Consider the following 206,023-nt stretch of genomic DNA (forward strand, 5'->3'; position numbering starts at 1 on the left):
ATATAAAATGATATTATGCCAAGTAAATGGATACCAAACATGTCATGTTTTAAAATTGCGCACGCCCGAGCAACGGGCATACATTTTAAAAGCCTTTAGAGGTTACCACTTTAGATTTACACAGGGGGTGTAGTGCTAGATTTACTGCCTATAATCTTACATTTGTGGTGACACCTTACATGTGTGGTACAATCGTTGTATGCATGCGTGCGGGACCGACGTGTTTGTTTGCCGAAGTGCGATCGGGCACTTTAAATGTATTTTTTTTAATGATTGTTTTTATTTTTATTTATTTTTTACACTGTTGCTTAATTTTTTTTTTTTTTACTTTTATTGCTGTCACAAGGAATGTAAACATCCTTGTGACAGCAATAGGCACGTGACATGTCCCCTTTATGGATAGATCTGGGGTCTATAAGACCCCAAATTCCTCCACTGCCCTTAAAAGCATTCAAAATCAATATTTTCAAATTCTTTAGATTTTTTTTAAAAAATACCGCCATTGACATTCTGGTAAACCTGAAGTGATGTCATGCCATAGTTTTCAGGTTACCATAGCCTAAGCTGATCCGGGCTTTGTTTGACTCTCTTACCAGCTGGCGGACGCGTCAACTGGTCACCCATGTCTCCCAGTGCTAATGGAGAGACCAAGAAAGCAGCAGAAGGCAGCGGGAGGGGGGGGGGGGATGTCCCCTCCTGCTGCTTGCAAAAGCAATCCAGCAACTAGTTAGCTCTCGTATTCTTCTTCCAACTTTTTGCCCATAATTCCAAAAGATTTGTTTGGTGCAAAAACAACACTGCACATCACCAAAAGAACACCATACCCACAGTGAAGCATGGTGGTGGCAGCATCATGCTTTGGGCTGTTTTTCTTTAGGTGGAATTAGTCAAGGTAAAGGGAATTATGAACAGTTGCAAATTCAAGTCAATATTGGCACAAAACCTTCAGGCTTCTGCTAGAAAGCTAAACATTAAGAGGAACTTCATCTTTTAGCATGACACGATCCAAATCATACATCCAAATCAACAAAGGAATGGCTTCACCAGAAGAAGATTTAAGTTTTGGAATGGCCCAGCCAGAGCCCAGACCTGAATCCCATTGAAAGTCTGTGGGGTGATCTGAAGAGTGCTGTGCACAGGAGATTACCTCGCGATCTGTCAGATTTGGAGTGTTTTTGCAAAGAAGAGCGGGCAATATTGCCAAGTCAAGATGTGCCATGCTGATAGACTCATACCCAAAAACAATGAGTACTGTAATATAATTAAAAGGTGCTTTAACAAAGTATTAGTTTAAGGCTGCATTCACATGTCAGCGTTTGGATCGCGGGCAGAACCGCCGCGGTTCCGCCCGCGATCCAGAGATTATTGCAAATCGCGGGACGCCTAGCGTTGCCTGTTGATTTGCAATAGCCCCCCAAACGCCGAGCGATGTTGCCTGCGATTTCCGCCTGCCGAATCGCGGCAACATCGCGCAAACAAAATCGCGGGACGCAATACGCTCCAAAGAAGCTCTTGTACTTCTTTGGAGTGTATTGCGTCCCGCGATTTTGTTTGCCCGATGTTGCCGCGATTCGGCAGGCGGAAATCGCGGCAACATCGCTCGGCGTTTGGGAGGCTATTGCAAATCAACGGGCAACGCTAGGCGTCCCGCGATTTGCAATAAATCTCCGGATCGCGGGCGGAACCGCGGCGGTTCTGCCCGCGATCCATACGCTCACATGTGAACGGAGCTTAAACGTGTGCACACTTATGCAACCATATTATTTTAGTTTTTTTATTTTTACTTCCCTCCACCTAAAAGATTTCAGTTTATTGTTCAAGTTGTACAGTTTATAAGTCACATTAAAAGGTGGAAAATGTTCTGAAATGATTTATCTTTGTCTCATTTTTTTTACATCACAGAAACCTGACATTTTAACAGGGGTGTGTAGACTTTTTATATCCACTGTAAAGTGAAATTTCAGTTAAATGGTTAATTGTAGTGATTTTCAGCAGAGTCTAATTGATTCTATTGTAATAACTTTATCCCGTGGAACTGCGCTTTGTGAGATAGCATGCCTAGATCATACTGTGGTAGGGGGAGTTTGAAACCACAAGCCTATCGCTAAGCCGGCAGTGCACAAGAAGTTTGCAAACAGAAAGGGCCTGCGACACTCGCACCCCCATTATAACCCCTCAGAATGCGTGATGTTTGGTCAGTGCTGAAATATGCAAGCTATGCAATCTAACCTAGTCTTTGAGTAAAGTCAGCTTGTGAAACATGGACTCACTCAAAAGCTGCTTCCTGTTTAGCAATGGCTTAACGGCCTGCTCTCAAGACAAGAGAAAACCTGAGTCAAAGTTACATAGTTTTTATTCGCTCGTCACATAATGAAGACCAAAAAGATAATTTGCTTTCATTGCATTACATGATTATTACATTGCTATAAGCTATTTATAGGTATTTTAATAATGGGTCCCTTTTACAAAGAAACTGAAATGGTTTTTGTTCACTTTTATTTTAGTAATTTTTTCCTATTTATACACTTTTAAATTCTTGTTTTCATATCTGTTTTTGCTATATATTCAATACTTATTTTGCAAATAAAGATTTAATATTTGACGAAGGATCCCCTGAGTACCACAGGTTAGCTAAAGAGGAAACACCACAAAAGTTCTGTTAGGGTTGTTTAATTTTTTTTTTAAATTTATCTTTGTCAAGTCTTTGTAATTAACCATTTGCCGACCGCCCCGCGCAGGGCAGCTTAGCTGCGCATAATTACGTAGATCTACGTGATTATGTGCACGCGGTTTTGGAGGCGCGCACTGCCGGAGTCGCGCTCCTGCTGTGATTAGACACAGCGGGAGCCAGACTGCGGGAGGAGCGGGCTCAATCGCCGCCGGCTTCCAATGATCTTCAGCTAGAACGACAAAAGAGCCGCCTGCCTATGTAAACAAAGCAGGCGGCTCTTCTGTCAGAGAGGCAGGGAAAGATCGTGTGATTCAGCTAAGCCGTTCAGCTATGTAAACAAAGCAGGTGACTCTTCTGTCAAAGGCAGAAAGAGATCAGTGATTAAGCTAAGCTGAATCACTGATCTCTTTCTGCCTCTCTGACAGAAGAGCCACCTGCTTTGTTTACATAGGCAGGCGGCTCTTCTGTCGTTCTAGCTGAAGATTGCGGGAAGCCGGCGGCGATTGAGCCTCCCGCTAGAACGACAGAAGAGCCGTCTGCCTATGTAAACAAAGCAGGCGGCTCTTCTGTCAGACAGGCAGGGAAAGATCGTGTGATTCAGCTAAGCTGAATCACCATCTCTCTCTGCCTCTGTCCAACCCTTCCCCCTACACAGTTAGTAAGCGCAATAGGGAACACATTTAACCCCTTGATCACCCCCCCAGTGTTAACTCCTTCCCAGCCAGTGTCATTTATACAGTAACAGTGCATATTATTTAGCACTGATTACTGTATTAATGTCACTGGTCCCCAAATTTTTTTTAAAAATGTCAGTTAGGGATCTTATCTGTCAGCCACAATGTTGCAGTCCCAAAAAAAATCGCTAATTGCTGCAATAACGAAAAAAAAAATGAAATAAAAAGTCCATAAATCTATCCCGTAGTTTGTAGAAGCTATAACTTTTGCGCAAACCAGTTAATATATGCTTTTTGGGATTATTTCTACCAAAAAAATGTAGCAGAATACAAATTGGCCTACACTGATAAAATAATTAGATTTTTAAAAATTTTTTATTGGGAATGTTTTATAGCAGAAAGTAAAAAATATTGGTGTTTTTTTCAAAATTATCGCTCTTTTTTTGTTTATGGCACAAAATCTAAAAACCGCAGAGGTGAACAGTTACCACCAAAAGAAAGCTCTATTTGTGGGAAAAAAAGGACATCAACTGTATTTGGGTACAGCGTCGCACGACCGCGCAATTGTCAGTTAAAACAAAGCAGTGCCGAATCACAAAAAATGGCCTGGTCATTAAGGGGGAAAAACCTTCCGGAGCTGAAGTGGTTAATTGTCTACTGTCGCTTAAACTTTTTTTTTTTTTTTCTTTTTTGTTTTTCTTTCAGCGTGAACAGGTAAAGTAGGGCTAATGAGGGGCCATTTATTTGGCAGCAGAAGAGGTTCAAGATAGTTACAAAGAATTTCTGTATTCCTCAGGGGCCAAAAAACACCAAAAGCCTTCAAATTTCACATTCCCCATCAAAGCCTTTTGTCAGAAGGTCAAGATTTCATATAAAGCTACAAATTTTTAGGGAAAATACAATTCTCAGCATTTCTCATCCATACTTATGGGATATAAGTGATGAGCCATTGGGATGAGTCATTAAGCTGTGCAAACACCAGGTTCCCTAAATCGAATAGGCAAATAGAGAGCCTTTAAAACATAAAATAGTGCATAAAGATCCATCTGTTGGCTCAAAACCAGAAATTATATATATATATATGCAACCGGACAAAATTACAAGGTTTGTATACCAATGCTAGAAGCCTGGCCAACAAGATGGGAGAGCTGGAGCTGCTAATGGAGGATTTTGTGGGGATTTCAGAGACTTGGTTTGACAGCTGTCATGATTGGCTGGCGACCATTCAGGGGTATTCCCTATATCGGAGAGATAGAGAAGGTAAAAAAGGGGGAGGGGTATGTCTATATATTAAGGAGGTAGAATCCCTATGGGTAGAGCTTCAAGGGGAAGGCACTATGGGGACAGTAATATTAGGCCCCCAAACCAGAGGGAGGAGGGGGAGGCGGACCTCCTATCACAGCTTGGAATTGCAGCAAGGATGCGAAATGTAATTATAATGGGGGACTTTAATTATCCAGATATAGACTGGGCACAAGGAACCGTGTATTTATCCAAGGCTCGGCAGTTCCTAAATGTTTTGCAGGACAATTTCATGGGTCAGATGGTGAACGCACTGACAAGAAACCATGCGGTACTTGACCTACTGATTACCAACAATACAGACCTGATCACGGATATAGAAATACGGGGCAACTTAGGAAACAGTGACCATAGGTCAATTAGTTTCAGTATAAATCATAGAAATAGGAAACACACGGGTAATATAAGGACACTAAATTGCAAAAGAGCCAACTTCCCTAAACTGCGCTCTTTGCTAGAAAATATCAAATGGGATAGAACCCTGAGAACAAAGAACACGGAGGAAAAATGGGAGTGCTTCAAGAACATACTAAAAAAAGGGATTGGCCAGTGCATTCCAAAGGGGAATACATTTAAAAGAGCAAAAATAAACCCAGGGTGGCTAAACTCCAACATAAAAATGCATATTAATACTAAAAAAAAGGCCTTCAAAAAATACAAGGCTGAGGGGTCATTGGCAGCATTCCAACACTACAAAGATTGCAATAAGAAATGTAAAGGCGTAATCAAGGTGGCTAAAATAGAACACGAGAGACATATAGCGGAAGAGAGTAAAAAAAAACCCCAGAAAATTCTTTAAAGTATATAAATAGGAAGTGAGACCAGAACACATTGGCCCTATAAAAGATGACAAAGAGAATCTGGCCACAGAGGACAGAGAGAAGGAGAAAGTGCTAAATAATTTCTTCTCTTCAGTCTTCACAAAAGAATTGGGGGGCTACACTAACCCAGCTTGTAATGTTAAATTAAATAATACACCTCAGGAAATACCCCCATGGTTAACAAAAGATAGACTTAGCACTAAACTAGAGAAACTTAACATAAATAAATCACCGGGACCGGATGGCTTGCGCCCGTGGGTTCTTAAATAACTCAGCCAGGTGATAGCCAGACCGTTATTCTTGATCTTTACGGATAGTCTACTGACGGGTATGGTGCCAGCTGATTGGAAAAAAGCCAATGTGGTACCAATATTTAAAAAAGGGCTGAGATATATCCCGGGTAACTATAGGCCAGTGAGCCTAACATCAGTAGTCTGCAAGATTTTGGAGGGGATGATAAGGGACCACATACAAGACTTTAGTAATTAAAATGGTATTATTAGTAGTAATCAGCATGGATTCGTGAAAAATCGTTCTTGCCAGACCAATCTATTAACCTTCTATGATGAAGTGAGCTGCCACCTAGATAAAGGTAAGCCTGTGGATGTGGTGTATCTGGACTTTGCAAAGGCCTTCGACACAGTTTCTCACAAACGCTTACTGTACAAACATCTTCCACAAGCAGCGGTATCATCAGGGAGCATCGATAGTTTCAAAAAACTATTAGATGGGCACCTTAAAGACCACAACATACAGGGGTATACAATGTACGGTTAACAGCAAACACACACATATTATGGGTTGAACTGGATGGACTGATGTCTTTTTTCAACCTCACTAACTATTTAACTATGTATATATATTACACACACATGCGCCTATATTGTCAAAAGTATTGGGACACCTGCTTTTACACGCATATACACTTTCATGGCATCCCAGTCTTAGTCCGTAAGGTTCAATATTGAGTTGGCCAACCCTTTGCAGCTATAGCAGCTTCAACTCTTCTGGGAAGGCTGTCCACAAGGTTTAGGAGTGTGCCTATGGGAATGATTGACCGTTCTTCCAGAAGCACATTTGTGAGGTCAGGCGCTGATGTTGACCGCCCCAGATGACGTCGCAGTGACGAAACGCGTAGAGCGGCAAAGCAGCGTCAACGTCACTTCCGGTTAGGTGGCTCCGGCCGGTGGAACGCGGAAGTACCGCGCGGCCGAACACTGGAGACACACCAAACAAGCTGACGGTGAACTTCCTAACAGTGAGTCGATGCTAATTTCTTCCCTCAATAATGTACTATACTACGCAATGGAAGCTCTCTTGGTCTTTTGTATACTGACTCCCTAGATGCAAGCGCAACTGTATGCACGGAACAACCAGCTCTCACAGGCATCAGGAGAAGGGAGACACAGTATATTAGAGTGAGAAGGGAGAGGACTTTTGGTAAGTGCTTTACCCACGGTATTAGCACTTCTCACTCCTAACACGCGCAACAGGCGTTTTTACTTTCTCACTTTACACTGCATAGTGTTCTGTAATATTCACCACGGATGTCAGTTTCCTCTTTCAAAGGAGGCCACAATAAAGTATCTATTGATCACCTATATAGCACTTAGCACTTTTTTGCACTGGTCACTATATGATTGTTTACATCCGATGAGTGATACATACACGGTACAATCCAATTGATACACGATTACTACCGTTTTATATTTTTAATTTAATTTTAAATCTGCACTATATTGCACATTTAATATTTGCACAACACCTGTTCACCAACAAGCACTGTGCACTTTCATTTTTTTTGGATCATATACAATGAAGTAATTCGCTGTGCAAGGTGGTAGCGCCCCATACCAACACCTCCCAAAAACCCCCACATTTCTTTACCCTTGTGGTAAGTTGGAGGCAGCATAACCATCTGATCCCCACACTCTGCATTTAAAACTGTTGGTTCAGTGCTTGTGTTGCTATCCATAGCGCGGGTGCACCCCAAACCTCTTTTTTACTTCTGGGAAGGCTGTCCACAAGGTTTAGGAGTGTGCCTATGGGAATGATTGACCGTTCTTCCAGAAGCACATTTGTGAGGTCAGGCGCTGATGTTGGATGAGAAGGCCTGGCTCACAGCTTCCACTCTAATTCATCCCAAAAGTGTTCTATCAGGTTGAGGTCAGGACCCCAAACTCGCTCATCCATGTCTTTATGGACCTTGTTTGTGCACTGTTGAGAACTCATGTTGGAACAGGAAGGGGCCATCCCCAAACTGTTCCCACAAAGTTGGGAGCATGAAATTGTACAAAATGTCTTTGTATGCTGACGCCTTAAGAGTTTCCTTCACTGGAACTAAGGGGCCAAGCCCAGCCCCTGAAAAACATCCCCACACCATAATCCCCCCTCCACCAAATGATTTGCAGTGCACAAAGCAAGGTCCATAAAGACATGAATGAGTGAGTTTGGGGTGGAGGAACTTGACTGGCCTGCACAGAATCCTATACTCAACCAGATAGAACACCTTTGGGATGAATAAGAGTGGAGACTTTGAGCCAGGCCTTCTCGTCCAACATCAGTGCCTGACCTCACAAATGCTCTTTTCTAAGAATGACCAAACATTCCCATAGACACACTCCTAAACCTTGTGGACAGCCTTCCCAAAAAAGTTGAAGCTGTTATAGCTGCAAAGAGTGGGCCAACTCAATATAGAACCCTATGGACTAAGACTGGGATGCCATTAATGTTCATATGCGTGTAAAAGCAGGTGTTCCAATCATTTGAGAATATAGTATATATATATATATATATATATATATATATATATATATATATATATACACACACACATACACATACATACACACACACATATATATATATATATACAGTGCCTTGCGAAAGTATTCGGCCCCCTTGAACTTTTCGACCTTTTGCCACATTTCAGGCTTCAAACATAAAGATATAAAACTGTAATTTTTTATGAAGAATCAACAACAAGTGGGACACAATCATGAAGTGGAACGAAATTTATTGGATATTTCAAACTTTGTTAACAAATAAAAAACTGAAAAATTGGGCGTACAAAATTATTCAGCCCCTTTACTTTCAGTGCAGCAAACTCTCTCCAGAAGTTCAGTGAGGATCTCTGAATGATCCAATGTTGACCTAAATGACTAATGATGATAAATAGAATCCACCTGTGTGTAATCAAGTCTCCGTATAAATAACCTGCACTGTGAAAGTCTCAGAGGTCCGTTTAAAGCGCAGAGAGCATCATGAAGAACAAGGAACACACCAGGCAGGTCCGAAATACTGTTGTGGAGAAGTTTAAAGCCGGATTTGGATACAAAAAGATTTCCCAAGCTTTAAACATCCCAAGGGGCACTGTGCAAGCGATAATATTGAAATGGAAGGAGTATCAGACCACTGCAAATCTACAAAGACCTGGCCGTCCCTCTAAACTTTCAGCTCATACAAGGAGAAGACTGATCAGAGATGCAGCCAAGAGGCCCATGATCACTCTGGATGAACTGCAGAGATCTACAGCTGAGGTGGGAGACTCTGTCCATAGGACAACAATCAGTCGTATACTGCACAAATCTGGCCATTATGGAAGAGTGGCAAGAAGAAAGCCATTTCTTAAAGATATCCATAAAAAGTGTTGTTTAAAGTTTGCCACTTTGCAGTGTGACGTTGGGAGCCTATCCTGCTCATGTCTTCACGGAGGTATTTTTCGTCCTTTTCTTCTCTTTTTCTTTTTTATTTTCACTTTTTCCTCTATCCAGTCACAGATGGATAGACACTTTCACTGGTATGCATACTTTTATCATTTAAATCGAGCTATTCATTTCATATGACCCCCCTGGGAGTCACTGGTTTCGTTTACCAGCTATACTTTTTCTGAATTACACATCTTCACTGGTCTATCACCATCCACTTTTATCTTCTATCTAACCTTGCACTTTTGTCACTCTTCTTTCTTTTTTGTCTCTTCCACGGCTGATGCACTCTTTAACACTCTAATATTTTTTTATCTGCAACTTTTTTATTCACTCCATGGTTCATTGCCTTGGCGGCTTGGTTCTCTGGTATGGACATTCCACCATTTCTCCCTACTTGCATGCGAGCTATAAGCTTCATTTACCTTCATTACTTTATTATGATATTATTATTCCAGAAACCCATTGTGGTCAATTGATGGAGATTTTGGTGGTCCCCACACGAGGATTCATGGCATCCATAGATCGAACACTATACTCACCCATGTGTACAGGCTTTGCCCCCTCAGCTCCTGTGTCAGGCACACCCTCCAATGGCGCATTCCCACACATCCTGCAACTCTATCAGGAATATACTTGTGAGTTTCAATGTTATAAGGGTTGGGCATATAGAGCTGTATAACAGCCACATACATGATTATTTTACATATACATGTGTTTATATACATCATTCTCTCTAGATATACGGACTATACCCGCTCCTGATGAAGTGTTTATACACAAAGCGCGTTGAGATTTCCATGAAGGAAATTCATTTTACTATTTTTGTTTCATCATGTATTTTACTGTATTGTCACATTACTTGTATTTATTGTTGACATTCATGTTGTCAAAACAACATGCATGTACTTATGGTACCATTCTCTTGCCATTGTTGTTATCCATACTACAAAATTCATGTATGATCCACACCCTTTCATGTTGTTCTCCATATACATTGCTATTATCATCATTTTTTACCTTTTTTATGAGTATAATAAAACGTGATTTATCTTGATCTGTTTTGTTTTTACATTATGGTTGCACAATTATTAGTCACATAGGGCCACACATCTCATATAAAGTCCCAAACTATAAAAATGTTCTTTATCGTGCGATAATAGGGATGGAGGCACATGTCTTTGTGTAGCCTCATATAAAGTCCCAAACCCCCTCTTTTTTCTTTTTAAAGTTTGCCACAAGCCACCTGGGAGACACACCAAACATGTGGAAGATGGTGCTCTGGTCAGATGAAACCAAAATCCAACTTTTTGGCAACAATGCAAAACTTTATGTTTGGCGTAAAAGCAACACAGCTCATCACCCTGAACACACCATCCCCACTGTCAAACATGGTGGTGGCAGCATCATGGTTTGGGCCTGCTTTTCTTCAGCAGGGACAGGGAAAATGGTTAAAATTGATGGGAAGATGGATGGAGCCAAATACAGGACCATTCTGGAAGAAAACCTGATGGAGTCTGCAAAAAACCTGAGACTGGGACGGAGATTTGTCTTCCAACAAGACAATGATCCAAAACATAAAGCAAAATCTACAATGGAATGGTTCACAAATAAACATATCCAGGTGTTAGAATGGCCAAGTCAAAGTCCAGACCTGAATCCAATCGAGAATCTGTGGAAAGAACTGAAAACTGCTGTTCACAAATGCTCTCCATCCAACCTCACTGAGCTCGAGCTGTTTTGCAAGGAGGAATGGGCAAAAATTTCAGTCTCTCGATGTGCAAAACTGATAGAGACATTCCCCAAGCGACTTACAGCTGCAATCGCAGCAAAAGGTAGCGCTACAAAGTATTAACTTAAGGGGGCTGAATAATTTTGGAAGCCCAATTTTTCAGTTTTTTATTTGTTAAAAAAGTTTGAAATATCCAATAAATTTCGTTCCACTTCATGATTGTGTCCCACTTGTTGTTGATTCTTCACAAAAAATGACAGTTTTATATCTTTATGTTTGAAGCCTGAAATGTGGCAAAAGGTCGCAAAGTTCCAGGGGGCTGAATACTTGTGCAAGGCACTGTATATATATATATATATATATATATATATATATATATATATATTTATTTATGTATATATACACGTTGTATATAGCGCGTTCCCATGACTCCGGATGTCAATGACCTTTCCAGCAATGACACACCTTCTGACTCAGCAAGGCTGATGGGAAATATTTAGTCGTAGAACACATTAAAAAAACTTCCCAAAAGAACAATTATATAGAAACAGTTACTAAATAATGTGTGACTCAGGAACTTTGCCACAAATTCTTCAAGAGCGGCAGTGAATTCAGGCTCTTTCATAGCCATAGGCACTGAGTCAGGAGTCTCTTCTGTCAGTGCTGCCTTACTTGTGCTGTCTAGGCTGGTGTCTGGCACTCTCAACTAAACTAGATAAGCCTTGACATTGTTAGTCAATCGTATATTAGCCCCTTGGAAGCAGGCTGGGATTCTTCTCCCCCACTCCAACAGTAAGTAGGTGTGGGAGTTTGCCTGTTACGGTTAATTGTTCAACACAGACACCTGTTGTCCTGGAACTAAGGCTATCTCTGCTTAACAAATCTGTTATTCTTCTATGGAGACATCCAGAAATACATTCAGACCTGGTTGGCTGTTTTACTCTCTGCACCACTGGGCAGACGTGGCAGGGTCCATGTGGCTTCTGGGTGTGTGGTAGCCATCCTTCTTCACTCATGAAACAGGATTTCCCAGACTCAAGACCCCATTTGTAGTGCTTACCCCCGGTGGGGTAAGGTACCGGTGGGTCCCCTGACTCCAGATGCCAATGACCTTCCCAGCAATGCTGCACCCTTTGAGCAACCCAGGGCTGAAGGAAAATATTTATTTGTGCAAAATACAATAAAACAATAACCAAAAGATGGAAAAGCAGTAATAAGCACTGCAACAAATATATATGTAGCACTGTCCCTGCAGGGCCTAAGGAATAGTGACTTGACGGGCTCCCCTGATTACTAGCACACATTTACCTTGTGATTTAGTGCGTGGATCCATCCTTGCTCCTGATGGCTCGTCACACAAATCAACAGTCTAGGGGTGTTGGTTTTTTTATGTTTATTTGGAACTGGGATAGGAGAAGGGAATAGTGGGATACTCCAGTTGAACTAATTACATTATTTGAGGACTTCTATCTTTAAGCCTTCTAGGTTCATTGGAAACAGCTAGGCTGCCTAATCCACACTGCCACAAGTGTAGAAAGGGTTAAGTCTCTTGCTCTTTACTTCCTAGCAAGACGACTTAGTGGATGATAAATTAACTTCAGGACACTCTCACTAGCATCCCCTTTCAACCGACACCTGTCCACTGACTATCCTAGGAGCAGGGGTGGCCTTGACACGAGATTCTTTACTCACTGTACTGCAGAGACAGATGTTCCAGTGTCTCCCCTCTGGACCTCCGGGTTCAGTTCCTCACTGCTTCTCTCCAGGCCCTCAGGATGACCCCCTGAGGCTGCATGGCACCTCTACAGAGGAGGAGGCAGCTGCCCCCTCCCTCCGGGACACCGCTATCCAGACGAAAGACCTCGAGCACCTGTGCTCCTGGCTTTTATACAGTATCCCAACATGCACCGAGAGCAACATGCACTTTCCCTCTGCCAATCATCAGGACTGTATCAAAAGCCTGTGCATCCATTTGTCAGGTTTCCTCCCACTGTCCAACATGCCTCCCTATTGGACCAGTGTGAAACACTCTCTAGACAGAATGAGTTGCACTCTCAGCACAATGAGCAGACCTCACTAACAGATCCTGTTCTCGGGTAGGCAGAGAACAATATAGATTTACCTGCAGTGCTTCTGGTAAGCAGACAGAGCTCAAAACTATACTTTCTCACTAGCACCATCCATGTGTCCGGCCCCTAATGTACATGCAGGGCGCCAGAGGCATGGAGTTCAATGGGGCTTTTTTTTAACCATGTGATTAGAGCCAGAGGCTCTAATAGGCTAAACAAAAAGGGCGGGCTCGGGGGCGCAGAGCACTGCGCCCCGAGCCCACTCAGTTGTGTGACAATAGCAAATTAATATTTGTGATTACCACACTGATTCTCCTCCTGGCCAATCAGCAAGCGGGTTGTTAGAATCCCTCCCCTAGGCTCACATTTAACCCCTTGATCACCCACAATGTTAACCCCTTCCCTGCCAGTGTCATTATTACAGTAAGTGCATATTTTTAGCACTGATTACTGTAGTAATGTCACTGGTCCCCCCAAACGTGTCAAAAATGTCATTCAGGGGTCCGATCAGTCCGTCGCAATGTTGCAGTCCCGCAAAAAATCGCAGATCTCCGCCATTACTAGCAAAAAAAAAAACTATAAAAATGACATAAATCTTTCCCGTAGTTAGTAGACGCAATAACTTTTGCGCAAACCAATCAAAATACGCTTATTGCGATTTTTCTTACCAAAAACATGTAGCAGAAAACGAATTGGCCTACATGTTAAAAAATTTTAATTTTTTAATTTTTTTTTTTTGGGAATGTTATATTGCAGAATGTGAAAAATATAGATTTTTTCACAATTGTCGCTCTTATTTTGTGTATCGCGCAAAAAATAAAAATCGCATAGGTGATAAAATACCACCAAAATAAAGCTCTATTTGTGGGGAAAAAAGGACGTACATTTTGTTTGGGTACAGTGTCGCACGACCACGCAATTTTCAGTTAAAATCACGCAGTGCCAAATTGAAAAAAGTGGCCTGGTCATTAAGGGGTCAAATCCTTCCGGTCTTAAAGTGGTTAAAGGGGTTGTAAAGTCAGAAGGTTTTTTTTATCTTAATGCATTCTGTGCATTATTACATTCGGTTGCTGCCATGTTTATTGGCTGATTAGCAATTTGTTTTACCAAACAATTGAACATACCTAATAAAGTGTCCGGCGAGTGTCTATATTTATATATATATATATATATATAGACATTGCCGATTGTTGTGCCATTCATCCACGACCATCACCTCATGTTGCAGCATGATAATGCACGGTGACACTCTCAGCGGGGAACGATCGCGGGTGTCAGGTTGGCAATCGGAGCCTCCTGCCCACTTCATCTGCTTCCCCCACGACGAGCGGGGACGGGAGCGCGCCGCCCCCTAACCTCCTGCTCCTGCATCTTCGGCGGGCGGTCATAAAGTGGTTATGTGACTTTGACCGTGGCATGGTTGTTGGTGCCAGACGGGCTGGTCTGAGAATTTCAAAAACTGCTACTGGGTTTTTCACTCACAACCATCTCTGGGGTTTACAGAGAAGGGTCCAAAAAAGGGGAAAAATCCAGTGACGGAAGTTGTGTGGGTGAAAATGCCTTGCTGATGTCATAAGTCAGTGGAGAATGGGCAGACTGGTTTAATGATAGAAAGGATATAGTAACTCGAAAAACTGTTCGTTACAACCAAAGTATGCAGAATATTATCTCTGAACACACAACACATCGAACCTTGAAGCAGATGGACCACAGCAGAAGACCACACTGGGTGCCACTTCTGTTAGCTAAGAACAGGAAACTGAGGCTACAATTTGCACAAGCTCACCATAATTTGACAAAGATATTTTCTTGGCACACTTTGGGCCCCTTAGTGACAAGGGCCACTAGAACAAGTAAGATGAATCTCCCCAGTGGGAATGCCAACAGCAATAAAACTTGGCAGAGGTCTAAGCCTTGCTCAATACATATAGTAGAGTATAGTCGGTCATGCCTGAGTTTACACAGTTTTACCACTGCTATTTCCAAAGTCAGAAATCAATAAAACATAGGGATATTCCTCCTATTTTCAGACTAAGCCTTCAAGAAACTAAAATTGCATGCAAGACATAAGAAGACAAGGCAAGAATATTCCCACTTTCACCTTATTATGTGCACTTACAGAAAAGATGACTCTCAGTACTTGTATGTACTGTACATACCACGGTGCCACTTACAGGGCAGAAAGTCCCAGTACACCACATTGCCTCTCCCTGCAAACCATTTCTGGGAAGGGATGTTAATAGAGACTGAAAGGGAAAGGAAAAATATGTCAGATATTCTCTATCTGTGTTAAATATTTCCAAGACTTTTTAACCACTTGCCCTCTGGGCACTTTCATCCCCTTCCTGCCCAGGCCAATATACAGCTTTCAGTGCTATCGCACTTTAAATGACAATTGCGCGGCTATGTAACACTCTACCCAAATTAAATTTGTATCATTTTTTTTAAGACCGATAGAGCTTTCGTTTGGTGGTATTTAATCACCACTGGGTTTTTGATTTTTTTTGCTAAACAAATGAAAAAGTTCAAAAATTTTGAAAAAAAGAAACCTTTTCTTCGTATCTGTTATAACATTTTGCAAAGAAGTATTTTTTCTGTTTCACTGATGTGCGCTAATGAGGTTGCATTGATGGGCACTGATAGGCTGCATTGATAGGCTGCATTGATGGGCACTGATGAGGCTGCACTGATGGCCACTGACAAGCTGCACTAATGCAGGGGCACTGATGAGGCCGCACAGATGAGGCGGCACTGATGGGCTCTGATGAGGCAGCACTGATGGGCACTGACAAGCTCCACTAATGCAGGGGCACTGATGAGGCTGCGCTGATAAGGCGGCCCTAATGGACACTGATATGCTGGACTGATGGACACTGATGGGGCTGCACTATTAATCAGGGCGCTGATGATCAGTGCCCTGATAATCGGTGCAAATGTCACCTGTCACACGAAAGCTAGTTACCGTCTTCCCTTTTCTCAGACAGTGACAGCGTTGAGGAAAGGAAATGCCAGTAACTGGCATTTGTTTACATGTGATCAGTTATGATTTGACACAGCTGATCACATGGTAAAGTGTCTACATCATTGGCTCTTTACCCTGTCCAAGGGACACAGCTCACCATTTATCGCTGCGCGCCAAGAATGGGAAGGTGTCATATGACGGCCTCCCAGAACAAGAGCGATCCCACCCAGCTGTCATTGTACAATAGGCCAGAGGGGAACCAGTTAAGTGGTGTGAACTAGTTCTTTAAGTGGTTCTTAAGGCAGAAGGTTTTTTACCTTCATGCATTCTCTGTGTGCAGTTACTCCCCCAGCCCCCCCCCCCTATACTTTTCTGAGCCCAATCTTGATCCAGCTGCTCTCCTGGCTCTCTCCTTCCTCATTGGCTCATATTCAGTTTTGGGAGCCTTTGGTGTATGTGTTGCATTAAGAAGGACACACAGAGCTTATGCCCATCCCACCAGTCAGCGTACCTCTTTTACCTCACTCCCAGTAACAGAATGGGGTCCTTAGACATGCTCAACTTAACTCCTGCATCTTCCTACCTAGTGATCAGGCCATTGATCTCTCTAACGTTAATCCGCTCCTGGAGACGGACTGCTAGGGAGGGAACTGTAACCCCGGACCCCCTCGCTACTGGAGAACCTGTCAACTAACAAGGTACATCACCAATGACTGGTTGCAGTTCTGCTTGCTGTTTACTCATGATATCCCCTTTCTTTCCTTAGTGTTGCAGCTTAACCTTATATTGTTGTAAGGTTATAAGACCCCCTAGTGTACTAATGTAGACTCAGACCCTTTAAGAAGCGCCAGAACCTCACATGAAAGTTCAACATGGCATACATACCATGGCAAACCATCCTTTCCCTAACTAATTCTAACAGCGGATGTCCCAGCATACCTGCACAGGTAAAGTCCTTATGGGTGAAGTCCATAACTGACACATCTCGAATGGAGAAGTCAATGGTTTGGGTGTGTTTGGAAATGTTGGTGCTCCATAGATGAACTACAGGTCCTAGTCAGTCCTGCAAGGAACCTCTGTCTTTTATATATCACTGGACAGGAGTCCAGACCCCCAAAAAAGCCTGCAAATGGGAGCAGGGAACGCAAAGCAGTATTAGCCCCTTCCCCTATCTTGGGCAGCCACACAAGCCTGGCTAAAATTAACACAGTAGGCAACTTGCCTACAGGCTGATTTCCTCTCTTTAATGCAGTCTATCCAAGTTCAGTTCTTGCTATGACCTATGTGAAGAATAGGTATCATAGGTAGAATCTTAAGGACACATACCACTCAGCAAACTTGCAGTTAAAGGCTTTCTGCCCACATTTATTTAACTGAAAAGATTCTATACAGCAGTAATTCCCCTCTGGGGTTACAGCATCATACAGCAATCAAAGTAAAATACATCCTCTTGGTTGTAAAGCAGCCCAACTTGGGCTACACTTGTTCTCAAACAAGAAAATGAGGCCTCTCAGGTCAGAACAGGACATTGTCTGCACATTGCACCTGCAACAACTTCAAGGTGTCAGCCTGGTCAGTGCAGAAAGACATTTACTCCTAGTCTGTCCATGCACCCTAGCAGCACAACAGTCTCCTTGGGAGGGTGAAACCCTAAACTGTATTCCGCTCTCGTACCATTAAGCCTGTGCACATCTGCACCATCAGCAAGGGCTGGTCACCGTCAAAATATGTACCCAGGCTTGGAGGATAAATCCCACCCAATACTCTACAAAGCCTCCAGGGACCAGGACCCAATCCAGAATTGACAAATTCTTGGAGAAAGTTTTCTTCTAATGAGACACACATCCCAGAGCCCCTCAACCTGCATGGGTTAGAGACCCAGGTGACACCAAATCCTCTCTACGCCATGACATTACAAATCTTTGTCCCACCTGGAACAAGTATTCAGATCAAGACAGTTATGGCGCTTTTCCACTGCATGGAACCGAACGGTCCGGCTCGCTTTTGTGCTTTTCCCACTGCTGGTACCACATGGTACGGTGTAGGAACCGTTCGGTACGGTACGGTACGGCGCCGCTTTTCCACTACATGGAACCGAACGATACAGCTCTCTAAAACAGTACCACCTCGATTGTGGTTCCAAGAGGTACCATACCGGTACCATATCCCTCAATCCTTTGCACGCAGTCACTACTAGCCACTGATTGGTCAGAGAATCGTTGTTATCCCACCCACTTAACTTTAGTACTACTTTAGTGGAAAAGCAAACCATGCCGTACCGTACCGAACCGTTCCAACACCGTACCATGCGGTACCAGCAGTGGAAAAGCAAACCGGGCCAAGCAGGGCCAAGCAGGGCCGAGCCGGTACTTGCAGTGGAAAAGGGCCAATAGAAGTCCTTATCTGCATGCTTGTTTAAGGCTATTGACTCAAAAGGTTGAAGCTAAAGATTCAGAAGTACAACCAAAGAGATGCATGTGATCATATATGGAGCTCATTTCTAAAATGTTTATGGCAATCCCCAGGACTGGGTATGATGTGACCAAAGCAAAAAAAGGAGACAGAGAAAAATGTGTAGTCTGTGGACAGAAGTGAATCACTAAGGACCACCAAAAGTATATTCTGAAAAGGAATTGGGTTGCGTTCAGGTTTCACATTGACACAATGCACTATTCTCCTCTCTAAAAAAAAAAGTCCTAAAAAACTTCTAATTTTTGCCAGCAGTTTACATTCTTCATTCTTCTTATATTCATCCTTCATTCAACAGAAAGGTTGACATTTCACTTTGAAGTGGGTATTTCTATGTTGCTTTAAAGTTTTTTTTTTTTTTTCCTCGACTCAACCTAAAACCAGGGGACTCACCTGGTCTTTACCCTTCTCATTCTCTCTCCCTGTATGATGTACAAATTTCTCCAATTTTTCTCATTCACCAAAGACTTCACCCAGCTCTCTCTCCTGTATAGTTGCCTACCGCCCTATGTTTTGCAAGACAATCCTGACATGATGAAATGTGTCATTTACAGTAAATGTAAATTTTGCTGTTACTGTCTCTAAAAGTCTGACAACATTTACACATGGACTTTTCGTAGCATTATTTATTTTGTTTTACACACTGGATATACAGTATCTCACAAAAGTGAGTACACCCCTCACATTTTTGTAAATATTTTATTATATCTTTTCATGTGACAACACTGAAGAAATGACACTTTGCTACAATGTAAAATAGTGATTGCACAGCTTGTATAACAGTGTAAATTTGATGTCCCCTCAAAATAACTCAACACACAGCCATTAATGTCAAAACTTCTGGCAAAAAAAGTGAGTACACTCCTAAGTGAAAATGTCCAAATTGGGCCCAATTAGCCATTTTTCCTCCCCGGTTTTATGTGACTCGTTAGTGTTACAAGGTCTCAGGTGTGAATGGGGAGCAGGTGTGTTAAATTTGGTGTTATTGCTCTGACGCTCTCATATTGGTCACTGGAAGTTCAACATGGCACATCATGGCAAAGAACTTTCTGAGGATCTGAAAAAAATAATTGTTGCTTTACATAAAGATCGCCTAGGCCAGTGATGGCGAACCTTGGCACCCCAGATGTTTTGGAACTACATTTCCCATGATGTGCAGCTATACTGCAGAGTGCATGAGCATCATGCGAAATGTATTTCTAAAACATCTGGGGTGCCAAGGTTCGCCATCACTGGCCTAGGCAATAAGAAGACTACCAAGACCCTGAAACTGAGCTGCAGCATTGTGGCAAAGACCATACAGTGGTTTAACAGGACAGGTTCCTATCAAAACAGACCTCGCCATGGTCGACCAAAGAGGTTGAGTGCATATGCTCAGCGTCATATCCAGAGGTTGTCTTTGGGAAATAGACGTATGAGTGCTGCCGGCATTGTTGCAGAGGTTGAAGGGGTGGGGAATCAGCCTGTCAGTGCTCAGACCATATGTCGCACACTGCTTTAAATTGGTTTGCATGGCTGTTGTTCCAGAAGGAAGCCTCACAAGAAAGCCTGCAAACAGTTTGCTGAAGACAAGCAGACTAAGGACATGGATTACTGAAACCATGTCCTGTGGTCTAATGAGACCAAGATAAACTTATTTGGTTCAGGTGGTGTCAAGCGTGTGTGGCAGCAACCAGGTGAGGAGTACAAAGACAAGTGTGTCTTGCCTACAGTCAAGCATGGTGGTGGGAGTGTCATGGTCTGGGGCTGCATGAGTGCTGCCGGCACTGGGGAACTACAGTTTATTGAGGGAACCATGAATGCCAACGTGTACTGTAGCAGAGCATGATCCCCTCCCTTCGGAAACTAGGCTGCAGGGCAGTATTCCAACATGATAACGACCCTAAACACACCTGCAAGAGACCAGTGCCTAGCTAAAGAAGCTGAGGGTAAAGGGATGGACTGGCCAAGCATGTCTCCAAACCTAAACCCTACCCAGAATCTGTGGGGCATCCTCAAACAGAAGGTGGAGGAGCTCAAGGTCTCTAACATCCACCAGCTCTGTGATGTCCTCATGCAGGAGTGGAAGAGGACTCCAGTGCATCCTGTGAAGCTCTGGTGAACTCAATGCCCAAGAGGGTTGAGGCAGTGCTGGAAAATAAGGGTGGACACACAAAATATTGACACTTTGGGCCCAATTTGGACATTTTACCTTAAGGGTGTACTCACTTTTGTTGCCAGGGGTTTAGATATTAATGGCTGTGTGTTGAGTTATTTTGAGGGGACAGCACATTTACACTGTTATACAAGCTGTTCACTCACTATTTTACATTGTTTCAAAGTGTCATTTCTTCAATGTTGTCACATGAAAAGATATAATAAAATATTTACAAAAATGTGAGGAGTGTACTCACTTTTGTGAGATACTGTATATATCTGTTTTACTACTTTGTATGTAAACGTGGCACAGTACTGTTTTACGTCTTTTGTATGCTGGGTGTAATTCTCAGTATCTGTTCTTATTCTGTAGGTATTGACTGCACAGTAGCACTTCTCTTGTTCTGCATGCTGGGTGTAATTCTCAGTATTGGTTCTCATTCTGTATGTATGGACTCTGCACAGTACCACTTCTTTTATTCTGTATGCTGGGTGTAATTCTTAATATCTAACTTCGGAAGGTTAGTACAGCAGCTCCAATCGGAGCTGACAGTTTTTTTTCGTTCAACCCAGCGTTTTTTCTGTACACGCTACAAAAAACTTGTAGTGTGTACCAGGCAGTACCCAAAGGAAACCTACACAGGCTTTAACCACTTGCCGACCGCTCACATGGAGCGTACTGCGGCAAAGTGGCTCGTTCCCGTCCAGCGACGTAGACCTACGTCGCTGGACTCCTCCCCCTGTAGGCGGCGCTCCCGCTGTTTTCATTCACAGCGGGAGTCGGGCCAGGGGAGGAGCGGTGGCGATCGCCGCTGCTCTGCCCCGATCGTTGGGGGAAACGAGTGAGGAGATCCGCCCGCTTGTGTAAACAGAGGATCTCCTAAGTGACAGGGAGTGACAGATCGGAGTGTTCAGCATAGCTGAACATATGATCTGTCCTTCTGTCACTCAGTCACCTCCCCCCACACACGTTAGTAAGCACCAGGCATACATTAACCCCTCCCTCTCCAATAAAATTAACCCCTTCACTGCCAGTGTCATTTTTACAGTAACAGTGCATATATATAGCACTGATTACTGCAGTAATGTCACTGGTACCCCCAAAAGTGTCAAAAATGTCAGTCAAGGGTCCAATCTGTCCGCCGCAATGTCGCAGTCCCGCAAAAAAAAAATCACAGATCACCGCCATTACGCGTTAAAAAAAAAAAAACACCAAAAATGACAGAAATCTTTCCCGTAGTTAGTAAACGCAATAAATTTTGCGCAAACCAATCAAAATACGCTTATCGTGATTTTTTTTTACCAAACATAGTTAGCAGAAAACAAATTGGCCAAGAATTTTAAAAAAATTTGATTTTTACATTTTTTTGGGGGGAATTTCATATAAAAAAAATGTTAAAAATATTGTTATTTTTTCAAAATAAATGCTCTTTTTTTGTTTATAGCGCAAAAAGTAAAAAGCGCACTGGTGATCAAATACCACCAAAAGAAAGCTCTGTTTGTGGGAAAAAAAGGACGTAAATTTCGTTTGGGTATGGCGTCGCACGACCGCGCAATTGTCAGTTAAAGTGGCACAGCGCCGAATCGCAAAAAGTGGCCTGGACGTAAGATAGCAAAATCCTCCGGTGGTAAAGTGGTTAAACAATTTAGCTACACTCTTTTTTTCCCAAAGCCCCTTTTCTCATTAACCTATAGTGTTTCCACAGGTTGATATGCCTTTGAATACTGAGATATATACCTAAAGTGGAAGTAAACCCTCCTATCGTTTTCAGCCAAGTAAGCTGCCATCTTGTTCTGTTTAATCTTCAACTGTCATGATGCTGAACATGTGATCTGTTATGACTACAGCCATTGGATGTACAGTAAACCCCCCTCCATTGCGGGGGTTACGTTCCGGACCCAGCCGCGAAAAGTGAAATTCCGCGAAATAGAAAAACCCTATTAAAATGCATTGTAGGCATGATTTTTTTACTGTCACTATACGTGTAAAAGCATTTTAAGGTCTTTAAACACACTTTTAAAACAATAGAAACTCATTTAAACACATAAAAGATACTAAGAGACAGAGCAAGAGCTATGAAAAACACAAAAATCTTTCATTTTTAATGATTTATATAGTAAAATAACATTACAAAAAAAAACGCGAATTACCGGGACCGCAAAAACTGAACTGCGATTTAGCGGGGGATTACTGTATTGTTCTATTTCTCTAACCAACTCGTTACGTATGTACTCTATATATCTACTGTGGTAAAGTGGTTGGCCTCACTCAAAGTCCCATGACCTCCTTTATATATTTTTTGTATACATATTGAGGGATGGAGGCCTCCCACTGTGGTTGCTCCGGGTCACTAAAGTGTTTTTCTACAGCCATTGGATGATTTGACAAGTTGATTGGGAGCATAACCAATGTGATAGTTCCATTCCCGGAACGTGCCGGACTGTTACTGTTTTTTGAATACACAAAAAACCAAAGCAATGGAGTCCTACATGGTTTGAATGACTCAACCCTGTAGCCAGATGGGGGGGTACAGCTCCACTATATAAACCAATAATAAACATTCAACTCAAGAATGAATATGGCTCAACCCCTACATACTCATGTAAATGCTTGTGCAAAAAGAAAAGGGCTCCAAACATACAGTATATTAGAAGTCCCAATATATTTATCAAAAAAAGAGGGGACAAGAGAGAGAAAGGATAACAAAAATGAATGTGATAATACCCCCATTCACATAGTAAACAATTGACCTTATTTACAAAATACCTTAAAAAATATATAAATCACATGACATGGTAATTGGGGCCTCCAATGAATGTTTGGAGCCCTTTTCTTTTTGCACAAGCATTTACATGAGTAGGTAGGGTGCTCAACTCCATCCATTCCTGAGCTGAGTGTTAATAACTGCCTTTTGAAACTGTTAAATTGATGGGTTTACTTCCGCTTTAAAAATCAGCAACATATTACAGCTCACAATATAGATCCTTCCTATCCGCCTCTGATCTGCCATCCAAAGACATGTTGTTGCTATCCCACAAATAACTCTTTTAAGTTTACATATATGGAGGAAGTATGGGGTGCACAGCACATGCATGTGATTGTCGTAATCTGACCATAACTGGCCGCAATGACAGATTAACTCTAATTTTTATGCTATAGTCAGACACTATTGGGCTTAAAGCAGTTGTAAACCACCCCCCTCCAAAAAATACTCATTGTAGTGTTTACAATTAATTTGTTTAACAGTATAAACATTTTCTTAATATTTAATATTAGATTTTGATGAAAATACCTAATCCTGCCAGAGACCTCATCCTTGTTAGCAGTGGCAATGATCTGCTGGTTTATCTACCTTCTGCAGCATTGCCCCTGCTTGTGCCTAGGGTAGAGATGATATTAAAAAAGGAAAGTCATGTCTACAATTTACAATACCCCGTCAAATTCTTAGCTTTCTACTCCATCGGCAGTAATGCTTGATAGGGCATGAAAGATTGTATTAACATGCCTTATTACATTTCATATATATTTCAGCTTATGCCCATTCTATGATGAAATATGGGCCCTTGCATTTACATAGTAACGAGATAGACTGACACCCATTCATCCACCCTGGACAGCAGACAGCTATATTTTGCATTTAGACGACATGTTAAACCACCTGTCCATTCATTCATTTGAACACTTGACAGTTGGACATTTTGCATAGAGATTACTGACACCACCCATAAACAATTGACAATTGCTTACATTAACACATGACAACTGAATGCAGATGGGGCGACTCTGCCACAGGACACAGATTCAGATACGGGAACACCTCATATTGACACAGATGCATGGCGAAAGCAAAGGCCCTTTCATGTACTGTTCTGTCTGATATGTGCGATTGTTAATTTGACTGATGAATTGTAAACCAGTTTGGAGCAGTTTTTCCCGCTCAAAACATGCCTTAAATATGAGCGAAACTTGCAATAAAATCAGTTGTGACTGCGCTAAGTTTGAGTGCTATGTGTCGTCATAACTCCCGGCCGGATGGAGGGGAAATTCACTATCTAGCGGGGTTAGCAACTGAAGGGCTGTATATCATCGTGATTGCCTCCTGACGAGATTTGAGCTAACAGGGCAAGTAGGAGACCATGGCTTCACCAGCTTCACATTGCTGTCATTGATATTCATGGCATACTGTTTTGGTTTTGGTATGCTATGCATGCCCCAGTGACGCACTCTAGCTTGGCCCTACCCACTGCCTGGGCACTACATGGAAGAGAAAGAAGGTCATGTGACCTGGAAAAAAGCAGAAAAGAGTACTTATAAGCATTTTTTAATTATTTATTTTGGGAGCATATTCCCTACTTATCTTTGTGCAAAACATAATCTAGATTGTCGTTCTATTGGTATACAAACTACTTGTATTTATCAAGCCTATTATTATTTGTATTAGTATTATTATTATTATTATCAAGTGGCATCAAGTCAATGTCAATTAGAGTCATTTTTCTCCACCATAACCTGTCTTTTTGGGTCTTCGCAATGGCATGTTCATATTTTTGTGACTATATCCAGCTATCCTACAGCTGGTTGTCCTCTTTTTCTTTTCCTCTCAAATTTTCCAAGTGTAATTGTATCTACTAGGCAGCAAATAAGGTAAGTTCGTTGTTAGATTTATACATATTTTAATATCAATGCCAGTGTAGACATGGTACTACAGCACCACAGGCCACATAACTATGTTGCTATGGCCTATGGTGGTCAACCCACTACTGGCAGACTTTGGCATCGACCGACCTAACTTGGTTTGGGGTCTAGTGAATAGGATGGCCAAAATTAAATTGATTGTAAAGGTTTAGTTTTTTCTCTAAAATAATAAACAGGTCATACTTACCTGCTCTGTGCATTGATTTTGCACAGCGCAGCCCTGATCCTCTACTTCTTGGGTCCAGGCTCCTCCTGCCTTCTGAATGCCCCCATAGCAAGCCACTTGCTGTGGGGCCACTCATGTGGGCTTGATTCCTAGCTGAACTGTGTGCAACTATTGACACACACAGTGCAGCTCAGCCCCGCCCCCGCTGTCTCCTCACAAAATTTGATGGACAGCAGCAGGAGAGAATGGTTCTCACTGCTGATGATGAGCCTCCTGTGAGAAAAGGGGAGAGACGAGATCAGGCTCAGGAAAGTATTTAAGTGGAGCTGACATTTTTTTTACTTACTGCAAAAATGCATTACGATAAAAAAACTTTTAACTTTACAACTACTTTAAGAGTTTCTAGTTCCCTAAAATGTTTCTAAACGTTGGGATATTTCACAGCAAATTTGCTATTTTGGTGTAATGTCAAAGGCAAAGATAAATTTACAGTAAAAAGGCATTCTATAAAAATAGAAGATTTACTCTATTAAAATCCTCCAAAAGTCACATCGCTTTTCAAACAAGTATTAAAAATAGAGCTATTGTGAAAAAAAGGGGGAAAAAAAATTAGCAGATTTTAGAAGGTGCAGTTGACGTCATCATGCCTCATGCTGCCTCCTTGGAAAGCTTGGTGCTTAAAATCCCCTGATTGTGCCACTGCATTTCTTAGGGATTATAAACCCCAGCTTTCCAAGGAGACAGCAGTAAAGCATTGTGACGTCACTCAACCTCCTTTTTTTTTTTCTTGCAATAGCCTTATTTTTAAAATGCCTTTGTGGGCGATTTGACTTTATAACTTTCAATAAACAGACCTTCCATTTTAAAGGATGGACTGCTTTAAAGGTGTTGTTTCCTGTGCAATATTCTCTAAAAGCTTCTGAAAATTTTTTTTTAGCTATCCTGGACCTGCTTTTGTCCCACAAAATGGCCCCTCGTTAGCGTTATTAATTCATATTTTTACAGGAAAAATCTGTGAAAAAAGTCAAACAATATAAAACATGTAAAGAAGCAATACTCAAATACAACTCAAATACATACAGAACATGAAAATACAGAAATATTAAGAAAACAAATGCCTTAAATACCCCTAAACACATACCTGCTACGGTAATTAAATGGTATTTTTTAATGCAAATTTTCTCCTAAGCAACCCAATAGGCAAAAATGGGTTTCCACTTCAGCAAAAAAAATTTTTTTTTTTTTAAACCAATTCAATCTAAATAAATTTATTCATATATACTACTAAAGATTTTAGGTATAAATCCAAAAAGGTTCCAGAGAAAACTACTGACAGCCTTATTCAGTAGCACTGGGACTTCTGTTTGAGTTATATGGGGACCTAAGTTTGTCCAGAAAAATAATTCTCTGAATAGTTGTAGATGTTGGGAAGGGGTACTATGGGGAGGGGAGCGGAGGGGGGCAGCTCTCTGACTCATCCTGATACAGTTATGCAATTAGACCTCCAAAAAGGGGAAGTGGTGTTTGGTCAGAGCACAGAACCACTGCAAGGATTTAAAATATGGAATTTTACTCTTACTCATCACATACAGAGCTTTAAAAATACATACTGTATATATAGTATATATATATATATATACACATACACATATACAGTGGGTATAGAAAAGAATCACCCACCTTTAAAATAATCAACGTTTGTTGCTTTGCAGCCTGAAATGAAGACAGACACTGTTTTGGTTTTATCCAGCTGTATTTACTCAGTGCAACTTATAAAATCCAAATGAAAGATATAACACCAACATGTCAGAAAAAAATAAAATAAATTCAAAAGCAGAATCACCTAATTGGAAAAAGGATCACCCTCTTAAGTCAGTATTTTATTGAACCACCTTTTGCTTTAATTACAGCCTTTAGTCTGTTGGGATTTGTCTCTACTAACATTTTGAACATCAAGACTTTGCAATATGTGCCCACTTTTCTTTGCAGAACTGCTTAAGTTCAGTTAAATCTGATGGTGACTGTTCGTGGACCGCAGTCTTCAAGTTATTCCACAGAATTTCAATGGTTATTTAAGTCTGGGCTCTAACTAGGCCATGCAAGGACATTCACCTTTTTTCTCCTTCAACCATTGTGTGGGTGTTTTTGCTGTGTGCTTTGGGTCATTGTCATGTTGGAAGATGAACCTTCTTCCCATTGACACTTTTTGGCAGAGGACAGCAGATTTTCCTCAAGATTGCTCGAACAACTTGGTGAACCTGATGTTCTTCAGGTTAGTGTTTATGTTAGGGTACCTCATTAACAATTCCTAAGTTAACTGAATCCACTTTAACTTGTGGATTCTAAAAGGAGAGGAGAAGGGAGGTGAGTCTGATTGAGCTCTGATAGCGTTAAGGGAAGGCCTGGTGAGCAAGGGGTTTTCCTGTTTGGCCTCTCAAAGCAGACTGTGATTAGGAAATCACCATGTAGATACTTTATGGTGTCCCCCGTTCTGTGAGCAGATAACATCTTTGGTTGTGTTTGCTCTGGGGGCTTTTAATGACTAGTTTCCACTGAGCGGTGCGGTACGGTTCGGTTCGGTACGCTATTTTTGCTGTTTCCATTGTGAATGGTACCCTAATTCCGAACCGTACCGTACCACTTTTTTTGGGACCCTTTCGTTGGGGTACCAAGCACATTAGTACCGTACCAACAGGGTGAAGCTACATTCTGCAGAACTTTGATTGGTTGACAGAGAATCTTCTATCACAGCTTTCCTGCTACACCACGCCTATCATGAAAGGGTACTATTGGCAGTGGAAACGCAAGGTGTACCGTTCCGAACCGTACCATACTGAACCGAACCGTACCGTACCACTCAGTGGAACCGAGGCATTAATGTTCCTCCCTGATGAAGCTGAGAAAAGGAAAGAAGGCTTTTGGTTCTCGTAATGGAGTGAGCAGCCTAAGATAAAGAGTGAACCTGTCTTTGCCACAGTTTTGATGCTTGAAAAGTTCAAAAAAATCTTGTGGTTACTTTAAAAAGAGAGTTTTAAACCCTATAGCCCTGGAAGTTGTGTTATCCATTGACTCTGCTGCTGTTGGGGAGTATGGAGGTCACTCTAAGTTATGAGGAACCCCGCTGTGCCTTCATTCATTTATATCAAGGGGAGACCCTAGCTTTCTGTTGTAGTAGCCTGTTCATCTTTGGACTGCTTCCATTACAGAAAGGTAGCAACATTTACCATGTGAGATTACGAAATGCCAAAGTGTACTGAGCCAAACTCAACCTGAACAACGCTGATTGCTCTTAGCCATTATCATTGGTCTAAAGGATTTAAACAAAATATTTATCAAAAACACACACCCCCTCTAAAAAAAATCCAATGGCTTTGATCTGTGTCCTCCATGACATAGACCTACTGTGGGCAATTATTATTTCACTAAACGGGCTTCTTAGATTTTAAGATAGCTCCTTGGAGATGTTTCTATGCACTCCTGCCCTTCCCTTCCCTTCCTCCTAATGCATGAAAATCTATAGCCATTACGTCAAAATGGCAATAGTAGGTAGGTGGCTTTTGCTACTCAAGGCACAGATTTGACAGCCATTGCTCCCAAGAGATATAAGAAACCACTGGGTAATGCAGCCTAAAGGAATTCAACCAATCTAGATTAAGTTTTAAGTATTGCGTGAGAGTTTTCTGAGTGACTTAAAACATTACTATTTTTGGCCCCAATGCTATTTCACAATCTCACTAGCTCGCAAACCACAATGGTAGGATGTAACTGAAATCAAATGTGCAGAGTGGACCTGTGCTGTTGACTTGTGTCCATTGTAATGATGGTGGAAAGAACTATCAACAAATTATTTCCCCACAGACAGCATGTGTATAGAGTGATCCACCTAAAGGCCCGTACACACGATATGAAAATTTGAAGGGAAATTTCGTCCGACGACCGATCTGCCGATTTTCGGATTGTTAGTATGGTGCTTTCGACAGCCGACTCTGACTTTTCAGCCGACAAAATCCTGATGCGCAGGCTATAAAATTTTTATTGTCCGTCAACACAATGTCTGATTTTCGTCTCATTAGTACAGTTTTCGATGGAAAAAAATCTTGAGAGCAAGACTAGGCATGCTCAGAGACGAAAGAACACATACAAAACAATCCAACACATGACATCACTTCTGAAGTAGAATTCTGTCGTACGGGAAAATTTGTATGAAAAGTGCAACAAAAAACGGACGCCAGATCGTTCGATAATCTGATCGTGTGTACGGGGCTTTAGCCTACCTATATAGTTCCGCCACTGGGTCCCATTACTTGGTTAAGGACCCAAGCCAACAGTGCATATCCACTCTGCACACTTCTGGCTCTTGGCTGCTATGAGTGGCTAAAAGTCTCCCTGCCACTCTTCGATAGATCTGGAGGTGAGCAGGAGGATGGAGCTACATCTCCTTTGCATTTCCAGGAAGTTCTTCTAACAGTAGCTATAAAATTTTTTACCACCATAATTTACATTGCTCCAAAATTTTTATGTCTGTAAATAACCATTATAGGGAAATCCCCCTTATAATTTTGCTAATATTATGGGCCAGCTTGTCTTTTTCATTCTTAGATGTTGACCTTTTAGTGAGCTGTGGTACATAACTAAATCAGCTATGCCCTTAAACATTTCCGTGTAAACTATGTGAGCAATCTAATACCAGGATTATTTTGGATTATGAGACTAAATATATGCAACTGAATACAAATTACATAGCAGATATTGCATTCTGCAATTTTAAAGTTGACATAAGGAGCTTGCAAGTGCCATTCAAACGATTCCACATTGACATGACCGCCTTCAAATACTGATGCATGCCTTGTCAGCACTTTGTGGAAGTAACAATTAAGTAGAAGAGTTTGTCTTCACTAAAATCACATCATCTAATCACTGCTGTAATAAAACAATCTGCAGCTCCGGCATCCCTTTGTGTGGGCAAGCTAGGTGAAAGCATCTCACTATAGATATACAGTAACTCTTATTGTGGGGGATGTCTCTAATGTGCCATCAAGCTCTATGCATACTTGATATCAGGGCAGCAATCTAATCACATGAGCAAGGGAATTGTAATGCTATAACTGTCCTGTGTTTCATATTTTTTTTTTTTTTATACAGCAACACATACCCTTGCACCAGCTGCAGTCATAGAAACAGTAAATTAAAAATGTCCAACTGCACATAAAGTAATGAAAACGTAAAGTGGAACTAAACCCATCGATTTACCTGTTTTCCAAGATAGTTACTTTCAAGGCATGCTCTAAATGATAACTGTTACAGTTGCTTGTGCTCTCATCTGAACTGTCGAGCCATCAATTGGCTGGTGTCTAACTGATCAAATATGTAGCACCATTGCAACTCCAGATTAAGCAAAGGCTAATATGGCAGCATCCTTTGCTGTTCAGGATAAGAGGGTTTAATTATGTTTTAACTTTGCGTTTGTGTTAGTGTAGCAGGTTTTCCAGGCATTGAGCCTGAGGTGGGTCTGCCATTGTTACCGGTTACCTCTCCAACCCATGTGAGCTGTGACCTCAGGAGTGAGAACTGAGACAATGACAACTCCGGCATCTTTGGTTTGGTTGTTTATTGTATTTAGGGGATGGGAGAAGGGAATGAGTGGGATACTCCTCTGGCTCAACTAGGTACACTTTTGGGACTTTTTTTGGCAAGAAATGCCTGTTAGCGCTGTCTTGACGCCAGCCGACGCTAGCCAATACTTCCTGATGCTTGAATACACTGTAACACTGAAAATTGTGCTGGAACCTCTAGTTTAATTCAGAAGATCCAGGACTGTAGAGCAATTGACTCCTGACACTGCTTTGCTCAAAAAGTCACTGAATAGCTCCCTCCAGCCCTGCACTGACTTGAGGTAGCTTTTTGTAGATTCCTGTGCTGCTGCAACTCTTAACCGGTACACTCCACACTGTAACTGACTCTTCAGGGCCCAAACTGCAGGTGCCCCCTTTAACCCTTCAGGGTCCTCTGACTAGGTACCCCCTCTAACTTCAGGGTCCTCTGACCAGGCACCCCCTTTACAGCTAGCTGACACTTGGATCCTAGAACCTTCTCCGGAGTGGTCCCCTCTAACACTAGGCAGACCCCCAGGGGCAATCCGCAGTACTCACAACCTGTGTAGGCTTTCCTGGGACTGGACCCCTCTCTCTCGCCGCTGTTTCTCGGCACTTCGGATCCCCTTCAGCTCAACTCAGCACCCTCTGGATTCTCAGGCAACACCCAGAGACATCTGCTTCCTCTGACAGGAGAAGAGACAGCCGTAGTCTTTCTACTGGGACTCTGCTTCCCACCAAAGGCCAGGAGTCATGCACTCCCTTCAAACAGGGCCGGATTAAGAGCATCATGGGCTTGGTGCTGAGGATTTTGAAGGGCCTTAAGGGCCGTGCCTTGGCATGCACCCAGAGGAGGAAGGGTGCAGCCATGCATGCCTAATTCAACATGGGATGCTGTCTCTGAAGCCCATAAACACATCCATGCATCGGCAACTGTCCCTCCTTGTCCGGCCTTCGTGCTGTGTGGGGAGGTTCTGAGGGAGCTGCCTGGGGAAGCGAGCATAGAAGCCAGACTTCTGTGTTTACAAGTGACAGAAGAGCGGTAACAGTGAATATGGCCAACCCAGGGCCTATATAAAGGTAGGGGCCTGGAGCTGCAGCTCCAATAGCCCCTACGTTAATCTTCAAACTTGTACCCATTCCCAGAATCCTCTGCGGCAGAATCTGCCTTCTGGGGTAGCTACAAGCCTGAATGTGTCCCTGATTGGAATTCCTCCACCGCCCTATGAGAAGCCTCTCACAGAGCCAGTGGGGAGACTCCCCTCTCAGCAGGCACACCTGGAAGCCATGACACCCTACCTGACAAAAAGAAATCATGGCTCTGCTGTTAGGCAGATAAAGCCCACTATATTTTACCTAGCACCTACCTGTAGGGTGCTACATCAGTATGAAGAATAGTGCTTATTGTTGGTCTCAGTGGAAGGAACAGTGTCCTAACATTGGTGTCAGTAGGAGGTATAGTGCCCCATCATCGGTTTTAGCGGGAGCAATAGTGACCATTGTTGGTCTCAATGGAAGGAATAGTGCCCCATCATTTCTGTCAGTGGAAGGAATAGTATCCCGTCGTTGATGACAGCGGGAGGAATAGTGCCCAATTTTGGACCCAGTGGAAGAAATAGTGCCCCATCATTGATCTCAGTGGGAGGAATAGTGCCCAATGATTGGTGTCAGTGAGAGGAATAGTGTTCCATCATTGGTGTTGGCAGAAGGTATAGTACTCCATCATCAGTGTCAATTGGAGGAATAGTGCTGCAACTTTGGTGTCAGTGGGAGAAAAAGTGTTCCATAATTTACACCAGTGGGAGGCATAATGCCCCATTGTTGGTGACATGCCCCATTGTTGGTGACATTGGAAGGAATAGTGCCTCATCATTGGTGTAAGTGGGAGGTAAAGTGCCCCATCATTGGTGTCAGCAAGAGGAATAGTATCCCATCGTTGATGACAGCGGGAGGAATAGTGGCCATTGTTGGCCCCAGTGGAAGGAATATTTCACCATCATTGTTCTCAGTGGTAGGAAGAGTGCCCAATGGTTGGTTTCAGTAGGAGGAATAATGTCCAATCATTGGTGTTGGTGGAAGAAATAGTACTCTATCATCAGTTTCAATTGGAGGAATAGTGCTGCACCTTTGATGTCAGTGGGAGAGATAGTGTTCCATCATTTACACCAGTGGGAGAAATAATGCCCCATTGTTGGTGTCAGTGGAAGGAATAATGGCCCTTCATTGGTGTCAGTAAGAGGAATAATGCCCCATCATTGGCGTCAGTAGGAAGAATAATGCCTTGTATTAGTGAACGGTATAGTGCACCAAGAGCCGAATAAAAGCAAGAAAAGATTGGCTGCAGTTTGGAGACCACTGGCCTAGAGGCTGAACAGAAAAAAAAAAATCTATATATGTATAACCAGCCTAATTGTTCACTATAACATAGCAAATGTTAGGAACTCAGGTCGACTTTACGTTTGCATTGATTTCTTCTCAGGACTCCCAAAAATTCTGATAGGTAAATTAGCTTCCATCCAAACTGGCTTATGGGTGCTTTTGTGGTTGAGGTATGGATGTAAGATTAAAAGCTCCTTTGGTGGGCAGGCTCTGATGTCAGTGTTTCTGTAAAGCCCCACAATATATGTTAGGGCTATAAAGTAGTACAATAAGGTGGGTTACTCAGCAGTTACATCTTTGTGTCTAAAGGGTCTCTGCGGTTAGAGGAGGAAGCTGTCTGATTGAGATAAGACTTGGAGTGATCTGATCCTACTCCTTTGTCTACACGGAAAACCACAAGGCTGGAATGTGTTCCTGGCATGCTCTAGTCTAGGATACAGGTTGTGGTTTCATGTATATCTGGGTGCAAGATGGTGAACAGGAAAAAAAAAACAAAGTAAATGCTGCACAAAATGTTTAGGTATTTTTTTGTGTTGAAGTTTCAATTGAAATGAAAAATGATTATTTGTGATAATGGCATGGCATTTTATTTATGTAAGTTTTATATCCATCACAATTAGAATTCATCCTTTACAGTCCTTTTTTTTTTTTTTTTTGAGCAGATACTATTTGTGACAAGGTGTGTTCCAATTGTAAATTGGAATGTACAGAGGCGTAACTAGAACCTTCAGGGCCCTGATGCAAGAAACCATGAAGGGCCCCCCAGACCCCTGGCCAGGGCCCTTAACTTCAAGCCCAGGGCTCTTCACACTAATCCTGGGGCTCTTTACACTCGTTGCATGGCCTTTTATTATGGTCCCGCAGTAGGATTCTTTCACAAGTTCTGCAGTGGGCCCCCTTCCTGCAATCTTAGGGCCTCCCCACAGTGGCAATGCCAGGGTCCGGTCGCAAGTGTGACCTTTGCGATCCTGGAAGTAAACCCACTGGTTTGCTACCGGGCCCCCTGGAGCATGGGGCCCGGTAGCGATTGCAACCCCTGCAACCCCTGTAGTTACGCCCCTGGGAATGTAGCTGATGCAGAACTTCTTCCTGCAGTTTGGACTGGGTTAAACTGAAAATGTATAAGAAAATGGTGTGTACATCTAATAAATCACATGTAAACACTAACAGCGCTATATAATTGATCACATAGTCCATAATGCCTCATATTATATTCATAGAAGAACAGTCCAGCCAGATAGAAACATCTTTGGTGATAATGTCCTATATACAGTGCCTTGCGAAAGTATTCGGCCCCCTTGAACTTTGCGACCTTTTGCCACATTTCAGGCTTCAAACATAAAGATATAAGATATAAAACTGTAATTTTTTTTGAAGAATCAACAACAAGTGGGACACAATCATGAAGTGGAACGAAATTTATTGGATATTTCAAACTTTGTTAACAAATAAAAAACTGAAAAATTGGGCGTGCAAAATTATTCAGCCCCTTTACTTTCAGTGCAGCAAACTCTCTCCAGAAGTTCAGTGAGGATCTCTGAATGATCCAATGCTGACCTAAATGACTAATGATGATAAATAGAATCCACCTGTGTGTAATCAAGTCTCCGTATAAATGCACCTGCACTCTGATAGTCTCAGAGGTCCGTTTAAAGCGCAGAAAGCATCATGAAGAACAAGGAACACACCAGGCAGGTCCGAGATACTGTTGTGGAGAAGTTTAAAGCCAGATTTGGATACAAAAAGATTTCCCAAGCTTTAAACATCCCAAAGGAGCACTGTGCAAGCGATAATATTGAAATGGAAGGAGTATCAGACCACCGCAAATCTACGAAGACCTGGCCGACCCTCTAAACTTTCAGCTCATACAAGGAGAAGACTGATCAGAGATGCAGCCAAGAGGCCCATGATCACTCTGGATGAACTACAGAGATCTACAGCTGAGGTGGGAGACTCTGTCCATAGGACAACAATCAGTCGTATACTGCACAAATCTGGCCTTTATGGAAGAGTGGCAAGAAGAAAGCCATTTCTTAAAGATATCCATAAAAGGTGTCGTTTAAAGTTTGCCACAAGCCACCAGGTTTAGTCAGATGAAACCAAAATCAAACTTTTTGGCAACAATGCAAAATGTTATGTTTGGCGTAAAAGCACCACAGCTCATCACCCTGAACACACTATCCCCACTGTCAAACATGGTGGTGGCAGCATCATGGTTTGGGCCTGCTTTTCTTCAGCAGGGACAGGGAAGATGGTTAAAATTGATGGGAAGATGGACCATTCTGGAAGAAAACCTGATGGAGTCTTCAAAAGACCTCAGACTGGGACAGAGATTTGTCTTCCAACAAGACAATGATGCAAAATATAAAGCAAAATCTACAATGGAAGGGTTCACAAATAAACATATCCAGGTGTTAGAATGGCCAAGTCAAAGTCCAGACCTGAATCCAATCGAGAATCTGTGGAAAGAACTGAAAACTGCTGTTCACAAACGCATCCAACCTTACTGAGCTCGAACTGTTTTGCAAGGAGGAATGGGCAAAAATTTCAGTCTCTCGATGTGCAAAACTGATAGAGACATACCCCAAGCGACTTACAGCTGTAATCGCAGCAAAAGGTGGCGCTACAAAGTATTAACTTAAGGGGGCTGAATAATTTTGCACGCCCAATTTTTCAGTTTTTTATTTGTTAAAAAAGTTTGAAATATCCAATAAATTTCATTCCATTTCATGATTGTGTCCCACTTGTTGTTGATTCTTCACAAAAAATTACAGTTTTATATCTTTACGTTTGAAGCCTGAAATGTGGCAAAAGGTCGCAAAGTTCAAGGGGGCCGAATACTTTCGCAAGGCACTGTAAGGTATTCCTGTGCTCAATAAAGATAATCGTGCACCTTCACCACACCGGCATGCCCCCCAAGTAGTGCACATGTACCTCACTGAGGGGGATAAAAGGCCAAAAACAGATGTATACACAGGCAGATAAATCTCTTTGACACAGCTCCGGATCTCCGCAAAGCTGAAGGCTGGATCACTCCATAAATGTCATGTGATATGTAAATGAGAATAAAGCGCTCATAGCGTAACTCCGTAAAAACTCTTGCATTTATTATGGTAAATCAAACAAATTACACTCACAAACATAGTAAAAGTAAAGCATCCAATAGTAGAATCAAAAGTCCCGATCCGGGCTACCTGTACGGCACCCACCGTCCCGTTATGGAGCCGAAGCCGCGGCTAGCACCGCCGTACGACTTCCGGGTTGGGCGTGACGTTAGACGTCCGGAACGTCAAGTAGCTATGGTCACCGCGTGTCCACGCTCTAACGCGTTTCGTCATTGGCTGACTTCAACGAATTATGATTGTTCTTATTTATAACGGCTGCTGATATCCGAAAGGTTTTTAGATGAACTTGTGATTTTATATCATTTTATGCATTTTCATATACCTTTTAATCGGATTTTGATATTTATACTTTTTACTATTATATTTATGAGAGCAATTTATTATAGCCTTCAGCACCTTAGCGCCGAGTGGGTGAGATAGATAGGCATCCCACTGTGGTGTGTATGCTAGTTTTCTTACTCCTTTTTTCAGTAAACTGAAAATGTATTAATGCAGAAGTTCAGCAACCATCTTTAAGGAGACCACTTTGCAGTGCTCATCTATGGAGTGTCTACAGTGCTGCGGGCAGCCATCTCAGAAGAGAGGGAGAGAAGCAAGCAGGTGTGGATGTGCAGTTGGCTTCTGAGAGGAAAAAAGAGGTGGCAAAACTTGCAGGGGTGTCAGAAAAGACTGGACTGCTGGCTGAATGGAACTCTGCCATAGGTGACCACAATCGGATGAGACCTCAGAGACGCAAAGAGACTGCTCATCACCCTGAACCTTGCCTCAGAGACCAGGGAGCCTTCTCCCTGGGATGATGTGAGGTGTGATTTCAATGCCTGGTGTGATCAGACTGTACTAGACTCTCAATGCTTGCAAGGAAGGAAAAGAGAGATTGTTTTAGCAGGATTGAAAGAGGGAAATCACAGCAACTCCTATTTCTGTCTGTGGCCTTGAACTAAATTAGAGCATGTGTATGTAGACCCAGATGAGGGTACCCTGCGTCTGGTAAGAGACTAACATTCTACAAGTTAAAGTGGTAGTAAAGTCTGTATTTTTTTATTTTTACATACAGGTAAGCTTATAATAAAGTTTATCCTTGTGGGTTGAAAAAAAAAAATTCAGTTCCTTCAGAGCTCTGTCGTGCGGCCATGACTCTAGGGGGTATGCGATAGAGTGACGTTATAGCAGCTCGGCAATTCAAGCAACTCCAGCCCATGAACCCAGAAAGCCTCTGCAAAGGTGACAGTGGGCTTAGTTTCAAGGTAAACCTTTCATAATGTGCTAGTTTGCAATGCATACTAGCACATTACGCCTTTACTTTGCAGGGTTTGTTTGTTTGTTTGCGTGTTTGTTTTAAACCTTTACTACCGCTTAAGGCCCCGTTCACACTGGGGCGACGCTACTTTGCCGGGCAACCTCATAGGTCGCGGCGCGCTGCTCGCACCGCGACCTCGGAGCGGCCAGCACGGACTTCATAACATTGAAGTCTATGCAGGTCGCTCCGGGTCGCCCCAAAGAAGCTCCGGACCCTTTTTCTAAGTCGGAGGGACTTGTGTCGCTCCTATTAGAACGGGTCCGCAGCTTCTCTATGGAAGGCGACCTACGGCGACCTGTCAGGCGACCTGGCCGCCTGACAGGACGCCCCAGTGTGAACGGGGGCTTAATCTGTTGTTTGCTAATTCTTTCTTGGCTATACTTGACCTAATATATTATTTGAAATACCGCAAGGTGTTTCAGTAAGTGCTCAGTGAGTGAGTTCTGTCAACTTCAGGTGTGCTGATAACTCACAAAACAGTTTAGCGGCTCCTCTGGTGGTAGCGATACACAACCATCCAGGTTTTCCACAACACCCACCTTTTACCATGACCACCAATCACTGCAACATCATGGCACACTTTGCACTCATGCAAACTGGCACTGTTGTGCTGCATTTGTCATGGATTTTTAAATGCACATAAAACATAGAATTCTCATGTACTTAAATAGAGTAATGTACATAAGAGTCCAGAGGCTGCATTTAACCTTCTTTGCATTGTGTTTCTTTGAATCCAGCATGTCCTCTTGACATGCATTTAAACTGCAGGCAAAGCAGGTCAAATGTAGGCTTCTTCTTGCCAAAGGCTGCATTTTCAATTTAAGCACGTTGTTGAGCAGCTATGTGTTTGAACGAAAGTGGTTGTTTGACAAAAATGCCCATCTGCAAGGGCCTTAAACTTTCTAAACAAAGGGCCAGTTCACTGTCTTTCAGATTTTAGGAGGAGCTAGACTGGCCAGTGGGATTAGAAAATGCCCCAGCATCTAGGGGAGTAAAAAATGCTCCAGGATTGGTGGTCTTAGGGTTAAAAAATGGCCTTGTATTTGTGGCCAGTGAAAGGAGAAAACAAAGTTTCTATCTCGGGTGTCAATAGAAGGAACAGAGTGCAATCTTTGGTATCAATGATGTTGTCAGGGCTAAAAATAGGACCCTGTCGTTGGTGTCAGTTGAAGAAATAGTGCCCCATCATTGGTGTCAGTTGAAGGAATAGTGAACCAATCATTAGTGCCAGTGGAAGGAATCATGTCCAATCAATGCTGCAAATAGGAGGAATAGTGTCCAGTCAACGGTGCGAGTGGGAGGAATTGCACCCTAAGGTTGTTGTTAGTGGGAGAAGTAGTGCCCAACGTCTAGTTAAAGACATATGAAAAATAAAGTGCAGCGCCTATTTAAACGTACATATGAAATAATAAACCATTGCATACAAACAGAAATGTACATAAAAATGGCAGAAAATCAATCCTGGCATGAATCATACAAAAATTGTAGCTGATGCTTGAAAATAACAGAAATTCAGTCCTGGCATAAATCAGTCTGGGATGAGAGAAATGGTGATGACAGGAAGCCGCTCCCCACTGCAAAAGAATAATCCACCACCGTGTTGTAAACGAGCTAAATACTCTTACCAACTGCGGTGGACCCTCAACTTAATGATAGGTCAATCAGGCATGCAAAATGAGGGATCAGCTCAAAGAATCATCATCAGCGTCCATCAACTCTCCATACCAGACCGGAAGTGTGAGATCGTATATACCAAACCTTCCCCAGTTCCTCCACAAGTATATCATGCAAGAATAAAGGGCAAGGCAATAGTGCAATACGTCCCGCAAGTAATGTTTATTAAATAAAAAGACAGGTACTCACACATTGTTGGATGAAAACAGCATGGATCAACAGAAGGTGGCCACGGCGATATCGTGCTTGCGTCATGCGTGCCTGACGCGTTTCGTCATCACAGTTGGTAAGAGTATTTAGCTCGTTTACAACACGGTGGTGGATTATTCTTTTGCAGTGGGGAGCGGCTTCCTGTCATCACCATTTCTCTCATCCCAGAGACGGATTTATGCCAGGACTGAATTTCTGTTATTTTCAAGCATCAGTTACAATTTTTGTATGATTCATGCCAAGATTGATTTTCTGCCATTTTTATGTACATTTCTGTTTGTATGCAATGGTTTATTATTTCATATGTACGTTTAAATAGGCGCTGCACTTTATTTTTCATATGCATTTTCAGATTGGGTTTCTGTTGTGCTGGCTGCCTTGTTTATTGAGCTTGTCTATTTTTCACATATAGACTGCTTTTGTCTATAATTTCATTTTTTGGCTAGCGCAGTTTTTTTTTTTCCATCTAGTTAAAGACATGCAAAGGTCCCCACCTTTCCATGAGCCACATTTTGGGGACTATTGCATTAGTGTGAGACACTTTCTTTAGCTCACTGATCCTATCATGGAAAGGCCAGTCAGTTGTGTTTGCCTCTTAGTTAAGCATTTCTCAGTCCTCCCCTAATAACCAACATTCTAGTCCATGGAGTTTCTAGGCAGTACATTTCTCTTGGCAGAAATTAAATAGCTTCTCCCACCACTGACATACATGCTGATACCCACTACTGAATACCTAGAACCAGCATTAGGAAATCACTGCAGCATGTCATTCATAGGATTAGCACTACTCCCAAGGGAGCTGCTGGTCACGGGTTCCCCTGGGTTACCACTAGCAACAGTAGAACAATCTGGCATTTCTCCAAGTGTTTTTACCTCAGACAAGAATCAGTCCAGTTTCTTTGGTTTTTATGTTTTATTAGGAACTTGGATAGGAGAATGGATGAGTGGGATACTCCAACTGAATAGAACGATGCACAAAAGGCAGGGATGCCTTGAATAAATGCTGGTTAATGCTGAGTAACACTGAGTGACACTGACATTGAGCTAGTCACGGCTAGGCCGCTGGTTTCAGTTTGTCACGAGCTGTGACACAGAACTGAAGGAATTCTCTGAGGTAATCTGTACTCTGAAACAATCTGAACTGTACTGCTGAACATTTTTAGGGCCCTTCCTGGCACCCCCTTTGTTTCTAATCCTCAGGGTTCACTACACGGCACCCCCTTTACTGTAACACTCTGAGTGAGCTGGCTCCTTGATCCCCTGACTTCTCTGGAGTGGTCCCCTCCCTTAGGCAGATCCTTTAGTACTCACGATACTGTTTTTCCAAAAGTCCTCTGCCCAAAAGCTCCACTGGTCAGCACACTGGATCCTCTGCAGCTCAGCTGCACTCCTGGTCCCTAGGCCGACCGCCTGAACCACCTTCCTCACTCTGCAGGAGGAGAGACAGCCGTCCACCTCCTGGGACTTTGCTCCCTCCAAAAGACACCCTGCCTCATGCGCTCCCCACTTTTATCACTAATCCCATGATGCACCTCTTCAGGTGCCAACCCACTGGGACAGTTACAAAAGCTTGTGCATCATTGGCCAGGTTTCCTCCACTGTCCAACATGCCTCCCTATTGGTTACAGTGGGAACACTCCCTCAGACCAGATGAATACACACTGAGCACAGAGAGCAGGCCTAACTAAAGATCAGGCTCCCTTGATAAGCAGCAGGAGCATTAGATGCTTTTACCTAGCACCTGTCTAGGAGGGCACATCAAAAGTCACATCAAAGTAAAGACCATAATGCCTTTGTCAGCACAGTATTGAGAAAAACTAGAAATGTGTCTACACCAGTCTTTATTATGTTTGGATGTTAAGCACAAGCGAATATTTTAATGGCTACAGTAATAGGGAAGTTCTGTAACAGCTGAGATAATCCGTACCTTTTGCATTTGTGATGTGCAAAGTATACCATAACATTTTGTTTGCTGAGTGAGGCATCGTTTGTCTATACTATCAGAGATCAACTAGGAATGCATTTTATGCTGAACACCATACACGCATAAACATGTGTATTTAAAGGCCAAGGCCATGCGTATTTAACCACTTAAGCCCCGGAAGATTTTACCCCCTTCTTGACCTGGGCCTATTTTGCAATTCGGCACTGCGTGATTTTAACAGACAATTGCGCGGTCGTGCGACGCTGTACCTAAACGAATTTGACGTCCTTTTTTTCCCACAAACAGAGCTTTCTTTTGGTGGTATTTGATCACCTGTGCGATTTTTTGATCATGCGCTATAAACAAAAAAAAGAGCGTCAATTTTGCAAAAATAACAATATTTTTCACATTTTTTTATATGAAATTCCCCAAAAAAAAAATAAAAAATTTAAAAATCAAAATTTTTTAACATTTTCGGCCAATTTGTTTATCCTACATATGTTTGGTAAAAAAAAAAAAAAAAAATCGCAAAAAGCGATGATTGGTTTGCGCAAAAATTATCGCGTTTACTAACAAAGGGAAAGATTTTTGTCATTTTTGTTGTTTTTTTTTTAATGCGTAATGGCGGCGATCTGCGTTTTTTTTTTTGCGGGACTGCGACATTGGGGAAGCCAGATCGGACCCTTGACTGACATTTTTTACACTTTTGGGGTTACCAGTGACATTAGTGCTATACATATGCACTGTTACTGTAAAAATTACACTGGCAGTGAAGGAATTAACTGTATTGGAGAGGGAGGTGTTAAGTGTGTCCTAGGGGTGTGTTTCTAACTATGATTGGCTGTGGCTACTAGTGTAAGAACAGAGATCAACGGTCCTTCATAGTAGAACTGTCTGATCTCCATTCTTACACAGGGAAGAATGACAGGCGGCTTTGTTTACATTAGCTGCCTGCCTTTCTTCCGGTGTAACGGAAGATCGCGAGTTCCCGGCGGACATCGGGTCCACCGGGCACACGCGGGGGGGGGGGGGTCCGTGACCGCGCGGGAACACGCCTCCGGCGGCGCGCGCTCGCTCCCTAGAGCCTCACAGGCTAGCGACGTAGTACTACATCGCTTTGCCTGTGAGGGGCTGACCGCCGCAGTAAATAGTCGTGCGGCGGTCGGCAAGCGGTTAAAGGCCAAGTTCTGGCAGAAAAAATCCAGCATATTTTAGGCAAAAATTTATACGCCTGCATGCATAGTGTATTTTTTCAGCAACCGATAAAGCAAAAAAACCAACACTGGCATGTTTACTCAATATATCTCATATAAGCCAGTGAAACTCACAGGCTATAAAATACGGTATAATGTAAAAGAAGCATGTAAAATACTTAATTTTCCTTTCACCCATGCCGCCGAACAACATTCTATTGACAGGGCATTCTTCACCAAAATCTGCCAGGAACCGACGCTTCAGAAAGGGTTGATTTCCTGTGTCCCCCCACAGTGCCCAGTGGTTTCTCTAGCTGACTTCCATGCCAATATTGAGCCCTGTAGTAAGGTGGAGGTCAACGAGAGGAACCACTAAGTGCTGCAGGGTACCCAAGATATTTACACTCCTGAAATCTTTAGTTTCCCAGCAGACTTTCATGGAATATTCCTATTCACTGGAGCAATGCTATATATGCTCTCCTTTTACCAATACAGATTTTTGTAAAGCATAGTTGATATACCACCAGCCATGTTCCATCCACCCAACCATGTTCCATCCCGATGTCATGTCTGCTAGCCCTGCACTGTTCACAGTGCAGACGTCAATGCAAGGGGTGGCACCAGGCAGGGTCGGCGCTAGACTATTTTACGCCCTAGGCAAGACCAGCTACTCGCGCCCCCCCCCCCCCCGCCCCCAAAAAATTAAGTAAAAAGGGAAGGGGTTAAAAACTCCTCTATACCCAGTGACCCTGATCTGATGGTTCTTCTATGTTATGCTGTCATACCCAGTGACCCCCATATTCCTCCATGTCACACCTTGGGACCCTAATGTCCCTCTATGCTACACCAAGGGACCCCGATGATCCTCCATGTCACACCAGGGGCACCTGATGTTCCTCCATGTCTTACCCAGAGACCCTGATGTTTTTCCATGTCACACCTGGGGACCCTGATGTTCCTCCATGTCACACCTGGGAACCTCAATCCCCCATAGCACACCCAGGGACCCCAATTCCTCATGGCACACCTGGTGACCCCAAAACCCTGTTACACCCGGTGACCCCTAACCCCCATGGCACACCTGGTGACCCTGATTCCCTATCACACCAGGGAACCTCCATGTCACACCCAGGGACCCTGATCCCCTGTTCTGGGGACACTCACTGGGCGGTATGAAGAGAGTGGCCTGCACTCTGCCCTCCTTCACCGTGATCCTGCTGATTCCTTCTCCTAGGATGTTCCTCTCCAGGACCACAGTGCTCACCACAGCTCCAACCGACTCCTGGTGAAGGGAGAAGCAGCAGTCAGATAGCTTCGCACGTCCCTAATCCCCAACCTCCTCAGACCATTCCGGTGCCTCGTCGATTCTGCTCCAGTAAAGGTGCCGCCCTCCAGTGCCAAGCTTGGGGTCAGGTTCAGCTCTCCTATGCTCTCTGCTTAATACCGACTTAGGGAAATGAACGGCTGCCCACCAGCTCAGTGTAGAGAGTCACTTCCCGCCCAGGGTTTACACCACTCAGCTCCAGCCGAAGAGGATCATCATGCAGGCAGCACTCCTGTGGGCTCCCTTCCTGCCTCTTGGGCCGCCCCCCCCCCCCCCAACAGTGGTGGAAAGCCAGGGCCTGGTAGTTCAGCCACTGCTCCAGACGCCTGGCATCTTCCTATGTCCATTCTTCCTCCCCCACTGCGACCCCCTCCCCTCAGCTCACAAGGATCATTCATGATGGACAGAGAGTGCCGACTCATGGCTGCGCCCCTAGGTTGCAATGCGCCCTAGGCGGCTACCTAGTTTGCCTAGTGGAAGCACCGGCCCTGGCACCAGGACCAGCATGTATAGCAGCTCCAGCGCATTGACTGTCAAAACTGGAACCACTGGACCCAAAGATTGCAGATTTACAAATTACAGTCAGTATTACTGGGTGTTACAAACTTTATTTTTGGAAAAAGAAAACCTACTTATGAGTCTGGGACACTATTTTCTTGTTTTATGTTGCCTGAACTTGTGGTTTAGGTAGGTGAAGTGACATATTTTTATTAGGTCTTTCAGGAGCCATTTAAAATGATAATTGAAAGGGTCCTACCACTAATCAGCAAGGATGGAACGAAAAAGTTAAAGCAGTTTCTGCTGTTTGCTGTATCGCACATATGATAGACTTATTGTTTTGTAAAAGGATGCAAAGAGCTAGGACGTAGTAACCCATTTAACAATTATTAAACCTTGCTTCAAATTAGCACATTCATGCCAAAAAAGCATGATGTCTGATTGGTCATCCATGGGTTGCTTCACATTTCTCTATACCCTATTGAATGCTCTTGTGCCCATCACACATTTACAAAGGTGTTACCTTCACAGCAAATACCACATTTCTTAGGACAGATTTGAAGAACTTACAGCATGGAGAAGTTGTGTTCTGCAGCCGTATAAAAGAAGTCAGTAAACTTCCCCTTAAAAGAAGACTTCTTCGGAGAGTATCAGACAAGTAGCTAGATAGCTGGTCTGGGCCTTCAGCTTTACCTGGAACACGCAGAGATAGTGGAACAACAGCTGGTAGTCTACAGAGCCTGGCCAGTGACCACCAATGAGCCAGGATGAGCTGCTCTTGGAATGTTGTCTCCTACAAAGTAAGTACAAAGTTTTCATCAGCTTCTCTTTGTTTCTGCAAGTCATCAAAATCGGTTACACTATAAGGTGTCCCATTATAGATGTGCACAATTGGCAGTTTTTTATTATGTTGGTAGGAATGAGTGAATTATTTCAGCCTAAATTGATTTCACTTCCACCATCTGCCAAATTTCAACAATGCGCAGATTCTCATTTTTACTCACTGAGCTGCTCAGGTGAAATTTGCTTGAAAAACAAAACAGACTTTTTTTATCTTTTTTTTTTTTTTACAGAGTATTTTTAGTGTATTTAGGGTAGCTTAGTTCAATTAATTTAATGATATTTATATTTGTGCTTTTTCCTTTTGTGTGCATATTTGGTCATTATTTGGTGTATCATTTGTGTATTGTCACGCTAATTTTTTTTTAATTGTACTTATTTTTTCATTTATTTATTTCTGACAGCCTAAAAAAGGGGCCTTTCTGGCACAAGAATAGATTTATAAGCCATTTAAAGCCCCTCTTACCCTTACAAAACTTTAAAATGACCTTCGTTTCAGCTTCTCTATTGACTTTAATGAAATTCAGAGAAAATGAAAACTCTTAATTTTGCTAATTCCTAATTGTTAGTCTGTCCTGTACACTAGATCCAATGGTGTAATCCTTTTGAACTCCTTCACCTTAGATTTGTATAAAAATTAAATATGAGTGATCAATCCATCTGTCATCCTGTGAAAAGATATCTAGTCTTAAGCCCCGTACACACGCAACGATTATCGGCCGACCGATCGTCCGTCTTTTGTCCAGAGTGGTGTTTTGTTGGTTGGAATGTGCCTAGACTGCACACGAATTTTCTCGCCCAACAAAATTCTACTTCAGAAGTGATGTCATGTGTTGGTTTACTTTCTTTGTGTTCTTTCTTCACTGAGCATGCCCAGACTTGCTCATCAGATTTTTCCCTGTCGAAATCTGTACTGACTGCACGAAAATCGGCCGTTGTGTTGACGGCCAACAAAAATTTTATAGCCTGCAAACCAGATTTTTTTCGGCCGAAAAGTCGGAGTTGGTTGTCGGAAGCATCATACTAACAAGCCGAAAATCGGCAGATCGGTCGGACGAAAATTGCCTGCCAATTTTCGATGCGTGTGTACAGGGCTTAAGGCCCCTTTCACACATATGATCCGTTTAGTTCATCAGTTCAGTCACCTCAAAATGTATCAAGTTTTCCATCCGTTTTTCATCCATTTTTCAAACATTTGTCATTCGTTGTCATCCGTTTTTCGTCCGATCCGTTTTTTTGACGGATGAAAAATAGGGCATGCATCCGTTCAAAAAAACGGACATTGACGGAAGCGGATGAAAACGGATGGTAACTGATGATCATCCTTTTCATCCGTTTTTACATAGAGATACATTGATGTCCGTTTTTCATCCGTCAACTGATTGATGAAAAACGAACAAACGGACAGCATGTGTGAAAGGGGCCTTATGTGCAGCCTAAAGCACCCTGTATGGGTTAACATTGCAATGTCTTACTTAGTGCAGAAATGTCTCTAATTTTCCATGTTATATAGTTTAATATCATTAATACTGAAATGCAGAGTTTGTATCCTGAACCGAGCTTATTCTTTCAGTTTTTTTAAAAAGTGTAGAGTTATGCCCCATACACACGTGCAGATTATCTGCAGACTTTTGTCTGCAGACTTACAAAAACCATATAATATGAGGTCAAACCTAAACACTTTCAATTTGTATGCAATCCGGCAGGCCCTTGCACTACATAGAAAAGGTAAGTCTACAGACAAAAGTCTGCAGATAATCTGCACGTGTGTATGGGGCATTAAGGGAATCCTTTGTATTTTAATTTTTTTTCCTCTTTAAAACAGCTTGCAGTTTAAAGCAATAACGCTCACCATACGTGGAATGAATTTCGTCCAGTTCCTGATGAACTGGCCAAAATTTGAGCTGCGGTGGCCCCGTTAGCACCTTCCTGCCCAACCTCAATCGTTTTAAAAATCTAAGAAGCCAGGTGGAAAATTGTCGGCTTAACAGTGGCTGAATCTGATTAGATTCTGGTTTATGACAGCTGACGGAGCCAGCCAATTGCCACACTGCACCTTTGTTTCTACAGCCCCATATAAATCAGCTGTACTGAATCCTGCATATATACAGTGCATCTGGAAAGTATTCACAGTGCTTCACTTTTTCAACATTTTGTTATGTTACAGCCTTATTCCAAATAGATTAAATTAATTTCCTCAAAATTGTACAAACAATACCCTATGGGGCAACGTTAAAGAAGTTTATTTGAAATCTTTGCAAATTTTTTAAAAATAAAAAAAAGAAATCACATGTACATAAGTATCGCATTTTTTTAAATATAATCTTTATTTAATTAGAATTGTGTTATACATTACAGCAATACAACTCTTGAGAATCAGGTAAGACTATTAATAAGGCAACATGGAAATCCAATTTTAGGAACTCAACAATATAAGATTGTATGCATGTAAAACAAAAAGATAAAAGCAGTCATATGTAATTTATAACTCAAGTGTGCACTCTTTTAAAACTATGGGTGGCTTTTATAACAATAACTCCGACACCCATGGTTAGTGAAGTCTCGCCAGTGTTATGTTTCTCCCATCTTGGTCTATCTAAAGTATTAAAGAACTAAATTAGTCCCCGGAGGTCCCATACCAGGGCATGCACCAGAGGAGGGGGGCATAGACTGCCTCCAGCTAACCTCCCCCATCACACCCCGCCAGGTCAGGGCCGCCCCGAGCACACCATAGTCATTATGGTGGAGCAAAAAAAGGGAGCAGACAACAACAGCTTCCACATGGGAGATTGTCTCCGGCCTACTGGTCGGACACTCACACCATCTGTCCAGCCTGGGTGCGCTTAAAAAGTATATTAACCAATTTTAGACAGTATAACAAAATCAAAAAAAGAGTAGCAAGTGCAGAAGGATAAGGGGATTAGTAAGAAAGAAAAAAGTCAGGTTCGTACTTGGTTTCTTTCGGGTGGTGTTTTCATCCACGCCAGGCGGCCGCCGTGCCTCAAGTCTTTTTGAGTATAATGCTACAAGCTTGGCACAACTATTTTTGAGCAGTTTCTCCCATTCTTCTTTGCAGGACCTTCAAGCTCAATCAGGTTGGATGGGGAGCGTTGGTGCACAGTCATGTTCAGATCTCCCCAGAGATGTTCAATCAGGTTCAAGTCTGGGCTCTGGCTGGGCCACTTAAGGACATTCACAGAGTTGTCCCATAACCACTCCCTTGTTATCTTGGCTGTGTGCTTAAGGTTGTTGTCCTGTTGGAAGATGAACCTTCGCCCCCCAGTCTGAGGTCCAGAGAGCTCTGGAGCAGGTTTTCAGCCAGGATATCTCTGGACATTGCTACATTCATCTTTCCCTCAATCCTGACTAGTCTCCCAGTCCCTGTCGCTGAAAAACATGCCCACAGCATGATGCTGCCACCACCATGCTTCACTGTAGGGATGGTTTTGGCCAGGTGATGAGGGGTGCCTGCTTTCCTCCAGACATGACGCTTGCTATTCAGGCCATAGAGTTAAATCTTTGTTTCAGGAGACCAGAGAATTTTGTTTCTCATGGACTGAGAGTCCTTCAGGGGCCTTTTTGGCAAACTCCAAGTAAGCAACGCTTATCACCTGGCCGATACCATCCCTGCAGTGAAGCAAAGTGGTGGCAGTATCATGCTGTGGGGATGTTTTTCAGCGGCAGGCACTGGGAGACTAGTCAGGATCGAGGGAAAGATGAATGCAGCAATGTACAGAAACATCCTTGATGAAAACCTGCTCCAGAGCGCTTTGGACCTCAGACTGATGTGAAGGTTCATCTTCCATCAGAACAACAACCCTAAGCACACAGCCAAGTTAAGAAGTGTCTATGGGACAACTCTGTCAAAGTCCTTGAGTGGCCCAGACTTGAACCTGATTGAACATCTCTGGAGAGATCTGAAAATGGCTGTGCAACGACACTCCCCATCCAACCTGATGGAGCTTGAGAGGTCCTGCAAAGAAAAATGGCAGAAACTGCCCTAAAATAGGTGTGCCAAGCTTGTAGCATCATATTCAAAAAGACTTGAGGCTGTAATTGGTGCCAAAGGTGCTTCACCAAATTATTGAGCAAAGGCTGTGAATACCTATGTACATGTGATTTTTTTTCCTTTTTTATTTTTAATAAATTTGCAAAGATTTCAAACAAACTTCTTTCACGTTGTCATTACGGGGTATTGTTTGTAGAATTTTGAGTAAAATAATGAATTTAATCTATTTTGGAATAAGGCTGTAACATAACAAAGTGTGGAAAAAGTGAAGCACTGTGAATAATTTCTGGATGCACTGTATGTCAGAAGTAATTTAAATATTGGAATCGTCTACGTGCGAGACCAAAAAAGGTTTGTGGAAATAAGAGGGACAGGGAATTGGACCTAAACGAGGAACCAAGCAATGATCAGTCTGAGAAAGGAGCCAGGAAACAAGGCAAGGTGGGGACCTCATATCAAAGATGAGTCTTATACTCTATTTTGCAGCATTTCTCAACTAGCTCTCTATGGATCCAGTGGCATATGTGCAGTGTATGCCATGCATATGGGCCCCAAGGGGGATGGGGCCCACTATACACCTACTGACTGCACACATTGTGGACATTTGGATCTCTCATCTCATGTGTCTCTCCTTATGTAGAAGTTCTTTTTTGTATTTTTATATAATGCCTATACCACTTTTGCCTGTATTTCCAACTAGTTGTGGATATTTTATACTGTGATTTTCAAATAAAGTAAAGAAAAGTTTTTACATATTTTTTGATATATTTGGTGTCCAATTATATTAAAAAAGAATAGCGCACACATGCAAAAGAAATGACTATCAAATATGGAGACAATCCATAAATAAAAATGGGGATTTAGTCCCACCATATGGCCATATCGTGCTCAAGCCCACCACTGCGCTTGAGCACGATATGGCCATATGGTGGGACTAAATCCCCATTTTTATTTATGGATTGTCTCCATATTTGATAGTCATTTCTTTTGCATGTGTGCGCTATTCTTTTTTAATATACATGTCGCTTGGTCCATAGCTGCACCGGCTTTAGATATACATGTTCAGGGTTTGCTCCCCCAATTTTTTGCTTGGTGTCCAATTATGCCTACAAATAGTCCCACCCTTGGAGGGTTTTCTCCTTATGCACATTGTGGATTTGGGTCAGCAGGAATCACCTGCAATCTCCACATCCCCCCCAGTTTCCAGCACAGTCTCTGGTCTGTAGTCTTCCCTTTCCCCTTTAATCCTTGCTGTTTTTTAGGAGGTTGGTGCCAAGTAATGGTGATTGCCAGTATTCACTACATCCAGACCTGCTCCATCTCCTTGCTCCCAACTTCTGCCATGCTGTCAGCTGCACTGTAGAGAAGAATCTTTACTTCACTAAAGAAGATTAGTGAGTAAGCTATTCCAATTCTCCCAGGCCAGATGGGGTGGGTGATAAAATTTACAAGCACAATGTGACTGTCATATATGCTGGGGGCTCAAGGGGCTCTAGTTGTCTTGTCCACAATCACAAATACAGTATATAAATTTAGGGCCTATTTGGGTGGAAGCTAGTTAAACGGATGGAAAAAGGAATTGGATCAGAAAAACTAGAGAAAACCCCGACAAAAACAATAAAATAATATAAACAGCATGTCTCTTGTAAATTGAGCTCAGAACCACAGTCACTTTCTTTTCTTGTGATGTTGCGCACAGGCCCATTGCATTCAGGGATTTTCCCAGTGTGAAACCCTAGGGTTCCCCCAGAGGTTACTAGAGCTTCTTTGAGCAGTGAAAGGTGGCAAAGTTAATAGAACACCTGATGGAATCTCCGTAGTTCCAACCCCAATGTTATCCATCAGAAGCAGGAGAATAAGATCAGTAAAGCCTTTCATCCTAAATAAGTAGCCATTGACATCAATGATGTTTTTGATGTATAGCCATTGCATTTTTCCCCACTGACCATTAATGTAAGGGCACTTCTCCAATGACCACCAAAAAAGGGGACACTTTTCCCCTGACCACTAATGTAAGGAGGCTCCTTAACCTCCCACCATCAATTTAAGAGGGCCCTTTTCCACTGACCAACAGTATAAAGGGGCACATCTCTACTGGCTACCAATTAAAGGGGTTCTTCTCTACTCGCAATTAACCCAAGGGGGCCCTTCACCTGTCACCACTAAGGTAAATGGGTACTTCATTAATTACCAATATAAAGAGGAACATCTCCACAGACCACCAGCATAAGGAGCTCTTCTTCTCTCCACCAGTATAAGGGGGCCTTTTCCATTAGCCACCAGTTATAGGGTTAAGGGGAACTTCTCCACTGACCACCAATATAAGGAGCTCTTCTTCTCTCCACCAGTATAAGGGGGCCTTTTCCATTAGCCACCAGTTATAGGGTTAAGGGGAACTTCTCCACTGACCACCAATATAAGGAGCTCTTCTTCTCTCCACCAGTATAAGGGGGCCTTTTCCATTAACCACCAGTTATAGGGTTAAGGGGAACTTCTCCACTGGCCACCAATATAAGGAGCTCTTCTTCTCTCCACCAGTATAAGGGGGCCTTTTCCGTTAGCCACCAGTTATAGGGTTAAGAGGAACTTCTCCACTGACCACCAGCATAAGGAGCTCTTCTTCTCTCCACCAGTATAAGGGGGCCTTTTCCATTAGCCACCAGTTATAGGGTTAAGAGGAACTTCTCCACTGACCACCAGCATAAGGAGCTCTTCTTCTCTCCACCAGTATAAGGGGGCCTTTTCCATTAGCCACCAGTTATAGGGTTAAGGTGAACTTCTCCACTGACCACCAATATAAGGAGCTCTTCTTCTCTCCACCAGTATAAGGGGGCCTTTTCCATTAGCCACCAGTTATAGGGTTAAGGGGAACTTCTCCACTGACCACCAATATAAGGAGCTCTTCTTCTCTCCACCAGTATAAGGGGGCCTTTTCCATTAACCACCAGTTATAGGGTTAAGGGGAACTTCTCCACTGGCCACCAATATAAGGAGCTCTTCTTCTCTCCACCAGTATAAGGGGGCCTTTTCCGTTAGCCACCAGTTATAGGGTTAAGAGGAACTTCTCCACTGACCACCAGCATAAGGAGCTCTTCTTCTCTCCACCAGTATAAGGGGGCCTTTTCCATTAGCCACCAGTTATAGGGTTAAGAGGAACTTCTCCACTGACCACCAGCATAAGGAGCTCTTCTTCTCTCCACCAGTATAAGGGGGCCTTTTCCATTAGCCACCAGTTATAGGGTTAAGGTGAACTTCTCCACTGACCACCAATATAAGGAGCTCTTCTTCTCTCCACCAGTATAAGGGGGCCTTTTCCATTAGCCACCAGTGTAAGGAGAATTACCATTTTAATTGTTTTCTTCTCTAGCCATTATTATTTTTCATTTTTTTCTTTCAATTATTACCAAAAATTAGGAAGGGTGTGTAAAATACGCTAAATACGCCATATTCCTCATTCTTTTATTCATTTTTATATGTACAACTTACCGATGATGCTAATGTACCATGTAGATTTATTTTGTAGCAGGTGTTCCCTGAAACCTAAAAAAAAAAATGTAAGGGGTCTTTTACGGGAAAATCGTTGAAGCAGGCTGATCTATAGTGAAAAACAAGGGTTAAAAGAAGGAGAGACATCTGGTTCCACATAGCAGGTAGCTCTTCCTATAATTACTCTTGTTCTGCATCAGTGGGGAAGTTGTGTGAAAGGCTGAGGTGCTACCTGTGTTTCTCGTTCTGAATCCATTACAGGTGATAGCAGGGAAATGAGAAGTTGTGGGCTGGTGGCCAGAACAATGTGATGAGAATAAGGAACTGTTCCATATGCACAAAATTATCCCATACCTCTAAATAGGAGAAAGCCACAACATTTAGACATGACACAACAACATCATGTATTATGTAGATGTTACACTAAGAAGGCATAAGGCAGCAGAACCACGCAGACATTGGGGTTTATTTACTAAAGGTAACTCCACTTTGCACTACATGTGCACTTGGAAGTGAAGTCGCTGTAGATCGGAGGGGGAACATGCAAGGAAAATAAAAAACAGGATTTTTGCTTGCACATGATTGGAAGATAGAAACCAGCAGACCGTTCCCTCATTTCAGAGCTTCCACTCAGATGGACAGTACTGCACTTGCAGTGCACTAGTAGTGCACAGTGGTTTGGCCTTTAGTAAATCAACCCCATTGTGTCCATGTTACAGACTTGTGTAATGCAGATGGTAGTAGTATAGATCAAATGACTGCATAGATATGGGCAGCAGCACAATGTTAGTCAAAACAAAATAACCAGTAAATTTAAAGTTGAATTTTAGGTATGGCATAGGTACAGTGGTCCAGCTTGGACAAATGTAAGTATGTACACTATATTACCAAAATAATTGGGATGCCTGCCTTTACATGCACATGAATTGTAATGGCATCCCAGTCTTAGTCTTTAGGGTTCAATATTGAGTTGGCCCACCCTTTGCAGCTATAACTATTTTGGGAAGGCTGTCCACAAGGTTTAGTAGTGTGTCTATGGGAAGGTTTGACCATTCTTCAAGAAGCACATTTGTGAGGTCAGGCACTGATGTGGACGAGAAGGCTTGGCTCGCATTATTTGCTTTAACCACTTGCCTACTGTGCACTTAAACACCCTTCCCATCCAGGCCAATTTTCAGCTTTCAGTGCTGTCACACTTTGAATGACAATTGCGCGGTCATGCTACACTGTACCCATTTGAAATTTGTATCATTTTTTTCACACAAATAGAGCTTTCTTTTGGTGGTATGTAATAATCTCTGGGTTTTTTATTTTTTACAAAAAAAAAAAAAAAAAAAAAAAAAAGTTTTTCTTATTTTCTGCGAGTAAATTTTGAAAATAAATTTTTCTCCTTCACCGATGTGAGCTGATGAGGCGGCACTGATGGGCACTGATAGGCTGCACTGATGGGCACTGATGAGGTGGCACTTATGGGCACTGATGAGGAGGTACTAATATGCCGCAATGATGAGCACTGATAGGCGGCACTGAGAGGCGGCACTGACGGGCGGCACTGACGGGCGGCACTGATGGGCACTGGCGGATGGCACTGATGGGCACTGACGGGTGGCACTGATGAGCACTGATGAGCGGCTCTGATGGGCAGCACCATCAGTGCGCACACTCAGTGCCCATAGTGCTGCCAGTCAGTGCTTATCAGTGCCTAGATGAGCAGGCATTGATGGGCACTGACTGGCAGCACTATGGGCACTGATTGTGGGCATTGATGGGGGACACTGATGGCGGGCACTGATGGGGGGGGCACTGTGTATGTTTTTTTACCTTTTAGTAATCAGGGCACTGGTGATCGGTGCCCTGATTACATGTCTCTGTGTCCCCGGCGCTGTGAGGCTCCCCCTTCCTCACACTGCAGGCTCCGTGTGAGGAAGGAGCGCCGGCGATGAGAGATGATCTCATATGTATACATATGAGATCATCGCTCATTGGACGGCCCGATCACGTGGTGAATGGCCGCTGTGATTGGCCATTCACCACGATCTGTGATCGGCTGTGTCCAAGGGACACGGCCGACACAGATTCTCCCCGCTGCGCGCTCGCGGGAGCGCGCGGGGGGCGTGTCACTGGGAGGCCGTTTAAAAACGGCCTCCCGAAAATTCGAGTCCGCGCTGCAGCCGTATATAGGCTGTAGCGCGGATGGGAAGCAGTTAATTTATCCCAAAAGTGTTCTTTTGGGTTGAGGTCAGGTCAGGCCAGTCAAGTCCCTCCACCCCAAACCCACTCATCCATGTCTTTATGGACCTTGCTTTGTGCACTGGTCCAAAACATTTGGTGGAGGGGGATTATGGAGTGGGGTTGTTTTTCAGGGGTTGGGCTTGGCCCCTTAGTTCCACGGAAGGGAACTCTTAAGGTGTCAGCATACCAAAACATTTTGGACAATTTCATGCTCCCAACCTTGTGGGAACAGTTTGGCAATGGCCCCTTCCTGTTCCAACATGGCTGCGCACCAGTGTACAAGCAAGGCCCATAAAGACATGGATGAGCAAGTTTGAAGTGAAGGAACTTGACTGGCCTGCACAGTGTCCTGACCTCAACCCGATAGAACACCTTTGGGATGAATTAGAGTCGAGACTGCGAGCCAGGTTTACTTGTCTACATTGATCCCTGACCTCACAAATGGTCAAACTTTCCCTAAGACACACTCCTAAACCTTGTGAATAGCATTCCCAGAAGAATCAAAGCTGTTATAGCTGCAAAGGGTGGGCCAACTTGATATTGAACCCTACAGACTAAGACTGGGATGCCATTAAGGTCATGTTCCCGTAAAGGCAGGTGTCCCAATACTTTTGGTAATATAGTGCATGTACCAAACCTGTGGGATCCCATTGAAGCTGGAAATTATTGTGGTTGGCTCTGCTACTCCAGTAATTGTGACTAGCTCTCAGGTTCCGGGCCGAGTGGATGCACTGTTTTGGATCGGGACCAAAACAGTCCGAGATTATATCTGCCCCTGGCCCAGTCTCAACTTCGGTGTGCTTACCGAACACAAAAGTTCATCTGCTCGGTTCGGGCGCCATTCAGAGAATACATTACATTTTCTCAATGAATGCACAAGATAGAGGTTGTAACATCACTGCCCTGCCTCTCCCCCTCATACAATCAGAGAATGCTTTGCATTCATTGAGAAAATGCAAAGTGTTCCCTGAATGGTGCCTGTGCAATGCCAGGGACCTTCTGTTTTCACAATGCAGCAGGGTTGCCGCTTGGCCCGAGACCCAGAAGTTAGCGGAAATCACCTACAACAGTTATTTCCAGCTGCCACAGAGATTATTCAGGTATGGAACATACATACGGTCAGAGATGTATAGTAACTAAGTAGAACTACTTCACTACTGTACTTAAGTACGGAAAGGCGGTATCTGTACTTTCCTAGAGTAGAATTTTTTCCTCCTACTTCCACTTTTACTTCACTACGTTTTCTCAATGATTTCAATACTTCTACTCCGATATTTTTTTTTGTGCTGCATAGTTACTCGTTACCATTATAAAAATTACCACTGCCAGAACAGTAGATGGCAGGTTTCATGAAGCTCAAAACATGTGTATTATCAGCGCATACGAAAATAAAAGCTACTGTATGTATAAATAGAAGTTGCATTTGAAATAATAAAAAACAAAATGATGTTCAAACTTTTGACTTCTTTCTTTAATAACTACATAACACAGTACTTGTACTTTTACTTTCAGTACTTGAGTAGCAATTTTTTTTTCAAAACTACTGGTACTTTTACTTTCAGTACCTGAGTAGCAAAATTTAAAAAAAAAAAAAAAAAAAACTACTTGCAATACTTAAGAACAAAAAATGTTGAATACTTTAGTACTTCTACTCAAGTCACTTTTTGATCAAGCACTTCCACTTCTACTCAAGTCACTTTTTGATCGAGCACTTGTACTTTTACTCAAGTATGGGTTTCGAGTACTTTATACAACTCTGCATAAGGTATTTATGGTGGTCCAGGCTGATGTAACAATGGTCACACCTTGTAAAACTATATGTGTTAAAACCTGCGCTAAGGTAAAAAATATATAAATTATTATTTCCTGCAGCTGCTGCTCACTTAGGTAAAAACCAAGGAAGAATAGTAAAATACTATAAAACAGCGTTATCAGGCATAAATAATTACAAAAATGATAAATAGTAAAGTGTGCCAGTGCTTAAATCTGAGATATAAAAATATAAAAATGTCCAATTTATCCAATAGTGTCAGATAAATAAATAGTTGTTGATAAGGTGCACAAATAAGTTACATTAAAGTGCATTCATGGTGCAAAAAACATACAAAAGTGCTGGGTACTGTGCAGTCCAAAATTAATAGTCCACTTGAAATTAAGTGTTGAGAAAAGTGCTTGAAGTGTTTCACACGTTCCAAGGTGCTTTCAAGGGAACCCCTTTTGGGGATGCACTCACCAGACTTAAAATGTAATCGAGCCTTAAGATGCAATAATTATCCACAGGGTGTCCAGTAGGGATGGATGAGTTAACATAGCCTCCAACACACCTCCAGCTTCCTCTATGCTCTCCCCTTAGTCAAATGCTTTTGCTCTCACAAACAAGAGGCATCTGATTTCCAGGGCCAGCAAAGAGCCGGTGGGCATAGCAAAGAGCCGGTGACTTACTATTACCAGCTCTCTGCAGGCTGAGCACTGAGAGCTGAACGATCAGAGGTGTTCGATTGTTCAGTTCTCAGTCTTAGAGGCGGCGGGGGATTGGTTGAGCAGCCATCTAGGTGAGTAGGTTTTTTTTTTGCAGTACCCATACTTCTCTTGTAATTAAATAAATTACAGTTGTTTATGGTGCACGGTGCTTTTGCAACCTAAATGTGCTTCAGCTAGGGCTTGTATTTACTATAAATAGGTTGTAAAGGCACAAGCTTTTTTACTTTCATGCATTCTATGCATGAAGGTAAAAAAAAAAAAAAAAACCTGAGTGCAGTTCCGCCCTCAGCCCCCCCCTTCCTAATACTTACCTGAGTCCCTTCTCGATCACCTTGCCTCTCCGGGGACTCGCACTCCTGATTGGCTTTTGGCAGTAGTGGGAGGCATGTGCTCCAGCTGCTCTCAATTACAGCCAGTGAGCCAATCAGGAGATGGAGGGGGTGGGGCCAAGCTGCGGCTCCGTGTGTGAATGGACACATGGAGTCACAGCTCGGGAGCCCACCTGTTTTGGTGTCCCCAGAACAAGCTGCTTGCTGTGGGGGCACCCAGGCAGGAGAGAGGAGCCAGGAGCGCTGGCGTGGAGCCAGAGAGGAGGAGGATCCAGGCTGCTCTGTGTAAATCCACTGCACAGAGCAGGTAAGTATGATATGTTTGTTATTTAAAAAAGATAATAATAAAGCTTCAGTATCACTTTAATGCCAAAGATTTATTTAGAGTTTTGGACACAGTATGAAACTCTGTCATGTTTTTATTGTTGTCGGTGTCCCCACTGGGAAGATTCACCCTTTGTTTGACCATTATCAGAGATTGATGGGAAATCTAAAATCCTGCTATTGTCAATGTGAGGCTAAATCTTTAATTTGCATTTGAGAGATCCCAAAAGGCAGAACCACAAGTCATGTAGGCATGTGAATATGAGTCACCTCTTTATATGCCAAAACCTCACATGGTACAATTTGACTGTATAAACACATTTTCTACATCATCTGTATTATATTCCAAATGATCTGATGGCTCAATAATTGCAGCTGTTTGAAGAACACAATCATTCCCAATAGTTAACCTTCTTAGCGGTATTCCCGAGCGTGGCACGGGGATACATTTCAGAGCCAAAAGCGGTAACCCCGAGCCACACTCGGGGTACCGCCAGAAGCATCGCTGGATCCTGTAAGCAGGGTTACTTACCTTGTCACCGGGATCCAGCGATGTGTCCCGGCGGTGTCTCGTGGCGGATCTTCCTCCCGATCCTCTCCGTGCCCCGGCTTCCATCTCCTGCGACGTGACGTTCGCAGGGGGTGGAACCGGCGGCAAATTCAAATGTAAAAACACACCAAACACACTGATACAATGCAAAAAAAATAAATAAATCACATTAGTTTGCCCCCCAGTGCCCTTTCCTGTACATATATTTTATATATATATGTATACATACATATTTTAACTTATTTATAGTTTATTATATTATAATTTATGATTTTGTGTTTCAAACTTTATCATACCCGAGATGTTATAAAGAAGAACGCACAGAAAAAAAAAAATCATATGTAAATAGTTGGTTTGGGCTGCTCATTCTTAAGAATTACATGCAAAATAATGGTACCGCTTTCAGCACCTAAAATCCAAAAGAATCATACCGCCAGGGAGGTTAAAGGAGAAGTACAGCTGAAGCTTGTTTGGCTGCACTTGTTCTGCACTCCTGTGAACTGTTTTCAGCAGACAGGGGGCTAAAGCCAGCTGACGGATGCCATCACAGAGCAGGTCCAAGCCTGGGAAAAGATCGCAGCCAATCGGTCAGGATCAGTGGCAGCCTGTCCATTGGGGGCACAGGGGCGTCGGCCCCCTAATCTACATGCAGTGCGCTGGACGCATGGATTCCAATAGGGTTTTTTTTTTTAAGCGAGTGATTAGAGCCAGAGGCTCTAATAGGCATCAAAAAAGGGTGGGCTCGGGGCGAAGAGCACTGCGCCCTGAGCCCACCCAGTTGTGTGAGAATAGCGAATGAAAATTCGCTATTATCACACTGATTCCCCTCCCACCCAATCAGGAAGCGGGTCCTGAGACCTGTTTCCCGATTGGCCCGAAAAGGAGAAGCCATGCTATTGGCCAAGAAGGAAGGAGATGCAGGGGAAGCCGCTGCCGCTGCTGGGGGAAGCCGCCGCTGCCTGCCCTCCACGTCAGTCCAGGGTGAGTGAGCCGGCGACAGGGGGTGGGGTGGTATAGTGTGCGGGCTGGAGCTGGTGTGGTCCGGGGGGGGGGGGGTATGGTGTGGTCCATCTGCCGCCCCCCCAGCCAATGAAGCACCAGCCGCCACTGGTCAGGATCCACCCACATGTCTGGACCGACACCCGGCTCAGCCTCTTAGCAAGCCGCTGACAGTCTGAGCCAGCCGCTCTCGCCCTCTCCACAGCCCAGCGCTCCAGTGAGTGTGGGGGGGCAGAGCAGAGAGCAGTGACTGACTGTCACCAGCTCTCTGCTCATGGAGCTGTGAGAACTGAGCAATCAGCAATGTTTGATTGTTCGGTTCTCAGCCTTATGGGCCATACACACTATAAGATTTTCTTAAGACTTTTTCCTTTAGATTTACCAAAACCATATAATATGAGGTCAAACCTAAATACTTTCAATTTGTATGCAATCTGGCAGGCCCTTGCACTACATAGAAAAGGTAAATCTAAAGGAAAAAGTCTTCAGAAAATCTTATAGTGTGTACGGCCTATTAGAGCCGGCGGGGGACAGATACAGCATTGGAGTGATGTGGAATCCACCTAGTCCTAGGTCCACCTAGGTAAGTATGATTAAAAAAAATATATATATCCCATACTTCTCTAAACTGTATTGTTTATATTTGTTTGAAATCCAGAGCATGAATGTAGCAAACACACAGAGAAGGTCAAATGGGTAAAGTGTTCATGTACTGCAACACAAGAGACCAGAGACAGTGTTTGAAATTCTGCTGTAGATATTTCGATAATATACTGTATGTCTACACTAACCCTAGTGTGATGTAGCAAATGGTATTTACAGAACACTTGTTGCTGCAGAACTGGCCAAAAAAAGCTTTTCCTTCCTGAACTAGATGGTGATAGTTATAGTGAAGAGTTTTAGCTGCAAATAGTAATGTCCTGTATACAGGGGTGTGACAAGTAAAATCCCTTAAAGCCTCCATTTTTAAGGGTTGCAAAATAGTGTGGGAGGAATTGTGCAAATGTTATCTATCACATCCAGATTATTTTTTCTTTCATTTGTTTTACCTGCATTAGAAAAACAGCTGAAATCTCATTGGTTGCCGTAGAAGAAAACGTTTTTTTTTTTTTTTTAACTACTTACCGACCGCCGCAAGTAGATATACTGCGGCGGTCAGCCCCGGCCAGGCAAAGTGACGTATATATACGTCACTAGCCTGTGACCGGTTTGTGAGCCAATAGCAGGCGAGCGCTCGCCCGCTGAGGCGCGCGCCCGCCCCGTTCACTGAAGAGTCCGCGCGTGTGACCGGCGGACATCACACTACGATTGTCGGTAGAGCGGGAGAAAGGCGGGCGACTAATGTAAACAAGCCGTCTGTCATTCTCCCCTGTGTAAAAATGGAGATCAGACGGTTCTACTATGTAGAACGGTTGATCTCTGTTTTTACACTAGTAGCCATGTCCCTATACAGTTAGAATCACGCCCCTAGGACACACTTAACCCCTCCCTCTCCAATACAGTTAACCCCTTCCCTGCCAGTGTCATTTTTACAGTAACAGTGCATATGTATAGCACCGATTACTGCAGTAATGTCACTGGTAACCCCAAAAGTGTCAAAAATGTCAGTCAAGGGTCCGATCTGTCCGCCGCAATGTCGCAGTCCCGCAAAAAAAAAAAAAAAAAAAAAAAAAAAAATCGCCGTCATTACTCGTTAAAAAAAAACACCAAAAAATGACAAACATCTTTCCCTTTGTTAGTAAACGCAATAACTTTTGCGCAAACCAATCAAAATACGCTTTTTGCGATTTTTTTTTACCAAACATATGTAGCATAAAACAAATTGGCCGAAAATGTTAAAAATTTAGATTTTTATTTTTTTGGGGAATTTCATATAAAAAAAATGTGAAAAATATTGTTATTTTTGCAAAATTTACGCTCTTTTTTGTTTATAGCGCATGATAAACGCAAAAAACCCCCTGGTCAGGAAGGGGGTAAAATCTTCCGGGGCTTAAGTGGTTAAAGTGGTTGTTACCTTTTAAACTGCTTTCACTGGCAGCCCATCTGTTTTATCCAGGGATAATTCACTGTATAAGTTTCTCCACTCTAATTCATCCCAAAGGTGTTCTATGGGGTTGAGGTCAGGACTCTGTGCAGGCCAGTCATGTTCCTCCACCCCAAACTCGCTCATCCATGTATTTTTTGGACCTTGCTTTGTGCACTGATCCAAATCATTTATTGGAGGGGGGATTATGGTGTTGAGTTGTTTTTCAGTAGTTGGACTTGGCCCCTTAGTTCCAGTAAAGGGAACTCTTAAGGCGTCAGCATACCAAGACATTTTGGACAATTTCATGTTCCCAACTTTGTGGGAACAGTTTGGAGATAACCCCTTCCTATTCCAACATGACTGCTACCCAGTGCACGGAGCAAGGTCCATAAAGACATGGATGAGCGAGTTTGGGGTGGGGGAATTTGACTGGCCTGCACCTCAACCCGATAGAACACCTTTGGGATGAATTAGAGTGGAGACTGCAAGTCATGCCTTCTCCAGATCAGTGCCTGAGCTCACAAATGCGCTTCTGGAAAAATGGTCAAACATTCCCATAGACACACTCCTAAACCTTGTGTACAGCCTTCCCAGAGGAGTTGAAGCTGTCATAGCTGCAAAGGGTGGGCCAACTCAATACTAAACCCTACAGACTAAAGCCCCGTACACACGCAACGATTATCGGCCGACCGATCGTCCGTCTTTTGTCCAGAGTGGTGTTGTGTTGGTTGGAATGTGCCTAGACTGCACACGAATTTTCTCGCCCAACAAAAATCTGCTTCAGAAGTGATGTCATGTGTTGGTTTGCTTTCTTTGTGTTCTTTCTTTTCTGAGCATGCCCAGTCTTGCTCATAAGATTTTTCCCTGTCGAAATCTGTACTGACTGCATGAAAATCGGCCGTGTTTTGACGGCCAACAAAAATTTTATAGTCTGCACACCAGATTTTTTTCGGCTGTCAGTAGCATCATACTAACAAGCCGAAAATCGGCAGATCGGACGTTGGACGAAAATTCCCAGCCAATTTTCGATGCGTGTGTACGGGGCTTCAGACTGGGATTCCATTAAAGTTCATGTGCGTGTAAAGGCAGGCGTCCCAAAATGTTTAACAATATAGTGTATGTCATCATCATCTTTGTATCTGTTTCCTGGTTTTTCTATGTGGTATTTGTAGTCTTGTGATATGGGAGTTTCTGAGCTATATCAATTTTGTCAATTTCTTCCCAGGCCCTCTGCCCTGGCTCTTGCAATGGGCATCGCTGGGGATCTAGAGCTTTTTCACACCAGCAATCCATGCCTATTACATATCCATTGGTATGCACTGGGAGTAAACAGTGTTGATGAGTTGGTCCTGACACCAACCATGGCTATACTCTGTTTCATTTTTTTGATCTGCATCCGCTAGCCTTTTCTACATGAAAGTTGGGGGTGTTTAACCATTTTACCGCCAGAGGATTTTGCTGTCTTACGTCCAGGCCACTTTTTGCGATTCGGCACTGTGTGAATTTAACTGACAATTGCGCGGTCATTCGACACCGTACCCAAACGAAATTTACGTCCTTTTTTTCCCACAAACAGAGCTTTCTTTTGGTGTTATTTGATCACCTGTGCGATTTTTACTTTTTGCGCTATAAACAAAAAAAAAAAAAAAAAAAGTGTAAATTTTGAAAAAATAACAATATTTTTCACATTTTTTTATATGAAATTCCCTCCCAAAAAAAAATGTAAAAATCTAATTTTTAAATTTTTGGCCAATTTGTTTTCTGCTACCTATGTTTGGTAAAACAAAAAAAAAAAAAAAAAAATAAGCATATTTTGATTGGTTTGAGCAAAAGTTATTGCGTTTACTAACTAAGGGAAAGATTTCTGTCATTTTTTTTTTTTTTAACGAGTAATGGCGGCGATCTGCATTTTTTTGCGGGACTGCTACATTGCAGCGGACAGATCGGACCCTTGACTGACATTTTTGGGGGTACCAGTGACATCACTACAGTAATCAGTGCTATACATATGCACTGTTACTGTAAAAATTACACTGGCAGGGAAGGGGTTAATTTTACTGGAGAGGGAGGGGTTAATGTATGCCTGGTGCTTACTAACGTGTGTGAGGGGAGGTGACTGAGTGACACAGGGACAGATCGCAGGTTCAGCTATGCTGAACCCTGCAATCTGACCCTGTCTGTCACTTAGGAGATCCGCCCGCTTGTGTACACAAGCGGGCGGATCTCCAGACTCGATTCCCCCGACGATCGGGGAAGAGCGGCGGTGATCACCGCTGCTCCTCCCCTGGCCCGACTCCCGCTGTGACTGAATACAGCGGGAGCGAGCCTCCGGCGGCACGCACATGCCGCCCACAAGGGGAGGAGTCCAGCGACGTAGGTCTACAGGAACGAGCCACTTTGCCGCAGTACAGTCAATGTGACTGGTCGGCAAGTGGTTAACATAATAAAGCACATCTCCAGCCAAAAACAATACGATAAATATGAGTAGCCCCTTAAGGACAGAATAACAAAACCAGCTTTTGCTGTAATATTTATTATTTTTATTTATTAATGCAGTATTTATAAGGTGCCGCAAATTTACATATTGTACAATCACATCAGTCCCTGCCCTCAGAGCTTACAGTCTTAGGTCCCTATCTCACATGCATACATCACATACTAGAGCTAATTTTACACAGAATCCATTTAACCTACCAGCGTGTCTTTGAAATGTGGGAGGAAACCAGAGTACCTGGAGGAAGCCCACACAAGCACACGGGCAAAATGCAAACTCAATGCAAGTAGTGTCCTGACCAGGCTTTGAACTGGGGACCTTAGTGCTTCAAGGCATATTCAGCTTCAGGCTGGGTTCAAACTTGTGCGATGCCAGACATCGCATGTAATTCGCATTGCACTGCCGTGCAGATCACATGCGATGTCTGTTCGATGCATATTCATCCACTTTGTATGGCTGATTTCACATCCCATTCAGCCCAAAATGGTGCAAGACCCTTTTTTTGGTTTGCACTGAAATCGGATCGCATAGGTGTTCATACCCATGCAATCTGATTCCTGTACCATTTAACCTTCTTAGCGGTATTCCCGAGCATGACTCAGGGTTAGATTTTAGAGCCAAAGCGGCACATACAGAAAGACTGTCCCCGAAATCGGCCTCGTCAGCCCTGGCCGAATCAGGGCTACACACCAGCACCTCGAGCTGCTGTACATTGTTACCAAGCAGCGCTAGGAAGATCGCTGGATCCTGGTAGAGGTTTTACTTATCTTTTCTCCGGGATCCAGCGAAGAATGCGGGCGGTATGCGGCGGCGGAGCTTCCTCCCGATCGTCTGCGAGCCCTGGCTTCTGTCTCCGGCGACGTGACGTCCGCCGGGGGGTGGAACCGGCGGTAAACTCAAATGTAAAACACACCAAACACACTGATACCAATAAAAAAAAAAAGAAATCACATTACATTGCCCCCCAGTGCCCTTTCACTGTACTTTTTATATATAATATATATATATATATATGTGTAATTCTAGTGAATGAGCAGCCCAAACCAACTGTATATATATATATATATATATATATATATATATATATATATATATATATATATATATACACAGTTGGTTTGGGCTGCTCATTCACAAGAATTACATGCAAAATAATGGTACCGTACCGCTTTCAGCACCTAAAATCCAAAAGAATCATCCCGCCAGGGAGGTTAACAGTTCGCACTGCGGTCATCTGCGAACCGATTTTTGAGGGTGTCAATAACTTCACATTGACTCCCGCAGCGGTTCACAGAGGGCAGTGTGAACTGCCTGCGAGTGAGATGCGATGGGGAAACCCACGCATGGTTCCCGCATCACACATGTGTGAGCCCAGCCTCAGTCCAGATATTTTACCTACAGAATTTTATTTCTGCAGCTACATGTCCATTAACCGCTTCCCGACCACCCGCTGCCTTTTAACTGCGGCAGTGTGGCTCTCCTGTGCAAACCGAAGCAGACCTACGTCGGTCACACCCAGGAAGCTAGGGGCGAGCACGCGCCCCCGTCGGTGCGCTTACGCTCCCACTCGGCAGCGGGGAAGCCGATGCATAGGTCAGGCGGCTCCAATTGCCATCTGACACCCGCAATCGTTCCCCGCTGAGAGAAAAGAACGGTCGGCTGTTGTAAACACAGCTGACCGGTCTTCTCCCTGGAATGATCACAGAGCCCCTGTGATCCTTCTATATAGGATCACATGTCTCTATGGTCATTTCAGAAGCCACGCCCCCCAGTTAGAATCACTCCCCTAGGCTCACACTTAACCCCTTGATCACCCACAGGGTTAACCCCTTCCCTGCCAATGGCATTATTACAGTAACAGTGCATATTTATAGCACTGGTTACTGTAGTAATTTCACTGGTACCCCCAAAAGTGTCAAAAATGTCAGTTAGGGGTCCAATCTGTCCACCGCAATGTCGCAGTCCCGCAAAAAAAAAAAAAAAAAAAAAATTTGCAGATCGCTGCCATTACTGGTAAAAAGAAAAAACAATAAAAATTACATAAATCTTTCCCGTAGTTAGTAGACGCAATAACTTTTGCGCAAACCAATCAAAATACGCTTATTGCGATTTTTTTTTTTTTACCAAAAATATGTAGCAGAAAACAAATTGGCCTGAAATGTTAAAAAATTTTGAGAATGGTATATAGCAGGATGTGAAAAATATTGTTTTTTTTTTTCAAAATTGTCCCTTTTTTTTTGTTTATAGCGCAAAAAAAAATTAAAATCGCACAGGTGATCAAATACCACCAAAAGAAAGCTCTATTTGTGGGAAAAAAGGACATCAATTTTATTTGGGTACAGCGTCGCACGACCGCGCAATTGTCCGTTAAAGTTACGCAGTGCCGAATCGCAAAATAGGGCCTGGTCAGGAAGGGGGCAAATCCTTCCGGTCTTAAAGTGGTTAATGATGTATTTAGGATTTCAAAGCCGCATTATTTTGTGCCTTTAAATCTATCCGAAGTTCTGCTTTACATTTTTTAAATTAATTCCTCCTTCCTCCAGGAATACCAAAGACTTTTTTGTTTTTACTTTTCTTTGCCTTAACATCACCACAGGGCTGAGGACTTGATCTCAGCAGCTGTTATTAACCAGTTGCCACCCAACCTATAGCAAAATGACAGGTGGGCGGGACATCACATGACATCACCCTGGATTGTGACTCGCACAAGGCTGAGCTGCAGATCGATTTGTCACTGGCTGTGTCCGATGACTAATCACTTAACCGGCCCGCTGCCGGTACCATATGATCGCTGTTATCAATCACAGCAAATCACATGACAATTGTAAACAATGGATGGCTTCTTTTTATGCCATACATTATGTACAATTGTGTTGCTAGCTATGTTTAGTCACAATAATCACATAGCAAATCACAGCCCATCTGTACCATGTCATTAGCCGTGGTCAATCACAACAAAACAAACTGAGTTAATCAATTTCATTCAGTAAAATGCCTGCTTATAGCAATGAAATGTATTGTTATAAGCAATCATAATGTTAAAAAAAAAAAAAAAAAAACCGATCACTTCCCAAGAGTAGTACAATGTTACTATGGCAACATTATATTGCTCTGGTCACAGGGTGTTTAGAAAAAAAAAAAAAAAAAGCAAAAGTAATTGAAAAGAAGTTGATCTATTCTTTTTTTTTTTCTTTGTACTGTCACAAGTCAGTGTTCCTGATTAGCACCAGGCTAGCTATATGATGATGCTGCACTACAATGGTTACAGCATATACAAAAATAGGTTGTGATTTTGTTTTTTTATTTCCTTATTTTCCAAAAAATTTTTAACAAAAATTTACAACTTCGAAAAACTCGCCATGCCTCTTACTTAATACCTTGGACTGTCTACTTTTTAAAAGGGTCATTTGGAGAGTATTTGTACTGTCCTGACATTTCTGCCCCTCAAGAAATGAAATAGGCTGTAAGTACATGAAGACTGATCGATTTTCAGATACAGTATTTACCATATTGTCACGGGGGTTACCTTTGTTGGAGTCTGTAATGCAGAGATGTACGCTCACCCTTGCAGATATCCACAGTCCAAGGTGACCAGGTAAGAAAGCCACCTGGGCTGTGGATCCGTGCACAGGGGCTTGGCAGGGAAGGTGCTCCAATAAGCAGGACCGGCAGGAATATAATGGGAAGGGAAGTCCAGGAATAACTGTAGTCACTGGATGACACGAGTCCGGATAAGGATCGTAGGAACAACAAGGAGGGAAGGTAAGGATGGAAGCTGGAGTCAGTCTGGAACACACGCTTAGGAAACAGGAACACAGGATCAAAGTCTGTCAAACTGGAACAAAGATCAGCAATGAACTGACACTGCTCTAAGGGAGAGGCAGTGTTTTATAGCTTGCTTAATTGAGCAATTAGCTTCAGGTGGACGGCGAGAGACAGGAGTATACTCAGGTGAAGTCCAGCCCCCTAGTGCTGCAGGCAATACCAGATTAACAAGACTGGGTCCAAATCAACGGAAGTGTGGCTCAGAGGTAGGATGACAGGACAGAATGTCAAAGTATACAGGTTCACATCCCATGTCAGGTACTTAACGGTGGCCATGCCTGTAATACACGGTGAGAACTGTGACACAGTTTGTGGACTGTAAAACTTTCCTACAGCCTAAATAATATACACTGATTTAGGTTATTTTCACCAGCGAAATGTAGCACAATATATTTTGGCCAAAAATTATGAAGAACGGTTAACAGAAACAAAGAAAAGCACATTTTTTTTTTCAAAATTTTCAGTCTTTTTTAATTTATTTAGCAAAAATGTTAAAACCCCAGTGGTGATTAAATACCACCAAAATTGAGCTCTAGTTGTGTGAACAAATTTGGTTGTGGAGGGGGAGAGATTGGCTTTATTAATCAATCAGAAATAAATGGCACCTTCCCCATGTGCAAATTGTAAAAAGAGAAGAAGGGTTTTACCAACCCTGTCCCACAAAGGGGGCAGAGGTGGAACCAGAGGGGATTTAAATGTGCCACAGATACCAAAGAAAAATAAATAAATCAATAATTTTTCTCTCCAAATTCAATCTTTGCTTAAAAGTTGATAAAAGAATTTTTATTGAAAATACATCATAACAAATCAGCATACATGTTCATTACAGTATATATATATAAATATAATATACATCCGATATGATACTTCAATTCAGAAGAGCCCATACAGGGACCACGTAAAGATACAACAAGTTGCTGGAACTACGCGTTTCACTGTAAGTGCTTCCTCAGGCTCCAGCTATTTCAGAGTATTCTCTAATATGTTTCAAAAAATCCTTATTTATAGTCTTGATCAGCTCAGTCAGGTTGTTTTAGATGTATAACGATTTGTACCGATAAAAATCAATGAAAAAGACAGCAAACAAGTACACCCAGAGAGAGCCTTTAGTGGGCATAAATATAGGATATGATTGTAGGAGGTGAAAAAGTCCAATATGGTTGCATTCAAGCATATATGTGCATAAATTAGAAAAAGGTAGGAATGCACCAAATAATAGTGAGTAATTAAGGGGATGTTCAGGGGCTCCACTAGTTTTTAGAAAAACAATCGATCTCACACAGATCAATGTCCATTGTTGATTAAGGGAGATCAAACCATCCCTGTCCTGAGTGAGAGTGAAAATAGCCAAGTGATACAAAAAGAGGGTCCTCCGGGACCGTTGTGCCCTGGATAAGCGGTACATTCAGTATACTAAGGTGAAGTCCAGCCCCCTAGTGCTGCAGGCAATACCAGATTAACAAGACTGGATCCATATCAGCTGAAGTGTGGCTCAGAGGTAGGATAACAGGACAGAATGTCAAAGTATACAGGTTCACATCCCATGTCAGATACTTAACGGTGGCCATGCCTGTAATACACGGTGAGAACTGTGACACAGTTTGTGGACTGTATAACTTTCCTACAGCCTAAATAATATACACTGATTTGGGTTATTTTCACCAGCGAAATGTAGCACAATATATTTTGGCCAAAAATTATGAAGAACAATTAACAGAAACAAAGAAAAACACATTTTTTTTTTCAAAATTTTCAGTCTTTTTTAATTTATTTAGCAAAAATGTTAAAACCACAGTGGTGATTAAATACCACCAAAATTGAGCTCTAGTTGTGTGAACAAAATGATAAAAAATTTGGTTTGGGTCCAGAGTTGCATGACCATGCAATTGTCATTCAAAGTGCGACAGGGCTGAAAATTGACCCGGGCAGGAAGGGGGTAAAAATGCTGGGAAGTGGTGAAGCAGGACCCACTTCGTACTGACGCAGATCTATGCTATCTCTTCACCACAGGTGGTGTGAGCAGCACTATGCTGTCAGTCACAATGCCTATGTGTGTCCTTCCTCATAGTGGGAGGCAGGGTTATCAACAATGACAACTCCTCCTCATCTCACATAAGCAAGCAGCTTAGCAGCTACAGTAGCTGCACAGGGTGACAACACTGCAGTGAATTCCCTGCAGGAGAATTGGTGTTGTCACCCTGTCTGTCACCGATACTCTAATAAAGAGCATTTGTAATTTATTATTTTTATATGCCTAATATTACAATTTGAAATTGAGCTGGGTGTTGGGAGAGCTGTTGTCATAAATACCTGTAACAAACGCCTATATACCTCCTAAGAACCCCAATAATGATTGTATCAACCTGCAAGACAATTGTTGGGTTTTATCTAAAAAAGGCTAAAGCCTAGGGCAGTAAGGCATGCCAAGGGCATTCTCTTGCATATCCACATTGCCACCTTTCCACTGGTGCAGCCATTCAGGTCCTCATTGCTGCTTTCTCTGCAGTTTATGTACCTACTGTTAATCCACACTGGATTGGTAACGCTAGAGCTTAACTCTAGGTAGAGTAGGCAAACAGTTTGCCTAATCTTCTTGTTGTTTATTGTAGTTTTGTGGTTCTCAACCTCCGTGCATATAGCAGAAATAAAGGCAAGAACACTCACCTATATTCCAATAGTCTCAGAGGTCCTTCACTGGCGCCAGCCTCTTCTCCCCAGCTTCTTCAGGGTTCCTGTCTTCATCCATCTTAATTGGCCATTGTGGGATGATGCCACTCCAGTGCATGCACAGAAATCATTCACTTGGCAAACTGGCACTGTGCCAGAACTGTACACAGAGCTGCACATGCATGTACATTTCACAGAGGATTGGAAACTGGTAAGGAAGTTTACTTTATTGCAGAAGAGACATTACATGTCTCTTCTGCATTACAGGACCTGTCTGTTCACAATTTTAGTTCTGCCTTAAGTACCCCAGACAGCCTAAAATAGCTGCCATAAATACCATGCCATTTAAATTGATTTAAAGTGTAGTCTTGCTTGACCTCTCCACCGGGGCCTACAATGTTGGACCGAAGTAAGGCCCTTAGGTTGTTTGGCCTCTTCTTAGAATATAGCCAAAGATGTATTGCTATATGGGACTCTTCGTGGCTGACCACATTGGCGCAGGTCCTTGTATCTACTGATGGGCTTTCCATGGGTTCCTGGTTTGAACCCCTCATCCTTTAAATATGTTATTGTCTCCATCTCCTTGTTTATTGACCATGATGACAGTGCCATTCTGCACTCGCTCTTGTTACATTATACTGTTTTTATTGTTATTAAAAAACTGAATAAAAAGATTTAAACAGAACGTGATTTGAAGCACCTCTGAATGATGAAGAAAATCCTAAAAACATGACCTATTGGGGGTACTTGAGAAATGAGATTGGAAACCAATGTAGATGTACTGTCATAAAATGGGCAAACTCTCTCTTTTAGCCTGTCCACCCCCAACCTAGGCATACCTCATGTGGCTATGACAATCTTGTAAGGGTGATACTAAAGCCCCGTACACACGCGTCGAAAATTGGCAGGGAATTTTCGTCCGACGACCGATCTGCCGATTTTCGGCTTGTTAGTATGATGCTTCCGACAACCAACTCCGACTTTTCGGCCGAAAAAAATCTGGTGTGCAGACTATAAAATTTTTGTTGGCCGTCAACACAACGGCCTATTTTCCTGCAGTCAGTACAGATTTCAACAGGGAAAAATCTGATGAGCAAGTCTGGGCATGCTCAGAGAAGAAAGAACACAAAGAAAGCAAACCAACACATGACATCACTTCTGAAGTAGAATTTTGTTGGGCGAGAAAATTCGTGTGCAGTTTAGGCACATTCCAACCAACAAAACACAACTCTGGACAAAAGATGGACGATCGGTTGGCCGATAATCGTTGCGTGTGTACGGGGCTTTAGGCTAGCCAGTGAACTGGGCTAAGAAGAGGAAGACACAACATAGTATACTTAAATACAGACCTACCTGTGCTGCACAGTGCTTCCTATTCTGCCCCCGCTCTTTCCATAGAGTTTAACTGCAAACTTGGGTAAGCTAGTAGTCTTGGGCCGCTGTATACTGACTTAAGGCAGTTGTCTTCATACTAACTGTCCTCCTATGTCTTCATATTTAACCACCCTCTAAAGCCAATGGTCAACAGATTGACAAAAAGAGGGGATGCTCCCTTTCTAGTACTGCTTGCGATATCTAAACCTTTCCTGTGATACTGAGCACCTCCAATGCCTAAAGGTGCTCAGGGCCACCACGGATGACCTTCCAAGTTGTAGAAGAATCTCCATGCAAGTGGGCCTAAGCATTTCCTCTGCACTGAAACAAAGAAAATGATCAAAGCACTTCACTTCTGGACTAATACCAACAGGCAAGCAAAACTCTTACACAAATCCTTCATGGATGTGTAGATATCTAACCAGACATATCCGCCCATCTATAGTGAGCCTTAGTAAAAACAATTTAACCCATTCCTGGAGAAACCCTTTTAAAACCCAACTTCCCCCCAGATTTTTTTTTTTTTACAAAGAATGGGGGCAGTGAGCAGTGAGTCAGGCTTGCCTATAAGGGTGTTTTTCTTCACTCTGCCTCTATGAAAACCAGTGTTCATTTTTACATTAAATTTAAATTTAGTTGACTAATCATAGGGGTCAATTCACTAAGAGTTAAATAACCGCTCATAAAATGGGGTAAAATGCCGCATGCAGTAACAAACGTGCAAGTGTTCAGTTCATTAAGAACTGTCAGTGGGTTCCCCTCTGACAGCTGAATGTAAAAAAAAAGCAGACAATTAAAAATAATGAAAAAAAATGAATACCAGGTCCTTTGGGTCAGGCATGGATTTTAAGGGAAACCCTACGCCAAATTTAAAACAAATTGGGCGTGGACCCCCCCCCAAAAAAAAATCCATACCAGACCCTAATCTAAGCATGCAGCCTGGCAGGTCAGGAAAGGAGGGGGGGGGGGAATGATCAAGCCCCCCCTCCTAAACCATACCAGACCACATGCCCTCAACATGGGGGGGGGGGTGCTTTGGGACAGGGGGCCTCTGCTCCCCCCACCCCAAAGCACCTTGTACCCATGTTGATGTAATCTATGGCCTCATCCCTACAACCGTGGCCGCTGGTTATGGGGGTCTGTGGGCAGGAGGCTTATCAGAATCTGGAAACCCACTTGACAGTGGTGCCCCCAGATCCCACCCCCCCCCCATGTAAATGAGTATCGGTAACATCGTACTCCTACTCATTCACCAAAAAAGTGTCAAAAAGTTAAAAAAACACAGAGACAGTTTTTCGCAATTCTTTATTTAAAAAATCAAAAAAACAGTGTCACATACTGGAGCCTGCAGTAGGCAGCCAGCCTTTATCGATGGCGGGAGCGTTTTTTTTTTTTTTTGGGTGGGGTGAGGCAGGCGGCAGGATGGACAATGGATTTACATCGGGGATGCTGTTTTTTTTGTTTTTTTTAAAGAAAGGAATGGTCAAGAACTGTCTCTGTGTTTTTATTACTTTTTGACACTTATTTGGTGAATGGGTAAGCATACGATGTACCCGATATTCATTTAGGCCGATATTCATTAGGCCCCCTGCCTGCAGACCCCCAAAACTACTGGCCACGGTTGTGGGGATGAGGCCCTTGTCCCCATCAACATGGGGAAAAGGTGTTTTGGAGTGTGGGAGGCAGAGCCCCATCTGCCCCAAAGCACCCACCCCCCATGTTGAGGGCATGTGGCCTGGTATGATTCAGGAGGGGGGGGGGGGGCGCTCGCTCATTTCCCCCCCCATCCACTTTTCTGACCTCCTGGGCTGCATACTCGAATAAGGATCTGGTATGGATTTTGGGGGGGACCCAATGCATTTTTTTGTTTACATTTTTGCATTTTTTTGTTTACATTTTTGCGTGGGGTTCCCCTTAATATCCATACCCAACCTGAAGGGCCTGGTATGTATTGGGGGGGCCCCACGCTGTTTTTATTCACCATTTTTAATTGTCAGCTTTTTTTTACATTCAGGGGAACCCTGAAAAGCTGATGGGTCAAATGTTTTTAAGAGCGCGGTGGCCGGCTTCCCGGTCCACTCCTTAGCAACCAGCTATTTGTCAAAAAACAGCACTCGACCCCCACGCTGTTTTTTGACAAATACCGCATCTGATACTGCCAGCAAAACTCTGGTTTTACATTTTACTCTTTGGTCCCTTGTAAATTGGACTAGTTTTTAAAGCAATATTTACTGCCACAGTTTTTTTTCTGTAACTCCTGCATAATCTGTTTTTTTTTGTTTTTTATATGAATCTGACTTAAGTTACCGAATGCGATAATTTATGCAAATTAGCAATATGATACCCTTATCGCATGCAGTAAACATGAGTAAATTGACCACATAGTCACTGATTAAAATGCCATTTTAGTTTTAGCCATAGTTTAGTCATCTGAATTGTTTAGGTTTAGTCATATTTTAGACAATTAAAATCTCCAGTACATTTTAGTGGACTGAAACCATTTTAGTTGGCTAAAATCAGATGGGTTGAGTTAAATTGTAATGCATTATTTAAGCAATTCTCTAGAATTTACAAATTAATTATATACTCCTGGAGAAAAATGAAATCTAATGCATAGTGAGGATTGCGCTGGATGGTCTGAAGAGGCCTGTAATGTGACTGCTCTTGACAATCTGAGGAGGCCTGTAATGCACAGTGCTCTGGACGGTCTGAGGAGGCATGTATTGCACACAGTGTTCTGGATGGTCTGAGCAGGCCTGTACTGCACAGTGCTCTGGACAGTCTGAGGAGGCATGTAATGCACACAGTGCTCTGGATGGTCTGAGCAGGCCTGTACTGCACAGTGCTCTGGATGGTGGTCTGAGAGAGGCCTGTATTGTACAGTGACTGCTCTGGACGGCCTGAGGAGGCCTGTACTGCACAGTGCTCTTGACGATGATTTGAGGAGGCCTGTAATGCACACAGTGCTCTGGAAGGTGGTCTGAGAGACGTCTGTATTGTACAGTGACTGCTCTGGACGGCCTGAGGAGGCCTGTACTGCACAGTGCTCTTGACGATGATTTGAGGAGGCCTGTAATGCACACAGTGCTCTGGAAGGTTGTCTGAGAGAGGCCTGTATTTTACAGCGACTGCTCTGGATGGCCTGAGGAGGCCTGTACTGCACAGTGCTCTTGACGATGATTTGAAGAGGCCTGTAATGCACACAGTGCTCTGGACGGTCATCTGAGAAGACCTGTAATGCCGCACACAGTGCTCTAGTCTCTTGACGGTTGGTAATCGGGAGGCCTGTAAAGGCTGCACAGTGCTCTGGATGGTCATCTGAGGAGGCCTGTAATGCTGCCTTAAGCACGCCACTCCACCACTCCACTAAGCACAACATTGTCACTACCTTGCTTGCTGGGAGGGGAAACATTCCCGGGCTTTAGAGGTGGAGCGCCGAGGAAAGCAGAAGTTCACATGGGTAAATGTCCATCCTTCACATTTTCATTCTGGTTTCATTTGTTGACAAAAATTGGAGTTGATTTTCATCACAGTTTTCATCAACTGACGAAAAATCAGAGTCATTTTCATTTAGTTTTTATCACTGGAAACATTCTGCTAACAAAAATTATGGGGAAATAATTTTTTTGTCAACTATAGATATATATATATATATATATATTGATGACAACAGAACAAGAAATAGGGGGTGTCGTTGTCACCAGCACAGACAGCAATAAAAAAATTGTCAGAAATTGTAACTGTTCCCCACTGTGCTAAAATGCGTCCATGAATTTGCTTTACAGAGAGATTTTCCATCATTTTCTTTCCTCGCAGGAAGTGAGGGTAAATCTCCTCAGCAGAAACAAAAACCCGATGGAGGCTCTAATTGTTTAATAAAATAAACATTTTGGCTAGAGTTGGGCTTTTCAAAGGGTATTACCTGCCAGCATGTTTATTGTAAAGGATGTTTATAATGTTTTTCATCCATATTAGTTCAACCTAGTATAGCTTAGCCATATACAGGAGGAGGAATCTATTGACCACAGGCCAAAAGGACATATTTCCTGTGACGTGTCTAGAAGATTGATGCAATGACATCACGTATATTTGTGACCAACAGTGCTGTGCTGTAGGAAAAGGGAACTTGTGTAGAAAAAAGGAAAACTTCATTATCAGGGCCAGTGACAGCTTGTGTGCACCCTGTCCGAGTCACATACACCCGTAGGGGACGATAGCAGGTGACACCTCTCCTTTGTCTGCCTATCCTTGAGTTCTCGGGTGCTGGGAGCCAAGGTGTGGGCTCCTGGATTTTTTGATGCTGCAGGTTGAAAGAATGGAAGGGTTCACTCTTATCTCTATGGTAAGTTAACTTTTTTTGAGGTCATGATGTACCTCTAACCTCTCCCAATTCTTCTAGAATAATACAAAAATGGGGATCATTCTGGGATTGGAGCGCAAACAGGCTTAAGAAGCACAATGGTGATGCACAAAGAAAATGCAATGGAAAATGCAAATCTATGGGGACTAAACAATTCAGCTTTCTGCTGTCTGATTTGTCACAGATTTCTTGCACTTTGTACATTCTGATTGCTTTATCTTTGCCGAATAACCCGATTTATTTAGAACAGGGTGCGGCCATACGTTACTGAAACCTTCTATTCGCAGCTGGTATGTGCGTCTTTTGTATACATATACTCTGGTATTCTGGAGCTAAAGAAATTTGGTGTAAAGTAAAAAATAAATTTAGATGACCTATTTTGGTCAAAGTACAAACCAATAACTTTTTATAATTTTGTGCATTTCATACCTTTTGGGGAGCATGTGAAAATATGTGTTTAAAATGCATACCAACCTGCCTGCTTGGTAGAGGGGATAGAAGAGACTAGGAGGCTGATTTCAAGCATTGAGTATCAAGGTTTGAAATTCCTGTTTTTTGTAATTTATTGTGTTGTCAATGTAATTGTTGCAATTATTTTAGGATTTATATTATTCAAATTCAACAAGGAAACTAATTGCAGTGCTTTTTGTTTTCTTTGATTTTGTTTTTGCAAAATTAACCGTTTAGTAAGAGATAAATGGTAATTATACGTTATACCTATGGTGGTGAACTTACTTTATATAAGGGGCTCTAAGTGCAGCCCCTGAGATCCCCCAAAGGGCCATAAATACAGTTAAGTGAATGTAATGCTATAGAAAGCTGTCTGCAGATACGCAACAGGAGAAGGTCAGAGGCTATGAGCATGCTACAAGGGATGGTCAGAGACTGCAGACATACAACAGGAGAAGGTCAGATGCTATGAACATTCTACAGGGATGGTCAGGGACTGCAGACATACAAAAGGAGATGGTCAGAGGCTATGGGCATGCTACGGGGATGGTCAGAGACTGCAGACCTACAACAGGAGAAGGTCCGATGCTATGAGCATGCTACAGGGATGGTCCGAGAACGCATACATACAACAGAAGGAGGTCAGAGGCTATGAGCATGCTACAGGGATGGTCAGAGACTGCACACCTACAACAGGAGAAGGTCCAATGCTATGAGCATGCTACAGGGATGGTCAGAGACTGCAGACATACAACAGGAGATGGTCAGAGGCTATGAGCATGCTACAGGGTTGGTCAGAGACTGCACACCTACAACAGGAGAAGGTCCGATGCTATGAGCATGCTACAGGGATGGTCAGAGACTGCAGACATACAACAGGAGATGGTCAGAGGCTATGAGCATGCTACAGGGATGGTCAGAGACTGCAGACATACAACAGGAAAAGGTCAGAGGCTATGAGCATGCTACAGGGATGGTCAGAGACTGCAGACATACAACAGGAGAAGGTCAGAGGCTATGAGCATGCTACAGGGATGGTCAGAGACTGCAGACATACAACAGGAGATGGTCAGAGGCTATGAGCATGCTACAGGGATGGTCAGAGACTGCAGACATACAACAGGAGAAGGTCAGAGGCTATGAGCATGCTACAGGGATGGTCAGAGACTGCAGACATACAACAGGAGAAGGTCAGAGGCTATGAGCATGCTACAGGGATGGTCAGAGACTGCAGACATACAACAGGAGAAGGTCAGAGGCTATGAGCATGCTACAAGGGATGGTCAGAGACTGCAGACATACAACAGGAGATGGTCTAAGTCTATTGGCATGCTACAAGAGATGGTTAGAGACAGTGGACGTACAATACGAGAGGGTTCAAGACTATGGGCATGCTACAAGAGATGGTCAGACACTGTAAATATGCACCAGGAGATGGTCAGAAACTTTAGACATACTATAAGAATTGTTGGAGACTGGGTACATGCTCTAGGACAGTGATGGTGAACCTTGGCACCCCAGATGTTTTGGAACTACATTTTCCATAATGCTCATGCACTCTGCAGTGTAGTTGAGCATCATGGGAAATGTAGTTCCAAAACATCTGGAGTGCCAAGGTTCGCCATCACTGCTCTAGGAGTTGTTGAAGGCTGGGGACATCCTTTAGGAGACAGTCGTAGATTGGAGACATGTAACATGAGATTGCTAAAGATCACTGCTATTACAGCCCCCTTAAAAGTTACTTGTGCTGCATTTTATTTCTCTTTTTATTTCTCCCAGAATGATAAAGTATAAAAGATCAGAGGTAAAGCTAAAAGATAAAAAAATAGAAAAGGGATGGACAACATAGAAAAGCCTACGTAGAAGCTAGTCTAATAAAAATGTTCCTTCACTGGCTTGAGTAAGCACCAAAACACAGACTACTGCCTGCAGGAGCCCCAAAGGCCGCACAGTAAGTGTGAAAGGGCAGCTTGAGGCCCCAGGGGCTGCAGGTTGGGCACCAGGAAACTACATAAATGTTGAAATGATATAAAGATTGGTTTGTTACATGGTGTATCCATAACAAACAATGAGTTATATGTTTGTTGAGAAATAGTAATTCTGGACGTCTTCCAGGAAACTGGAAATCTTCCAACATTTGAATATATTTTTATAGCTTCCAAAAAATCAGATGAGAAATAAAATATTATTCTGTTAAGATACAATGGCGCATTTAATAAAGGTAAATAGACTGTGCACTTTGCAGGTGCTGTTGCACTCTGCAAGGGCATTTGCTTTAGAGTTTAGTAAATAAGTGGAAACTTCACTTTGCAAAGAATACCCAATCACATGCAAGGAAAATTAAAAAACAAATTTTTGCTTGCACATGATTGGATGACGGAAGTAAGCAGTGCTTATCCTCATTTACTAATCTCTGGAACAAATGCAGGGAGCAACTGCACTTGCAAAGTGCACAGTCTATTTGCCTTTTGTAAATCAACCCCTATGTGTCTTCAATAGCTCCACAGTTACAATCTACTCAGAAGGAATCTTCTGCGTGGGAGTTGTTTTAGGAGATAGCAAATATGGTGGTATGGGCAGGAACCCATAGAGGCCAGTTACAATTTACTTTACTGCACTTTGCATTGTTCTTTGTACAGTATAGTGAAGAAACCCGAGTTATAATAATTGTGTGAGCATGGCATTAATAAAACGGAACTTACAGTATTGGTTTAGTGGCCAGTCCACTCTACAGGAAGAACAAATTCATTACTTAGGAGTCATGGGAAACAAACAGGGGGTGTCATTTATTAGCCACATTGGCAACTTAAATATCTATCTATCTATCTATCTATCTATCTATCTATCTATCTATCTGTCTGTCTGTCTGTCTGTCTGTCTGTCTGTCTGTCTGTCTGTCTGTCTGTCTGTCTGTCTGTCTGTCTGTCTGTCTGTCTGTCTGTCTGTCTGTCTGTCTGTCTGTCTGTCTGTCTATCTATCTATCTATCTATCTATCTATCTATCTATCTATCTATCTATCTATCTATCTATCTATCTATCTATCCAGGGTTTTTTTTTCAGCAGGAACACAGAGGAACACAGTTTGAGTACCTCCATCACTAAATGTATGCAATGGAAAGGGGCGCTGGGGCATGCTGAAGGGTTTATTAATGATGGCTGCTGGATCTATTGTGACTTGAGGGGATCTATTCTTGTAGGGGGGTCTATTTTTGCTAGGGAGGTCTATTGTTGCTGGTGGGGATCTATTGTTGCTTGGGGGTCTTATGCTGTTGGGGGGATCAAGTGTTCCTGGGAGGGATCTACTATTAAATGAGAAGTTTATTTTTGCTGGCCACTGGGGGGGTCTATTGATGCTGGCTTCTGGGAGATCTGTTGTTGCTGCTTGGGGTCTCATGTTGCTGTAGCAGATCTCTTGTTGCTGGTGGCATTTTGTTGTGTGGGGTCCATTTTTGCTGGGTAAGGGGTCTTTTGGTGGGTGGGGGATTTATTGATCTATTATTGCTGGGTAGGTCTATTGTTAGGTGGGGATTATTGTTGCTGGGGAATCTATTGCTGCTGGGGGTGGTGTGCATTGTTTCAGGGGAGGTTTGTTGTTGTGTGGAGGATCTATTTTACTGCATTTTCTGGTTATCATTAACAAATTCCATAAAAATGATTTAGCACCACAAAATGAAGCTTGGAGTCATTTTGTCTATTCTTCAAAAGGGGAGGTACTGGGAGGTGGGTGGGTGGAGACTAGGGGTGACTCAGGAGGGGTAGTTCCTTTACCTATTGTCTGAGAAACAAAGCCCTGTATCTATCTATCTATCTATCTATCTATCTATCTATCTATCTATCTATCTATCTATCTATCTATCTATCTATCTATCTATCTATCTATCTATCTATCTATCTATCTATCTATCTATCTATCCAGGGTTTTTTTTCAGCAGGAACACAGAGGAACACAGTTTGAGTACCTCCATCACTAAATGTATGAAATGGAAAGGGGCGCTGGGGCATGCTGAAGGGTTTATTAATGATGGCTGCTGGATCTATTGTGACTTGAGGGGATCTATTCTTGTAGGGGGGTCTATTTCTGCTAGGGAGGTCTATTGTTGCTGGTGGGGATCTATTGTTGCTTGGGGGTCTTATGCTGTTGGGGGGATCAAGTGTTCCTGGGAGGGAAAAAAAAAAAAAATGTGCAGATTTTAACTTTTGCCACTGGGATGTGTCTACAGTTAGGTTCCTTTCACATGGGATGGATCTGTTTGGATGGACTCCGCTTGCTCAGCAGGAATCCCTTTCCGTTGATCTCTGCTGAGCAGGTAGATGACAGGTCTGTCTCCGCTCACTGTGCAGAGACGTACCTGTCAGAGTCCCGCTCTCCTCTACGGGGAGATCAGATAAAAAGAGACAGCTTGTCCATTTTCATCCCATCCCACCCGATCAGATCTGACCCGCAGGATGGATGGCGAACAAATTGACATCTGTCGGTTTTCAGAGGATCTTGTCAGATCAGATGCCAAGTGGGAGCCAGCAGACACATGTCCGCTGACATCCGCCTCCCTATAGAGGTCAATGGGTGGCCCACATGGGTCCGCCTGAAAAATGGACAGGTGGACCCGATCACTCCAATTGTGTGAAAGGGGCCTTAGTCTACAATTGACAATGTTTGTCTAGACACAATGGGGTTGATTTACTAAAACTCAAGAGTGCAAAGTCTTGTGCAGCTGTGCTTGGTAGCCAATCAGCTCTTAACTTCAGCTCGTTTAATAAAGCTTTGACAAACAAGATAGAAGCTAATTAGTTTCCAAGCAGAGCTGCACCAGCTTTTACACTCTCCAGTTTTAGTAAATAACCCCAATAGAATCTTGAAGAGCCCATACAACTATAAGGTTAGTACATTCTTGAAGTTGATTATTTGGTTGTCCTGACTTGGAAATATAAAAAAAAAAAAAAAAAAGCCGTTGCAAAGGTACTAGATGATTATATGCTTTGCGGTGATTTACAATAGTTCATATTTTAAAATGACTTCTATAACAATTGCCTGAATTGCCTCTAAGGAACCCATCAAATTCAAGCTTGCATCAGAAAAAGATGTTAAAGAGCTGACCTTTGAATCTCATTCAATATGAAACTTTACTAACAGATATTATTAAAGATGTTATATAAAAGCTCACTTTGAGGTTACTGTATGTCCTGAGAGGTTATAACACATTTCACACATCTCTACTGTACATACAGTATACACCCATCCTGTGTCTTCTAAACCTTTGCTTTACATAGTGCTTCTAGACCAGGGCTGTCTTACCGCAGGGGCATGCTAGGCAGCTGCCTGGGGGCCCCACTTTCCCGGGGGGTCCCACATGCCCAGCGACCCAGCCCTAGCCAAGCATTAGTCCCGACGGCCGTGTCCTGCCTGAGGGGTGATATCCAGGGCCGGCCGCTCACTAACACAGGAGAGCGGAGCAGGAGGCACTGAGGCAGAACGGGAGAGAGAGAGAGAGAAACAGCAGCGTTGAATAGATAGCGGGAGCTGCTGGAGTTAACTTTGTAAGTTAATGCGCAGGTGATTGGTTCCTAGGACCCCCTAGCAACCAATCACCTGCTGTTAACTTGGAAAGTTAACTCCCTTAGCTTGCGCTGTTAATTGAGGGCTGCGGTTTTATTCTGCCTTAGTGCCTCCTGCTCCCTGCTTGGCTCCCCTGTGTCTCCGTCTCTGCATGCAGCATGCCTAAATAAGGTAGGGAGGGGGAGAATTGGGAGGAGCTGTGTAAAGTAAAGGGGTCCATAGGTAGGTGGGGGCTATGTAATGTAAAGGGGTCCATGGGGGGCTGTGTAATGTAAAGGGGTCCATGGGGGGGCTGAGTAATGTAAAGGGGTCCATGGGGGGGGCTGTGTAATGTAAATGGTTCCATGGGGGGCTGTGTAATGTAAAGGGGTCCATGGGGGGATGTGTAATGTAAAGGGGTCCATGGGGGGATTGTGTAATGTAAAGGGGTCCATTGGGAACTGTGTAATGTAAAAGGGGTCCATAAGGGGTGTTTAATTTATAGGGGTCAATGGGGGGGGGGGCTGTGTAATGTATAGGGGTCCATGGGGGCTTTGTAATGTAAAGGGGTCCATGGGGGGGCTGTGTAATGTAAATGGGTCCATGGGGGGGGGCTGTGTAATGTAAAGGGTTCCATGGGGGGCTGTTTAATGTAAAGGGGTCCATGGGGGGGGCTGTGTGATGTAAAGGGGTCCATAGGGGAACTGTGTAATGTAAAGGGGTCCATAAGGGGCCGTGTAATGTATAGGGGTCCATGGGGGGCTGTGTAAGGTAAAGGGGTCCAGAGGTGTGGGGTGGGGAGCTGTGTAATGTACAGCGGTCCATGGAGGGGGCCTGTGTAATGTAAAGTGGTCAATGAGGGGGGCTGTGTAATATAAAATGAGCTTTGCTGCACAATGAAGCAGCAGCATTTGAACTGGCTTTCACTCATGTGTATAGAAAATGACATCCTGAAGACCATTGACTTCAAGCCAATTATAAAAGAATTCTCTACAAAGAAGTATCGCAAATTTATTAAATAATTCATAGTACTGTGCCATTTCAGTTGTTTTTTCAAGTTGGTTATATTGTCCAAAATTTGTGTTAATGTTTAAACCCTGATTTTGTTGGAGGAACCAATAAATATTGCCTGATCGATAATTTGCATTTTTTGTTCTCGTGGGTGATTGTGTAGGCAGGGCCCCAGTGCACTGCATTGCCCCGGGGCCTATAATGCTCTTAAGATGGCACTGATCTAGACATGTGTTTTTTGACACTTTTGCTGTTATACTAATCCTACATGTAGCTGGTATTGGTGATCACTAATGTAAAACTTGAAATACATAGGACAGAGGTGTGTATATTTATAGAGAGAAGCCAAATAACCACTCTTTGCCTTGTTGCCCTCTGCCCAAATTTGAGGTTGGTTACATTTTTGACATAAAGAGTTGTCATAGTAAAGTGATTGAAAGTAGACAGACTGGAAAAAAATAATGTAAAACATATAAAGATACAAAAACCTATCAAACCACCTTAAAGCAGAACTAAACTGTATCTGAGCACCACAAACTGAAAACAATATTTGATTAATTTTAATGTTCAAAGTAAACTCACCCATCGATCCATGTCTCCATACTTTTTACTTATTTTGTTGAAAAATCACTTGAACCCCCCCCCCCCCCCCACCTAGCATTTTTAGCTGTGGTCATCTTGGGTAAGGGCAGATGATTAACCGCCTTAGCGGTATCCCCGAGCGTGACTCGGGGTAGGAATTTTCTGCTATTAGCGGTATCCCCGAGTCACGCTCGGGGTGAATGGGCAGAGCGTGCAGACAGCGCAGCGGAGCTTCTCTTACCTTAACCTTGCGATCCAGCGATGAGCTCTCATTGCTGTGACCGCCAGTGAGATCTCCACCGCTCGTCTGTCGGTAGGAGGACTTCCTAGTTCCGTTCCCTGCAGCAGCAATGCTGCATGGGAGCGGAACTAGGGAGGGAAATTCAAAAAAAAAAAAAAAAAAACGTTGCACAAAACACATAACACATTTTATATTATATATATGCATATATATATATATGCATATATATATATATATATATGCATATATATATATATATATATATATGCATATATATATATGCATATATGCATATATATATATATATATATATATATGCATATATATGCATATATATATATACATATATATGCATATATATATATATATATATATATATATATATATATATATATATATATATATATATATATATACCTATATACACACACACATATATATATATATATATATATATATATATGTATATATAAAATTATATTATTGATTCGATTATAATTCATGCGTTATATATTATATATATATATATATATATATATATATATATATATGTGTGTGTGTATATACGCATGAATTATAATCGAATCAATAATATAATTTTATTATATATATTATATATTAAATAATAAAATAATATTATTGATTCGATTATAATTCACTTGTTTGTGTTTCAAATTTATCACATCTGGGATGTCTACTAGAGACTTGTTTTGGTCAGGTTTAAGTCAGTAATTACTAAGAATTGTAGGCCTATAATACATAACGCCAAATTTCCATGAAAATAATTTTACCGCTTTTTGGAACAGAATTCCTGACAGAATCATACCGCCAGGGAGGTTAATGTAGCATTTACTTCTTGGAATCCATCTGCCCTACGCTTAGGCATGCAGACAGGAGGGTGTGGTTAGTTGAGAGTCACTATGCCTCCCCCAGATGGAAAAAAAATGCCCATTAAAAACTCCTGGAGTGTATGACATCATTTTAGCCTAGGCCAGAAACCAAGATCTAACTGAGAGGGGTGGGGGGGGGGGGTGGACATTCTATCAAAGAAAGAGGTAAACACAAAAAAGCCCTATTCTTGCAGAGGAATGAAGGCTTTTCTGAGAGGCTGAAGGCATTTATTGAAGAAGCTGAAGTTAGAAGTTGATTGGCTACCATGCACAGCTACACTAGATTTTACTCTCTCTAGTTTTAGTAAATATACCCCATTGGGTCGTTTTAATAAAGATTTAAAAAGTTAGAGCAGATCAGTAGGCATGTTTTATACAGAACATTAGAAGCTCCCGCTGATGTGAATAGGTTCCAAATGTTTGTTTGTTGGTGGTCAGCAGACGGGGTATCCTAAAAGTTGTACATTCCAAGTGAGTGTTCAACTGTGGGCAGAATGCTGCCCCAAAGACATTGGCGTATCTCTATGTGCCCTAGCTCTGGTGTTTAGCCAGTTGCGGAAAAACGCCGGTCATTGCACTATGTGGGAACAAGCCCTTAGTCATTAACAAGTCTGAATTGTGGTCGGACACTGATAGTTTTGTCATAAATTTGTATTGCTGAGATGGAGCCGGGGAATACTGCAGGAAATACAGTACAGATGCTGTCTTTGCATTAGCAAAAATTCAATAGCTCTTGAAACAGCTCAGTTACATGGTCACATCACCTGTTCACAGCAGCGGCAGTGCAGTCTTCACACCCAGTCCAGAGAACGTCAAAATCAGCCATGCTTCATAATATATTTGTACTTCACACAGGATTCTTTTTCCTGCAATAGAAAACATACATTTTAAGGCATGAAAAGGCTTTTTAATTAGAAACTCCATGCATTATGGTGTACGGGGTTCTTACCTTTTTGGTGCTTTTTAGTGTATTTTTACAAAATAGAAAATTTTAAATTATTAGGGGTGAGTATTGGTAGAAAAGTTCATAACACTTCTGTAATACGGTAGTTAAAATCTTTATTGATATAGAGCAGTGGTCTCCAAACTGCGGACTGGGGGCATATGTGGCCCTTTGCTTGCTTATCTGCTCCTTAAGGCAATATTTCATCCACTAATACCAATGGGGCATAATTCCCACCCACTGACAAGAATGAAGGGGCCCAAATCCCCCCACTGACACCAAAAAACTGGCACAACTCCTTCCAATGACACCAACGATGGGGCACAATTCCTCCTAATGACACCAGTGGTGGGGCACAATTTCTCTCAATAACACCAACAATGGGGCACAATTCCTTCCAATGACACCAACAATGGGACAAAATTTCCCCCAATGATACCAACAATGAGGCAAAATTTCTCCCAGTGACACCAAAAATGGCGTTCAATAACAACAATGATGGGCCACAATTCCTTCCACTGACACCAAAGATGGGGCATTGTTTTTTCCCGTCGGGACCTTTTTTACTTCCACAGTCCAGCCCGCCTAAAGTCTGAAGGACAGTCAACTGGCCCCTTGTTTAGAAAGTTTGAAGACCCCTGATATAGAGTATCAAGAAAAGCCAACGTGTTTTAGGGCAACCAATCCCCCAATTCTTTAGGGCTATTTTACAGGAAAATGAATAATGAATAAAGACAATAGTCCATCCAGTCCAACCTGTGTAGGTGTGTGTCAGTGACGATAATCATTTCCCATATCTGTGTATATTGTGTTCTTTGAGATGTACGTCCAACAGTCTTTTAAAAGTATCAATACTCCCTGCTGACACCACCAATTGTGGAAGAGAGTTCCACATTCTTACCTCCCTGACAGTAAAAAAAACCCTACGCAGCTTAAGGTTAAACCAATTCTCCAGTCTCATTGTGTGGCCACGTGTCCTCTTACACCCCCTGAGACTGAATAGTTTTTTCCTATGCTGGGATCACCATTGAGATATTTGTAAATCGCTATCATGTCCCCTTTCAGGCATCTCTTCTTCAGCGAGAATAAATTTAGCGCTTGTAGTCACTACTCTTAATTGAGGTCCTCCAATCCCCTAATTAGTTTCGTTGCCCTTCTTTAGACTCTCTCCAGCTCCAGCACATCCCTTCTGAGGATTGGTGACCAGAACTGGACAGAGTACTTCAGATGTGGCCTTATATTAACTATTATATATATTGTACACAAAAGCAACCAGATTATTTGTAGAATATACATAAAAAGAAAAGATTATATTTAAAAAAAAAAAACATACTGCATATATTAACAAATATAAAAAAGATATAGATAATGTTAATGTTAATGTATAATATACAACCACCATAAAGAATATGCATTGGAAAACAATGTAAAAAAACAACTGTATGTAAAAAGCTATATTTGAAGTTTATGACCGGTAAGGAAACAGGACTGACCTGAAGCCATGGCTACAAGTGGACTAGTGGTAAGACTGAATTAAGATACTTAAAATTAGGTTTGATCTGAGCTGTGGGTGAAGGAAAACAGGATGCAATGCATAGCAAATAGACTGTGCACTCTACAAGTGCACTTGAACTTATTTTCTTTAGTAAATGCAAATGTGATGAAGCTTCACTTTGTAAAAAATAACCCAATCAGGTGCAGAGAAATGTTAAAAAAGCATTTTTGCTTGCACACGGTTGGATGATGAAAATCAGCAGAGCTATAGCTCTAGGGGAAATGAGTGCAACAGCACTTGTAAAGTGCACTTTGCCCCAATGAATAAAGGAAAATGTAGTGTTTTTGTATATATAAAGCTGAACTCTGGGAAAACGAAAAGTTCCCCCTTGCAGTGGACCTGCCCCTGCACTGCGAGGGTTAACCACTCATTTATTCCTATGGGACAAGGTGCAGAAGTTTTACTTACCTGATCCTCTGCTCCCTTAGGCTCTTCTGCACTACTAGAGCAGTCCCTACAGCCTATACTCCCCTGAACTCTGGCAGTCAAAGGTCCTCTGACATCACCAAGACTGATGAAGAGTCCTACATTGGACATGAGGACACAGAAGGACAGTCCACTGCTGGAGCAGAGGGGAGCACCATTTGCCAGGGGAGCACCATTTGCCAGGGGAGCAGAAAATCAGGTAAGTAAAACTGCTTTTCCTGTACTGTAGACTAAACAAGCAATTAGCCCTTGCAGAGTGGGAGGACATTTAGTTTTCCCAGGGTTCAGCTTTAAGCTTATTCATGGAAATAAAGAGTCTACACCTCAGAGTGCATGTTGCATGGAAAAACTTTTGTGAGTGTTTCTTTCTCATGATGCATAATGCATGAACAAAACACATATCTAAATTTAACAAAAAGGCTCAAAGATGTACGCAATGCACACCAAAAATGAGAAAGAGGAATATAAGGCTACAGTAGGCACAGGGTCACTAAACCTGGATAAATGACTTTAGGTAAAACATTTACTGGTCTAGCCAGTGTTGATTCCTTTTGCCTAAGTTTAGAGGGGCAGTTGGGGGGCGGTAAAGAGGTGCAGTTAAGCTGCGTCTCCCAACCGCTTGTAGGAAGGTGTAGTCTATTTTCTCCACAGCAGGTGGCGCTCATCTGCAGCGGCAATGAAGGTGGGGGAGGAAGTGGAGAGGAACCTAGTTCCTCTATGGTTTCATCGGTCACAGGGAGGCAGCGTACAATTGGTTGCTTGCACCCCATGTAAATTTGACAGCCAGCTTGGGTCAGGTAGAGTTTATTTAAGTCCCTGGCTTCCAGGTTTAGCGCACATTTTGCGAGTGGCAGTAAAGGAAATATTGCTTACCGTCAGGGAAAGGTTTCCAGAGGAGTAGAGAAAGCACAGGAACATACCATCCTTCCTGAAAACCTCCTCAATTGGGTATGGACCGGCTAGGCCGCATTCTGCTCCTCGAAACAGACTCTGTCGGCTTCCCTGAGACTTCCATCTACTGACACTTCACAAAAATGGGGTTAAAACAGGCAGTGAGGAGGTGTCACATCACCTCCTCACCACCTGCCAATTGCCTTTGAAAATTAACCCAAAGGCAGGCCGCTCTTCAGAGGAGCAGTGGGTATAGAAGGTAGCACTGTTAGAATTTGCCTTACACAGCAATAATCCATTAGTCAACCATGTCTAATGTCAATGGTTCAGGCTGAAGGTGTAATGATGTGGGGAATGTTTCCTTGGCACACATCCAGCTACTGACATGTGTGGCACCAGAAGTATCCCATGCCATTTGTTAGCGTTCTTTACAGTGCCAGTATCTCTGCAAAGATCTGTGTCAGGTTTTTGGACTCCCATGGGAGTAGCAGCAGTTTAACCATTTAAAAATCTAAATTACAGGCACCATAAGGTGTCTAAACCTACTTCCCTGACACCACTGCAACCCCAAACCCACCACTGCAACCACAAGAAATGCCTTGTATTTTCAAGTAGGGGGAACATGTGACCTCTCCCACCTTCTCATAGGTTCTTGCAGGGGCGTAACTACAGGGGTTGCAGGGGTTGCAATTGCAACCGGGCCCCATGCTTCAGGGGGCCGGTGCGGCTCCCCTGTACACCTGGATAGGAGGGGCGGCGGGGGGCAGCATGTAAAGAAATCACTATCCTCCTTTTTCCTCCTGCTGCAGGGGATGCGTCACAATAGAGAACCAGGAAGGGGGTCGGTAAATATGTAATTTACCAGCTCCTTCCTTTTCTGAATGGACAGAGTCATAGTCAGTGACGTAAAAAAAATTAAAATAAAATGATGAAAAATAATACAATTAAAATACCAAAAAATAAAAACTACTGACACCAGTAGGTGAACTTCCAGGATCGCAAAGGTCACACTTGCAACCGGGCCCTGGCATTCCACCACCGTGGGGAGGCCCCAAGATGGCAGGAAGGGGGCCCACTGCAGAACTTGTGAAAGGATCCCGCTGCGGGACAGTAATAAAGGGGCCTCGCAATGAGAGTAAAGGGCCCCAGGATCAGTGGGAAGAGCCCCAGATTTGAAGGGAAGGGGTCCAGGGGGCCCTTCATGGTTTCTTGCACCGGAGCCCTGAAGGTTTTAGTTACATCTCTGGGTTCTTGATGCTTGCTCGGCAATTTGCCAGGCCAAAACACTGACAAGTGGGGAAGGGAGGAACTTGCTGCATCCCATTGCTGGTTTTGGTTTTCAGAAAGTTGAAACTAGTACAGAACTCTCATGGTGCTTTAACAGATTCAAGAGCGAGGGTAAGGTTCTTAGGATCAGCTTATGGCAACTGTAGCACCTTTCTATTTTGCTCTGTATGGACAAAGCACCGGTTTACTTTAATATCCAGAATAAAGAAAATACCCACTACTTCTAGATATGGAGGAACATGTGACTCATTCCCCTTCCCATCCTGGGACAGCACTGGTATTTGGTGACTGTCACATGGGGGCTGGGAAAGAGTCTTCATCCTTGTCTAAGCTTTGCCTAGAGCGACTTGAATGTCACAAAAGGCTTCCTTTTCTCACTTTCGGTGGTTGAACAAAATGGCGGGGAAAAGGGAAAGGGTGCTGCTGTCGTAAAGTGGAAATAAACCACACAATTCTTTTTGTTTTAAACCCTGCAAGGTAAAGGCATAATGAGCTAGTATTCACTGCTATTTCACCGCTGAGGGGGCTTCCTTCTTCACCTGGTCTTTCTTCCGGGTTCACGGGCAGCCACTGTTTGATTGGCCAAGAGTCAAGAGTCACGGACTGCGGCACGAGACTCTACAGGGATGGCACGGCTATGCCATCACTGGCTGCATGCTGTGTGAGTATCTCCTAAACACCACAGGTTTAGGAGATATTCACTGTACCTACAGGTAAGCCTCAATATAGGTACAAGTGCAAAAATAGACTTTATTTCCTCTTTAAATTGATTGTAAAGTCAACAGTTTTTTAAAAAAATATGAAGCATGTTCTACTGTACCTATAACCTATAAACAATGTATAGGTTGTTGCGCCTTGGAAAAACAAGTGCTACAAACACCCTTAGACCCCGTTCACACTGGGGCGATCCGACTTGCCGGGGCGACCTCACAGGTTGCGGCGGCAGCTCACACTGCGACCTCGGAGCGGCCGGCACGGACTTCATAACATTGAAGTCTATGCAGGTCGCTCCGGGTCGCCCCAAAGAAGCTCCGGACCCTTTTTCTAAGTCGGAGCGACTTGTGTCGCTCCTATTAGAACGGGTCCACAGCTTCTCTATGGCAGGCGACCTACAGCGACCTGTCAGACGACCAGGTCGCCTGACAGGTCGCCCCAGTGTGAACGGGGTCTTACTGCTACCACCAATTTGTGTACAAAACCACAAACGAAATAAAAAAATAAGAAATATTTTAAAATATTTTTGTGGGTGCTAGGTGTCCTCCCAAAATACAAATCCATAATCCTCCTTCCAATGTGACAAAATGCCTAATATAAAATTTTCTCAGACTCCAAATTGTTAATAGTGTTACAATGTGTACATTTAAACCAAGTCACATTGTACTCTTACAGCCCATTCAGACTGGCGCTACATGACTTTGTGGCGCGACTTGCACGGACTTCATATAATTGAAGTCAATGCAAGTGGCCTCCAGGTCGCCCCAAAGTAGTACAGGACCCTTTTTCTAAGTCGGAGCGACTTGTGTCGCTCCTATTAGAACGGGTCCTGTACTACTCAATGGCGAGCAACCGACCGCGACTTGTCAGGCGACCAAGTTGCCTGACACGTCGCGCTAGTCTGAATGGACTCTTATTCTTTTACAAAGAAATTGTATATTTTCCTCAACTATTCTTTACTAAACCCCGTATACATACCTGCTCTGTGCAATAGGACTGCACAGAGTGGCCCTAATCCTACTCTTCTCAAATCCCCTGCTGGCTTTCCTGGCTCCTCCTCTTCTTGTTGTTCCACCAAAGAAAGCTGCTTCCTCTTGTGGCACACCTGTGGGCTCGATCCTGAGCGGCACTGTCTGCGTTCATAGATACAGAGAGAGCAGGTTGCCCCCCCCCCTGGTTCACTCACAACAGGATGTGACTGACAGCAGCGGGAGCCAATGGCAAAGCCTGTAAGAGCAGAGAGAGAGGACAGGGGCACTACAGACTGGTAAAGCACTATATCAAATGAGGGTTTAGGTAAGTAGAAAGTGGGATGAGGAGGAAATACTACTACATGAACATTTTTTTACCTAATGCAGGGAAAAGTTTAGACTTTAGAACCACTTTTAAGTCAACCTGATACCTTGTCCTGCATGGACAAAGCATTGGTTTGTTTTGCAAGGTGGAAAGACCTTGCTGGGGTTTTATTGCTGCCCAAGGCCCAGAGAGGAGATTTCCCCTTACTTCCTGTCCTTATGACAATGCTGTCAACAGGACAGAAGGTAAAAACAACACCAATGGGAACATAAACAACAATAAAAAGATATTGAAGGTACAAGTCTTCCACTAATTTAATAAATAAATCTCTTGGGGAGATGTCTGCTCTTTTCCTGTGCTAGTGACAATGTTGTCTTCAGGACAGAAAGTGGGGGGAATCCCCCCCAACACCACTGCAAACAGAATTAAAAACCTTAGAGATTGTATTCCTTTCCCACTCAATTCAAAACTAAAAAAAAACAAAATTTGGCCTGGATATATTCTTTAAGCCCTAGATTTTCATTAACCACTTCCGGACCACTCGTCGCAGTTATACGTCACTACTTTGACGTTAAATACTGGGATTATGTCAGCAGATAGCTGCCATAACCCCATTTTGTTTTTTTTTTACTGGGCAGGCGGTCCTCTTTCTCATAAAAGGGATCCCAACGGCTGATTCGCCACGGGACCACTTTTATGGACGGCGGTAGAGGTGCCCCCCTCCGTCGGTAGTGGGGAAAACGATCCGGTCCTCTCCCCTTCTAGGCAGGAAGTCGATTGAGGGCAAGCTGGCCCCCACTCGACTCTATGGCCTTGGAGGACCGGAGTGACGTCGTACGTCGCTTCCTCCCAAAGGCCTTAAAGGGCCCATTTTTTTCATAATGAAAAAAAAATGAATTTTTTTTTTTTTTTTGCTTTTATAGTGTAGATGTGAGTTCTGAGGTCTTTTTGACCCCAGATTTCACATTAAAGAGGACCTGTCCTGCTTATTTCTATGACAAGGGATGTTTACAATTGTTTACAAGTGATCAAAGAATATTTTTTTAAAGGGACAGTGTAAAAATAAAAGGTAAAATAAATAAGAAAAAAAAAAATGGAAAGCATCCCGTCCCTCCGAGCTCGCGTGCAGAAGCGAACGCATACGCAAGTCGCGCCCACATATGTAAATGGTGTTCAAACCACACATGTGAGATATCGCCATGATCGTTCGAGCGAGAGCAATAATTTTAGCCCTAGACTTCCTCTGTACCTCTAAACTGGTAACCTGTAGAAATTTTTAAAGCGTCACCTATGGAGATTTTTAAGTACCAATATTTGTCGCCATTCCACGAGCGTGCGCAATTTTGAAGCATGACATGTTGGGTATCTGTTTACTCGACATAACATTATCTTTCACATTATAGAAAGAATTGGGCTAACTTTACTGTTTAGTTTTTTTAGATGCAGTGAAATATATTTTTTCCAAAAAAATTGCGTTTGGTAATACCGCGTGACAAAAAATTTTGCAATGACCGCCATTTTATTCTCCAGAGTCTTTGCTAAAAAAATATATTAATGTTTGGGGGTTCTAGGTCATTTTCTAGCAAAAAATATTGATTTTAACTTGTAAACAACAAGTGTTAGAAATAGGCCTGGTCCTTAAGTGGTTAAACATGGAAAGCCCCTTTAAACAGTGTTTACCAATGTATAATGGACTTATGGGTGAGCAGTAAAATAAGGAATCCATTCTCTGACCATGAAAGGGACATTTTCACAGTACAGTAGGCAATAAATATGTTACTAGGTCATACATTACAATTTGTGCTTGTTCCACATGAATAGCATAAGTGAGACAACAATGCATTGATAGTTCTGTTTTTCCTTTATCAGCTTTACCAAATACATGACAGCTGTTTGCTCATTTCTGCATTATATTGTGTGTCTATGGTTTACAATGAGAGTGGTAGACTAAGATTCCATTAGTACAATGTCAGTTTGATGGCATGCAGTTACCAAGTCATTCACTGTACCAGAGGTGTAACTAGAACCTTCAGGGCCCCGGTGCAAGAAACCATGAAGAGCCCCCCGACCCCTGGCCGGGGTTCCTTCCCTTCCAGCCTGGGGCTCGTCCCACTGATCCTGGGGCCCTTTACTCTCATTGGGGGGCCCTTTATTATGGTCCTGCAGCGGGACCGTTTCACAAGTTCTGCAGTGGACCTCCTTCCTGCCATCTTGGGGCCTCCCCACGGTGGTGGAATGCCAGGGCCCGGTCGCAAGTGTGACCTTTGCGATCCTGGAAGTTCACCCACTGGTGTCAGTAGATTTTATTTTTTGGTATTTTAATTGTGTTATTTTTTATCATTTTATTTTTTTACAATGTCACTGACTATGACTCTGTCCATTCAGAAAAGGAAGGAGCTGGTAAATTACATATTTACTGACCCCTTCCTGGTTCTATTGTGACACATCCCCTGCAGCAGCCGGCAGGAGAGGGAAGGGAGCACAGTGGGGGGGGGGGGGCAGCACAGTAGGGGGGGGGGCAGGGGAGCCCACAGTTGCCCAAAGACAGCAGAACACAAGTGAACTGGATAGGAGGAGTGGCGGGGGCAGCATACAGAGGAATCAATCCCCTCCATTTTCCTCCTGCAGCTACAGGAGGAAAAAGGAGGACAGTCATTTTTCTACATGCTGCCCCTGCTGCCCCTCCTATCCAGGTGTACAGGGGAGCCGCATAGGCCCCCTGGAGCATGGGGCCCGGTTGCAATTGCAACCCCTGTAGTTACGCCCCTGACCGTACTTGAAACTTGCTTTTTACTCCTACCATGTTAGAAAAGTAGCTTTCATTTTACAGTGACTGCTAAGTGACAGAGAGACTGCTCAGTAAGGATGAGATTGCAAACGCTGTTGGGTTAAATAGTATCTGCCCAAATATTGCTTAATGCTCATAAAGAGACACAAGCTAACATGTAAAACTCCCACCTTGGGTTCGTCACAAGTCAAGGCTTGAGTCACTTGGATGATGACCAGTAATAAAATGATGGCTATTGTAAATGTTAAAATGGCACTTTTTGAAAAGATCTGGTTCCTTTTGAATTCATTTTGACTGCAGACTTTTACACCTCGAATTCTCCGGACTGTTCTCATGAGAACAGCTGTCTGGGAGGTCCTACCCTGCTTACATGGGCATCCGCAGGTAGGGGCAAGGGGGGGCAAATGCCCCCCCTTGGAATCTAAACTTCCCCTTTTAAGTGGTTGTTAAGCCACTTTATACTATCCTGTCTGTTCTGTTTAATAATCATGTGTGCCTGTGTGTCTGTGTTTTAAAAAAATAAGCCGTTCTTTACCAGTTTTCAGAGGGCCGAGCGCCGCTCACGTGACCCGTTGGCTCTCTCCTCTCTCCGCCTGACAGCTGCCTGCAGCGGGCGGGGCCAAGGATTCCTCACTGATGTCAGTTGGGAGGGGAGGAGGAGGGGAAGAGGAGAGGAGGAGAGAGGTGGTGGGTCACTTGAGCAGCGAGTGGCACTCTATACTTGTAAAGAATGGCTTATTTTTATAAAAAGACAGACACAGGGGCACACAGGATTATTAAACAGACTGTACACAGGATATGAAACTTTAAATGAAACTACAGCAGCAGGAGAGGAGGGGGGGTGGGCACTGACACAGGAGCAGACAGGCAGGGAGGGAGGGGGGAGAGAGGACAGAGGAGGACAGGAGGGCTGCGGATGACGGAGGCACGTAAACTGACCACGGTGTCAGAGCTCAGCAGCCATGGTATACCGTGGTCAGTTTACAGAGGGGAGGACATAGCCAGGCAGGATCAGCCAGGTATTTTAGGTGATAGAAGGGGCCAAATTACACAGCAAAGCACTGTGCTGTATAACATGCTTTAAGGGAATATACTCAAAATAAGTATAATGACTAAGCCCCTTCCCTTCATGACATTGTTGAAAAGGGGCGGAGCATGGGTGACCTTAAAATTATGCCCCCCCCTGAAAAAAGTTCTGCGGACGCCCATGCCTGCTTAGCCCTGGATTCCCTTTAGTTTCTTCCTCTTTTTCCCCCTCACTCTTCCTTTTAATAATCCCATTCCTTTTTCCCTTATTTCCCTCATACAAGTCCTAATAAATCATTTTATGTATCAGACATCAAAGGCGGAGGTTTTATCATGTTGGGTATCCTTTAATAAGCACTTTGTTTTCTACTGTACATTGTATTAACGCCATCACATCCCACTGCATTGGTGCATGTCTTGCTGTTTTGAACCTAAATAAAAAATACTGAACTGAGGGACAAGCTAAAGCTAGCCATATACTTGTAGATTTTTGAATGAGCGATTGTACGAGGGTTCTTCAAAAAGTTTGCACCCTTTGTTTTAACTCCATTAACCACCTAAATACAGGGCCCTTTCACCCCCTTCCTGCCCAGGCCAATTTTCAGCTTTCAGCGCTGTCACACTTTGAATGACAATTGCGCGGTCCTGCTACACTGCACCCATATGAAATTTTTATCATTTTTTTCACACAAATAGAGCTTTCTTTTGGTGGTATTTATTCACCACTGGGTTTTTTATTTCTTATTAAAAAAAAGAAAAAAGACAGAAAATTTTGAAAAAAAAAAAAAGGTTTTTCTTATTTTTTTTCAGTAAATTTGAAAATAAATAATTTTACTCCTTCACTGATGTGAGCTGATGTGGCAGCACTGATGGGCATTGATAGGCTGCACTGATGGGCACTGATGAGGTGGCACTTATGGGCACTGCTGAAGTGGCACTTATGGGCACTGATGAAGTGGCACTGATGAAGTGGCACTTATGGGCACTGCTGAAGTGGCACTTATGGGCACTGATGAAGTGGCACTTATGGGCACTGATGAGGTGGCACTGATGAGGAGGTACTAATGTGCCGCACTGATAGGCGGCACTGATGAGCACTGATAGGCAGCGCTGATGGGCACTGAGAGGTGGCACTGATGGGCACTGAGAGGTGGCACTGATGGGCACTGATGGGCGGCACTGATGAGCACTGACCGGCGGTAGTGATGGACAGTGATGGGGGCACTGATGGACACTGATGGGCAGCACAGATGAGCAGGCACTGATGGGCACTGACTGGCAGCACTATGGGCAATGATGGTAGGCACTGATGGTGAGCACTGATGGTGGGCACTGATGGTGGGCACTGCTAACACTAATGGTGGGCACTGTGGGCACTGTTTTTTACCTTTTCTGTAATCAGGGCACTGATGATCAGTGCCCTGATTACCTGTCTTAGACTCCTCTTTGAGGAGGAGCCGCTGATCGGCTCTCCTCGCCACACACTCTGACAGGGTGAGGCGAGGAGAGCCAATAAACGGCACTTCCTCATTTACATGGGACCGGCTGTGATTGAACACAGTCGATCACATGGGTAAAGAGCCAAATCATTGCTAGGACACGGCGCGGCCACGATCGCTGTACTGCGCGCCCCAGCAGGTGCACGAGAGAGGCCGTTCTGGGGCGCCGTCATATGACGTCATCCCAGAACGAGAGCCACACCGCTCCGCCGTCATTTAATGGTGACCGGGTGGTAAGTAGTTAAATATATAAAAGTGCAGAAGACCCTCTCATACATTCATTCATACAAAAGTGCGTATGAAAATTCTCAGTACATTCGATGACTTGACAAATATTCAAAAGTGCCCCCAAATTTTGTTTGTTTTTAACATTTAATTTTAGAATGAAAAGTCTTTCCCTAAGCAGAACCACATTCACTGTATGTGAAAACATTTCCATTGCGCTCCTTCGACTTTTCACGTCACTGCAGTCAAAAACGAACATCCGTTTGAGCCCACTAATGATTAGAAAATCAAACAAACCTGTAAACAAAATAAATTCTAACAAAATGGCCAGTTTAAGAGATTGTTAGTTGCAGAAAGAGAGAGAAAGAGACCCCAGACTGTCATGAATATGCAGCATGGCATGTTTTTCTATGTGTTCTCAGTGTTTAATGATTCAAATGGTGCTTTCCCATAAAAACATATTTTTTGGGGTAGAATGAAAAATAGATAATATTACTGTGTTTACAATAAAAAGCTTCTGAAAACGGTTTATCTTCATTTTCATAATGATTATACAGCGAGGATGCTGATGTATAGTTTTGCTGCAAAGCCTATGAGCAGGCCACAGCTGTGACTCACGTGTCATCCATCCTGCAACTGGTCATAAGACACTGTGACTGGCGCAAAGATTCCAACCATAAACCTGACCCCCCCCTACACACAAACACACACTCTTTCCATCAGAGTAGGTTAACCCTACATATTCATTCTATGTTCTCCCTTCATTAGTCTTTTTTTTTGGAAAATTCTTTATTTACCGAGAGAAGTCCTCGAGATGATTTATAAGTACAATGTGCATTTAACACGTGATGAGTGACATTGAATGATTTTGCATAAATCCCAAAAACACTTTGCAGCAGTAACTGCAAAATAAATCTCCAAAACATGATTCACAATCTAGTGTCATACAGCTTTGCTATTAAAGTGGAGATTTAGGATGAATGTCTAGAGATATAAAGACACAAAAAGTGCCTAAGGGGGGTAATAACAAGGATAGATGAGGCTAAACTCAAGATACCTATGGAGGGAATTTTTTTTATCTCTTAAGATATATGTCAAGAACTGAAAGAGAGTAATGCCGGCAGACATGGATTCCTCCATCATCACAGACTGTGTAAATGCCGGAATCCCTCCTGCCCAGCCATTTTCTTATCCCGGAAGACAGTGATTGTTGCCAGCGGCTATGGCAGCCCGGCATGCTGGTTGTAGATAAGTTGACGAATCAACTTTTGCCCATACTTTTCCCATAATCAACTTTTTGCCCAACAATTCAGCCTGCCCATACTTGGTTCGAATCTATGCGAACCGTGTAGGGCCTGCCTTTATAAAGACTAAAGGATACACCAGTCTTGTAGTTGGAGGACAAGAATGACAAGAAACAGGGAAAGAAAAACAAGTGAAGGCAATAGAGCTAGCAACAGATACAAAGTAGTGAAGGGGGAAGGGAGTGCATTAAACAGTGAAAGGAGCCGAAAATCAAGAGGGGGGGAGGAGTGGTTACAGAGGTACGGGAAAGAAGTCTCCCTTGGGGCCTACAATGACAAGGTGGTGACCCTGGCATGAAGAGGACCTACCTATTGGGGCCTTCCCTTCCTTTAAGGAGGAAAATTCTACTCAGCCATAATTACCTTCGTCATTTTTGATATATTACAGTGCTGAATGTGTCCACAGATCCTCCCTATCAACCTACACGAGATGACTTCCAAATGGTAGATTTCTGATTACACACATGTATGGGAAAATCTCAGTGATTTTACAAAGATCATTCCAGTGTTAAGCCTCGTACACACGCGTCGAAATTCAGCAGGGAATTTTCGTCCGACGACCGACCTGCCGATTTTCGGCTTGTTAGTATGATGCTTCCGACAACCAACTCTGACTTTTCGGCCGAAAAAAATCTGGTGTGCAGACTATAAAATTTTTGTCTGCCGTCAAAACACGTCCAATTTTCGTGCAATCAGTACAGATTTCGACAGGGAAAAATCTAATGAGCAAGACTGGGCATGCTCAGTGAAGAAAGAATACAAAGAAAGCAAACCAACACATGACATCACTTCTGAAGTAGAATTTTGTCGGTCGACAAAAGTCCAGTGCAGTCTAGACACATTCCAACCAACAAAACACAACTATGGACAAAAGACGGACGACCGGTCGGCCGATAATCGTTGCGTGTGTACGAGGCTTTAGACTAGTTGACTATTGAACCTACCAAAGAATTTATTGGTGAACTCTGTAAATAGGCCCATGCAACACAGGACTTTTAAACGAAATCAGTCCTTTCTTCAGTCAAGGCATTGTAAATGGTTTACTTGATAGCTTGCCCTCTTTACTTATGATGCTTACCTTCCCTGTGAACCTCAACTGCTTTGGTTGTAAGAGCCTCACGAAAAAGCCTTGAGTAAATTCTGGGTCAGTTTGGGTGGGCACTTACACAATTTGTAGCTCTACCCCAATCAGTTTGGCTGTCCCCTACTCTGTCCACCTTTAGGAGATACCTGAAAACTCATCTCTTCAGGGAAGCCTGTCCTGATAAAATAGGGTGGCAGGGGCTGTTAAACAATCCTGTTGCTTTACCTGGGTAAGCAAAGTGCAGGATCATTTTATAGAGACTCTCCCAACACAAAATTAACCAAACTAACACATTTGCATTATTGTAGTGCATGTAGTGCCTGCTGATATCTTGCCCTTGCTTCCCTGTCTCTCTACAATGAAAGCCTTTAAAAAATCGAATGCAAATGACAACTCTTTCTAAGTTTGTATTTGCATATGTCTATGAGCATATTGGGGTGGCATAGAAAGTGTGCCTGTTCTCCACATACCTTGAAATTTGGGGTTGGCACTGTTAAAATCAAAGGCTTAGCATGCCTGCGATAGAGAGTTGAGGTACCTACAGTTTTTTCTATAGTCACAAGTAATATGCCATGTTTCAGAGTTGGCTGATGAAGGAGACTCTCTGCCATCTCAGAGTGCTGCATATTGTTTGTGACCAAGGAAAAACTTTTGCTGAGCACCTTTAGGTGTGCTTATGGCATAATTGATTTTGGATTTGGAAACGGCACCATTTTAGGACCCGAGAAACACAAGCTTCCATTGCCATATATATATATACCATATAAATTTTAGCTGGAATCTTTTTTCCACGTGTTTCTTGTCCAAGCATTACCCCACCTCCGTGCATTCAAAAAGAAAATGCTTATACAAGTTTTCATGCTTTTGAGGGTTTTCCCATTAAACTGAGAGAGCTCAGGCAGTGTATGCACCAGAGACAAGAAGTGAGAAGGGTTTGAGGGGTTTTTGTGCAGCACCAGGCAAGTCACACTATGAAATTTCCAGGTAGCTATATAGGTAGGTATACTCCATTTAAACTTCGACTCCCCAGGCCGCCATGCATAGATATAAATTGGCCCTTACATACCTCCATTGAGTCACACCAGTAGGTTTACGATCAGCAAAGTTTAGGCTCCCTGATTGACGTACTCTGGCTCTAACTCAGCTTAGAGCAGGGGTATCCAAATTTTCTAATAAAAGGGCCAGTTTACTGTCCTTCATACTTTAGGGGGACTGAACTGTGGCCAATGGGAGAAGAAAATGTCCTAGAGTCAGCAGGAGTAAACAATGCCTTGTCATTTGTATTAGGGGGGGTAATAGTACCCCATAATTTGTGTCAGTGAGAGGAATAGTACCCCATTGTTGGTGTCATTGGCAAAAACCATGCCCCACTATTTCTGCCAGGGGGGAATAAGGCCCCAAGAGTAGGCTTCTGGCTTCCGGGCCACAGCTTGGAGTCCTCTAGCTTAGAGCATTTCAGACCTCTGCAGAGAGATGACTCTTTCCACACAGAGAGAAAGGGTCCATCTCTGTAGCATGCTAGCAGGGGACAGGCTTTTTTACCCAAGCTGTGGCTGTTGTCTAAAGAAAAGAAACTGTGAGTCTTTGCATACCTTTTGCTTTGATGCACCTGAAATGTATTTGGTTGATTTAAACTGAAGGTTAATTTGGGTTTAAAACATACAGAAATTCTCCAGATCTATCATCTGCATGTTCAGCCATAACCTTTGTGTTATAAATGAGGAAAGCTGTGCAAACACTGCAAGTTTACTCTTCTCATGGGTCATGCAAAAGTGTTTTTGCTGAATTGTCTCTAATTTATATGCAATTGCAAACTCCAGCACTGTTGATGTAATTCAAAATATGATTACATGGACACATTTTTTTTTTTTTTTTACTTTTTTTTAAGCTTGTTTTGACTTTTGGCAACTAGCAATGCATGTAGCTCCAGCTTTCATAAAGGGTCTTAAAATGCTTTTTTAAACATTCTACCTACCTACCTATGGCCACATGTTTGTCGATACCTTACCCTCACATATAAGATTGCTGGACATTCCATTCTAAAACTATTGCCATTACCATGGAGGTGGCCCCTTTTTTGAGACTATAAGTGCCCATTCACACTACCGCGACTTGTCAGGCGACCAGTCAGCCTGACAAGTCGCGGTCCATGCAGTGCTATGGGAACCATTCTAATAGGAGCGACTCAAGTCGCTCCGAATTAGAAAGTAGTTCCTGTACTACTTCGGGGGGACATCGGAGCAACTTGCACTGACATTCATTATATGAAGTCCGTGCAAGTCGCGCCGAAGTCGCGGTGCACGAAACTTCACAGGTCGCCCCCGAAGTCGTGCCGCGGTAGTGTGAACCGGCACTTATAACCTCCTCTCTTCTAGCAAGGTTTCTGGCATGTTTCTGAAGTGTGCCTGTTCAACAAAAAAATCTATTTCTGAGGTTGGGTACTGATGTTGGATGGGAAGATTTGGCTTCCAATCATTTTTCCAGTTCATCCAAAAGGGGTTCAGTAGGGTTGAGGTCATTCGACTCCCCCCACACCAAACTGACTCAACCATGTCTTTATGAAGTTGCCTTTGTCATGTTGGAACAGAAAGGGTCCTTCTGCAACCTTGTTACCACAAGGTTGGACATGCACAATTGTCTTTATTATCTTTGTATGCTGTGGTATTCACAGTCCCCCTTACTAGAGACATCTACACCCAATAATTTGCACTGGTTATCAACAGCTCTGCAATGTTGTATCTACGTGTCATGGCATCTCTCCACCAAATGTACATTACTTCACTGGGAATGTTACTGTGGGCTGTATTAGACCTAACGTCTCATACACACCACTAGTTTTTTTTTCATTCAACCCAGAGCCACTGTACTAACAATCCAATGTTAGTACAGGGATCTCCCCTGCTGTGCTATTGTGTTCTGACAGGGGAATGCCCCCCCCCCCCCCAACAGAACAACCCTGTCAGTGGACCGACTGGGAGCCTGTTGGCAGACCTTTTTGGTCATGAACCTTCGACAGAAGCTGGCCCAGCTGCCGTAGACACAGGCCTAATGTCTTGTGCATCTCAGTCTGTAATAGTGGACTGAGTGTATGACCAATAAAAATATATATCTTCAACCAGATGTCAAATCCACATGCACTGATCCTGGTCTTAGTAGAGACTGAAGAAAAGAGTCCTCTTTAAACCTAGTACACACAGGCCGAATGTTGGGTGGCATTGGCCGGTTCAATAGAACTTAATTTCAGATCAAAGAGTAGGGAAGGGCTAAAATCCCTGCCAGTTTATTTGCTGCTACAGTGGAGAGCATTCTTTCCACTTTCTGTCCCCTAGACTAAATAGGAAGAAGTGAAAGGAAGTCTCTGCAAATTTATGGGAAGTCTCTGCAAATTTATGGGAAGTCCCCTCTTATACAGTTATCAAAGGAACTGCTGTCACCATTGGAAGAATTTCTTTCCCTTGGTCTAGTGACAGCTCTAAGGCCTCATGCATGTGGGCGAGTAAGCCCATACAGAGTAAAATCCCGGTGTTTTTTGGCATTCGGGATGCATAGGTGCAACGTACCGCCTACTGCCAGCAGCCTATGAAAATCTAGGATAGGCTGAAATATTCCACAGCGGTTTTAAGTGGTACTCGCATTTCAGGCCACATACATTCAGGAAAGTATGCCCCGAATGCTGAAATTCTGTGTTTGGGAGAGACTGGTAAGGTTACCACTGTGACAGCCAATCATAGTGATCAAATGTTTAAAACCCCACCTTCTTGGCCTCTGATGTAAAGATCCCCTTAAAGGACTGACAGGAGCCAGCAGTGAAAGCTTACGATAGTTTGTCACATATTCCATGAATGTCAGATACAGCTACATACAAAGGGCATTAGTACTGTTGCTATAAAAAAAAAACATTTCTAGGCATGAAAAAATAAAACAAAGGGCTCATTTATACTTGGGGATAGGGGTGGTAAAACTAAGTGGTTCAGCCACGTTTTTACTCTCTCTGAAATCTTCCTGCCTTTTGACAATGAATGCTCTCCGAACATTCCCTGCCCTGCACCTGGACTTCCATTAGACCACTCTGCCTGTCAATTGTAGATATGTCAATTGACATTTATTATTCTGCTGGGGCTGCAGACATCACATTTAGGATTGTGGCACCCAGCAGCAGTTGAAGGGCAGCCGCAATATGGCAGCTTAGCTCAACTACGACATGCTAAAGAGGAGGAAGAGTGGTCACACACACAGGAACACTCATATGGTATTTAAGCCTTTTAAGTGCGGTGATACTAACTCCAGCAACCCTTTTTTAAGAAAAAGTCAGGGCTGGCTCAAGACATTGTGCTGCCTGGGTCCAAGAATAAACCCCCCCCCAAAAAAAAAATTACATACACACCCATCAAAAGGCCCCCACATCCATTATTTTAAATCATGATAATTAAAACTAAAATCTAATTTTAAACACTGCGCTCAAAATGCAGGGGTCAGGAGTGCATTGCACTCAGAATGCAGAGATCAGGAGTGTGCTGCACCCAGAATGTAGGGATCAGGAGTGCATTGCACTCAGAATGTAGGGATTAGGAGTGCATTGCACTCAGAATGCAGGGATCAGGAGTGCGTTGCACTCAGAATGCAGGGATCAGGAGTGTGTTGCATTCAGAATGTAGGTATCAGAAGTGTGTTGCACTTAGAATGTAGGGATCAGGAGTGCGTTGCACTCAGAATACCTGAATGGGAGAGAGTGGGACAGGCACGGCTGAGGAGGTTGGAGGCTGAGTGGGAAAAGAAGGACCGGCAGCTAGAAGGTGGGGGTTGGTGGCACAGGAACCTGTTCCCGGTCTACCTGTCGACCGCGATTGACGGGTTGCCGACCCCTATGTCTTGGGTGTCAGTTTTCTGCTACTTTCAAAGTTCCGTCTGGGTCCAGTGGATCCATCGGGACCCATGGTAGGGTCGGCCCTGGAAATAGTCCAAAACGTATCGCCCCTATGCTAGGCCCTCAAATAGAGGCTGTACTTACCTTTGCCACCACTGCCCTACTGTTTTCATCCCTGATTGGAAATAAATTGTGTCTTTTTTACTGGTCTGGAGTTCAGCTTTGGGTGGATATACAAATAAGTGTGATTGTAACACTTTCTGATATATATTACCTTTCACAGAGATCACAGGTCTCCTTCTGACAATGTGTTACATCTGATTTAAATCCTCTATCTTTATTCAGCCATTATCTATGACCAGCAACTGCTTCATGTACTGACATCTAAGCTAGGATCATAAAAATTGCATTTTGAACATTTAAGGGCACCCACGTGTGTCTGCAAAAGATCAGCCATTTTGGCTGCGGGGGATTGTGGGGTGCAGGAACACATTTATGGACCTGCTACAATGTGAATCTATCCTTGGGGATGGTATAGTCATTTGAATTCTGGCTCCTACTTACATAGTTACAATGTTGCTGCCTGGAGACTGAGGAAATGCTTCCTCCTACCTGCAAAAGACTGACAACATCATCTCATCCTAGGCAAAGTCACTAGACTGCTATTTATTGATGAAACTACAGCCTTTTTCTAAAAAAAGAGATGTATGAGTTTTTTTTTTAATACTTACCTAGGTGGATGCTGCATCTGTCCCCCAAGCCTCTAAACTGAGAACCGAGCGATTGAACACTGCTGATCGCTCAGTTCTCACAGCTCTGTGAGCAGAGACCTGCTGACTGTCAGTCACTGCTCTCTGCTCGCTCACTGAGTGCTGAGCTGTGAAGGGGGTGGGAGCGGCCGGCTCAGCCTCTCAGTGGCACGCTGAGAGGCTGAGCTGGTTGTCCGTTCAGGGATCTAAGCGGATCCTGACTCCATGGTTGTGATGACGTGGAGATTGACCAACTCTGTGACGTCAGCCAACAGCGGAATTCATCCTGCTTTCTGCTGAAAACGAGTCTCAGGAGTGCAAAACGAACTGCACTCCTGTGATCCATAGGAGAAGTACAGCCAATTGAACTTTGGCTGTACTTCTGCTTTAAATTACATTTTTGCTGTATATAGTGATATGTCAAGAATGTATTCATAAAAACGAAAACTTACTCAAAAGATCACCTTAAATTAAACCCCTCAAGCACCTGGTGGCCATTGCTTTTGGACCTGAACTTTAATAGAATTTTTCAGTGCTGAATATCTAAAAGTCCAGGAACCCTAAAAACAGATCCTGGAACCTATTTGAACTCTCAAACCCAGAGATGTGCACCTCTTCCATTGGAACAGCATAAATAGAAAATTCAGTTGTGGGAATTTTGAAAATTGATAATGGATTATATTATACACCATTTTAAAAATAATAATTTTTAATGTTTGATGACATTCATCATACTGACAGATTGATTCTGGTCTAGTTATCTTATTATTCCTGGAGAAATGTACTCTAGATCTGTACTCTAGATCTGTACTCTAGATCTGTACTTTTGTAGATTTTGCATGTAACACTATTATATTATAGTATTAATATCCTGCTACGGCAGTGGTCATATATTCTCTTCGCTTTATATACTGGTGCTGTTTGCCTTGCACTGTGCTTACAGATGGCATGTTGAGTTCCTGGTAGCAACATAATATTCCAACAAGTGATCGCTGTGTCAGCTTGTGTTAACATTTGGCTGATAATGTTTCCTTGTAATATTCTCTATATTTAGAAGGTGTTGTATGCAACTCTCAAAGCTGAATTGTAGGTACAGCTGGGCTGGACTGTGGGAGGAAGTATCAGTAAAAGGTACCAAAAGGTTCAGGTGCTGACAAGGAGCATTTTGATAGGAGGTGAGAGCAGAGTGACAGAGAGATGAGCTAATCACTGTGCTGCTTCTCTTTCGCTGTCCAATCACAGCCTAGGGGCGGATACAGAACAACCTGGATTCAGAAGAAAAATGGTTTGAAGGACATCAAGATTCAGAAACAAAAATTACGAATTGTTGAAGGTGAATATTGTGGTAGAAGGATTTATTATTTTTTTTTAATCTTTTAGTCCATGTTCACACTGATGCAATTTTGGATGCGTTCCAGAACGCATTAAATTGCATGACAAGTGAAATAACGTTTTACTATGGAAGGCGTTTACACATTTCACGTGATTTCAAAAGGATCTCATGCGTGTTTTAATGCGAGAGAACAAAATCGCAGAAATCTAAATTGCATTGCAAACACATTGGAATCGCAGCTGTATTTGCATGAAGTCACACTGGCTGTAATTCTTTAACTAAAAGACTAATGCCTCGTACTCACCATCAGATAATCATACGAAAAAAATCGCTTTTGAATTGATCGCACGATAATCTGATTGTTAGTACACTGCTTTTGACAGCCGATCACGACATTTTGTCCAACAAAATACGAAGGGACAAACATAAAAGCTTTTGTCATACGATACACTAGCGAACATAATCAGTATAGTATGCGTTCACTAAAAATCGATAGACAAAGACTGCGCATGATCAGAAACACGAAAATAACCCGGAAAAAACCTGCCTGCTATTGTTTCTGTTTTGCACTATCCAATACGTAGCTGTGCAACCAGGAAGCTTTTCCAGAATTGTACGACAAAAATCATACGTTTAGTACGCATTGTTGAATTTGATACTAGTATCATGCAACAAAATGCGAACGATAAGTCTTCCAATTATCTGATCATGTGTACGAGGCATTAGGGGATATTTATTTTTATTTTGTAATGTGCACACAATGAAGTATGATTATACCATGCCTGCTCTCCTGCCTAACATCACCCCCAGCCCGCTGTACCGTGACAAGAGCAGCTTTGCTGTGATCGGGGAGAGATTTCTGCAGGCTGTGTGTGATCCTCTGCCTGCTCATTCTTCACCCCTTTCCTCCCCACTCTCTGGAGTTATCTGCAAACAAAGGGAGGAGGACTGATGACACAGCCGCTTATTTCATCCCTCCTGAATGATGCCATTAAGCCTGGGATCATGGGACATGTGGTTTATTGGATCAGTGAATGAGCTGCAAACCACATTATCCATGAAGCCCTGGGTACAAAGTAGTAGAACGTGAGTTTCTTCCTGGGCAATTGATCGCAGGTCTGGGCAATGCAGTGTGGGAAAGCGAGGAGGACAGACCTGTTGTTCTGGTGTCTGTGTATGGCACCAGGGAGACAAAGACTGTGCAGAGGCTGAGGTGCTATTGCTGTGCTCTGCATGCTCAGAGAGCCAGGAGACAATGAGTCACTGTAGGGTAATTTCCTGTGCTGGAACCAGAGCTGGAGGGACCCGTTTCCATTTGTATGCACAGCAAAGGAGTATCATAAAGAGCCTGAGCGCTGGAACTGAGCATTGTGAAGACTTGATTGTAAGGGCTGAGTCCCTGGGAGACTGGATTTCTGAGGCCAACAGACCTCCAAGTGTTCTGGATTGGATTTGTGTACCAGGAGTAATGAGTGGGATCAGCTGTGCTCATCCCATCATTGTCAGCAGTTTAATGCCAGTAGGAGACTGCCTTATTTGCCTAACAGCCCTATGCCTAACCTCCCCAAAGTTTGCTCACTGCATGCAGTTCGAAGAGATGGTACCATGTGCACCACCGTACAGACGGGCCCTAATGTTATCCAGCCTAAATTTGCTAATCATTTGCCAAGTACCGTACTTTACAGCCAGCCCAAGTGACTATCTCAGGAATGTGTAAACCTACCCACCCATCCGCTCTTAGGGGTGTAAGCGCAGAGTGCACTCAGGGAAACTTTTTGACTGGTTATTTCTGAGAGTTACTTTTTGTGCTGTTCTTATCAGTGCTGTGCATACCAGTTTAATTTGGTTTAGCCTTATTGCAGTTTAAGTTAATTGCCATAGCTGACAATAGCATCATGTTATAAAGTGCTGCACAAACTGTTGCCGCTATATTAATCCTATTAAGTAGTAAAAAAATGTAGTCCATAAGAAGAGTCCACAGTTAATCACCACACTAGTAGCGCTATAAATCATGGATCCATTGAGTTATAAATATGCATATATGCATGTATATATATATATATGTATATATATATGTGCTGAGGGGGGAGAGGATAATCACGAGGTGTGGTGGAAGTAGCACACTGTTTCTGAATATCTCCAACGGAGTCACACAAGATCACGTGGTGGACTGTTATATATGCATATTTATGTAGCTCCCCAGTGCCGGCAGCACTCATGCAGCCCCAGACCATGACACTCCCACCACCATGCTTGACTGTAGGCAAGACACACTTGTCTTTGTACTCCTCACCTGGTTGCCGTGACACACTCTTGACACCATCTGAACCAAATAAGTTTATCTTGGTCTCATCAGATCATGTCCTTTGCTTGTCTTCAGCAAACTGTTTGCGGGCTTTCTTGTGCATCATCTTTTGAAGAGGCTTCCTTCTAACAGCCATGCAGACCAATTTGATGCAGTGTGCTGCGTATTGTCTGATCACTGACAGGCTGATCCCCCCACCCCTTCAACCTCTGCAGCAATGCTGGCAGCACTCATATGTCTATTTCCCAAAGACAACCTCTGGATATGACGCAGAGTACATGCACTCAACCTCTTTGGTCGACCATGGTGAGGCCTGTTCTGAGTGGAACCTGTCCTGTTAAACTGCTTTATGGTCTTGGCCATCGTGCTGCAGCTCAGTTTCAGGGTCTTGGCAATCTTCTATTAGTGTAGGCCATTTTTATGTAGAGCAACAATTCTTTTTTTCAGATCCTCAGGGAGTTCTTTGCCATGAGGTGCCATATTGAACTTCCAGTGACCAGTATGAGAGAGTGAGAGCGATAACACCAAATTTAACACACCTGCTCCCCAGTCACACCTGAGACCTTGTAACATTAACGAGTCACATGCCACCAAGGAAGGAAAAAGGCCAATTTGGACGTTTTCATTTAGGGGTGTACTCAATTTTGTTGCCAGTGGCTTAGACAATAATGGCTGTGTCTTGAGTTATTTTGAGGGGACAGCAAATTTACACTGTTATACCATCTGTACACTCACTACTTTACATTGTAGCAAAGTGTAATTTCTTCAGTGTTGTCACATGAAAAGTTACAATAAAATATTTACAAAAATGTGAGGGGTGTACTCACTTTTGTGAGATACTGTATAATGTAGATTCCTCCTTAAAGTTGCATCTACCTCTTAAATGTTTTAACAAAGAAGCCCTGGTCGAGCTGCTCTTTCTTGATATCACTGACAAGGCTATGGAGGGGAGGTGTGGTGGGGGGGTTGAGAGCATTTTAAAATTGGCAAATCCTGTGGGTGGGAATTTCACACCTTTCTTGTAAGAGTTCTTCACAGATGTCCATCACACTATATTTGTGTGACTTATGACAGGCAGCCTTGTGAAGCTGTGGGCAGTGGGCCTTACAGTTTACAATATACTTATTTCCACAAAGTAGACTCCATTAAAACTATAAAAAATATACAATTGAAATACATACTGTATATGTGAATAGTATTGTCTGCTAAGGATTTCTGTTCAGCCACTCTTGCGATCCAGACAGGCCCAGAGTAAAACAAGAAAGAAATAGACGGGGGGCTGACATGACAGGGGTCAAAGTGGCTTGGGTACAGGAGGGGTAATAAAAGTCTGGTGGTTGTTGAAGAGTAAGAACATTATCTGCTTGGGGCATGGTCAGGGATGGGTGGAGTTCTGGGGGGATGTGGTTTCTTAGTCCGGTGGGGTGGTCTTTTCCCGGAGGTCAGCAAGCAGGGAACAATTTCCACCCTCCCATCCTGCATTTTGCTGGTATGTCGTTTTGGGTAATTTGGGGTGTTGTGAGGAGCCTGGTTTGGTGACTGGCGGGGTGCAAGGTCCCCTTAGGTTCATATGGGCACAAAAAGGTATGGTGTAGGGACCCGTCTGAGGTATGGCTCCCAGTTGGTGTATGTGTATCTGCGAGTTGTCTCCGAGTCGGGGGTTTTGCAGCTGGAGGCCTGAGAAGTGACAAGCAGGTACTGGCTTTGTTTTGATGCCTATTAGGACCTTGTGGCTCCATTTCTTTTATGCACTGTGTTCAGGTTATTATGTTATTGATCAGTTAATTATTTGTTATTTAAATTTTGGTTAATAAAAATGCTGCTATGGCTAATTAACTCCAATTTGCTGTGGTGTGGTTATTATACCGAAAGGGGTGGGTAGAGGGGGGTTTAGCAGTTAGGCACAAGCCATATATATATATATATATATATATATATATATATATATATTTTTTTTTTTAACAATGAAGATTTTTATTAGAAATTTTTCATACAAGATAAAGTTACAAAAAGCAGTTTGAAACAAACATATGGTTACCATCATGAACAAAATAAGTAACAAACGTCATTAACCGCTTGCCGACCGCCGCACGAACATATACTGCGGCGGTCAGCCCCTCACAGGCAGAGTGACGTATCGGTACGTCACTAGCCTGGGAGGGTCTGGGGAGCGAGCGCGTGCCGCCGGCGGCACGCTCCCGCGCGGTCACGGACCCCCCCCGCGCCTGTGACCGGCGGACCCGATGTCCGCTGGTCACTCGGCTATCGGTGGGGGAGAGGGAGAAAGGCAGGCAGCTTGTGTAAACAAGCTGCCTGTCAGTTCTCCCTGTGTAGAAACACTGATCATACGGTTCTACAATGTAGAACCGTTGATCAGTGTAACTACACCTCAAGCCACAGCCAATCACAGTTAGAATCACGCCCCTAGGGACACACACAGCCCCTCCCTCTCAAATAAAGTTAACCCCTTCACTGCCAGTGTATTTTTACAGTAACAGTGCATATATATAGCACTGATTACTGTAGAAATGTCACTGGTAACCCCAAAAGTGTCAAAAATGTCAGTCAAGGGTCCGATCTGTCCGCCGCAATGCCGACATTACGCGTTAAAAAAAAAACAACAAAAATGACAAAAATCTTTCCCTTTGTTAGTAAACGCGATAACTTTTGCGCAAACCAATCAAAATATGCTTTTTGCGATTTTTTTTTACCAAACATAGGTAGCATAAAACAAATTGGCCGAAAATTTTAAAAAATTTAGATTTTTACTTTTTTTTTGGGGGGAATTTCATATAAAAAAATGTGAAAAATATTGTTATTTTTGCAAAATTGACGCTCTTTTTTTGTTTATAGCGCGTGATCAAAAAATCGCACAGGTGATCAAATACCGCCAAAAGAAAGCTCTGTTTGTGGGAAAAAAAGGACGTCAAATTCGTTTAGGTACAGCGTCGCACGACCGCGCAATTGTCCATTAAAGTCACGCAGTGCCGAATCGCAAAATACTCCCTGGTCGGAATGGGGGTAAAATATTCCGGGGCTTAAGTGGTTAAAGCGGAGTTCCGGCCTCGGGGGTCAAATTTAGATAAAAATACCCCCGGGACAGTCAGGGCTAGTGCATTCTACAATGGATAGCCTCTGAACTGTCCCGGGTTGCACTTACCTTTTAGAAGAAATACTTACCTTGAAAAGTTCTTCTCCAACGCTGCCATCTCAGGTGTGGGCAGCTGAAGCCAGCGCGTCCTCTTCTGCGGCCTCGGAGTCCCACAATGCACTCCACCGGCCCCGCTCGTAACTTCCGGTGCAGGCGCGGCATCCCTGCACAGCTTCTGGGCATGTCCAGAAGCTGTTTAGTAGGGAATGCCACGCCTGCACTGGAAGTGACGAGCGGAGCCGGTGCAGGCGCATTGACTCCTGGGAGCGATGGCGTTCAGCTCCCAGAAGTCATCGCAAACCGAAAGAGAAGGCGTGGGCCGCGGCCGCAGAGGGAGGAAGTAGAAGGAAGGTGAGTATATTTTCTTCTATAATAAGGTAAGGGACCAAAAAAAAAAAAATCAGGAACATCCATTTCTTTTTCAGGTGACCCTTAGCAAGCGGATGGCCCAAAATCTATTTTTTAGATTTTGAGGCCGGAACTGCGCTTTAAGCATAATATAGCCCACATACTATTCAGAGCACAGATGTCAAAACATGGCAAAAGCCATATTTAATACCTTAGTCATGGCACTCCCAATTACATAGCCGGCCAGTGACCCCACATTTGCCTATTACCATTCTTCCCATCTGTAAGCAGCTCACAATGCTAGACCGACTGCACTTTGCAATGCAATGAATTGCTTCTTCTCTCTCTCACATTCTGAAGGCTACTTTGCAGGGACTGCAGGGAAATAAACCAAAGATATATTCTAGTACTTACATTAGTTCTATTTAATATTTAAACATAAAAGTAATACATTTAATGTATGCATACCAGGAATATTGAGTTTATAGATTCAAGACCAAATCTGTCAATGTGTTGACCTCCTAAAGCAGGGGTGTCAAACTCAATTTTATCACAGGCCTCAAAGGGCCAGTTTTATCTGTAGGACTAGATGTCCAGATGAAGGAGTTGCCACAGGTGTGAGGGCCACATGAAATGGCATAGAGGGCCGCATTTGGCCCACGGGCCATGTGTTTGAACACATGTTACAAGTATAGGTGAAGGTGGGAGCAAACTTGACTTTTACAGAAATAGTCTGCATTTGCATATAACTGTTTACAACTTTGGATTGCCTTAACGTTATGACATAAAGTTACACCAAAAATATTCTCTGCTCATGCATTTATTGTCATCTGCTGTGTGACTTGCCAAGGTTTGTGTCAAGTTGACTTTTTGGCTGATATATGTGTCACTTACCTATCCGGGATTCGGTAACTGAATGTGTTTTGTAAAATGCTTGCATGACCCATACTCCTAGTCCTGATCTTCCTCTTCTATAGCATGTTGTCCACCCCAACCGAGCAAAACAACCTCCCCTTCCCCCCAACAACAATTTAGAAATGGACCTTAGATTTGGGAGTGGACTTGACGGAAGATGACTGGACAACAACAAAATCTTGTTTGCATAATGATCTGGAAATATAAATGAAATATAAAGTCCTCACTTGTTGGTACCTAGCACCTGCAAGGATAGTAACTTATATACCGGGCTATATTTTGGCATGCTTTCACCATTACTGGGCAGACCAGCACCTTTTTTTAATATTTGGTGATCCTGCCTCATTTCAAAGTGAATTTGGTTAGAGGTCCCCGGCATACTCACAAAAGTAGTGCCCCCCCCCCAGAGCACCCCCTCTTGCAAATTAGGCACTCTTCAACTTGAGACCCTTCCCACAACCTAACCTAAATTTCTGATCGATGATACATGCTTTTACAGTTGCCAAACAAAAAAAAAAAAAAATTGCTAAAACATGGGACAGCAGAAATTTAGAAACTAGCTCTAGGGTTTCCCCCGGTTATACCCCATGAGAAAATTGGAAATCGAAGAAGAGATTTTGGATACCATGCAAAAATACTTGAAAATCTGGCAGCCCTGGGTTGAATAATACTTTCCACCTGGATTGACTCAAACCTGCTACATACGTAATATTATCATTTCCAGTCTCTTCTAACACCTCCCTGGAGTCAGGACCAGTGTTAATTTCATTGACTAAAATATTTTTGTTGATGAAATTAACACTATTTTAGTCTACAAAAAAACAACTAAAACTAAAACAATTCAGATGACTAAAAAATGACTAAACTAAAAGGCATTTTAGTAAAAAGACAAAATCAAAATTTGACTTCAAAACTAACACTAGTTATATATCAACACGGCTAAATCTGTGTGCTTAGTGCATGTTCAAACATTAATACCATAAATAATAACATGGTATTGGAGTTTTACTCCAGGAGTATATCATGAGCTTGGAAATTCTAGAGAAATACTTAAAGGAGTTGTAAAGTCAGGAAGGTTCTTTTATTCTAATGCATTCTATGCATTGAGACAAAAAGCCTTCTGTGTAGCAGCTCCCCCAGCACCCCCTATTACTTACCTGTGCCCCCTCTCTGTCCAGCGATGTCCATGAGTCCTTTGGCCGTCCTGGTATTCTCCCTCCTGATTGGCTCAGATACAGCCGCGGCGCCATTGGCAATCAAAGTCAGTGAGTCAATCAGGAGAGGGAGGGGGTGGGGCCGAATGGCAGCCATGTGTCTGAATGGATACATGGAACTGAAGCTCGGCCAACTGCACAGAGGTGGTAAGCATAACAAGTTTGTTATTTTTATTTTCTTTTAAAAAAGGAGACTTTACAATCACTTTAAATAATGCATTACAATTTAACTTAACCCATTCGATATTAGTCGACTAAAATGTACTGAAGATTTTTTTAGACTAAAACGTACTGATGATTAAAGGTAAAATATGACTAAAACAAAAACATTTCAGATGACTAAAATACGACTAAAACTAAAATTGCATTTTAGGCAAAAGACTTTGACTAAAACTAATTAGAAATTTGGCAGAATTAACACTGGTATGTTCTATTTCAAAAGCTTTTGAAATTATTAGTTACACTATTGTACTGTATATTATTTTGTCAATCAAGCATAAATCGTAACCTTCTTTTATTGTATAACAAAGGCATTTTTTTTTATATACTTCACACTGAACTTTGCTGCTTCATTCAAGTAATAACACTTTTTGTCAACCTTCATATTTATACAAATTTATATTGAACATAAAATATATATATATATATATATATATATATATATATATATATATATATATATATATATTTAACAATGTTTATTGGATAGTACTCTTTCCTAGTGCTTCAGCAAAGATCTAAAGTTGGCCATATGCTGGTAGAATTTCTTTAAAAAAAAGTTGTTTTTAAAACATTTGTTTAATTGTTAAATAGTTAAAGGGGTAAAATCGGCCATCTTTTTTGGCCATAGTGATAAGAAAAATCAAAGGAGACGGATGGAAATTTTTCTCAAATGAATATATAACTGTAAATGTTGTTTTTAGTCTGGAAAAATCAGATTTCTCTTTCCTTCATTGACGGAAACAGCTCCTGATTCTTCTTAACCATGGGTTATACTGCCCCCTACAGGAGTAGGACATTAGGCAGGAAAAAGCATGACTACGCCTATGGGCAGTCCCAGGGGTATACACCCACTCTCAGCTATAGGCACTCGATTTTTTTCTGCCTAGTCCGGAGTAAGGACCTAGTTCCTTGCTGGGATCTCTGGTCCTGGCAATTTTTTTACTTTTATTTGGATTTTTTCCTATCTTTGTTATTTTGTTCCTTTGAGAATCTACTATCAGCTGCTGAACTGGGTGACTGGATGATCTAGATCCAGAGGGTTTTCCCAGTCTGGACAATGAGCTCATGCAGACCTTAGCTCAGTGCTAGGACAGCCATGACACAGCCCCACAGGACGGGGGCTGGCCTGCGAGTTAAATGTCTCGCCAGGGCTCATATGACCTGGCCTCGGCCTGAGCCGCAGCGTTCCTCCTGGCCGACAGACACCCACATTCCGATTGGAGCGGTGGTCTGTCCGGAGCAGTGTCCACCCTGTTCCTGGTATGGTAAGCAGCTTTCCCCCTCTAACAGGGGATTGAGCAGCGCCTGACCTTGAGTACCATCAAGGGCCAGGGTTCGGCCTTGGCGGTTTTCTTTAAACGTCTGTTGGCCACACATTCCTTGGTGCGTACCTTTATCCAGGGAGTTCGACACATGGCTCCTCCATTGCCCTCATGGGACCTCAATTTGGTGTTGTCAGTTCTCCAGAAACCTCCCTTCAAAATATTCGGGAGGTTCCCCTGCTTACATTTTCCCAGAAGGTGGCCTTTTTGGTGGCGATTACTTCTGCGTGCAGGGTGTCAGAGCTGTCTTGTCGTTCACCTTACCTGGTGGTTCACAGAGATAAGACGGTCTCTGATTTTAATTTGAATGAAGACATTGTGTTGCCTTCCCTATGTCCCAGGCCTAAACATCCTAAGGAAATTGCCTTGCATGTGGTTCGGGCAATCAGGGTGTACCTGGCAGCTATGGAGTCTTTTATGAAGTTACACTATTTGTACTCACGAATGGACCTCGGAAAGGGTTGGCCGCTTCTGCTGCGACCATTTCCAGATGGATCAGACAGTCCGTGATTCAGGCCTATTCAATTAGGGGTCAGGTTCCTCCTTTCCCTGTTAAGGTGCACTCTCCTCAGGCGCTTAGTGCCTCCTGGGCCTTCCGTCTTCAGGCATCAGTGATGTAGGTTTGCAAGGTGGCCAGCTGGTCGTCTGTGCACACTTTCACAAAGTTTTATAAAGTGGATGTGTTGGCATCTGCGGATGCTTCTTTTGGCCTTAAGGTTTTGCAGGCTGCTGTTTAGAGGACTTGGTCCTCTTTGAGAGTATATTGTTTTTTTCAGGTGAGCTCCAGTTGTTTATGGTTGAGGTCCATGTTACCTGGTTGGCTATGGTTAGCCTTGGGAATCTTTTTCTGCTGTTTTTCCCGCCCCTCATGTTTAACACTGCTTTGGGACAACCTAATGATTAAGAAGAATCAGAAGCTGTGTCCGTCAATGAACGAAAGAAAAAAAGTGATTTTTGACTTACCGTTATATCCATTTCTCTGATGTACATTGACGGACACAGCACCTACCCCTCTGTGGAGTTGGCTTTCTGCTGACACTGCTTGTAACAAAACTGAGTGCCTATAGCTAAGAGTGGGAGTATACCCCTTGGGACTGCCCATAGGCATAGTCAAGCTTTTTCCTGCCTAGTGTCCTACTCCTGTAGGGGTCGGTATAACCCAATGGTAAGAAGAATCAGGAGCTGTGTCCGTCAATGAACATCAGAGAAATGGATTTTACGGTATGTCAAAAATCCCATTTTTTTTTTTATTTATTGTGCAGGTGCATCTTCAAATTAAACATAAAAAACATTGACCTGGCAATCAAACAAAAATGTTCAGGGTTTACTATAGAAACACAATTAAATTCTCTGATGAATGATTTTTTTCTGAACTTCTATACAACCTTATGTCCACCTTTTAACTCCATATCGTTTTTCTCATTTTAGCCCCATTGAGATAGAACACACGATACCTCATAGTGACCTCCAGCACCTGTTTATGAGTCTTATTTAGCAGCGGTTTAGAAACAAAGCCAGACGTACAGTGTGTACCCACATTAAAGCAAACCTTTCCCCTTCACACAAAACCACATGAGCTTTTAAAACATCTGACAATCATGTATTTGGTTGATAACGAAGGTGTAGCTACAGCCTTGGTAGTGGTAGCGTGCGGCTGCTATGGGGGTCTAACCACAGAAACATTTCTTCCAGTTTATTTACAGTTCGACCAACTTTATCTGTCAGGGGACAGTAAATACATATAATACCTGCAAAACATCCCGGATGAGGGATCCTGGATTTTCCAGGTTGTCCCTTGAAATCTCTCTGCTGAAATCTGACTCACAAAATAAATGATAATTTTCTAGTTGCAAAATTGAAACTATAATAACTTGGTTCCATATTTTTAGATATGTGTATGAAAATAATGTACGTACAGTATGTATAGCCAAAATTGTCTTACATTTTACATAGCGTAGGGAAAGGTTGTCCTTGAGACGCAACAGGAAGTAAGATAAAATCTCTCTAAAGTGAGGGTAATTCCCTGATCGAAATTGTCAACGGAACAACTGTACTGGAAGAGTTCCCCTCCATTCCTGTTCTGTTGAAAACTCAAAAATTAGAATTTCCTATCACTTACTGTCACTTTTCGATGACAATGGTTACTAGGACAAATAAAGAGGGTGAATTTACCCAGCTGGGAAACTGACAGCAATAAAAACAAGAGGAAAAGGGAAATCATCCAACTTGGGAAATTGGTTTTGCTAACAATGCTCTTAACAGGGATATTTTCCTTGTTTAAAGCTGGATACACACTGTACAATTTTCTTTAGAATTTTTCCTTTAGACTTACCAAAACCATATAATATGAAGTCAGACCTAAACACTTTCAATTTGTATGCAATCAGGCAGGCCCTTGCACTACATAGTTGAAGGTAAAGCCCCGTACACACGCACAGATTGTTGGCCGTAAATTGTCGGCCAACGTCCGATCGGCCGATTATCGGCTTGTTAGTATGATGCTTCCGACAACCAACTGCAAATTTTCGGCCAAAAAAAATCTGGTGTGCATGCTATAAAATTTTTGTTGGCCAACAACAGAACGGCCGATTGTTCCTCAGTGAGTACAGATTTCGGCAGACAAAAATCAGATGAGCAAGACTGGGCATGCTCAGAGAAGAAAAAACACACGGAAAGTAAACCATCACGTGACATCACTTCTGAAGTTGGTTTTTGTTGGCCAACAAAAGTCCAGAGCACATTTCAACCAACAAACAACACTGGACAAAAGACGGCCGATATGTCGGCCAACAATCTGTGCGTGTGTACGAGGCTTAAATCTAAAGGAAATCTACCAACAAACGTTGTATAGTGTGTATTCAGCTTTAGGGCTCATTAACACTAATGGGCCATACACACTATAAGATTTTTCTGAAGACTTTTTCCTTCAGACTTACCAAAACCATATAATATGAGGTCAAACCTAAACACTTTCAATTTGTATGCAATCTGGCAGGCCATTGCACTACATAGAAAAGGTAAATCTGAAGGAAATCTACTTTTCTGTGTGGTGTGAGTGAGTCCTAAGAGCTTCCTTTTGTGTCTCCAGGACAGGAAGTGAAGGGAAATCTCCCCAACTACACACATCATATTTTACTCATTCCCTACTCCATCAAAAGCTAAAAAAGGTCAAACTTTAGATATACTAATATTGGTAGAAAGTCCAATTTTTATCAGTCATGCTGGCAAAATCCTGCCAAGAGGCAACCCCATGTCTATTATATACTGTATATTTATGCAAAGTCCCGTTTTTGAACTACTGTTTGCTGAACGCAGAGGCACAGCATACAGCCTCAGTGTTTTTTTGGAATGTTGTAATGTTCACATGATAAGGATGTTTGTCACAAGGGGCAAAATGCTGAGGCAATATGGAAACCTAGAGGAGGGGCTAAATTCCTTCCCACTAGACAGCATCAAGAAGGGACTAATTGCTGGCTACTGGGGGACATCTACTGGCAGAGACTGGGACTACATCATTCAGATGTGGGCACCACAGTTTCACCAGCAGGTGATCCAGTTCTTGACAGGAGGATTAGTTCCGATAGTGTGAGTTTCTGTGCAAATTTCAAAGGAAAGATTCTCAGCACTGGAGCAGACTTCAGCAGCATGTTCAATAAGAAAAGTGAAAAGGTAATCATTTCCCTTTACGGGTATAGCTTGCTATGAATATTTTGCATATTGTAGGGTTGTTTGACCCTAGACTATGTGGATGCATCTGTTAAAATGTTGGTTTCAGCAATAATAGGTCTGCTTTGAGTGCCTCTGCACATAGTCACAGTCACGGTCAGAGAAGCAAGACACAGTTGCCCATAAAAAAATGTATTTATATTTTTTTGATGACAAGCACAAAAAGCTGCAAAACAGCTAACATAACTGTTTTAGACACATTAGCATAGCAACACTTCACACCCCACAGTAATAGTATGTTGCAATAGTTGGCCGCAGTTCTTTGTCAGTAATATAGTAGGAGGAATATGATATTAGTCACTTTATATTGTGTGAGATGTAAGCAATGCTGTGAAGACTGAATAACATCTATGCAATGCTTTTTCGGTGCATTGCATTTTAGGTTTGCTATCATTGACCTAATAGACTTTGCATTTTGATGAAAGAGCACCAAAGATACAACATGCAGCACATTTTTTTAATGCACCGCACCTAAAATACACATAAAATGCACAGGTTTGAACGGGGCCACCTAAACCTCACCACTCTTTAAAGCCTCATGCACACTGCAGCTACAAAAGGCCTGTTTTACAAGTATTAGTTTTTTTTTCTGCCTCTAAATGCCCCTCTGTGTCAGCCCATGTGTCCATGCACAAATAGGCATTTACAGGCATGTAGAGGCAGAAGCTTTTAGGGGCAGAAATCAAAATGCACCAAAATTGCATGCAGGTGAGGAGTGTTTGGGCAGAAAAAACACCCAAGTCGCCTAAAAGTCTGTAAAGGTACCTAAACACTAGGTGTGTTTTAGTGCTTGCGTGTTCATTCATTTCATCATTTCAGTGCCCGGAATAAATTATAGAAGAAGTAAAGCCGAAGCAAATTTGACTGTACCTCTCTTGTGGATCACAGGAGTGCAGTTCGTTTTGCATTGCTGTGACCCATTCTCAGCTGACAGTGGGCTGAAGCCTGCTGTCGGCTGAAGTCACAAAGCCAGTCCAGGCTCAGTAAAAATTGCGACCATATGGTTGGTATCTGCCCACATGCCTGGACCGGTGTTCCGTGAGAATTACCTACCCGTGAGAAAAACCTACCCTCGTCACTTCCGGTTGCACGGCACTGTATGCAATTCGGCGTTTACATTAAAACAGCTGTGCTGCAATACGAGTGATCTCCACTCCTGTCCCTGTCACTTCCCTCATCTCGGCTAGTAAATATAAAAGCGGCGGCGGGTGTATGAGAACATAAATCACAGAGCCGAGACCCGCTTTTATATTTACTAGCCAAGATCAGGGGAGTGACAGGGACAGGAGCGGAGATGACTTATATTGCAGCACACTTGCTTTAATGTAAGCGTGGCGTGGGTAGGTTTTTTCACGGACACCGTGATAATTTCCTACTAGTGCGCATGCGCACTAGTCAGGTCCTCAGCTCTTTTATTAGGTATCCGGGGCTGTGAGCATGCGCACTGCTGCGCTGCTCAGCTTTTCCTGGCCGGAAGTGACGAGGGTAGGTTTTTCTCACGGGGTAGGTAATTCTCACGTTACACCGGCACTCAGCGCACCCTCCACAGCCCAGCACTCCAGTGAGCGAGGGGGGGGGGGGGCAAGCAGAGAGCTGGCGACTGTCAGTCAATGGCTTTCTGCTGCCCCCCCCCCCTGCTCAAGGAGCTGTGCGAACTGAGTTATCAGCGGTATTATGTCGCTCGGTTCTCAGTCTTAGAGCTGGCAGGGGATAGCTGGTCCAATGCTGCATCCACCTTGGTAAGTATGATTCTGAAAAAAATCTTCTTTTTTATTATTCTGACCAATTAAAGGAGTTGTAATGGCAAAAGTTTTTTTTATCTTAATGCATTCTATGCATTAAGATAAAAAGCCTTCTGTATGCAGCAGCCACCCCAGCACCCCCTATTACTTACCTGAGCCCCATCTCTGTCCAGCAATGTCCACGAGTCCCTCAGCCTTCCGGGACTCTCCCTCCTGATTGCCATTGGCTCCCGCAGCTGTCAATCAAAGTCAGTTAGCTAATCAGGAGAGAGAAAAAGGGCAGGGCCGAACGGCAGCTTCATGTCTGAATGGACACACTGAGCTGCAGCTCGGCTCAGGTGCCCCTGTAGCAAGCTGCTTGCTGTGGGGGCATTTGACAGGAGGTAGGGGCCAGGAGCAGCAAAGAGGGACCTGAGACGAGGAGGATCCGGGCTGCTCTGTGCAAAATCAACTGCCCAGGACAGGTAAGTATAACATGTTTGTTATTCAAAAAAAAAAAAAAAAAAACAGACTTTACATTTACTTTTTAATGAATGAATGCCCAAAATGCTTGACATACCTGAAAGGGTCTAAACATACCCAAATGCAGCTAAACACATTTGACAAATGAAGCTTTAGGCGTACTTTTAATGCTGCTTTTCTCCTGCCTGGAGAAAGGTGTTTGGAAGAGCTGAGCAAACGCCCAGTGTGCATGGGGCCTAACTGGCTGTGAGACACATAGAGATCTTCCCACTGTTTAGAAAGTGGTCACAAAAAAAGTCAGCAAAACTGTCATCAATTTACCAAGATAAAAAAAAATTAACAGATTCCTCCATCCATGCTACATAGTGGATGGATTTATCATCTGATGTGGCTATTTTATTATGACAGCCAGCCTGCCAGCTGTCAAAATACCCATACAGTGGCTGCATCTGATTGGATTCAGGCTTTGTTCGGCCAACAGTTTTCTACCTGGCTCCTTTGATTTTTCAATCAAAGAATGCTGGGCAGAAGGAGGCCTAGAAGGGCTACTCATGGAGTGAATGTCGGCTTGTTCATCATGAATCATGGGTTACCAAATTCTGGTAGAGTCCAGGCACCATGTATTCCAGGTTAGGAACTAAGCAGGCAGATTTGGGAAGTTGGTGAGCATGATCGTGGTATTCATCCTGTGATTTGTAGCGATAAATATAGAAGATCATTTAGTAACTCAGCTTTTAACCCCATTCGCACTAGTGAATGTATTAATTGCCATAATTGCTATTTTCATCTCTTGTGGCTTTTATTTGTAGTTGATGTTGGCTTATCATTGCTGATTGCAAATAAGGTGCTTCACATTGAAACGGTCATGCCGATGATCAGCCCCCGGCGCAAACCGCACAAACAATTACATGGAAATGCCTGCGAATAGCTGCGGGCTCTGTTAGACTCCCATTACTATCAATGGGACTTCCTGTCCACAGTTTATTGCAGGGAGCCCCCCGCTGAGTTTGCCGCAGGTAATTGCTAACGGTCCCATTCGCAAATGTGAATAAGGTCTTAGGCCCAATTCACTAAACTATAACAATCATAATTTGTGATCAGCAGTGACAGCCAACACCAACTAAAATTTAAATAATAACATTTGTCATACCAAATGATGCATGCATTATAGCTTTGTGAATTAATGCTTGACTGATCAATTAATTTATACTCAGAACCAGGAAAAAACAACATATTCATGGACATATCTTTTAATCCTTAGGGCGTACAGCCCAGTAATCCCGCGCTTTTCGTGCAGGTTAGCTGTGCTTTCCCATTGGCTTCTAATTTGTGCCACGTTTTGATGCTCTATCTGAAACTGCACCAAAAGTCCTGCATGCAAAAAACGTAGTCCTTTCAGAAAATGCACCAAAACCACGGGACTTATTAGAAGTCTATGGGGAAGTGCAGCTAACCAACACGAACACCGCGCATACACTGCGCTGCACCCAAAGCGCAGTGGATTAGTAGGATTCTGCCCTTAAGGAGAATTTAGGCAGTGCCATCTTAAGAGCATTAAAGGGCCCAGGGCAATGACCGCTTCCAACTTTGGTGCCTAGGTCTGGTGAGCACACACAAGGACGGGAGTCAGACTCGACTGTCCTGTGTGTGCCTGTTCCCGTGGAGGCGGGCAGGCATTCCTGTAGTTGCGGGCTCCCCCTCCACGGCCCAAGTGGCCTGACAGCAGCGCAGGGCCGACAGGCACTTGCCACCAGTTAAGTTTGGTGACAGAATGCACACGGGAATGGTGACTAATGCTTGGCTGGGGTTGGGTCACTGGGCAGGTTGGACCCCCCCCGAGCAAGTGGGGCCCCCGGGCAACTGCCCAGCGTGCCCATTCGGTAAGATGGCCCTGAATTTAGGTAACTCTACTTTTTTATTAAAACAGTAGTAAACCGCACCCAAAAAAAGGGTGAGCACTGCGCCCTGAGCCCACCCAGTTTTGTGACAATAGCGAATAAATATTCGCTATTGTCACATGGATCCTCCTCCTGGCCAATCAGGAAGCGGGTCCTGAGACCCGTTTCCCAAGCCGAAAGGAGAAGCCATGCCATTGGTCTAGGAGGAGGAGGGAGGAGACGCAGAAGACTGAGGGGGAAGCCGCCGCCGCTGATGCTGCTGCCTGTCCACATGTCCTGGGTGAGGGGTGAGTGAGCCGGTGACGGGTGTGCGGGCTGGTGTGGTCCGGGGGGGGGGGGTATGTAGTGGTCCGTCTGACCCCCCCCCCATACACATACTAGAGCCAATTTAGACAGAGTACAATTCATCTATCAGCATGTCTTTGAAGTGTGGGAGTACCCAGAGTAAACTCTAAGGAATGCCGAGCTCATTGGATTTCTGGCAGGATCAGCAGATATTTATTTGCATTTATTGAACAGATATGACAAAATGCTTTCAAAAGTATATTTAACAGACACAAAAGGAGCAATTAAGAGATGCTCATTGTTTACATTTACATTATATAGTAACTAAGAACATTTTGCATTGGAGTGATGAAGTGATAACTAATTCTTGTTAGCTCTTGCAGTGTTTATGCCAAATCACACAGCTACATCAACATCCGATGATTAGGTTACAGAGGTGCGGAGTCACTGCATAAATAGATCCTGTAGGTGTCTGGTATAACTCTGTCATGCAAGTGCTCCTCAGTAACACTAGAAATGACAGATTGTGTGAAAACAAAGTGTGAGGAAGTACGAGCGAAATGTTGGGCAAGCAAAGACTGTGACAGGCAACTGAATATTCTTCTGACCACAGGAAATGCCCTTCCTCATTGAGCATCATGCAGATATGAGGACGGAGCATATCGACACTAAAAATGTCTCTAACCGACATATTGCCTATTTAACATGGTGTTGTGATTAGTCAGTTTGTTTGAATTATAATGTAAACTTTAAAGCAGATCCCCAGGCAAACATAACAAGGCAAAAATGAATAACTTCTTCGAAGCTAAAGTTGCAAAACCATCTTTTGCTGTAATATTCACCTTCAATACAGAGATTTCCCCTGCAGTACTTTTCTCTTCTGTTAGATATCCTTGATCTGATGACCAGCATCATTTAACCCACTTCTTCTGAGCCCAGGTTGTCCTGACCCCGCTCCCAGCTTATGACTGGGCAGTAAAAAGAGAACAGCAATGAGCTCATCTCTCTGTCACTCTGCTTTCTCCGCAGGCTATTTGTCAGCACATGAACAGACTAGCAAAACTTAGAGATAGGTTCCTACCTTAAAAAAAAAAATAAAAGATTTTTTGGTGCTGTGTCTGCCCCCACTGGAGAGACTTCCCATCGCTTCATGTTCTAAAAAAACCTTGTAACAGGGACGAAAATTAAAGGGACATGAACAGCAATGAAACCTTGCCAAATGTCTAACTTTTGTATACTCTGTCCCAAGCTAAGACACCTTTTGCTGATATTTTGCTTTAGCAAAGTCTAGAAAGGATTTCCCTTGTTTACCCTTGATGTTTGTGGGTCTGGTCAGGATGGTCGTCACGTCACGTCCCGTCCCCCATGTTTCCCTCCTCGTTGGGTGCAAGGCAAAAGGTAACATGGGGGACCTTCCCTGAGGTGGGTTCTTCTGGGCTACGCTAGACAACTGTAACAGGATCACTTTGCTTCACATGGGGTACCTTTACTTCTGTGCTGTTTCCATGAATGTCCTGAGGCTGCTGTGGGGTAATACTTGACCGTAGGGCTGGCCCAGCGTTTAGAGATGAATGTACACAGTGTACACTTGCACCGTAAATGTTCTCCAGTTAATTATTGGGCCCCTGTGACAATGTACACTTTCCCTTGCACTTAGAAGGGACACGCTGAGTCTTGTCCACATCCACCTGTCCAGCGTATCACTGCTGCCTCACTCCCAGTAATGGTATGGGGTCCCGCTGTGCACATAGCGCAAACTCCATGCGTACACTTGACTTCACTTAACTCTTCCGTACCTGTGTACAGGCTGGGGACCTCTGCTGTGCGAGTCTTCTCCTATTGGGAGATGACCAGTCATGAATAGAATCCCAACAGCTCCCTCCTGCAAGAGGCTATCCCACCTATCTCAGTCTGCTTGTAACTGCCGTTATCCTAGGTAACCTTTGTAAGTAACCTTTGTGTCTTTACACTGTATTGATTATACTGATATCTTCATAACCCATAACTTCATAACGTTACCTTCGTAACCCTTAGAGACATGAACTATGGAATGGTGCTGGTTAATTACATTACACCCCTTTCAGTAACTTCAGACCAGGCAGGAACAGGTTTCAAAACTTTACTTGAGAAAGTGAAAAAGACATTAGAGAGTCCAACATGCAGAACATTATTCCTTTCTATGTCCCTAATGCTAACTTAGGCTATGTGCTGCCCCTGTAAACCTGCAAGGGTAGAGTTCATGTGTAATACAGAGTCCATCAGAGGCATTCTGCAGCAGCTGGTGTCCTTGGGGCGAACCCAAAGTTTTAATGACTTTTACATTTTGGCCGTAGTAAGCGACATTCTCTCGCTCCTTCAGGGTGCTGTTCTCCGTCTCTTTCCCTTATGAGCACTGATTTGTACATACCGTATTTTCCGGAGTATAAGACGACTGGGCGTATAAGACGACCCCCCTAATTTTCATCTACCAGTAATACTTATACTTCGGTTACCTTGGAGATATTATACTCGGCGTATAAGACGACCCCCCATTTTTGGGGGATTTTTTTGAGGTTCAAAAGTAGTCTTATACGCCAGAAAATACAGTACATGCGTAATCTGCAGGGCCACTTCATGGCACCCCAGTATTATCTGCAATCTTAAGGCAGGAAGGCCTGGGGGGGAGCCCACCACTCAGGGCATGCATTGGACTCCCAGTAAATGCCACAATGGCAGCAAAGCTGTCCAGTGCGTCCCCTCACCAGTATTCAAATGGTACACACAAATAGCCACTGTGGGCAAACTGCGACATAGCATCTGTCACAACTGCACCCATACAAATGTGGCAGCAGATTGTGTTCAGAACTTCCTAATGCCCATTTACACTTGCATTGGATTACTTGAGTGGTTACATTCTTTTACATGCAACCAATAAAAAAAGTATTATATAAGGAGAAGATGTCTTTCTGTAATGAGAAATCTGTATTCAGTTATGTATCTTCTTTCTTGCAGGCTCACCCAGAAGAGCTGGTCACCTATGATCCAGAGAGTTTGCGTGCCCACCATGAATACTACCCCTATCTCAGTGACAATGAGAGCCACGGTAACTATTAGATACTTCCACACTTTATTGCTTAGATGGAATGGGACACGTGAACCCCTCATACCATCATATTATGCCTAACTTAAAATGTGCAATAACTTTTATGCAGATTATTTTAATTCCGTTCAGGTGTTTTTGTGCTGATAATTTGGAAAGTTGTAAATCAACGAAAAAGCCTTAATTGTTTGAATTTTCTCCAAGGTGGAATTGTTGCCACAAGTATCTTTTGTGATATTATTTATTGCTGTGATAAAACAGTATAACCTCCAAAATAGCATACATTTTGACTGAAGTTTTAGGTTAGTGCCAACAAATCTACTAAGGTTTGGAGCCGGTTCACACTGAGGTGACACGACTTCGGGGGGGGGGGGCGACCTGTGAAGTCGCATGCACCGATGTGCACCGCGACTTCGGCGCGACTTGCAGGGACTTCACATAATGGAAGTCTATGCAAGTCGCTCCGAGGTCGCCCCAAAGTAGTACAGGACTCTTTTTCTAAGTCGGAGCGACTTGTGTCGCTCCTATTAGAATGGGTCCTGTACTACTCAAAGGACCGCGACCGACCGCGACTTGTCAGGCTGACAAGTCGCCTGACAAGTCGCGGCAGTGTGAATGGGCTCTTATGGTTAACATTAGGGAATTGAAGTTAAGAGTTAACTTTTTGGGTTCAGTACCATTTAAGAATAAGATTTATTATTTAAAGGGAAAATGTACTTTTAAACAAAATACACATATCCCTAGGCACACTGGCTGACTGAAGATTTCTATCTCTGACTTAGCCAAAGGTGTTTCAGACCTCTGCAGAGAGACCTCTGCTTCCACAGAGAGCAAGCATTCTTCTCTGCGGCATGCTGGCAGGGAACAGGCTTGCTTAGTCAATGGAAGCCTTTGGGGGTAAGTTCACATTCATGACCTGCTCCAAGAAGACTTTTGTTGCTGGTATTGCCAGAAGACAAATGACTTGAAGAAGACTTCAAGTGACTTGCACTCTGCCTGGCTTTTTTTGGGCACTGCTTCCAGTATTCAGTTCTTCTTTAGGATGATGTTAAGGGTAAAACTTAGGGTGTGGGTTGAAGTTAAGGGTTAGCTTCTGAATTAGAATGAGGTTAGGCGTAGAAGTTGGGATTTCTGTTAGGTTTGGTGGTTATGTCAAGATTAGGAGTAGTAAGTCACAGTTTTTTTAGTTTATGTATTTTTGAGTGTGACCATCGTATAACGCAGTGATCTTGAAGCTGCGGCCCGTGTGCCAGATGTGGCCCTTTGCTTGCCTTTATCTGGTCCTTGGGGCATTATTCCTCCCACTGATATGAAGCACTATTCCTCCCACTGATACGAAGCACTATTCCTCCCACTGATACTGAGCACTATTCCTCCCACTGATATGAAGCACTATTCCTCCCACTGATATGAAGCACTATTCCTCCCACTGATACAAAGCACTATTCCTCCCACTGATACAAAGCACTATTCCTCACATCCATACGAAGCACTATTCCTCCCACTGATACAAAGCACTATTCCTCCCACTGATACAAAGCACTATTCCTCCCACTGATACAAAGCACTATTCCTCCCACTGATACAAAGCACTATTCCTCCCACTGATATGAAGCACTATTCCTCACATCCATACGAAGTACTATTCCTCCCACTGATACGAAGCACTTTTCCTCCCACTGATACGAAGCACTATTCCTCACATCCAGTGTTGGGGGTAACTAGTTACAAAGTAACTAATTACAGTAACTACATTACTTTTTTTGGTAACTAAGTAAAGTAACTAGTTACAATACTAATATTGGTAACTACACTACTTTACTAGGCTATAGGAAGTAACTACACTACTTTACTAGGCTATAGGAACGCGCTTTCCTGCGTTACCCAAGCCGTGCGATACAATCGTTATTTCGAAGAATAGAGAGGGATGAAGTTTATGAATTTTTGTTGCACTTGATGTTTTATTCTGTTTTTTCAGGTTTTGTTCTCATGTTTCCCAAAGCCTGTGTTTATACAATAAACTCTATGCAGAAAGTGTGTCATGTATCTTCTTCTACACGGTCAATTAAGAAAGAGGAAAGTAAAGTAATAAGTAGTGAAGTTACTTTTCAAATGCAGTAACTAGTAAAGTAATCTCATTACAATTTACAGAAGTAACTAGTAACTAGTTACATTTTTTGAGTAACTACCCCAACACTGCTCACATCCATACGAAGTACTATTCCTCCCACTGATACAAAGCACTATTCCTCCCACTGATACAAAGCACTATTCCTCCCACTGACACAAAGTACTATTAATCCCACTGACACGAAGTACTATTCCTCCCACTGATATGAAGCACTATTCCTCACATCCATACGAAGTACTATTCCTCCCACTGATACAAAGCACTATTCCTCCCACTGATACGAAGCACTATTCCTCCCACTGATACGAAGCACTATTTTGCCCACTGATACGAAGCACTATTCCTCCCACTGATACATAACACTATTCCTCCCACTGATACGGAGCACAATTCCTCCCACTGATACGGAGCACAATTCCTCCCACTGATACGGAGCACTATTCCTCCCACTGATACAAAGCACAATTCCTCCCACTGATACGGAGCACTATTCCTCCCACTGATACAAAGCACAATTCCTCCCACTGATACGGAGCACAATTCCTCCCACTGATACGAAGCACAATTCCTCCCACTGATATGAAGCACTATTCCTCCCACTGATACGAAGCACTATTCCTCCCACTGATACGAAGCACAATTCCTCCCACTGATATGAAGCACTATTCCTCCCACTGATACGGAGCACTATTCCTCCCACTGATACAAAGCACAATTCCTCCCACTGATACGGAGCACTATTCCTCCCACTGATACAAAGCACTATTCCTTCCACTGATACGAAGTACTATTCCTCCCACTGATACGAAGTACTAATCCTCCCACTGATACGAAGCACTATTCCTCCCACTGATACGAAGTACTATTCCTCCCACTGATATAAAGCACAATTCCTCCCAGTGATACGAAGCACTATTCCTCCCACTGATACAAAGCACTATTTTGCCCACTGATACGAAGCACTATTCCTGCCACTGATACAAAGCACTATTCCTCCCACTGATACAAAACACTATTCCTCCCACTGATATGAAGCACAATTCCTCCCAGTGATACGGAGCACTATTCCTCCCACTGATACGAAGCACTATTCCTCCCACTGATACGAAGCACTATTCCTCCCACTGATACGAAGCACTATTCCTCCCACTGATACGAAGCACTATTCCTCCCACTGATACAAAGCACAATTCCTCCCACTGATACAAAGCACTATTCCTCCAACTGATACAAAGCACTATTCCTCCAACTGATACAAAGCACTATTCCTCCCACTGATAGGAAGTACTATTCCTCCCACTGATACGAAGCACTATTCCTCCCACTGATATGAAGCACTATTCCTCACATCCATACGAAGTACTATTCCTCCCACTGATACAAAGCACTATTCCTCCCACTGACACGAAGTACTATTCTTCCCACTGATACAAAGCACCATTCCTCCCACTGATACAAAGCACTATTCCTCCCACTGATACGAAGCACTATTCCTCCCCCTGATACAAAGCACTATTCCTCCCACTGATACAAAATACTATTTCTCCCCCTGATATGAAGCACTATTTTGCCCACTGATACGAAGCACTATTCCTCCCACGGATACAAAGCACTATTCCTCCCACTGATACTGAGCACTATTCCTCCCACTGATACAAAGCACTATTCCTCCCACTGATACAAAACACTATTCCTCCCACTGATACAAAGCACTATTCCTCACATCCATACGAAGTACTATTCCTCCCACTGACACAAAGTACTATTCCTCCCACTGACACAAAGTACTATTCTTCCCACTGATACAAAGTACTATTCCTCCCACTGACACAAAGTACTATTCTTCCCACTGATACAAAGCACTATTCCTCCCACTGATACAAAGTACGATTCCTCCCACTGATACGAAGCACTATTCCTCCCACTGATATGATGCACTATTCCTCCCACTGATACAAAGCACAATTTCTCCCACTGATACAAAGCACAATTCCTCCCACTGATACGAAGCACTATTCCTCCCCCTGATACAAAGCACTATTCCTCCCACTGATACAAAGTACTATTTCTCCCCCTGATATGAAGCACTATTTTGCCCACTGATACGAAGCACTATTCCTCCCACGGATACAAAGCACTATTCCTCCCACTGATACTGAGCACTATTCCTCCCACTGATACAAAGTACTATTCCTCCCACTGATACAAAGCACTATTCCTCCCACTGATACAAAGCACTATTCCTCACATCCATACGAAGTACTATTCCTCCCACAGATACAAAGCACTATTCCTCCCACTGATACAAAGCACTATTCCTCCCACTGATACAAAGCACTATTCCTCACATCCATACGAAGTACTATTCCTCCCACTGACACAAAGTACTATTCCTCCCACTGACACAAAGTACTATTCTTCCCACTGATACAAAGTACTATTCCTCCCACTGACACAAAGTACTATTCTTCCCACTGATACAAAGTACTATTCTTCCCACTGATACAAAGCACTATTCCTCCCACTGATACAAAGTACGATTCCTCCCACTGATACGAAGCACTATTCCTCCCACTGATATGATGCACTATTCCTCCCACTGATACAAAGCACAATTTCTCCCACTGATACAAAGCACAATTCCTCCCACTGATACGAAGCACTATTCCTCCCACTGATACAAAGCACAATTCCTCCCACTGATACGAAGCACTATTCCTCCCACTGATACAAAGCACTATTCCTCCCACTGATATGTGTGTCACATACCTTGAAGCAGAGCCTGACATGCAGAGGGAGACCTCTCGTACAGCCCTGGCTCAGGCACCACTGGAGTTGCAACAGTGGATGCGGGAGCGCAGTGGAGTATGAGTGCCTGCGCTGGTCTACCATTGGCAGCCGAGATGAGTGGCCGATGAGTCACTGGACAGGACTGGATTGCTGAGCGGTGCAGATGCACAGTGGATGCAGGACAGTGTCACCAGGCACAGGACGAAGCAGGATAGGCAAAAGACTGGAGCAGGGTCAGACAAGCAGGATTGGTCACAGATAATCAGATACGGTGTAAGCAGCCCGCAGAGAATAGTCGGTGTACAGGCAGAGGTTGGCAGCAGGATATCAGGCAGAAAAGCAGGTATATCAGAGTCTAGGCAAGCCGGGGGCAGGACTGGAGATAAGCAAACATGGACTGACCAGCCGGGTCAGTACAGGAATCAAATACAGGCACAGGAACAGAACTCAGGTAAAGCTGCAGATCAGACAGCACTGCACAAGTGCATCTGCTGCCCTTATATATGGCATTTAGGCGCCAATGCTAAAACGGGTAACGCGCACGCATGTGCATAGGCATTCGCATTTGGCGAATCTTTGTACGCATCTGCCTATTACCGGAATGTCCCTGACAATGTGGCACTATTCTTCCTACTGAAGCCAACAATAAATCACCATTCCACTGATACACTGAGTCATTGTTTACTCACCGTTGGGGCATTTTCGACTTCCACTTGCCACATTCCGGACCCCTGGTATAACATAAAAATTTGTTTGCGCTGATACATTTTATGCTGACCCAAAAAGTAGTAGTTTATCTTTTTGTGTCTCTCAGAAACACCTACAAGGAAATCTACCCACCTGCATTCTGGCTTGGTGTTCTCCACCCCCTTTATAAGCCTACATCCTCCTCCAATGAGGAATAAAGAACCTTTTCTTAAACAGTGAAAATGGAGAGCCATGGGAACATAGGGGCCACAGGAAATGTGAATATCTTCCCGATGGAGGGTGGTTAAAACTGCATGCGTTCTTTTTATGAAAACGAGGAAGTAGAAGATGTTCTAAAGTCCTAATATACTTCTTGTTCTACAGCAGGGGTCTCCAAACCTTCTAAACAAACAGCCAGTTTATTGTCCTTCAGACTTTAGGGGGGCCAGACTGTCGTCAGTGGGAGGAGAAAATGCCTGTTAGAAACCGTTTGTTAGAAACCGTTTGTTAGAAACCGCTAATTGGCTAATACGCTTGCGTGAATTAGCTCACGTTCGGAAACCGATAATTGGCTAACGCGCATGCGTGAATTAGCCAATGCGCACGTTATGCGTTCTCACATTTGCACGCATTGACCCAGACGTTTTGGCGCCAAAAAAGGCCTATTTAAAGGCAGCTGGTGCAGTTGCACTTTGCTATCTTGTCTACAGCTCTTGCCGTTGTTCCTGAACCTGTGACCTGTTTCCTGCTGATTTCCTGTTGGCCTTTTGGCTTGTCCCTGACTCCGCTTGTCTGCTGCCCGTCCTGACCCCAGCTTGTTTGACCATTCTCTCGGATCTTCCTTGTCTGTTTATTTGCCTTCGGACCTTGACCGGTTCTCCCTTGGTGGGACGACCCTGAGGACCGCGACCTGGTATCCACACGCAGCGAAGTCCATCCTCACCACCAGCGGCTCTGGCGAAAACTGGTGGATACTTAGATTCCGCACCTCAGGCTAGCCTGTGTCACTTACCTTGGGGGTTCCCGTCCAAGCTCCGCCCTCTAGCGAACATCGGGGCCTACCTCTGCCGTCAGGTTACCACCAGCACCCTAACAATGCCCCTGCGTCAGTGGGAGGAAAAAATTGACATAGTGTCTATGGTCTTTAGGAGGAGAAATAGTGGCATATCATTGGTTTTATTGGGAGGAATAGTATCCCATTGTTGTTTTTAGTGGAAGGAATAGTGCCCAATTGTTTTTCTTGGTGGGAGGAAAAGTGCTCCATCGATGATGTCGGTGTTGGTGTCAGTGGAAGGAATAATGCTCCATTGCTGGTGTCAGTGGAAGTAATACTGCCTCACTTTTGGTGTCACCAATGGGAATAGTGCCTCATTGTTGGTGTCAGTGAGAGGAATAGTGCCATATATCAGTGGGAGGACAAATGTCCCAAGGGCCAGATAAAGGCAATCAAAGGGCCCATGGGCAACAGTTTGGAGACCACTGTTCCACAGTGATAATACAGTTTCTTCATATACAAAATGCTGTTACCTTAAGACAGGAAGTGTGCTACAAGCAGGATCACCAGGGGAAAATAAAGGAAAAGAAAACCAGTGCCACCATCAAATTTAAGAACCCGTAAGCTACAGTGTATTACATTTTTGTTTTTTGGGTTTAGATACACTTTAATACTGAAATATCAATAGGCACAATGGAACTCTTTTCCATTTAAGACAGGGGAGATGTGAAAGGGACAGAGTTTCTGAATTTCTCACAGAAATTTCATGCCTCTATTTCAAATGAGAAAATCTTTTTTCAAATCTGTGGCGAAAGATAACCAGCTTGGCTTAAAGGTGATAATAAAATTAAGCAATCTATGGTGATATTATCCATTATGTCACATCTCTTGTTGTTCAACTCTTATCTAGAGGACATTTTTTTTTAGATACTGAACAAGTACTAACCCTTCATTAGTTTCCTTTTTAGAGCATTATTGGGAATATCCAATAACTTCTCACCTGCATGGCGAACTTGATGGATTCCCCGACTCACAACTCACAGAGCTACAGAGCGTACAACAGCCACAACTGCAGCAATTGTACAGACACATGGAACTGGAACAAATGCACGTCCTGGAGCCTGGACTGACTGCATCACATCCACACCTCCAGTTGACACACCAGGTAACTGCTTCATAGGGCTCATTAGGCAGAGCAATCTGCAATCATTGCGTGCAATAGGCAATCACATTTTAAAGCCCAACCCAAATAGTAAGCATTTGAGCTACAAGTTTGTAAATGACTTCCTAAGCTCTTGCCAGACTTGCCAGGCTTCACAAGTTTGTTGCATAGGAAAATATTGGGGAGAGTCACGCGCTGTCTGGGGGAATTTGTGCAATTTAAAACAACCTATCCCAGATGCTGCATAGATCGATACTGAAAACCATTCAGAAAAAGTGCTGATAATAGGGGTGGGGGATACTGCGCTTCTGGGGGTTGTTATGGTTGGTAATGAATATTCAATAAACTTAAAAAGTGCATATGTGCTAGTGTGCAAAAAATAAAATAAATTATACTCCCTCAACGAATGAGGGAATTATGGGAAAATGTATCGGGGTGTGTATCCTATAAATCCAACAAATATATCAGTGTAAACACTCCATAAATAAATAAATACAATAAATAAATCCTCAAATCTCCATATAAAACATCAAGTGAACAGTGAATTAATGTAATTTATAATATAAATATAAATAGATAATCAAGATAAATACACACTATAATCTAAAAAGGCTAAAAAAATATAGTGACAGGTAAAAGTGCTTAGTGCATGAAATGAATGTGCATAGGATCACTTAGTCAACTATACCAGTGCCGCAGGTGACCCAGATCATTTATAGGTGAAACAAATAAATAATAAATAAATAGTCCAATGATATATCCAATTAAAGGGTATTTCAAACAGGTGTTAACCCTCCACCTAACACCATGTGAAAAACATGTGGGGTGCTTCTTCTCTCATGCGGGCCCCTCTGGGTGTGCTAGTCGCTCACCTCAATCTCTTAGAGAATGCGCCTTATCACAAAATTCCAGGGGCTCCTCTCCACTCCTACTGTGTTGGTCACAAACTTATGGTCTTCAAGCTGTCTAAAGGGGATCAGCCTCCTATCCTTTCCCAATGGTCAGCGGATCTCAAAGGTAAAGAACTCAAAATAGTGCAATATTGCCAAATAAAACTGCTTTATTTTAATGGATTAAAAAGACTCACATATATTGCATACACAATGCGCATTCGGCAAACAGCAAGGAAGGTCGCGGTCCTCACTTCCGCGTTCCAACGTCACTTCCGGTTTGGCATCCCTACGCGTTACGCCACTTCCGCTCACGTGGCTTCTTCAGGGCATCCCTTTTTAGATTATAGTGTGTATTAGTGTGTAAGTTTGTTGCATAATTGCAGCAAATACACATTGCATGACTTGACTCCAGGTCAAATTCCTTTGCAAGCATTCTGCAAGCCAAATTCTGGCTCAGCTATGCTGTGCAATAGTCATCCCACCACAGGGGTCACTGTGACTTGCAGAGCTCTTGCTGTAGACTCACCACTGCAACTTTGCTCTTGCTAGAGACTTGCCACGCAAATTTGCTTCAAATTGTAAAAGTGTTGACTAGAACTAGTGCTTCAAGTGCTCTGCAAGTGTACAACTTGCCAGTGAAAATGTGCAGCACGTTAACAAGACTTACAATTCAACAGTTATTCTCGCTATCTGGGATTTGAACGTAAAAAAAATGGAATTAATTCACTAATGAAAACCAGTTAAAGCCCTTCTGAACTTTTAGTTGAAGTCATCTACATTCAATACAAAAGGTGTGTAAGGCTCCATTCACATCAGCCCATCTCCAAAGTCACACGATTTCTAGTGCAACTTTGGAACGCGACTTTGACGCAACTTTTGGTGCGACTTTGATCTGACTTTACATTCTCTGGACCAAAGTCGCATAAAAATTCACACCAAAATAGTGCAGGCTCCTTTTCAAAGTCGCCGCGACTTTAAGTCCCCCTTAATTTAAACGGGTGCTATTGAAAAGAATGGGATGTGACTTATCATGCAACTTTGATGTCCAAAGTCGCATGACAAGTCATATAAGTGTAACTGGAGCCTCAAGTCTAAAGCTGGCCATACACTGATCAAAATTTTGAGAGTCCATCAGGGACTGTTTAATTGACCTTTGTAGAAGTGACAGTTTGAAAAATCTCTATTGAGTAAGCAGCTGCAGCCAATGATCAGTGTGTTTTGACAGCAACAGATGCCGCTGTCAGAATACAATGTCACAAGGGGGGAGCGGGGGATTCTTCTATCCACACAGTTGAGGTGCATGGAGCCCATGAACTTAGGCTCCATTCACATGTCAGCGTAGAGATCCGGAAATCATTGCAAATCGCGGGACGCCTGTGCGTTACCTATGATTTGCAATAGCACCCCAAACGCTGTGCGATGTTGCCGCGATTTCCGCCTGCCGAATCGCGGTACCATTGTGCAAAAAAAATTGCTGCACGCATGACGCCCCAAAGAAGCTCTTGTACCTTTTTTGGGCGTCATGCAGGCGGAAATCGCGGCAACATCACACAGCTTTTGGGGTGCTATTGCAAATCACAGGCAATGCACAGGCGTCCTGCGCTTTGCAATGATTTTCGGATCGCGGGTAGAATCGCGGTGATTCTGCCCGCGTTTGCTACGCTGACATGTGAATGTAGCCTTAGCGAAAAAAAACTGTGTTCTAATTTTCTTCAGAAAACTGCCAAAGCCTGAGCACACACTGCCCTTCTTTAATGCTACACCCCCCTTCCTGCACACACTGCCCCCCTTTAACCCTACACCCCCTTCATATACACATTGCCCCCCTTTAATCTTACACCCCCTTCATTTACACACTGCCCCCCTTATCCCTACACATCCCTTCATATACAAAGTGCCCCCCCTTTAACCCTACACACCCCTTCTTGTACACACTGCCCCTTCCCCCTTCCTTCACACACTGCCCTTCTTTAATGCTACACCCCCTTCCTGCACATACTGCCCCCCTTTAACCCTACACCCCCTTCCTGCACACTGCCAACCTTTAACCCTGCACACCCCTTCATATACAAAGTACCCCCCTCTCTAGAGGTGACCTCCCCTTGGGATGAGGAGGCGACAGGAGAGGAATGGGGCACTGGCCATGACTGCGCCCTAGGGGTGGCAGTGCGCCCTAGGCGGCCGCCTAGTTTGCCTAGTGGTAGCACCGGCCCTGACTGTCTAGGACTATCTAGAGACCTGGTCCTAATTATACAGATGGCCATAAACAGATGTATCCTAAATATGCCTCTAAAATGATTATGGTCTTTTGCAGGTGTCCTATGTACCTCGTGTATGTGTGCAGTTCCAGTCTCCAGCACCACCCAGCTCAGAGGATGATGACCATGAAAGACGAAGCCCCCCTCTGGAAGTGTCAGATGGAGAGCTAGACCCGCGAGACTCAGGTTATGGGGCACTTCTAGGAGAGCCAGGTATGCCCTGTAATAAATAAGTATCAGTAATTGTTGCTAATAGAAATTAGTACTGTGTTTTTTTTCCGATAAAGAAAAAGTAATAGGATTTTCATATGTGATGGCTGACCACCTAGATTTTACTGAATTTTTGTGGGCAGTTGGTTAAAGGATTTATAGAGGTGTACAGCGGAATTGATTAGGGTGATCCAAAACACTTTCTGGTGAAGTTTTATTCTTCAGAATTGAAACTGTATATAAAGTTTTTTTTTTTTTTTTAATTTTTAAAATAGAATATTATGGGGTTAGAACCTTAATACTTTCAAAATTTAAATAATGTTAATAATTTTCTGGGTTAAAAACCTGAATTTTTTTTTGCTATTTGTGTTCTCACTGGGTAGATTTACTCAATTGGTCTTAGTGACCATCGTCTCTGGTACAGAACGGGACTGGAAAGCCAATATATTTGAGCTGTCACAGGATTAGAAAGTGAGTAAAAATCTGCAATTGTAAAACCTGTGGTGGCATCTATCCAAGATGGGATATCCCCTGACTTTGAACAGATCTCCTTTTTCTCCCTGCTTTGTCTCCTGGACATGAAGTGAAGGGAAATCCCCAGCAGGACACAGACTAAAAATAAAAAACACTTTCGCTATCCTATTAACCCGTTGCTGACCGCCGCAAGTACATATACTGCGGCGGTCAGCCCCGGCCAGGCAAAGTGACGTATCGTTACGTCACTAGCCTGGGAGCCAATAGCGGGCGGGCGCGCGCCGCCGGAGGCGCGCTCCCGCCTTGGCTCGTTCACGGACATCTCCGTGCGTGTGACCGGCGGACCCGATGTCACTCGCGATCGTCCGCTGTGAAGGGGGACAGGCAGGCGGCTAATGTAAACAAAGCCGCCTGTCATTCTCTCCTGTGTAAAAGCACTGATCTAACGGTCCTGCTATGTAGGACCGTTGATCTGTGCTGTTACACACACAGCCACATCCCTGCACAGTTAGAAGCACGCCCCTAGGGACACACTTAACCCCTCCCTCTCCAATAAAGTTAACCCCTTCACTGCCAGTGTCATTTTTACAGTAACAGTGCATATGTATAGCACTGATTACTGTAGAAATGTCACTGGTAACCCCAAAAGTGTCAAAAATGTCAGTCAAGGGTCCGATCTGTCTGCCGCAATGTCGCAGTCCCGCAAAAAAAATCACAGATCGCTGTCATTACTCGTTAACAAAAAAAAAACAACAAAAATGACAAAAATCTTTCCCTTTGTTAGTAAATGCAATAACTTTTGCGCAAACCAATCAAAATACGCTTATTTTTTATAATATAAAAATTAAATTTCATATAAAAAAATGTGAAAAATATTGTTATTTTTGCAAAATTGTCGCTCTTTTTTTGATTATAGCGCATGATCAAAAAATCGCACAGGTGATCAAATACCACCAAAAGAAAGCTCTGTTTGTGGGAAAAAAAGGACGTCAAATTCGTTTAGGCACAGCGTCGCACGACCGCGCAATTGTCCGTTAAAGTCACGCAGTGCCGAATCGCAAAATACCCCCTGGTGAGGAAGGGGGTAAAATCTTCCGGGGCTTAAGTGGAAAATTTAGAAAGTATATTAGGAAATTGGATACAGCAACCCATGATAACCAGTCAAACAATCTGAATTCATAGTTCAGGTTTTATTGGTGTATCTAAACTCAAAAACAAAAATGTAATATATTGCAGCTTATCAGTTCTTAGATGTGATGGTAGCATTCATTGCTAGGCTTTTTTCTTTATTTTCACCTGTAATCCTGAAAAAAACACGCTTCCGGTCCTTGATTGGTTATCCTCACTTACTTCACTGTATCTATGGAGGGAGCAGTGGCGTACCTAGAGCATTTGGCACCCGGGGCGGATCCTATATCTGGCACCCCCCCCCCCCAACTTTAAAATGTAAAAACACCCACAAAAAAATTGTAATGTGTTCAAGAATATATTTTTTGCACAAATTTCACAGCCCCCCATCACAGTGCCCCTTTAAGTTTGAGTAATAGATTGGAGACTTGCTAAAGGAGATATTCAGAGACTGCAGACATGATACAGGAGATGGTCAGAGACTACAGACATGATACAGGAGATGGTCAGAGACTAAGGGCATGATACAGGAGATGGTCAGAGACTGAAGACATGATACAGAAGACTGCCAGAGACTACAGACATGATACAGGAGATGGTCAGAGACTGAAGACATGATACAGAAGACTGCCAGAGACTGCAGACATGATACAGGAGATGGTCAGAGACTGCAGACATGATACAGAAGATGGCCAAAGACTGAAGACATGATACAGGAGAAGGTCAGAGACTACAGACATGATACAGGAGATGGTCAGAGACTGCAGACATGATACAGGAGATGGTCAGAGACTGCAGACATGATACAGGAGATGGTCAGAGACTGCAGACATGATACAGGAGATGGTCAGAGACTGCAGACATGATACAGGAGATGGTCAGAGACTGCAGACATGATACAGGAGATGGTCATAGACTGAGGACATGATACAGTAGATGGTCAGACACTGCAGACATGATACAGTAGATGGTCAGAGACTACAGACATGATACAGTAGATGGTCAGAGACTACAGACATGATACAGTAGATGCTCAGAGGCTGAGGACATGATAGAAGATAGAAGAGCACTAGGGGGGCCGGAGAGCACAGACGAAGCAGAGAGCACTGGAGGAGTTGAAGGGCACGGTGGGGGGGGGGGGCTGTAGAGAATTAATAGGGGGTTTGGAAAGCATTGTAGGGGGGTTGGAAGGTGCAGGGGGTGGAGAGCACTGGGGGGGACAGGGAGCACTTGGGGGGCGAGCAGGGAAAACCATGGGGGTGGAGAGCACGGGGGGGGGGGCAGGGAGCACTTGGGGGGGGTGGGCAGGGAAAATCAGGGGGGTGGAGAGCACTGGGGGGACAGGGAGAACTTGGGGGGAGGGGGTGGGCAGGGAAAATCAGGGGGGTGGGGAGCACTGGGGGGGACAGGGAGCACTTGGGGGGCGGGCAGGGAAAACCAGGGGGTGGAGAGCACTGGGGGGGACAGGGAGCACTTGGGGGGCGGGCAGGGAAAACCAGGGGGTGGAGAGCACTGCGGGGACAGGGAGCACTTGGGGGGCGGGCAGGGAAAACCAGGGGGGTGGAGAGCACTGCGGGGGACAGGGAGCACTTGGGGGGTGGGCAGGGAAAACCAGGGGGGTGGAGAGCACTGGGGGGGACAGGGAGCACTTGGGGGGTGGGCAGGGAAAACCAGGGGGGTGGAGAGCACTGCGGGGGACAGGGAGCACTTGGGGGGCGGGCAGGGAAAACCAGGGGGGTGGAGAGCACTGCGGGGGACAGGGAGCACTTGGGGGGTGGGCAGGGAAAACCAGGGGGGTGGAGAGCACTGCGGGGGACAGGGAGCACTTGGGGGGCGGGAGAAAGCACTGTGGGGAGCTGAAGAGCATGGGGGGGGGGGCTAAAGAAAAGGGGGGGTCAGCAAAAGAACTTGTATTGGAGGGGGATGGGGCAGCTGCATATAGAGGAATTGATCTTTCCCTATTCTTCCTGCAGGAGGGAGAGGAGGAGAATCAGTTATTCTGTAGGCAGCTGCAGGAAGATTAGAGAAAGATTAATTCCTCTATATGCAGCTTCCCCATCCCCCTCCGATCCAGCACACACACTTGGGCAATGGGCACTCACCTTCTTCCCACCGAGGCTCCGCCCCTTCTTCCCGCCGAGGCTCCGCCCCCTTATTCCCGCCGCGGCTCCGCCCCCTTATTCCCGCCGCGGCTCCGCCCCCCCCCCCCCGCTAGCAGCACGGACTGAAGGAGCTGCCACTGCAGCTGCCTTCACACTGCCGGATCTGTCTGACTCTGAACACACTGGCAGGACACCGGCTGACACCCCCCCAGAGCGTGGCACCCGGGGCGGGCCGCACCCCCGCCCCCCCATTGGTACGCCACTGGGAGGGAGTCATGGTTCTCACTTAGGCTGCTTTCCTGCTTTGGACTACAAAATGGTCATTCTCTATTAATTACATGGTGGGAGTGGAATTAGTAGTATACAGGTGCATCTCATTTAATTAGAATATCATCAAAAAGTTAATTTATTTTAGTTATAATTCATTTTCTATTCAAACAGTGAAGCTTATATATTTTATATAGATGCGTTGTAAACTGAGTGATATATTTCAAGCATTTCTTTCATTTAATTTTCATGATTACGGCTTACATCTAGTGAAAACCCAAAACTCAGTATCTCAGAAAATTTGAATATTACATAAGACCAATAAGAAAAAGTATTTTTAATAGAGAAGTGTTGGCTTACTGAAAAGTATGTCCATGTACAGTATAGTATGCACTCAGTGCTTGGTTGGGGCTCCTTCTGCATGAATTACTGCATCAATGCGGCGTGGCATGGAGGTGATCAGCCTGTGGCACTGCTGAGGTGTTATGGAAGCCCAGGTTGCTTTGATAGCGGCATTCAGCTCGCCTGCATTGTTGGGTCTGGTGTCTCTCATCTTCCTCTTGACAATACCCCACAGATTCTCTATGGGGTTTAGGTCAGGCGAGTTTGCTGGCCAACCAGGCACAGTGATACCATGATCATTAAACCAGGTATTGTTACTTTTGGCAGTGTGGGCAGGTGGCAAGTCCTGTTGGAAAATGAAATCAGCATCTCCATAAAGCTGGTCAGCAGAGGGAAGCATGAAGTGCTCTAGAATTTCCTGGTAGAGGGCTGCGCTGACTTTGGACTTGATAGAACACAGTGGCCCAACACCAGCAGAGGACATGGCTCCTCAAATCATCCCTGACTGTGGACAATTTTGCATTTCATTTGGAAATCAAGGACCCAGAGTCTGGAGGAAGAGTGGAGAGGCACAGTATCCAAGTTGCATGAGGTCCAGTGTGAAGTTTCCACAGTCAGTGATGATATAGCTTGAAAGGAAGATAAGATTGTTTTTTTTCAGTTCTGTTTACAGAGTGCCAAAGACACTGCATTTCTTGCAAGATCAACAGGTATTTTCTGTACTTGTTGAAAATGAAAAATAATGAAGCTACCATATCTGAGCACTGGTAAGCTGCAATATACACTGCTCAAAAAAATTAAAGGAACACTTTTTATTATCAGCGTATAGCATCAAGTCAATTTAACTCCGGGGATATTGATCTGGTCAGTTAAGTAGCAAAGGGGGTTGTTAATCAGTTTCAGCTGCTTTGGTGTTAATTAAATTAACAACAGGTGCACTAGGTGGGCAACAATAGGACAACCCCCAAAACAGGAATGGTTTTACAGGTGAAGGCCACTGACATTTTTTTCTCTACTTATCTTTTCTGATTGTTTTTCACTAGGTTTTGCATTTGGCTAGGGTCAGTGTCAATACTGGTAGCATAAGGCGATACCTGGACCCTATAGAGTTTGCACAGGCAATCCAACTCCTCCAGGATTGCACATAAATACATGCAATTGCCAGAAGAATTGCTGTGTCTCCCAGCACAGTCTCAAGAGCATGGAGGAGATTCCAGGAGACAGGCAGTTACACCAGGAGAGTTGGACAGGGCCGTAGAAGGTCATTAACCCATCAGCAGGAGTGGTATCTACTCCACTGTGCAAGGAGGAACAGGATGAGCACTGCCAGAGCTCTACAAAATGACCTCCAGCAGGCCAATGATGTGAATGTCTCTGACCATACAATCAGAAACAGACTCCATGAGGGTGGCCTGAGGGCCTGACATTCTTTAGTGGACCCTGTGCTCACTGCCCAGCACCGTGGAGCTTGATTGGGATTTACCATTGAACACCAGAATTGGCAGGTCCGCCACTGGCGCCCTCTGCTTTTTACAGATGAGATCACGTTCACCCTGAGCACATGTGACAGACATGAAAGGGTCTGGAGAAGCCGTGTAGAACATTGTTCAGCATGACCGGTTTGGTGGGTCACTGATGGTCTAGGGAGGCATATCCATGAAGAGACGCACAGACCTCTACAAGCTGGACAACGGCACCCTGACTGCCATTAGGTATTGGGAGGAAATCCTTGGACCCATTGTCAGACCCTACACTGATGCAGTGGGTCCTGGGTTCTTCCTAGTGCACTACAATACCCGGACACATGTGGCTAGAGTATGCAGCCAGTTCCTGGAGGATGAAGGAATTGATACCATTGAATGGCCCCCACACTTGCCTGACCTAAATCCAATAGAACACCTCTGGGACATTATGTTTTGGTCCATCCGACGCTGCCAGGTTGCACCTTAGTCTGTTCAGGAGCTCAGTGATGCCCTGGTCCAGATCTGAGAGGAAATATCCCAGGACACCATCCGTCGTCTCATTAGGAGCATGCCCCGACATTGTCAGGCATGCATACAATCATGTGGGAGCCATACAAACTACTGAGTACCATTTTGAGTTGCTATAATGAAATTTCAGCAAAATGGACTAGCCTGCATCAGTTTTTCACTTTGATTTTTGGGGTGTCTTTGAATTCAGCCCTCTGTAGGTTGATAATTTTCATTTCCATCAAATGATGTGGCATCCTTTAGTTCCTAACACATTACCCAGTCCATACCAGTATAGATATCCAGCATGAGATTTTTCCCTATTGAGATCTGATGTGTTTTCAAAGTGTTCCTTTAGTTTTTTTGAGCAGTGCATTAAAATATTGGTCTTGGGTTTAGATATCCTTTAGTTTAAAGCCAACAAATTAAAAGAAGATGATTCTATGGTGCTATGACAAGAGACCTCCCTAAGTCTGGCTCATTGTTCTCTTCACTGTCTCATGTAGTGCTATTAATGGGAAGGCTGCAAGATAATAAATAAGAAGCTTTTCGTCAGCTGATACATGGTCTTTAAGGACCTTTCACATAGGTGTTCTGTCTGTTCATTTCTCATCCATCCGTTGACGGATGAAAAACAGACAGCAATGCAATTCTATGGGGAAACAAATGTAAACAGATGATTATCCATTTAGATTAGTTTACATGTAAATCCACTCAGGTCAATTTTTTTAAACAGAACAAGTTTCTAGTCTACTGCTTCAGGATTTACAATAGAACTATGTGTTCTATCCTTCATTCCTCATTCCTTCATTCCTCTTAGGCTGTCGGCACTATAATTTTAGGCCAAATGAAAATGCTGAACATATGCTTTTTTTAAATGTCCTGCTTTTGGTCTCACCTCACTTATTTCTAACAGTTTTCAGTGTAAACCTTGTCAATTCAGGTAGAAAACTAACTGCATGTTTGTTCCTGATTTAATATTACATACAGTACTTTGAAGGTGGAGATGCCTTCTGTGAGTTCAGTTCTATGAAAACTTTCCCAAAAAGTGTTTATTACCAGAATAGCAATAACGCTGCATTCAGATGATAGGAAATTTAGCAACTGCAGCATGTAAGTAAGAAGTAGATATACACTATAATGCTGAATTGCAAGATCATGGGCAATAACATGGAGTTGTCTCCTCCTTTACAGCTATAACAGCATTCACTCTTCTGGGAAAGCTTTCCACCAGAGTGCATCTGTTGAAACTTGTGCCCATTCAGCCACGTGACCATATGTAAGGCTAGGTACTGATGTTGGATAAGAAGATCTGGATCACAATCACTGTTAATTTTCATCCCTAATGTGTTCAAAAGGGTAGAGTTCAGGGCTTTGTGCAGGACACTTCAGATCCTCCGTAACAGACTTATCAAACCAGGTCTTTATGAGCTGGCTTTGTACACAGAGCATATACCTCTGATGCAGTCATTCTGACCCGGCAACACTGGTCAGGCATTTCCTATTTTGCTCTGCCTCAGCTTTGGAAGTCATTACTATGGACTGGAACTGTTAAGTATAAATGTTTTCTATCACACCACTCTGCTACTATTCAGATGATATGTACAGACACAGCCTGATTATGGGACTTTGTGTGGCTAGTATATTTTTGAATGCCTGGTTGGATTCAAGTATTGGTGCACCAATGTAGTCTCCTGTATGAAGGACTCTTTTCATCATTTGTCTATATCACGCGGATGGGACTCATTTACTCTGGTATGAGGGAGGTTTAACTGAAACCACTACATAAATCATACAGTGGAGCTTAAAGTATTGACAGATCCTGGTCCACCTCTTACGCCTTAAATCATGGTGTTACTATACCAGACGTTACCAGTAATATGTTGATAAGGAAGCCCCATAAGTCATGATGGGAGATGCATAAGAATGGATTTATAAATGGATATACAGATCCAGATATTGAGCCATCCATTATTTCCAAACATTCTTCACTCATTACCAAGGTCTACTTGAAGATTCTTGCCTCCCCATGACTAAGGGAGTTACAGAGAATGGTATTGATTTACTAAAACTGGAGAATGAAAAATCTGGTGCAGCTGTGCATGGTAGCCAATCAACTTCTAACTTCAGCTTGTTCAATTAACCTTTGAAAAAAATAACTGGAAGCTGGTTGGTTTCTATGCAGATTTTGCACTCTCCAGTTTTAGTAGGTTAACCCCAATGTGTCGGCACTAGAATTGTCCCAGTTCCAGCTTTAGAGGCTTACTTTTATGACCTACAAAAGTCAATTATTGGAACTGTTGAGTTTTATACATTTATGAATCTGCCTAACATTTTTTTTCATGACTTTTTTAGGGTTTGAGTCTAAACAAGGATGTTTATGGTAGTTTTGTGTTTTGAAGTCACCGGGGACTTCCTCAGGTGTCACATATGGAGGAGATTTACTAAAACTAGAGAGTGCAAAAACTGATGCAGCTGTGCATGGTAGCCAATCAGCTTCTAACTTTAGATTGTTCAGTTACACTTTGACAATAAAACCTGGAAGCTGATTGGTTTCTATGCAGAACTGCACCAGATTTTGCACACTTCAGTTTTAGTAAATATCCCCCACATGAATCTACAGGATGGGACTTTGGGAAATGTATTTTGGTTTTTGTACAGTCATGCTGAAACAGAAAAGGCCACAAGGTTGGAAGCATAGAATTGTCTGAAATGTCTTCGTATGCTGTAGTATTAAGTGCAAACTTCACAGAAAACTCCTGAATTTAGTCAGTTGGAGGGCTGTCCACTTTTGGCCATACATTGCTATATTTTTGCTAAATTATATACAGTAAAACCTTGGATTACGAGCATAATTAGTTCCGGAAACATGCTTGTAATCCAAAGCACTCTTATATCAAAGCGAATTTTCCCATAAGAAATAATGGAAACTCAGATGATCCGTTCCACAACTATTTATTCATGAGTCTTTCAGTTTATAGTCTATATACAAAGATTATAGCAGTGTGATAGGTTGTGTCATCATAAAATGTCCATCCACAAATGGCGCCTCCACAAGGGGATTAGAAGCAAAATCCAGCAGGAGCTACAGAGTATAAAAGAGAAGAGAGGCGCCTCTAAGTGTAGCAGTATGGGGACATTTAATGAAGGTACAACATTTAGCAACTCACATGGTTGATGATTAAAGAGGCACATTTAAGTATGCAGCCGTCCGGGGTAAAGCTGTCCACATAGACCATCTTCTGAACCACTGGCTCTCACCGATGTCAGTCTGCAATTGTGATTGGGAATACTACCCTGCAGTAGAGTGATCTGAAAGCGAGACTTTTGAGCGCAGCGTGGAAGGGTGTGATGAAGATGGCAGTGCGGAGGATGGTCTATGTGGAAAGCACCCCGGATGCCTACATACTTAGATGTGCCTGTTTTAATCATCAACCATGTGAGCTGCTAAATATTGAACCTTCGTTAAATGTAACAATATTGCTACACTTAGAGGCGCCTCTCTTCTCTTTTATACCCAGTTGTGACGAGACGCTACTTGTATATCAAGTCAAACATTTTTTTAAAAATTTGCTTGTCTTGCAAAGCGCTCTCAAACCAAGTTACTCTCAAACCAAGGTTTTACTGTATATCTTAACAGTGATTCCAAGCATATTTCCCTAAAGGTGAAATACATTTTATAGCTCACAGTTGATTTAAGAAATGTAGATATCTCTAATTCTTTGCTTGTTTGATTGCAGGCAGTAAGAAAAAGATTCGATTATACCAGTTCCTTTTAGAGCTACTTCAGAGCGGAGACATGAAAGAGAGCATCTGGTGGGTAGATAAAGAGAAAGGAACATTCCAGTTCTCCTCCAAGCACAAAGAGGCCCTAGCACACCGCTGGGGTATTCAGAAAGGCAACCGTAAAAAGATGACCTATCAGAAAATGGCAAGAGCCCTGCGCAATTACGGCAAGACTGGAGAAGTACGGAAAGTCAAGAAGAAGCTGACCTATCAGTTCAGTGGAGACGTTCTGCATAAAATGTACACGTCAAGAAAGCACTATCATCACTGAGCCAGTCCATACATTCTACTTGTACACCCCTGGATTGCCTTTTCTTACAATTGTGGTACGAAAGACTCCAAAGCATTCATAGAAGAAGATAAATACACTGTAAATAATATTAATATTATAGTAATTATTCTATATTTTTGGAAGGCCTGTGGTTGAGTGGCATACAAGCACAGTACCACTAGCTGAAATTAAGTATGGACAAAGAATCCAGTAGTGTTAAACAAAAGTTCAGCATTAATATGGAAATAGACTGTGTTTAACATTGACCTGAGAAAACGTGAGACTTTGCTAATAACCAGTCTAACTGAGCATTTCCACATAAGAAGTGAAAACGTAAAATCATTTAGCAAACTGTTAAAGCCCCATGGAACTTTAAGTTTGAATAAGCTAAACAAAGTCCAGATGTTCAAAGTGATACAGTTAATTTTCTATGGAAAGTAGCCACATCCTAAGTAGAAAATCCTGTGTCTTGCCAGCATGCTGCGAAGAGGGATCCTTATGCCTCGTACACACGCAACGATTATCGGCCGACTTTTGTCCAGTGTTGTTGTGTTGGTTGAAATGTGCTCTAGACTGCACACGAATTTTCTCGGCCAACAAAAATCTACTTCAGAAGTGATGTCATGTGATGGTTTACTTTCCGTGTGTTTTTTTCATCTCTGAGCATGCCCAGTCTTGCTCATCAGATTTTTGTCTGCCGAAATCTGTACTGACTGACGGAAAATCGGCCATTGTGGTGACGGCCAACAAACATTTTATAGCCTGCACACCAGATTTTTTTCGGCCGAAAAGTCGGAGTCGGTTGTCGGAAGCATCATACTAACAAGCCGAAAATCGGCCGATCGGACGTTGGCCAAAAATTCACGGCCAACTATCGACCTGTGTGTACGGGGCATTAGTCTTTAAGCGGAAGCAATGCTCTCTCTGCAGAGGTCCAACACACTCCTGCTGAGTCAGAGCTGTATTTCTACAATCAGCATGCTCCCTGCTGATTGGAGACCTTTGCAGAGAGACTACTGCTTTCATAAAGAGATCAATGGTCCGTTTCAGCAGCATTCTGGCAGGGGACGGGCTTTCTACTCGTGGCTGTTTAAAAAAAAACAAACTGTAAAACTTGCACACTTTTTGTTTGATGCACCTGAAGTGTATTTAGCTCATTTATGACTACAGATCAGTTGGGCTTTAATTCAATCCATGAAAATCTTTTACTATGCCAAAGCCAAGAGGTCCTCCACAATCCAGCTTTTATGAGATGACTTTCTGCCAGCTCAAGTTGCCCATATAGGCTTTGAGTGAGACTTTCGCCTTGTTTCTACTTTGTTCTTAGACTTTTCAAAGGTGCCAAAACTACCAGTTTCTAATGTATATATTTATAACGAGTTCTAGACAAAGCGTCAAAGGGTTCTTATTGTTGTTTGTGTCCCCCTATGGACAGAACCACCCTCATTTCCTATCATTGGTGTCCTTATGTCTTGACACCAGAGGTATGTTCTCCACGTCTCTTGCTGAGTGCCCCAGGTCTTTGGACCTGCAACTGCTGCTCCTGTAAAGCCTTTGTTGTATCACCTCTCCTCCGAAACACCTACTTTTGTTTCTGATTAGTTATCACCTCGTAAGAGAGTCTACTGTCTACCAGTCTTTCGATCGGCCACAAATTGCTGTCAATCAGAGGTTAGGGTGGGGACAGGATGACAGTTTACATCTGAATTCAATCATGCAAAGAAGAGGTAGGAGGCTGTCAAAGTAAAGATGTGTAAATGTGTGTATTGGGGGTGCAGAGGGTAGCATTTGTGTACATTTATAGTCTTATTTGTACTCTATATTAGAAAGTGTTTAACTTTGCTTACCTTTAATCTTTATTGTATATTGCAAATTAATATGAACTGGTTTACTGATCTCTGTTCATTATTATCCATTCATAGGAATGTTCAGCTTACATGGGATTTATAGTAAAAACCTTTACTGCATTTCCCTATTAGTCCCTGAGATTTATACAGTTCTGCCACACATCACAATCAGGACTGGGCTAAAATTGCTATAGGCATGCTTGCTATGATATAATTTTTTTGTTTTACAGTTCTTCTGTTGCATGAAACACAGCCTCTTCTAGAGGTTTGGTCAGACTCTGGCACTAATCTTCGGATCTTCCTAAAGTCTGCAAATTTTTTAAAGCCATGATAAAGGAGATTGAAATGCCCCGAAATGTGTTGAAATATTAGTAAAAATTACTGAATAAAGTATCTACCAGCAAGAAATTCCTTGTTTTGCTTCTGATTTAAGATAGGTGTTGCCCCTGTGGACCACAGTAGTGTGCTTGACATCTCTTCTCTTCCAATTATTAATGTGCTATGGCAGGTCCTCCTTGTGACAATATCACACATTTCTTAGTGCCATCTTCCAGAACTATGCTAAATGTTTCCTAGGCATGTCTGCCATAATGTCATTTGAGAGGTTTGGATACAGCGCTGCTGCTTAGAAGGTCATTTACCATTTCTCCCTTAATGCCATGCATAGTACTCATCTTCTGTTGGGTGTTCTACAACTTTCCATTCTCAAAAAGTGCCCAGAAGTAGTCGGGTCTTTATGGTTCTATAAACCTCCTGCTTTTTGTCCTTGTGTCTGAAAAGTGTCCTTGAAAATGTTACAGCATCACTTGTAAGATGTGGGATCACCTCTCCATGTTGCCTAAGATTTCCTTAGTAAATTGAACTGGGGTACCAGATCTAAAACCTGATTGAGGTTCTAACCTTTCTCCACTCCCCCTAAAACTTTTGGGACAAATTTTTACTTTAGCCAAAGTGCTAAAGTGAATTCAGATGAACAATATGCCAAGGACCCCTTTTTTATAATCTTTGCGTTCTCATGTTCTCTCCAGCAGCAAGGTCCTTTCTATAACCCGTAAGGGCTCTTTCACACGGGCACATTGAGCCCATTAAGCATAGATCCCAGCGTATATCCTCCACCCACGCAGGCCAGGTGTAGCGTACATTTCTATTTTTTGCATGCGCCTATACATTGTACTCATGTTTATTCTAGCACTGTCATATACAGTTTACAGCTGCGCACAGCCATTTATATCAATGACAGGCTGTATGCTGCACCTGGGCTGCCCAAGTGAAGGAATTATGCCTGGAATTACGCTTAATGAACTCAACCAGCCCATGTACAATCCTCAAAGCAAGTCACCAAGACAGCCAGATGTTTAATGTGCTTGGGAAGTTACATGATGTTGGCAAGTTCAGAATAAAAGCAAAGTGCTACTTTTGAGTTGCTTCTATTTACATGCAACAAGGTACACATTATCATTGCCACATATTTGTAACACTTGATCTGTTGCCTTGAAATGAAGACATGCAACAATCAGTACAACCTAATTGGACAAGCAGCATTAGGACATAAGTACATAGCTTTTACTGTGAGTATTTGAGTTTGACAGACAGAGGCCTTCATTAGGGCCTGGAAATATGGCACCCATGTAGAGGAATAGTAATGTAATGAAATATAGAGTTGGGCTTAGTTCTGTTTAATGTTCTAGTGATGAGTTACTGAATGAATGGCCGTCAAGCAAGGACCTTGTGTAGGGGAGATTATGGTTGATGATGCAGGGGGGAATTATCAAGATAGGAAAGGGGAGAAAGCAACTGCATGTGGGTTTGGGAGGCATTGATTGGGGTATCAGAGTAAGAGGCGGGGAAATGATAGAAATGCTCATCAGTTATTTTTTTATTGATTTTCAAGATACAAAAAGTTCAAAAGCAGAAAATAATATGTACAAAAAGTATAGCATAAAGGTAGATGGGATGGGAGGTCAGAAAGGACTATCCAATACGGTGTACATAAGAAATTATATTCTCTCAGTTGTACAATATAATATCAAAGAATAAAAGTGATTTGTTACATCTTCGTGTGTTGTTGGGTTTTGTGCGAACAATGGACAATGCAAGAAAAACAGAGGATGATCAGAATATTTGTGTTGGTGAATGGTGATAGCCAAAACTTTAAGATGGGGGCCAAAGAAAGAGCAAACTAATCAGCAAGGTGTGAGTGAGTGGTCCAAATAGACCATATTGTTTATTCAAATTTAGCCAGGCATCCTCTACTCATGAAGGTCAGTTGGTAAAGTGGGAGGAAACTGTTAATTGCTGCAATAGCGGGTAAAGCCTAATACACACTAGTAGTTTTATTTTTTCCGTCCAACCTAGCAGGGCTAAACATAAAAAAACTGACAGCTCCGGAGGAGCAGCCGTACTAACCATGCAATGTTAGTACAGCGATCTCCCCTGCTGTTCAATTGTTCTGACAGGAGGACGCCCCCCCCCGCCAGAACATTCCGACCATTGGCTGAGAGCGCTGATGGAGTCGATCGGCAGACCATTTTTTGGTCATGCGCCATTGACCGAAGCCAGCTTCTGTCGGATTGGCTTCAGTAAACATGGTCCAAATGTCGGCTGGTTTCTATTGAACTGGCTGCTGCCGCCCAACATTAGGCCCATCTATACTAGGCTTAAGGAAGGAGTGGAAGTTTACAATTTCCAGTTAGGCAAAAATTTCCTTCTAGCATACAATATGACATAGAAGATAAACAGGTATCAAAATGTAGATATCCTAGGGTTGAATTAAATGCTAAGATGTAGGAATAGGGGGTCAAGGCCCAGGGAAGGACGGTAAGTCTATTGATTTTGGTCCTGGAGGTGCAAACTGTTCGACAGCCCCACACAGTGTGCATTCAAAACTATTTCTATTAACCACTTGCCGACCGCACGCCGCAGTTTTACTGCGGCATGCTGGCTCGGCTGCATGAGACGACGTAGCTCTACCAGCGTGGTGCTGGGAGGCGAGCGCGCCCAGCCGGGCACCCCTGGCTGAGAGAGAAGGACATTCAGCCATTGTAAACACAGCTGACCGTTCTTCTCTCTGAAAAGTTTACAGAGTGCCTGTGATCCTTCTATGTAGGATCACAGGTCTCTGTGGTCCTTTTACAAGCCCATCCCCCATACAGTTAGTAAACACTCCCCTAGGCTCACACTTAACCCTTTGATCACCCCTAGGTTAACCCCTTCTCTTCCAATGTCATTATTATAGTAACAGTGCATAATTTTTAGCACTGATTACTGTAGTAATGTCACTGGTCCCCCCAAAAGTGTCAAAAATGTCAGTTAGGGGTCCAAACTGTCCGCCACAATGTCGCAGTCCCGCTAAAAATCGCAGATCGCCGCCATTACTAGTAAAAAAATCAAATAAAATAAAAATGACATAAATCTTTCCCCTAGTTTGCAGACGTGATAACTTTTGTGCAAACCAATCAAAATATGCTTATTGTGATTTTATTTTACCAAAAATATGTAGAAGAATGCAAATTAGCCTAAAAGGATGAAAAAATTTTGATTTTTACATTTTGTTTTTAGATAGTTATATAGCAGAATGTGAAAAATATTATTATTTTTTTTTTTTTCAAAATTGTGGCTCTTTTTTTGTTTATAGCGTAAAAAAATAAAAATCGTAGAAGTGATCAAATACCACCAAAAGCTCAATTGGTGGGAAAACAAAAAAAGACATCAATTTTATTTCTCTACAGTGCAGCACGACCGCGCAATTTTCCGTTAAAGTAACACAGTGCCGAATCGCAAAATAGGGACTGGTCATTATGAGGGCAAATCCTTCCGGTCCAGAACTGGTTAGACAAGTCTTGTCTAGGATCTTGAGATTGATTCTGTGCAACCCTTGGGGAGTATGTTAGACTTGGTGCAAACATTTTGCTTGTTTAAATGTATCTTTGGCTGAGATCATTGGTGTGGAGTGAAGATTAATCATTGCAGTCTTCCCCTAATAGCATAGGGATATCAGCTTTATATTTGTGAAATAGTGGTATAGTTTTAGGATACTTGTTCCCATTAGGTGTGTATTCACACCTACCATTTTTGGGCCCTCAAGGCACATCGACTGGCCAAAAAACATACCAGCCATGTTTTTTGCCTGCATGTTTTTGGGCCATGTATTAAAATCGGAGTGCCATTAAAAATAAATGACAACATGCTGCAACAAGCATACACAGCGCGTTGTTGTACTGCACATTGACGCAACATAATGTACAGTACAGAACCTATGCATACATGAATGTGTGTCTACTGATTCTGAAAAGTAAATTGTACTGAGCTCAGCTCTATTGGTTTTCAGTAAATTGTTGCAACACATCTTTGCATAAAAATAACTGTTTCACCACTTTGAAGACACCAGAGGAAATTAACAAAGACATAAAAAGCACAACTGTTCAAACCAAATGTTTTATCTTCATAAGTCTGGGCCATCTGAAATGATGAATCTCTACGAAAAGACAATTAGAAGTTATCTCACATTAAATCTGAAAATGCAAAGAAAATATTTTAATGAATGGAAAAAAAAGTAATTTTTTAAATATATTTTGGTTGTTTATGTGTAATGTGGACAACTTTATTTTATACCATTAAAGCTCTCTGTAACTTTGTTAATTAGCTTGTTTCCTTCTATGCTCAAGATGCAGAATACATTTCTAAGGCCCCTTTCACACGGGCTTTCCGGTCCGATCGGATGCTCCATGCAGCCCTATGGAGCAGCCGATGTCAGCGGAGACATCTCCACTGACACCCGCTGCTATCTGAATCAATCCTGTCCGTGAAATCCGGACTGATGGAAACCCTATCTGGATGGTTGGAAACATGCAGGATGCTTCTGAGATCCTTCAGAATTCATTGACAGGTGCAGCTGACTTCCTTCTGACCTGCTTCAAGTGGCTTTTTCATTCCCATAGACTTGTATGAGGAAAGAAGCAGTCTGTGGTCGCAGTGTTGGCTAAAATAATCCTGTGCAATCAAAGGTGCACTTACCATTTGAGCAAGTTTTATATTTAACCACTTCAGCCCCGGAAGGTTTTACCCCCTTAATGACCAGGCCATTTTTTGCAATTTGGCACTTCGTTACTTTAACGGACAATTGCAGGGGTTGTGCGACGCTGTACCTAAATAAATTTATGTCCTTTTTTCCCCCACAAATAGAGATTTCTTTTGATGGTATTTGATCACCTCTGCGATTTTTATTTTTTGTGCTATAAACAAGCGACAATTCTAAAAAAAGAAAAATATATATATTCGTCACATTCTGCTATATAACATTCCCAATAAAAAAAATTTAAAAATCTAATTTTTTCATCATTTTAGGTCAATTTGTGTTCTGCTAAATATTTTTGGTTAGACATGGTAGACATCCAAAAGCCCTGACACTGCTACTGGATGTGAAGTCAGCAGACACCGAGGTGACACAACTTCGAATGCCCCGTGTGATGTGGTTCACTATGTTGTAAAAACTCTTGCAGGATCCTTATGTTACGTGCAGTGACAGGACATTCATAGTAGCTCAACCAACTATTTTTACTGCCTCCCCCCGGCTGCAAGTGTGAACGAACCCTTAGGCCGGCCATAAATGGTTTGAATCTTGATCGGTTCAACAGGAACCGGCTGAGATTCGAACCATGTATGATCAGACTGAATGTACCAAGTTGTTTAACCTCCCTGGCGGTATTCCTGAGTGTGGCTCAGGGTGGAATTTCAGTGCCATTAGCGGTAACCCCTAGCCACACTCGGGGTACCGCCAGGGAGGTTAAACAACTTGGTACATTCAGTCTGGAAGAGGTTACTTACCTTGTCCTTGGGATCCCACGATGTATTCAGTGTACGGCGGCCGGATCTTCTGCCTGATGCTGTGTGCCCGGCTTCCATTCCCTGCGAGCATTGCGTCGCAGGGGGGTGAAACAGGCGGCAAATTCAAAAAGTGAAAAACACAAACACACTCCTATTGGATTACATCACTAAATAAAATAAATTGACCTTAGTTTGCCCCCCAGTGCTTTCTCCAGTGCCCTTGCCTGCAGTTTTACTGTACTTTGTGTCTGGAAACTGCAGAATGACCATGGCATCAAAAAAGCATGCCGCCACCTCAAAAACGGTATATGAACGGTTGGAAAAAAGCGACAGCGATACAGAATCGCTTGCAGAATGGAGTGATAGCGATTCGTGGGGAAGTTCGTCACCGGACACAGAAAGCGATTTCAACGATGATCCTGCGACTGTGCCCAGCGATGTGCGGACTTGGTGCTCGATTGACTGCGGTACGGAGCACGTAGCGCCCCCCAAGATTCCAATTTACTGTAGCAACTGGTATCAAAGTGGATGTTAAGGATGACAACCCCCTTGGTATACCTCCAACTCTTTTTGTCCGATGAGGTTATTGAAAAAACTGTTACGGAAACATATTATATTATGATTTATGATTTTGTGTTTCCAAATTTATCATACCCGAGATGTTATAAAGAAGAACTTACAGTAAAAAAAAAAATCATATGTAAATAGTTGGTTTGGGCTGCTCTTAAGAATTACATGCAAAATAATGGTGCTGCTTTCAGCACCTAAAATCTGAAATAATCATACCGCCAGGGAGGTTAATCAATCAACTTGGGTACAACCAACCTGCTGGATTTTACAGGACATTCAAAGAAGCTCAACCAACTATTTTTACCACCCGCACCCCCATCAACTTGGGTACAACCAGCCTGCTGGATTTTACATATGATTATCGCTAGTGGCTGGTATAGGCACTACCAATAATCACTGTGTTCTCCCTGCAGGGACGGCTTCCCCCTGCCGGGAAAATACAATCACTCTGCGTGAGAGATTTCCCTGTCAACACTGTCTGTGTTGATGGGAGGAATCATGCAAATTTCTTTCCTGCAACCCGTGGTTGCAGGAAAGAAATTCACTCCGTGTATGGCCAGCCTAACTCACCAGTCTTTTTCAGCATCTCAGATCTCAGGAACTGAGCGTAAATTCCAAGCCGCCCCGTCACTTCCACACCACAGCAAGCAAGTGCTGAAAGGGGTAATGTAGTAGTCCATACAAAGAAAAAAGTGGAGGCAATAATAACAATCAGAAAAGTTTATATCAGGGGTCTAAAAAACTTTTCAGTATGGGGGCCACATAGTATATTTTATAAATATTCACAGGCTGAAAACCCGAGCTTTATAAAAGAACAAATCACATTTAAATGAATGAATATGTTTTCTTTGGAGTTTTTTTTTTACTCAGCATATGATTCAAATCTACAGAAAAAAAAGTCCCCATCAAAGTCCCCCCTGCATTGGGGTTCCCCCCTTACATCAGAGTCCCCCCTTCCCCCCTTCCATGAGAATCCCCAACAGAGTCCCCTTTAAATAAGATTCCCCATTAGAGTCCCCTCTTACATCAGAGGACCAAATAAAATCTGGCAATGGGCTGGATTTGGCCGGTGAGCCATAGTTGGTAGACCCCTGGTTTATGTTATGACAATTCTTAGTCTGCCTGCACACATTTTTTTTTTTCAGAACTACAAACAACTCTCTTGTTAGGCCCCTTTCACACTTGTGCGACTTGTCCTGCGACTTGGGACTGCAAAGACAAGTCGCATGACAAGTCATACTCCATGATTTCCAATGAGTACCGTTCATATCTGTGCAACTTTAAGTCACAGCGACTTCAATGTTGTGTCTGCACTACTTTTGTCCGACTTTGATGAGACTTAAGGTCCAGAGATCTTAAGATTACACAGGCATTGTTTCAAGTCGTGTCAAAGTCGCGACTTAAGTGGCGTCAAAGTGGTGCGACCTTCAGCGCGCACAATTGTGAAAGGGGCCTTGGTTTTTAGCTGCAAAGACATTCTGTGATTTTTACAGCCTAAAGAAAGATTATGTTAGGCATACCGGGTTAATTTCAGTGCTGGCCAGCATGACCAGAAGCTATGAGGGCAATACATCTACTCTACTACAGTCTGCACAATTGTGACTGGAGGCAACAAAATAAGTCTTCTCATGTACATCTGATGTCAGCTCTTCTTGATTGCAAATGTCTTAGTAGGTAGGGCCAGTGTCTTCTGCAACTTCTACGATCCCTAATAATACAGTTCTGGATTTGTGGTAAATGCACGCGGATTGTCTATGTTTAACCTGCCTCATCAGCCCCCTAATGGGGTCCCCTTCCTCCTCCCAGGCCCCATAGCAGTTACATGGTCTGCTATGGCTATTGTTAAAGAATAATTCCAGGCATCGGTATATTATGCATAGTCAATGTAACTATGTACAGTATATATCGTACCTGCCCATTGCCCCTGGAAGCTGGGAATCACTGAAGTAGACACCAATAGTGAAGTTATCTCCATGTGCTGACATCAGCCATTCAGCACAGGCACCATTCAGAGAGGTGAAGATGGGGGTGTTGTGTACTTGAGTGATTTCTAGTTTCCGGGGGCATTGGCCAGGTATTTTATATACTGTACATAGTTACATTGATCCAAGTTGAACCTGCCTAGAATTATTCTTAAAAGTGATTGTTAAGGCTCAAGGTTTTTTACCTCCCATCCTATGCATGAAGAAAAAAATCCTTCTATGTGCAACAGTCCCCCCACAGCCCCCCTAATACCTACTGAGCCCCCTCTCAATCCAGCGATATGTGCGAGAACCTCGGCTGTCCCCGGACTTCCTATTCTCATTGGCTGAGATAGCAGCGGGAGCCATTGGCTTCAACTGCTTTCAATCACAGCCAGTGAGCCAATGAGGAGAGAGCGGGGAGGGGGCTGAAGGGGTGTCTTATGAGCGCATAGAGCAGGGCTCAGGAGTGAGCTTGCACCGGTGCCCCCCATAGCAAGCAGCTTGAAGGCACTGGTCAAGTGGTAGAAGCCAGGAGCGCCGGTGGGGAACTTGAGAAGAAAAGGATCGGGGCTGCTCTGTGCAAAACTATTGCACAGAGCAGGTAAGTATAAAAGCCGAAGCTTTAAATGCCAAATTAGGCCACTGCTAGTATGATTTAATGTGTGCCTCTAAATACTGGCATTAAAGGACAGAATGTCTTGCAAACATTTATAACGCTTCTTTATTTATTTAAATGCATCAAGCAGCCTTCTTGGCGATTTTACACCATCCTTCAGCTCCTGTCTGGGAGTGATGAATACAGATGTTAATGGGAGTTCTGGCTATGGCTTAAGTTGAGCTTGTAGTGGGCTTCAGCAGGAATTTAACAAGCCTTTAGCGAGCTCTAAGAGCCTAAGCTGAGCTATGCCAACATTCAAAGCTTAGCAGATGCCTGCTAAATCATGCCAAATGCTTGCTGAACCCTAGGCTCTTGAAGCTGGTATTTGCAAGCTAAGATTAAAAAAAAAAATGCCTGACTCAGCTTGAATTTACTATTGACAAGCAGACAATACATGTATATAAAATGTAATAAACATTTGCAAAAAAAATGTGGCATTTGATATTTGAGTATTGCAAAATACCAGAGTTATAATAAATTATGCTTACTCCATTAGACAATACCAAGAACCCATGACAACTCATCTGATGTGTACTGGAGTTTTATCACTGATGGTTTCTGATCTTTTTTATGGGTTACAGTATTGTGCTTTACGCTTTTTTTGTTCTTTATGCTTTTTCACGAAACTATTGTCAAGGCTTGGACAGCTCTAGGTAACATATGATGTGGAGAGAACATTTAGGAAACAATATGGCCTGAGGTACACATGACTAAAGCTCAGGCTTAAAGTAGAACTATAGGGAAAACATTTTTTTCATTTTGGATAAAGTAAGGGAGAGTTATGTAGCACTACCTCCATAGGAGCCACAGATGAAAGGGATCCCCCACTCCTGCACATCTAGGTACACCAAATATTCACAAGCACCCAGAGTCAGAGAACAGTCCATGGCTTCATTTTTGTTATTTATTAGACGCTTAATAACTTGGATGGGGATAGGAGGTTATAGGATGCCCACTTGACTTCAACATCTTCAGGGACAACTTTCTAAATATAGAAAATTGTATAGTAACCGTGCTAATGGAAAATATATATAGAGCTGCAACTTCAAGTGTGACCACACCCAAAATAAAAATGCAAATTGGATTGGCGCGACTTTGCATTTTACATTTGCATTACAACTTTCTAAATACATCTATATACACTGTCTTCTCCTCTTTCTTCCAGCACGAACACTTGCTCCAGCTGAATCACTCACACATGATCTGACACTCTCCCAGTCAGATTTAGCAATAGCCCCTTACAGGCGGGAACTCACAGCTCCTTTAAATGTAGCTCAGATATAGTGAAACAGCATGTAACTTCTCCTTTGTGGCCACTGATCCCAGCACCACCTCTTCAGGCACTGCCAACTTATCTGGCTGCAGCTGCCCCTTTCACTAGCCCTCCTGGCTACTTCTCCCCACCAGTCCACCCAACTGACTCTTCACTAGCCCACCCGACTTACTCTCAGGAGATCTCTCGGGGACTTAAAGCGGAGTTCCACCCTGGGAACGTTTTTTTTAAATAAAAATACCCCTGGGACAGTCAGGGCTAGTGCATTCCACAATGGCTAGCCTCTGATCTGTCCCGGGTTGCACTTACCTTTTAGAAGAAATACTTACCTTGAAAATGTATTGTCCAGCGCTGCCATCTCAGGTGTGGGCAGCTTGAAGCCAGCGCGATCCTCTTCTGTGTCCTCTTCCTTCTTCTTCGGTCCCACGATGCACTGCACCGGCCCCGCCGTCACTTCCGGTGCCGCAGGGTCATCCCTGCACAGCTTCTGGGCATGCCCAGAAGCTGTTTTGCAAGGTATGACGGCACCTGCACTGGAACTGATGTCGGGGCCGGTGCAGGCGCATTGATTCCTGGGAGCGATGACGTTCAGCTCCCAGGAATCATTGCATGCCAGGAAGTGACGAATTGACGTGGCCACCGAGGGGAGGAAGAGGAAGTAAGTGTCACGGAACCATGAACCAGACGTACAACATCAGATAAGTGAAAATAAGAAGGCTTTATTGAAAATCAAGCTGTAAAGCAGAAGTCCAAACGGATGGCGAAACCGAGGCAGAGTCCTTGCGAAGCCAGAGGTCAGGAACCAGGAGGGTAGTCAGACGAAGCCAGGATCAGGGACCAGAAGCAGCAGCAGTCTTAGAAGCATGTGAACACAGGAGGACCAAGCAAGGAACTGAAGCCACAGACCTCCTATATATATGAGCTAGGCATCCAGCTCCTCCCAGTGGGAAGGAGGAGCCGCAGGGTGGGAGGCTACAAGAAACCCAGAAACCAAGATGGCCGCCAGCACATGTCAAACGAAGGAGAACAGCAAGAAGGTAAGACCATGACAGTACCTTCCCCTCAAGGGCCCCTCCTCCGCGGAGTAAAGAACGGTTTCTGAGGGAAGCGTGCGTGGAAGGCTCGGAGCAAGGCAGGAGCATGGACATCTGCGGAGGGAACCCAGGAACGCTCCTCTGGACCATAACCACGCCAATGAACCAAAAACTGCACCCGACCGCGGACCAGGCGTGAGTCCAGGATATTGCTCACCTCATACTCCTCACGATTGCCCACTTGGACCGGACGGGGCCGAGGAACCGAGGAAGTGAAACGATTACACACCAGTGGCTTCAACAGGGAGACATGAAACACGTTGGAGATCCGCATGCCAGGAGGAAGCGCAAGGGCATAGGCTACCGGGTTTACCCTGCGGAGCACTCGGAAGGGACCAACAAAGCGAGGCGCCAGCTTGGGAGTGGGCACTCGAAGGTTGAGGTTACGGGTGGACAACCATACACGGTCTCCGGCCTGGTAGGAAGGAGCAGGCGCTCGTCTGCGATCAGCCTGGAGTCTCTGGCGCTGCGCAGAGACCTCAAGGGACTTCTGGATCTGTACCCAAGAAGCACGTAGGACGGAAAGGTGATCCTCCACAGCCGGAATATCCTGGGGAGAGAATACCTCCGGTAACACGGCAGGTTGGAACCCATAATTGGCCATGAAGGGAGACGTCCCAGAGGAAGAGTTCACCGCCGTGTTCCTGGCAAACTCTGCCCAAGGCAGGAGGTCAACCCAATTGTCTTGGTGATCGGAGACATAGCAACGAAGGAATTGCTCCAAGGCCTGATTGGATCGTTCTGCGGCCCCATTGGACTGAGGGTGGTAGGCCAAGGAGAAGGAGAGATGAATCCCCAACTGGGAGCAAAAGGCGCGCCAGAACCTGGACACAAACTGACTCCCCCGATCCGACACAATCTCCTTGGGCAGACCGTGCAACCGGAAGACCTCCCTGGCAAAAATCGTGGCCAACTCCTGTGCAGAGGGTAACTTCTTGAGAGGAACACAGTGGCACATTTTGGAAAATCGATCCACAATCATGAGAATGACCGTATGGCCTCGGGATGCAGGGAGGTCCACAATGAAATCCATCCCCAGGTGTGACCATGGGCGCTCCCCGGTGGCTATGGGTTGCAGAAGGCCCAACGGAAGGTGCCGAGGGGACTTACTCTGGGCACAAACGGAGCATGCCGCTACATATGCGGCGATGTCGGAACGTAGGGAAGGCCACCAGAACAGACGTGAAACAGCCCAGGACAGCTGATTCTTTCCAGGATGCCCCGCGGTCTCGGAGTTATGGTAGGTTCGCAACAACCGAGTGCGCAACTCCTCAGGCACAAAACATCTGCCGTTGGGTCTCCCAGAGGGAGCACCAGATTGAGCCGCCAAAATCTGCTCACCCAGGGGAGAGGTCAGGCTGGTGCGAAGGGCGGCCAGGATCTCATTCGGAGGTATGACCGAAGTCGGAATCGACTCCTCCCTGGACAGGTCGGAGTACTGCCGTGATAAGGCATCCGCCCTGATGTTCTTGGAACCGGGTAGGTAGGAGACCACGTAATTAAAACGTGACAAGAACAGAGCCCATCTTGCCTGACGTGGTGTCAATCTCTTGGCCTCAGAAAGGTAGGTCAGATTCTTGTGGTCCGTCAGGATGAGGACCGGAACCACCGAACCCTCGAGCAAGTGCCTCCATTCTTTAAGGGCCTGCACGATGGCCAATAACTCCCTGTCACCAATCTGATAGTTGCACTCCGCGGAAGACAGTTTCCGGGAGTAAAACCCACAAGGAAGCAGAGGACCCTCTGGTGTTCTACGCTGAGACAGAAGGGCGCCTACTCCCGTCTCAGACGCGTCCACCTCGAGGACAAAGGGCAACCCAGGGTTGGGATGCGACAGAATCGGAGCCGACACAAAGGCGGACTTTAGAGCCTCAAAAGCTCGGATGGCCTCGAGCGGCCAGACCTGGGAATTACTGCCCTTCCTGGTCAGATCCGTGAGAGGCTTGGCTAGCATGGAAAAGTCCCTGATGAACTTCCGATAATAATTGGCGAAGCCCAAAAAGCGCTGCAGGGAGCGAAGACCACTGGGCTGGGGCCACTGTAAGACAGCCGAAACCTTCTCAGGATCCATGGAGAACCCCTCAGCGGAAATGATGTAACCTAAGAAGGTTACCTGGGATCGGTGAAATTCGCATTTCTCAAGCTTACCGAACAGCTTGTTCTCTTGTAACCGTTGCAACACTCGTCTGACATCCAGAATGTGGGTCTCCATGGATTCAGAATATACCAAGATGTCATCCAAATAGACCACCACACACTGCTGCAACAGGTCACGGAAAACATCGTTAATGAATTCCTGAAAGACTGCGGGCGCATTGCACAACCCAAAGGGCATAACCAAGGATTCATAATGACCGGTCCTGGTGTTAAACGCGGTCTTCCACTCATCGCCCGCCTTGATCCTTACGAGGTTATATGCCGCCCTCAGGTCGAGTTTGGTAAAGACCGTGGCCCCTTTAAGGCGATCGAACAGCTCGGAAATCAAGGGAATCGGGTAAGCGTTCTTGATCGTGATGCGATTGAGACCCCTGTAATCGATGCAAGGCCTCAACTCACCGCCCTTCTTTTTCACAAAGAAAAATCCAGCCCCTGCCGGGGACGAGGATTTGCGAATGTGTCCGCGTGAAAGCGCCTCCTTCACGTACTCCTCCATGGCCTCATTCTCCGCTACCAACACTGGATAGACCTTGCCACGAGGAGGAACGGCACCAGGTTGTAACTCGATGGCACAATCGTATGGGCGGTGCGGAGGTAGGGCAACCGCGCGCACCTTATCGAATACATCCCGGTACTCCTCGTATTCAGGAGGCAACAGAGAGTCCGAGGAAGTACACAGCAACTTGACAGGCCCATGGATGCAACTAGCCCCACACTGCGGTGACCACGAGAGGATCTCGGCCGATCTCCAATCGAAAGTCGGATTATGCTTCTGGAGCCAGGGGTACCCCAAGACCACCGAGTAGTGTGGAGACGAAAAAACCTGGAAGCAGACCGACTCTCTGTGAACGGCACCAATGGCTATCCCCACTGGAAGGGTCTCATGAGTCACGTGTGGCGGCAGAAGGGGTCTGCCGTCTATCGCCTCAAGAGCCAGTGGAGAACCTCGGGCCTGCAGAGGAATGGAATTGGCGGCAGCGAACACACTATCAATGAACAAACCACCAGCACCAGAGTCCACCAACGCCTGGGTCGTCACTGAGCCCCCGACCCAGGAGAGGACAACAGTGATCAGTGGTTTGTCAACACGGGAAACCGGGGACGAGGAGACTCCACCCAAGATCTGCCCCCGACAGGATCTCAGGTGCGAGCGTTTCCCGGACGGTTCGGACATGCCAACCGAAAATGCCCACCGAGACCACAGTACATGCATCGACCCTCGCGTCTTCGGAGTACCCTCTCCCCCTCGGACAGGCGAGCAAAGCCCAGCTGCATGGGTTCACCCCCAGCCAAGTCACCCCCAGGAGGCGTGGGAGGAGAGGGAGGCACGGGTGGGACAGCAAAGGTAGGCGCCAATCTGTTAGGAGGCCTCCGCAGACTCTCCTTAAAGGAAGGTCTCTCCCTGAGTCTGGTGTCAATCAAAATCAAGAAAGAAATAAGAGACTCGAGCTCCACTGGTAGGTCCTTAGCTGCAACCTCATCCTTCAAGGCATCCGAGAGACCATCCGAGAGAAAGCAGCGACCAGAGCCTCATTATTCCAGCCCACCTCTGCTGCCAGGGTACGAAACTCAATGGCGTATTCAGCTACGGATCGTGAACCCTGTCTGATGGACATAAGGAGCTTCGCAGCAGAGGCAGCACGAGCCGGCACATCGAATACCCTCCGAAGAGAAGCAACAAAACCGGAAAACTCGGCAACCACCGGATTGTTGTTCTCCCATAAAGGGCTGGCCCAGGCCAAGGCCTTGTCCGAGAGCAGCGAAATTAAGAAGCCCACCTTTGATCTCTCAGTAGGAAAGGCATGTGGCAGCAACTCGAAATAAATGCCCACCTGGTTAAGGAAACCTCGGCACTGAGTTGGCTCTCCCCCAAAGCGCTGTGGAAGGGGGGCAGAACCGGTCATACCCCGAAACACCGCAGGCGCAACAACAGGTGTCGGGGTAGACTCTGGCGCAACAACCGGAGCGGCAGTAGGAGCGGGCCCAGGAGCGACAACCGACCCATCGGCAGCGGGAGCGAAATGAGCCGTGCGTTCAAGCAGGGTTTGCAACGCCACGGCGAACCGACCCAGCAGGTGATCCTGCTGATCAAGTCTGGCAACCAGCGTGGGTAGCGAGGATGGCCCTGTACCATCAGAATTCATGGCTTGGTCCTAATGTCACGGAACCATGAACCAGACGTACAACAACAGATAAGTGAAAATAAGAAGGCTTTATTGAAAATCAAGCTGTAAAGCAGAAGTCCAAACGGATGGCGAAACCGAGGCAGAGTCCTTGCGAAGCCAGAGGTCAGGAACCAGGAGGGTAGTCAGACGAAGCCAGGATCAGGGACCAGAAGCAGCAGCAGTCTTAGAAGCATGTGAACACAGGAGGACCAAGCAAGGAACTGAAGCCACAGACCTCCTATATATATGAGCTAGGCATCCAGCTCCTCCCAGTGGGAAGGAGGAGCCGCAGGGTGGGAGGCTACAAGAAACCCAGAAACCAAGATGGCCGCCAGCACATGTCAAACGAAGGAGAACAGCAAGAAGGTAAGACCATGACAGTAAGGTGAGTATATTTTCTTCTAAACCAGGTTGTTTTTCAGGTGACCCGGAGCAAGAAGATGGAGGTAAGTCTAATTTTAGGGTGGAACTCCGCTTTAAGGACACAGCTGTCTTCAAGGGAAACTGACTACATGTGTCAGTCTCCCACCTTCATTAGCCCCCACAGTGTTGCACTACTTACCCTGTCCTCACTTGCTCCCGTGCCTCCAGGAAGACCTCCTGCTCTGTGTTTAAGCAGGATTCGTCCAGCTCCCAAGCCCCGGCCTAAGGCAGGACACCCCCCTTCCTGCAGACTAGGGGGCACCCCTAAGGGCCACCTACAGCCTTCTCAACACTGTAATTCCATCTTCCACTGATTGCCCCTGCTGGCATGGCTCATGTCTTTTTATGAAGTATTCTCTGACCCCTGCCAGCCCAATACTGGGGATTGGCTGAGGCCTCATAAATATGCATGGCAGCTCCTCCTTATCTCCACCCTTTAGTTCTAGAAGATTCTCCAACCTTCCAGACCAGTGGAAGGCACCAGAGAGCTGCCATGATGAGTCATCCATCCCTGAACTTTAATGAATCCTGACCCATATTCCATGGCTCAGGTCTAGCCCCGAGCCAAACTATATTTTGCCTACACGAATTTTCCGCACACACTAGAGGGTGCTACAGTTATAACCCCTGTCAGATTTTTTTTCGCCATCTGTGTCTCATTGCAGAGATTTTCCTTCACTTCTTGTCCCATAGCCAAATAGGGAGGGAATTCCTTGGGGATCCCCAGGTCAACAGAACTAGTGTCCCCATTGGAAGATTTCACCTCTATTACTTTTCTGGGGACAACTCAAAATTTGGGATTTTCTTTTACTTTCACTTTCAATGAAAATGGTAAACAGGACAAATAGAGAGGGTGAATCTCCCTCCCAAGCGTTACAATCCCTCTCCCCTCTATCCAAAACTAAAAAAAGTTTTGCCTTTAGTTATACTTTTAAGGAGACCCTTCTACTTTGCTCATTCAGCCCACCAAATTATAACCTTTATAGTGCTCCTCTACCACTCCTCCACCCTGTTGCAGAAGTGCAAAAATGTACCTCCTCCCAAGATGCAGTGTCCTGTTGGAGCAGCCAAGTGCTGGGCCCAAACGCTGCCACCCTTGGACTTCTTCTGATGCAGAGTCAGCCCCCACACTGCATCATGGAAGAAGGTCACTGGGTATTTTTTTAACAACTGTAATGAAGGAAAGAGTGGTGGGGAAAACGATGGGGTGAATATTAGTGGGTCAAGGGATGGGCTTTAAAGAGACCCTGTCACTTTGCCCTGAATGGGAGAACCTGAATGGCACCACATATAAATTAGTTGCAGCAGTACGCGTGGAAATACACTGATATTTAGTGTGCTATGCTGCCAAAAGATAGTGCTTGCACCAATTTGTGACTGTTCCCTGCAGCGCACATCCATTAAAGTTGTGTTGCCCTATCAGATGGTACTGCATGGCACCAGTGCAGTTTAACATGCATTGCTGTTCCTGTAAAAACATGGTGTGCACTGCTTCTAAGTAAATGAAGAAACATACAATTTTGTAAAATACCTTTTCAACAGCAGTGGTACTTTATTGGGGTTACAAATAAACAAAAACTAAAAAATGTGGGAAATATTCCCAAAGTGTATCCAAGGCACGAGCCCAAGGTGTGAGGGCATGGGTCTGGATGGAAACGAGAAATAAACAAAAACAACACATTATAAAATGACTAACCATAACTTTTATAAAACAAATACAGGATTTAGCAGTCTAAGCTCACGCCCAACCAAACCAGAACACCCAACAGCTTGAATCTCAAACCCAAACTGATTAATGTACTAGTGACTATTTATTATTACCTGTCCACCCACTTATTGAGTGACATTCCCCGATAACGTATTGACTCAATATTAACTCATTATTGGCCCAATGACAGTTCCAAGCAATCCATCGAGGAGAGAAAATTTAAAGATGTCTCTGATTCTCTGGGTGACAGCTCTTTCTGCAGATAGGGAAAAACCGATCAATGGTTAGTGCAACTTTTTTTTAAATCCAGAAACAAAAAAATGGAATGTATTGCAGCTTACCAGACCAGATGTGGTTCTTCGTTGGATTTATTTTCTTAAGCTTTGACCCTTTTGTTTCACCTGGTAATCTTGTAAATAAAACAAGATTGCTGTCCCTTGGTGGCTACACTCAATCTTCCACTGTAACTATGGAGGCAACCATGGTTGCCACCTAGACTGATCAAACATGTCTGCCTTTGGTCATCTCCATTACATGGGTGGGGTCATGTGATTAGTAGTTTACACAAGAAAGATAAACTAGTTTTTGCTTCCAGCCCACATAAAGTGACAAGCATAGCGCATCTCTGGAAGAATAAACAGGTATTTTATATTCAGTCCCAGAAGCCGACTTATTAGTGGAAACGCGTCGGGGGGAGCCAGTTGTACTGCTGCATGTCCCAGATCGCACTGCAGGTGACCGTGACCGTATTTGCTGTTTACCTCTCTGGATCTTGTAAGTGTTTTTTACCTTTTTTATGAATAAAAACCTGTGGGTAATGCACTACCAGTCCCTTCCTTTTATTGTGGTCTCCTTGCTGGCAATCCCATTCTTGCAAGCCTCCAGACCTCCTCAACCAGGAAGCTGATGATCCATCCATCCCATTTGAGATTCCACTTTGCTTGGCTGCTCAATTGGATTCCCTGGTACCACAGTACATGCGCTATTCTCTCTCAATTGTGGTAAGAGTCCATTCACATCACTGGGTGTCACCACAAGATTGTATTTTTTGTTTAAAGTCACGTTTATGGATTGCCTTTTGGTAAGAGGTTAATTCACCTACTTCACTTTACCAGTCATCCACCTGCTGGTTTTTTACACCATCACTTTGGGAATACTTTCTTTGGATGAAAAGACTTTATTTCAGATTGATTTATTTGATTTCACTTATATGGACATTTTGTTATTGTTCTCTTGTTTTATTAGTGCACTTTTGTAACTGATTTCATATGTTACATAATTTTTTCTACTCACATTCATCACATTGCTGCTTTTACACTCATTTACACAGGTCCGTGCACCTTTCTTTCCATTCACATGTATCTCTGGAAGGATAAACAGGTATTTTCTGTACTTGCTAAAAATGTTCTTAGTTCGAAAAGTAAAAAGAAAATCCAGCCAGCCAACCTAAAAGACTGATAAGCCGCAATGAATTACATTTTTGGGTTTAGTTATCCTTTAAAAAGGTTTGCCTAATGGCCCACTAACCATTTACACTGAAACAATAAAAGCCAAATTTAGCCAAAAAGGGACTCTTTTAAACTTCAATGAGCCAAATAAATGTAGTAATTAAACCAAATAAAAGAAATATATAGTGAAATGAGCGGGGGGAAGATAGGCCCAAGGGGCCCATCTTTGGTCAAAGACAAAATTAGGTAAATAAAACTTGCAGATGAATAATCGGTAGATATGAAAACAAAGCAAAAGCCAAAATACTGAGAACAATGTTTTATTCTGAACACTGTAGCACACAGGAAAGTATTGTGCACACAATGGGGGTTGAGGTAACGTTGTTTATACAGAGACTGGCTAAGCTGCTCTTTCACAATCCTTCTTGAGACATCTGGAAATTCTGAGCACATTAGGCAATTTCCCCACCGCCCACATGCCATTATTTTTTTTATCATGGCAACGGTGAGCGCGGGTCATTGTAGTGTGATTCACTGATCTGTTTTCAAGTGTCACCCTTCGATCTGCACAAACCACTGTGACAATTTTCCGGCCACCTTCCTGAAAGGAATGGGCCCGCTCCAACTGGCAACTCCTGTGGTCTGAAATGGAGAGAAATGGCAATAAGCTCCTAATGTCTCCTGATATGACATAGACAACTGGCTAGAGGCTGAGAAAAATAGAGAAATGCAAAGAAATGCCACTGCTGATCTCCTTTTGAAAATTCTAGCTTGTAGCAGGTATGGTGGTATAAAGGAATTAAGGCATCACAACTATACCATTAAAGGAGATTTTATACAAGTAAAACTGGAGACCACGGTCTCACACCCTGCTCTATCTAAGCTGATTTTTTGTTGCAAATTACAATTATCACACTTTCTTGCCTCTCTACCGCCAGCTCCATCATTTACGCCAAACCTTAAGCAATTTGAGCAATTATGGGACTCTCAGATGCCCTGACTTCATTCTACCTCTTTGCTGTTTGACGTATTGACTACTCAATTCTCCCCTGACAGATTTCAAATTAACTTATATTTCTAGACCTTCTGCTAAAGCCTTGTACACACGCGTCGAAAATCGGCAGGGAATTTTCGTCCGACGACCAATCTGCCGATTTTCGGCTTGTTAGTATGATGCTTTCCGACAACCGACTCCGACTTTTTGTCCGAAAAAAATCTGGTGTGCAGGCTATAAAATTTTTGTCCGCTGTCAAAACACGGCCGATTTTCGTGCAGTCAGTACAGATTTCGACAGGGAAAAATCTTATGAGCAAGACTGGGCATGCTCAGTGAAGAAAGAACACAAAGAAAGCAAACCAACACATGACATCACTTCTGTGATAAGTAGAATTTTGTCGGGCGAGAAAATTCGTGTGCAGTCTAGGCACATTCCAACCAACAAAACACCACTCTGGACAAAAGACGGACGATCGGTCGGCCGATATTCGTTGCGTGTGTACTAGGCTTTAGTCTCTCACAAAAACAGATAGAAAGGATACTCTTCTTCACACATCAAACTTCTATTTGCTACAAGTATCAAGAGTCTTTATTTAACATTTTGACTTTGTGGTTTTATACTCCCTATGGACTACATAAAATGTTCCCTCAAAGCTTGGAGATCTGGAGAAACAGTAAGGGATTTACTTCATTTTTCGGTCCTATATCAGGCTTCGTGCCTTTTGGTCAGAGGTGCATCACATTACTTACTTTAGAAATTCAAACAGCGTGTGCGGTCCCTAGACCATGCTTTCTTTTTGTTGCACCCTCGTAGGAGCCGCTAAGTAGATTGCCCGGACCTGAATATCAATCACTCTTCAGACCCATTAATCAGTCTAGAGCAGTGATGGCGAACCTTGGCACCCCAGATGTTTTGAAACTACATTTCCCATGATGCTCAGCTAGACCGCAGAGTGCATGAGCATATTGGGAAATGTAGTTCCAAAAACATCTGGGGTGCCAAGGTTTGCCATCACTGGTCTAGAGGTATGCTTTTTATGATGCTGTAAAAAGAACTTGCATAGGTAGTGGGTAATGGTAGGATACTCCTGTAACCCTTAACAACAACTTGAGGACACTGAACTTTCTCTTGTAAGACTGTGAGCCAAGTCCTTGCATAAGAAACCAAGGGCCTTAGCCTTGTAGTGGAATTTAAGGATATTAATCTTCCTCTCTGGACAGTCCAAGCAAAGTCCTTTCACTGTGAATTAAATAGACTGAGCTCTTCAGGACACAAGACACAATGTCCCCTTTAGACCTGTTGACTCTAGCACAAGATGGGTGGCCTCAGCACACAGTCCAATCTTTAGGATCTCTCTCACTAGTCTGTACTAACAAATGTCCTTGGAAAATTGGTTGCTTTCGTCCAATGTCCTCAAGACACTTTTACCCTGTGGTACCAGACTACATCCTTAAGCCCGGTACACACGATCAGATTATCGAACGATCTGTCATCCGTTTTTTGTGGCATGCTAGTCTGATGTGGAAAGTGAAGAGGTTATTTTCGTATGAAATTTCCCGTACGACAGAATTCTACTTCAGAAGTGATGTCATGTGTTGGATTGCTTTGTATGTGTTCTTTCGTCTCTGAGCATGCCTAGTCTTGATCTTAAGTTTTTTTTCAGACGAAATCTGTACTAATGAGACGAAAATCGGACGTTGTTTTGACGGACCACAAAAATTTTATAGCCTGCACATCAGGATTTTGTCGGCTGAAAAGTCGGAGTTGGCTGTCGAAAGCACCATACTAACAATCCGAAAATCGGCAGATTGGTCGTCGGACGAAATTTCCCTTCAGATTTTCTTATCGCGTGTACGGGCCTTTAGACAACAGCCCCTCAGTCAGTTTCCAGCAACTCTCCTGTCACGTACCTGGTTGAAGGCTGAAGTGCTAAGAGGGCTTCCCTTGCAGCTAAGTGCAGGTGGTAACAGGGAGTGCTATGCTCAGAGAAGCAAGGGTTGCCAGCTGCAACAGGCTTAGATGATGTAGAGATGTCCGCTGGATGGCAGCTGATGAGCAGGATGCACTGCTAGGCAGGAGTCCCTCAGGAATACCAGGGGAGTGTTGGCAGCAGGTAGAGCCAGGAGTAAAGTCAGGAGCCAGGCAAGAAGTCATGCATGGAAGGTCAGCCAGGAGAAAGCAGCAAGCAGGGTCAGGAGTAAGCCGGGGTCATACACTGGTAATCAGGAGGTAGCGGAGTCAGAAGAGCAAGCCAGGGGTCAAGCACGAAGCAGCAGGCAGAAGCAGGGTCACTGGAAAAAGCCAAGGGTCAAAGCCAGGAATGGAGACAAGATAGGTCAAAGGCAATAATATCAAGAACAGGAATACAGGAACACACAGGGGGAGCTGAAGATCATCCAACAACTAATGGCTCATGCTGCTGGCTTTAAATACGCCACTGGGCGCCAGCTTCGCGGTCGTTCTTGCCTGTACACGCATGCGCATTAGCATTGACAAATTTCTAAGTGCCAATCCTCAGTTTTGCTGGGCATTTGCAGAAGTGCCAATCTTTCTACGAACCGTTCTCTGACATCTCCTCAGCATAGACTTCCAACTAGCTACACTGAGGCCTCAACAACCAGCAGGCACATGGTAGAATTGCCTAGGGGGCTAGCAGCCCCCCTATGCTGTGATCTCCTCCTCAGGGTATTTATACAGACTCCCAGTCACCATCTGCGCTCCTCTCCCCAGATATTGAACAGGGACAATATTCAGCTTTTGATTAGACTCTTCCTGCCCACTAATTTCCAGAAAATTTCTGGACCAACCAGGCAGAAGCAGTCAATTCTACAGCCACTGAAACATAGAACAGACTAGAAAAATTAACACAGCCATGCTGTTTACAATGAGTCCCCTCCTTCCACTACTTTCCATGGCTCCCTCGGCTTCTCCAGTCCCACCTGGAGACCCGAGCGACCAGTCGGCGCATCTGGCTGGACAGCCAAGCAAAGCTGGCATCGGCTTTGATCGGCTGTTCGTAACAATAAACCAGAAGCAATGACATGACATCGTAAAAAGAGTAAACTTGTGCGCTAAAATGGGGTAAGCGACCCGATGAATATTATAAATGAGCAACTAGTGATGGACGTGGAACTCCTCCAAGCTAGCAGCTGATTTAGATAGTGTCCCCACGTATCACAATGTAAAAAGTAAGTAAAAATCAGCGCTATACTCTCAATGAGGGGGACCACTCGTTATACCTACAACCGATGATCTCAAAGACTGTGGATAACATAAATAATGAATAATTGTGTAGATGTGTAGGTGGATGACTAATCAAAATAGTGCAGAAAAAGAAAAGAAAATGGGTGGAGAAAAAAAAGACTTTCAAAACTTCATCAAATTGTGAACAATCTCCTGAATCCAGATCTGCATGATCATAATAATGATTTTATTGATGTGCATCATTTATATGAGTAGTAATTATTCACTTATTATTGTTTTTTTGCCGGTCAATTGTGTTTGTTTATGATCATGCAGATCTGGATTCAGGAGATTGTTCACAATTTGATGAAGTTTTGAAAGTCTTTTTTTCTCCACCCATTTTCTTTTCTTTTTTTGCACTATTTTGATTAGTCATCCACCTACACATCTACACAATTATTCATTATTTATGTTATCCACAGTCTTTGAGATCATCGGTTGTAGGTATAACGAGTGGTCCCCCTCATTGAGAGTATAGCGCTGATTTTTACTTACTTTTTAATGACATGACATCACTTCCAGTTTACTCGGAAACCATCAGCGCCAGTTTTTAACCACTTGCCGACCAGTCACATTGACTGTACTGCGGAAAGTGGCTCGTTCTTGTCCAGCGACGTAGACCTACGTCGCTGGACTCCTCCCCTTGTGGGCGGCGCACGCGCTGCCGGAGGCTCACTCCCGCTGTATTCAGTCGCAGCGGGAGACGGGCCAGGGGAGGAGCGGCGGTGATCACCGCCGCTCTTCCCCGATCGTCGGGGAATCGAGTGTGGAGATCCGCCTGCTTTTGTAAACAAAGCGGGCGGATCTCCTAAGTGACAGACAGGATCAGATTGCAGGGTTCAGCATAGCTGAACCTGCAATCTGTCCCTGTGTCACTCAGTCACCTTCCCCCACACACGTTAGTAAGCACCAGGCATACATTAACCCCTCCCTCTCCAATAAAATTAACCCCTTCCCTGCCAGTGTCATTTTTACAGTAAAAGTGCATATGTATAGCACTGATTACTGTAGTAATGTCACTGGTACCCCCAAAAGTGTTAAAAATGTCAGTCAAGGGTCCGATCTGTCCGCCGCAATGTTGCAGTCCCGCAAAAAAATCGCAGATCGCCGCCATTACTCGTTAAAAAGAAAACACCAAAAATGACAGAAATCTTTCTCTTAGTTAGTAAACGCAATAACTTTTGCGCAAACCAATCAAAATACGCTTATTGTGATTTTTTTTTACCAAACATAGGTAGCAGAAAACAAATTGGCCAAAAATTTAAAAAAAAATTAGATTTTTACATTATTTTGGGGGGGGGATTTAAAAAATATTGTTATTCTTTCAGAATTTACGCTCTTTTTTTGTTTATAGCGCAACAAGTAAAAATCGCACAGGTGATCAAATACCACCAAAAGAAAGCTCTGTTTGTGGGGAAAAAAAGGACGTACATTTTGTTTGGGTACGGCGTTGCATGACCGCGCAATTGTCAGTTAAAGTCGCACAGTGCCGAATCGCAAAAATTGCCCTGGACGTAAGACAGCAAAATCCTCCGGTGGTAAAGTGGTTAATTGAAGAGGAGGGATCTGGGGGTCTTATGCCTCGTTTCCACTGAGTGGTACGGTACGGTTCGGTTCAGTACGGTACGGTTCGGTACGGTACACATTGCGTTTCCACTGCCAATAGTACCCTTCCATGATAGGCGTGGTGTAGCAGGAAAGCTGTGATAGAGAATTCTCTGTCAACCAATGTTCTGCAGAGTGTAGCTCCACCCAGTTGGCACGGTACTAATGTGCTTGGTACCCCAACGAAAGGGTACGGTACAGTTCGGAATTAGGGTACCATTCATAATAGAAACGGCATAAATAGCGTACCGTACCGAACCGAACCGTACCAGAAAGCTCAGTGGAAACGAGCCATTTGAGTCCTCAGATCTCTCCACAAAAAGTACCAATCACATACCAATTGTTGTCACAAGGATGTTTACATTCCTTGTGACAGTGAAGAGGAGGGACCTGGGGGTCTTAGAGTCTTCAGCTCTCTCCATAAAAAGTACCAATCACATGCCAATTGCTGTCACAAGGATGTTTACATTCCTTGTGACAGCAATAAAAGTGATAAAAAAAAAAAAAAAAGTAAAGCAACAGTGTAAAAAAAAAAAAAAAAAGATTAATAAAAAAAAAATAAATAAAATGAAAGTCCCTTCGTCCTCCCTTGCTCGTGCACAGAGGCAACACACACCTAGGTCATACACGCATGCAGACAGCGATGGTTCCACACATGTGAGGTGTCACCACGAACATCAGATCATAGGCAGTAATTTAAGCACCAGACCTCCTCTGTAAATCTAAAATGGTAACCTGTAAAGGCTTTTCAAATGTTGCCTATGGATAGTAAAATTTACATCGTTTGTTGCCAGTGCACAGCGCCATGCGCACTTTTAAAGCATGTTTGGTATCTATTTACTCAGTGCAACATCATCTTTTACAGTGCATCCGGAAAGTATTTATAGCGCTTTACTTTTGCCACATTTTGTTATGTTACAGCCTGATTCCAAAATGGATTAAATTCCTTATTTTACTCAAAATTCTACAAACAATACCCCATAATGACAGTGTGAAAGAAGTTTGTTTGAAATCTTTGCAAATTGTAATAAAAATAAAAAACGGGAAAAAGAAACACATGTACATACAGTAAGCATTCACAGCCTTTGCCATGCCACTCAAAATTGAGCTCAAGTGCATGCTGTTTCCACTGATCATCCTTGAGATGTTTCCACAACTTGATTGGAGTCCACCTGTGGTAAATTCAGTTGATTGGACATGATTTGGGAAGGCACACACTACAGGTCCCAGAGTTAACAGTGCATGTCAGAGCACAAACCAAGTAGACCTCTGAGACAGATCTGGGGAAGGGCACAGAAAAATGCCAGCAGCATTGAAGGTCCCAGTGAGCACAGTGGCCTCCATCATCTGTAAATGGTAGACATTTGAAACCACCAGGACTCTTCCTAGAACAGGCCAAACTGAGCGATCGGGAGAGAAGGGCCTTAGTCAGGGAGGTGACCAAGAACCCGATGGTCACTCCGACAGCGCTTCAGCATTTCTCTGTGGAGAGAGGAGAACCTTCCAAAAGAACCACCATCTCTGCAGCACTCCACCAATCAGACTTGTATGCAGTGGTTGCAACCAACTCATCTGTGTTTCTTTTTGCTGACCATTGCTTGAGAAGAGGAAAGGAATTTGGTCAGGTGTCTGCTATTGTGCATTTGCTAATGAGACTAGCCCATTAAGGTGCTACAATTGTTGCTGGGGGAGGGGCTGTGAAGGAGTGTGTGTATATATAGAGAAATACTCATTAGCTGGTCTAATTCATTAGCTGCAAGTACTCCATTGCAAGTACAACATTTTAAGTACAGTGAATGAGATATTGCAGGAGATAGTCAGGAGGTAGGCTGGAAGGTGGAAAAAAGAAAAAAAAAAAGGTAAGATTTGTTTGACTTAAATTTACAAATTTTCTTATATTTTTTTTTTCTCTCCTCTTTAAAATGGCAGACTTGGTTCAGTGCAGGAATTGTTTTGCATTTATTTCATGTTCCACTCTTTGGAGATTCGGATGCTGTCAGATCTGTAGACAATTCTCCTTACTGCAGCAGGAAATTGCATTTTTGAAATCAGAGATATTTAAATTATCTGTTAAACAAACTCCAGCTGGGACTGCTGCAATGCCACTGCCACAGAGGACCCCCAGAAATGGCAGATGGGTTACTGTAGGTTCAGGAAGACTTAGAGGGGTGGATAGAAGACATGTCCCACAGTCGGTGGTTCTCCAAAATTCATTTGCAGCACTCTCAGAATGTAAGGACAACATGGATATGGACTCAAGCACAGAGGGTGAGAAAAGATCGACTCCTATGTCTAATGTATGCAAGACTGCAGCCAAGGACAAAAAAGATAAAGTGAAGTCTCAAAGGAAGCAGCTGTTGCTGGGTGATTCAATCATAAGAAGTGTGGAGCTTAAAGAAAATGGTTTTGTGAGATGTCTCCCTGGTTCTTGTCCATCTAGGGACAAATGACCTGGCTTGCAATGAAGTGTCAGAGGTGAAAAAATCTTTTATCACACTTGGAAATGACGTACAGGATTTTGCATCCACCATTTCATTTTCTGAAGTTCTGCCTGTGCATAATGTTCAGAATGATAGGCAGAGGCGCATAAAGGAGTTCAACATATGGCTTAGTAAATGGTGTCAAGAGCAAGGATTTGGCTTTGTTTCTCATGAAAGCTCTACTTGGAATAGAAAGGAACTGTACAAAAAAGATGGTTTGCATCTTTCTCTCAAAGGAACAAATGTACTTAGTGAACAACTCCAAGAATTTGCGAAAGAGTATTTAAACTAGGAAGGGGGGGCAAAAGAGTGGAATTACAAGAGTCCAATTGCCCCCCGAAACAATGCCAGAACAGGTCAGAAGCACAGAGGTTAAGAAATGATAAGCTCAGAGTCCTGTCTACAAATGCTCGCAGTTTAGGTAAAAAAATCAATGAACTTGGGTCAATTATGGCATCTGAGAATGTAGATTTAGTGGCTGTTACGGAGACATGGTTTAATGAAAGAAATGACTGGGACATAACCATACCAGGGTACTCTTTATACAGAAGAGACAGAGAAGGCAAGAAAGGAGGAGGAGTGGCCCTGTATGTGAAAGATAGCATTAAATCTAACCTAATACAAGTTGGTGAAGCCAACATAGAGTCAGTTTGGGTTACGTTGCAGTTTGCTAATCATGCAGTAACTCGTGTAGGTGTGATATATAGACCATCTGGTCAAGTCAAAGAACTAGATGATCTACTAGTTGAAGAAATAGCTAAAATGACAATGAAAGGAGAAGTTATCATTATGGGAGATTTCAATCTTCCAGATATAAACTGGAAAACCAAAATAGCAAGTTCTACCAGGAGTACAGATATTCTAAATTCCCTACTGGGGTTGTCTCTGCAACAAGTGGTTGAGGAGCCAACCCGGAGGGAGGCCATTTTGGATCTGGTATTCACAAATGGGGATTCGGTATATGATGTCACTGTAGGCGAAACCTTGGGATCCAGTGATCACCAGTCAGTGTGGTTTAATATAAGAACTGTGAAAGAGTCACACCACACAAAAACAAAAGTTTTAGATTTTAGAAAAACAGACTTTTCAAAAATGAAATTAGTCATAAATGAGTCCTTATCAGACTGGTACGGATTACATGGAGTCCAGGAGAAATGGGACTATTTAAAAGGTGCATTATTGAAGGCAACAGAAAATTGCATTAGACTTGTCAGTAAAAGCAAAAAAAGGAAGAGACCACTGTGGTACTCAGCAGAAGTGGCCCAAATCATTAAAAATAAAAAGCTAGCATTTTGTAATTATAAAAAAACCCAGAGCAATGAAGATAAGGAAATCTACAAGATTAGGCAGAAAGAGGCCAAGCAAGTTATAAGAACTTCTAAAGCGCAGGCAGAAGAAAAACTAGCTCAGTCTATGAAAAAGGGGGATAAGACATTCTTCAGATATATAAATGAAAAAAGGAAATTAAAACAAGGAATAACTAAATTAAAAACAAAGGACGGAAGGTATGTAGAAGAGAATAAAGGGCTAGCCGACTGCCTTAATGAATACTTCTGTTCAGTTTTTACAGAAGAAAAAGGAGAAGGACCTCCACTTGAAAGGATGACTAATGAATCGTTTGATGCATGTGTCTTTACAGAGGAAGACGTTCTAAGATTGCTGTCTAAAGTGAAGACAAATAAGTCACAGGGTCCTGATGAGATACACCCAAAATTATTAAAAGAGCTTAGTGGTGAGCTGGCAAAACCATTAACAGATTTATTTAACCAATCATTAGTAACAGGAGTCGTCCCGGAAGATTGGAAATTGGCAAATGTCGTGCCCATTCACAAGAAAGGTAGTAGGGAGGAATCGAGCAACTATAGACCAGTGAGTCTGACATCAATAGTAGGCAAATTAATGGAAACCCTATTAAAGGATAGGATTGTGGAACATCTTAAATCCCATGGATTGCAAGATGAAAAACAACATGGGTTTACTTCAGGGAGATCATGTCAAACAAATCTTATAGATTTTTTTGACTGGGTGACTAAAATAATAGACGGTGGAGGTGCAGTAGACATTGCATATCTAGATTTTAGTAAGGCTTTTGACACTGTCCCACATAGAAGACTTATCAATAAACTGCAGTCATTGAGCATGGACTCCCATATTGTTGAGTGGATTAGGCAGTGGCTGAGTGACAGACAACAGAGGGTTGTGGTCAATGGAGAACATTCAGAACAAGGTCATGTTACCAGTGGGGTACCTCAGGGATCTGTACTGGGACCAATTTTGTTTAATATCTTCATAAGTGATATTGCAAAAGGCCTCGATGGTAAGATTTGTCTTTTTGCTGATGACACAAAGATATGTAACAGGGTTGATGTTCCTGGAGGGAAACGCCAAATGGAAAAGGATTTAGGAAAACTAGAAGAATGGTCAGAACTCTGGCAACTGAAATTTAATGTGGATAAGTGTAAGATAATGCACCTGGGACGTAAAAACCCAAGGGCAGAATATAGAATATTTGACACAGTCCTGACCTCAGTATCTGAGGAAAGGGATTTAGGAGTAATTATTTCAGAAGACTTAAAGGTGGGAAGACAATGTAATAGAGCAGCACGAAATGCCAGCAGAATGCTTGGATGTATAGGGAGAGGTATAAGCAGTAGAAAGAGAGAAGTGCTTATGCCGCTGTACAGAACACTGGTGAGACCTCACTTGGAGTATTGTGCGCAGTACTGGAGGCCATATCTCCAGAAGGATATAGATACTCTAGAGAGAGTTCAGAGAAGAGCTACTAAACTAGTACATGGATTGCAGGAAAAAACTTACCAGGAAAGGTTAAAGGACCTTAACATGTATAGCTTGGAAGAAAGAAGAGACAGAGGGGATATGATAGAAACGTTTAAATACATAAAGGGAATCAACTCGGTAAAGGAGGAGAGCATATTTAAAAGAAGAAAAACTACCACAAGAGGACACAGTTTTAAATTAGAGGGGCAAAGGTTTAAAAGTAATATGAGGAAGTATTACTTTACTGAGAGAGTAGTGGATGCATGGAATAACCTTCCTGCAGAAGTGGTAGCTGCAAATACAGTGAAGGAGTTTAAGCATGCATGGGATAGGCATAAGGCTATCCTTCATATAAGATAGGGCCAGGGACTATTCATAGGATTCAGATATATTGGGCAGACTAGATGGGCCAAATGGTTCTTATCTGCCGACACATTCTATGTTTCTATGTTTCTATGTGACCCTTCCATTGGGGGCACAGGGGCGGCACCCCCCCCCCCCCCAATCCTGATCTACATGCAGAGCGCCAGGCGCATGGATTCCAATAGGGATATTTTTTTTATTTTGAAGCACATGATTAGAGCCAGAGGCTCTAATAGGCTTCAAAAAAGGGTGGGCTCGGGGAGCAGAGTACTGTACTCTGAGCCCGACCAGTTGTATGGCAATAGGTCCAGACTGGAGGTGATTAAGTAAAAATCAAGGTGACTCCCTGGATTTTAGGGTGAGTTGAAATAACTAATATGCCGAGGTCACCGTTAGTAAAAGCTGTATATGCAAACAATAAAGAATTTTAGAGTTATGATTTTTATGCAAGTGTCAACTTTTGCTGTAAAAGTCAAAGCTTGCACCACTCCTGCTCATTCTTTTAGCTTCTCTATTTATATGATGGGTGCCTCCCTTACCAGTTGGGAGGAGTGGGAGGTGTTAGGGGCAGAGTTGTATAAAGTACTCGAAACCCATACTTGAGTAAAAGTACAAGTGCTCGATCAAAAAGTGACTTGAGTAGAAGTGGAAGTGCTCTATCAAAAAGTGACTTGAGTAGAAGTACTAAAGTATTCAACATTTTTTTTATTGCAGTAAGTTTTGCAAGTAGTTTTTTAAACAATTTTGCTACTCAAGTACTGAAAGTAAAAGTCCAAATACTGTGTTATGTAGTTATTAAAGAAAGAAGTTAAAAGTTTGAACATCATATTGTTTTTTATTATTTCAAATGCAGCTTTTATTTATACATACAGTAGCATTTATTTTCGTATGCGCTGATAATACACATGTTTTGAGCTTCATGAAACCTGCCATCTACTGTTCTGGCAGTGGTAATTTTTATAATTGTAACGAATAACTATGCAGCACAAAAAAAAAAATATTGGAGTAGAAGTATTGAAATCATTGAAAAAATGTAGTGTAAGTACAAGTGGAAGTAGGAGAAAAAAATTCTACTCCAGGAAAGTACAGATACCGCCTTTCGGTACTTAAGTACAGTAGTGAAGTAGTTCTACTTAGTTACTATACATCTCTGGTTAGGGGATAGGGCCAAGTGTGACTCCTACAAAGTTGAAACTTGCATACAGATTTCTGGATCCATTAACCACTTCTGGACTTGAAAATTTTCCCCTTAATGACTAGGCCATGTTTTCTAATTCGGCACTGCGTTACTTTAATGGACAGTTGCACAGTCCTGCAATGCTGTACCCAAATAAAATTGATGTCCTTTCTTCCCACAAATAGAGCTTTCTTTTGGTGGTATTTGATCACCTGTGCAATTTTTATTTTTTGCACTATAAACAAAAAAAGAGCAACAATTCTGAAAAAAAAAACAATGTTTTTCACTTTCTGCTATATACAATATGTCACAAAAGTGAGTACACCCCTCACATTTTTGTAAATATTTTATCATATCTTTTCATGTGACGACACTGAAGAAATGACACTTTGCTACAATGTAAAGTAGTGAGTGCACAGCTTGTATAACAGTGTAAAAGTGAGTATACCCCTAGGTGAAAATGTCCAAATTGGGCTCAAAGTGTCAATATTTTGTGTGGCCACCATTATTTTCCACCGCTGCCTTAACCTTCTTGGGCATGGAGTTCACCAGAGCTTCACTTGTTGCCACTGATGTCCTCTTCCACTCCTCCATGATGACATCACGGAGCTGGTGGATGTTAGAGACCTTGCGCTCCTCCACCTTCTGTTTGAGGATGCCCCACAGATGCTCAATAGGGTTTAGGTCTGGAGACATGCTTGGCCAGTCAATCATCCTTTACCCTCTGCTTCTTTAGCAAGGCAGTGGTTGTCTTGGAGGTGTGTTTGGGGTCCTTATGAAATACTCTTCTGCGGCCCAGACTCGGAAGAGAGGGGATCATGCTCTGCTTCAGTATGTCACAGTACATTTTAGTATTTATGGTTCCCTCAATGAACTGTAGCTCCCCAGTGCCGGCAGCACTCATGCAGCACCAGACCATGACACTCCCACCACCATGCTTGACTGTAGGCAAGACACACTTGTCTTTGTACTCCTCACCTGGTTGCCGCCACGCACGCTTGACACAATCTGAACCAAATAAGTTTATCTTGGTCCCATCAGACCACAGGGCATGGTTCCAGTAATCCATGTCCTTAGTCTGCTTGTCTTCAGCAAAGTGTTTGCGGGCTCTCTTGTGCATCATCTTTAGAAGAGGCTTCCTTGTGGGACGACAGCCATGGAGACCAATTTGATGCAGTGTGCAGCGTATGGTCTGAGCACTGACAGGCTACCCCCCCACCCCCTCAACCTCTGCAGCAATGCTGGCAGCACTCATACGTCTATTTCCCAAAGAAAACCTCTGGATATGCTGCTGAGCACATGCACTCAACTTCTTTGGCTGACCATGGTGAGGCCTGTTCTGAGTGGAACCTGTCCTGTTAAACCGCTGTATGGTCTTGGCCACCGTGCTGCAGCTCATTTTCAGGGTCTTGGCAATCTTCTTATAGCCTAGGCCATCTTTATGTAGAGCAACAATTCTTTTTTTTTAGATCCTCAGAGAGTTCTTTGCCATAAGGTGCCATGTTGAACTTTCAGTGACCAGTATGGTAGAGTGAGAGCGATAACACTAAATTTAACACACCTGCTCCCCATTTACACCTGAGACCTTGTAACACTAAAGAGTCACATAACACCGGGGAGGAAAAATTTGTACCCAATTTTGACATTTTTACTTAGGGGTGTACTCACTTTTGTTGCCAGCGGTTTAGACATTAATAGCTGTGCGTTGAGTTATTTTGAGGGGACAGTAAATTTACACTGTTATACAAACTGTACACTCACTACTTTACATTGTAGCAAAGTGTCATTTCTTCAGTGTTGTCACATGAAAAGATAATAAAATATTTACAAAAATGTGAGGGGTGTACTCACTTTTGTGAGATACTGTAACATTCCCAATAAAAAAAAAATTGTATTCTGCATCATATTTTTGGTAAAAAAAAAATCCCAATAAGCGCATTTTGATTGGCTTGAGCAAAAGTTATTTTGTCTACAAACTAGGGGAAAGATTTATGTTGTTTTTATTTATTTATTTTACTAGTAATGGCGGCGATCAGCGATTTTTAGCAGGGACCCCTAACTGACATTTTTGGCACTTTTGGGGGGACCAGTGACATTACTACAGTAATCAGTGCTAAAAATATGCACTGTTACTAATAATGACACTGGCAGGGTAGGGGCTAACACCAGGGGGCGATTAAAGGGTTAAATGTATGCCTAGGGGGTGTTTTTTTAACTGTGTGGGGGATGGGCTTGTGAAATCAACACAGAGACCTGTGTTCCTAAATAGGAGGAACGCAGGGACTCTGTGTTGATAGCAGAGAGAACAAGGGTCTGCTGGGTTTACTATAGCAGACCGCCGTTCGCTCTTTACGGGGAGCGATCGCGGAAGCAGGGCAGCAACCGTGGCTGCTGACCCCATGGATCGGCTTCCCTGCTGGAGAGTGGGCAAGCACGCGCGCCCCCAGGATCGCTGCCGCGAACCGCCGTACAGGTATGGCGATTTGCGGGAACCTGCCGATCTGACTGGTCGGGAAGTGGTTAATCAACTTGTGACCTTTACTGACTGCAACTTCTGCTTTAGCACTTTGCATCATTGCAGAGTTTGAGTTTGTCAAGGTTTGCGACAGGTTTACTTTAAATCTTTTTTTTTTTTTGCACAAGTTTAATATAGAGCCACGTCATACGGAGCCCTGTCCTGCACCCAGAAAGAGGATGTGGAATACAAAACACAATAATATCTCACGGAAAGTACCTTTGTGTGAACAAATAATAAAGTAGGACTCAACATAAGCTGGAATACTCTCCAATAGTGCAACAAAAGGTTAACTTTCAACTTTATGGCCAGTGGATATCTAAAATTTCTGTTTCTTTTGTTGGGGAGACAATGATTCTTTGCAAGATCTAATTTTATATCCTTGTATATAATTTTAGATTCTAGTTTTGGCAACTTTGCTTAAAGCGGAGTTCCGGCCTCGGGGGTGAAATTTAGATAAAAATCCCCCCGGGACAGTCAGGGCTAGTACATTCCACAATGGATAGCCTCTGAACTGTCCCAGGTCGCACTTAACTGTAAGAAGAAATACTTACCTTGAAAATTTCTTCTCCAGCGCTGCCATCTCCGTTGTGGGCAGCTGAAGCCAGCGCGTCCTCTTCCGTGTCCTCTTCGGTCCCACAATGCACTGCACCGGCCCCGCTCGTCACTTCCGGGGCAGGCGCGTCATCCCTGCACAGCTTCTGTGCAACCCAGGCATAATTTCCAGGTACCACAGTGCATTATAAAACTTCAACCAAGCTACTGTAGCACCCTCCTAGGTAGGTGCTAGGAAAAGCATATCTGTGGCCCTGTCTGTTTATTAGGAGGGCCTGATCTATTAGTTTAGCCTGTTACATGTTTCCAAGTGTGATTCACTGGGTCCGAGGTAGTGTCCCCACTGCAGCCAATGAGGGAGCTCATTGGACAGTGGAGGAAACCTAGCCAGTGGCACACTCAGGGCTGGATAAAGAACATCATGGGCCTGGTGCTGAGGATTTTGGTGGTTCAGGGCTTCAGGTACGAAAGAACAGTTAGTGATCATTAAGGATCAGTACCCAGAGAGCTGGGGTTAATGGTGCGGGGGGGGGGGGGAGCATTTATAAGCATATAAGCACTGATCTCCCTCTATGGCTCACAAAGAAAGCAGCTGAAAGCCCAAGAAGGGAGAGGAGGAGAAGCAGCTTTCAGCTGCTGCACGGAGAGTCAAAGAGGGAGATTGGTGCTTGTAACTACCGCCACCACCGCACTGATAAACCCCCAACTGTCATATTTCCCCTGCTGCAGGAGGTGGCGGGAGCCTCTCATGTGGCCCCCTACTGGCCCTGAGCTGAATAGTCATCTGCCCCTACTGGGCCTATATGAGGTGGGGGCCTGGAGCTGCAGCTCCAATAGCCCCTACGTTAATCTGGCCCTGACTGTAATATATGTCAGTTCCAGTGGGAGGGCATTCCTGCAATGCATCCTGGGATTACACATAAATTGGAGGGGCATGTGACAGGGTGTCTTTTGGCGGGAGCATCAGTCCCAGGAGGAGGTGACGGCTGTCTCTCTTCCTGTAAAAGTAGTAAGGTGGTCCAAGCAGTCGGCCTAGGGACCAGAGGTTGAGCTGCGCTGCAGAGGGATCCAGAGTTGCTGACCGAGTGGAGCTGCTGGGCAGAGATCTTCCGGAAAAACAGTGTCGTGAGTACTCAAGATCTGCCCACACTCAGCAGCTCCCTTGGGAGTAGTGCTACACTACGATACTGTGACATTTAGTATGTCAAATCAGGAGCCATAACTGCTTAAAAGAGAAGTATGACCAAAGCTTTTTTGGTCATATTTCTCTTATGGGCTAAAGCCTGCTGTCAGCTGATGGCACATAACCACTCCAGGTTCTGGAAGGATCCCAACAGTCATGTAAGGATCCACCCAGATGCCTGACCAGCAGCTGGTTCAGCCTCTCAGAGCACCACCAAATAAAAGTTAAATGGTTTGGGTAGAGGACACAGCATTAAGTATGGTGCAAAAAGGCACAGTTTACTAACATCATGATTTGGATTTGCTTCACTACTTCAGGGCCTGGACCACTTGCCATCATCTAGAGAAAAATTAATTCCCAAGTTTACCAAAATATCCTACAGGATAATGTCAGAGTGGCTGTCCATCACCCGGGGCTAAGTAGAAGTTGGGTAATGCAGCAAAACAATGACCTTATGGGTTCAAGTAAATCCACCACAAACTGGCTTTAGATAAAGAAAATGCTCCTTTTGGAGTGGCCCAGTCACAGCCCGGACCTTAACCCCATAGAGATGCTGTGGAGTGACCTCAAGAGAGCCATTTACACCAGACATCTTACAAATGAGTTCAAGCAGATTTAGAAAGAGGAATGAGAAATTAGAATTGTTTGTGCGTTATCAGCTTGGGCACAGATCATATTTTATGGCAAATTACTGCAGAAAAACAGTTAATTACAATAGGGTTCAAATACTTTTTCTTGCAATTGTAAAAGCCATAACCGAGAACAGGGATTCTCATCCAGGGTTCTGTGTAATTTTAGGGTTCCTCCAGAGTACGTTAGGGGTTCCTTGAGCCGTGTATCATTGACATCCCATCTTATGATGCCTTCATAGGTGTGCCCATAGGGTGTGCCAGGTGTGCCTGGGCACACTCTAATCACCCTGTGTGGTGCCGATTCCCTCTGCTTTCTGGCACCCCCCCCCCCATCTCCCCTCTGCAGTGCTGCCAGCTTCCCCACTCTATTCTCTCGCTGGCTGCTGTGGGGGATGTTTCAGGATGAAGAGCGGGAGAAAGGAGCCAGTAAATATTTAATTTACCTTCCTTTTCTAAAAGAACACGATAAGTGATCTCTACTGATCGCTTCTGTGTTCATTCTTACCTGAAGCATAGCAAACTATGGTTACTATGCTTTAGTTTGTGAATGAACAGAAAGCCTCTCGGCACAGAGCACTTCCCATTCATTCACTGTCCAGTGCAGTTAAAGTGGCAGAGAAAGGGATGGGGAAGCCCTGCCCTCAGTCCCTTTCTCTGTCTCAAAAGTGAGACATCAAGGGTCCGTTTAGACCCTTGACATTGCACCAGCGCCCCCCCCCCCCTCACAACGGGGCTGCTAAAAAACATTTCAAAAAATAATATTGTTAAAAATTCTTAGGAATAAAATTGTAAAAATATTAAAAATGAAAAACTGCTGACCCCGTCCAATGCCCTACTGACACCAATCTTTGCTCCACTGCACTGTTCTGCTGATATACACACATGTGTTTGTGCTCTGGGGTGCACACCCTATTGCTATAGGTTGTGCTCTGGGGTGCACACCCTATTGCTATAGGCTGTGCACATCAATGGGTGCCTCCATGATTCCAGGTCCAACGCCACATGGCAGACCCGGTGGTATGACACCAATGAACATTTATCTGTCTGTGGTGTTCTGACCACCATTGTAAAGCTAGGTACACACAGGGGGCTGAACTAAAAAAAAACAGAGAGGTCCCTGTACTAACTAAGTGATGTTAGTGCAGTGATCTCCCCTGCTAAGCTGTTGTGTTCTGACAAGGGACTGTCCCTGCCAGAATACATTGATCATTCTTCGCAGCCATTGGCTGCAGGTGCTGATCGGATGCTGGTTCTCCAGCATGCTTGACAGAGGCTGGTTGTTAGACTGGCTTCTGTTGGACAGGTTGCTGTACACACTGGTCAACAGAAACCGGCTGATATTAGGCCCATGTGTACCATCCTTAAAGATTTCATTCTTTCTACTGACCACTAGGGATGATCGAACGTTTCGGGTCGACCATCGGTTCGACCCGAACATTGGGTGTTCGAAATTCGGCCGAATTCCGAACTTTTTGCGGTAAAAGTTGAGAATTCGGGCACCAGAACCGCCCAAAATGCAATGGGACAGGAAATGGGCTTTAAAAGCCCATGATTGGCCCAGAAACATCAGTAAAATGTGATTGGAGTGACTACGGGGTCCAGAGGACAATCAGGAGTGAATACGCCCCCCATACGCCCCCCAGTATATAACAGTCCCGCCAAAAGTGGAAGCATTTGTATTTCTCCTGCTGCTTGTAAAGCTCCAGTGTCATTTTGCAATTATTAGTGTGAGGAAAGGGATATGCAGTGTAGTTAGGGTACTATATACCACTATAGTTAGATTCAAAAATCTATTTTTGTTGGGATAGCATTAAGTGTCAGGGTGACCGTAGTGTAGTTTAGGGTGACCTGACTCTGCCATGTCAGGGTGACCGTAGTGTAGTTTAGGTGACCTGACTCTGCCATGTCAGGGTGACCGTAGTGTAGTTTAGGGTGAACTGACTCTGCCATGTCAGGGTGACCGAACTTTGCCATGTCAGGGTGACCCCACTATGCAGATTCTGGGTTAGGGGTATACATATATATATATATACACATATATATATCAAAAACGACAATTTTTAAGAACTTTTTTTTGCCTGATTCATAGTCCCTGGGGCATGACCCAGAACCCTAGGCACTTTTTAGGGGCATTTATTGGGTTTTAGGGTTTCAAAATTGTGTTTTTTGATTCCAGAAGTTCGGGTCACATTGATTTCAATGGGGTTCTGGAATCCGAAACAAACTTTCGGGAAATTCGGGTGTTCTGGTCGAACCGAATTTTCAAAAGTTTGATCATCCCTACTGACCACCAATGTAAGGGACATTCTTCACAATGCTCCCAGATTAATTTTTGCAGGGGTTCCCCCGAGACTTGAAACATTTTTTCAAGGGTTCTTCTAAGGTAGAAAGGTGGGGAAAGGCTGACTTAGGATGTTGCTTGATCTACAACTGAATCTATGCTGTTCTCAGCTGCTTTATCGTTATTTGCCACAGTCAGTGCAGGTACAGCCAAAATGCACACAAAAAAAAAATACGTCATTGTGATGAACAATAAATGACGTTCCTCCTGATACTGCAGCTTGCAGTCCTAAAATGATCATATATGGTCTCAGACTTCTCTGGAAACAGCCGTGGCTGACATCACAACACTTTACTGCCGCCTTTCTTGACCTTTTTACCATGGAGGAACTACTAAAAAAATGTTCAGGTCTCAAGAAACTACTATTAATAAATAAAAGAATAAAGAAAAAGCTGTATTTAGCTAGCATGACACTCAGAATGAATCATTATAAACAACCCCAGCTATATACTGTACATCAAATTTATTTTCTGCATTTCTTCACTATTTATTCATTACAAGAAATAGCCAGAAAAGACAGAAAAGCAGCGGGGGACGGTCCATCAGGGGCGCCGCCCCTCTAATCTCTATGGGTCGGCCCCTGATCCCCATATGGGGCGCCAGGCGCATAGAGTTCTACAAGGTTTTTTTTTGTTTTTTTGTTTTTTAGCTGGAGGCTCTAATTGGCGGATGAACATTCGCAATTGTCTTCCTGCTTCTCCTCCTGGCCAATCAGGACAGGAAGCGGGTCCTAAGACCAGATTGGCCTGGAGAAGAAGCAACGGGTTTGGCCGAGAGGAGAAGCCGGAAAGCTGCCCGCAAACTGGATGGGGTAAGTGCAGGACCGGCATGCTGGCTGGTGGGTGGGGGGGTCAGTTTTTGCAGCCCCCCCCCCCCCAAAAAAAAAAAAAAAAGGAACCACTGCAGAAAAGTACAAATTGTTATGCCCCCTAGCATTGTTTGTCAGTGTAGTGCTCCTTTACATTGGTGGTCAGTGCAGAAATACCCCATCACCTCCACAAATTGGTGGTCAGTGGAAAATAAATTCCTTTTACATTGTTCATCAGCCAATGTAACACTCCCTTATGTTTGTGCTCAGTAGGAAAGATGTCCCCTTACATTGGTAGTCAGTGCAGAAATGCCCCTTGGTGAAGAGGTGCCCTCTTACATTGATGGTTAGTGTAATGTCCCTTTATATTGGGCATTGGTGGAGAAGACGCCCCCTTATTTTGGTGGTCAGTGTAGAACTGCTGCTTTACATTGGTGGTAAGTGGAGAAGCACCCCCTTCAATTTGTGATCACAATGAGATGCATTCCAGATGCTTTTTTTTTTCTTTTTTCCTGTTTTTGTTTTCACTGTTTTGGGGTCCGGTGCGTTTTGATGTGTTCCGGCGCATTCTAGTGCATTTTTTTTCTGTGTTTTACCGCTTTCCAGTACATTCCGGTGCAGGAAAAATGCAGAATATTCTACTTTTTTTCTGGAATGCCCTGGAACTGACTACACTGGTGTGAATTATTCCAGTGGAAACAGTATAACCTACTTTCCATGCATTTTTGATGCAGAAAAAAACCACACTGGACTGCATGTGGTGTGAACTGGACCTAAAACCCTGCTAGAAAATTACAAACATGACTGTTACTAAAAAATTATACCGCAGCCCAGGTGGACTTATATACAGTTTATATGCAGATCAGTGAACTCCAATGGGGGCCTTTAAAGTGCTATGCTAAACTACCATTACCACGCCTTAGCTCTATGTGTATTTCCAAAAGAATCAAGCAAGTGTGAAAATAAAATGTCTTTCCTTTTTCCATCTTCCTGCTGTCCCCAAGGTTTTTGACTGGTAATTTCAATGGTTATGCTGGTTCATATTTCCTATTGGCTACAGATTCATGTAACACTGCCCTCTAGAGAACTGCTGAGAATTACCACAATACATATAAAACCAAATCCCCTGGACTATTTATTGGGTCACAAGCAAATGGGAGGGACTATTTATTGGGTCACAAGCAAACAGGAGTAAGGATAGATGAGTTAACAGTTCCCTAGTGACTGTCTGCAGGTAATCAGAGGGAGACCCAAGAAGTCATCACACAGCAAGCCCTATGGGGACAGTGCTACACACGTCAAACACACGTCTGTAGAAACGCATCCGGAACCGATCTGGAGGATGTTTTGTGGTGTGAACGGGCACTAATTCCAATGCTTTTTGAAGAAGTCGGAAATGACGAAACGCGTCAGTGCGTGAACCTTACGGCGACCGAAAGTACCCAGGTGACACCGACGGAGACTTTGGAGGTCTTGGACACCAGCGTGGAGAGGGTGCGCTTGACTGATATTGCCCGCAAGTGCGCCCGTGGTGCTGTTACTACATATTGCATTGATTGCTTGACTTTATACTGCGTTTGTGAGTGCATTTTATTTGGGTTTGTGGCTAATACATTGGCTAATAAATTGTGAAATTGTGGAGGCAAGATTACACTAGTGCGACACCTTTTTGTTTCCCTAATCTGTTGGATTGGCGAATGGCCGTGAGGAAAAGGGATATATGATACAGCTGAAGGAGCGCCAAGTGATGATTGCCTAGACCTACAGCTGATCCAGGAAGGAGACGGGTGTATATACGTTTGTGAGCCTTTCCTATGAGAATAGGTGGGCCATATTTTCTGGTGAGTTGCCATTCCCACTATATGTCACAACGGTGGAGGAATACTTGCTTGGTGACCCCGATACACACTGGTGGTTCCTACTTGGTGATGAGGGCTCTTGAAAGACCACTTACCCTTTCGAATTGATATGGACATTTCTCTATGAATCTGTGCATTTTCATATTTGAACGTTAACCACTTGCCGACCGCCGCAAGTAAATATACTGCGGCGGTCAACCGCAGTATATAATAAACGTCACTAGCCTGTGAGGCTCTGGGGAGCGAGCGCGCGCCGCCGGAGGCGCGCTCCCGCGCGGTTACGCACCCCCCGCACGTGTGACCGGTGGACCCGATGTCCGCCAGTCACTCGCTGATCGTCGGTGCAGCGGGAGAAAGGCAGGCGGCTGATGTCATTCTCCCCTGTGTAGAAACAATGATCAAACGGTTCTACTATGTAGGACCGTTGATCACTGTTTCTACAGCTCAAGCCACAGCCAATCACAGTTAGAAACACGCCCCTAGGGACACACATAGCCCCTCCCTCTCAAATAAAGTTAACCCCTTCACTGCCAGTGTAATTTTACAGTAACAGTGCATATGTATAGCACTGATTACTGTAGAAATGTCACTGGTAACCCCAAAAGTGTCAAAAATGTCAGTCAAGGGTCCGATCTGTCCGCCGCAATGTAGCAGTACCGCAAAAAAATCGCAGATCGCCGCCATTACGCGTTAAAAAAAAAATGACAAAAATAATTCCCTTTGTTAGTAAACGCGATAACTTTTACGCAAACCAATCAAAATACGCTTTTTGCGATTTTTTTTACCATACATATGTAGCATAAAACAAATTGGCTGAAAATGTTAAAAAAAATTGATTATTACATTTTTTTGGGGGGGAATTTCATATAAAAAAAAAAATGTGAAAAATATTGTTATTTTTGCAAAATTGACGCTCTTTTTTGTTTATAGCGCATGATCAAAAAATCGCACAGGTGATCAAATACCACCAAAAGAAAGCTCTGTTTGTGGGAAAAAAGGACGTCAAATTTATTTAGGTACAGCGTCGCACGGCCGCGCAATTGTCCGTTAAATTCACGCAGTGCCGAGTCGCAAAATACCCCCTGGTCAGGAAGGGGGTAAAATCTTCCGGGGCTTAAGTGGTTAAAAGGACTATTCACAAACTTGTGTGTCATAATGAAATGTTATGTCAGTTGTCTGCGCTACTAGTACTTTTTTCGTGATTCCACATGGGATTTAGATTGGAGTATTTTTTATGACTAATTCCAATGGTCAAAATAAATTAATACTCTGACCAATAGAATGAATGAATGCCCAAATGCCTGACACACCTAAACGCCTTTGCAAAAACGGGGCTTCGGGCCCGGAGAAAAGGCATTCAGAAGAGCTGGGCATACGCTCTGTGTAAATGAGACCTTATCATGTAGAAGAAAAGGCACGCTATGAAGCCCTCACCTCCCCTGCCCTCCGCTGTAGGCACATAGCACCAACTTGTGCACTATGAAGGGTAAGCTGGGTAGTGTGTCATCACAGCTATGGCCAGTTTATTTTACAGAATCCTGGATTGCAGGTCAGATGTAGTCACCATTCTCCTGAGATCACATGCCGCTGAGCTGGACGGGTGAGGGGATGCGTGTTCTGTTCTTGGCAGGCTGGAAATATTCCAGGCTTCAGTTGGAGCTGTGAGCAGAAGCCTAAATATAGAGGCCATAATTCAATCCTTAGGGAGCTGTGTGCAGCCACTGAAAGATGGCAGTTCGTACCAGGCGTGCCTTTGTCAGGTGCTTCTCGATTCTCTTCGTATGCCAGATTAATCCCCAACATAACTCATTAACGCCGGGCTAAGTCTGGCAGCCATAAACTCCTCACCGTGGAGATTATCCAAAGCTCACTTCCGATCCGTGAAGAATGGACAGTATCTGCATGGCATACACACTGTATATTCCAGGGGCACTCGAGGAATGGCGATACCCGTCCAGCGATAAGATTGGAGTCAGGGCCACCCTGGACTACACATACTATATAAATGCATCAGCTAATAAAGTGGTTAATAAAGTGGTATTAATCCCAAAACCACAGTGTAATATATTGCAGTTTACCAATCCCTCAGATGTGGTGGCTGCATTAGTTTTATTTTTTTTTCCACCTGTGAGCTGGCCAGTAACACACCTCCTGTATGAGAGCACCCCTTCTCCTAATGAAGAACACAAGGGGGCTTTCTTTGGACAGCAGCATTGTCAATCTGGGGTGCAAGAGGGTGTTAGACATACTAGCAGATTTAGATACACTGATGTAGCACTGCCCTCTTGGGAGCTGCTGAGTATGGATTCCCCTGGGTTACCCATAGCAACAGTCTGTAAGACTTGACTCAGGCAATGAACAGTCCAGGGGATTTGTGTTTTATTTTAGAACTGGGATGGGAGAAGGGATGAGTGGGATACTCCAACTTGAACTATGCACAATATTGAGGACATCTAACTGTAGTGTATGCGGCAAGGCCGCTGCTTCACCTTGCCACAGAAGTGAAGATGTCTGAATGTGTTCCTTTTAACGTTATTCTTCAGGGTCTCAACTTGGCACCCCCTTTCTCACTAGCTGTGTGTGCTAGCCCCTGTCCACTTACTCTCACCGGAGTGGTCCCCTTCCTGGGCAAACCCCTGGCAAGCTTCCTGGTACTCACGGACACTGTTTTTCCTCAGGTTGCTCTGCCTCTTGCTCCACAATCAGTATCCCCTGGACCTCCTGGCTCAGAACCACACTCTGACTCACTAGGCCGACTGCCTGTGACCACCTTCCTTGCTGACAGGAGGAGAGACAGCCATCACCCTCCTCCTGGGACCTGGCTTCCCGCCCCAAAGACACCCTATCACATGTGCCCCCAGCTTTTATGATCAATCCCAGGATGCACTGCGGTTGCGCCCTCCCACTGGGACAGCCACAAAAACCTGTGTGTCACTGGCTGGGTTTCCTCCACTGTCCAACAGGCTCCCCTATTGGATACAGTGGGGACACTCCCTTTAGACCAAGTGAAAAACTACTGATCAGGCTCCCCTGATAAGCAGATGAAGCAAACAATGCTTTCACCTAGCACTTACCTAGGAGGGTGCTACACTAACAAACTGAAGCCAAATTCTAGCTAATACTTTGTAAACAGTTACAGCAATCGGCTTTTATTTCCTTTTGGGGTAAAGGTTTTACATAAATAAATAAAGGCTGACCATCGTAAGCACCCCTGTCAGTAGTAAATCGTTTGTCGCAACCCTGCAACTGCTTCAACTGCAGGACAGCATGTTCTTTAAAAAACAGACTTAATGGCCGGATCACTAGGTGAAAATAAAGGAAAAAAGCCTAAAAAGAAAAGGAATGCAGCTGCCACATCAAAGAATTGGTAAGCTGAAAGATAATAAATGTTTGCTTTTGTGTTTGCCACAGCTTTAACATGCAAGCCCTTTAACACCTTACCGCCCAGCCATCAATCTGCTATAGGACTTTCTGCCTTTGAGTGGACGTCATATGACGTCATCTCAGAAGGCACCATACTTCAGCGCGATCTGTCACCGGCTGTGTCCACTTGAGACCGCCAATGACTGATCAATGTACCGCCTCGCTGCTGGTACCATTTGAACGATATGACCAATCACAGCAGATCACATTACAGTTGTAAACAAAGGATGGCTTCCTTTCATGTCATCCATTGTGTACAATTGTGTTGCTAGCTGTGATTGGTCATTGTGATCACATGGTACAGACAGGGCCAGTCACAGCCCATCTATACCATGTGCTTAGCTCTGGCAAATCACAGCTAATCACAGCAAAACAAACCAAACAAATCAGTTTCATTCAGTAAAACGCTTGCCTATAGCAAAGAAGTTCACTGCTATAAGCAATCATAATTTGTAAAAAAAAAAAAAGAGAAAATCCTGATCACTTCCCTAGAGTATTACAATGTTACCATGGTAACATTATATTGCTCTGATCACAGGGTGCTCAAAACATTTTACAAGGAAAAAAAAAAAAAAGATTGAAAATAAATGTATATATATATATATATATATATATATATATATATATATATATATATTTTTTTTTTTTTTTTCATAATGTCATAAGTCAGTGTCCCTGATCACCACCACACCAGTTATATGATGATGCTGTACTGCACTGGTGACAGTATGTAAAAAAATTGTGAAAAATGTTTTTCTTTATTTCCTTATTTCTTATAAAAATTCGGACAAAAAAATGACAACTTCAAAAATAATTGCCATGCATCTTACTAAATACCTTGGACTGTCTACTTTCTAAGGAAGGGGCATTTGGGGGATATTTCTACTGTCCTGGCATTTTAAGGTCTCAAGAAATGATCAGTATATCAGGATTGATTGATTTTCGGATATACTATATACCATCGTTTGTGGACCTTTCCTACATACTAAATATTAAATGCTTTTTTGGGTTATTTTCACCAAAGAAATGTATCAGAATACATTTTGGCCTAAATTTATAAAGAACAATTATTTATGTGCAAAATGTTATAACAGAAACGAAGAAAAACACATGTTTTTCAAAATTTTCAGTTGTTTATTTAGAAAAAAAATAAAAAAACCTAGTGGCGATTGAATACCACCAAAAGAAAGCTCTAGTTGTGTGAAGAAAATGGTAAAAATTTAGTTTGGGTACAATTCTGAATGACTGCGCAATTGTCATTGACAGTACGACAGCACTGAAAGCTGAAAATTGGCCTGGGCAGGAAGGGGTAAAAGTGATCGGTATTGAAGTAATATTCACCTATCCAGGTAATGGAATCTGCATTATTTTGAGAGTACAAATAAACCAAAAAGTTAAAGTGGGAGTAAATTCCCTTGGTTGATTTGTAACTATAAGTAAACTTAAAATAAGGCTTACCTATAGGTACAGTAAATATCTCCTAAACATGTATTGTTTAGGAGATATTTACTTGTGAAGCCGCCAGTGGCATCACCGGCGCATGCGCACTGAAGTAACGGCATACTCGCGCTGTACCTTCAGAGCCCTGTGCCGTGAACAGTGGCTCCCGCGAATCAAATCAAATCACTGGAGCCTGCCAACCCGGAAGAAAGACCGCTGGGGGGGCTTCGTTCCAAGGTATGTTTCACATAATGTGATAGTATGCGATGCATACTAGCACATTATTATAACTTTGCCTTGCAAAAGTTACACAAAAAAAAACAGGCTGTGGTTTACTACCGCTTTAAAGTAGAACTATAGGCAAAAGCATTTTTTTCCTATTTTGGATATAGTAAGGGAGGGTTATAACCCCTGTCAAATTTTTTCCCCATTTGTTTCTCATTTTTGAGATTTCCCTTCACTTCCTGTCCTATAGCCAAAACAGGAAGTGAGAGGAAATTCCTCCACAGTGGTGGAATCCCTGGTTGTCACCAGAACTAGGATCCCCATTGGAGCATTTCACCACTATTTCTGTTCTGGTGACAACAACCCAAAATTTGTGATTTTCTTTCATTTCACTCTCATCCCCATCCATGTTGTCACCCTAGGACAGGACATGTGTTACTGGCAGAATCATCGGGTAAAGATAAGGGGGGAAAAAGCTTGAAAACGAATGCAGGCAACACATCTAAAGACCGGTAAGCTACAATACATTCAATTGTTGTCTTGGAGTTTAGATATACTTTAGGACCCTTGTAAAGTTAAATTTATTTTTGCATTTATTTTTGCTGGTAGAGACCCATCTGGCAGATTTTTCTTCACTTCCTGCCCCAAAGACGCAGGTTTGAAGATCTCTCCAAAGCAAGCGAATATCTCCCATTACACAGCTGTCACCGGAACGGGTGTCACCATTAGAAGACTTCCCCTTACCTCCTGGTCCTTTGACAATTCAGATGTGTTGGATTTCGATATCACCTTCTATACAGGAACAATGGTCACCAGGAAAAAAATAGCGTGGGTGAATATCTTGCTGGTTGTAAGTGGGGCCCATTGTTACTTTTTAGCAGTATAAACCTAAACCTTCCATATTCTATCACAAATACTAGAAAACTTTACTCACACCTAAAACAATCACTACACATACTTTACATATATAATACATTTGTATATCTTTTATTCTATCCTAAAAGGTAAATATTTCATAAATCTGATCTTTTCATCATTTACAATGATGGTATATTATCCTTATGTTTGATCCAGTTCAGAAACGAAAAGTATTGTGGACAGAAGGTCAATAGTCAGGCAACTAGCATTTTTCATAAGGAGAGGTCAGTTTTGGCAGCCTAAACAGTCCCCCCCATCACCACTACCACCACTACCACCACTACCACCAATACTACCAATACTACCACCAGTAAATCACTTTCTATCATCTCAAATCTCGTAACCTTTTGAGTTCCAAAAACTTGTATACAATTAAGCTTTATATGTTATAATATAATATAAGAAATTAAAAAATGCTTGCATGCTCAATATTGAAAAGAATTAATATAACCCAACTCCAAGACTCAGAAAAAATCTACTGTTGCTGTGGGGACACCTCCCAACCTCTTCTGCTCATACTGCAAGAGTTAAATGTTCATTATGTCTAAGGAGAAGAGCAATGGTCTCGAAACTATGACCTGGGAGCCAGATGTGGCCCTTTGCTTGCCCGTTGGGCACTATTTTCATCTACTGATACCAACATTGACACCAATGAAAGAGCAGAATTCCTGCCAATGAAACCAAAGATGGGGCAGAATTCCTCGCAGTAACACTAAAGATGGGGCACAATTACTCCCAATGACACCAACGATGGAGCATAATTCCTTCCATTGACACCAAATGTGGGGCATTGTTTGTTCCCATTGACATCTTCTACTACCAATAGTCATAGGCCGGCCCCTCTTAAGTCTGAGGGACAGTAAACTGGCCCATTGTTTGCAAAGTTTTGAGACCCCTGGAGTAGAGAAAAAAGACTCCCCACTTTAGCAGGCTCCAGTAGTTTCCTCTTCGTCCCTCTAAACTCTGGGCTGTGCACTGGTCCAAATCATTTGGTGGAGGAGTGACTATGCAGTGGGGCTGTTTTTCAGGGGTTGAGCTTGGCCGCTTATTTCCAGTGAAGGGAACTCTTAAGGCATCAGCATACCAAGACATTTTGGACAATTTCAGGCTCCCAACTTTGTGGGAACAGTTTAGGGATGGCCCCTTCCTATTCCAACATGACTGCGCACCAGTGCACAAAGCAAGGTCTGTAAAAACATGGATGAGCGAGTTTGGGGTGGAGAAACTTGACTGGCCTGCACAGAGTCCTGACCTCAACCTGATAGAACACCTAGGGATGAATTAGAGTGGAGACTGCAAGCCAGGCCTTCTCCAGCATCAGTGCCTGACCTCACAAATAGTTGCAAAGTTGTTCTGTAGTCCTTACACACTTCCTGTCCTTGGGTGACAACGCTGCTTCTCCACAGATAGGGTATGGTGAGTGAGCGTTGTCATAATGTAAAACAATTCTCCTGCACTCGAGTGAAAAAATGATGGGGGGAAAGAGGAATACTTACAACGGACTTGGATGGGTATGACTAATGGTCTTGCTGCCCCCTCAGGATCAAGGGTATCCGAAACCACTAGAAAACAGTTTGAGGATGGCCCCTTCCTGTTCCAACATGACTGCACACCAGTACACAAAGCAAGGTCCATAAAGACTTGGATGAGCGAGTTTGGGTTATAGAAACTTGACTGGCCTGCACAGAGTCCTGACCTCAACCCCATAGAACACCTATGGGATGAATTAGAGCAGAGACTGCGAGCCAGGCCCTCTCTCCAACATCAGTGCATGACCTCACAAATGTGCTTCTGGAAAAATGGTCAAACATTCCCATAGACACACTCCTAAACCTTGTGGACAGCCTTTCCAGAAGAGTTGAAGCTGTTATAGCTGCAAAGGGTGGGCTCAACATTGAACCCTACGGATTAAGACTGGGATGCCAATAAATTTCATGTGCGTGTAAAGGCAGGCGTCCCAATACTTTTGGTAATATAGTGTGTGTATATATATATATATATTTATATATTTATTTATTTTTAAATGTCTTTTTTGTTTTTAGTTAGCATGTTGTGACCATTTAGCTATGACATGCTATTGTGTGATCACAAGAAAGTACTGTAAGCTTCTGTGGGTGTGATCTTCACTCCATTCTTTATCTTTCGCTGTCTCTTCTATATTTATACTTTAGAAGAAAAGCCACAATGCAGCTTGTAAGTTATAACGCATTCTACCTCCCTCTGCCTACACCACAAGGGCCAGGGACGGGGCAATGCACAAAAAAGGAAATACTGTAGCCAGCTCACCCACAATATGCCCTGTTCTGTTCTTTACCAGGGGTTCATTTGATCAACATGCTCAAACACAGGAAAAAGACAACATTTATTAAAAAAAAATATCTTATTGAGTAGGTCTCCACAAGCCATATATTATGCATACATACAAGCACTTGAGCATAGAGAATGGGCACCAGAAAACACTAGAACAAGGGAGTGGGCTCATACACACTCACCGGTCACTTTATTAGGTACACCTTGCTAGTAGCGGGTTGGACCCCCTTTTGCCTTCAGAACTGCCTTTATTCTTGGTGGCATAGATTCAACAAGGTATTGGAAACATTCCTTAGATATTTTGGTCCATAGTGACATGATAGCATCACACCGTTGCTGAGTGTGGAGGCCATTGGAGTACAGTGACCTCATTGTCATGTTCAAGAAACCAGTGGTGAGATGATTTGAGCTTTGTGACACGGTGCATTATCCTGCTGGAAGGAGCCATCAGAAGATGAGTACACTGCAGTCATAAAGGGATGGACATGGTCAGCAACAATACTCAGGTAGGCCGTGGCGTTTAACCACTTGCCGACCGCCGCACGACTATCTACGGCGGCGGTCAGCCCCTCACAGGCAAAGTGACGTAGGTCTACGTTGCTCGCCTGTGAGGGTTTAGGGAGCGAGCGCGCCCCGCCGGAGGCGCGCTCCCGCTCCCGCTTGGTCACGGACCCCCCCGCGCGTGTGACCGGCGGACCCGATCGCCGCCGGCCACTCTGCGATCGGCGGGGGAGAGGGAGAAAGTCAGGCAGCTTGTGTAAACAAGCTGCCTGTCATTCTCCTCTCTGTATGAGAGATGATCACATGGATCTACTATGTAGATCCATTGATCACTCTGCATACAGTTGAAGCCACAGCCAATCACAGTTAGAATCACGCCCCTAGGGACACACACAGCCCCTCCCTCTCAAATAAAGTTAACCCCTTCACTACCAGTGTATTTTTACAGTAACAGTGCATATATATAGCACTGATTACTGTAGAAATGTCACTGGTAACCCCAAAAGTGTCAAAAATGTCAGTCAAGGGTCCGATCTGTCCGCCGCAATGTCGCAGTACCGCAAAAAAAATCGCAGATCGCCGCCATTACGCGTTAAAAAAAAAAAACAACAAAAATGACAAAAATCTTTCCCTTTGTTAGTAAACGCGATAACTTTTGCGCAAACCAATCAAAATACGCTTTTTGCGATTTTTTTTACCAAACATATGTAGCATAAAACAAATTGGCCGAAAATTTTAAAAAATTTTGATTTTTACTTTTTTTTTGGGGGGAATTTCATATAAAAAAATGTGAAAAATATTGTTATTTTTGCAAAATTGACGTTCTTTTTTTGTTTATAGCGCGTGATCAAAAAATCGCACAGGTGATCAAATACCACCAAAAGAAAGCTCTGTTTGTGGGAAAAAAAGGACGTCAAATTTGTTTAGGTACAGCGTCGCACGACCGTGCAATTGTCCGTTAAAGTCACGCAGTGCCGAATCGCAAAATACACCCTGGTCAGGAAGGGGGTAAAATCTTCCGGGGCTTAAGTGGTTAAAAAAAAATATCTTATTGAGTAGGTCTCCACAAGCCATATATTATGCATACATACAAGCACTTGAGCATAGAGAATGGGCACCAGAAAACACTAGAACAAGGGAGTGGGCTCATACACACTCACCGGTCACTTTATTAGGTACACCTTGCTAGTAGCGGGTTGGACCCCCTTTTGCCTTCAGAACTGCCTCTATTCTTGGTGGCATAGATTCAACAAGGTATTGGAAACATTCCTTAGATATTTTGGTCCATAGTGACATGATAGCATCACACCGTTGCTGAGTGTGGAGGCCATTGGAGTACAGTGACCTCATTGTCATGGTGAAGAAACCAGTGGTGAGATGATTGGAGCTTTGTGACATGGTGCATTCTGCTGGAAGGAGCCATCAGAAGATGGGTACACTGCAGTCATAAAGGGATAGACATGGTCAGCAACAATACTCAGGTAGGCCGTGGCGTTTAAACGATGCTCAATTGGTACTAAGGGGCCCAAAGTGTGCCAAGAAAATATCCCCCACACCATTACACCACCAGCCTGAACCGTTGATACAAGGCAGGAAGAATCCATGCTTTCATGTTGCTTACGCCGAATTCTGATCCTACCATCTGAATGTTGCAGCTGAAATAGAGATTCATCAGACCAGGCAACGTTTCTCCAATCTTCTATTGTCCAATTTTGTTGAGTTTGTGAGAATTGTAGACTCAGTTTCCTGTTCTTACCTGAAAGGAGTTGCACCCAGGCTGGTCTTCGGTTGCTGTAGCCCAGTGATGGCGAAGCTCGGCGCCCCAGATATTTTGGAACTACCTATCTTATGATGCTCAACTACTCTGCAGAGTGCATGAGCATCATGGGCAATGTCGTTCCAAAACATCTGGGGTGCCAAGGTTCGCAATCACTGCTGTAACCCATCTGGTTGTAACGAGTAATTATTTGAGCTACTGTCGCCTTTCTATCATCTTGAACCAGTCTGCCCATTCTCCTCTGACATGACCAACGCATTTTCCTCCACACAAATGCCACTCACTGAAAATTTTCTCTTTTTCAGACCATTCTCTGTAAACCTCAGAGATGGTTGTGGGTGAAAATCCCAGTAGATCACCAGTTTTGAAATACTCAGACCAGTCCATCTGGCACCAAAAACCATACCAACGTTCAAAGTCACTTAAATTCCCTTTCTCCCCCATTCTGATGCTCGGTTTGAACTTCAGCAAGTTGTCTTCACCACATCTAGATGTCTAAATGCATTGCGTTTCTGCCATGTGACTGTGACTGGCTGATTAACAATTTGTGTTACCAAGCAATTGAACAAGTGTACCTACAAAAGTGGCCAATTGTAGATCCAGCAAACTATTAGGTAGCCGTACAAAGTGTGACAAGTAAGTTTGGGAGTTTTTGTTGTCACTAATGGTGACACCATGGGCTTGATTTATTAAAACTGGAGAGTGCAAAATCCTGTACATCCTACAGAGAAACCGTTTAGATTCAAGTTTTTTTTTTTTTTTTGTCAAAGCCTAATTGAACAAGCAGAAGTTAGAAGCTGATTGGCTACCATGCACAGCTGCACCAGATTTTGCACTCTCCATTTTTAGTAAATCAAATATATCAATCAATCAATCAATCAATCAATCAATTATTCAATGAAATATGACAATCACACATTGAAAGAACCTTAGGTGTTTTAGAAGTAAATACCTGGTGGCCTACAGTAAGTGAAACCTGGAGGCAACCATTCCTGCTGACACTGCCTACCTGTTCAGAGCTCCAGTTTTACCCTGAGCTAGCAGCATGATGAAAAGCCAGACCTCTGCTCAACACAGAGCACAGCACTCTGGGTTTCCAGTGGTCCAACACAACCCAACCCGGTGCTCCAAAAAACACAGAGTGCACCCCCCTCCCCCTGGTCTCCAGTGGTTTATCACGCCTTTTACCCAGTGCTACAAAAAACAGAGTGCAGCCCCCCCCCCCCCCCCATGGTCTCCAGTGGCTTGACACCTCTTTTACCTAGTGCTACAAAAAACACAGAGTGCAGCCCCCCCCCCATAGTCTCCAGTGGTTTGACACCCCTTTTACCCAGTGCTACAAAAAACACAGAGTGCAGCCGTCCAGTTTCAAGGGGTTCAACACATCCGCTGCCTGTGCCCCAATCAACAGAGAAAGCAGTGGTCCCGTTTTCCCTTGGTCTGACAAGCCCCCTGCCCAGTGCTTTAGTCAACAGCACCACAAGATTCCTTGTTTGCAAACTTGTAATATGTCTCCAATGCGCAGATGTTTGTCTGTATTTGGGCTACAACAACCTCATCTGCTCTGAAAGTTACAAGCAACACTAACCAGCAACTACTAATTAGCAAGTATGAAATTATATGCAAAAAAATAACTTCCTTGCTTATGGGGACAGCTGCAACAGAATAATTCTCTACCAGGCAAGAGGAGAAAAAAAAGGTACAGGCTACTTGTAAGTCTGATAACGCTGAAATACAAGCTTATCTACTTTTGGACCACAAAAAGAGATTAGATGCAAATGGCTCAACCGGTGATTACATGAAATATTCTCTAAACTTCCTTCTTCTAGTCATGTCCTAAAGCTTGCATTAGCTTACAGAGGAACTCCAGGCAACAGATACTATTAGTCAATGATCTACTAATACTGCTGTCCAGGAAACAGGGTAACTGTAGTCCACTCATTTTAAAGGGCCAGTTCAGCCAAAACTGACCTTCTAGTTTTCTGGAGGACTCAAGAATTAAATTTCCTGACAGTCACTGGGCCTCTTTTGGTGAGACCTCGGGCTGAGTTCCCAGGTCTGCGCACTTATGGCTCGTTTCCACTCAGCTTTCTGGTACGGTTCGGTACGGTACGCTATTTATGCCGTTTCCATTGTGAATGGTACCTTAATTCCGAACCGTACGGTACCACTTTTTTGGGATCCTTTCGTTGGGGTACCAAGCACATTAGTACCGTACCAACAGGGTGGAGCTACACTCTGCAGAACTTTGATTGGTTGACAGAGAATTGTCTATCACAGCTTTCCTGCTACACCACGCCTATCACGAAAGGGTACTATTGG

General features: G+C 43.5%; 1 protein-coding gene across 4 annotated transcripts; it reads left to right on the plus strand.

The window, feature by feature from the left end:
- Nucleotides 1-45,273: 45,273 nt before the first annotated feature.
- On the plus strand, nucleotides 45,274-149,773 carry SPI1 (Spi-1 proto-oncogene). Of its 4 annotated transcripts, none has more exons than XM_082270801.1 (5): nucleotides 45,274-45,420; nucleotides 127,889-127,979; nucleotides 135,547-135,743; nucleotides 138,948-139,104; nucleotides 149,125-149,773. In XM_082270801.1, the coding sequence occupies exons 1-5, from the start codon at nucleotides 45,388-45,390 to the stop codon at nucleotides 149,439-149,441; spliced, it is 795 nt and encodes a 264-aa protein (XP_082126927.1). In that variant the 5' UTR covers nucleotides 45,274-45,387; the 3' UTR covers nucleotides 149,442-149,773. The 4 variants fall into 4 exon arrangements, with proteins under 4 accessions (XP_082126927.1, XP_082126926.1, XP_082126925.1 ...); XM_082270800.1 differs by having other exon boundaries at nucleotides 45,276-45,420; nucleotides 135,535-135,743; XM_082270799.1 differs by lacking the exon at nucleotides 45,274-45,420 and adding an exon at nucleotides 76,381-76,598.
- Nucleotides 149,774-206,023: the final 56,250 nt, after the last annotated feature.

The sequence above is a fragment of the Pelophylax lessonae genome, assembly GCF_965119305.1.
Source record: "Pelophylax lessonae genome assembly, chromosome: 10".
Lineage (NCBI taxonomy): Eukaryota > Metazoa > Chordata > Amphibia > Anura > Ranidae > Pelophylax > Pelophylax lessonae.

Excerpts from the sequence above, each read along its gene's own strand:
- SPI1 (XM_082270798.1), top strand. The coding sequence starts at position 76,554 with ATGCTGCAGGTTGAAAGAATGGAAGGGTTCACTCTTATCTCTATG. Across the intron at positions 76,599-127,888 it reads GGTTCACTCTTATCTCTATG|GCTCACCCAGAAGAGCTGGT; the intron begins GTAAGTTAACTT and ends TCTTTCTTGCAG. Across the intron at positions 127,980-135,534 it reads CAGTGACAATGAGAGCCACG|TTTCCTTTTTAGAGCATTAT; the intron begins GTAACTATTAGA and ends ACCCTTCATTAG.